The sequence below is a fragment of the Trichosurus vulpecula genome, chromosome 9 (assembly GCF_011100635.1).
Source record: "Trichosurus vulpecula isolate mTriVul1 chromosome 9, mTriVul1.pri, whole genome shotgun sequence".
In the NCBI taxonomy this organism is placed as follows: domain Eukaryota; kingdom Metazoa; phylum Chordata; class Mammalia; order Diprotodontia; family Phalangeridae; genus Trichosurus; species Trichosurus vulpecula.
The window spans coordinates 3,330,802-3,616,366 of record NC_050581.1 but is presented as its reverse complement, the minus strand read 5'-3'; the positions used below and the strand labels follow the sequence as shown (position 1 = coordinate 3,616,366).

Sequence of the window (285,565 nt, the reverse complement as noted above, 5' to 3'; positions counted from 1 at the left end):
CTCTCTGCTCTTGGCATTCTCTCTGGCTGTCCCTCATGCTTGGAATGATCTCCCTCCTTTTCCACTCTGCCTAGTGACTTCCCTGGCTTCCTTTAAGGCCTAACTAAAATCCCCATCTTTTACTGGAAGCCTTCTCTGACCTCCCTTAATTCTAGTGCCCTCCTTCTGTTAAATATCTCTTATTTACCTCATATATAACATTCTTGGTATGTATTTGCTTACATGTTGTCTCTCCCATTAGATTATAAGCTCCTTCAGGGCAAGGACTCTTGTATCCTCAGTGCTTAGTACAGTGCCTGGCACATAGTAGGCACTTAATAAAAGTTTACTGGTTGATTGATAAGTCTCCGGGTTTCAGAAGGAAACCAAAAATCCACTAATGGTCTTTGCCCTTTTTTTCTTAATCATTTTAACTTTGTTTTTCTTTAAATATTTTTTCAATTACATATACAAACATTTTTTACCATTCGTTTTTTAAAATTTTGAGTTCCAAATTCTTTCCCTCCCTCCCCTGCATTGAGAAGATAATTTGATATTGATTATACATATGCAGTCACGCAAAACATATTTCCATATTGGTCATGTTTGAAAGAAAACGTGAGTTTTTGCCTTTTAAAGGGCAATTCCAGGAGTTGGGTTGGCTTGGAATAGGAACTTCAGAGAAGGGCTGTCTGATTTTTCCCCCCCAGGTGCCCAAGGTGGTTCGGTTGCCAAGACCCTTCTGGAAGATGGGACATTCAAAGTCCGTGCGGTGACTCGAAATCCCCAGCAGAAAGCCGCAGAGCATCTGAAAAATCAAGGCGCAGAGGTGGTGCAAGGAGATCAAGATGATGAGAAGAGCCTGGAGCCAGCCCTGGCAGGGGCCTATGCAACTTTCATTGTGACCAACTACTGGGAGAATCTCAACCAGGAGCAGGAGATTAAGCAGGTGGAGATAAAATGGGCCTCAGTTTCCCTATCCATCCAGCTCTAAGTTTTATGAGTCAATTCAACACACATTTATTGAGTGTTTACTAGATGTAGGAAAACAAAGATAAGAACAAAAATGGGGTCCCTGCACTCAGTGAAGCTGTGCTTTGTTGGAGGGGAGTGGAGCAGGCATACAACTGTATAAATACGTGTGCACAAGATCATGAGAATCAGAAAAGGCTTCTCTTAAGAGGGAACGTATCCAAAAACTAAACTCATTATCTTTTCCCCAGAAGCCTCCCCTCTCCCCAGCTTCCTTATTACTGTCCAGGATTACTGTCAGTCTTTTCACGTTCTAGGTATCGTCCTTGAGACTGACTCTATAATCCCCCACATACAATTTGTTGCCGATTCCTGTTGTCCCTACCTTTGTAGCATCTCTCCCATGTGCCCTCGTCTTCCTTCTGACACTGCCACTGCCCTGCTGCAGGTCCCCATTGCCTCAAACTTAGACTGCTGCAGTAACCTGCTGGTGGGTCTGCCTGCCTCAGATCTGTCCCCACTCCAATCTGTCCTTCACTCAGCTGCCAGATTGATCTCCCTTAAGTGTAGGTCTGACTACATCACCCACTTATTCAATAAACTTCAGTGGCTCCCTGTCACTTCCAGAATCAGCTTTTAAAAGGCTTGTTTGGCATTTCAAAGTGCCCTTTCAAAGGCCTCTCCTTCCTTTCCAGTCGTCGTCGTCTTCTTCTGGAGGCAATCAGGATTAAGTGACTTACTCAGAAGGCAGATCTGAACTCAGGTCCTCCTGACTCCAGGGCCAGTACTCTAGCCATTGTACCACTTAGCTCACCCCTCCAGTATTCTTATACCTTCCCCCCCCCCATATACACTGTGATCCAGTGGCACTGGCCTCTCTGCTGTTCCTCACATGAGACACTCCATCTCCCCATTCCAGGCATTTTCATTTTCACATGCCAGGAATTCTGTCCCTTTTCATCTCCCTTCCTTGGCTTCCCTGGCTTCCTTCAAGTCCCAGCTAAACTCCCATCTTCTACAAAAAACCTCTCCCAGTCCCCCTTAATGCTGGTTGTTCCCTCTGTTGATCATCCCCAGTTTATATCTTGTTTGTGCATAGTTATTTTCATGTTCTTCCCATTAGACTGTAAGCCTTTCTTTTGTGTCCCTAGTGCTTTGCACAGTGCCTGGCACTTAATAAAATAATAATCGTAATAAGCACTTAATAAATGCTTGTTGACTGACTGGCACCTGAGCTGAGCCTTGACGGAAGCTAAGGATTTATAAAGGCAAAAGTGAGGAACGCATGCATTCCAGGCACGAGGAGACAGCCTGTGTAAAGCAGCAGCTCGAGGAGATGTCCAGATGGAGTGGCCCAGAGCTCGGCAAGGATGATAATCTGTCACAGCTGTATAGCTCTTTACAACTTACAAAGCTTCCTATTTTTTTATGTTCTTTATGAAATGTTTTTATTGACATCTTTTGTTGTTACATCGCCTGCACTTCCCAGTACATTCCTCACCCTCCACCTCTTCTTTCCCTTTGTGGCGAATAAAATTGCAACAAAGGTATCATTTTCTCTAGGGCAAGATCATTTTAATAACAGTAACGCGTCAGCTGTTAGTAAAATGGCTCATGCTGGCACCTCAGCACGATCAAATCATTGGTTAGGCTATCAGTAACCAAGAATCTGGGTGTACGGCCTCTCGCCCTGTGACTAAAGATCCCAAGTGGTGGCCTACAGGGTCTTTTGAACCTGGGTTTGCCTCTCTTCTGATCAGCCTGACAGTATTTGGACCTCCCAGTTTATAGGTGGGTTGGCCTTCAGGAATGATGATCATTACCCTCTCCGGCAATTAAGGAAAGTTAATTGCTTGGTGAGTGTCAGCTGCCTCTAGTAATCTTGGCTAAAAAACAAAATCACCCTAATCAGGATCCCCCAGGTTAGCCTTCCCCTTGGACACCAAGTCACCCCTAACTTTGACGAGAAACAAGCCAGGATAGCAGAGGGACGGGAGAGCCCTGGAACATGGTAGAAATGGCTGCACAAGAATCTCTGATTAGGAAGGAGTTAGTCCAAAAAACACAATTCTTACAGATAAGAGAGCAGCCGAGTCAAAAGAGCTGAGGCCAGAGTGGAAACTCTGGAAGCATGCTTCTCTCCAGGCCTCAAAGACCTTTTCTCCATTTACTTTAGCTTATACATTCCCCTACTTTAAAGATTTCCTAAAATTCCCTGCTCTTCAAGAAACCCTCCTAGACAGAATAGAGAAAAATGATGATTGTCATCCACTGTTGTTCACCTTTAAATACAGTGGGGTCCACCAATACTCAGTGGGTCTGTGGATAGATTTCAGGGGTTCCATGAGCTACAATGGGGGAAAATATTACATTTTTTGTTTTTGTTGCTTTGGTTCCCTTTGTTATCTTCTGTATTTTATTTTATGCATTTAAAAACATTATTCTGAGAGAGTCCCTAGGCTTCACCAGACTACCAAAGGGAGGGTCCATAACACATGCACACTCAAAAGGTTGAGAACCTGCACTTTAATAGAATAATTATATAAACTGGAAATAATGCACTGGTTTTGGGTTGCTCCAGTTTGCATTTGAAAAAATTGTTCTAAAAGACAGAACTAGGGCCAATTGGTAGGAGTTACAAGAGGCAGATTTCTGCCCAGGATGAGTAAGAATGGCCAATAAGAGTCCATTGGAAAAGGCTCCCTGTGGAAGGAGTGAGCTGTCCATCAGAGGCATTTGTGGTTCTGCAGCCATTCCATTCTCAGGGAGTTGGGGACTTTGTATCATGCTTGTGTATGTGCTGTATCTCTCCAAGTATGAATAAGCTCCTAGTGTCCTCTAGGGACTGTTTCATCAGTCATTACTTCGCCCAGAATGGGGCACTTGATAAACTGAGTAGACAAATAACAAATGTTCAGTCGTAGTGTTTGTTGAATGGTAGGAGAGATGCCTTTTCTGTGATTCCTAATTTGTGAGGACATGGTCTCTTCTACAGGGTAAACTCCTGGCTGATCTATCCAAACACCTGGGCTTGAGTTACGTGATCTACAGTGGCCTGGAGAATGTGAAAAAGCTGACAGGTGGCCAGCTGGTAGTCAGGCACTTTGATGGCAAAGGGGAAGTCGAGGAATACTTCCGGGCTTTGGGTGTACCAATGATCAGTGTCCGGCTGCCCTGCTACTTTGAAAATCTTCTCACCTACTTCCTACCCCAGAAGGCCCCTGATGGAAATGGTTACTTGTTGAGTGAGTTTATTTTCGTGTGCTATCTCTTTCAGTGACCTGTCATAGCAGGGCTTTCTTCCCACCCCCAAGTTTGGTTTTCTTCTTATTAACCATTGTGTGGTAGAAAGAGATTTAATGTCATTATACAGATCATGAGAGGCAGCATGGCACTGGATGGGGAACCAAGCTCAAAGTCCTGGGTCCCAAGATACTGGCTCTGTGACCCTTTCAGTGCCTGGGCAATTCATTCTCTTAAGACTATAACTGGCATAAGAGTTGTCTTGGGCTAAAGGGTGTTTGATAACCAGGAGGATTGAGAATCCTTTGTTCTGTGGATCTGCCAGCCACTAGAGCCTCCTGTCTGGAAGATGTCAGATAAAACCAGCTCTGCTTTGGCAAAAGACATTAGTCTTACAAGATCCTGTTAGAGTTGCTCAGAACAGTCTGGGAGGGAGAACAGAATTTGGTTCCCTCACCTTCCATCCTTGGGTCTTTTTTTCTCTTCCCCTTTTGAAGGTTTGCCCATGGGTGACGTCCCGATGGATGGAATGTCCGTGGCCGACCTGGGTCCCGTGGTGCTCAGCCTGCTGAAGTCCCCAGAAGAATACGTGGGTCGAAACATTGGGCTTAGCACGTGCAAGCGCACGGCCACAGAGTATGCCTCCCTTGTCTCTAAATACTCTGGGAAGACTGTGCATGATGCCAAGGTAGGAAGCTCCCTGGGGCCTGACAACATGGGATCATAGATTTAGAGCAGAGAGGAGCACTGAGAGCCATCAAGTCCAACCCCCTTATATTATAGATGAGGCTATTGAAGTGATTTCTGTAAGGTCATGCAGGTGAATTAATGCAAAGTCAGGATTTAAACCCAAGTCTTTTGACTACAAATTCAGCCCTCCTGCTACACCATGCTGCATTTTCTCAAAGTGGGGGGGTGGGGGGGGCCCAGTCTGATAGCAGTCTTTGGATGCTGATGTTAACAATAATAATGGCTCACATTTATGTAACGTTTTATAGTTTACCCAGCACCTTTCCCTGCACAGCCCCATAAAGCAGGTAGCACAAGTTTGATCATCCCCATTATACAAAGGGGAAAACTGAGATTCAGAGATGTGAACTCCCTCTCATAGTCATGGCTGATTACGGCAGAGCCAGGGTATGAGCACAGGCCAGTGCCAGCCCTGTGTTTCTGGTACCTTTGAGAATCTACAAGTATATCTCCAGGACAGGGGTTCTTAACCCCAGAGTCCATGAACTTGATTTTTTTTCTAAATGTTGATACTTGTATTTGAATATAATTGGTTTCCTTTGTAATCCAGTGTCTTATATTTTATACATTTAATTCTCATTATTTGTTTATTCATATTTTTTTTTACTTTGAGCCTGGGTCTCCTTATCTCATTCAGGCTTGGAAGTGCAGCACTCATAGGTCCAATCCCAGTGCTGATCAGTGCAGGTTTGATCCATTCTACTTCCGCCCTCAGCAACCTATTGGGTGGGGGGAGAGTGCCAGCCTCCCCACCCCCATCATGGGTGTTTGACTATATTGTCAGTGCCACTTCATGTGGACACCTGAGTGGCTTTAACCCTCCTGAACTCAAGCAATCTACCAGCCTAAGCCTCCCACATTAATAGGGGATTAGAATCATCACCACCATCCCAAGTCTTCTGCTGCAAAATCTTTAGGACAAACTTAATTATAATTCACTTTCGCAAGTGAAGACAGGTAGAAGCTCTAGACTATAAAGGTGGATTAATGAGATGTTCTCGATGTAGACACTGATCTCACGCATGATGGGCTCCCTGATCCTGACATCCTGAAATTGAAAATTGCACTACAGTAAATACTCTTCTTTTTTTAATTTTTTTTTTGTTTTCAACATTCACTTCCATAAGTTTTTGAGTTTTAAATTTTCTCCCCTTCCCCCCTTCCCCTCTCCACTCCCCAAGACAGCATGCAATCTGATATGGGCTCTACATATTCATATTAAACATTTTCACATTAGTCATGTTGCAAAGAATTAGAATCGATGGGAGGAACCACGAGAAAGAAGAAACCAAACAAAACAACAGAAAAAGAGGGCAAGTAGTATGCTTCCATCTGCATTCAGACTCCACATTTCTCTCTCTGGATAATGGACAGCATTTTCCATCATGAGTCTTTTAGAGTTGTCTTAGATGCTTGCATTGCTGTGAAGAGCCGAGTCTAGGAAAGTCAGTCATTGTACAATGTTCTTCTGGTTCTGCTCACTTCACTCAGCATCAGGTTTTCCCGAAGTCCGCCTGCTCGTCATTTCTTATAACACAGTAGTGTTCCATTACATTCATATACCACAACTTGTTTACCATTCCTCAATCAGTGGACATCCCCTCAATTTCTAATTCTTGGCCACCACAAAAAGAGCTGCTATAAATATTTTTGTACATGTGGGTCCCTTCCCCTCTTTTATGATCTCTTTGGGATACAGACCTAGAAATGGTATTGCTTAAATACTCTTCTTAAAGAATGGATCTGAATAAGCTTTTGTCACACTTATGGGGGGGGGGGGTGGAGGCAGGCAGGCCTCTGAATCTATCTAGTGGCTGGCTGGTGGCTCTGGCTGCATCCTGGACAAGGTGCTGACATTCATAGGTTGTTTCTTTATTGGTAGACCTCCCCTGAGGATTATGAGAAACTGGGCTTCCCTGGGGCACAGGACCTGGCCAACATGTTCCGCTTCTACGCCATGAATCCAGATCGAGACGTGGAGCTGACCTTGAAACTCAACCCCAAGGCCAGAACTCTGGAACAGTGGTTAGACCAGCACAAAGAGGCTTTTGCAGACCTATGACAACTTCTACTGCTGCCTTCCTACCACCATAACCAAGTATCTTAGCAGTTAGTTCCTGCTACCTTGTCTTGTTTTGTTAATTGTTTTAAGGCTGTTGTACTTACCCCTAGTTTCTACAATAAAATGCTTTGCTTCTATTCTGGAGCTCCAACCAAACTTGAAGCAGACATAGTTGAAATTCAAGATAGGAACAATTGGTTGGATATGTGGAGTGAGAGAGAGGAGTCAGGGATGGCTCAGGCTGCGATCCTGGGTGCCTAAAAGGATGCTGATGTTCTAAACAAAATTATACATGTTTGAAGGAGTTGGTTTGGGGGAAAATGTTATGAATTCTCTTTTTGATGTGTTGAATTTTAACAGATGCTTATGGGACATCCATGTGGAGATACCCTGCCAGCAGTTAAGAGATGAAAGATTTGTCCTCAGGAAAGAGAAGAGGGCTGAATATGTAGATTCAGGAAGCATCTGGCATAGAATTGAGTATTAAAGCCATGGGAGCCCAGACAGATTACTAAGAGGGAAAGGGAAGACAAGGCCCAAGTCAGAGCCCTAGGGTACACTTACCCAAAATGAAAAGGATACAGATAATGATTCCACTGAGGAGGCTTCAAAGGACAGGAAAGAGGAGTACCAGGAGGAAGCACTGTTAGGAAAACTCCAGGAGGAAGAATATATAGAAAGGGGAATAGTTAAGTCTCAAATACTAGAGTTCAAGAAGGATGAGGCTATGAAAAAAACAAGGATTTAGAAAGTTATTCATGAGTGTGCCGAGAGCAGTTTCAATCAAAAATAGATGTAGAAGCTCTGAGAATATGAGACATAGAATGTCACAGCTAGAAAGGGCATTAGACTGCGGAGCCTAGTTAAAGCTGAGAGACCAGAGAGCTCATCCAGTCTGTCCCTTCTCATTTTACAGATGGGGAAATTGAAGTCTCAAGAGGTGAGAGCTCCACATTCAGTCCATCAGGGAATTCCCATTTAAGAAGGGCTACCTAAACCAGTAACAATTAGCACCAGCCATCCTATTCTGGCAGCCAGATATCAGTGGCCACTTTCCAAACAAAACAGAATTGAAGACTAATATTAATAGATATTTGTATAGCCCTTTGAGGTTATCAAAATATTTCACATATCTCACTTGAGCATCACTACAAGTCCTATAGGGTAGTTGTGGCATTTTATCTTAAGACAGGTGAAGGCTCTGGACAGAGCTGTGTTAAACTCAAGATGCAAAATGAGATGCACATTTTCGGACACTACTGACATGGGAATTTGTTTTGCATATTTTTTACAAGGCCTTTGTCATTTCCCCACTCCCCCCAAGGTGGTGACGGTGACAGAAAATAGGGATGGGGTAGCAAGATAAAAAAGGCCCTTGAGAAATCTTTTTTTTTTAAATGAAGAGAAAGAAAGCCAGAAAGCACAAACATGACAACTCTTGGAAGCCAACAGGTAAACTGATATATTTTTCAAAGGAATTAATTAGTTATACATAGGGGGGATCTACAGTTTTGTGTTGGTGGTGGTGTTCATTTGTTTCAGTCATGTCCAATTCTTCATGACCCCATTTGGGATTTTCTTGGCAAAGATACTGGAGTGATTTGCCATTTCCTTCTCCAGGTCATTTTACAGATGAGGAAACCGAGGCAAACGGGGTTGAGTGACTTGCCCAGGGTCACACAGCTAGTGTCTGTGGCCAGATCTGAACCAGGAAGATGAGTCTTCCTGATTCCAAGCCCAATACTCTATCCATTACACCACTTGCTGTGTATATGGAAATGCCTATATTATTCGGTGTTTGTTAAAGTTCAGAATTTTAAAAAAAAAAAAAGATGGGAAAGGAATTCCAGGAATCTGACAGTGGAAATATAACAGAGAGCATTAGGTGATGGTCATTTGAGGGTAGAAATAAAAGTGATGTCATGAATATGCCACATATCACTTGGAGAAAATAGATAGAGTTTGGAAAACAGGTCACAAGTCTGGCATGGAGACAGGAAAAAATGATGAGGGGAAAACTGAATTATTCAGTATTTGTTAGTACTCATTCCTTGTCCCAAGCAGAGTAGCTAATGTGCTGTTGAATTGTTTTACTGATAATTTCACTCTTCAAAAGATTAGAGAAGCAATGAGAGGAACTTCTAATCTAGACCTTATTATATTCTCACCAAGAGGGAGAACTGCTTGTTGGCGTTTTAGTTAGTTTTTATTTTTGTTAGAGTGAATGAGAATAAAGGCGGGTATAGTATAATATGCAATCTTAACGTAAGGAGACAAGATTTCAGGTGGTTTAGAGAAGATCCAGATAGGATCCTATGACCTAAGTAAGAGTCGGCTGGAGAAGTCTGTCCAGGAAGGATGGGAAGTTCTCATGAGTGAAATTCTGAAGAGAAAAAAAATTCTGATAAAGAAATGTGTAAAGTAGATAGTAATAAAATTAACATAACCATTAGCTTTTTTGTACATTAGCAACAACACTTAGCAGAAAGAGATAGAAAAAGGAATTGCATTCAAAATAACTAGAAAATACATAAAATTTCTGGCAGACCACTTAAAGACATAGAGGAATTTTAACTTCAAAATACTCTATGGAAATAAAAGAAGGCAAATAATTGGAAAGGAATCAAATGCTCATCCGTTAATATTACTAACTAAATTAACTTACAGATTTAGTGCAGGTGCTATGAAAAGACCAATTTGTAGAACTAGGCAAAACTATTATAAAATTCACCTGGAGGAAGTAGAGGCTGAAAATCTCTACAAAATAATGAGGAAACAAAGTGGGGAGGGAGCCTGCGTGTACCACATGTCAAACTATACTGTTAATAATCATCAAAACTATTTAGTGCTAGTTAAGAAATAAAGAGGCCAATCTGGAACAGAGTAGGTACACAAGATCTAGGAAAACTTGAGCATAGTGGCAGAGTATTTGCTAATCCAAAGACTATCTGACAAAACCTTTGGGAAATTTAAAAAGTTAGTGTGGGAGAAATTAGGCTTAGATTAACATCTGACACCATATACCACACGAAGTTCTAAACAGATAAACTATGTATAAAAGGTCGTTTATAATAAACAAATTAGAGAAGGTAAGGAGATACCTTTCATTCCATGTGCAGGGGAAGAGTTCCTGACCAAACTAGGGATAGTGATTATCAAAGGTGGCACAATAGGTAATTTTGAATACGTAAAATTGCCAGTTTCTTACACTAATAAAACCAATGCAGCTAGAATTGGAAGGGAAACAAGTGGAAGGGAAAAAAAAGCTTTGCAGCAAATTTCCATGATCAAGATCTGATATTCAAGATATATATGGAATTGATAAATATATGAGAAAAAGAGACACTCCCCAATTGATAAATGGCCAAAGGATGTGAACAAAAAGTTCTCAGACTGTAGGAGCAGAATGAAACAGACGTTTTTCAGACATGACTTAAGCCAACACAAATTCGTTCTGCTTAAGAGCAATCATCTTAAAAACATGTAGAGGAGAAAAAAAGGAAGTCCAGAACGGGGCAGAGATAGGCAGGGCATGTTAGTATAACCACATTAAATTTAATATATATTTTAGAGATTCTACAGGCACACTTCCTCTCTTCTGTGAATTGCTGCTATCTTCCCTCCCTTCCAACTAGAAGAAGAACTTCTGATGGCTCTGCGCCCATTTGCCATGAGCCTCTTTCTTAGGACTACTGCAATAATGACGGCATGGTTACCAGTACAAGCTATTTAATGGTGTAACTTCAGAGAGAAAAGCAGAAAGAAGAAGGAAATTTAGTTCCCCATTGTGGGGAATCTACAGCCCTTAGGAGGGGCCATCCCTTACTACAGGAATCCAGCTGTGATCACAGAATGATAATGGGAATCATGCTTCACTGTCATAACAGTACATTCACATCTTGGGGAAGCTGGCTTGACACAAACCTTTAGTTCAAACTGTAACTGATTATTTTGAGACCATAAATAACAGAAGACAATTATTGCTAAGAAAAAAAGTGTAATTACATATATTTTTTAAAATAGTCAAAAGATTTACAATTTTACATACAATCCTCCCTTTTGGCCCTTGTGTATGTAAATATGTGCTGATGATTTTCAAGTTCATAATTTTTAAAACTTTTGAAAAAATAACATCATAGCAGATGATGCTCACTTCATATTTCGATAGGGTCATAAACTGATAGGTCAGGAAAATGCCACAGGCAGATTTTGTCTGGCTCCATACATGTATGTATCCACTAGCTTTAAGGGAATAAACAATACGAATTTACATATCACCTAGCTTGTTTGCCTCCTTTAACCAGAATTTTCAGGTCGACAATAGATTTAGAGTTTGTTTTATATATCAGCCCTCTGGACTGACAGCAAGTCTTGTCAGAAGGATGAAACAGCAACAAAATAAAACTCAGGTCAAACAGAATGGATGATTCTGGGACTATATTGTTAAATTTTTAGTACTTAGCTTTCCTTCCTTTCATCAAGTGCTAAACTACAAAAGTAGAAAGTAATGTGTACTATCAGAGGCCATTGCTTTTAAAGGCAGTTTTCCTTAACTTAATATACTTGGCATCTCTGGGGGAGGGGGCTCTTGTGTTTGTCAGGATGTCTCTCCTATAGCAACCAAATATTTTTAAAATAAATTTAAATTTTTTTTATTTTTTTAAAAAAATACTTGAAGTTGTCACAGATTAAGGAAAATGTATAATTTTGTTCAATATAAATTTCACGTACCCACCATAGATAATATGGTAAACATAGTATTCATAAGTAGTTAGGTGGTACAAGGGAGGGGGTAGAAAAACAAATTCTAATCCTACCAACCTCTATGATCCTGGGCAGCTCTCAACCTCTCTGTGCCTCAGTTTTCTCATCTATAAAATACAGATAATGATAGCACCTACTACAAAGAGTTGCTGTGAGGATCAAATAAGTTAACATATGTAAAGTGCTTTGCAAATATTAAAGCTCTATAAAAATTTTAGCTATTATTATTGACAAACTTTGCCTTTTGCACACACACCGAATCTCAAAATGTAGTTGATTTTGAACTTGCAAAGGACACAACAAAAACAACTGGGTTTTGCATGCCTGGGTCTCTTGATTCTGTGTAAGGTTGATAAACTCATTCAGTGCATCTTGACTCCTCATGGAAAAGAATACTGTACTGTACACAGAAACAGTTTGAGACCAAACCCCCATTTCATAGCTGTAGAAATTGAGGCCCAGAGATAGTGACGTAGATGATAAGCTGAGAAATGACAGGCTTGAAGAGGACTGGAACCACTGCAGACTGAAGGCAGAGGTAACCTGAGGGGCAAAGTGAATACAAGATAGACAGCTGCTTTGATGGCTCAACTGCCCCTAGAAGAGCCGTTGCTGCTTAGTTGAGGTCCTATTGCACATCTCGTCAATATTTCAGCAACTTCATGAACACTGAATAGACTGTTCAATTTGCCTTCCCCATCCTTTCTTTCCCCTTTTCTGTTCTATACATATATATGTATATGTATGTGTATGTATATGTATGTATATATATATGTGTGTGTGTGTGTGTATATATATATATATATATATATATGAAATATGTAATCCTCCCTGGAGAAAGGATTATATTTGGAATTGAGAGCTATTTAAAAGACAAAAGATACCAATTTTGCAAGAGAAAAAAATAAAGTGCTTTGTGTTTAACCTCTTGGTACCTAAGAGAATTCTGACTAAAAGTTAGCAAATATGGATTATTAGAGGGAGTTTCCCCACTGAGTTCCCTACACCAGAGAAATCACAGTGCTCCCCCCAAAAAACACACACACGCACACCCATGCAATCTCCCTAAGCGAAATTTCTTCCTCTATTCAATTCTGAGTTCAGCTAATTGTCTATCTAGAGCATCTGTCTAACCACAGAATTTTAACAGTGTGATTCTGGAAGACACTTAGGATCAGCTACTAGTGCAGAAAGTAAGGCTCTGAAAGATTAAAAAACAATACCCTGTGGTCACAAAGTGGAGAGGTGGAACTAAAACCCACACTGATGATATCATGTGCCCAAAGGCAACAGGAAACATTATTCCATGGGATGTTTGGTCCTTTTTTGTTGATCTGCTCAGGACAAATATTTGCCAGAAGGCCACCATAAATATAATTACAGCTTATGTACCAGTATCCATTGCAGAGGTAAAGAAATCCTATGAAAAACTGGATAGAATCTTCTGAATTAAAATTAACATGTATTCTAAAACTCGGTAACTTCATCCTAAGAGTGGGAATAGTAAGGACAGTAAGAAATATATTGTAAAATATGGAAGGAATAAGGAATGAGAGAGGCCAAAGACCTGTAGACAGCACAGAAGTTTCACACCTAAATTATTAATGATTTCTTCAAGGAAAGAATCAGTAAACATAAAATCATGAAAAAAATTATATTTTGACAGAAAATGACTAATTATTAATATGGAAGGCATTCCTGAGTCAGCAGTCTCTTTACGGTCAGACCACTGACTTGTTAGGGCAAAGATCTAAACTGCTCAAAGTTAGAACAAAAATGACAAAAAAACAACAAAAAAAAGATACAGCATCAAATTAAAACAACCCAATCCTGATCTATTCAAAGTTATTTATGAAAAATGGAATACAAATGGAAGAAAGCACATAGTCAACAGGTAGCACAGTAGATACAGGGCATGGCTTGGAGTCTCAAAGACCTGAGTTCAAATCCAGCCTCAGAAAATGAAATATGTGTGACCCCAAGAAAGGTTACATGACGTAACCTTTGTTTGCCTCGGTTTCCTCAACTGTCAAATGGGGATAAAAGTACCTACCCCCCAGGATCCTTGTGAGGATCAAATGATATACAGTAAAGTGCTTAGCACAGTGCCAGGCACAGAGCAGATGCTCTATAAATGCTCTAGTCGGTAAGCCAAGGCAAAAACAGTCCCTGGGTTGAAGGAGCTCATACTCTAGTAGGGAAGACAATAGATAAATAACAAGGTACACCCAAAACAGCATAGATGGAAGATGATTTCAGAAAAAGTATCAGCGGCTGGGGGAGGTAGTGGGTTAAGAATGAGGAAAGGCCTCCTAAAGGTGAAAGTGACTTAAGTCCTGAAGGATGCTAGGGAAGAGGTGGAAGGACGAGAAGAAGTGATAAGGGAGAAAATGTTACAGCTAGGAGGGTCAGCCAGCGCAAAGACAGGGGAGATGGCAGAGGGAGCAGCGTGTACGAGGAACGCCAAGTAGATTCCTAGAGCTGGCTATTATCATAGGGCTGTTCGCAGGTTCAATAAAGTGCGAGAAGTCCAGAAGGATAGGCAGGGGCCAGGATATGAATGAATGAAGCATTTAAGAAGAACAGTGCTATGCTAAATGCTGGGAATACAAAGAGAAAAGCTGGACACTCCCTGCTCTCAATAAGCTCACATTTTTTTTTTGTAAATACAATTTTATTTTTTCCAATTACATGAAAAGATAGTTTTCAACATTGATTTTTAATGAGATTTTGAGTTCCAAATTTTTCCCTCCCCCCTTTTCCTAAGACAGCAAGCAATCTGACAGGCTATACACGTGTAATCACGTTAAACCTATTTCCACATTAGTCATATTGTGAAAGAAGAATCGGAACAAAAGGGAAAAACCACCAAAAAAAAGTGAAAATGAAAACAGTCTGCTTCGCTCTGCATTCAGACGCCAGAGCTCTTTCTCTGGATGTGGATGGCATTTTCCATCATGAACCTTTTGGAATTGCCTGTGATCATTGTGTTGCTGAGAAGAGCTAAGTCTATCATAGTTGATCATCTCACAATGTGGCTGTTACTGTGTACAACGTTCTCCTGGTTCTGCTCACTTCATTCAATGTCAATTCATGTAAGTCTTTCCAGGTTTTTCTGAAATCTGCCTGCTCATCATTTTTTTTTTGGGGGGGGGGAGGGCAATTGGGGCTAAGTGACTTGCCCAAGGTGACACAGCTAGTACATGTGTCAAGTATCTAAGGCTGGATTTGAACTCAGGTCCTTCTGACTCCAGGGCCGGTGCTCCACTCACTGCACCACCTAGCTGCCCCAGCCACTCATCATTTCTTATATAGCACAATAGTATTCCATTACATTCATATACCACAACTTGTTTAGGCATTCCCCAAATGATGGGCATCCCCTCAATTTCCAATTTTTTGTCACCACAAAAACAGCTGCTATAAATATGTCTGTACATGTAAGTCCTTTCTCCTTTTTTGTGATCTCTTTAGGATACACACCTAGAAATGGTATTTCTGGATCAAAGGGTATGCAGAGTTTGACTGCCCTTTGGGCATAGTTCTAAACTGTTCTTCAGAATGGTTAGATCAGTTCATAACTCCACCAACAATGTACTAGTGTCCCAATTTTCCCACATTTTCTCCAACATTTATCATTTAAGGAGCTCACATTCTAATGGGGGAGATAAAACGTGGAAGGTTTAAATTTCAAGAGAAGCAGTATAGGATAAATCTAGTTTAAAGAAAGCTTGATAAGAGACCCAATCTTATTAAGTCATCTTGAGAGTACTTAAAGATGAAAATGGAAGAATAAAAAATACAAGGAAAATGGAGAATATCTGCAAATATTTTTACAAGAAACTTTTTTACCATCAAGGACAGTATATCCACCACACTTGGATTCTAACATCACAACCTCAGAAGTGCTAATATAGAACAATGCGAAAATAACTGGATTGGAATGAGATCTGCTTTGGAGGAAACCACAGCTGTGAGGGCGCCAAGGAACTGACACACCAGGTATCTGAAGGAGAGTTTGAAGAAAACAAAGATGTGGAAAAATCTCAGTCTTTAAGTGTTTATTAATGCTGAATAAAGGTTACTAAGGAAATATTAACTACTGACCTACATGCCTATTTTACCCATCTATAAAGATGTTAATGAAAATCACATGGAGGGCATTTGTGATGAGGGTATTAGGAAGAGTAAGCAGCGTTCTACAGGAAACCACATCTTGACTAACAGTTGCCTTAAAGACAGAACGAGAGCCCACGGTGTTTATTGTTTATTTCTTAAAAAGCGTTTAATTCACTAAAGTAAAACACAACCATAAGAGCTCCTGGGTAACAACATTTTCCATTCCTACGTCAAAATTGTTCAAGATTCCTTAAAAGATATGATATTATCTCATTTGATGATCCTCTGATAACAAATATCAGGCAAAGCATAAGACAAGAAAATGTATGTCACTAACAGTTGTTTTCCATGATCATGGAGGAGATTCAGTGCAAAGGGCAAATTGTAAGAGGAATTCTCTATGCCTGGCAGGGCAGAAGTTCCCAAAGTGGGAAATACTGCCCCCTAGGGGGTGCTGGAACAATCCAGGGTTGGTAGTAGCCTCGGGTGCTACTAGAGGGCATTGAATAAAAATAAAGGGGTGGTGGAAGCATATGGAAAAAGAAGACAAAAAAAATTTGAAAAAATATTAGTACATGTTTCATCTGTTGTAAACACACACAAAATACAAGTAATAACAGATCAGTTGTCAAGTCCACCGACAGGTCTTAACAAGCAAGTGTTGGCAGGCAAGCATGCAGCGCATTGTGGGGAAGTTCAGCATGCATCTGCAAGAACATATGTGTATAATGACTTTTTTATAGTATGATACTATACGATTACATGATGTAATATTGCATCATCAAAATTTCAATGCAGGAAAAATCCCCACAAATTTACAATAAATTATTAAATTTAAGATGCATAACTTTAAAAAAAATTGTTTTTGGAATGATGCACATTTTTTAAGAAACCATTAAAGAGTTAAAGAACGTAGATTTTTCTGGAAGGCACTGAATAGTTTTTTTTAAAAGGGCCAAATAAGTTTGAGAACCTCTGATGGCAGGGTCTTCCAAATGGTCCTGTTTGTATATGATACCGTGTGTGTGTTGGTTGCATCAAGCGCTGTAACATTGCAAAGCCTCCAAGAACTCCATGACCACTCAAAAAGAATTTGGCTTAGTCATTCACACATGAAAAAACTAAGTGGATGAAAAATATCAGTAGTCCAGAATATGGCAGATAACTACATAATACGACAATCTACACAGCTTGTTCATCAGTATATATTCCTTGGGTAGACAATCCAAATGGACAAATTGGAAAGAATTCAACAGCGTGAGGAGAGCAGGCGAAATTGTCTTTAGGAAATGATGAAGCTTCTTTAATGATTCCAAACTTCCCCCAGAAACGAAGACCCATTTTAAAAATACCAATATTCTAATAAGTTGTATGACTGACACAGAGTGTAGTACTAGTCGTCAAAAAATTAAATATGAGTATCATAAAGATACTGTATCACAGGTTGGGTACAAGCACACTGCAACACAAAACAAAACGAGGAACTGTGAAGAACATCATGTATGAGGTCTGGCCAGAGGCTACGTGCTCAACTATCGTCCTAGCAGTGTCAGGAGCAAGCAAAGAATGCCTCCGGAACCTGCGAAAAACTCGAAGAGAATGCAGACAACAGTCACACAAGACAGGCAGGCATAGAAGCTTCGAATCCATGTCATTGAGATCAGACTCATCTGAGTGTACAAATGACTGGGAAAGAAGACAAGCTGGCTGTTGGGCAAACAGGGGAAAGCTTCTTGTTTGAGGTGTACCTTGAGATGAGCTTCGATGGGAGCCAGGGGTTCCAAGAGGCAGAGGCAAGGAAGAAAGCTTTGGGCTAGCCTGTGCAAGGGAATGAGGATGGGAGACATAATGCCATAAGTTTGCCATGTAGATTCAGCCTAGAAAGATAGGGTGGAAGCAGACTGTAAACTGCCAAACTGCCAAACAATTCCTATCTTATCGTAGAGGTATTAGGAAGCCAGTGAATATTCTTAGTAGAGGAGTAACATGATAGGAATGTTAATCTGTTATCTTAAAGAATGGAGAGAGGAGAGACTGAACAAGGAGACAAATTAGGAAGCTATCACACATCCTGGGGGACAGGAGGGATGTGAGATATTTATGGGGAGGTAGGCTGTATCACATCAATTGCTTGCTCCTGACTAGGGATTGTGAACAAGAGCAAGGATGAGGCACGTATGGTCAGGTATATGCACAAATTATGATAAAATAAATATTGGTTATATACGGCAGTAATTTTGTACAATATTTCTTGTTCTCCTATTACTGTTCTCTGAGAAGGAAGTTCCTCAAACAGTGCTCTTAAATTCTTAGGCAGCACCTGCCAGACAAATCTGAGGTCGGTTATTTCCATTAGCAAGTTTGCAGAGACTTATCTGAGCCACATCACATTCTCAACATCCTCCTGCAAAATCTAAGCAAGAGTCCTAGCTTTGGGGACCAGAGACCTGAGTTGAAATCCTATCTGTTACTTGCTAACTATGATTAAGGAAAAATCACTTATCTCTAAAACAGGGATAAGACTGTAACAGCCACCCTCAGAAAACTATGAGATTCAAGGGAGAATGTAAAGCACTCTGCAAACATTAAAACTCAATGTAAATGCATAATTGATATCATATTGCTTGTCTTTTCAATGGGCAGGGAAAGGGCTGGAGGGAAGGTAAGAATTTGCATTTCAAAATTTTTAAAAAATTAATGCCAAAACAAACAAATGATGAATTGAAATATTTTTGAAAAAGAAAAAATAAAAAAATAAAATAAATAAAATAATAAAATAAAATAAATAAATAAAAATAAAAGAAAAAAAGAAAAAAAAAAGAAAAAAAAGAAAAGAAAAAGAAAAAATAGATTAAGCTAAATAACTATGTAAATGTGAGCTATCATTATTCTATCTCCCAGGGACCTTCTTTTTTTCTCGGGACACACAAATGAGATCATAGGTTTTCTGTAGTTGAAATAGGTGGAAAAAACAAATGGACCACACTTTTGGTTTTCAAGTTTCTTTTTGCAGCAAACAATCTTATTTACACTGATACAGAATCACTTTACATGTTTTAAATTAGACATTAATAGTGGCTTTATTTTAAGCAAATTAAAAATGAAATAAAGTAGAACCATTCAGAAACATTCTTCATTAACCTACCTGACTTTTAGCATAAGTATTTCTTTTAATACTTAGAAGCCATAATATTCAAATAAAGCTGTGGCTACTATAGAGACAGTACACTTTGCTATAGTTTACCTTGAAAATCTGGTTAGATTACTGTTTTTAAAAAACCAAACACTTGTACGTGAAGAGACAATGATTCTGAGAGTCAAATAATTTAAAGATACTTTTCTGATGATGCCAACAACGTAAGGACAGTAATCCAAGAACCATGGTTGGCAAGAGCGCCATCTGAATGGAACAGCTGAACTCTACCCAACTGGGGACATGGGATGTAGCATGACTCGGTACAAGGTTAGTATGATGGGCCTGAAGTCTGCTTTAAACGGCAAAACTGAAGCGAGAGGGACAACAGGTTACCTTTCTAAAGACGATTCTATAATGATGATTATGTCCTGTAATCAATACATTTAACCACCACCCTCAACCCCCCATTTATCTTCTTAGATCATTAGATGCCTTCACCACATCACCGAAGTGCTTGCTTTACAAGATGAATTGCACTCCTAGGATTTTGAAAACAATGACACACAGAAGTGGTTGTGATGAAGGGGGAAATTAAACAGCTCTTGACATACCCTTTTAGAAGGAAAAGGACACTGTCAAGGCATGCTGAGTATAGGCTCCTAGAGAAGAGAGCCTATAGGGACGGATTCACTTGGGCAATTCTTCAAGATATTTGCTAAGTGAAAAGTTAATTAGTTCACAGACATATGCAGCTCAAGGCTTCATTTTAAGCTGTGGGCAGAGGTTTTATGTTTTTTTTTTAAGTTTCAGAGTTACAATTCCCACCACATCCAACTCCAAATCAAAATTTTGGCTCCATAAGTAGTATGTAATTGTTCAACTATGTGCAGTCAGAAGGATTTGGGTTACCTTCCCATGGACAGGAAATCTGCAATATCTGTTAAGATATCAAGGTCTATCTTAGAGTTAAGGCATATCTTATGGATAAGTTCATCCACTGGTAACCCTATTCTAAGGGGAAATTTGTCACATGATTTTACTGTTGCTGAAGTATGTCAGAGATCCTCTGCATGCAGATGCCGTGCTATTGATCTGGAGTCCTTTCATTTTCCAGTCTGTCAACAGACGGTGTTTCTGCAACTTCCTCTGTCTAGTTTCCAGTGGATCGTTTGCCTGCATGGAAGAGGAAAATTAATAACAACATTTCACTTAGCTTAATTTCAAAATGACAACAGGAAATTCCTGTGTGGGTAAAACTTACTAAACACTCTCTAGCTGACATGCAGGATCAATAACCAAATGGGATATACAAAAGACCCAAAATGGGTGTGGGGATTGGGTGAGACACAATAGCCATGGGTAAGCCTCCAATGGATCTGCAACACCCCTGGATTCCTAAGAGTTCTCTGGATCAGTGAGCTAAAGATAGTTAAGAGGTTAGAATTCTTGAGTTCTAAGCCAAGTTCTGCCATTGATTCACTCTGTGACCCTGGGCAATCCAGCTTCCCTACCTGCAGAACGGAGAGAGTGTCTGTCGTGAAGATTTAAACAACAGGAAGAGGGCTGGTTTGAAAATCGTTTGCCAAAAACTGTTAGTGAAGGGGAATGTGATCACAAAGCTGACTGCTGATGTGGCAATCACAAAGTGGTCACTCGGCAATGTATTACTGGTTTTTGCTATGATGACAACAGCGCAAGTAATTACAAGTGCCGGACAGGCCTGAGGCAAAAAGTTAAAAGTGAGAGAAAAGAACATCTATTTAAAGGAAGAAGGGGTGGGGAAGAAATACCTCAAGAAATTTCCTACCTCGCCTGGGATATCAGGAACTAAACATTTTCTTAAGTTTGGAAAGGAATCCCTCCTTGTTCTCCCCAGCCTCAGGCCTAGCTCTGCCTCTGGCAGAGCTATCCATGGTGCTGCCACCTGGATACAAACAGCAAAAAAAGCTGTGGTAAAGGGTACATACAATCTGTTGTACCACACACCACAGACGGACCATGAGAAAGAACAGTGTTAGCCTGGGAAATCAAGTCCCATCCCAAGGAGAAAGAAACAGTTCATTCTTGGGAGAGCAAAGGACAAAAGGGCTGATATTACAAAGGATCAATCTAAGTACCCCATGGATAAAAACTTTAATGTACTGGAATCTGTTTTTTGTAGATACAGGTTCATGACAGTTTGGCAGGATGGGGAGAGGAAAAAAAGGGACAATGAAAATGCCAGGCTGTCTTTGATCACGAAGGTGAAAACCCAAGACAACAATGGCTTTGTTAAAATTTACCACAGATTCAACTATGTTGTCGCTAGAGTACAAGCCGATAGGTTCTACTAAACTGAAAAAGTCCGTGATGAACTGGACATCTATGGTCTGAAGAGTGTTCAGGTTAAGCTCAGAATTTCATCACCATAGTGGCTACAAGGGGATGAATTTTTTGGATCTAACAACTTTTAAAAGCTATCTATTAAGTCATGGAGGGGTTGAATCAATAGAGGGAGTGCCAACACTGATAAAATCACACTATCTTAAGTATTATGCAACATACAGCACTTCAAAAAACTGTTTTTTACCACAGCAGTTCCAAAGTGGAGAGTTCTAACATCATCCCCATTTTATAGACCAGAAATCTGAGGCTAAAGAGAGGTGAACTAACTCACCTATCTTCCCTCATTCCAACTTTCCTTTGGCTTTGCAATCTAAACCTCATCACAGCTTCCAATCCTTCCACCTCTCAGCTCTCCCCCAGGTCATGACCCCCGACTCTTCACCTTCCCCTATCTCAGCTCCTTAGTGAATCAGTTAACGCTCTATTATCCTTTACACTGGAGTCCCTTGTCTGTTTGTTCTACTGCCAGCCATGCCTTGCCAAACATACCCCAACCCTGGGTTACTTTCATCATCTGCCACCTTTGCTCCTATTCATGCACTAGTGAACAGAGCCAATTGGTTCCACTACAAATATGTAAACTGGGCCCCCATTGCAGCAAAGCATCTTTTTACACTCGTTAATAGATTTTCTACCCCACTCACCACAGCAGCTATTCCAAACCTATTCATCCTTACTTGATTCCCATGGTAACTCCACCCCCACCCCTTATCCTCTCAGCTGAAGCCTGCCTCATACTTCACCAAAAAAGTTGAGGCCTTCACCAAGAGATCCTTCCCTTCCCCCATATCTCGAGATTCAGAAAACTTTCCCTCACTATCTCTTCCTTCACCTATCTCATATAAAGAACTGGCCCTCCTCCTTGCCAAGAGGAACATGTACTCCTGATTCCATTCCATGCCGTCTCCTCCAGCAGACTTTTACCTGTATCATCCCCCAGTCAATTATTCATTTTCAATGTTTGTCTACCGCTACCTACAGAGATGTCTATGGCTCCACTAGCCTTAAAAAAAAAAAAAAAAAAGAAATATGTTCCAAGTATACCCTTTCCCCTCCCCACCCCAGTTAATCTTATAACTCTCCTCTCTTTTATGGACAAACTCCTTGAAAAAGCTGTCTACAATTGGTGCCTCTACTTCCTCTCTTTTCATCTTCTAAACTCTATTATCTGGCATCCATTCCTATCAACCAACTGAAACTGCTCTCTGTAAAGTCACCAATGAACTCTTAATTGCCAAATCTAATGGCTTTTTCTCAATTTTCACCCTTCTTGACTTTTCTGTAGACTTTGACATTTGTTCACCCTCTTCTCCTGGGATACTCTCTTCTCTCTTAAGTTTTTGTAATATTGTTTTTACCTGCTTCTTTTCCTACCTATCTGACCATTCCTTCTCAATCTAATTTTCTGGGTGGCAATTCCCTCTCCACCTCCTTCACCCCAGGCTCTATGCTTGTCTCTTTTTGGTGATCTCATAAACTCCCATGGGTTCAATTACTATTGGAATAAAGAAGACAACCAGATCTAGGTGTATAGCCCTAATCTTTCTCCCAGCCTCCAGTTTCACAGCACTGTCTTTTGGATATATCAAACTCAGCATGTCTAAAACAGAACTCATATTCCTCTCTTCAACACTCTGCTTTTGCCAACCTCAAGGGTACAACCATCCTCCCACACACCTAGGCTTGCAACCTGAGTGTCATCTTTGACTCCTAATTATCTGATTTGTTGCCATGTCTCTTACATGTACCCTTTACTTCTCTATCATTGCCACCGCCCTAGTGCAGGCTCTCACTGCCCCACTCCCAGACTATTGCAACAGTCTTCTGGCTGGTGTCCTTGCCAGAGTTCAGAGCACCCAGTCCAGTTCATCCTCAGCTCAGATCAGATCATCCTCCTGGTCAACCAATTTCAGTAGCTCACTATTATCTCTAAGATCAAGTATAAAATTCTCTTTTGGGCTTTATTTTCCTACATTTTCAATCTTCAGACACACGATTCCCCTCCACACACTCCTACAATCAGGCTACAACTGGCAGACTTGCATCTTCATTCAGTGCCTTTTTGCTGTCTGTCCCCCATGTCTGAGTGTTCTCCCTCTTCACCTTGGCCTCCTCACTTCCTTCAACACTCAGCTCTAATCTTTCCCACCTGCTCCCTATCCCATCCCCTTCCTCTGAGATGACCTGCCATTTGCACTACCTATTTTTTGTATGTATGATTGGTGCATATTATCTCCCCCATTAAAATATGTGCTCTGTGAGGGCAGGGACCATGTTTTTGCTTTTCTTTGTATTCTCAGTACTTAGCACAGTGTCTGGCACATAATAAGCATATAATAAATGCTTTCTAACTGGCCAGCCACCATACATAAAGTTGATCTGATACCAAGCAAAAAAATTAACATGCCAGAGATAAGCTGAAGATTAACTTCAAAACCTTCCTTGATGTTCACTTGGCAACTACCAACGTTTTGAAGGCGGACCTACTGGTTACAGTCTAACAGCAAGCTTTCTTTTTGAAAGTGGGTGAACCGTCCTCACACTCAGTACCTGACCCAGTAAACATTTTCACAAATGAAGCACAGTACAGGTGGATGGGAGAGCTTGTATTCTTTCTATTCAGCGGCTCTCAGAGTTACTGTGTGGTGAAATGCCTGGGATTCTCACACCATGGTATTAGTGAGACCGCTTAATGAAATTTAATATTGTTTGTGTCCTATTTGAATGTGTGAGTACATTGTAGAATGACTGTCTATTTGACTTTCTCCACAAAGGATATAAAAAAATTAAATGCAGGCCTTACACAATAACAGAGAGCTCACTGAAGTGAAGGCTATGATTCTTAAGTGTCATCTTGATTATGCCTCGGAACCAAATTTTGCCTGGGAACATACCTCTGAGATTTTAAGTCGATGGGAAAGGACAATTTGATATGTAAGTTTTCACTTTCTAAACAACCTTTAGAAAATACAACCAACGAATAAAGTAAGGTCAAGCTATTCCATTTATGTCAATGAAAACATGAAACCAAGATCTGGCTTACAGTGAAAACTTTTGGATAATTAATAACTGACTACTAGCTTTTTTGAGTTGTAACTCAAACTTATGGAAAAGAATTACAGAAATTGCCATTTATCCTATAATCTTAATGAAATTTTTCCTGAGTGAATCATTATTTTAATATTCCCAGGAAAAAGAAAAGAAATAAGATAAAGTGTTCTAAATTATTCCATGATGCTTCAGTGCTCTATCAAAATTCTATATATAGAAGTTTTTGTCCCTGGCTTTCTACCCTGCATTATCTATTCCTCTGCATACATTAGGTGCTCAATAAAAGTCTATTAATGTGTATGTATAAATATTTTCATAGTGGTGTTATATGTAATAGTAAAAAAAAAAACCCTGGAGCTGGGCATGGTATATTTATGACATAATGAGTAATGGTGACTATATTAGCCACTCTATTTCTAGCCTGAGGACAGGAAGACCCAGTCCAAAAACAAAAAACAATACATGCCCATTGATTAGAGCTCAACAAATTATATTACTATAATAGAGTATTACCGTACTATAAGGAATGACGAATTAGGAAAAATTCAGAAAAAGACGAAGATGGTTATGGGAAACATTGAAGAATGTGGTCAAAAAAAATAACATATAGTTCTAACAATATCACAACACTGTGGAAGGTCACCCACACTCATGGTCAACTGCCAGAGCTGGCATTAGTACCAACTTGTAAAAATTAAAGAACACATTTCTCTTCTCTTTAAACAACTGACAAACCGATTTTTTTCAAAGGATTTGGGGTGTTTATTTGGTGATATCTAACAAAATACATCAATATTTATTTTTACTGTACTGATGACGATAGAACAATCCTTTCCAATTGCTTCACTGACAAACCCTACATGTTACTGAAAAACTCTGCTGGTCTCTGAACCATTCAATCAGAGACATTACACTCTCAAAACTAACGACATGGCAACGATATATCAAGACTACACAGGCTGTCCCCCGGAGACAGACATCCTGTGCTAAAAAGACAGAGGGGCTGCAAAAAGAACCAGAAAAGCATGATGATTTTCTCACTGAGATGAGTGGTATTAATTATTAAAACAATTTCTAACGTGGAAGACCGTAGCTTTGGCTTTGATGTACTTATTATTAAAATAATTTACTTAGGGCTTCTCTGATGACAGTAGTGTTTTCCTCACAGTAACCCTATAAGGCAGGTACTGAAATCATGATTCTCTCCAAAAGCATGAATGAGGAATTCTGAAGCAGGGATTAAATGTTATGCCCAAGGTCACATAGCAAGTGGCAGAACAAGTGTGATAGAACCCAGGACCCTTCCTAACTACTGTATAGAGATTTCCATCTAGCAAGAGGTACTTGTTAACATGCTTGCCTAGTACAAATACATAGAGAGAAACTGATATTCTTTTTAAGAAAAAGACACCCTTCTAGTCATTCCATATCCAATTGCGTGTTGTCTGCTTATAATAATGATTCCAGAAAAGATGGCAAATACACAACACATAAAAATACTGGGGTAAAAAAAAAATGTTGATATACTTATCTCTCAATGCCCCCACAACTGGGAGGGACGTCTTTTACTTATTCTTCCCAAAAGAACCAGAAAGAAACATTCTGTCCCACTTAGTCACCTCTAAAGTGTTAAGAAGCATCTCACATGAAATCCTTACCAGCAGCTGTATTTGTGACACCATTTACTGTCCCTTCAACATCAGTCTCATCCTCTGCATAGCTGAGCATCAGGCTTTGCTGCCTGCTCGTTAGTCTTCTGTGGAGGGTGAACAAGATAACATACCATTATTTCTGAGTGGCTACTGAATGTCTGTTCTGGACAGAGACATGTGATAGTCTTTAGTACGTACTAAACAATGATAAACCATATCCATGTCTAACATATTCAAGAATCTTTTAGTGTATCCACTGAATGTCCAGCAAAAATAAAGGTTCATCATACCATGTAGATACAAAGATATGCATCTCCATACTCTTACACTCATAAAAAGACTACATGTGAGCTTACACTCTTCTTTTTAATTGCTAGATCCAAATAATCTCTGCATCATCTTATAAAAAAACAGGCATTCAACACAAAACTAAGTCACTAACATACTGTGGTCCTCAGGTTGACCATTTCCCTACCCATTTATTTACGTTTATTATCCAAATGATACGTCCTCCTACCTATTTTCATTCATTCACCATCAAAACATATGTTTCTGAATGAGGTCAGGAAAAAAATAACTTTTTTCTCCACTGGCTTTCACTATAATTTCAGAGAAATGTCTGCAGGAAAAACGTTGGCTCTAGGCCAAAATAAAAAACGTGACTTGTGGCTAAAACGTCAATTTCTTACCCCTAAAATGTGGAGGGGAAATTCACCGAATAAAGTAAAAACAATGAGGTACCTAAACCAGACTTCTTCCCCCAAAACTTAAATGAAAATCAAATTCTAAAATACTCCTCAACAAATTATTTCAATAACCATTAACCACTATAGATTCTTCAGAGGGAAAAAGCATTAATGAAAAAAGTAGAGTAGTTCCGAAGCAAAGTAATTAAGTTTTCATCATATAGAGAGTAATACTCTGAGTAAGTGCTACTGACTATTAACAAAGTGAAAGATTTATTAGATTCTAACATACTGCCAAATTAGTCACTTACCTGGGAATTCTAATCTTTAGATGAATGTAGTGGTCACCATAGCCGTAGCTATTAATCCGGGGGATGCCTTTCCCACTCATCCGAATCTTTTGGTCAGCCTGTATGCCTGGAGGGATCTACGAATGCAAAAGAAATCTGTTGAGACTGCCTTTGTTCCTAGGGGCCCAAATGAACAATTTTCATTATAGTAAGATAATCTTAAAGTACTGCCTTGGAAAGAATTAGTTGTCATTAAATCTACTAACCCTAACCCTAAATGTGTTCAATGAACCCCAAATTTTATAAATCTGAATATTCCCTTTAACCACGCAGATTATAAGCCAACCACACCTTCTCACAGAATGCTCCACAGAGCTGGAAGCCTTCTTCTAGGTTTTTTTTTGTTTTTACTATTCAATGCTCCCTGATCCCTCATTTCAGCTACATGACCAATCCACTTCCTTTTCCCAGCAAACACAAACATTAAAAGTGTTCTATAAACATGAGCTATTATCATTATCATATGTTTCCTCAATGCTATTTTTAAAGTCACTTCTTGCATCCAAGTTCTTATTGTTAATTAGGCGGTAGTCTACTCAGGCACACAACATGTCTCCCCATTCCCTTTTGGGTCACCTGGGATTTGGATTTTTCATAAATTATAATATTCCTGATTGAGGCCAGTTCAGATTGAAGCCAGTTCAATTGAGGCCAATCATGACTTTTAATAAGGAAAAAATAATTGCCATTCAACAACAACCTAAAAATGTGCTTTATTCTGAGTGTAAAAGCACAACCCTACAGTCCGTGTATGTTATTAATTCAGCAGTTACAGCACACTTGAATTTCATGTTCCCATACAGGGAAGCAAAATAGCAGGGCAGTAAAGAGAATCCCTTCATTTCTCGCAGACCAAGTGACTTACCGTGACATTGATTGTCTCATAGAGCCCTTGAGTTCTGGCTGTCCCACCAAGGACAGCTTGAGCTACGGAAATAAAGAGGTCTGAGTGGATATCTGCTCCATCCCTCCTAAACACAGGACTTCTCTGAACCTAAAATTATCAAGGACGAAAAAGGATTATTACCAAGAGACTAAGCCCTGTAAATGACACAATTTTAACCCTTTCTACTTTTGTTTCAAGGAGAATGATGACCAAACGACTATAATTCCCCAAAGCGGACTCTTCAATGTTTTAGACTTAGGTTTTCTCCATTCTCAAAAAGTATCTGTCCTTTTTCAACCTATAATACACTGAAATGTATGAGGAAGGGAAAAAAAATCCATTCTTTTTTCCAATATATCAGGTGCTATATTAAAAAAAAGAAATTTCCTCACGAGTCTCTATGTTGAGCTCAGGAGGATGGAAATGCAGTGAGCTAACCTTCCTGGGTGTCCAACACCACGTCCATTATCAACAAGGGGAGAGCTCCCAGGAGAGAAGGGCCACCAGGAAAGCCCTTCTTGCCAAAGGGGGAGCAAACTATCCCAGGTCTGAAACAGAACAGGTCAAATCTCCCCTGCCAATCAGTACTGAGATCAGGTCTATGAGCTGCCCCACCATTTGCATCTAAGATGAAAGAGGAAAATCAAGTCTTTAGGAAAAAAAAAAAAGGTGGGTTTTCCTCGCCAGATTGTGGAGTTGGAGAAGCCAAGAGCAACCTAATGGCTAACAAACATTTATTAAGTGTCTGTTATGTACATGGAAGGACACAGCATGTACACAAACACGTATATACGCTTACACACAGATACACACAATAATTTAGGGAAGGAGAACCAGCAGCTACAGTAATAGCCTAAGACAAGACTTCGTGGAGGAGGTGACACCTCAGACATGCTTTAAAGATGATCCATGTTAAGAGGGATTGTGGGAAAACAGGAACTCTACTGTACTACTGGAGGGACTGTGAACTGGTGTAGCCATTCTAGAAAGCATTTGGGAACTATGGCAGAAAGTTACCTTTGACTTAGCTAGAGTACTAGGCCTATAACCCAAAGAAATTAAAGAGGAAAAGGATGGGCAAAAATATTCACAGCAACTGTTTCAGTGGTGGTGAAAAACTAGAAAGCAAGGCAATAGATATCCTATTGGAGAATGATTAAACAAATTACAATTTATTTATGTTACAATGGAATATTACTGTGCCACAAGAAATGGAGAAAGTTTCAGAGGAAATTAAGAAGACAGATCAACTAATGCTGCACAGTTAGTGAAACTAGGAATACAATTTAAACAATGATAACATTATAGATTAAAAAAACTTTGAAAGACCTTGGGTCTCTAGTAACAATTAGATTTGAAGATCTTTCCTACCCATTAATAGGCCATGTGACCTGCTTAAGTCACAGGAAGCCTAAGATACACGCGGTGGGAGGAGCTTCCTGACAGGAAAAGGCAGTTATGTCATAGAAAATGCTGAGAGAGGGAGAGACAAAGATGTCATGGCTGCTGGTGGCTGCTAATGGTCGCTCTCGTGATGGTTAGAACTGAACAGGCTGACTTAGCTGTACTATGAGTTTGTTTTGGGGAAGACCCCGGCAGGGGGTCAGAGAGGCTCCATGTTGCGATATTCTGTACTCAACAGTTTGGGTTCCTAGCTGTTATGATGAAGTGGACTGACTGGCTGTGGGAGCTGAACATCTGGTTATGGGATATGGTTCTCCGGTGTCCGAATAAATGGTTTACTTCTTCTACCGTCTACGTGGAGAGTCTAACATACCTTGCGATACACAACTACACAGGCACTTTGACAATTATCATCTCCACTGTTATTACTGCCTTACTGTTTCAGACTCCTATCAACACCAAGATAAATCATGAGTCTCCACAAACGTAAAGAGAGTCATCTTCAGACACGACTAATGAGGGCATTCATTTTGCCAGGCTTCCCTGCTAACCATCACCCCCTCTCTCCTCCCTTTTAGGGCTACAATCCTTGAGACTGTTTCCCCTTCTTCTTCACCGCATTCCCTGGCTTCCAGTCTCATCACTCCACTGCCACTATACTTTCCAAAGTTACCAATCATCTCCCAAGTGCCAAATCCAATGGTTTTTTCTTCATCTTCATCCTTCTTCACCATTGGTCACCCTTTTCTTGATACTCTCTTCTCTCTAGGTTTTTGTAACACTGCTCTCTTCTAGTTCTCTTACCTGTATGATCACTCCGTCCAGATCACATCCTCTAACCATGAGTGACCCCAAGACTGTTCAGGGACCTATTCCCTTCTCCTTCTATACCAGCTCATTTGGTGATCTCATAAACTCCCATGGACTTAATTATCACCTCTATGCAGACGATCTCTTTATCTAGCACAAATCTCTCATCTCACATCTCCACATGCCTTTTGGACATCTTGAACTGGATGACCTAGAGATTCAGCCTCAAACTCATCATCTGCCTTCCCAACTTCTCCTCTCTTTGGAACTACTCTATGATTAAGGACACCCACCATCTGCCCAGTCACCCAGGACTGCAAACTGGAACCTGAACTCCTCACTCTTTCACCTTCCATATCCTATCTGTTGATTTCACCTTTCTAACATTTTTTTATATGCCCCTTTCTCTCTTCTGACACTGGCACCACCCTGATACAGGCCCTTAATACCTCATGCCACTGTAATGGCCCTCTGGTTGGTCTGTCTTCATTGCAATCCATACTCCACTCAGTTGTCAAATTGATCTTCCTAAAGCACAGGTCTAATTATGTCATCCTCCTGTTCAATTAATTCCAGTAGCTCACGATCAAACATAATACTTTATTTGGTTATTAAAGCCCTTCAAAACCTGGCCCCTTCCTATCTTTCAAGAATTCTTACTCCATGTACTCTGTGATCCAGTGACATTGACTTCCTTATTGTTCCTCCCATAAAATGCTCCATCTCCTCACTGATCATTTTCACTGGCTGCCTCTCATGTCTAGAATTCTCTCCCTTCTCATCAATTTTTCCTGGGTTCTCTGGCTTCAAGTTCCAGCTAAAATCCCATCTTCTAGAAGAAGCCTTTTTCAGTTCTCCTTAACGCTAATGCATTAGTTCTGTAACAATCTTCAATTTATCCAGTATATATCTTGTATGTACATAGCTTATGTGTGGTCCTCCCATTAGCCTGTGAGCAACGTGAGAGCAGGAACTGTTTGTTTTTTGCCTTTGTATCCTAGCACTCAGTACACAATGCCTGGCACATAAAGTGCTTAGTAGATGACTGGCAGCTTTATTTTGTTCAACTGGGAGGCTGCAGGGATATTGTGGAAGGGACAGACTAATTTTAAAATGCTCGCTAATCTTAAAAAATGATAATGCAAAGTAAGGACCTTTAGGTTTTTCTTTTTTATTATCATTATTTTTGAGAGAGGAAGGCAGGGCAATTGGGGTTAAGTGACTTGCCCAAGGTCACACAGCTAGTTAGTGTGCCAAGTGTCTGAGGCAGCATTTGAACTCAGGTCCTCCTGACGCCAGGGCAAGTGCTCTACTCACTGCTCCACCCAGCTGCCCCTGGGTTTTTCCTTTAAAAAAAAAAGGGTGGGGGGATAAATATGAAGGAGTACTATAAGAAATGATGTGTAATGAATACAGAGAAGCATGGAAAGATCTATATGAATTGATGCAAAGAGAAGTAAGCAGAGCCAAGAAAACAGCAAACAGTGACTAAAACAATGTTAATGGAAAGAACAGGACACAAAAGAAAATCAAAAGTAAATGCAACAAAAAAGGACTCAGATGAGGGGTGATGAAAAGACACGCCCCTTCATGAAGGTGAAAGGTCCATAGGTGTTCCACAGCGTCTGTTTTTCGACTTTTTCAATGTATTGATCAATCATGCTCATTTTTCCTCTCTAAAAAATACTATTTGTCATGTACGTGGATAAATATGGTGATATAAGAAACAGAAAATATCAATAAAAACTTATTGTTTGGAAAAGAGAGTAGGGAAATCTGTTTGTCCAAAACATTTGCTCCAAGTTGCCCCCCAGATTTCTCTACGTGAACCAAATGCACAACAAGCACTCATTCAGAACTATGCGCGAGGCACTCGCTAGGTGCTGGGGATACAGAAATCAAACAATCCTTACCCTCAGACAGCTGAGCTCTGTCAGGGGAGACAACAGGCAAATATAAAAGTACAAACACAAAGGACACAAAAGAAATCAGGTTAGTTTAGGAAAGGAAGGCATTAATAGTTGAAGAATCAGAAAAGTGTTCCTGTAGAAAGTGGCACTTGAGCTGAGTCAGAGGAAATAAAAATTTCCACAACGCAGATGTGAGGCTAAAGCACACTGCAAATAGAAGGGACGGCCATAAAGCCAGGAGATGGAGGGTCATGCATGAGAACAATGGGAGAGCCAGTTTGGCTAGAAGGAAGAGCATGGAAAGGGGATGAATGAGGTTGAAAAGGCAGATCGAGGAAAGGATGTAAAAGACTTTAAAAGCCACACAGGAATTCATATTTGTCCTAAAAATAATTACAGGGCCACCAGATAGCATGATGTGGTCATTATAAACCTGTGCTTTAGGAAAATCACTTTGGCAACTTGTGGACAATGGATTGGGTGAGGAGGGACTTAAGGCAGAGAGGTCATTATAACAGCCCAGGTAATGAGGGTCTGAACTAAGGCGGTAGCTGTGAGTAATGAGAATTAAAAGGATGCAAGTGGGGGAGAGTGAAGAGGAGAGGATAACACCAAAATTGGGAAGTTCATGAAAAGGGATGGCTTTGGGGGCAAACAATGAGTTGTTTTAGACATTCTAGTTAAAGATATCTATGGGAAATCCAGTTTGAAATACAAAAAAAGGTAATTGGCATTGTGGAGCTGAGAAGGAAAATCAAGCTGAAGACATATATATGCAAGTCATCTGCATAGAAATGCTAACAAAATATGTGGGAATGGATAAGGCCTCCAAATGAGAATGTAGGACAGAAGAGGGCCCAGAACAGAGCCGTCAGGTACACCCAGGTAAGAGGTGTGACAGAGATGATGAGCCAGGCAGAGACTGAGAAGTTGTCAGATATGTAGGAGAATAAGTAGGGGAAAGCAGCATCATGAAAACCCAGAGGAGAGAGGGCAGTCTATAGTATTAAAGAAGGATCAAAAGATGAGAACTGAGGAAAAAAAAAACCAAAACATTGGAGGCAGTAGTTTTAGTTCAATGATGAGGTCTAGATAGAGATTTGAGGAGATTGAGGAATGAGGTGAGTGTGTTGGAAGAAGCACCAACACATATGCTGAAATTCCCTAATATAGGGAAGGAGTTGGGGAGGAAAGATTGCGTGCCAGGTACTGAACTCTGAGAAAAAAAGAAAGAGTAACACGGTGTCTGGTAGACAAAACAGTCATCGTGATCTGAAATATATGATAAATTTGGAAGAAGTGAACCTCAAAAAAGGAGCTGCTGATAGTGGCAAGAGAAGGATCTCAGAGTTAGTGGATGATGAGTATGTGACAAAGTACAAACAAAGATGGAAAGGGTAGCCAAAGAGTCATCTGAGGGAAGCCAGCTTTCTTTGCGCACCATAACGATGGAAGGAGATTGAGAGGAAAAGTTTCAAAATGAAAGTGACGTTAGTTATGGAACAAGAACTGTGGAGGACACAGAGATGAGGTGGAATGAAACATGGGAGGGGTAAAGTTGAGTAAGTTGGGGATAAGGAGAAGGTGAAGGTTGGGAATGGGGAGGAGGGTGGTTCATTCGTAGACATCAAATCACAAGGACTGGGAAAGGAGGAAGTGGTGGGAGTTTGCTAGTCCTAGGGGGAGTAGTGGGTGGAAACAGTTCCACTGAAGACAGCAGATGATTAGAAGATTGGAATTCTCAGTCTGTGGTCTTGACTCGGGGTCTCAAGCAGAGCTTGGGTGACTCAATCTCTGCAGCAGCAATTTCTTATGTTGTCTTTTATGTCTTGATTGTCCCCAAATACCTGGCAGATACTATCTACAGCACTCACTTAGTAGTTAGCAACTTTCTGTTACCTACATAACCCCAGCACCTGTCTACTATAGGCAGCAGACGGGAACAGCAGGGCTAATAGTTATCTTGCAGATAACAAGTACGTGTGTTTGCTGATTTCAACATTTTCATTTAAAAATCCCAATTTCAAGAAATATTTCCAATAGGTTTGTCTAGTCCCTGCTTGCACTTAAAAAAGAAAATGCTACCTCTACTTTCTCTACCTTCCTTAGGATGGCAGAAGATTCTATGTTGGCTATGTAAGAACCACAGATGTACATACCTTGAATGTTATAAAAATTTCTTTTTTCCCAACAGGCATTCTAACAGTCTGGCCATCCTCCACTCCTGTAATAAGAGCAAAATTAAATATTTTTAAATCATTCAGGTTCCTATCACAAGACCCCTTATAACTTAATATAACTCTAACGCTGTATTTTACCAGCAAAACATATCTTTCTAGAAAGGCAAGAACATGATTTCTTGAAATTGTAACATTTTTTAAACAGTGAAAAAGCACCATAAACCACAAAAGAAGTTATTACACTTCTAGAGGTACATATGTGGCTCCTACTGGAAGAAGAGTGAGAACCAAAGGAAAAGAAAGTAAGGCAATGTTGCGACTATTTTTCCCCAACAAGGTACATAAAGTAAAGTACTAAAGGATGAATGATACCAAATGTATTAAAGACCTTGACTTTGAAACATCTCCAAATATTTGTTATTTTTCACCTGTCTTTCCTACAACTTTATCACTTGGAGATAAAGAGTAAAAAAGTCCTGTCGATTCTAAAGCATCAGTTTGACACTGAGTAAGTATAAAAATGAACCTGCAGGCACTGGGACCACGACCTTCTTCTTCTGTTTGGCTTGTCCCGTTCCCCTACATACTACACAAGGAGTAGTTATTATGGATCCACGGCCTCCACATCGTCTACATGTAGAACGCATCACAAAAGGGCCTGTATTTATGGTTTCCTGTTGAAAAGAGGAAGAAAAATCAATACATTTGTTTCACTTCCATATACTGCAAGACAGCTGGCTCAATATGGTTCTCATGGTGTATATCATGAAAATGACTCGCTGAAGATTTAGATGTTTTACGTGTGTGTGTGTGTGTGTGTGTGTGTGTGTGTGTGTATAAAATTAATAAAGCCTCACAGATTAGATGCCCCTCAAACATTTTAATCTAAAAAACATAGCCTTCTAGAAGTAATAAAGCTATCTCTGAATACTAAAAAAAGGTGTATACTGGTTTTATCAATAATGGAAAATGAGTCTATCTCCTCTGCAAGAGTACCTGAAAATTCTACCTTATGTGACTGTAAATCTGGAGGGGAGGGAAAGGAATTTATGAAGTATTATGAGGCTATCAGCTGATTTCACTGCATGCAAAGAATCACTGACTATAGGTTGAGACATCATAATATAGTGCTGGATGAGGCTTTGGAATCCAAACCCCTTCATTTATAGATCAGGAAACCGAGGCAAGCCAGGTAAAGTGACTTTCACTACATCTCACAGCTAATAAGGGCCTAAAGCAGAAGAAGCTAGGTCTAGCACCCTATCTACCACATCACACTGACCCCTCACTGGGTGCTATGTAGAAGTACACAGATGGCATTGTCTTTCAAATTCAGGTCATGACACCACCTCAAAGTTCTGTGGAATATGTTATAAGATGTTGGCTTCAGCTTAATTTCTGTCAGCCTGCTTTCATTTTCCCAGCAGTTCTGATCAAACAGGAAATTTTTTCAGTTATTTATGTTTTTCAATCTTTCAAACACCAGGCTGCCAAAATTCCCTTATTTCTGATTCTTCCTGTCTATTCTAATCTACTGATGTACTTTTTCTTTTTTTAAAACCATTTTTTAAAAACTCCTCACATTTGCTAATATCCTAATTAGTATAATTTTAGTATTTTATTTTTCTAAATTACATATATAACAATTTTTACCCCTCATTGTTTACAATTTTGAGTTCCAAAATCTCTTCCATCCTTCCTCTTCTCCCCCTCATTGTGAAGGAAAGCAATTTCACAAAGGTTATACATGTACAGTTGTGCAAAACATTTTGATATTAGTCATGTTGTAAAAGAAAACAGAACAAAAAAAAAAAACCTTAAGAAAAATAAAGTTAAAAAAACAGTAGGTTTCAATCTGCATTCAGACTCTTATCAGTTCTTTCTAGAGATATGAATAGCATTTTTCATCATAGGTCCTTCAGAACTGTCTTGGATCTTTTTATTGCCAAGAACAGCTAAATCTATCATAGCTGACCATCGCACAATGTTGCTGTCACTACGTACAATGTTCTCCTGCTCACTTCACTGCATCAGTTCATGTAACTCTTTCCAGGTTTTCCTGAAAGGTTTTCCAGATTTTTCTGAAAGTATCTTGCTCATTATTTCTTATAGCAAAAATAATTTTTCATCGCACAGACTACAACTTGTTCAGCCATTGATGGGCAACCCCTCAATTTCCAATTCTTTCCCACCACAAAATGAGCTGCTATAAATGTTTTTGTATATATAGGTCCTTTTCCTTTGAAAAAAAATCTCTTTGGGATAAAGTCCTAGTAGTGGTATTACTGGGTCAAAAGGTATGCGGTTTTAGAGCCTTTTGAGCATAGTCCCAAATTTCTCTCCAAGACTGACATATCATTTCACAACTCCAACAACAACAGTCTCTGAATTTTCCAACTTACTCTCCAACATCTATCATTTTCCTTTTCTGTCATGTTAGCCAATCTGCTAGGTGTGAGGTGGTACCTCAGAGTTGTTTTAATTCGCATTTCTCTAATCAGAAGTGATTTAGAGCACTTCTTCATATGCTTATAGAGAGCTTTGATTTCATTATCTTAAAACTGCCTGTACATATCCTTTGACCATTTAGCAACTGGGGAATGACTTGTATTCTTACAAATTTGACTGTTCTCTAGATATCTGAGAGATGAGACCTTTATCAAAAAAAAAAAAACTTGCAGTAAAAACATCCCAGTTTTCTGCTTTCCTTTTAATCTTGGTTGGTTTTGTTTGTGCAAAAACTTTGTAATTTACTGTAATCAAAATTATCCAGTTAATATCCCGTAATGTTCTCTCTATCTTGTTGGGTCCTAAATTCTTCACTTATCCATAGATGTGACAGGTAAACTATTCCACTCTCTCCTAACTTGTTTATATCCCCCTTTATGTATAAATGATGTACCCATCTTGACCTTATCTTTGTATGTGGTGTAAGGTGTTGGTCTATACCTATTTTCTGCCCAACTGCTCCCCAGTTTTTCAAGGAATTTATGTCAAATAATGAGTCTTGTCCCAAAAGTTTTGATCCTTGTGTTTATCAAACACAAAATTGCTATCGTTTCCTACTGTGTATGGCGTACCTGATCTATTCCACAAATCTCCAGCTCTATTTCTTTCCAGTACCAGACTATTTTGATGATTACTGCTTTGTAATACAGCTTAAGACCTGTTACAACTAGGCCACTTTCCTTCACATTTTTCCCCCAATAATTCTCTTGATGTTCATGATCTTTGATTCTTCCACATGAATTGTTATTTTTTTTCTAGCTCTATAATTTTGGTAGTTTGATAGGTGAGGTACCAAATAGTATATTAATTTAGGTAGAACTATCATTTTTATTATATTGGCTTGGCCTACTCATGAGCAACTGATATTTTTCCACTAATTTAGATCTGACTTTATTTGTATGAAGCATTTTCTAATTGTGTTCATACAGTTTCCGAGTTTGTCTTAGCAGGTAGATTCTCAAGTTATTTTAAATTGTCAACACTTATTTTAAATGGAATTTTCTATCTCTCTCTCTCTCTCTCTCTTTTTTTTTTTTTTGCTTTTTGGCAGGGCAATCGAGGTTAAGTGACTTGCCCAAGGTCACACAGCTAGTACATGTGTCAAGTGTCTGAGGCTGGATTTGAACTCAGGTCCTCCTGACTCCAGGGCCGGTGCTCTACTCACTGCGCCACCTAGCTGCCCCGGAATTTTCTATCTCTTGCTGCTGGGCTTTGTTGGTAATACATAGAAACGCTGATGATTTATGTGGGTTAATTTTACATCCTATGATGTAACAAATATTGTTTTTATTAAGTCCTGTAAAATATTGCTTTGATAGTTTGGTATAACATCAATTGGTATAACATTAAAACTAAATTAACTTTGGTAGTATTATAATTTTTATCACAGTGGCAAGGCCTAGCCATGAACACTGAATATTCTCTCAGTTACTTAAATTATTCTTTATTTCTTTAAGAAACATTTTGTAATTGAATCTTTACAAATACTAGTGTTCTTTGCTAGGTTAACTCTCAAGTATTTTATGCATTTTGTAGATTTTTTTAAGTGGAATTTCCCCATTGTTAGCTCTTGGAATTTATCATATAGAAATGAAGTTGATTTTTACGAATTTATTTTGCAGCCTACAACTGTGCTCAAGCTTTTAACTGTCTCAATGATTTTCTTTGCTGATTCTCTAGGATCTTCTAAGTAAGCCATCATGTCAATCAGCAAATAAAGATGAATCTAATGAAATATTACTGTCTATAAAAGACCTAGAATATGATGAATATAGAGAAGCATGGAAAAATTTACATGAACTGATGAAGTAAACACAGCCAAAAAAATATACATGAAAATACACAAATGGAAAGAACAGCAACCACAAAAAAATCAAAAATGAATGCTGCAAAATTATAAAGAATAAGCACAGACTCCAAAAAGAGGTCCCTTTGTAGAGGTAAGAGGAGAGGGGATCCATGGTTGTTAAACACTATATAAAGGCAGATTTTTTGATGTACTGATTGGTTTTGATGATTCTTTAAAAACTTTTTCTTTTAAAAAAAAAATCGTTATAAGGGACAGCTCTGGAGGCTGAGGGTGGTGGAACAGGGAGGAATACAGGGAAAAATTCAGGCAATGTAAACACAAAAAATAACAAGAAAATGTATTCTTTAAAGAATTAACATACCATCCCCACAATTCATTTTCTCAGGCCAGAGGAATAGCCTTTGCTGGGATGATTCTCCCAGGCAGGCACAAAACCAAACCAGTGTATTTGCACTGGGGAATAATTAATTGTCCTCAAGTTTCTCTAATGCTTCACTGGTCAGAAAGTGGAGGAAAGTCACTTGTTGGCTCTCAAACACATCTCTACACCAAAGGCTGCACCAAGGAAGTAGTGAAAAGAAAGTCACTCTCACCAACAGAAGAGGCAGGGAAATAACTCCTCAAAGTATTTTGGTGTCTTATCCTCTCCATTTTTCTCCTCCTTTCCCCCTCCCCAGCAAGCATTTGTCCTTGGGATTATAGAGCAGGATTCAAAAAGAATGATTGTTCAGAGACGGTGCCAACCCCAGACATTGTTTACTGTCAGTTTTAAGCACAAAATAATTAGGAGTCACGTAAGCCAACTTAGGAATGAACAATTATGATGGGAAACAGATACAGACAATTGGATTTAAAGCAGGTGGCTAAAAGACAAAGCTAGTTCCATATTAATTTAAAATGTTTTCCAGTCCTCTTAAAAAAGGGTATATAATCATTACTTTTTCAGGCAAGACAATTCAGGCAGAATACCAGGTGTTCCTTAGTTGACTATCATATACCAACCTTGAAATTTACTTTCTCTTGCCTTCTGACAGCTCACATCTAGATAGCACTTTAGTACGAGGATTGTTCCTATTTTATAGATAAAGAAACTGAGGCACAGACAACGGTTAAGCTGCCAGTAAGTGGCAGAATTGGTAACCAAATGTACATCTTCCATCAGGCCATCTAATCTTTTCTCTTAATTCCACAATATTTAAAAACTTTTAAGTCGTCATTTCCTAATATTGATAATGGCATTTAACCCTTATTCTTCTTTTTAAACCTGAGCCCTACTTTCAATGATATAATTGGTTTAGATAAAGTATTCAGGGTCATAATTACGATCTACTGAGGCTGCAAGGGCTACCTAAATTTATGAGAAGAAAAGCAAGAAGAAAATATGGGGAAAGTGGAAACGTTACAAGGGTAAGACAGAATGCTTAAAGAAAATTCCCCCAAACTCCAGAACCTGCCTGATCTTTTACATTAGTTCTTACCATTCCTGTGCCACCACAGTAATGACACTGCTGAACTTTGGTGCCAGGTTCATTTCCTTTACCATCACATCGTTCGCATGAGTCATTAATGTTCACAGTAAATTCTTTGTTAACACCCTTTGCAGCCTGAATGAATGTCAGTTCCATGATGTACTAGGGAGAGAAAATAAGTTATTTAATCCTTCTTCATAGACAACAATGCTTTGCTTTAAAAACCAAAGCAAGAGTTTTGAGGTACATTATGTAATTGATAATGATGAGTAAATTCGAGTGCCCAGCGTTCACCTCGCCTCAAACACTTGGGATTTTTAAGAGCATCAAGTCATTAAAATTTCAGTGAAACGGCATTTATATGCAGTATATTTTTTAAAATGATTCATAATCCTAACACATTTATGAGACTGTCTCTTCTCTAACTTTCGCCAATATTTCTGAGACCAATACAAGAAAAAGGCTGAACTGGTTTGAGATCATTAAGTACTTTCATTTGGATAGAGTTTACTCTAGGACTGCTGCTTTTCTGAATACTGAAATACATTTACACTAAAATATATTCTTCAAAATTATTCCAATCAAGCTATCCTGGTATTAAGAAGGAACTCACGGTGGATGAAAGACAAAATAACTAAAGAAACACAGATTCAAGCTTCCAGGCAAATCAATTTATTAAGCAATGCGTACAAATTGCTGAATAAACTGGGACCAGGCAGGTGCCCTCAGCTTTGGCACTGGACCCCAAAGACACACAGACCTTTTATACATTAAAAATAATTAATCCAATAAGACCAAGTAATTAAAAGAAAACCATTAACCAGGATACAAAGTTTGGTGATCCAATTTCTACTTCAATGAAACATTAGGAACTTTCCAAGCTGAGAGGGGAAGAGGGAACAGGTGCGATTCCCTGAAGTCAGAAAAAGGCGCCCTGTTTGTATACAATCAGAGGAACGTGGAAACGAGTGACTGATCGGTGTCTGAGATGTACAATTGGGAGAAAACGCATTTTATCAGTCTTTGGGTCTGAATGAGCTTCTGGTCAGCATAACCTAAGTCCTTAGTTAAGGGTCTCTAAGCAACACAAATGGAATAACAATAGAATAAAGTTTTCTCACAAGACAGAAATTGGTCAGAACTGAGTCACAAGATGGAGTCCGTGTGGTTCACTCAATTCCCACTGCCACTTGCTGCTATGAGCTCCTCATGCTTAAATGGGGTATAATTCCTATAATTTCTACATTTCTGTATATTCCTAAAGGTGAACTGTAATCCTTACCTCCTGAGGCTGATCAAATACACTCTGGAAATCTCCAAATGAAGATCCTGAAAACTCCCCAAAGATCTTCCTAAAGAGTTCCTCTGGGTCAACAGTAGGGCCACCTCGCCAGTAGCTCTGGCCAGAACTTCCTGTTCCAGGGTCAAAGCCAGCTGACCCATAAGTATCATACTGTTTTCGCTTCACTTCGTCACTTAACACCTATTAGACAAAAAGGAGTTTAATGGAGAATTTATTTCATTCTGGATTAATGACAGGAAGATAATGAAATCCCCTGAAACTACACAGTTTTAGTTAACGGTCAACTATAATAAAAATTTAGTTACACTAGAGGATGCCCTTCAATTGAGGAATGGCTGAACAAATTACGATATATAAACATAATGGAATGCTATTGTGCTGTAAAAATGATGAGAGACTGTTTCAGAGAAATCTAGGAAGATTTATATGAACTAGTCATATGTAAAAAAATACTTATAGCAGCTCTATTTGTGGTGGCAAAGAAATGGAAACTGAAGAGATGTCTATCAATTGGAGAATGGCTGAATAAGTTGCAATAAATGATTCTGATAGAATACTATTGTGCTCTAAGAAATGACTAAGGGGATGGTTTCAGAAAAACCTGGGAAGATTTATATGAGTTGATGCAAAGTGAAGCAAGCAGTAATAGCAATATTATAATGTGAAAGACTTAGCTACTTTGATAAGTACAATGATCCATGACAATTCCAAAGGACTCACAATGAAATACGCTACCTACTCTCAGAGAGAAAACTGATGAACTCTGAGTGCAGATTGAAGCATATTCTTTCACTTTATTTTTCTTGCTTTTTCTTTTGCAACCTGGCTAATGTGGATATATGTTTTACATGATTCCTATGTATAATGGGTATTTCTTGACTTCTTTTTGGGTGAGAGATGGCCTGCAGGGAGGGAGAGAATTCAAAACTAATTTTTTTTAAAAGACTTACATAAACTAATGCAAAATGAACTGATCAGAAGAACCGAGAGAATAATTTATAATACAACATTGTAAAAAAAAAACAGAACAAATTTGAAAGACGTAAGAATTATGATCAATGATTCAAGAAAACCAATGATGAAAAATGCTACTGACCTCCTGACAGAGACAGGTAACAGACTAAATGCTCAAAATGAGGCACAATTTTAGACTGTTGTCTGTGAATTGTTGTGCATAGTAACAAGCATTTTTCTTTTTTTCTTCCCCAGTGGGAGGAGATATAAGAGGGATATAATTTAAAAAAAACTTCTAGAGAAACCAGGTCAAAGGCCAGAGACAGGAAAAAGAAATACTACCGGTTTCTCGGGAAAAATCAGAAAGAATGGTGAAGACAGCTACAGATCAAGAATGGTTTAAACCAGGAATTAAACACACTAATCAAAAAAAGACCTTTATTCCTCCAAAAACCAGAAAAGGGGCAAAGGCAGACCATGAGATAATGGATGAAATAATGTGACCTAGAACCACACCCAGTATTAGAGCTTTAATATAAACTAATAATGGAGAACACTTAGAATCAATTTTTTTTAGCACTTTAAAGTCATGCAGAACTGAGAGGTATGAAGGGCACTTGTGATATACTTCACTGTATACGATTTACATCTCCCAACTCCCTCAATGTAGTATCTGGGGACACAGTGTCCAAAGGTTATATAGAAAGCTACAACTGCACAGTCAAGTAGCATCAAATGTGGAAAGTTTAGGATCCAGGGGTATGCATGGTCTTTGACGCAAGAAGCCTCTTTTTTTTCTTTCTCCTGAATGATAGAGGGGGAAGAGTCCAAAATTCACTACCGTAATAAACTCCACAAGAGAAGAAAATGACTGTACTTTAAAAAATATACAGCTGAGGAGACAGCCTGAGTACTTACAAAGTAACATTTAACTGAAATACAGCAAAAACCTCAATAATTCAGATCTTCTGATTTGAAATGCTTTATGGGGACAAACTTGAATTCTCATTATCCTAAAAAAGTTTGTTATTTTTAAAAATTTCATGTTTTTGCTACTGCTTCCAAGTAAAAATTTACCTTGAAATATTCCAAGTTTTGAATGAACTATGCAAAAGAGACCTATTTGTACCTAGGCCCTGACAGAGAGAAAAATTAGTATATTTCCATTTTCACATAATAGCATTTCTATAAAAATGTATAATACAAATCTTCTGCTACATATGGTCAAGAGAGGGAAGGAAAGGAAACAGCATGTAAATTTGGAAGAAGGATAACTTTTACCCCTAAGTTTTACCATCTTCTCAATGAGGGTGTTATATGTGGCTATATATACACACATACACATACAAAACTCCTATGTCCACAAATACGAGCCCATTCTCAAGACTAGAAAGGAAAGATGGTTTGAAACACCTAATAGTCCAATTTTTTTTAACCATTTTCCAATTGTTCCATGTATGTTATTTTCCTATGTTCTTCAAAGGCACAGACTAGATTCTACACTTTTTTCCTATTCCCCATCATGGCTAGTACAATGTTACACAGAAAGTCAATAAATGGTTGCTGAAAGAATTTAAATGTAATGAACCAAGAGACTGAGGCCCTCTAACCTTTCATTCTAGGCCCTACAACATGCAAGACTTGGTCTATTTGGCGAACAGTGACTTAAGTATAAACTAAAAATTGGAACAGCCGAGAAAACAAATTAGTATACATCAGGCATATTACCTCATAGGCTTCTGCTAACTGTGAGAACTTTTCTTTAGCCTTTGGATCATCCTTATTTGTGTCAGGGTGGTATTTCTTGGCAAGCTAAGAAAACGGTAAAACATCATCAATATGTAATACCCACTGAAAATAGAGCACATGAGGGGAGGAGGAGAAAAGGTGGATTTTTGATAGTACAATATAAAAATACAGCATGAAATGACTTCACTTTCTTCATAGAAATTAGCTCTGGTGACTTAACAGAGTGGCAAAGCTATGATACAAATGTACTAGGCTCTACTATACCTTCTTAGAAGCCAGGCTTAGAAGTTTCATTTTCATCTCTCACATAGCATATAGATGCAGAGAATAGTGACGCAGAAAACTAAGCCTATAAGAGAACCTTGTTCATGTCACTCAATTTTGTGGTTTATAGGACTGGAGAAAGAAATGCAAAAAGAAATCACCACCATCCTGCAATATTCCTCACCACCAGGTGGCATCACCAGAATCAAGTGTGCATTTAGAAGACATTATCGCTATGGGTGAGAGACAAGTCCAAGGCTCCCATAGCACCAGCAAATTCTGAACAAGTATTTCCTCTCAGAGCTTCATACAATTCAAAATGTCTTCAAATGGCATCCTACAAAATAAGTCATAAGCTGCTGAACCCTTATCGAGAGCAGTAGTTCTGGTCTACAAGTGTCAGCCACATGATCCCCAAGTTAATAAAATATCCTTTGTTAAAACCTGAGTTTTCTTGTTTGTTCTGAGGTAATGAGCACTAGCCACTGAAGAACAAAGATGCTGATTTCATCTGATGCTACAAAGTCTGCTTTATACTGTTTTATCTGCTCTGCATACATCTTATTGGTCAAAGTAAGAATAAATAAGAGTAAGACCATCTCCTCTACAAGCTCATCTTTCAAAAGTGATCGACCTCTGCCATACAGACCTGGTAATAGGCTTTCTTGATCTCCTTCTGGCTGGCAGTTCGGGGTACTCCTAAGATCTGGTAAAAATCATCTTTGGCTGAGGAAGGGGAACTCGTGTGAAATGGAGCAGTACAAATTAAAGGGTAAAATTTTATTCCTAAAAGAAAAAAAATTAGTATCAGAATATGACATGAAGGCAAGCAACCAAGTTTTGGATGAACTATGCAAAAGAGATCTATTCACACCTAGGCCATGTCAGAGAGAAAAATTGATTTATTTCCATTTTCACATAATAACATTTCAGTAAAAAGGTACAATACAAATCTTTTACCACATATGGCCAAGAGAAGGAAGGAAAGGACAAAACATATAAATATGGGAGAATGATCACCTTTTCTCCCTAAGTTCTACTTCTCAATGAGAGTATTATGTGTGGTTGTATACACACACACACACACACACACACACACACACACACGTGTGTATATCAGCAGCTAGGTGGCACAGTGGATAGAGTACCAAATCAGGCCTCAGACACTTACTAGCTGTGTGACCCTGGGCAACTCACTTAACCCTGTTTGCCTCAGTTTCTTCACCTGTAAAATGAGCTGAAGAAGGAAATGGAAAACCACTCCAGTATCTTTGCCAAGAAAACCTCAAATGGGGTCACAAAGAGTCAGATACGACCGAACAACAACAATATGTACACACACACACGTCCTATGCCCACAAATATAAGCCCCTTCTCAGGACTAAGAAGGAAAGAAGATGGTTTGAAATACCTAATAATCCAATTTTCTTAGACTCACTTGCTAGCTGTTTTGCATATATTATTACAATAATAATGCTTCTTCCATACAGCAACCCAAAATAATTTTCCCCAGACAAAACTCTACTTATATCACTTCCCTACTCTAAAATTTTGTGGTTCCCTATATCCTCTGAGATAAAATACAAACTCCTCAGCCAGCTTTGCATCTAAAATCTCCTATGGCTCTGAATATCAGACTATGACAGAATGCAAGCACCTGAGTCAAGTTGTCGCTAGAATTCATTATTGGAAAAGATCCTATCTTTAAAATCCAGTGAATTTCAGGGATGGCACAAAGGCATTATGTTCCGTCAAATTTTTGTGAGGGTGTCTTAACATTTTAAAAACTTTCTTTCATTCAAAATACACATTCCAGGCAACTGAAATATTTTATAAAACAATGATGTTAAAGTGCCAAGTCCAGAGATACTGTTTGATTACATTAGTTTACATGGTACCCTGTGTCCCAGAGCAGCTGCTGAATGGTCTAAGGATTTAGGCCCCCCAGTATCATCCCCACAAGAATGTTTTAGCCTCTGTTTTTCCCAAAAGTGAAAAAAAAATCAAAAGATATCAAAGCACACAACAGAAGTGACTAAATTTCTAGATTTTCTTTCATGACTATTGCATCAGATAGTTCTGAGGGGAAAGGCAAACAAAATCTATCAGTCTACTCAGTAAGAAAATGGAAAACACAGAATAGATTAAACAACCTATAGCAAAACCAGATTATTTTGTTGACTGGGATCTCTGACCTTGTACTATAACTTCCAACTTTGACTGGGTGGCAATTAGGATGGGAATCTTGAGATAAAGGAAAGGAAATGTAATGGGAACATTTACAAAAGAGAAAAGTAAAGCAGCAAGATGACGCTCATTAAAATAAAACAAAAATTTAAATTAAAATAAATGGTTACTGAGGAGGCTAAAGAGGAGCACAGAAGGAAATCAGATAAAGAATTGGGGAAATTTCAACTGAAAACATGAGAACGAATGTAAAAGAAATACAATGCAAAATTTGTCCTTTTGGTATCAGAATCGCATTTCTTTTCTTTTGCTTGTATTTTTTTCACATCAAAAAAAGCAGGTCTTGTGGGAGTAATGAAAATTTCCATTTGATAGGAGAACAAAATTCCAGTCCCAACTTTGAGATACACTGGTATGGACACAAAATTTCCTAGTTTCTTTGTATTGCCTTCTTTTCCAAACCCAGCTCCCCTTATTAAACCTAGAAGGCTGAGGACAGCAAGTGACTTGGCAGCAGCAGCTTTAGAAATCTGAGCAGTAGTGGGCACAAAGGAAATTGTACTTAATTTTAAATTAGATGGTTCTCATTCCCTCCCCTGATCCCCCAAATAAAAAGTTCAAGTTTTCCTAATCTAAGTGTAAATGTGTACCCTTCTAATAAATGGAAAACAGACTTCTTTGCTTGACAACAATAGAAAGTCAAACTTACTTAATAAACAAGTAATTGGTTTTTTCCCCCTAAGTATAACTGAAAATTTAGAACCAACCACAAAAAAACAGTACAAGCTAGAGGGGTCGGCTCCAAGGAAGAATATAACTAATACACTGCCAGGCAATTCTACTCTTTCCAGCACTGGGGATATGAATCCTTGTTAGTAACAAATACCTTGGGCCATAAAGTTTTATCATACACCTCCTTTGCCCTTGGTCTAGAATGGCAATGAAACATAGTCTGGTTCAATCAAATGATATTCATAAGTACCTACAACTCAAAATTATGATTCCTACATATTGGGAACTTAGGGGTTCTTTCATACAGCTGCCAAAATAATTTTCTTAAGGCGAAGTTGCGCTCATGTCATTTCCCTGCTCCAAAATCTTGTGGTTCCTTATATTCTCTAAGACTAAATATAAACTCCTCACTCAGCCTGGCATTTCGAATCTTCCATGCTTTGGCTCCAAACTACTTTTCTAGACTTACTCCATGTTTCTCCTTTTCCTTCACTTTATAGCCAAATTGTACTTCTAGCCATTTCCTGAACTCAGTATTCCCTATCCTTATCCCATACCTTCCTCACACAGATTGTATGCCATGACTGGCATGCACTAGCTCCTCACTTCCAGCTCTCAGACTCTTCATCTGCCTTCAGATTCCGCTCGGACTCTTTTGATTACACCTCCCTCCTCAACAAATCTTGTACAGGGTGAATCTCCGCAGTAAACCAGTAAAGGAAAGATTCTCAAGGGCAGGAAATAACTGGTGAATTGAACAGAGGGAAGTGTTTTATCCACATGCAAGTGGGAAGAACTGATTTTAAATTTTTACTTTTCCTATTTTTCCCTCTTTTAAAAATTATATAATTATGTCACTGGCTTTAGTTGTGATTTCTAACAGGACATCTCTGTTGATTACAAACTTCCTCTTGGACCATAAACAACCTGACTGAAAACACTGGGACCACTTAGGTCAGCAAACTATGGCCTGCTGTATGGGAGCTAAGAATGGTTATTGTACCTAAAAATGTAAAAATCATTCTTAACTCTCTCAGGCTGTATAAAAATTGATGGCAGGCTGAATTTGGCCTTCAGGACTTAATCTGCTGATCCCTGAATCAGCCAAGATTAATTCACCCAACCTCCTAAAAAATAGTCTATCATGAGACTCAGTTCATGAACTATTTTGTCTCCATAATAGAAACATGTACCAAAAAATGTGCACGACCTTGGCCTAAAGAAGCACACCACAACACTTCAGTGAAGCTGTGATTTCTCCAATGTTTAGCTTGCAACACTGCAAATCACAATCCATCGGCTTTCAACTCTTGTGCAACTTTGGTCCATTAATCCTCCACAAGGGATCCACCCAATTCATTGGAACCTCTTTTCTACATTCTAACTCAACAAAGGTATCAGGGCAGCACTTGAGCCATTCATTCACTATCTTTTTCTACATGACCAGCCCACTTTCTTTTCTCAAACATCTCCTGGATAGCACTTAGGCTACTTCTTGTTCTATCACAGTCAGACAACAGGTATTCTTCATCTGCTTGCTTTTTCCTGGGTGGAATGCGGTTTTTGAAACTTGATGAAATCAGTACAATGCCACATCCAACTAGGCTAGAGGTTAACCTGGGGTTGGTATACTCCTTAAGGAGCTGTGTAATCTAAATGGACTCTCCCTACATTTCCACTTGCCAAAAATCTTGACAGGTCCCTGAAGAGATGCAGAGAGGCCTCCTTCACAAAGCCTTCCGTAATCCCCAAAGCAAGTTTTTCCTCGTGAGAGCAATACCTCATGCCTCTTAGCTCAGAGCTGGAGTCTGGAAGAAAAGGTCAAATCCAGCCTCTGACTAGCTAGGCTACCTTGGGCAAATCATTTCACCTGTTTGCCTCGGTTTCCTTAACTGTAAAATAAGATATCTGTTAAGTGCTTGACATAGCGTCTGGCACAAAGCAGGCACTATAAAAATGCTAGCTAATTTGTTATGGCCCTTTGTGTGGTGATTTTGGGGGCTTCTATCTCAGCTCCCCCATGAGATCGTAAGCTTGCCAATAGCCAGGAGTTCTGCGCTTCCCCTCTGCATTGCTAGTCCAGAGGAGACCCGGAGTGAAGAGTGCCCCTGCCCTTCCCGGCATCAACAACGGAGAGCTAGGCAGTGCAGAACACGTTACCCAGCCCTTTTACACCCTTCATTTTCAACACCTACGAAGCGGGGAGAACGGTGCGTCACGGTGCGGCTCCACGGGAAGCACCTTACGGACCGGGAGGCACGTACAAAGATAAACGGGAGGTTCGCTCACGACAGCAGACACGGAGCATCCTCTGAACCACCCCGGCTCAACAGCGAAAAGAACACACATTAAGGGTTCCCGATGAGTGTGTGTCTGTGTGTGTCTGTATTCTCTCACACTCACACACACGCACTCTCTGAGCTGGTTTAGCAAACATTAACTGTCCACCCCACGCAGGGGAGAGGAGTAAAAACAAGCACAGGAAAAGCCAGGTGCCCATCACGGATCGCTCCCTGGGGGCAGGATCCGTTTGTCTTCTGCTTGGCACCAAGGAAGGACGTGAATGTTCAGGAACTTATCGGAGTCAAGGGATCCCGGGTTCGAACGCTGACGCCCCCGCTCGTTACATCCGTTTGTCCTCGGGCACAGCTCTTCACCTGGACAACACGGGTTACCCTGAGCGCCCCGCCAGCTCTAAACCTAGGACCCGAAGGCCGCCGCTGGGCGCAGACACGGGCTCGGGCGAACGTCACAGTAACAGTTCGCAATCACACGGTTTCAAGGCTCGCGATGGGCTGCACACACATCATCCCACCTGGGGCCTGGGGCGGCCGTTTTGGACCAACGGCTCCGGTTTGCCTCCTCCGGCCCCAGGCCGCTACTCCCCGGGGGCAGACTCCGGCGCGATCCCGGAGGGCAAGGTCACCGGCTCCAGAGGAGGGCCTAGAGGGCCTGCGGCGCCCCGGCCGCTCCGAGGGGCAACCCCCGCTCGCTCTAACTGTTCCGGGCTCCCTGTCACACGCTGACAACCGGCGCCGCCTCCCCGGCTCATTCAGGCGGGTCCGGGCCGCGCTTCCCCTCCCCCAGGCGGCTCCCCAGGGGCAGGGTCCCACCTCCCCGACCCGTCCCGACAAGTGAGGGTGACTTGGCCCTCGGCCGCTCCCTCGCCCTCCAGAGCCGGCGCCGAAGCCTCCCCTCACCTGAGAGGCTGACGCTGGGTCTCAATGTCAGGAGTCTCCCTGGGGCGCAGACTCCCAAAAGAGGCGAGATGGCTGCATGGCTTAGCCTACGGCCCAGAGAGACCACTACGGTGCCCTCCCAGAGTGCCCGAGCCCCTTTCCCCGCAGCAGCCGGCAGCCGGGGGGTCCCCACGGCCAGCGACAACCAGCGTGAGGAGCACCGAGCCGCCATCTTGGCCTGGGGGCAGAGCGCCTGCGCGAGCCGGCCTTAGAACGACTCGCCGGGAAAAGGGGGAGGGGGTGCGCGTGCGCACGCGCAACTCCAGGAATGCGACGTTGCCTTTCCCGCGAGAAACACCGGCGCGCGCATTTAGGAACCGTTTCAGTTGCGCTCGCACGGTTCATTCCCTGACTGAGTGGCCAAGACTGGGATTTGGAGTTGCGTGGAAAGCTACTGGGTAAGCCGTAAGATGGCCTCGATCAGGGACTTTGTAGTAGAAAGGCGAGGGCTGCACGTAACCTGTGTTAAAATGAATGTGACTGCGCCGTTACTAGCGGTGGAACTACACCTCCCAGCGTGCCTTACGGCGAACTCGCAGCACGGATCCCAGGGTGCAATGCGCCCCGTCCCTCGGTGTGACCCTGACGGGCGGGCATGGTCCTCGCTCGTAGACGCGGGTCTCGTGTTCCTGAGTTTTCTGGAACTGCCCTCCAGGCCTGCCAGCCCACGTAGCCCGCTCGCTGCGCTCAGTGCCGCAAGCAGACCTCCTGGGCTCCAGCATTAGTGTCCCGTCGGTAGGCTTCTGGGTGTAGGGCTCCCGAATTTGAAAACAGGAGAGCCGGGCTCGAGGCCCACCATGCCCTGTGTTCTTGGGCAAGTCGCCACCGCCGACGTCACACAGATCTGGAGATAGAACCGATGTGTAAATAGCAAAATTGTATAGATGTGAGCGGTTATTCGGGGGCAGCGGTGGGGAGCCTGCGGCCTAGAGGCCACGTGTGGCCTTCTAGGTCCTTGGGTGCGGCCTTTTGACGGAGTCCAAGTTTTACGGAAGAAATCCAACAGCTCAGAATCCACCTCCCTCCAAGACAGCTTAGGTGCTCGCTACATCCACCCTCCCACCCTGGTTCTCTGACTCCCCCTCCAGTGCTCTTTTGTGTTGTACCGCACTGCCCGCCAGCATCCTTCCTCCCACGGTCAGAGTATATTAGGTACCATTTTGCGATTGGCTTTGGGTCTGAGTGGATAGTGTACCATGTGGAAAATGCCCGTGGGATGGACACAACTAACTGATCCTCAAGCCCTGTATGCCTACCCTGACCCCAAAAGACCTGCATCTGATGGGGGAAAGCTGACAGGTCAAAAGCTCATCTCTGTGTGTGTCTGTACTGTGCAAACTGAATCTCTGAGAACCCTCAGAAGCTGCTGTTCCAAGCCTGACAAATTTATAGACTCATGAGCGTGTGAATTATGAATGTGTATGCCGATATGTGTAAGTGGGAGGTGGGGAGCACCATCTGACCTTGCAGAAAGACAGAAGGTGAACCAGACTCTGTTCTTCTTTTGAATCTATTTTGGTTTCTTCTCTTGGCTCTCTGACCTGCTTTCTGCTTTGTGAGGAATCCCAGCGCAGCCTCCTATCTCCAAGATTCTGCCTGCCTAAACTCCCTCCTGCCTAACTTCCGTCCCAAACCCAATGGAGTCCAGAGACATTGCCCCAATGCCAGCCTCTCATTCTCTGCCATTGGCACAACAAGCCCCAGTCTAAAGCTACTAAAGGGATGGGTTTTAATGGGAGACTTCCATGTGCTTATAGGGTAATACAACTGGACTGGAGACTGGGACCTTAGCTCCTTTGTCCTCTCTGGATCTTTAAGTGGGCATGGTACACTATATTAAATTCTACAAAATTCTGGTTCAGTTAGCAAAGGTGACAAATGATGGAAATAGCCACTATTAGACAGGATATGATAAGTCGCATATAAAATGCAGTTTGGTCCCTATTAGTATGAATAATGAATGAATATTGTGAAGTAGTTGAAATATTCAAATTCTAAGTTCATATTTCAATTGGGCTGGAACCAGTGAACATGTTTTTACATAATTTTAACTTTGAATAGCCCAAATTCAGATATAGTCAACCATTTTATAGGATTTATCATTTGCATTCATCAGGACTTAGCTGTACATTTTAGTGGAGTTAGTCCAACCATTTTGGAAAGTAATTTGGAATTGTTAAAAAAAAAAAAAAAGCAAAAAAGAAAAGCAACTAAGATGTCCCCACCCTTCAATCCAGAAATATCGTTGTTAAACATATACCTCAAAGAGGTCAAAGATAGGTTCAATAGATGACAAAATAGTCATGGCCAAACTTTTTGTGGTAGTAAAGAATTAGAAACTAAGTGGGAATTGGCTGAAAAGCTTTGGACACAGGAGTATTTTTTCAGCATGAGGAAAAATAAGCATGAAAAATTCATGAAAACATGAAAGTTCTACATGGAAAAATATCCACAAAAATGTAAATAGAAAGAACAAAAAAGAAAACTCAATGTTGTGTAATTAATGACCATGTTTGGCTCCAGAGAAGAGCTGAGAAAATGTATTTCCCTCCCTTTATTGACTATGTATGTGAAATAGTGTATGTACCATCAGGGTTGATGTATTGGTTAGTTTTGCTGAACTACTTTTTTTTTCATTTTCTTATTCTTTGTTACAAGAAATGGCTACTTGGGCGGGGCCAGAAGAAGGTATAATTGGAAATTAATGTCATTAATAAACGATCAATAAAAATAATTTTTAAACCTCAGACTGGCTTGTGGAAGAAAAGTAGCTTTACTCCCAAATAAACAATGTCCAGCAAACTAAATCACATTATCTCAGAGTTGCAAGGGACTGACCAAATCTAAATAAGAATCTTCTCTATAACCTTCCTGACAAATGGTCATCCAGCATTTACTTCAAAGGGGAAGTCCCTGTCGTCCAATGCAGCCTATCCACTTTTGGACAGCTAGTCATAATAGCTAACAAAGGACTTCACATTATATCACCACAATTTTAAAAAATAAATTTGTATTGCTATATTTTGTTTTTTTATCATACCCCTCTGAGGTAGGTGCTGTTGTGATTCCTGTTTTACAGATGAGGCTAAGATGTGCCCAGGGTCAGAATTGGTGTTTGAGGCAGGATTCAACATCAGGCGTCACTGATTCTAAATCCAGCACTGTACCACCTAGCTACCCCAGATCTATCCAGTTCCCACCTTGAGCTCCAGCAGGCGGGTGACTGTTAGTTTGAAATGCCTCTTAGGCTTTTCAATTGACTAGCTGCTTCTTGAATTGAAAAAAGATTTGAATTGAAGTTGAAAGTAGCAGTAACAACTTGGGAAATTTTCACATCCCTCAGCATGCATTCCCTACAACAGGATCAAAGTCCTATTTCCAGCCTGGCCTCTTCTTAGTTTCACTGCAGCACATGTCCAACATTCCCAAGCAGAAAACAAGTGCCATAGAATCAAGAAGACTGTTTTGTTTGGGTACATGAAGCCATGAATCTCTGTTATGTACAGCTTGGTTTTCCATTTAAGTATGTAATAAATTTTAAGTGTCCAAGCTGTCCTGCTTGTCTGTGTTTCCTTCTGGCACTAAGACAGTTTCCAAGGGCCCTGCAACATGAGAAAGCCCTTTTTGGAAGGCTAGTTTAGGGTAGGACACAATTCATAGGATCCAGACTCCAGGTCTCTAGAATGAGTATGAGATCACAGGTCACTGACTTTTTCCGTGCCTGTGATTTGTCACTTATTTCCCAATAAGGCCCCATGTCAATATATCCAATTTCAATGGTGACCCAGTTCAAATGCTAGCTCTTTCATCTGCTCAATTGGATGGAGTTTCACTCTCATCTAATCCCGTAGTCCTTTATGTTCATCTTATGAACTTATAATATTTTCTTATACTTACTATATAACATGGAACTGGGGGTCAGAAGCATCTGGGTTCGAGGCCAAGATCCACCACGATCAATCAACAAAGCATTTATTAAGCTGGGAAAACAAAGACAAAAATGAAATGAACCTTGTTTTTTGGGGTCTTCCATTTTAGCAGGGGGAGACAACACATACCTATATAAAAATACACTAAATAAATACAAGGTAATATTGGCAATTTGGGTGAATTTGGCAAGGACAGCACTAAAAGCTGGTGGGAGGGGGGTGAATCAGGAAAGGATTCACGCATAAGGTGGCACTTGAGCTGAATTTTGAAGGAAATTCGAAAAGGCACAGGTGAAGAGAGAGTGAATTCTAGGCATGGGGGACAAGTACCCAGGTATAGAGAGGAAATTGAGTACTGTGCGTAAGCAATTGCAAGGACAGTCTGACTTTACCACAAGAGTACAGGAAGGGAGGTAATTTATAAAAAGATTGGAAAGGTAGACTGGGACCAGATTATGAAGGGTGTTAAAAGCCAGACAGTCTATATTGGATCTTAAAGGCAATAAGGAGCCATTAGAGCCAGGGTTCTTAACTTTTTTTTTTTGTATCATGGCTACCTTTGACAGTCAGATGAAGCCTACAGAATCCTCAAAATATTTTTCAATGACAAAGGAAATGATAAATTTCCATTAGAGATAGTGAAAATAAAGATGTAATCTATCTATCCATAGATCATCGGGTCATGGACCCCAGGTTAAGAATTCCTGAGTCTATCTGGTAGTTTCAGTCAGACCTACACTTCAGGCAAATCACTTTAGCAGCTGTATCAGAGATGGTTTGGACTGGAAAGAGACTTAAGGCAGAGTTCAGATGAAAGGTAATGAGGGTCTGACCTAGGAGTAGCAGGTATCCAGAGAGAAGGGGACAGATGCAAGAGATACTGTGGAAGTAGAAACAAGAATTGGCAACTGGTTGAATAAGTGAGGTAAGGGAAAGTGAAGAGTTGAAGTTACAAACCTAGGTGACCAAAGAAATGGTGCTATTCTCAACATAAGAAGGAAAGTTCAGAAGAGGAATAGATTTGAGGGGAAAGATAATGAGCTGTGTTTTGGACATACTGAATTTGAGATGACTGAACAACAACGTACATCCGATTTGAGACTTCCAGCTGAAAATTTAGGCAGCTACAACCCCACAGCTTCTTAAGCTCATGGCAGAGTTTAAAAACACTGGTTTAGAGGCAGTGACTGAACGTATAGGATTTGATAAGGTTACTGAGAAAAGAGGCGAAGGAGAGTCTTGGGGTACACTAAAGTTAGGGGGCATCATATGGAGGATGAACTAGAAAAAGAGCCTGAGGAACAGAGAAAGAAATATATTACAGAAGGAAAGGATGGTCCATAGGGTCAAGTTACAGGGAAGCCCTGTATGAAGATTTCTTAATGGCAATGATGGCATTCTTAAATGCCATCAGATCTTACAATTAAAGATACTGGTATCTTTAGAGAGAGTAGCATCAGCTGAGTGATGAGGTTGGAAACCTGATTTCAAAGGGTTAAGAAGCAGGTCAGCAGAGAAGTGGAGGTAATGAACATAGAAAGGTCTTTCTAGAAGTTTGGCTGAGAAAGGGAGGAAAGCTATTAACTCGAGGGGATTATAGGGTTTGGTGAAGTAGGGGTGGTTTTTTTGTTTGTTTTTTTTTAAGATTGGGCAAGTATGCTGGTAGCAAGAAGGAACCTAGTGGGGGAGAAAATGAAGATGGCCCGGATGGTTGTTGGGTATGTAAGAGAAAAAAGGAGTTCACAGACAATGGTCTCTATTTTTCAGTAGAGTATAAAGGCCCTCAGGTGGAAGGGTTGGAAGCAGTCTAAGCAGGAGAGAGAGGGTGATCAGCCTGGGTGGAACAGACTCACCTGGGATCCAGATAGAGAATCACTTCAGAAGGATTAAAAAAGGAGCGCCTTGCCCATATAACTTCATCTCTTTGCCTCAGTTTTCTTATCTGTAAAAACAAGGATGTTGGTACATCCTAACTTTGAGAACTGTCATATTTATTGATTTGTAAATTGCCAGGGAAATGTGCTATCATGACTAAGCTCCAGGAGATCGTGGAACCCCAACTTTATTGCCGGATCTCCCCCATCACTTACAATATATAACACAGTGATTATTGCGGAGAACCTGAGCCGTAACCTTGATCGCCAAAATGTTAAGGGGTGGAAGGTCGTTTGGGCTCCTCTCTCTTCATCCTCTTGCCTCTTAGAATCCCTCACTCCCCCCAAGGCCCTGCTCATTCGAGCCCTTTACTGATGGTAAGGTGATCGATTTAAAGGAGTTAAGATGGCTTAGGGACCACGGAGCCCGGGCCAGTCATTCGACATAGAGGTTAAGGGACCTCCCAGGCTCCCACAGCTTACACCAGGGCTGGCAGACGCCTTCCCACGACACACTGCTTGCTGCCTTATTCCCCACTGTGGTGCTCCGCGGATTAAGTTAAGTAGTATAGACCTATCTGCCCACAGTTGTGTTCCCCGACAGAGTGTAAGCCCATTGAGGGCGGGGAATGGATTTAAAAGAATGTTTCGTTTTGTTTCTGAGCTCAATTAGTGCTCGGCTAACTGAATGGAGGTTGTAAACCACTACACTCAACGAGGGATCCACTAGGGAAGTGGCCCCGGCCGCGTCTTCCGGGAGAGGAGCCCCACCCCCCGCCCCAACTGCAGCCAAGCGGCCCCCCTCCTCAGCCCCAGACGCGAGGGCGGAGGACCAGAGCAGCATCTGCACATGACCCTCTTCCCTTCTCCAACTGCCGCCCTACTCCTTGCCGCCGCCGGGGGCGGGGGGGGGGGGGCGCCGCCACTCCGTGTGGACTAGGGGCGGGGCCTAATGGGGCGGATGGATAACGATTGGTAGGCAGACAGGCCCCCTCCTCCCCCCTCCCCCGGGCCAGTACGGAAGAAGAGGCTCCGGAGGCGTGGTCAGGCGAAGCGAAGGAGGCGGGGATTGGCTGACAGAATGATGAGGGCGTGGCCGCGGGCGGCGTGCGGCGTGCGGCGGGGTCTGAGTCGGGGTGGAGGTAGCTTCCTTGGCTCTCGAGTTACGGTTGCCGCTGCCGCCGCCGCCGCCGCCGCCGCCGCTCGAGGTGCACCTGAGAGCCGGCTCCGCTGCAGCCTCCGCCCGCGCAATGAACCGCTTCAAGGTGTCCAAATTCCGGCACACCGAGGCCCGGCCGCCTCGGAAGGAGGTAAGTCCCATCGCTCCGGAAGAAGCAGCGCCGGAGGGCGGGCGGCCGGGGGGCCGCGGAGCCCAGCCCGGAGCGTCTAGGGCGGAGGGGAGCCGAGATGCGGAGTCGTCTCGTTTTACGGAGACGCCTCGTTTTACGGAGAGGATCCCGTCAGCGCCCAGGTGTCTCCCCCGCCCCGACCGTGTTATGGCAGTTACCCTGCATCCCCTCGCGGGCCGGGGGCTGGGGCTCCCCGCCTCGAAGGGGAAATTCGCGGGGCTCCGTGGAGTAGGAGCAGGCAAGCTCCCGTATTTCTCTGAGTCTCTGTTTTCCTGTTTCTAGAGAGAGGCTAATACTGTACTTTTACCATCTCCATCACAGGGGTAGGGGTTGGGGGCGGGGGAAGGAGTGGTTTGTAAGTGATCTGTGAGTGTGGGCAATTTTTATCCACCCCGAAGGCTGGCTTCAGGCTGCTGGACTAGCCTCAGTTTATTAGCCGCCGACGGTGTAAGAAACAAGTGTTGCTTTGACTTTTGCCCTGCCGACCTGTCATTTTGTCTTAGAAAACTTTGGTAACCAAGAGTGATTAAAACCCAAAATAGATCACGCTGCGTTATGTTCAAGAGGTGACAGAAGGATTTGGGATCCCCATCTGCCGCCTTTCTCTCCCCCTTCCCCCCACCTTGTTGGGTAAAGGAAGATCTCAAGCTTCCCTTGCAGCCAGCACTGTCTTCCGGTGTTGCTTCCTCAGTTTAGACCTTGATGTATTTTTTTATTTAGCTTCGTAGTCTCCTGTCCACTTATTCAGCTTTGCTCCAGTGCAGTGAGAATCAGAGTTGGAGGGATTTTGTGGCGTTTGCTATCTTGAAATGTGGTCCTCTACTGGCGAATCACTTATGCCCCTATATCTGGGTCATTTGAATTAAAAAGTGAAGTCCTGTGCCAGAGGTTGTGCTCCCCAAGTTTCCTCTGCCTCTTTCTCTTAGTGTTTGCATAACCTCTTACCTGCTTTAGAGGTTTCCCTTGACAATAGTTTGCTGCTTAACCTGCCCTGGAAAGGTTCCAATATGTCTCTTTCTTCTTCCATAGCTAAAGCTTTTCTTCCTGACACTGGGAAGAAATTTTTAATACAGTCTGTAGAGTCTTGATGAGTTTGAACAGAAAGTGCTGATCTCAGGTGTTCTAAGCTGCCATCTCAGCAACATTAAATAGATTTTGTACTGGATGCCTGGTTACTCTTGTGGGAAGTACTTTTTTCTTTTCTGCTATGACCTATACACAAAGAAATGGTGGTTTCATTGTCCCTACTAAAGACCTAGTAGGTACAGTGCTTGTGCCATGGATGAAAACGTATAGCCAGGTCCCAATTAGTACAAATAAGGAATTCCTCTGGAGTTGTCAGATTATTGTAATTTGCACTGTATGTTTCCACTGAGCTGAAATCATACTTAATTATTACTTTGAAGAGTGTGAATTCAAATAATGCAACCGCTTGAAGGGATTCATTATTTGCCCTAATCAGGACGGAGCTGTATATGATCATAGAGGAAGGTGTGCCAGTCACTTCTTGAGAATGAGCAATAACCAATCCCTTTCCAGGTGGACAGCCAAGCTATGTGCACCGTTTATAAAAATATGTAAGTTGTATAGGGTGAAGAGGTGTGGGTGTGATGCCTTAGGAGGCATCATGGGACCACAGATTTAGAGCTGAAAGGTACATGAAAAGTCATCCAATCCAGCATCCTGATTTTACAGATGAGGAAACTGAGGCCCAGAGAGATTAAGTGATTTGTTCAAGGTCACACATTATGGTGGTTAGATTTTAATTACTGTCCTCTGAGTACAGATCCCGGGCTTCTTTCCACTGTCCCTTGCTGCTTCTGAGAGAATACTCACATCAACATGATAGATACATCAACTTATTTGCAAAACACTGTATTAATGGAGTAGGAGGTGCCAATTTGGGGGAGGGGGAATGATAGTCTCTGACCTTAAGGAGCTTACAATCTAATAAAAGGATGACACATATACACATAGATGTAATAGAAATTACGAGGTCATCTCCATTCCCCGCCAACAACAGCATAGGTCAGAAATCATGAGAACGTTAATTAGGTTGATGAGAGTGAAAGTGAATGGATGTGAAATTTGCATTGACCTCGGGTGACTGGGTGGTTTGTGGTGTTGTCAGAAGAAATAAGGAAGTCTTTAGGAGTGGCAGATTGAGGGAGGAAATTTGAATTCAGTTTAGGATAATGGCATGGCAGGAAGTGGAGAGACCTGTCCAGCAGGCAGTTGGGGATGTTTGAACTGATGCTACGTGGTAGAAATCTACTTTACCGAGAAGACTGAAGCCATCTGTCCTGAGCCCCTTCTTCTTCCCTTATCTCTGTCCTTAAACTCTCCTCTTTCCCTCTAGTCTCAGGGGATGTCTTCCTGTCAAGAGTAAGCCTGTCCTTGTGTCCTTGATTCGACCCTCTCCGAATCCGCTCTGAGACCTTGTCCCAGCAGTTATTCCCTTCTCATCTCTCATTTTCAAGCTTTCTCTTTCTGTTGGTTTCTTACCCTCTGCCTGTAAACACGCTCAAGTCTCCCATATCCTAAAACAAAACAAAACAATATCTAATCTTCATTTGGTCTTGCTACCCTGCCCCCCTCGCCCCATTCTCACCTTTCTCTTCCCTGTCACTGTTAAGTCTAGAGAAAAGTAGGCTACACTGGCTACCTCTGCTTCCTTGCCTCACACGCATACTCCTTGACAGAAAACTGCTTTATCTAAGATCTTGAAAGCTTCTTAAGTGTTAAATCCGGTGGCCTTTTCTCAGCCTTCTCATTAAAGCTGTGGCATTTGTTATTGCTGACCAGCCCCTCCTTCTTGGTACTTTCTCCTCTGCCATTTTGATGACACTGCTCTTTCCTGGGTTTCCTCATTCCTCCTCTGCCTCCATGGCCACCTAAGTGTGGGCCCTGCCCTCAGTCTTCTTCTCTTCTCCCTTTCTATTCTTTTCTCTGGTCAAGTCCATCCTCACCCATTGCTTTGCGATCATTGTCTGTCTATGCGCAGATGACTGATACATCCGCACATCCTACCACAAATCCCCACTTGGATTTCCTGACACCACCTCATTTGATGAACAAGTATTTAGTAAGCGCTCTCCACGTATCTCAAATATGTCTAGAAGCTAGCTCCTCATCTTCCTCCTCAAACCTTCCTTTCCTCTCAGATTCCATTTCTTTTTCACCATCTTCGCCCCATATCTTAGTCATCTTTGACTCTTCCTGTTCCCTTCCCTCCTGCATTGCATTAGCCTCCACGTTCTGTCTCTTCTGTCTTAGCATTATCTCTGTATCTCTTCCCTCCTCTCCAGTCCCACCATCATTTCCTTCATTCAGGCCCTCACTTGATCTCTCACCTGTTCTATTGTAGATTCCCAGCTGACTCTCTGCCTCACTGCAGAATTATCTTCCTAATGCAGAGATTGGATCTCGTGGCTTTCTGCTCAGAACATCACAATAAGGATAAAATGCAAAGTCTAACCTGATATCAAAGGCTCTCTGCAGTCTGGCTACAATCTATCTTTCCAGTCTTAATTCACATTCATCCTTTTCATATACTTTATACCGTCAAACAAAGTTGTACGTTTTGAACAAAGCTGGCCTCCTAGCTAATTCCTGAACTTGTCCTGTTCTCTCCTGCCTCTGTACATCTGTTCATTCTTGGATTATGCGGCATCTCTACCTATTCACATTCTCTCTCTCTCTCCAAATGCCTAGCACAGGTGCCACCTGCTTCCTCAAGTCTTCTCAGATTCCTTGACTGCCAGGGATGAAAATGATCTCTTATAGAATCTGAGTTGGAAGTGACCTCAGTGGCCTTCCAGTTCAACCTGTTCTCTGAACAAGAATCCCTGTACAACATACCAGACATATTTTCCAGGCCTTTTCTTGGAAGAGTTCTAATGAAGAGAAACCAACTACCTCCCCAGGCAACCTGTTCCACTTTGAGATTCTTGACTAAGAGCTCTGGTTCTTAGGAAGTTTTTCATTCTGTAAAGACTTCTCCCTTTATTCCTAGTTTTGCATCCCGGGATCAATCCTGGGGAGGTATGGGTTAGGGGTTGGTTAGTAGCAGTTAGAGAGCTTCCCTTTGAAACTCTTGATAGTCCTTCATGTACTGGAAAACAGCTAATGTCCCACCTGGGTCTTCTCTTCCTAGGTTTAACATTTCCAGGTGTTTCTTCCTTCAAACAGTCCGTCAAATGATCCCTAGATAGCTTGCTCTCAAGGCCTTTTACTATCCTGATTGCCTGCTTGACCTCTCCAGGACATCTCTTCTCTTCCTTCTCATATACTTCCCAGTGCCTCATCTAGATGTTGCCTGTAGCAAAATGACCTTCTTTGTGTGCTTATCTTGTTGTCATTTGGTTGTTTTTGTTTTCTTCAGTCATTTCAGTCACATCCAACTCTTTGCGACCCCATATGGGGTTTTCTTGGCAAAGATATTAGAGTGGTTTGCCATTTCCTTCTCCAGCTCATTTTATTGGTGAAGAAACTGAAGCAAACAGCTTTAAATGACTTGCTCAGAGTCACACAGCTGGTCAGTGTCTGAGGCCAGATTGAACTAGAGTCTTCCTAACTCCAGGACTGGCACTCTCTCCACTTCGCCACCTAGCTGCCCATAGTTATCTTACCCCCTCTTATTCAATGTAAGTTTCTTGAGGAGAAAGGACTAGGTTATTTTTTTTTTTAATTTGTAACCCTGGCCCCTAATAGAAAATAGGCATTTATAAGTGGTTGAATTGAGTTGGAGATAAAAATAAAGCACAGAGGTGATGATTAATTCCATGCATGAGACTACTAAGGTACAGGGGACAAAGAATAGAGTCTTGTGGGATGATCATGGCTGATGCTATTTCAGAAATTCTGAGAATGCAGCAAAAATTATATTTGTAGGGAAACTTTTAGGTGGCCTGAGGAGTATAAGCTGTCATCTTTCGCCCCAAATTCATCTCTCTTCTCAATTTCCTTTTCTCTGTCAAGAGTACACACCCTCAGTGTTATCTTTGGCTCCGCATTTTGTCTCCCCTCATACATCCAATCCTTTTCTTTCTTTTCCTTTTTTTTTTAAAGAGGCAATTGGAGTTGAGTGTCTTGTCCAGGGTTACACAGCTAGTGTTTTGAACTTGAGTCCTCCCGACTCCAGGGCCAGTGCTCTATCCACTGTGCCACCTACCTGCCCTGTATCCAGTCATTTTCTAAGTCTTGCCCATTCTGCTTCCATAGTATATCTCCTATCTGTGTCTTTGTCTTTGGTCATGTGACCACTGCCTTAGTTGAGGCTCTCATTACCTCTTCCATGGTTTATTACAATAACCTTCTAATTGGTTTCTCTGCCTCAAGTCTCTCTCCTTTCCTATCCACCTTCCACCTGCTGATAAAATGATTTTTCTACATGTCTGACCCTGTCCCTTCTCTGGCTCCCTTGTGCATCTAGAATCAGGTATAAACTCCTCCATCTGACTTCTCATACTCTTCCCAGACTAGCTCTAACCTATCTTCGCAGCCTTATTATTCCCCTTCCTGAATTCTGTGGTCCAGCCCAACTGTCCATCTTCCATTTTTATACCTTGGCACTCCTCCATCTCCCTCCTTTTGCTCTCTCCGGAGCCCTTCCTTCTCATCTCTGCTTCTTAGAATCTCTTCTTGCCTTCCAAATACAATTCAAGGGCCACCTTGTACATGAAGCCCTCCCAGATCCTGTCCTGTCAGCTGCTGCTGTCCTTCTCCCACCCCCAACAGCAATTGCCCTTCTGTTTTTTACTAATGTATTTATATATGCTTCTGCTGTCTCCCATGGATAGAATATAAATTCCACGAGGGTGTCCCCAGCATGATGCCTGGCACATTGCCGGTGCCTGCTGATTGACTGTATAGCTAGAGGTTCTGTAGCCTAGCACAAGATACAGAACCGCAAGGTGGGCAGCTCAAGCAAAATCCTCGAAGGACTAAAGGGTAAGGACAGGGGATTGGATTCTGCTTCTAGTCTGTACTGGTGAAAGAAGGGAAATTGTAAGTGGTGTGCATGGTCTACAGAGATGTCAAACACTCCCAGTATAACCCAAACCAGATTCAAATGTAATTGGGAAAATGAAACAGTAAAACTAATGTCATATTAATATGTCAACTTGTACCTTTGGAGTTCTTCCTTATGGTTTGGTGGCCTCCATTTCTGTTTGGGTTTGACATCAGTCATATACCCATTTCAGAATTTTGTCAGTGAAATCAAGATGTGGAATAGCAGCATGGTAGCTTGTGGGGACTTCTGGGGCAATGTGCCAGGCGCTAGGCCAGAATCTTTGCAAATAGTATCTCCTTTGAGCCTCACAATGACCCTATGAGACAGGAATTATTATCTGCATTTTACAGTTGAGGAAACCGAGGAAGGCAGATTAAGGGACTTGCTTGGAATCACACAGCTAATAAGTGTCTGAGGCGAGGTTCTTCACTCCAGGCCCAGTGATGCCTCTTATGACTTGCCAGGTCAAGTGAAGGTTGTTATAGAAATCAAGAGAAAGTCCTGTAACCCAGGCTAGTAGGATGGGCTGGGAAATGTGGAGTGCTTGTTTTTTAGTTGGCAGAAGGTAGTTGTACTTCGAAATTACTGGAAGAAAGATTCGGATAATGCTTGTATTTATTTAATCAGGACCTCTTTCTGCTCACCAGGATAAGGGCAGATCCATTAAATGTTATTGGTTGTTTCCATGTTGTGAACCAAAGCCATCGTTTCCACTTGGGTCCAAACCGTCACTTTGTTGATTGATTCCTCTGAGTTTTTAGCATCTTGAATTTCAGTGAAGACGCCGGTTTCTGAGAGCGAGTGGTTGTCACATCTCATGGCTGTATTCTCTGTGTGAGGGACTTCAGGAATATTACCTTTGAGAGTTACATCAACCCAGTGCAGTAAGATCAGGAAAGCTAAAATTCTCTGTCTTCCTCAACTTTTCCATCCGAAAGGTGAGAGCTGAATTCTTCAGGTTAACATTAATAGTCAGACCCATGACCAAGAACTTAATCTGTAAAAAAAATGTCCTTGAGCATCTCCTCCCTTCCCCTGCCCCCACCTGTCACTCTTTTATGATCCCTCCTTGCTCTGACGTGGTGGAATAATGAATGTAAATTGCTTTGTGAGTCTTAAAGAACTATGAAAGCCAGCTATTACCACTATCATTCTTCTCTGCTGCTTATTTCTTCCTAGGCTCTGGAACATCTAGATTTTTTCCCACGGTTCTTGGCCTAGTCAAAGAAAGAAAATATTTTTCCTTCAATCTTACTGAGATGCTGTTTTCTTAAGGCACAACTTTACTAGCAAATTAAGGGGAAAACAGTGTGAAATAAAAGAAGGTACAGATAGTCAAATTACAAAGGGGTAGGGCTGCACCTAGAGTCCTTAGAAACCCATGCTCATATCAAACAACAGGCATATATTGAAGCCTATGCTACAGGCCAGGTCCTGAAGCTACAGTTGCCTTGGGGAGATGGGCCTTGCTCTTAAAGGCTTGCATTTTGCTGGGATGATGCCGTGTGTTCACAGATAACCAAATACACAGTAAAATCCCCTCCAGATTCAGTCATTTTAATGAAGGGGAGTGGATACTAACAAACTACAGACTAGGAAAAACCTATTGAGGGAAGCTGCACTTGACTGGTGCCTTGAGGGGAAATCAGGGTCGCAAGGGTCAGTGGAGGTCAGAAGGGAGAGAGTTCCCAGCATGAGGAATAACATGAACAAAGGCACTGAGGTAAGACAAGGAATGTCTTATTTGGCTGGAACGTACAGTAGATTATATGGGGGGCGGGGCTAGGTATGCTAGGCTGGGCAGCACTAGTACTTATTAGGGGTGTGACCCTGTACAAGTCACTTAACCTTGGTGAGCTCAGGTTTCCTCACCTGCAAGATGCGTATTTTAATATTCAGAATACCTACTTCCCAGAGTTTTTGTATAAGTACTTTATAAACATAGAAATGTCATCTAAAAGTCAATCGGCATTATTATTTATTATTATTAGAGAGCTTTCCTTTTATTCTTTCTGTCCTTGTTTTGCTCCCACAGAGGGGAGTTGGGGGAACAGTATTTTCCTTGGTCCCCCATAACAGCAATGATTCAACACAAATGAATCACAGCTCACCACCACTTCTGACTTCCTTCCCCCGACCAAAACAAACAAACAACTTTTTGTAGGTCTACAATACCACACATAAAATTCTAAGAACACTAATATTAGGCAAGAGTCATGACTTCAAAGAACTGTCTGAGGCCCCCAGGTTTCAGCTGATCTCTGCTTTCCTCTCTCACTGCCGCCTGCATGTGCTGATTTCTCCTCCCTTCTCCAAGTGCCCTCACCAGGGCTGCCCTAGGCCATGTGGTGAAAAAGGTCCTTGTCTCTCCTTCTCTATCTCCTCAGGGCCTCAGTATTTTAAAAATTACCCTTTTTTGCCTAGGAAGAGGTATTATATCTAAATTTGTATCAAGATTAATGTGTGATCCTTCAGAACCGTGGCAGGGAGAGGTATAATATTTAATAGGAGGAAGACATCTCTAATGGTAAAATGTTTGATTCTTTGCTACCTGGGTAGGGTAATATTTGGGAGCAGGGAGCTTATCGTGGATCAGAGATAAAGAACTAAGAAGGCACTTTATTAGTCATTTAGTGCAGCCTGGAGAGACTGAATGTTTGGAATCCAGCTCCTCTGAAGGCACACCCACTACTCTTTTCTTTTGTGTTCCAGTCCTACTCCCTCTAAGGATATCACTGGGCCTTTCCATCACTACCATTCTTCTCTCCTTCCTTACTTCCAGGCCTGGATCAATGACATTCGAACAGGAACAGCTTCGTCCTATGGGAACCACATCAAGTCAAGCTGTAGCTTGATCGTGTTTAACACTGATCGACCAGGTATGAGGGCTACGTTGGAATTAGAGGTGTGGACTGGCTAGAGTGGAGAGGCAGAGGAGAGGATGGGGAAGAAGAGGAAAGGGCAGTGTTTTCTAGACTCCTAGTTAGGGAGGGAGGAGAGCTTAGCTTTACTTCCATCCCACAGCAGTGTTGTGGAAAGATCCTTTGGGGTGTTGGGGTTCATCAAGGGTGGGGTAAACATGAGAGCAGAGGGCTGGGAGAGCTGACAGGTCTCAGAAACTGCAAATTGATGGCTTCTTTTCCCAGTGAGAGCTGGAAGGGTGTCCAGACCCGATACATCTTCAGGGTCCTGTAGTCCAGCCCTCTCATTTTATATTTGAGACATCTTGGTCTCACAAGGCAAAGGAGCTTGTCTGGAGTCGAACAGAGAGTCGGTAGCAAGTATTGTGTTCTTCGCATTGAGGTGGAGTCATTCAATCCGGCCCTCTAATGTGACTTTTAATAACTTGCATTTTGACCTCATACAATAACAAGAACCAAACTAAGAGGTCCAGGTCGAGCCTGGGGTACAATCCAAAGGACTTCTTTAAGATTGAGGCTGTTGTCCTCTGGTCTGGGCCTCTCCTGTCAGGTGCTTCCCTCACTGAGGCTTGTATCTGGGTCTCAGTGGGATTGTGGGGACCTAGGTAGGGTACGTGGTTAGTTCTTAACTAAGTTGGAAATCCATGTCAATTCATTCTCTCAACAGGCACCCTGGGTGTTTTGCCCCTGGAAAGTCAGGGCAAAAACAAGAAGAATGTAGCATACCTGGGTTGCCATTCAGGTAGGTGACTCCTTTTTCCCAGGACACACCTGCTGTTTTCTTTTTACACTGGTTCTCATTCGGTTGAAAAACTACCTACTTTGTGCAAGGACTTGTGCTAAGTGGTAGAGCTGCAAAGACAAAATGAAGCGGCATTCAGACTCTCCTTGTCCTGCTGTTCAGCACTGATTGGGCTTGTCAGCATCCATGCTTCCTACCACCTGTCCAATCCAGCAATCATCAATTAAGTTTGCAAGGTATTAGGGTTATAAAGACTATACAGAAAACCATCCCTGACCCAAGGGGGCTTCTGGTTAGGGAAATTGGCCTCCCAGGTAAAGTTTATGCCTCAGTTTGGAATTCTGTTGAGAACAGAGGTGGAAGAGGTGGGGTAGAAGGTACAGAGGATCACGAGTGGCTTTAGGGCCAAGGGATAGAGGTACACATACCTACCCCACCTTGTGAGGAATTCCATTGACCCGGTCTTTGCCCCTTGTCTCCACACTGACTGTGGCTTCCTCTTCTGACGCCTTGACTCCACAGTAGAGGAAGAGTTACAGGTCACTCGTAGCCTGTCATGGGGCGAGTGGAACAAACGCTAGGCTACCTGTTTTGTTGCCCAAGCAATGTAATGCTGAGATGGGGCTGGATCAGAAGGCTCCGGCTAAGATGGGCTTTTGGCAGCGACAGCAATGACTTCTGTACGGCTGGAGCGCTTTGTCCTGGCATGACTCCAGCTCAAGCCAAATGACTTGTGCTGTGCATGCTCAAATTGGCCTGGCCGTGTTTTCTTTCAGTTACAGCAGCTGTGCTAACAACCCTGAACTTCCAGTAGCCCTGTTTATGCATCACGACAGGGACTAACGATTGATCTCTGCTGAAGCTTTGGGGGTATGTGGGTGTGTGGGTGTGCTTGTTACAGTCTTTGATTCCTACATTCAAGAAATGTTTATTGAATGCCTGTGTTATACAGGGTTATATCTGGGGATGTGGAGATGACTAGATCCCTGCTCTCGTGAAGAAATGTAATCCATTGTAGGTATGGGGTGGGTAGGGTAAAGTGGGGTGAGATACATAGGCCGATAACCTACAACACAGAGTAGAATGTGGTCAGTTCATAAGAAATGTATAAACCCAACGATCTTTGGCAGCCTGATGAAGCCTATGGATTCCTTCTCAGAAAGGGAAATCAATTGTATTGAAAATGCAATTTAGCAATATTTAAAAAAACCAACCAATTCAGGAACCTCAGATTAAGAGTATAAGCAAAGTACCCTGGGAGCTCAGAGGGAGAGATTATTTGTCCCGTTAGTCCAGAGAATGTTCATTTTGGGAAATTGCTGTGATTAGGAGTACTGCCCTATAAAGGATACGTGCCATCTCTTTGGGTTTTTCTGAGGTCATCAGAACCTCACTAAATGCCATTGGCATTTTACCCATGAGTATGATTTGTTCATTTAGGGGAAGTTCCTAAAGCATTAGCCCTGTGAGGGACCTTAGAATGTAGACTGAGAAATGTTAGAGCTGGTTGTGGTCCTTAAAGGTCTTCACATCTCCTCCTCTCACTGATGAGGAAATTATGCAGGCCAGCATAGATGGGAAAATGGATTTTTGTGGTTGGAGGAGCTAGGGCAGGGTCCTTGGGGGTGGGTGAAAGAGACAGTGACACCAGCTGGCCCGTGTTCCATGACAGAAAACTAAGGGCTTTTCAGTCTATGATTGTAGCATCACAAATGGAAACTAAATCTAGGGTTTCCTACAGTCTCCTCCGTTATGCTCAGCGGCTGTTTGAAATGAGTTCCCTGACTGATCGAGGATGTTTACTGCATCCAGGCTCCCCTCCCCCATGACCAGAAGCCACAGTACTAAACAACCAACTAAAGGGATAGGGCTGAAATCCTGGGCTTCCTAAGTACCTTGGCATAGCCTTTGTCCCAGACATAGATGGCAGTGTGCACAGCAGAAACTAAGACATGAGATAACAAAGAGATGCTTCAGGGATGTTATCCAGAAGACACCTGGAGAAATAGAATACTTTTATCCCCATTCTGCATGAACCCAAATCTCTTGACAGCCCTCATCACTCTGAAACTTCCTCCAGATGTATCTATTGCCGTGTCTTCAGGTGCCACAAGGGCAGCAGAAACAGCTGTTCTGTACCACTAATCCCATGGGCACTGAAGGTCCTGCGTCTTCCCAAAACGCAGCCCAAGGTAACTCCTGAAGCTCACTCTGAGAGGCCCAAGGGAAACGGCTCTTAGCAGCCTTTTAAACATAGTTCTTTGGGGCTCTCCTTTACCACAAAGTATCTACATACTCACTGGCCACTGCCCCAAGGTAGGAAGAAGCACCCCAGAACCAAGAGCCCAGCCTTAGTGTTCCCCTGAATTACCTCCTAAGTGAAAGGTATCCAATTTTTACCTCCCCCCACCCCCATTGCAACAAGACTGAACAAGCATCCACAAACAGCTTGTCAAGGCTGCCATTCCAGAGGGCAGCTGTTGTGACACGTTATGCAGGAGTCATCATAGTTCAGTGGAATGAAGGCTCTGGGCTGGAGGTGCTCATTCAGTTGCTGGGGGCCACTTTCCAAGATGCTGGTGATGGCCGTTATGCCTCAGAGGAGGGCTCGTCGAGTTGGAAGGAACCACACAGGTCATCTAGTCCAGTAGTGTCAAACTTAAATAGAGCCACATATTGACTTAGAGAACCACACATTAACATTATCTATGTTCCGTTGTATTTTTGTTTCTTTGGTTAAACATTTCCCATTACATTTTAATCTGGTTCAGGAGGCAGTTGGGACTTTTGCAGCCACCTGCTGGAGGTAATACCCCTGGTCTAGTCTAACCCCTCAGTGAAGTTTCCTCTAACTCTTAGCATTTTGTAAAGTAGATTGTAAGTGCTACATGGGGAACAGACCACTTGTCGCTGCTTGGTGTTCTGCCCTACCATTAAAAAGTTTTGATCTTTTTTGTTTTTATGTCACCTTCATTTCCAAATGTACCCCTCTCCCTTACCATACCCAGAAAGCTGTCCCTTTCATTAAAGAATAATAGAATAAAATAAAGAACAAATATATAATATTTATTCTATAATAAAAAAAAAATACAAAAGAAAGAGGGATTGGAGGGGAAGCAGTTGAGCAAAACTAACCAACACAATCATTGAATTTGATAGTGTGTGCAACATTCCAGGCCCAGGGTCCCAAAGCAGGAGCAGTATTCCGAGTCCATAGCCTATACAGTAATTCAAGACTAGAGTCCCTGGAGAGATACGGTTTTCTTTTCCTTAGGGCCAAGCATGTTGGTCATTGTAACGACAAAGCAGTCAGTTTCTTTCTTGTTCTTTCCATTCCCTTGTTATTCTTGTGTATCATTTTCCTGGTTCTGCTTTCTTCACTCCACATCAGTTTATATATATCTTCCCTTGCTTCTCTGCCGTTTTCCTATTCTTTGCTTCTTACAGTAGTATTCTGTTAACATTCATGTATAGTTTGTATAGTCATTCTATGACTGACGCTTGCCTTCTATATATGTTCTCTCTAGATATGGTTCTGTAAATGGTTCTAGGCACATAAGAGATTTTCATAAATAGTTGGTTGCTCCAATGAATGTGTCTGGATTCCTCCAGGAATCCAGGCAAATGTTCAGGTGACCTTTCCTTCTGATCCCTTTGCTAGCCTGCTTGACTCTGAATTTGATCCTAGAGCAGAAGCTTTAGTTGGGGATGTGAATCTTAGGAAAGGCCCTCTGGTATTTGCCCCAAGGTGCCAGGATATTCCTTTATACTTCCCGGCTTGAGATGAGGGAACTGTGTATAAGCAGTAGAAGGCAATTTAAGGGGCCCTTCCTCAGGGGATGGTGTCCCAGGGGTCCAGGAATTGAAGCCATTTTGAGAATCAAATCAGGCATTCTAAGGATTGTATCTCCTTCAACTCATTGACCGTACTTCTTTTACAGATCTGGTGACTGACTTTGATTTCTCTCCATTTGATGACCACCTCCTTGCCACAGGCTCAGCAGACAGAATGGTGAGTGAGGGGATGGGGGAGCTTGGGAGCTGGCAGGGTCTTTTCCCCAACATATCCTCCTGAGGATTCCTGAACCTCTCCTCCACCAGTCTCCATTCTGGAGACTTAGCTATCCACCCAGGGTCTGAGAGCCTTTCAGATTTCTCTGAATGGGGAGAGAACTTGAACCCAAGTTTGTAGCTTTAAAGTTCTGGACTTTGTGTCTCTTCTTTTTCTCAAGGATTCTGCTTCTAAGGCACTGGTGCCATGTGGGACCCCCTGTGAATGCTGTCCTCTTCTTTTCCTCCCCTTCTTTTCCCCTGCTCGAATACTTCTTAGTCTTGGGTTGTTCCTATGTGCTCAACCTTCTCCAGCTACAATGTTCAGCTCTCTGTGCTTCTTGGGTGCCACCCTTTCTTGGGCCTGAGTTCTCTTCTGGGAGCTGCAGAAAGCGATACAGGTTTCTAACTTCTCTTTTCCCCTGCTCTCTAAAAGGCACACGTGTTTTTAAAGGTTTTACTGAGTGTGACAGGATTTGGGTAGGCCCATTGGTCTTGCTCATGATTTATGTGGGGTTTTCTGGGCTTAGTGCTCATCAGCTTTTCTTCTCCCTTTAAATTGGGAAATTGCAGGACGTCCCATCCTCGCTATTCCTAAGCTCCCCTGAACACAAACACATACTTTTAGTTTATGGGGAGGAGGCTTGAGGCAGTAGGTATTAAATGGTGGCCAGTCTGGCCCAAAAGGTTCAAATGAAATTATTTTCTCTCTCAGTAAGAACTCCAGGAAATTGTAGTATTCCCTGCCACCTGCAGACTTGTAGATTAATCTTACACAGAGATCCGATGAAAGGAGTGAGGGTCCAGGGATTGCAGGGATCGTCAGTGCCTGTGGATGTCTTCACCTGCTGGTAGAATCTGCCCCGACCCCTGGTCCCAGAGCAAGGGCAATCGAGTGCCCTGAATAAGATTCAGAAATTGTCCCTGCTCTGGGTTGCCCTCTAAAGGAGATTTTGAGTCATGCTCACGTAAGACATGAAACTGTAACTTAACGTGCATGACATAAGCACTACATGTCATGGATATTTGATGTTCCGGCAATAAAATTACGCGCCTTTGTAAAGATTAATTTTTAAACTACCTCTTGTTGAAACTTAAGTGGCTGTTTTGTCCTGCTCCCACATTGGCATCAGGCCTGCAGATATCCTTGTCTTTCATAGAATGCTAGCTCTGGAGAAAGGTTCCTTAAAATTCCAGCCCCTTCATTTTACAGATGGAGAAACTTTGGTTCAGAAGTTCGGTGGCTTGCCCAGAGTTACACAACAAGTTACTAGGAGAGCTTGAACTAAAACCCAGGGCTTCTGATCCTAGCTCAATGTTCTTTTCACTATAATGTAGTTATTAAGGACTTGGGATCTTGTGGTGGGAGAACTAGCTGGGTTGAAAGAGTCCTGGAGTAGAAACTGTTTTCCTCCATTCAGCTTTATATGGACACCAGGATTGGGAGGAGCAGAGACCCACATGACAAGAGTGGAAGAGAAATCATCTTTTACCGTTTCCATTCTCCCTCACAAAATCTAACACCTGGTGCTTGTGAATGTCTTTGGTGTTCTAGGTAAAGCTGTGGCGACTACCTGCTGCCCCTGCTGGCCAGGACCTGCCCTCCGCCCCTGGGGTGGTGCTGGGCCCTGAGAACTTCCAGGTGGATGTCCTGAAGTTCCACCCGACTTCAGACACTGTGCTGGTGAGCGCCTCCAGCAAGGCTGTGAAAGTCTGGGATTTAGCCCTGCAACACACGCTGACTGGTAGGTATCCAAAGTGGGTCAGTCTGCCCATCATGCCTCAAGCTGAATGGTGGGTACCTTGGAAGTAGTATGCCCGATGACCCCTAAGTTATCTGTGTTATTTCTTTCTTCCTCCTTCCCCAAAACTGCTTCATCCACTTTCCTGTACAGACCTGGAACACTGTACAGTTTTAAACTTGGAGTCAGAAGAGACCTTGGTTTGAATTCCTTTTTTTTTTTTTTCCAAATTCTGACACAGAGACTTTCAAGTTGTGACTCAGGGCAAGCCATTTAACCTCGAGCCTCAGTTTCCCTGTTTGTAAAGTGTGGATAATCATGTGGTCACAACCTGTCTCAAAGGGCTGTTGAGGAACAAAGAGAATAAGGTGTGTAAAACCCTCTGAAAACCCTAAATCTCCATGGAGATGTGATTACGAAAAGTTATTCTAAAATGGCACACACCCCAGAGCAACAACAGCATTGGTGGCAGGAATCCTGAGCCTTATTCTCAGTGGTACCACTAAGTAATGGCAAGAACCTATCACTTCATTTCTCTGGAAATTAAATGGGACAGGTGACCTCTAAAGCTCCTGCCAATCCTCATGTCTCCAGGCCCCTTCAAGCTCTGAGATTCCCTGATTCTCATCCTAATCCCTGAGTTACACCAGGTTGCCTTGAGGGTGCCGTGGCCACCTTGGGAGCCACACACAATACTCTGTATGACCCTAGTAGGAGACATATATGTGGGAAGGAAATCTCCATGTTAACCAACAGCAAGTATTTATTGATCCCCCTGCAAGATTGGACCACACGGAGGACCCTTAGGAGCCTTCCAGTACAGTGTAGACAAAACTAGTCATAGCAAACAGTTAAAACAGTACACAGGAGTTGTGCCGAAGTGTTGGGGCTGTCGTGGGGAGGTGAGAGTCTATTTGTTCTCTTTGTCCCAGAGCATAGAATGGAAGAGCCAAGAGGCAAATTGAGGCTTGATGTCTGCCTACAAGTGAAAGGGGCTGCCTGGAGAGGCAGAGTGGGCTAGAGGGACCCCTTGTCGGGTGTGTTAGAGTCAAGGGCCTTTTGGGGCATAGATTGCCTTGGGTGACCACTGATTTCCCTTCTAGTTCTCAAATTCTGTGAATTTAGAAAGGGGAGAAATAGTGTTGTGGCCTGGATCAGTTGGGGAAGGCTTCAGGAAGGAGGTGGGATAGATAACATTTAGATAGGTAGAGAGGTGGGCATTGAGCTTCCAGAAGAGGAAAGGGGTAAAAGACTGGGAGTCAGAAATTAGTGGGACCTGTTCGGAGATAATGGGATAGAGCCCTGGTGAGGGTAGGGAGTGAATCTATGGAATAGTATGTTTGGCACATTGATGCTTAACAGATATTTAATTGACTTGAATAAGGTTGGTAAGGATGGGACCAGATTATAGAGTCTTGAATGACAAGTTAAGTTACTTAGATTTGAGGAGATTTAAGGGTTTTCACCTAAGGTTTTCTGAGCAGGAGAGTGATGACTTCGTAGCACAGGTACAGGTGCAGCCAACATCTGTTTTTTCTCTCCTAAAGGGTGGGGATATAATAATAGTTGATATTTCAATAGCACTTTATAGTTTAATCTTCCCATTATACAGATGAGAAAACTGAGGCTTAGTGGGATAAAGTGACTTCCCCAAAAGTTACACAGCTGATAAATGATGGTTGCTGGCCCCTTATCCAAGTTTGCTGACGTTCAGTTCATTACTCTTTCCATGGTATCATGACTGCTTCTCTAGAAGGCCCCAGCTGCTGTCCATTGGCATCCGTAAGAGCCCCAGGTTGCCTCGAATCTCTTGAGGAAATCCCATCTGCTCCACATTTTCTTGTAGTGGCTGGATGTCTCCCTAACGTAGACTCCTTTTTAAATTTTTTTTCTGCTTCGTAGAACTGGACAGCCACAGTGACCAAGTTCAGAGCGTGGCCTGGAGTTCTGATGGTGTTCTCCTGGGCACATCTTGCAAGGTGAGTGGGCTGCAAGGTTGAAGGGATCTCTGGGAACTGGCCTGTGGACTGACATTCAGGTTGGCAGAGGGATGGGATGGGCATCAAGTGACCTAGGCTGAGCTCGATGCATCCTTTGACATTTCACAGCCTGGCTGTAGCAGGAGAGAGGAGAGTCCTCAGAGCCAAGAGCCCAGGGATCCAGTCCCTTACCTTTAAGGCCCTGGGGCTAACTCTGATGGGAGCCTTCCTGCTGGTCTTTCCAGCTATCAGGCTGGTCCAATAGGGGCGAATGTCCCAGTGAGTTTTCCCCTAGTGCCCTCCTTTTTTATTTTTATTTTATTTTTTTCTACTTAATGGTATATTATTTTTTCTAATCACATGCAAAGATAGTTTTCAACATTCAGTTTTGTAAGATATTGAGTTCCAAATTTTCCTTCCCAAGACAGCAAGCAATCTGATATAGGTTATACACGTACAATCATATTAGTCATGTTGTGAAAGAAGAATCAGAAAAAAAGGAAAAAACCATGAGGAAGAAAAAAACCAAAAGAAGTGAAAATAGCAGGCTTCAATCTGCATCCACACTGCACGGTCCTCTCTTTGGACGTGGGTAGCATTTTCCATCATGAGTCTTAGAATTATCTTGGATCATTGTGTTGCTAAGAAGAGCTAAGTGTATCATAGTTGATCATTGCACAGTGTTGCTGTTAAATGTTCTCCTGGTCCTGCTCGCTTCACTCAGCATCGGTGGTTCATTTAAGTCTTTCCAGTTCATCCAAGTCTTTTCTGAAGTTCACCTGCTCATCATATCTGATAGCACAGTAGTATTCCATTGCATTCATGTATCACAACTTGTTCAACCATTCCCCAGCTTATGGACATCTGCTAATTTACAGTTCTTTGCCACCACAGAAAGAGCTGCTATAAATAATTTTGTACATGTGGGTCCTTTTCCCATTTTTATGACCTCTTTGGGATACAGACCTAGAAGTCAAAGGGTGTGCACAGTTTTATAGCCCTTTGGTCATAGTTCCAAATTGCTCTCCAGAATAGTTGGATCAGTTCACAGCTCCACCAACAATACATTAGTGTTACAATTTTCCCACATCTTCTCCAACATTTATCATTTTCCTGTTTTGTCGTGTTGACCAGTCTAATAGTTTTGAGATGGTACATCAGAGTTGTTTTGATTTGTATTTCTCTGATCAATAGTGATTTAGAGCATTTTTTTCATATGACTTTAGATAGCTTTAATTTCTTCCTCTGAAAACTGCCTGTTTGTATCCTTTGACCATTTATCAATTGGGGAATGACTTGTATTCTTATAAATTCAACTCAATTCTCTATATTTTAGAAATGAGGTCTTTATCAGAGATGCTGGTTGTAAAAATTGTTTCCCAGCTTTCTGCTTCCCTTCTAATCTTGATTGCATTAGCTTTGTTTGTGCAAAAACTTTTCAATTTAATGTAATCAAAATCATCCACTTTGTGCTTCATAATGTTCTTTATCTCTTGTTTGGTCATAAATTCTTCCCTTCTCCATAGATCTGACAGGTAAACTATTCCTTGCTCTCCTAGTTAGCTTATAGTATCAGCGTTTATATCTAAATCATGTACCCATTTTGATTTTATCTTGGTATAAGATGTTAGTCTATGCATAGTTTCTGCCATATTATTTTCCAGTTTTCCCAGCAGTTTTTTAAGTAGTGAGTTCTTATTCCAGAAGCTAGAGTCTTTGGATTTATCAAATAGTAGATTGCTAGAGTCATTGACTATTGTGTCTTGTGTTCCTAATCTATTCCACTAATCCACCAGTCTATTTCTTAGCCAGTAGCCTGGTTGATGATTGCTGCTTTATAATACAATTTAGGATCTGGTACAGCTAAGCTGCCTTCCCTAGCATTTCTTTTCATTAATTCCCTTGATATTCTGGACCTTTGGTTCTTCCAGACTTATTTTGTTACTGGTTTTTCTAGCTCTATAAAATAATTTTTGGTAGTTTGGTATGGCACTGAATAAGTAAATTAATTTAGGTAGAATTGTCATTTTTATTATGTTAGCTCAGCCTACCCATGAGCAGTTGATATTTTTGCAGTTGTTTACGTCTGACTTTATTTGTGTGACAAGTGTTTTGTAGTTGTGTTCATATAGTTCCTGGGTTTGTCTTGGCAGGCAGACTCCCAAGTATTCTATATTGTCTACAGTTATTTTAAATGGAATTTTTCTTTCTATCTCTTGCTTCTGGGCTTTGTTGGTAATATATAGAAATGCTGATGATTTATGTGGGTTTATTTTATATCCTGCAACTTTGTTAAAGTTGTTAATTATTTCAAGTAGTTTTTTAGTTGATTCTCTAGGATTCTTTATATATACCATCATGGTACCCTCTCCCTTCTCCACAACCTCCCCTGAAGGCTGATATGATTCTGGCGTAGCTGAGGAGAAGAAAAGGTAGAAGGAGGTAACAAATGTGCCCTGATCTCATGTCCACCCCAGTCCAAAGGATCAGATGTCCTCGGATTTGGGATTCATTCCAGAGCAGCTTATCAAAGGCTCCTGAGCCACCTGAGTCTAGCAAGAACCCCTCTTCCCTTCTTCACTCCTGCCCCTACCTGCAAGGCCCTCCTAGATTTCTCTTGGTTAGATCTGTACCCCCAAAGCTGGACTAGAGTTAGGGATTGTAGGGGTGGGGATGAGAAGGCTTTTCAGAAAGGTACATTGACCCCAGGGCATGGGAGTATTTGGTAGATTTTCAGGAAAGCCCTGTGCTTCCCTCTGTTGGTCACTAATTGGAAGTTCCTTATCCAGCCTTTGTCCATCCAGATCTTTCTGGATTAATAATTCATTCACCAAACATTTGCTGACTAGCTACCATGTGCAAAGCCCTATGTTAGGTATTGAGGCAGCTGCAAAGATGTTAGAAATATTTATTGGTCATTAACCACATGTCAGAGCTATTGGTAATAAGGAGTGGTTGGGCCAGGGGGCTGCCCCAGCCCTTCTCAGCTCTGCTTACTAAAAGGATAACATGCATCCATGTGCTGAACAGTATCTCTCTACTCTGGGAGTTCTTAAGCCTGCTGGTGTTGTTGACATCCCCCCTTGGCAGTCTGAAGCCTGTGGACTCTTTCTCAGAATTATGTTTTTAAATATATGAAATATATAGGATTACAAAGGAATCCAACTACATTTCTGCACAGCTATCAACATAATAAAAAAGTAAGCTCCCCGATGGCAGGTTAAGACGCTGTGCAGAGCAGGAATAGAATGCTTACCCAGCAAGAAGCTGCAGTCTGTGTGTACAGTGTGGTGCAGGGAGAGGCTACACGACTTAGAGTCAGAGAAACTGGATTCAAATCCCAGCTCCGCCACTTGGTACCCATGTGACCCCAGCTCCATCATCTGCGCACTGAAGAGGTCACACTAGGTGGCCTGTGAGTCCCTTCCGGCTATCTCTCTATGAGCCTGTGAACCTCTAGTGGTTGGTTGTAATCAGTCAGAGGTTTAGTGAGCACCTCCTATGTGCTCCTTAGCAGTGTGGCACCGTGGAGATCACCCTGGATTTGGAGGTGAGGAGGCAGATTGTGCTCTCATCTTCTGGTGTGGCAACCACAGACAATCTTCCGGCCCACAGTAGTTGAGGTAAGACTGAAGGAGGCACCAGAGTGTGGAGGCCCTCGAATGTCCTTTTAGACTGTTAGAGCTAGGGCGGACCTTAAGAATCACCTGGTCCAACTCCCTCACTTTACAGATGAGGAAAGTGCGACTCAGAGATATTTTTGCCCAAAGACACAGTGGCAGAGCCGGTCAGGGGATCCAGGGTTTCAAGCTCCTAGCCCAGGGTTCTTTTCAAACATACAGACTCTGAAAAGAGAATAAGGCAAAGCAATAAAAGAAATGGCTGAGCTGCAGAGGAGGAGGCATAGAGGATCTGGTTCTGCATTTCTGGCCTCACCCCACGTGTGTATGAAGCCCTGAGAGGGCTCAGGAAGATCTGGAGGCCACTAGGTGTTGCCATAGTGCACAGAACTTTGGGCTTGGAGTCAGGAAATCCTGAGTTCAAATGCAGCTTTTTCAATAGTTGTGTGCCCTCAGGCGCGTCCTTGCACGTGTTTGCCAGTTTCCTCTCCAACTCTGGATAACTCACAGGGCTGTTGTGAGGATCCCACGAGGGCATAGTTGTCAAGTGCCTAGCACGGTGCCGGGCACATAGTAGGTGCTATGTAAGTGCTTATTCTCTTTCCTTCTTCTCTTCTCCCTTGTGACATCTTGTTTATTCGAAGAAAACTCTTCTCTCTAACCTTCCTTCTCTTCCCTCCACACCTCCCCCAGCTTCTCCAGAGCCGAATGAGAGGCCATCCTTTCACTGCCTGGCTGAGGCTTTGGGGGGAAGGGGGGTGGGGAATGGAAGCTGTTTAGAAGCCAAACCCTCCCCTCCCCCCCAGGTGATTGAGAGGGGAGGGTGCAGGGCTAGCGGGTGTGACAAGGGCAGCCCTCAGAAGCGTTTACAGGCTCCTTGAAGGAATTTCTCTGCCCAGGACTTTTGAAACAGTGGCGAAGGCTCAATGTTCTCAGCTCTCTAGAAGCCCAGTCTTCCGTAGCCTAGCTGTGAGGGCAGCCTGATGGAATGAGAAGAAGTTCATCTTGTTGGAAGAAGTCATCTTCCCTTTCATTTTTTATACGCAAAGATGAAAACTTTCACTTTTGAAATGTTCTGCTTTTGGTGGCATTCTTGTTTTCTTTTAAAATGTATCATTTGGGGCGGCTAGATGGCTCAGTGGATAGAGCACCACACGTGGAATTGGGGACCTGAGTTCAAATGCGGCATTGGACACTTGTTAGTTGTGTGACCCTGAAAAAAGAGATACATCTTTCTCACTTCTAAGACGTTACCTGCTGTTTAAATTTATTTCCTCCTATAATGTCACTCTGATTCAGTTGAGGAGAGAGAGAGTGAGCACTTTCTCTGTGTAAGGCCCTGTGGTAGATGCCTTCTAGGAGTTTAGATTCAACTTTTCCCTCCCTTAGTTGGAATATAAACATGCCTGGTTAGTGATGATTTGGTGGCATTTAGTTAGGACCAAGCTCTGGTTCTAAAGCTTGTGAGGGTTCTAGAACTGAGAGAATCTTTAAGGAGAAAGTTATCTTTAGTTGGGACTAACCTTCAAGAGCTGTGTATGTTGCATCTAAGTCCATGGGAGTAGCCAAGTTAATCAGAATATAGTCTATTTAGCTGGAGGATGAGTATTAGCACCCTCTTTTATAGATGGGGAAACTGAGGCTCCAAGAAGGGGCCTTTGCCCAGGGTTATACAGATAGGTCTCCTGGCTCCTAGCTCAGTGCCCTGTGCCCACTTCCTGCTCTGCCCTGAGGAGGCAGAAGTGATGTTCAAGGTGCTCCTGAGCTAGAAAGTGTCCCACAGGGGACATTTGCTTGGGAAAAGGGACGTAGGTTCCAGGGACTGGGTGTCCATATCCAGAGAGATACGGAGTGGAAAATGCCCTGCACTCCTGACTCCTCTAATGAGCAGTATGACCTTGAGAAGGTTACTTTTCTCTGGTCTGGTAAAGTGGAGGGAGAGATTGGACTCCGTAGTTTCTGATATAGGATTACAAAGGATTACAGGTTTCTGAGGTCCCTTTCAGCTTCGCCATTTTGTACCTTGGTTATCCTTCCATGTCTATGTTTCTCTGGAAGGATCCTGATTCGGGATCTCAGGGTGGTGGTGGGGGAGTGTAGGGAAGACTTCTCTCCAGGCCCCCTTTCTACCCTTCTTATTTTCTTCCCCCTCTTCTCTTCTGCCCTTTTTCCGTGCCTTGTCAGCAATCACTTACTAATTCCTTCTGACCTTTTCCCATTTGATGCCCTTAATATGCCCTGCATCCTGTCAAGGCAGCCAGAGGGACATGCTAGGAGTGGGCATGGGAGATGGTACCTGAATCTCACCCCAGCCAAAGGGAGCTGGTCACTGAAATGCCGTTCTGACAGTTAAACTTGCCAACTGCCTGAGCAGGTTTCAGAAAACTTGGCTATGGTCTCCACAGTAACAGTCCAGGTTCTCAGGGTCTGGGCTCACTGAGGCAGCAAAGCAGCAGCCTGTTGGTTGCCTCATAATTCTGTATCACTCTGGGAGACGAGGTGGGGGAGGTGTTTGAGCGTGTGTGCGCACTTCATAGGAAATAATTTGTACTTTATATATGTTACATTTAGACTAGGCGGCAGCAGCCTCTTTAGTCCTGAGGGCCCCATCAGGGATAAACAATGTTAGAAGATGCCGGCAGAACAAAACAGAAAGCTAAGAGGTCAGAGACCTCAAGAGACAGAGAAAAAAAGAAAGGCCCATGGTCAGCAGGGCTAGAGAGCACCAACATGTTGTTAGGCAGTATCAGAGGTAGCTAGGTGGCGCTGTACATAGAGTGCTGGGCCTGGAGTCAGGTAAGACCTGACTTCAAATGCGGCCTCAGACTCATATTAGTTGTGTGACCCTGGGCAAGTCACTTAACCCTCTTTCCCTCAGTTTCCTCATCTGGGGAAGGAAATGGCAAACCACTTCAGTGTCTTTACCAAGAAAACCCCCAATGGGGTCCCAAAGAGTCAGACACAATTGAAATGACTGAATAGCAACAATCGAGTAGAAGGAACACTGAGCCGTACTCAGAAGACCTGGTTCAAGTCCCTGGTCTGTTGTTTACTGACTGTGAAACTGGGCTGGGAAGGGGGCATGATAATATCTGCACTTCAGCTGAATGCTGTGCACGGAGGATTGTCCTGAAAAGCGTAGAAGAGGTGCGCTTCTTTCCCTCGTGGAGCTTATGCTCTAGTCTGGGGATGACATGTGTTCATGGTTATGACTGTATCCTAGTTGTGTTGCTTACATAATACAGGTATAAACAAAGGGCTAAAGACTGTTGTTAGCTGTGTCAGGTGAGGCTTCTGAAGGAGGGGGCATTCTGGATGGGCTTTGAAAGATAGGAGGAATTTGATTGCCTAGGGGCAAAGTGGGGGAGGGGAAGGATAAAGAAAATACTGAGAGCAAAGTCATGGAGGTGGGAAGGTATAATGTTTGTATGGAATGTAATGAGTAGTCCAGTTTAACTGGAGTGGGGCACGTGGACAGGAACAGTACAGGTGACATCAAAGTGTAGAGGGTCCTGAATACCGGGGAAGAAAGTACTGTGGCTTGAATGAGAGGCCTCTACATCTGGATGTTAGGGCAGCTGGATGGTGCAATGGAACCAGAAAGACTCATCTTCATGAGCTCAAATCTGGCCTTGACGCTTACTAGCTGTGTGACCCTGGGCAAGTCACTTAACCTTCTTTCCCACAGTTTTCTCATCAGTAAAATGAGCTGGAGAAAGAAATCGCAAACCACTTCATTATATCTGATGAGGAAACCCCAAATGGGGTCACAAAGAGTCAGAAGTGACTAAAAAAATGGCTTAACAAGATAGCTGTCTGCTGCCGTACTGATGCCAGACAGGCAGTATGGAGGCACTGTGGTGCAGTAGGAAGAACAGCAGCCTAAGAATCAGAAAACATGAATCCAAACCTTCGGTCCAACGTTTATTTACTAGCTGTGTGCGACTGAGCGAGTCCCTGACCTCTTTGCCCCAGCTTCCTCATCTGGGATGAGTAACCAGGGACAGTCACTCTCATGGGAGCTGCCTTTCAGAATTGTTGTGAATAAACCACTGGAGGAATGTGAGGATCTGATCAGCCCCAGATCCTCGTCGGACATTCCCTCTGCAGACATGTATTAACAGCTGCGCAGTGCTCTGTCTAGTGCAGCGTGTCATTTCCCTGAAATCCTTATTTGTTCGTTGTGATGACAGCCTCTCACCTGGGGGGGACTCTGGCCACCTTTTTGTGTTTTGGGGCTCGGGGTAGTTAGGTAAATAACCCTGTGGTGACTAAACTCATTGTTGTGGTTTGCCTCAAGCTCTGAACTTGACCAAGGTGGTAGATCCTAGGGATTTCACCCAGGGATGTCAGAGTGGCGACGGTGTTGCCTGTGACAGGCGTGTACCCTTAGGCAGGGCTCCTGATTCCAGGCAAAGCATTCTCACCGCTGGATTCTACCGTGTCCTTGGAAGAGATACAAATGTACAGATAGATTCATTCTTTGAGGAGTTTAGATGAAAAGATAAACTCTCACTGGACTCACAAATAGAGTCATTGAACCCCCGAGCTGGAAGGGACCTCAGTGGTCCTCTAACTCAAACCATGCCTGGAGCCCGAATCTCTTCTGCACCATCACGTATGGGCACCTGCAAGACTTTTTAGAGGAGACCTTGATTCTTCCCAAATTCAGCCCTTGCTGTCGTTGGACAGGTCTAAAGATAAGAGTTGTCTAATCAGCTCCGTCTCATCCATTCTTCGTGGTGAAAAGGATTTTAACGAAGTCTTATCCTGGTGTTATTTTTTCCTGTTTGTATTATTGGCCCTCGTAGAGCTTAAGGGCGGCAGTGGAGGAGAGCTTGGCCAAGAGCATTGGAACAGAGATCTCATGGGGTTCTGGTTCAAATTCCAGCTATTCCACTAACTCAGTAGCATGACCGTGGGGAGCTTAGCCTCGGTGAAATCGGACCGTTGCTCCCACATCCTTCTCAAGATCTTAGTCTCTGCAGAATAAGCAACAGGTGCTTCGGAAGGCTTCCCTATTTCTATCCTTTTCTCCCACCAGGAGGCCAGGCCAATGAGTTTCCTCCCCGTAGAGCGTTTGGTGTGAAGATGGCCACTAGAGGTCACTCTCCCCTCATCGATCCTCACATGGGACACTGCATCATGTTGTCAGTTGGTCAGGTTTGGAGTCCAGAGTGCCAGGGAATGGGTGATCAGAGCATTTGATTCTGTGGCTTAGAAGTTACACTCCACCCTTCTTGTGTGTTGGCTTAGTACTTTGTAGCTTTTAGACCAGGCCTCTAGAATGGCTGTAGGGCTGTGGTCCCCTGGTTTCATTTTTATTTTTTGTCCTCATTCTTTTGGTACTTCAGTTAGAAAATAAATAATAATACTTGTTGGATAGACACGATCGTAGTGCCCTTGGGACTAGTAAGCTTTCTTGCAGGCTTTACCGCGTGTGATGTCAAACTATGTATTTTCCTCTCACCTCATGAATATTTCTTCAGTATTTCAGTAAGGTGTGACTGCTCCCTTCAGCAATGCAGATCACAGTGCATATCTGCTGTCTTGGCCTGTTCCCTCTGTCCATACCCTCCCATAAATCTTCCCTGACAGGCCTCTTATTTCACAAGTGAGGAATTGGTATCATAGTAAGGGAACATGATGTGTAAACTATCATTGAAGTACTCGGTCTCCTGAGTTAAAGTGCGAAGCTCATCATTTTACATCAGAACTCCTCTGTAAGTCACCCAAAGGTGTGAATGGCTGATAAACTGACAATCCTTTAATGTGGACGCTCGAGCTCATGAGTACACACACACACACACACACACACACACACACACACACACACACACACAGCCTAGGGTTTATAATATTTTAAAAGGAGAGCGTAGGTGATAGGCAAAACCTTACTAACCCAACAGAACCAGTCTCTATTGGTGACATTTCATGAAACTCACAACCAAGCTGGGCTGAGAGGGAGCAGTTTTGGAGTAGAGTGTTGTTTGTAGGTACTGCCTCCCAGATTATAAAATATAGGTGACTATCAAAAGCCCCACCCTCTGAAGAAAAGAGAGTTGGCATTTTTCTGACCCAAGCAGGATGCAGGTGATCGCCAAGGATCAAAGATTTAGATCTGGAAGCTCATGCTCAAGTTTATGGTGAAAAAAGGACCTTGGAGGTCATTTCAGTTAACCCCTTCAATATATAAATAAACCAAGGCCTAGAGAGGTAGTTAACTCGCCCCAGGTTACACGTGGTACCCGACAGTGCCGGGGTTCAGAAGCAGACCCTGGAGTTGCTATCCCTCTAACCTTGGGGTAGCACCCCAACAGAAGCTCTAGATATAATAAGTTGTTTCCAGAAGCCCCCAGCCCTGTGAATGGTCAGTTTTAGGGGGGATTTCTCTCCGTATACCCGCTGCCTTGCTCTAGCCCTCAGCCCGGGCTGGGATCAGCCAGTGAAGTAGAAGAGAGATAGATGCCTGTATTTGGGTCAGGGCAACAGCCTTACTACACCCTATGGGAGAAGAGGTGGACAAACTTGGTGGAATGGAAGAAAGAAAGGCCTGGGTTAAATGAAAAAATACATTTTTTTAAAACAACACATAAATGTACAAATCTTACCAAACAAAATGGATAATTTATGTTCCTATAGAGTAAGCAGTATTATAACAGAATAAACTCCATACTGATGGTTAAGAAGAAAAGAAAAAGATGCCTGGCCTGTGTTCTTGTCTTTGCCATTCCATCACCGTGACCTCCTTGGGCCTCGGTTTCCTCTTCTGTAAAATGAGGCTTAGGATACCTACCAGCTTTGAAGAATGAAGATAAGATGAGATAACTGGGAAAACCTTCCAGAGCTGTAAAGTGCTGCACAGCAGGTGGTGTTATTCGAAACGAGTCTGGGGGCTTGCCAGCCACCGTGCTCTGTGAATTATGGGACCACTGTTGACTGTCAAGTTAATGAGAGTGCATTAGGACAGAGAATACTGCTCCGGGGGAGGACGAGTGTTCCTCATAGTGCCGCAATGCTCGCTCCTCTCCTCCGACAGCCTTGGCTTAGTTGGCCACAGCAGGAGCTAGGCTGTTACCATGTAGCCTTCCATTAATAACACGCTATTCCTGTGCAGATTAGGAGCCTTTGTTTGGGAGCTGGGAGCTTAGCTCCTTTTTTATAGGATCGTAGCAGTAGGCTGGATGTCCTGGCCCCCAGTGAAGTCTGAAAGTGTGATTTTTGTGCATGGATACAAATCGTAAAGCAAAGGTGCTACATTTATCATGTTATTCTGCTCTCAAGGATTCGTGTTAAATCATAGTGTCTGGGAGGCTTTGTGCATAGTGAAGAGAGCTCTAGATTTAAACATTGACCAGAGTTAGAAGATCGGAGTTTGAATTCCACCTCTGCTTCTTACTAACTGGGTGACTTGGGGCTAGTTACTCGACTTCTCTGGGCTTCAAATTCCTCTTCTGTAAAATGAGGAAGTTGGACTAGATGGCTTTGAGGACCCCTGCCTGCCCTGAATCTAGGATCCTATTAATACTGGAGCTAAAGAGAACCTTAAAATATAAAATAGACCTGGAAGAGCCTATCAGGGTCCAGCCCATCCACCATTTTGCAGATGCTGAAGACACGGAGGCCTGCCACCTCCCCACAAAGGGCACGCGTCTTGCTCAGGGACACATCTAAACAGCTAGCTTGAAGCAGAGCTTAGAACCTAGACCCTAGGGAGCACTCTTTTATATGTAGATGGTGAACCTGCTTCTTACCTGGCATTCAGAGCGCTCCACATTTTACCTTGCTCTGCTCATTCAGACTCCTCTCGGTGCTCTGCACCACGGACAGTGCTTCTGCCCGGCCCATTCTTTCCCTTCTCTGCCCCCCTTTCCAAGCTGTTCTCATTCCTGTCTCTGTATCTTTGTTAATGCTCATGTTGAAAAAGACCCTAGAGGATTAGATAACTTCTCAAGACTCTAAACCTTGGGTCATTCTCTGTCTCTACCTTCTCCTTCCCTCTCCCCTCCCAGAAGCATTTATTAAGCACCTACTATGTGCCAGGCACTGTGTTAGAGGAAGTCCCCATTCAGCACTTCAGCCATCACTGATCTCTTCTTTCTCCAAAGGCCTTCCTGTTGTTGTTTGTAAAGCATTATCTTATCCTGAGTCTTGGGCCTTTTGGGGGCGCTCCACCTCCTCCTCAGACCCCGAATAGCCTTCAGGGCTTATGGCTTCCCTGCTTTCTATACTGTGCTCTCTAAATCTCAACCTGAGGGTCCTCATTTTAACATAAGATTGCTTGTGGTTGTGCTAATTACCAATTCAGTGGTTCCCAGGGTTCAGGGATCAGCATTACCTAATTCCTAATGACCTTTCCCCTTCCTTTGTACTACCACTGCAGTTGGTTACCTGGTTAAGGCACCCTTCTTCTTTTCTTTCCCTTCTCCCCTCTATTCTTAGCATATTTATTACAAAGAGATTATACAATCGTACCTCAAGGTAAAGTGATTTAAAGTGGAAAAAAGAGTATTTGCTGCACCTAACCTTTCTCAGCCTTAGTTTCTTATCTGTAAAATAAGGTTAGTCTAGATGACCTAGTCAAAGGTGTCACTAAAACTCCCTAAACTATTCTATTTAGCTATAATTTCTCAGACCTTGCTTGGCCTGTGACCCCCTTTGTGTTGGTAAGCAAAATGGGCTCCTTAGCACTTAGTTCAACCAAGTGCCCTTGAATAGCTTGGTTTTTGTTCCTTTGAGTAATTCAGTGTATTTCATTGATCCTTACTGGGTGCTAAGCCCCAGGCCCAAACCCCTATTAGGTGTAAAACCTTAGTGGGTGTGGATTGGCAACTAAGGTAGGGCCCAAGGTGGGCCTAACTCCAGGGAGTGCTTAGTTTACATGTCTGGGACAGCAGAGGCTTTTAGACTACTTGGGTTTAAGTCGCCTCTTTGTGACAATTCTAGGTCACATGGGTGAGTCACATGTGTGACTCGCCCCTGACCCTGAAAAAGATATAAAACCAGGGGTTGGCTGTCTCTTCTTTGGAGCTCTTACCCACAGCAGTGGGGGCGGGCGTGACTCTGGGCCAGCCCTTGCTCTGAGCTCCTGGGCTGAACCTAGATGTTGGTAACTATGAATTGTTTTGGGTCTGTCTGTTGATGTTTGTAATTTGTTTGCATTTCGCTCTGAAGTTCAGGGTGCTGGTCTTTTCCCTTGAACTAAGTGAACGATATTTGTATGCTGAGTTAAAGTAAGCTTGTCAAACCCCTTCACCTTGCTTTCCTTAGTTAAGCAGATCAAAAGAACCTGTGCTGTTGGCAGCTTTCCGGGTGCTGGCTGTGGGTGGATCTTACACCCCCACAGAAGCTGCTAGCTTGATTGTTGAAACACCCTTCTAGCCCAGGAGACCCATGTGACTGTTTAAAGTTCCTCAGTGGTCCAGAAGAGAATGTCATCTTCCATATCAGAATACCTCTGTCAGTTTTGGGATTGCTTACCTGCTTACTTTTGATTGAGTTCATTTTTCCATTTTGTATTCCCAGGCTTACTCTTAGCCAGTCAAGAAGCCTTCTCCAGTACTTGGCACTCCTAGATTTTAGTTGCTCCATTCAGTGTTCCCAATTAATCCTGTTAGCTAACTCTCCAATGTATATCTCCATGGCCCTCAAGGAAAAAACAAGGATATCCTTCCGTCCACTACCCATTCCCCCTAAAGGCTGTGTCCCCCAAGGACATTCAAAACAAGTATGACAATGTTCCCCTTGTTTCAAAAAGTCTGAACAACCCAACCCAATACCCAGGTGATTGCCACAGTTCACAAAAGCTGGTGTCGTCCTTTACACAACAGTACTACCACACAAAGCCCACTTAACTGCTTTTAAAATTGTTTCATGTTTGCTGACTTTGTTTCCTCAATCAGAGTGTGACCTCCTTGAGAGCAGAGGCCTTGTCTTCTTAGAGATCCTCTGTCAGCTATGTAGAGCAGCTACACTCTTAGCCATTACTCATAAATGATGCGATTAAAGACAGAAGGGTGGGTTGTTCACTTGCCCTTTTCCTTTATGTTGTTAATTTCTAACTTTTTAGGTTCTCTAGGTAACTAAGGTACCTGAGGCAGGAACAGACTGGCTTCTGGGCTCTGGGAATTAGGAAGGGAGGTATGAGTACAGTAGAAAACTGGAATCGGGACTCAAGGGGCATCAGTGCTTGACCCCTATGGCAGATAATTTATAAAAACTGAGGAAACAATCTGAATTATGCAATTTATAAGCTAAATGGGTCAATGGATTCTTAGGTCAGTCCAATGACCCTGAATACAGGGGAAGACAGATTTTTATGTATTACAATCAAGTAAGACCAATTAATTGAAAGAAAACAATTAACAGGAAACAAGCCAGGATACAAAATCAGGTAATCTGATTTCTAACTGGAGGAAAGATTAGAGGCTTTCCAAGTTGGGAGGGAGGAAGAGTGAGTTTTAGTCAAGTTAGGAGTCATTGAATGGGTTCTGAGGACTTTCCTTTCCCAGAATTGGGAGATGCTTTATAGTATCCACTTGCATTTATAAAACAGTAGATGGCTTATAGCATCTAGTTTCCCATGGATTATTTGCATAAAAACTTCAAGATGAAGGATGATGCATGGGGCAACACAAGCTCCATTTTGTGACTGACCTTCCCTCTATCTCATTATCCCAGACCTTCATATGGCTCCTCAATGAGGGACTCTCTGCCATATCCTAGTGGGTACTAACTCTAAGTAAGGATTAAGGATTACTACACTGGGCTCTTAGGCCATCAGTCAGGAGAGCTTGATCACTCTTTTTTTCCCAAGGTGTGACCGTACTGATTTCTTCTCCTTTGTCTTTTCCAGGATAAGCAGCTGCGGATCTTTGATCCCAGAACAAAGCCCACTGTCTCTCAGGTATGTGTATAAGGATGATGCTGGAGATAGAGAGCTGGAAAGCACATAAGGGGTCCTAGTACATCCTCATTGTATAGGTGAAGAAACTTAGGCCCAGAGAGGTGGTGAGCAGAGCAGGCATTCAAGACCCAGGTCCTGATGTCAGAGTTGCAGAGCCTTGTAATCTCAGTCAAAAGGACTTAAGTGGCAGTCTAGTTTAGACCATACCTAAACAAGAACCCGTTCAAAAACATCCCCAACAAGTGGTCCTCTAGGTTCTGCTCAAAGAAGGAGAAACCAGCAGCCAATTCCTCTTTTAGGTAGCTCAAACAAGGAAATGTTTTTTGTCATATTGCACTTAAATCTGTCTTTTGGCAACTTTTGCTCACTGGTCTGGGTACAGAATTAGGAGCAGTGGATAGACACTCTTTGCGCTACCATGGCACTGGCCCAGGGGCCTCTATAGCTGAGTGGAGCTGCCGGGAAGGGCTGGGATGTCCCTTCCCAGACACTCTGGGCTGCCACAGGGGCAATGGCTCAGGTGGAGGAGGTAAGATGGTGTCACCCAGACCGTTAGGTGACAGTGGTTAGAAGCCATTTCAGGGAGACAAGTAATAACAAGCTTGATCCCATGTACAAACCTTAACCACGGGGTGGGGCACCACCTCTAGCTTGGCTGTCCAAATGGTATCATTAGCTGTTTCCTGTGGCTTGAGAAGTTAATTTAAATGCTGACTCTCTCTTCTCCTTTGTCCGCCTTAGCACAGTCTTGGAGATGGGGAGAGCTTGGAGAGGAACAAACAAACAAAAACAAGTCCATGACATTTGTCCGCAGACCTTTCTAAATTCTTAACCTTCACCTTTGCCTCTTATATGATCACAGCTGTAAAGCTCGATGGGCTGTCGGAGGCCATCTCATCCTGCTGCCGTATTTTAGATGAGGAAACCAAGGCCCGCAGAGGTCAAGTCATTTGCCCAAAGTCACGCAGGGAGAGTCTGGATATGAACCCAAGTCAGTCAGTCAATCAAGAAACATTTACTAAGCCCTTTCTATGTGCTAGGCACTGTGCTAATCGCTGGAGCCAGGGTGTCAGAGCTGTGGTTTGTGGGGTTTTTTTGGAGGTAGGGGGAAGGCAGGGCAGTTGGGGTTAAGCGACTTGCCCAAGGTCACACAGCTAGTAGGTGTGTCAAGTGTCTGAGGTCAGATTTGAACTCAGGTCCTCCTGACTCCAAGGTCGGTGAGCTACTCACTGTGCCACCCAGCTGTCACAGAGTGCTGTTTTGTTTTTTTTTTTTTTTGCCTCCCTTCTATGCCTATAGTGTGATAGCCCCTCCCCCAAGTGGTCTCAGTTCTGGAGGTGTTCGTCTGCCAATCTCCCTGTATCTACCAATGTGGTCGTAGCCCTCCTGGGCACTTATACCTAAGCCTGATGACAGTGGCTGTTGAAATCCTGTAGCATATATTATAGGAGCTCAGGCAGTAGTGAGTAGAGGGCATGTCAGCAGAGGGAGGACTGGCCGCCTGGAGAGGCACTGAGGGCTGCACTGACATGGAGGACGACCGCACTGTGGGTTCCAGCCAGGGCAGGCCGGCCAGAGAATGGGAGTTTGCTGGGAGAACAGCACAGCTCTTGGGCTCTGTCCGGAGAACGGGGGCTCAGCATTCAGCACAGTGAGGACTGAGACAGCCCTTGTTGGTCGTGCATTTGAGGACTCACTGCAAGGGTCAGATGGAAACACTTACTACTCTAGGAATCAAAGGACCCTGGATTTGTGCCTGGACCCATCACCTCTCTGAGATTGAATTTCTTCATCTGTGTAATGGAGATAGTGAGGTTCGCACTTTCCATCTCATAGGATTAGCATAAAGAAAGTGACCAAAGTCCTGAGGAGGAGGAGGAAGAGGGACAAAGTAAAAGTCTGAAACTTTATTTTGCCTAGTTTCCCTATAGGGTCAGTGCCAGCTAGAGCTGCCTTTCTTTTCTTGACCAGCCTCAATTTACCTCCCTCCCTCTCCCATTTCAGTCTTTTGTTTTTCTTCTGAAGTCTTCCTGACTCCCTGGAGCCAGGCTGTCGAGCCCAGGAGCCCTGGGGGTAGGAGCAGGGTGACTGCCCCCAGAGAGCAGGCTGCGAACCAGTCTGTTGGCAGGCCTGTTTGAGTGGGAGAACAGATGTGTCTGCAGCCACTTACCCTGGGCCAGCTGAGCCTTCAGAGACATGAGCTGACTTTTCCAGCAGTGATTCCGACACCATCACCTCCCTGCCAAGAGCATTTGGCACCTTAATAATCCTGCCCCAGGCTTACTCAGTCCCAGCACCGACCTAATATCCAGCTCCCTGACAAATGATGAGCCTGTAAAGATGCAGATAAAAGCCCGGTTTGACTAGGAGGGCTTTCCAGTAAATTTGGCACAAGTTGGGTACCCTAGAATCATCCAAGACAACTATGCCTGACGGAAGCTTCTGCTAGAGTCAGTGAGGTCACCTGGTCCAGAGATGGCGAGCATGTGCCCCCCTTCTGAGGGCAGCCTAGACCAAACTCAAAGGTAATTGAGAAACACTTAACAAAATACCTCAAAATACAAGAAAACATAGATAACGTTGCATTTTAAAACTAAGTCAGTGTGTGCAGACCGCAGGGATGGTTTGGCAGCTCCTGTTTCTATTTGAGTTTGATATTACTGATCTAGTCCAATCCTCCCATCTTACAGGTGAAGAAACAGAGACCAGAGGGCAAAATCACGCACGAAGTGACAGGCAGGGTTCCAGCTCAGTTTCTCTAGCTACAAATCTCGTACAGATTTATAAGTGGCTATCCAGACTCCTATTTAAGGCCTTCACCGAAGGCAGCCCATTGCCTCCCAAGACATCCTGTCCCCCTTTTGGCTGGCACTAACTGTTGGGAAATTTTTCCTGACATCAAACCTAAATCTGTCCTTTTGCAACCCCCATCCGTTGCTACGAGTAATTTTGCTTCCTGGCCCAGCAGAACAGTTTGGATGCCTCTTGTGTATGACAGTCTTTCCAATACTTCCATAATGTGCTTCTCAGTCTTTTCTCTTCTTCAGGCTAATCACCACCAGTTCTTTCTATATATCCTCAGAAGAGATGATTTCCAGCCCCTTTCCCATCCTGCCTGAGCTCCAGCTTATCCTTGTTCTTCCTAAAATGTTGTGTCCCGTTCTGGATATGGTTGGATCAGGGCCAGGCAGAGTGGGACTCTCACTGTGACCTTCTTTGTCAGAACAAGGCCCAGTAGTCCGTGTGAGATCACAATAGCCTTTTGGCCTGCCCTGTCACAGTTTACTTATAACTCCAACCTTCCCACCTTTTTCATCTAAATTGTCAAGCCTTATCATATCCCATCTTTGAGTCTGATGTTAAATGCAGATACTGTGGGAATAGTAGCGCCTTCACTCCGCATTTATCAAACTCATTTGACCAAGGAAACTTTTGGACTTGAAATATATTGACATAAGTCATAATAACTCATATTTATTTAGTGTCCTTAAGTTTTACAAGAGTGCTTTCCATAAGTGGTAATTCCAGGTCTGGGATTGTGACATATCCTTGGAACAGAGTCCAGGGGGGAGAGAGAGGGAAATTTCTTTTTGGGGGGAGAGGGAAGCTAAGGAAAATTGAGCCTGTTTTCATGCTGGAATATTTTAACATGTACTGAGCTCTTTGTACGTGTATCTTTTAATATTTTCAGTGGGAAAATATTGCTAACATTAACAACTGTTCGTAGAAGCTCTAGTCACATTGTACAGAACACTAGGGTTCTGCAAACACTACTGGGGCCACATTGCCTTAAGCCATCCATTATCAGCAGATACTGTTAAAGGGACTTAACTGCTGGACAGCTGAATGTGCTCCCTTGGGGGGAGTACAGGGGATGTATGTGCAGGAGCAGGGACCTCTCAAAGACAGATTTTGCTGACTTTACCATTCTGTTTTTCTGACTCTTGAGAGCTAGGGGCAGATAGAGAATTTAGGAAGTGGTGGGACCTGTCAGACACAGGATCTGAGAAGCCTGTTTGTGGCAGTGTGGTGGGTAATGGGGAGAGAAGGGATTCTGACCTTAGGAACTACAAGAGGGTGGGGTTGAGGGGAGCACAAGACTAGTCGATGGGGGAAAGCTTTTCAGGAATGAGACAGGCTGGGTACCTAGAAAAGAGAGAAAACCAGGCCCTTGAAGGCTGGCAGGGGGAGAGGAGGGAGTTTCCTACTGATAGTTCTTGTGGCCTACAAATCTGTCATTAAGAACCAGTTCCTCTGGCTCACCAGAGATGGGGAGCTACAGCTCAAATGTCCTCAGATCACATACAGGGAAGTTGATAGAAAAATTCCCACCCTCTACTACTCCCTACCCTACCTCTCCCCAGCACCACCCCACCTCTCTCTAGTACCACCCCCTCCATAAAAAATTAACCTGTAAAAAGCTGATCTGAACAAGAACTCCAGCCCCACTTGAGCACAGGATGCCTCCAGGGGTCTTTGCCCCCAGAAAGAGTTACATCTTGTCTCTCCAGTGTAGCCTTGCCTGCCCTTCTTTCAGCGGGCTCCATCTCCTGAAGGAGTCCCTTCAAAGGCCAGCCCCAGCTGTCTTACAGTAATGGAACATATTAGAGATCAGTAGGGAACTATACCTGAAGGGGACCTCAGAAACCACCTAGTCCACCCCTTCTGTTTATAGGCTGGGATAAAAGGCCCAGGAAGGTTACCATCTTGCCTGAGGTCATACAGAGGGTATAAGCATGGGAGGCAGGATTTACTGGGGCCAATCAGAGCCTCAGTTCTAGGGTTCTAGAACCATCCAGCCCAGCTGACTGAGTCGTGCCCCCCCCCCCCCCCCAGCTAGATGCTTCACCCTCTCTGCACCTGAATTTGTTTCTCTTCCTCTTCCAGCCTATAGAGAAAATGGTAGGGGCCTCCAGGCCTGTTAAGAAAGAATGGTGGGGAAGAAATTACTGTTGACACAGCGATTTGAGCTTCTCTCTGAAGTGGGGGGAAAGGGCCTCAGGAATGTGGATTTGGAGGGATTCATTCCTCCTACCTGACCCCTGCCTCACACCTTCTTGGGGAATGGGTAAGGACTATGCCCAGTGCTTTCTTAACGGGGTTCCTGGTGTGTGTGTGTGTGTGTGTGTATGTGTGTGTATTGGGGAGGGGGAGAGGAATCAAAGGAGAGGGATTCTGAACTGTAGTAGAGGACTGGAATGCTACCCCTCCCGACCAGCCCTGCCCCCACTTCCGGTCGTGGCATCTGGCCCACACCTGGCTTCCATTAGGGAGCATTGGCCAGCTTCAGTGTGTGAGTGATGCAGGGGCCTGGTGTGGGGGAGAGGGGCCTCATAGGGAGGGTGTTCTCACGAGAACCTACCGATGCACACTTACTAACATAGTGGGGGCTTGGAATGCCTTTGGGGGGAAATTCAGGGAGTCACAGGAGAAAGTTGTCTTGGCCTGAAGGTTGACAAATTCCACTCTCCTCTCCCACTAATAAGCCTTTTGCGGGGAAGATAAGAGACATCAGTCTCCACCCCCAGCCATTTCTGGGGTGTCTGCCACTGATTGTGTTTTGTGTTATACATCTGCTTCTCCCCCTCCTTAGGTTAGAATAATAGAATGTCAGAATAATGGATTGGACCATAGGTCATAGAACATGAATAGAGCTTGGAGGGACCTCAAAACCTAGGAAAGAACCCTTAAGGTTATTTATTTAGTCCCATTTTCTTTCTTTTTTTTTAAAGATAAACCAAGGTTCAGAGAGTTTAAATGACTTGCCCTGCCCAATTATACATCCTAGAAAAGGATGGGAGTGAACTTCAGACTAAAGCCTAGGTCCCTTGCCCCTCATTTCCACATTCTGATTACTGCATTAGGATGCCTTCCAGGCCCCTACTGTGTAGCCTAGCTTTAGAGCTTAGCTGAGACCTCTCTAGGGGAAAACTTGGTTTAAAAGAGCCCTCCTAAGGAGGTAATCTGGTATAATGGATCCAGACCTGGCCAGAGCCAGGAAGAACTGGAGTCCATATCCTCTTCTGCACCTAATGGTTTTGTGTCCCTGGACAAGTCATCTGACCTCTGGGTGCCCCCAGCCACTCTCTAAGATGATTAAGTTAGGGCCTGGTTGCCCATCTCATTGATATGAGAGTTCCTTATACCGATGAAATCACAAATCTGATTAAACACAAAAGACTGGTTGCTTTCTCCATTTCTGAGATGGGCCCACAAGATTGGGATTGGGCATCAAAATGAGGGCTGCACCTTGGGGCCATTGAACTTCAATTGCAGGCAGAGTGTTCCTGAAGGTGCTCATGCGGTGGTCCTTCCCTGGGAAATCAGAGCTGAGAACTCAGCCCTCATTGGTCCTGGTATAGTATCTGGTACTGGGAGGGTCTAGGGTCTCAATGCTGCCGCTGGTTGGGGTCACTGTCCCCTTTCTACCTCTGACACACTGGAAACATGAAAAACCTTTTTGTAGAGGGCTAGTCCCTCTTTGCTGGGATGGAGGGCACCAAGGCCCTCCCAGTGATAAGGTCAGGTGATTTAGTAGGTGAATTTCAGGGCAATGTAGGAAAAGCCTCAGGCTAGTGGTTTAGAACTGAGCACATAGAACCACAAATCGGGAGTCCTCTCAGTCCAACCCCCTCGATTTAGAGATGCGGGAACAGATCCAGAAAAGTGAAGTGACATGACACAGATAGTCTAAGTGGTATAACAGCAAGCACCTCTGCAACACCCCGGATGGCCTGCTAGCACAGGTGCTTTGATCTGCTTTACTAAAGGGGTTAACAGTCCTACTGACTTAAACATAATATATCATTCACTAGTTCAGGGGAAAGGTCAGCACCCTGAACATGGAGAAAATAGAAGCAGGGAAATTAGCACAGAGATCAACAGCCGGGGCTGCAACTGTCTGAACAAAAATAATACATCCATCTACATACCACCAGATCGGGGGAGCAGTATCATCTGGGGGGGGGGGGGGTCATAACAAACTGCTACTCAGCATCTCGTCCAGGAAATCAAAAGGTCCTTGTGAGCAAGCCCTCAAAACAAATCTCACCTCTGAATATATACACTTTTCACTAATAGGCTCAGAGCCAGAAGGCATCACAACCCTCATGACTCAGTGCCTAATTAGCTTAGTACCAAAAGGTGAAAGCCTTCCTACAAGCAAGCCTCCCCCTAAGCAAGCTCCTCCTTGGGCAAGTTCCTCCTCCAGTAGGCTCTGTGTGATTCAGGGTGTTTCACAGCTGTGAGCTGGGCCAGAGCTGAAAGCAGCAAGACATCTGTGATTGAACACACGTGATCACGTAAGCCTGTTACCGGATGGGGAAGATCTTCCTATTCCATCAACATTACAAGTCGCAGAGCTAGGATTTGAGCCCAGGTCCACTGACCTCAAAGCCAGTACAGTAGCCACTCCACTACATTCTTTCCTCACCACTAGTAAGCGTTATGACCTTGGCAAAGTCATTTAAACTCTTTGGGCCTCAGTTTCTACCTCTTTCAAATGGGAATGAAAATGATGGCTTCTGCTTAAGGTTAATAGCTTTAAAGTTTGCCAAGCACTTGACCATGTAACTTATTGGAGCCCCCCTAGCTCCTGCCTTCCTGCTTGTCAAGCGCAATAGAGAAAACGGATGAAAGCCTTTGAGAAGGTCAGAAGGCCTCTGGTCGCAGATCTCCAAGGATTGTTAAGGTGGTGTTACTGCCCAAGAACTCCTGGTGGTGAGGACCTGGAGACAGAGAAAACCCTTGGGTCTGATGGAGTATTCTCCCCTGGCTCAGCCACTATTTTATAGAAGAATGATAGGGATGATAGCTCATGTTTGCATCATGCTTTTATTAGTAAAGATGCAGTAGGCACGTTTGTACAAGCCTTCTAGCGGCCCTGTGACGGAGCTGCTGTGACCGTCGTCATTTTACAAATGGCGGCAGAGGCAGGGGTCCACGACTCCCTCAAGGTCATGAGTCGGCCTTTTAACCCTGAACATAGGCCCTGCTCCTTTCCTCACGTCCACCTCCTGGTGGATAGTGCAGGTGTGTTGGTCCATTGTACAAAGAAGGAAGCAGGTTCAGTGACTCACCCAGGCCCCTAGCCCTGTAAGTGGCCAAGTCACTGGCTTTAGATCCGAGGCGTCAGGCTCCCAAGTCCACTGCTGCGTCTGCTATTACACAAAGATGGGGAGAAAGGGACCCGGAGCCATGTTGTGGCTCCATGTTCCATAATGCTGATTGCCTGCTACCCTTAGGGAGTCCTGGGCCCCAGAGCCTTCTCCAAGGTGTTTCCCCCCTCTCACCCCTCTGGCCCCTGCTGGAAATCGGCCTACGGTGTTGTTTAGAGTCGTGGGCTATCAGAACCACAAGGCGCCCTTCAGAGCTAGGTGGGACCTCAGATGCTATCTAGTTCAGCCCACTCCTCTCGTTTTTCAGATGGTGAAACTGAGGCACAGAGAAAGCGATTTACCCAAAGTCACAAGTGTAGCGAGTGATCAAGTCAGCACTTGAACCCAGATCTCCTGACTCCCTGTCCAGGGGTATTATTTTTATTATGTCATACCACCTTCCTGGTCTGTGGCCTGATGCTACGAGTGGTGGGTTTGTGTGGCACTTGTTTTCTGCACCAATACCCAGGTCTCCCCCAGACCTCCTCCTAATGCCTTTTCATTACTGTTTAAGTTCTTCCCTGGGGCTTGGGAGCACTGGGCATATGTACTTCCCTATCTCCCTGTTCCCTAAGCCTCAGATCCCAAGGATGGAGCCCCACAGACCTTACCCACTGAGCAGCTTTTCCTTTGAGCCCTGGTTTGCCACACACAGGAAATGTTACTATGGAGACCTAGCAGGGGATTTGACTGATCTATAGATGGAATGCCTGCTATGTGCCCAAGAAAGCTCCAGCTGGGCTCTGGGGGCTGGGAGCCCTGGCCTTTGTGCTGACTCCCAAGGGGGCTGGTCTGAGAGCCCCAGGTGGGGCCAGGCTGTCCTTTGCATGATGGCCTAGGTGTGTGTGTGTGAAAGAGGGATAAAAGAAGGAGGATCCTGAAGGTATCAGGGTTGACTTCCTGTTGGTACTCACTAGAAGTGGGGAAACAGCCGCTGCCTGGGTGAAACCAGTCCAGATACTGCTTTTCTGGCCTCCTGGGACACCCCGGGCCTGGCCTCAGGGCAATCCTTGGACTTGTGTGACCAGGGGAGGTGGTGAGGGAGGAGCTTTGATCTATGCTGCCTTGCTAAATGAGGGGAAAGGGCAGCTTTTGATGGAGACTTTGCACTGGGGTTGAGAGATTCCCTGGGGGAGTCTGGTGAGCAGGCCATCTTCTCCTGTGGCTTTTGGCCAGGGTGCCAACCACAGTCTCAGAGCCATGGCCCCTGTACCCTGAGTTCCATCCTTATTTGCTCCTTTTCCCTCGGGGAGCGAAGCAGGGAGTTAAGGGGGGGGGTAAAGAATTATAAGGGTCTAAATAGATGGGCTCTTCCTCTCTTGGGTTTTTTATAAGTCAAGGAGGAATAATTTCCTTTTTAAAAAACTTGGGTTTGGTTTTTGCCCTTTGGTGGGGAGGCAGTTAATGTGGGCCTCTCACCACTCCGGTGATTTAGGAAGGAGGAGAGGCCGAACATATATGAAAGTTCGGGAGTGTGTGCAAGAGTGAGCAAAAGAGGAGTGGTGTGAGTGTGGTCCTGGGTGGCTCTTGGTGCAGGGGAGGACAACCCCTTCCTCGCTTTCTGGTGCCCCGGCCTGGCTTCCTGGAGGGGGAGCACGAACGAGCTCTGCCACTCACTAGGTTTGTGACTCTGGCCAGATCACTTCACTACTCTGAGCTTCAGGGTCCTCTGTGAGATGGGGATAGTGATACCTGCCTTACCTGCCTCACAGGGTCGCTAGGCAGTGCTTGGAAGAAAACAGCAGGTCCAGGGCTTAAACACAGAAGTTCGGATCTGATGCCCTGCTCTCCTAAAAGAGCATAGAACAGCAGAGGGGCCTTCAAATCCGTTTGGTCCAAACACCTCATTTTATAGGTGAGAAAACAGACCCAGAGAGATTATGTAGCTCGTCCAGGGTCACCCAAGTAGCCTAGTTAAGATTTGAACTCAGGTTCTCTGACTGTACCACATAGGGACCTACAACAAAAGGAAGTAATCTCTAATGGTGGGCCATTAGGCCCCTGATAATGCCCCGTCCTAGGTGGCCACCTGTTCTGCTTATGAATGAAGCTGACATTTTGCTGGCTTTGCTCTAGTCCCCTTGGTGACCTCCAGGCATGACTTCTCTGGGGAGAGCTGCTCTGGGGGCTTGGTTCTCAGGCTTCAGCACTAACTTCCTGTGTTGGGTTAAGTCAAGGAGGGAAGGGAATGGTGAGAAAAGACCCTTTTAATGACATCGAGCTGTTTCAGATTGTCCCTCTTGGGGGGGATGAGAGGGGCAGTGTCTCCCACGCTGAGGTCAGGCGTAGTGGGGGTCGGGGGAAGGGGAGAGGACTTGCAGATCATCAACTTCCATGCTTGAAGCAGGGCTGCCTGCCTTCCTTGTTCCCAAGGAGATCGTGGGAAGCACAGAGGAAGCTGGCCACAGTTTGGGGTGAGCTATTTTTGGTAACAGAGTCCATGCTCTCAGGCTCCAGGGGCCCGGGTGACTGGGAGGGATCTGTTCATATTTCCTTCTCCTCTTGTCACCCCCCCCCCCCCCGCCTCCAGGTCTCCCCTGCCTCAGCACAGCTCCTTTCTGGGGTTGTGTGGGGGAGACAGGGCTGTGGTGTGAAATCCTCTCCTCTGTCAGCCTGGTTTTCCTGAATTCTCCCAACTGGCAGCTCCCTGACCCTAAATGGAGGACTGAAGGAGGCACTTCTTCTCTGCCTTCTCCAGGGACACCACACAGCCTGGCACCACACCCTGTCTCCATGGTTGGCCCTGGACAAAGTTGTAAAATAGAATTTGCCCCAGCATCCTTTCTGTTCTCTCTTCAGACCCTCTGCCTTCTCTCTTTGACCTCCCTCCTTTTTCTGCTCTAGGTACCCCCAGTCCTAATGTTATCCCATCACCAGTGGACCCTGATGCCCTGGACTTCCTCCAGGCCATATCACCTCCTTCTTCTACACCCCCCCACCTAGCCATCCCCTCCACCTCCCAAACTGATCTGTGTCACATTCATAGCATCTCAGAATCTAGGCCTGAAAGGACATTGATGAGTGGAAATCATAAGGAGGAAGGAAGAATTTCCTAATAATTAGTTGCTCCAAAGTAGAATGGCCCACCTCAGAAGACGATCGCTCCTCGTCACTGGAGAGTCTGATGCAGAGCTGTCATCAGTATTGTAGAGGGGACCCATGAGTGGGGTAGGGCCTTCCAGTTCTGAAGCCATCTGACCTGGAAGGAGCGCCACATCCAACCTCAACCATGACATCTGCCACAGATTTCTTCTGTGACTTTGAGCACATCAGCTCTGCTTGGTGAGCCTCCTGAGGTCCTTTCCAGCCTGAAATATTGTGACTACCTGTGACTCAGTCTATCACATTATCATAACCGAGTTACCGGTTGCTCGCATTTCATAGAGGAACAAGGTTTGGAGAAGTTAGTTCATATAGCTAGTATGTGGCAAAATTCGAACTAGAACCAGGGCCTTCTTGGGGGCATAGGAAAGGGGAGAAGGAACCTTGAAATTTGAGCTTTGAGGCAGAGGAGTGTTGGAAAGCTGTCTCTCAGTGGAGGGGCGGGGTTGGAACAGGTACCTGGTCCCAGATGCCAGTGCAATTTTAGTGAGTGGGTTCTTCATACTCAGCAGGGAGGATCCCCGTTGGCCTTTTGGAGGGGATATTGAACCCCGTGAGAGCATCTGTGTTTCCAGGCTCCCTGGTGACATCATCCTGCAGAGTTTTGGCATCAAACATACCACCATCAATATGCTGACCCCTGCCTCTAGAAAGCAGATGCCTTCCTGCCCTCGATTCTTTCCTTAGTATGAAGCCAGTTTCCTCACTCCTGCAGATCCTGCCCAATGGCTGGTACCTTGAGACAATCTCTCCATTCACTAAAAAGGATCTTTCTCATTCGCTTCTTTTATCTCTGTCTCCATCTCTTTCCAGGGTACTCAGAGCCTTCTACCATGGCGGGGGACAGGAAGGGTGAAGGAGCTAAGAGCATTGGGATGGGCATGTAGCGTGGCCCATAGCTTGATTACATGCTCTCACGTTGGTGCCAGCCCAGTTCTTCCCATCTTGTGGCCCACAACTGGCAGCACATCTGTCACTTAGGGAGAGCAGAGCTCAAAGCTGCTCTTCCCAGAAGGGGCAATCAGTTCCCCAGAAAGCAGGGTTTAGGGTACGCTGTTCCATTGAAGAGCATGAAGGGAATAACAGACGGTGTTTTTTTCCCCCACCCTCTCTCAACAACAGTGTCATTTTCCCCCACCTCCTACTTGCCTTACTCATCGCCTGGCAGATCATCCTTGTCCTGGCCATAGCGCCCCATTGGCCTCTGCCCTGTTTTCTGTCTTTTTTCAAGGAACTTTGCCTGTCTCTTTGCATATCTAGATGAGACTTTGCTGGATAGGAAGAGGAGGATAGCATTTTTATGCCCTAGCACCTGAGTTCCCAATCTCCCTTTTACAGGGGAAAGGAAAGGTCTGGGGAGCCGCACTCCTGCCTCTGGGTCATGGCCAGATTGGTCTGTGAGTCATTCACCCCATGCCTAGTCAGGAGGCAAGGCACAGGGAAAGAGGGTGGTCTGGAGTTGCTCCTGAAGAATTGGTAGTTACCTTTACATTATAACTAGAAACTCTGGTGTCTTGGTTTTCTCCCTGCCCACCCCAGGATTTATCTCTGAGGCCCCTCATTTTTTTAGGCAGGTGCTAGGTTAAGTAGCTCTGAACTTGAAGTTAGGAAAAATCTCTGGGTTCAGATCCTTGCTATAACCCTAAGGACTCAACAAGTGTGGATTGGATTAGATTGACCTTGGACAAGTCAAGTCACCTCACTGAGTCTGTTTCTTCATCTGCAGAATGGGGCTGCAATATTTGCATGACATACCCAAAGGGAGGTTTTTTTTAATTTTGGTTTGGTTTTTTTTTTTCGGGGGAGGCTGGGAGGCAGGGCAATTAGGGTTAAGTGACTTGCCCAAGGTCACACAGCTAGTAAGTGTTTCAAGTGTCTGAGGCCAGATTTGAACTCAGGTCCTCCTGACTCCAGGGCCGGTGCTCTGCTCACTGCACCACCTAGCTGCCCCCCAAAGGGATGTTTTAAGGAATGCACTATAAATCTTAAAGCACCATAGAAATGTATGGTGTTGTTAGCTTGATGGCTGCCCTTCATTGGGAGGGGTTCTCTGCTCTGCTCTCCCCATCCCCTAGTCTCCAGGAAGGGTTGCCCAATCCTGTGTTTTGGGAAAACAGGCAGGTTTCTCATTTCTCCCCAACTGAACCTTCTCTTTCAGAGCACCCAGGGCCATGAGAACCACAAGGACAGCCGACTGGTCTGGACCAACTCCCGGGAGCATCTGCTGTCCACTGGATTAAACCAGGTATGGGCTCCTTGAGGGAAGGAACTGGTGAGCAGAGCTCAAGTGTGAGCAGCCCAGAGCCCCTTGTGTGGGGAGGGGTCTGCAGCCCAAGTCTGGGTGATACGTATGCACACTCATCTAAGCCTAAACAGTTACCCTTCTTGGTATGTGTGATAACCTTATTTGAGGAAGTACCCTAATTACCACAAGTGTGTGTGTGTGTTTGGGCGGGGGAGAGGGAGGAAGAAATCCCTCTTGCAGTGGCCTGAGGGGGAGTAAGAGATGGGCAAGGCAAGCATAAGCTCAGAGGGGTCACCCGTCTTCCCAGGGAATGGGTGGAGCCAGGCCTGCCTTGCCCTAAACGTGCCCATATACGGCCACAGTCACATAGCCAGGTCTCAGAGCCCCCAGGGGACCCAGCTGCCGAAATCAACAAATTCCATTTGGAATAGCTAACCCTGACCCTAGGAACCGTGGCCAGCCCCTGCTGAGGACAAGGAGTCCGGGGTGATAGTTCAAGTCAAAGAGGAGGATTAGTAGGGAAGGAAACACTCCCTGTCCATTCCATGCTTCCCCCCCACCCCACCTCACACCCGACTTTCTTGAAGGACCTTCCTCCCCTCTTGGTGAGGAAGTGAGCAGGGTAACTCAGCACAAACTTCTCTTCCTGGGTGACAGACTTGCTGACCTGAGGGTAAGGGATTTGGAAGGAGCCCCTCAGGGCCCTAGGTCAAAAGAGCCGACTCTCTGAACCCCTTGATCTCTTGTTGTAGATGCGAGAGCACCAAGTAAAGCTGTGGGACACTCGATGCTTCTCCAGCGCCCTCACCTCCTTCACCCTCAACACGTCCCCCGGGTAGGAGCTTCCATGTTCCCTGAAATATGTGTATAAGTGTGTTCAGGATGTGTGGTGGGAGCAGGGGGGACAGGGAGACATCTTTGTGGTAATGCTTGGGGGTGGGGAGTGAGAAGGAAAACTGGGGGCTCCACCCCAAATATTTAACAGCAATACCAGTGGCTTCAAGACTCCAAGGAGCAACTTGGCCGAGGAGGGGGTCTCATGAAGGGGTACGGCTTTTGAAGGTTTTCACTGCGGCGTCAGTAAAGGGTGGCTGGTTTAGCTGGTGGTGGTGGTGAGTTTGATCTGCATCCACTCTAGGCCGTGGTGTAGGGTAGCATGGTGTAGACCCAGGCCCAGGTGCTGGCTTTGTTCCTTGCCCTACTTGTGAGACTGTGAAGTCCTTGATCGAGTCTTTCCATTTTTTTGGTCCATGTTTTCCAGTGAAGGGGTTGGACCAGATGAACTTTACAGCCCCTTCCAGCTCAAAATCAGACGTCCTGGGATGGTTAGACGCTGACTGTCCACCATCTCCCAGTCCTTAGTTTCTCCATTTGGGTCAGCATCGATCAATGAGGTCTCTATTGGCCCTGTGGCCCTGTGCCTGCTGGCAGCCTTGTGAGGGTTATGCGTGGCCCTTGCCTTCCAGGAGTGCATACAAGTGTAATCTCCTAGGAGGAACTGGAGAGCAATTAAGAACTAAATCATGAGGCCCTCACTTTTTAAAATTAGCAAGGATCATTACCAGCTGGCAGGATCAGGGGAGGCTCCATAGAAAAGGGAGATCTGAAGTGGACTTGAAGAAGGGTAGGAATTCATTGGGCAGAATGTTGAATACAGGCTGGAAGAGCTAAAAAAGATGGCCTGGAGGAGCTGGAGCTTGAGGCAAGCTTTGATGCAGTGAGGAGCATTTGGAGGGAGGGAGGGGGTGTGGATAAGGGAAACAGTGCCGGCAAAGACAAAGGGGGTAGAAATGAGCACCCCATTCGTGGTGAGAGGTTGGGATTAATGAGGAGATATGCCTCCAGGAGTGAAGTGCGCATCTAGGGAAGTAGCAGGAAAAATTAAAGAGGTAGGCTGGAGGGGTGTGGATGTTTTTAATATTTTGATAACTGTATTTTAATATAGTTGGTTTCCTTTGTAGTCCTATATATTTTATTTTATGTATTTAAAAACATTGCTCAGAAAAGGGCTCAGAAAAGCTTTAGCAGACCGCCAAGGGTGGGCGAGGGGCCATGACACAAAAAGGTTAAGAACCCCTGGCCTAGAAGATCAATGCCCAGGGGAGCTAGAAGTGGCTTCAAGTACAGCTGGTTGGGGGTGGGGTGGCACCATATATAAGAACCTAGCAGTTCTGGGTATGGAGGCCAGAGCTAAACCAGCCCTGGGGACAGAACCCCACTCATCTGCAGCCTTCCCTATGTTAGCGTTTATAGAGGCCAGTTACTTGTGTGTATGGTTGGGGAGACCGCTCTGGGGTCATCTCAGCCCCACAGGAGAAAGTTAGGACTGGGGTTACCAGCAAAGCTTTCATTGGGACCCAGGAATCCTGGCCTATTGGCCTGTTTCCTCCTGAACTCTGGGAACAGACATCTTCCTTTTCCACATCAACCACTTCTGACCAAAGCTTGGGGAGGCCATGGATTTTCTCATCAGGTTTTCTGATACTGTGAGGACACTCCTGCTGGGCAGGACCTGAGGACTAAAAATCACAGCCTGTTGCTGTTGAGAAGGAGCCCTCAGGAGTTAGCATGGTAGAGTAGAAATAGTTAAATAGTTAGAAATAGAGTTAAATAGTTAAATAGAAATGGTTAAAACCCAGCTCGTATGACATGGCCCTTCCACATCTAGATCTGTGAACATGGCATGGGAGCCCTAGCAAGGACCTTTGAACATAGAGCAGAGGTTGTCAGAGCTGGAAACTGAGGCCCAGAGGGAAGTCCTTGGGCTCACCCAGCCATTCAGAGGCACCATTACCCCCTGTTTCTGGGTTCATCATCATGAGGCTGGTCAGAAGGAAGGGTGAAGGCAGGCCGGTCATGCATGCTGGAATGGCCGAGGGGTGAAACTTGGGCACAGGGCAGAAAACCATACCCTTTAAGAGTTGCTCTGCTAAGGAAACCAAGCTGCTTGTACCACAGACACAAGTCATCCAGAACACATTTGCTAAGTACCTACTGTGCGTAGAGCCCTTGGCCAGGACCCAGATGAGCCACAAAGTTTAAAGACAACCCAATCCCTGTTCTCATGAAGCTTGTGGTGTAGTAGAGAGAAAACTAAGATACATGGTACAAACAAAACAGTGTAATCCGTGAATTGAACCAAGCTTCCATTCCTGAGTGACACACTTTGGATATGAGGGGGTCACTGACAGGCTTTGTGCAGTGAGATCTCTGCACACGACAGCGGCTAACAACTTGTTGGATTGGATCCAGTTTGGTCAGAGTCCTGAGGTGGCCAGCTCTGTCCATTCCCTCCCCACCGCCTGGGACTGCTGCTTCTCAGGCACCCCTCCAGCTTCCCTCAGGGTCCTGAAGCAGATTGGTTCAATTCAGTCAACATTTATTGATCACCTACTGTGTACAGAGGTCTAAGAGTCATAAAAAGCAAAGTCTAGCCTACTAGTTCACATTTCTTTATCTTTTACAAAATCTTTTCCTCCCAGTGACTGTGAGGTGAATGGAACAAGAGTAAAGATCATATGATTAAGACTATTATGAACATTTTACGGATGAGGAAACTGAGGCTATGAGAGAGTGCAGTCACTTCTTCAGGTCACAGAATAGTAGGGGGCAAGCCTGGGATGATATTCCAGTCTTAAGACTAGTTCTCGCCACTCCAGCCTGCTGGCTATCCCTTTTCCTCCCCCAACAGCTCTCACTTTGTCAGGTTGGGCTGACTGGGCCTAGAAACATAACCCGTTAGGCTCCACCTCGGCATTGAAACATCAGTATTTAAGTCTGTGGTGCCCTGCCCTCCACCCACCGTTTCCGGCCTTCTGGGCTCTGCTCCCAGCACATGTGATACTGAACGTTGTGGTTCTTCTCCCCTCCTACCTCGGTTCTGTTTCCCTTCCCCCACTGAGTCACCCCTGCCCCAGCAACAACATGGCCCAATCCCCTGGGCCTCTTGAGGGGTTAATAGTTCTAGGACCCACAGTACCACTGGACGGTGCTGATACCATAATTATAGGGTTTAAGAATAGCCCAGCAGGCTGCCCGGGGCCAGTGAGCTCTGGAATCTCTCAAATCACTCCCAGATGGGCCGCCAGTCATCACACACCACCCCCACCCCTCCCTCCTTACCACTAGACTCTTCACCCTTAACAAAGGCAGTCCTTTGGAAATCCAGAGACTTATTGCAGATAGCGAGCCACCCCCAACAGGGCTCCAGCTCCATATCTGAGAGACAACATGCCTTTTGCTTCAGGTACCTAAGGCTGTCTTTGAGGTCTAAAATGCCTTTCCTCTCTCCTAGCCCAGCTTAGTCTTGGAAGTGGCCAAGCATTTCCGGCCTCTAATGGATGGTTTGTATGGCACCAACAGTGGGGCGCCGGTGGTCGGGCAGCTTGGCATCACCTCCCTCCTTTTCTCTCCCCGGTTTCCTTCCCTTCCCTGTTTTTCAGAATATCCTACTTTGTTTGGCTGAGACAGTGTATGCTCTTATAAGAGCTCATGGGGAGAGGACCAGGGCCTGAGCTTTCCCTCAGCTCCTCTCTCTCTCCTGGGGAATAGACAGTCCTTCCATTGCACCTAGCCAGCTCCCCATTCTCTACCCCTTTAGCTTCATGCCTAGGGAACACAGCTGGGCCTGGCTTTCTGCCCCCACAACTCTATGCATTAGTACGGTGCTTTTCACTTTCCAAAGCGTTTTCCATCCACAGTCTACCATGTTCTCCTCATAGGAGCCCTGCAACATAGGCAAAAGATTGTGAAGCCTCTTGTACAGAGGCCTGCAGCTTTTCTATGGAAGAAGCTAACTTTTCTAAAGCTATATAGTGAATTAAGTAGTGGGGCCATGACTAAAACCCAAGTCTTCTCCCTTCTAATGCAAACTCTTTCTTCTAGATCAGACCTAGCTGCTCCTGTAGAAGGCTTAGAGATGGGATGATCTGATTGTCAGGAATGAGAGTTAGCCCCTGGATTCTGGGCTTGGGGAACTTCATAGAATGTTAGATCTAGAAAGAAGAGATGTTGGGGATTAAACACTCATCACATGGAAGAATTGTTCATGATGGTTAAATGACTTGCCCTGTTCATGATGGTTAAATGACTTGCCCAAAGTCACTGGGTGATTAGAGTGATACGGGCTCCTTCAGCTCCAAGCCTGCTCTATTATGGGGACTGGGAGATCCCCCCATTGACCCTTCTTTTCAACCCAGCCAGCATTTCCTCTGGGGAACCCCGCCATCTTGCAGAAAAGTAATGGCTGAGTCATTGATAAAACCAAAATCAGAATGCCAGACTCCACTCTTGGGCTGGCACTTGTAGGAGGAGAACCTCAGGCTGAAATCTGGGACTTTGGCTACTGTTGGAGATATAGAGGTGAAGCGGGCCTGCTTAAAGATGAAGAAGACCCTCCCGACCTGTCACTGTGTCGCAGTTCTCTAAGCCTGTTACTCCACAGTTCAAGGTCCTGCTGAGAATGATGATGGCCAGGGAGAAGCAGCCTCGTCTGATGGAGGAAGCCAGAGCGCTGCTTGGAGCTCCGCCAGCTCTGCCACTTGCTGGTTCTTCAGCCTTGAGGAAGTCATTTTCCCTCTTTTGTAAAATGGGACTGTGATCCATGCACAGCCTGCTTCTCAGGAGTGTTGCTACGGAAACAGTTTCCTCATATTTCAGTGGGGGGATGCAGCTGCATTGAGCCCCCAAAGGGCCACTAGGTTCTGGTATTAACCAGCCCTAGCCCCCAGGTCTTTCCTTAACTCCCAAGCCTCAGAAATGAGAATACCCTTCTTCCCCAACTCCATTTCCTGGAATGGGAAATTGGGGCCCTGAGCAGGGCTGGAAGAGGCTGAGAGGTGGCTGAGAAGAGAATGCCTTCACTTCCCCCCCTCCGCCCCACAGTAGCCTGGTCCCCTGCTAGAAGGCTAGCTTAGGACACAGTCGTGGTTTCCTAGTGCCCCAGTTTACTGCTTCTCCACCCTTGTCCCCTCCTATAGCCCCCTTCAGAGTGAAGCTCTCCCCACTGGGGCTGTGGAACAGACTTGGGCTGGCAGTGAAAATATTTACTCAGCAGCAATTTTCAGAGGAATCTGGGCTGGTGATTTAACAAAGCTGCCGGCAGGACCACAATGGCCCCTTTGACAGCTAGTCCCAGCAGGCTCCCTCCCCTTTCCTAATGGAACCCAGCCCTTCAGGAAATCTCCCCCCTCATCCCCGCAGGCTAGGACTGGGGAGGGGCTTGGCCTCACCCACCCAGCACTGCACCCTCTGTTACACAGCTGATGTATGGGCCACCTGGATGGCTCGTGCCACAAACCCTTTGACTCAGACATCAATCTTGCGAGCCCCGAGGCCAGAAGGGCCTGTGGCCTTCTTCCCCTCTTGGGCTTGACGAAGAGCCTGCCCGATGTAGTAAAAGAGCTCAGGGTTTGGAGTTAGAAGGGCCGGGGTCAGGTCCAGATCTTGCCAGTTACTGTTTCTGTGACCCGGCACAGACCCTCTCCCTTCTTAGAACATCAGTTTTCTTCTCTGTCAAAGGGGAGCAGTAGCGCTGGGACTGCCCCCTCAGGGAGAAAGAAAAAGAAAAAACAAAAACAAAAACAAACCGTATGCACATGCACGATGAAGTTTTCTCCATCATTTCTTAAGTCTTCCACAAAGCAATGAATCAAGCCCTGATTTCACAGCCTTTCCCATTTCCAAGATGTAAATGCCCACACCGAGAATGTCCCAAGCAGCAGCCGGTGGGAGCTGGCTCCAGCGCAGCCCGGTGAGTCTGCCTCTGAGGGCCCCTAGAAGACGCATGGGATCAGAATCCACATCATCGATGACTTACCTCAGTGAGTCAGATCCCTCTGAGAAAGTAACTTAATGTCTCTCAACCGTTTCCCCATTTTGAAAATGCCGGTAATAATGCTGCCTCCCTCACAGAGTTGTTGGGAGGACCATGTGAAATTAAGTGTAGAAAAAGAATGACATTTTTCAGGTGTGTTGCAGTTTTATAAAACCTTTGCCTCCCAACAACCGTGTGCAGTGGGTAGTATCAGGTATGTTTATTCTTAATGTGCAGGTGAGGAAACAGGCTCAGGCACATGACTGTTCGCAGTCCCATGGTCTTTAAGTATCAGAGCTAAGATCTGAATCTAGGACTTCTGATTCTAAGTCCAGTAAAGTTCTTTGTAGTAAACTATATACTCCCTCTGACTTCAAACCCTCCCTTTAGCTCACTGTCACTTCAGACGCTTCTGAATGACTTCTCTGCTGTCTTTGGTGAGGAAGACCGTGTTGGTGAGGCAGAGAAATTTTTTGGAGTTTGAGATTCATTCCATTTCTCACGTCAAAAACAAACAGACGAAAAGATACCATGCTAGTCTGCTCAGAACTCCTGGAGTGATCCGGACTGCCCAGGATTCTCGACGATCTTTCCGCCCTTCCTATTCCAAACTGAACTCATTCTTTCTGGCTCAGCCCCTCTCCAAGTAGACAGCTTTCCTGGAAGACACTCCCATTTCCTGGGCTCTTACAAAATCCCGGGCATAGTCGGACCACTACAGCACCAAGCCCTGGAGCTATTGAGGGTGATAGAGATAAGGGCCTAAGAACCCACTTATAGAAAGGACTTGGTTGTCCTGTGCCTGTGTCCAAACTGCTGCCCTGCTCTACCTTCCTTCATTTTCCTGGGCCTAGGACCCAAGGGTCCCCTTTAGACCAGTTTCTGCTATCAAGCCTCTTCCTCTTTAAAAAATGATCTTTCTTTGCCCCCAGTTGAATCCTCCCTTGCCACCAAAAGACTCCTAAGCAAAACCCACACCACAAAGTGGTCTGGATTAATAGCATATGTGCTATTCCATACTTATCGGGTCTCACCTCGCTGCTATCATCTGTTTTCCGTGCAACCAGGACTGGTCATCGCAATCAATTGAGATTCCTCTGTGTTTTAACGGTGTTTTTATTGACCTCGTTGTTTTGTGTATTTTTCTCTGTCGTTTTAACGCAAGTCTTCCTGTGTTTCTCTGAATTCCTCACGTGTGTTGTTTCTTACAGCACAATAGTATCGCATTCCATTCAAACACCAAGATTTGGTCAGTCAGCCCCAGTCTGTGGATACCCGCTTTGTTTCCATTTCTTTTCTCGATGCCTCTTTTTCTTGAGTGGTTTCCCATTTTCTGTCTCTAATTGAGTCTAAAAAATCTGTCCACTGGGAGAGATCCACAGAGTGTCACTGCTCCTATAAGAGGGACCAGGGGGCTGGGAATTCAAGGAGACGAAATTAAGTAAGTCAGAATTCTCAGATGAAGCCCAGGGACTGGGGAGTGGGCAAAGGGCAACCTGATTGAGGTTGATTTATGGGATCCAGAGTTGGGAGTAGTTTGAGGGGGAAAGGTAGAAAGAGGAGAGAAAGGGAGAGGAGTTAGGGAAGAAGCTGGTTTAAGGGCATGCAACTCCAAGTTGGAAGGACCTCAGGGCTCAGGTAGTCCAGCCAGAGTCTCCTCTCTAGAATCCCTGATGCAGGGTCACCTAGCTTCACCTAAAGACCTCCAGGGCTGGGGTACCCATTACTACCTTTAAACGGTCAGTGAACTGTGCCAAGGAGCACATTTTCAGGAAGTCTAAAACTAGGATGTGTGTCATATTCTTAGAGGGGTGTGTGTGTGTGTGTGTGTGTACGCGCGCGCGTGTGCGTGCACGTGTTCACGCTCAATAAAAGACAGATGCTAAGGTAGTTCTTACCCTTGATGCTAGGCTCGAGTCTCACTATAGGATTTAGCAACATCTCTACTAAATCACTGACTTAATAGTCCTTTATTAAGTGCCTACTATGTGACCACTTACTAGGTACAAAAAGACAGAAATTAAACGGCCCTGCCACCAAGGGGCTTACGTTCTTCTGGGGGAGACCACATATATACGTTTAAGGTCACTGGGGGGGCAGGCTTCGTGTGATGAAGACTGGAAAGGTAGGCTGGGGCCAGGCTTTTGGAGGGCCTTAAAAGCCATGCTCCTAGAAGCAGTTGAGAACCATTGGCTCTTATGTAGCCGAGGAGTAGCAAAGTCAGATCTGAGCTGTGAAAGAGGTGGGTTATAGTAGGTTAGACCTGAGGCAGTTAAATCAATTGAGAAGCTCCTGCGGTGGTCCAGGTGAGAGGTGATGAAGGTCTGAACTGGAATGGTGGGGGCTGTAAGTGGCAGAGGGAAGGGGGTATATGGGAGAGATGATGTGGAGATAGAAACAACAGGATTTAGCCCAAGATTCGATCAGCAGGATGAAGGAGAGTAAGGCATCTGTAACATCAGGGTTTCAATCCTAGATGACTGGAAGGATGGTGGTCTCTTCAACAGAAATAGCACAGTTCAGAAGACAGTGGGCTTTAGGGGAAGGGTGTTGAGTTCTGTTTTGGAAAAGTTAAGTTGGAGTGGCAGAAGGGTGATGGCAGGGAGATACTGTTAATGAAAGGGGCCAAGATGGCCCTAGCTTGGAAAAAAAAGAGGGGGAATAGAGGTTTGGTTGGAGTGCCCATAGACTGGGCTTACTCTGAGACAAGATACTGGGTAAGTGGCAAATGCTAGGTTAACAGAAGTGGGACTTTTTAGCCTGGAATGGTATGGCCATTAGTGACCAGATGAAGAGGTTCCAAGAAAGTTTCTGGGCCCCTTTATAAATTCCTAGGATTTGGAACCTAAAGTGACCTTACAGAACATCGAGTCACCCTATTCCCCACTCCCACCTCCTGTCCCAATGCTGCTAGAGGGAGATTGATTCATCCAAGGTCCCACTAATAGGGATTCAAATCCAGGTCCAGACCATCCAGAACTCGCTCCCCAGCTCACTGCCTCTTGAAATGATAATTCTGTATTCTCTGTAAGTGCTTTTATTTCCTTATTTCTCTGCAAGTGTTAGCGATGAACGAATGAAAAAGCTTTTATTAGGTGCTTATGATGTGCCCGTCACCGTGCTAAAGACCTTTTTAAAATCCGGCCTCTAGTGGAGAAGATGGGGGTGGGGCGGGTGTTTAACCTTGGGCCAATAAATTTGAGAATACTAGAGTATACCACCTGCTGGCAATGGTAGGATAATAGACCCAGAAGGCACAGTATTCCAACAGGTTTGGGGCAGGGGGGCCTTTCAATCAAGGTTGGATGTGTAGTACCTGTAAATAGAAAAGAAGTTTCCCAGAGTGCTGCTAGTGGGATGCAAGTCTCCTCTCTTGTCTGGGGAGAAATGAGGCTTGGGGCCAGGAGCACCCTCAGGACCCTAGAGAAAGAGTCCTACTGCTGTTGTCCAAAGTGAAAAAAGTCGACAGAACTGTGACCTATCCCTCCAAAGACTGAATAGAAAATTAAGCACTAATCAAGTCCCAGTCTCTGAGAGAAAGACAGGAGCTGCTTATTTTACGTCCAGATAGACAGGCATTGTGCTCTAGCCCCACAGAGCTCAAAGTGATGTTAGAGAAAAGAGATTTATGATACATGGATCCATTGGCACTGAAGCCTGAGCTAGGACTTCCTTTGCTGTGCCTGGTCAGAACCTAGGACAGGATTCCCCCGGCTCCCAGGATGTCTTCTCCCTCCATTGAGGAGAAGAGGGCAAATTAGATCCTCACAGAGCACCTTTGGCCACAGGCAGTCAGAGGAAGCACTTGTCCATTCCTGGCTTGAAAGAAAGGTTGTGCCAGACAGATCAGGAAACCCTGATTAGCTTTAGATTAGCTTTGTGGTCTGATGAGATGGGCCTCAGCTCAAAACCTCACTTCAAATATGGCTTCACCTATTAGCTTTGTCATCTCAAGAGCAAGACAGTTCACCCCTCAGTTTCCTCAACTGTAAAAGTGGGGATCATAAGAGCACCTACCTCCCGGGGTTGTTGTGAGGGTCAGATGAGATAATATTTGGGGAGTTCACAGCGAGGTGCCCGGCATACAGCAGGGATGAAAGCAGAGCTGTTCTCTTTAGATTAAGGGGCCTGGAAAGAGAAGCCACCAGTGGCTGCTGGTCCTATTCAGCATTATCATCCATCCCCTCCGGATCCTGCTTGAGCTTTAGAACCTGCCCTAGCCTGCTTTCCCATCAGTCTCTCAGCTCCTGACCCAGAGAACAGCTTCCTAGGTTTACCCTGATCCTAGACCCCTCTCCTCAGTCTCCCTGAAAGAAGCCAAAGACAGGATACAAAGCCCAGGAGTCCTGTGTGCCTTGACTTTTTGAACCATGGGACGTGAAGCTAAAAGGGGCCTTAGACGTCATATAGTCCAATCTCCCTATTTTACTAATGAGTAAACTGAGGCCCAGAGAGGGAAAGTGATTTTCCTAAAGTTATTTATTTCCTAAAATACTCAATTATCAGAACTGGAATTTGGACCCATGACTCCTGACTCCACAGTCCCACCCACCATCCTGAGAAGCCAGAAATTAGCACTGGTCACCCAGGAAGCAAAAAGCCACCCCCACCCCCCACAATTTACCCCCATACAACATGGAGCCGACTCCATGGACTGATGTCTGATTTTATTTCATTTATTTATTTTTATTACAAAAGGCTTTCGTGTCATCTCTGTCTTACAAAAACCAAAGTCCTTGCCTCTGGGTTCGAAAAGTGCTTTCCCAGAAGAAATGGGAAAGAATATGATATAAATATTTTTCCAAAAAAAAAGTCTTAGTCTTCTTTCCAGTTTCTTTTGTTCTTTTGCTTCCTTGAGGCTGAGGCTGGAGAATCAGCACCCTTGAGGGGCGTCTTCCCCGCCTGGACCCTGCTCACCTCCCGAAAGGTTTCCTTCATTTTTTGTACCCTCCCCTCCCCTTAAGACCTCTCAAGGGGAAGGGAGTTGGCAGGAGCTGCCCCAGAGAAGCTCACGCCTGTGTTACCAGCACACAGGGGCCACCCACGGGCCCTCCCCACCCCAGGAGGCTTCCAGATGTGAGAGGGAGGGAGTACAGAGGAGGGCAAGGCAGTATGTGTGGCTCCAGGAGATTGCACCTTGCAGGGGATGGATGGGGCAGGGGGTGCGGAGCTGGGATCAGACAATCCGAAGAGTTGGAGGTGATCTTAAAGACGATCAAGTCCAACCCCCTCATTTTACAGGTGAGGGAACTGAGGCCCAGAGAGAGTCACATGATTAGTGGCAGAGCCAGGACTAACATCCAGGAGCTCCTAACTCCCAGCCCTGGGCCCTTCTCACTACCTACAGCTGCCTGCCACACTGACCTTAAAACCTTCATGGTTGGGGATAATGAAACAAAACTCTGGGTGGTTCAGCAAGGCTGCCAGAGAAGGCTGTTGGAACCTGGTGGCTCCCTTGACCCAGTCAGGATTCAAAAGTAGGAGGGCTTGGGAACAGGGCCTCTGTTGTTACTGCCAGCAGCATAGTGCATGAGTGGTACTTCGCACTCAGAGCCAGCTGACGGCACCCCAACGCACTCTGGCAGCTTGGGGCTTGCATCCTCCAATGGGGCCTTCACCCCCCCCAGTTCCATAGGCCCCGTCTCAGCACCCAGCTGGCCTCGCCCTTTGTCCTGGGCATTCCTTCGACGTAAGCAGTACATTGCTCCTGCCACAGCCAGCACCCCGAGGAGCAGGGCCGCCAGTGCAGGCACAATCATGAGTGGCAGGTTGCCTTCCTTGGTCTGTGTGACAGGGGCATGGTTATAGCGAACAGACGGGGAAGTTCGGGCCTCTCCGCAGGCTTCCTCACTATCAGGTCCCCGAGCCCCACCCAGGGGCCCGATACAGATGGAATAGGTAGCATTGGGCCGAAGCTGTGTGACCGTATAATCGGATAGTGTGGCAGGAAGGCTCAGGGTCACTGGCCTTTTGTCAGGGCCGGAGAGGTTTCGGTAGGTCAAGCGAATACCCTTGAGCTGGGCCTTGCTCTGGGTGTAATTCTTGAGCTTTACCCTCAAGGAGGTTGCGCTCACCTGCTCGATACTAAGCTGGGACACCCGAGTTGACAATCTAGTGGGTGGTGGCGGTGGCAGGGTGGGCTGCTTGGTCTTCACCTCACAATACAGACCTGAGAAGCCCTCAGGGCATAAGCACTCAAGGTGATGCCAGGCATTGAGCCGGCAGGTGCCACCATTGAGACAGGTGTGTGCAGGGCAGTCCTTCAGCTGGGGACCAGTGCTGCCGGTCGGGGCTGTGACAGAGAGCAGGCTGGGGCCGTCTCCACTGGACGGAGCCACGGTGGGAGCCTGGGTGCTGGGCTCTGCTGGGGCTTGGCTGGTGAGGGGGAGGGTTGGCCAGGGGGTGGAGGGCCGGGCAGTAGTGGCAGTGGTTGTGGTAGCAGGGCAGCCAAAGTCCGCATAGTCAAGATGCTGGAGAAGCTTCCCCGCATTCTTGGGGGGGAAGTGGCACCTTGTCTCATCAGAGCTCCATATCATCACCCGGCTTTCTCTGGCCCACTGCCCAAACCAGCTCAGCTGGCATACACAGTTGAAGGGATTCCGGGCAGCCGTGACCTCTCGGAGACGGGGGAACCGGCTGAAGAAGTCCCGAGGGAGGCCCTGCAGGCTCAGGTTGCTGAGGTCCAACACCTGCAGGTTTGCCAAACCTTCTAGGTCATCAGGTAGCAGTTGGGTGATGCGAGTATTCCCTGCAAGATTGAGGCGGGTGAGACCTCGGAGCCCCCGAAGCACAGCAGGAGCCCCCTCCAGCTGGTTCTCAGAGATGTCAAGCTCATGTAAGTTCCGCAGACCCAGGAACAGCTCTTCGTCCAGCCGGCTCAGCCCCAGCCCGGCCAACTTTAACGATTCTATGTTGCTCATTGCAAAGGTGCCCGCTTCCAGGGCTGGGATACGGTTGTGGCTGAGGTCCAGCAAGAGCAGGCGAGGCAGGTGCAATGGGGGCAGCACCTGGAGCCGATTGTCTTCCAGCTTCAATTCTAGGAGGCTCTCCAGAGTGTCGAAGGCATCTGCCTGGATATGATGGATGCGGTTGTGGGACAGGTAGAGGCGCTCAAGCAGGCGAAGGCCCCGGAAGGTCTCGTTAGTGATCTCCTGCAGCTGATTGGAAGACAGGTCCAAGTTGCTGAGGTTGGCCAGTGGCTGAAAGACTCCCCCCTGGAGGGTAGCGATCTGGTTCTGTGACAAGTCAAGGAGCTGCAGGGCTGGGAGGCCCACAAAGCTTCCCGAGTCTAGTGTGGTGATACCATTCTCAAAGACATACAGGTCAGCTGTGTCTGGGGGCACATCACTAGGGACCGTGGTGCCCTTCCGGGCAATGCAGAAGACAGTCTGTGGCTGGTTGCATTGGCAGCCTAAGGGGCATCCTTGCACCTGTGGCCCTTGGCAAAGAAGCAGTAGCAGCAGTAGCAGCAGGATCTTCCTTAACCTGGCAGTCATGGTTTGGCCCTGGGGTGAGAGACAGAACAAGAACTGGTGAGATGATGCCCCTCCTTTAGAGCAAGCTTCACCCACCCTACTCCATCCTAGGCAAGCGAGGATCAATCCTGCCCTCAGAAATTGCCAATAACAGACACCCTGCAGCCACCATCAGCCAATGGATGGTTCTGGCCGGTCCTCACTTTTTCCTGTTCTCTGACCTAAATCTTCCCTTAACTTAGAAGGCTGGTTCCCTGGGGCTTAGGTCCTGTGGAAGTAGCTAAGAAGGCAAATGGCTCCCAGCATACCTTTCAGGAACACCTAGTTGGACCTCTCTTTGCTTCCAAATCACAGACATATACACTCATACTCACGCTCTGTAAGTTTAAATTCTCAGCCCAAAAAGAGACATTCCACAGACAGACTTCCTTGTCCTCTTTTATGGTGAAACTCCAGCAGAGAGAGAAGACCTCTTTCTCTGAGGAGAGCCCCTCATGATGTTGGGGTTACCTCATCTGAATCAATGCACACAGTTGCCACTGTGAATAGCCGACTGAACTCGGGAGACAAGGGGAAGCCCGAGGTGCTGGTCAGGAAAGAATCTGAAGAGCAGCAGCTGCCTATCCCATTTACTTTTCTCCTTTGCTCTCCTCCTTCCCCAAGAGCACGAGGAAAGACCGCAGCTGGAAAGACTTCACATGGAAACTATTGGGATCAGTGTTTTTCCACTTGTTAAGTCAGCAACCTGCCACCAGGATGTGACTGCCAGGCCTTTCACCTAGACCCCAAGCTAGTTTATAGGGGGTGGGGTTGGGAGATGGAGAGCTGATTTCTTTTCCCCCTTCCTACACTTTATATCCAAGTTTTTCCATACTTGGGGGTGACCACATTGCTATTCAAGGAATGATGACAGGAAGAGAGCCCTAGCCAAAGGAGACTAGCTTTCCGAATGTCCCTTCTGTTCCCGCCCTTCCTCCACCCCTCCATGTCTCCCGCTTCATCTCAGAGGTTCTGAGTGTAGAATTGGAAGCAGACCTGGTATAGAATCTCCTGGGAAAGACCCCATCCTTCTTGTCAGCTCTGGGGCTCTGGCTCTCGAAGGCACTGATATCGTGGGACCACCTGAACACCTTGTGGCCTCTCCTGTGTATCCCCCACAAACTCCTGGCTGTCTCACTCTGTTTTCTCAAATTCAGAATATAGTACCTTATCTAAGAGTTCCCCTGCATTTAGACTCAGATTACATTGCATTTATTTATCTGTATATCTGGAGCATCCCCACAGTAGACCATAAGGTTCTCAAAGGCAGAGACTGTTCCATTTTTGCCCTTGTACACAGTAAACATTAAGTAGCATCTGTTCAGCCAAGGGCCAGCACTTTAGGATCCTTCTTCCCTGACCCAGTACAGGTCACATCTCCTCCGAAGCCCAACACGATATCTCATTGAGAAACACCAGAAGTAGGTGGTCCGAGTTATGTGCCCTTCTCCTGCAGCTCCAGTGCTATGGGATCCACAGAGCCAAGCCAGGGGCCAAACACTCCCTTTTCTCTGGGCCTATAAGAACACCTGAGTTGTGGCCCCCTAGGCAGCCTGAACAGAGGATGTAGCTTTATGAGAGGCCCAGGGTCAGCAGCCACGCTTTTTCTCCTCCTTCCAAAATCGTTACATAAATGCGAGGGCTGAGGCTGGTGTTGTCTTTGGGTGTGCCAGGGACAGTAGATTGAGCACTTGGCAAAAGGGAAATCCTTGCCTCCGCTGGCTGGGTGGTTCACTCCCACTCTGAGCTCTGAACACCCCCCTTCTCCCAAAGCCTTAGACCTTCCCCCATCAGAGGGTCTGGTGAAATAGCCCCAGATTCTGACTTTGTGTTCTGGGTCCAGAATAACATAGGAGACTGCACAGATGGATGGTAAACAGGGAGCTGGAGCACATTGGTGGTTTAGGAACCAGGCAGCATCTTTATTTTGGCCTCTCTGAAATGTGGTCAATTTATCTATACCTGTGCTTGGACGGGTCCGATTGCCCGAGTCTATGAAAAGAAAAAACTCATCAGATCTACTTCCTTGTCCCAGGTCACCCCACGCCCAAGCAGTGACCTTAGAGATGCCTACTTAAACTGCATGGATGCTTTTGTCAGCCATTAGCCCCTCTCCACCACTGCCCGTCTCTGTGCTATCTCGACTCTTCTGTGGGTCTTGCTCCACATGCTTCTCTGCTCCTAAAAGCAGAGACTTTATGAGAAGACTAACTAGGCAGCTAGGACTCCATGGCCCAGCCTCCAGCTCTGATTCTCTGACCCAGGACGTGGCATAGCCTCTATGGTCTTTAAGTCTGTAAAGTGTTGCCCACAGAGCTTCACCCTGTGAGTTCCATCACGAGGCTAGAGTCAAGAGTGACTTCAAGCCTTCACTGCCAAGGTGCCATCCAACCTCCCCTTACCATCATGGCTTCTTTCCAGGTTGATGGGGGCTTTGAGGAGAGAGTAGAATGGACTGGAAAGAATTAACAGGTTTGACCTGCTATGGGGAGAAAGAGACAACACAGCCAGGACCACACCATCTCTTCCCTCACTTTTATCCTTTGTCAACAGAGATGTCAGGGAGACTGGCCCCTGCTTGGTAGCCTCTGGTCCCATCAGCTGTTCTGCCCTTTGAGTGACCAGTAAAGTAAATCAGCCTTCTTGTCCTTACCAGCAAGAGCTTAGTCCCTGGAGCTAATGCCTCTGCCTCGAGCACTTAGGGCCAGGCTTGGGGCAAAGGCATTAGAGCTGAGTAGTGGCCTTCCTGTCAAGCCTGGAGGGACTTCCGCCTAGGACACTGGCACAGCTTTCCCTCCTGGCCCTCCTCCCACTTCAGGCCTAGGGATATGATGGGTCACTTCACCTGCTGGGGGGCTTTTACTGCTTCACCCTCACCCCCCAGCCTTGCCTGCCAGTCTTTACTCGCCTAAAGCAAATGCCCTGGGCACCAGCAGCATGACATGGCAGTGTCCCCTAGCCTGAAAATCAAAAGACCTGAGTTGTAGTCTAGGTTCAGCTCTGATGTGTCTTGGAAAAGTCACTTCCCTGTGGATCACAGATTCCTCATCCATAAACAGGATTACATAATTTTTTAAAGTCATTTCCAAATCAAATATTCTGTGACTGGATGCCATGTGCCTCAGGGCTGGGCTATACTTGATTTTGGCTTCTTGCCCCCTTCCAGTCTCTTGGCAGTTAATTGGGTCTGATGATCTACCCTGCGGCGCCCCCCCCCCATCTCTTCTTTCTCTCCTCCTTCCTGGACTTGTCTCTAGTCCCTTACTCCTCCCCTTGCCCCCAATTCCCTCCACTGAGTCAGAAGATGCCTGGGTGTGGCTTGGGCTCCAGATGTCAGCCATCCAGGCCCCCCACCCTCAACCGCCTATCTCCTGCCGTTCTTGGATCCCTGGGTTGGAGTTCCATGTGTCCTAACAGCATCACAACCAGCGTTTAGGAAGGAAACACCCATTCTTTGGGTCTTGTCAAATGTTCCCTTCTTTACTGCTCAGGTCTCAACTCTCGATCTGATCTTAGTGGCCTACACCTGGTCTGCAGAGGTAGAGGGTGGGGTAGGAAGTGCCTTTGTCTGGACTGAGTTAGGGCCTCTCAACAGGAAAACTCAGGAGTCGATGATTTAGTTCAGTTCATCTGTCTTTTAGCTCCTTTAATAAGCAAAATAATTAAAGGGGGAGCCGGGGATTTGTCCAGAGTGGGCATCTGGCTGACAGGTAATAAGCTTTGGAATGTGTGGCTGGAGGTGGTGGGGGCAAGGGACGGAGCCAAGGAATATCCTGAGCAGAAAGGAAAAATGGCAGTCGGTTCTTTCCCAAGAGGCTGTTTTCTTTTCTTTGGTTGGAGCTCTCCCATCAGCCCCAAGGGTAATAGTAGTATACAATGCACTTTTCATACTTTGTCTTTAGTCTCTAAAGTAGATAAGGCAAATATCACCCGCCCCACTTTCTCAGACAGTTTTGGTAACGTAGAGGCCTCGTCTTCTGACTCCAAAGCCACTCCACCAGAGTTCTAGAGCGGGACAAAAAGAGGAAGATGGCTAGCCCCGATGACGAGGTCAGAGTGTGCGAGACTGTAGTTGAAAGCCATGTGAAACCATGCCTGGCCCCAGCTGCAAAGGAGGGGCAGAACAGTCGCAATGGGCTGGAGTCCCTGCTGGGTCCCCCGGGGGCCCACCTTGGGAGGAGCAGCTGGGGTTAATTCCCTGCCTCTGCAGGCCCCACCTGGAGACTCCAGTCATGCTGACCTGCTGCTGACAGTTATATAGGTCTTCACAGAATAAAGGGTTCTTTACATACAAAATTCATTTGGTGCTTGAAACGGGGAGATTCTTTTCCCCATTTTGTGGGCAAAGGAACTGAGATTCAGGCTGCATTGGTTAAAACTGACACAGCCAGGAATTTGGGAGCATTAGGGCTTGAACTCAAGTCTCTGGCATCTTTGCAGCATACCAGAATACCTCGCTAAGACATTAACTCTTCTACCTCACACTGCCAAGCCTGCTGCCAGAGCTCAGGGATCCCTCCTTGGTCCTCCTGACATTTGTGAGAGCAAACAGGTAGTAGAGAGGCAGACGACTCATCTGTATGGCTAGGTCACGGGGAGCAGAGAGAAGTGTGAAGGCCCTAGGAGGCCTGGGTTCGAATCCTGCCTCTGACACCATGTTTACTTGGTCAGGGTAATTCAGGACTCCCCGGCCCAGTTTCCTTCTCCATCAGATGCCAGTATTAATCCCTGCCTTGAGTATCCTGCAGGCCAAATGAGAAGGGCTCTTTGCAGTTTTGCAGTGGACATTTAAAAGTGTTGTATAGATCTGTGGTGTTACTGTTCTTTGTGTGGGTCCAGCGTATAGTATTCTGTGTGTGCACACTTGGCGCGCGTGCGCGCGAGCACACACACACTTAGGCTATAAGCAATCCGTTTGCCCCTGGCTGCGTTCATAGCTGCTCAGACAGAACCTAGGAGTCTGGTGCTTTGATATTAGATACTCTAACCTGGGGCCAGTTTAGGGGGAGTTGGGGGGAATGACAGACTCTGGCTCTCTCCTAGAAAGAGGGGGAGGGGATGGGGAAGGCCGAGGCTTTGGAGATGGTTGCTGTGGGGACCCAACCAAGTCCTGATTTAGCCTGATTTTTACCTCTGCTCTTCTCCCCATCCCCCCAGTCTCGCCTTAAAGAGCCAGGTTTGTCTTCTCATGAAAACCCAGCTCCCAGAAGCCCAGCCTGGATTCGGGAATCCAGAAGGAGCCAGGGCACTGAGTTCTGAGGGTACAGAGAGTGGTAGAGTAGGTTGAGTGTTCACAGCACCATGCTAGGACCATGGTCAGAATTGGGGGAGGTGCTGCACCCTCTCCCCCCACCCCCGAATCTCCACGAGTACCCAGGCCTTCAAACCCTGGACAGATAGCCCTGGGGTGTCAAGAGCTTCATTCTGCTCACTTCCACAGGGCTGTCTGGAGCCAACCGGCTCAGGGGATATGGCCCAAGGCATCAGTTGCTCTGGGTGACCCCCATGCTGGGTGGATCCCGTCTCTGACATGAGGTGGAGTGCGAGTGAGAGGGGAGGCCCTCCAAGAGATGATTCAAGATGGGGGGCTGATGAGGGGGTGGAGCGGGGGTTGAGCTGTCCTTTGGACAGGCCATTCCAACCCATGACCTCAGGGCCCATGGGAGGGGATGAATAACACCAAGGAAATGCCTCATCTCTTTTCTTGGGAACCTTCAGTACACCCCAGCCCCAGCTTATACACACTCACCCCTGTGCCAGACACAGGCCCAAGGACTCTGGCGCTCACATCCCTGTCCTCTAGCTCACCCCACACACACACACCTCCTCCCTTAACCACACACCCCTGTGAGCAACATCAGTCCCTGTAATTCACACTCTTCCTGTTTTGCATACACCCTGTCCTTCCTCAATTTCCCCTGTCACACACACACACCCTTTGTACTCCATACACAAAGACCCCCTGTGCTGCAGCCCCTTCTTCCCTTGCCTCTTCTCCTTGGCAGGGGTTAAGGAAGATAGAGAACATGGCTTAAAAGAAGAGAAAGATGGGACCAAGGATGTAGGAATTAGGGGGCCAATTGTGTTAACCCCCAGAATTCTGTCCAAGAAAACACCATTCCTTCTGGAGAAATAAGCCTATTTGAGAGGCTGCCTGATAAAAGGTATCTCACAGGCTCTCCTCTCCCAGGACCTTCAACTGAACAATTTCCACCCCATCTCCTGTTTCTGTGGACTGGCTCACAGTGGTGACTACTTGCCCTGTTCAGCTTGGCTGGTACAAACACCCTAGGCCAAGGTCACCAGGGGGCTTTGTCCCCATTGAATTTCTAGACCCCTCCCTCTCTACCTCAGGGCACAGGCAGGGAGCCAGGACACCCAGGCTTGGGTTTTGCTGATGTGTCTCCATCCTGGGCTGAGACAGCACCACACCTCTTTCCAGCCCAGTGATGGGTCACCTCTATCCAGTGTGGGTAGGAACGAGAAGACAGAGAGAACTAGAGTCCTAGCTGCTATTCCTGAAGAGCTACAGTGTCCCAGGGTCTCCAAGACTGGCTTAGCAATTAAAATCGTGAGTTGCTGGGCTCTCTTTGACCCCAAGGCCAAGGGAAAATGTAGGTGGCTTTGACTCTCTCCAGAGCAGCTGCTTGTACCCCACCTAGACTGATGTCCAGATTTGTGAGTACCATCCCTTGGGATCTCGAAAACTGCCTGAAGGCTGGAACGATAGCTTCTGTGGAGGTCCACAGGCAGACTGAACTAAAGAGAAGCGGTCATCCTGCTACCAGACACCATCCCCCTCAATCTCAGAGGGCACTCTGACCTCTCCTAAGGAGCAGGTTAAGTGGTTGGGGGAGAAATACCGGTGGCCTGTGTTGTCATTGCCACCCCACCTCCAGTTTGTCCTGCCACATAGGGCAGAGACACCAGCCTTGCCCAGAAGTGCATACCAAGGTGTTTAGTGACTTGACAGCCACCAAACCTGTTGGCCCGGGGTAGGGGAGTTGAGTGACTAGGGCTAATCATTATCCTCAGGAGGGCACCTGAGGGCAGGATGCCCTAGGCTGGCTGATGGCCTGAGTCCTCACATCTTGATCCCTCTGTTTGGGGAGGCGACTGCAGGTATCCCTTAGAGATTTTACAGGGTCTGGGCGAGCTCTGTTATCCACACAGATGGGCGAGGGCTGAGGTGAAGAGGCCACAAAGCAACAGATATTTCCAGTAGCCTTTTTATTGGGTTTTGGAATGCACCGTCTGAGGCTGGCCTCGTTCCTGGCGGAAGAACGACATTCTTTATCGTCCCCAGCTTTTCCTGTGTGCCCTCCCCCTTAATCAACTCCAGTGAGAGGTGACGGGGAGTCACTAACATTCCCCAGCCCCAACCCAGTAGTTAAGCACCTTTGGGAGGGTGAGGCTGGGGGTGCGTCTGCTCCCCCTCTAGCCTAGCCAGTCCAAGACCTGCAATTAACCCTGAGTTGGCACCACAGCAGACCTGACTCATGAAGGGCGGACATGCACTTGAGCCAGAAGGTGGTTAAAAAAGACACCTCTCTCTGAATCTTAGGCCCCAAGTAGCCCTGGGATTGGTGGGTGGAGGGGCATAAATGGTGGGTATGCCAGGGACCCAGACGGCTACAACTCCCCCATGGGCAGGCCTCTAGTCTCACAATTATCATCAAAGTCTCTGTCTGGGGTTTGGGATTCTTTGGGGCCTTCGGGTGGTTAAGTCGTATTGTTCCCCTTCCTCCTGACCACCACATACACACACTGTGGTCTCCCTGGCCCTACAGCTCATTTCATGTCTTAGGAGCCGGGAGACATAAAGGAAGCCACCAAGTCCACAGAGGGAAACAGCACCAGATCCCTGCCTTAGAACCAGCCCTTCCTCTGAACTGAGTCTCTCCTTTCTGACCCCCAGCTTGAGCCCCTCCTTTTTTCAAGCAGCAAACATGTCCCATTCTGCTCCTATATCAGAACAGAATTTATTTACAGAGGAGGAGGTCAGTAGCTGCCCCCCTGTCTATCCCCTCTCTCCTCAGGAACTAGCCCCTTCTATTTAATTAAATCTCTAAGGCAGCCTCAAAGGAATGCTTCTGGCTTATTGCATTCCCTTGGGAACGGTCTGCCAGGACGTCCCCACCACCACCTGGGCCAGCACCCAGTGTTGATTCTCTCCAGCCCCCTCTCCAGAGTTCTCCGTCTCAGACTGAGCTTCCTGCAGCCAGAGGAGCTGCCACAGGACCTCTCACCCACCCCAGGTGCCTGGAATGAGGAAAACTCGCTGGCCAGGCCTGCTTAGAGGAAAAGCAATCCGGCTGTCTCAGGAATGTGGAAGCTGATAAAAAGGAGGGCTGAGCTTTGGAGCTCCTCCCTCTGCCTTTTCCTTAAGCCTCCCCCCACGGATGCACTCTTGAACAGTCACGTGCACCCCAGACACAGGCCCACGCGCCGAAGCACACCCACTACTAGGCCACGCTCCCTCCTCCAGACACACGCACACAAACACAGCCGCCCCCTTTCTCCAGAAACTCATTCGAATTCCTATGTGATGAGGGGAGCGGGTTTTCTTGGCAGCACCACCCCTCTGGCTCCCCAGCTGTAAGAGGCAGGAGCTATGCTCCTGGGTGCAGGGTGAGGGGTTCCTGAGAGCAGCCCAGCAGAGCTTAAGCTCGGGTGGGCATGGATGGCACACTTACACTGGGGGCCCCAGGTAGAGGCTAGTCCAAGAACTGACTGGTCAGAGAAAGACTAAGGGAATAAAACTACCTTTCCTTCCCATTCTCCAGGCAAGTCTCAGTGCCCAGGAAAGACATGATAGAGAGCCTCTCTCCCAGGCATCCTCATTGCTCTCTTGTCTTCGCAACATGGGGGTACTATTTCCCTCCTGGTTCCTGGAAGCTCATCTTCCCTTGGCTGTTGGGCTCAAGGAAAGAGGCATGACCTCCCCAGGGCCTCACCCATCCCCTCCTAGAGTAAAATAATTCCAAGGCCTCCTAGATCCCTGCTCCTCGGCCATTCCTGGGGGCTGGTAAACTTCTTCGAGGAGCCTAATTGTAGACACAGCCAAGAACCCGGAGATGAGAGAGTGAATAAGGACTGTAACCATATGGTGGCCATAATTAAGCTGCTGCGTGTTACCAGTAATAGCAAGACTGGTTGTGATTTATCACAGGCTATCAAAAATACAGAATGGACTCCTTTGTAAAGTAGTGAGTTCCCCATCACTAGAGGTCTTCGAGCAAAGGCTGGATGACCAGTTATCCAGGATATTTCTCAGATGTGGATTAGACTACATGGCCTCTGAAAGGCCCTCCAACTCTGAGATTCTCAGCATTGGATCCTGAGATCTGAGATTTAGAGTCCAAAGACATCTTAGAGATCTTTTACCCTAGCCCTGCCCCTGCATTTTACAGACGAGAAAACTGAGGCCCAGGGAAGTGAAGGGACTTGTCCGTTGTCATACAGTGGCAGAGCTGGGATTCAAACCCATGTCATTTGATTCTAGATCCAGAGCTCCTTCCACTGCCCCACACCACCTCCCTCTGATGGAGGTCAAGAGCCAGGCTCTTGGTGAGGAGGGACCCTGAACAGTGCTCCCGGGTGCCTTGCTGCATCTGTCTGGTACTCTGACAGGGACTGATACAAGACTTGTCCTTCCCAGCCCAGGAGCTCAGCATGGCCTTAGCCCAAAGACCCCTGAGCCCTCCCGGTACTACTCCCTAGGTCAGGAATTTTGCTTCAGGCATCAGCTGGGGTTTCTACCTCCTACCACCTTCACGGTTCACTGAAATGGCTCTTTGAGCCTCAGTTTCTCCATCTGTGAAATGACGGAGGTAGCCCAGATGACCTCTGAGGTTTCTTTCAGGACTGAATCATCTCATCCATTCTATACCTCCTCCTTCAGGGGCCACATGGCAAACATTCTAGGACTTTTCTTCCCTCTCACCCTCCAGGTCAGGGTTTCCTCTCTGCCACTGCTGCTCCCGCTCCAAGTTCCACGAGCTTTTATACTAGGGTGTATTCAGGTAATGGACCAAGGGCATCAGACACCTCCAAATTACCCTGTCTGGCCAGTGCTTGGGCTCCCTAGCCCCACACATTCCAGGCCCCCACGCTCACAGCCTGGCACGCACATGCACCCACATCCCTCTTTCCCTCCCTCCCAGGCCCTCCAAGCCAGATAATACTCTGGAGGGAGTCCAGCCGGGCTGCTTATTAACAGAACCCTCTTCCTGCCTCTGACACTCTGTTTACAGAATCTCCAGGGTCTAACTCGACAAAGGGAGAAGAAAATAAACAAGGCAGGAGGATGGGGGCTGCTTCCCTGTCCCTGGCCAACCAGCACCTCTGCTACTATCCCTTATCCTCCCCTCCCCCAGCCAGCCCTACTGGGCCCTCCAAACATCTCCTCTCTTAGCATAGCATTCAGCCCTCAGCACTCCTGAGCTGTAGGGGCCAATACAGGCCACTTCTTATTGCTTCTTGCCTTTTGTAATGGTGCTCCTCCAATGGGCACTGAGTGCTCCAGGAAGAGCACTTCTTGTGTCTGTATTCTCCCGAGGACTTCCTCCTCACCCACATCCCCAAGCACACTTGGACAGGCTGTTGTGTTTGGCCACCCACTCCTGAAGAAGGAGCCAGTACGTCATAGAACAGGGAATGTTAAAGCCAGAGAAATATCTAAAAGATCACAAAGTTTTAACTCCCCCCTCATTTTTACGGAAGAGAAAATTGACTTTCCTAAGGGTGGAGTGACTCACCTAAGGTCACCAAGCTGAACTGAAAACTAGAACTTTGGAAGACCCCAAGAAAGGCAACAGGAATATTAATGCCTCCCTCTGTTGGAACTGCTTGACAGAGAGAAACCACAGAACCAAGAAACCCTGGTGCTGCAGAGAGCTGAGTGACTCCCAGAATTGCAACCATTAATAATTAGAGAGAAAGGCACATAGTTCCTGTTTCGGGAATGGAGCTGTTGGGGCCATTCAGCAACAGCCAAGACAGTTGGATCTTATCAGGGTTTCGGTGGTGGCTCTGATGGGGACAAGTGATAAGGAGACTGGACCGGGTCATTAAGTCTGAAACCTGGAATTCATACACTTCTCAGAGACCCCTGAGGCTCTTCCTTCGCAGAAGTGGAAAGGTTGGGGTGGAGCACTCCCCAGTACCGATCCAGATTTACAAGCTCTAAGGCCATTCGGTGGGCCCCGCGGGAGGAGGCGGAGCTGCCAAAAGGCCAAGGCCATCGCCAGACCGAGCCCCACACTGCTGAGATGGGGACCAGCATTGGGGGCCGAGGATGTGTGTGACTACTCTCGGGAGATAGACCTGGAGAGCTGAATTATAAAAGGCACTGCCCTCAGATCGTCGGTCTGACCCAAACTCCCAAGGAGTACCCGCCACCCCCACTACACCTAGAGGGAACCTGGACAGGGGGAGTAAAGGGAGACACACTTCCTGGCCATCTCAGTAGGCTTTAATTCATAAAACTGGCGGAAGCCTACAGGAACAGTTGGTGGCAGGGTGCGGGGCAGTGGTGTTTATTTTGTCTGCCTACGTGTGCGCAGTATATACACAGTACACACATGCACATCCTTGGGACAGAGCGGAGCTCAGGAGCGGCGCGTCGGTCAGTGCCCTGTGAGGAGCCTAGAAGTGTGTAAAGCAGTGAGGAAGTCTAGAAGGAAAGAAAGGCTTTTACGATGATTGAGCCTGGAGAGGGAGAGGGAGAGAGAGAGAGAGAGAGAGTGAGTGAGTGTGTGTGTGTGTGTGTGTGTCTTCTCTAAGGGTAAGGCCAGTGTGTAAAAATACAGTTCTGCATAAGCCCTCCAAGTTTGTTGCGAGAGGTCTCGGAGTGTCCAGGTAGAGGGGGTGTCTCTGTGTCTGTGTCTGTGTCTGTGTCCGTGTCCGTGTCCGCGCGCGCGCGTGCGTAATTTACCCCGTTTCTGGCTAAATCTCCAGTTTCTTGGAGCCTGCCCAGTCCGCGGGCTGTGTCAGCAGGATTTGGCGCTGCGCTGCGCTGCGCTCCGCTCCCCGACCCGACCCTCCCCTCCCCTCCCCGGCCGCCCCGGGCAGCCCCCGGCCCCTCTGCAGGGCTCGCACTCACCGGCGCAGGATCGGGGGGCTCGGCGGAGGGGCGGAGGATCGCGGCCGGCCGGGCGGCGCTTCAGTCCATCCCCGCCGCGGGCCGGGGAGCGGGGCTCCGGAGCGGAGAAGCCGGGGCTCCGGAGCCGGGTCTTCCGTCTCCCCGCCCCCTGACTCGGGCTCTGTGGGCGCTGGCAGGGGCCGATTGAGGCCTTAAGAAGGGAGAGGGCGGAGCCGCGGCTGTGGGCCGGCTCCCCATTGGCGGAGGGGAAGGAGGGCGGTGGGGAGGAGAGACCGAGCGCGGATCGCGGTACCTGGGGGGAGAGGGGGGCGCGGGCAGCCCCGGCTGCCTCCTCTGCTTCCTCGCCCGTCTCTGCAGCCCGCCCGGGGCCCTTTGGGCCAGAGGGAAACAGGCGGGGACAGGAGGCAGGGTGCTGCTGGTGGTGGTCCCTGCGTGCAGGAAGGCGGCCGACTTTTCCCCTAAAACGCTTCCACATGTTTTGTGGTTGCCGGTGAGGTAAAGGAGAGCTGAGCATTCCGTCCCTTGCCCTGCCGCCGATTCCCCAGGATTCTTGTTTAGCGGGGCAGGCCCTCTCTCTGGGCCTCGGTTTACTCGTCTTTCAAATGAAAGACTTGGACTGGACTGTCCCCCCGGGCCAGTGGCGCTCAGTGGTTCGACGGGCTTGGGATTGTCTCCGCCGTTTTACAGATGCGGTGGCGTGCACAGTATTTAGGGGTAAATTTGGAATTAGAAGCTGATGAGATGCAGGGAAAGGGTTCGGTCTGCCATATTCAAGGGGATGTTGGGGATCCTGCTGGAAGCCTCATTATAGGACGGAGCCAGGCCCTCCATCTAGTAGCCCCCGAGGGGCCCGGATCAGTCCAGAAATTCCCAGCCCCAAGGATTCCTGGAAAATGTATCATTTCTGCTCTCTTCCTTTCTGTCTCCTCCCCGGGGCTTTGAATCACCAACTCCTATCCTGGGAAGTGGAGTTAGTTTGGAAACCACCAAGGAAACCTGGAGGTGAAACAAAACTGGGGTCTTAAGAACCACAATTTCTCCATAGACATCACTGGTAAAGGCCTCCTTCCTAGGAATCTGACCCTTCACCTTTTTCTGCAGACGTGTCTAAGGGTTGTGCTTGGACCAGTGCTTTTCCCCTACCTTACCCCTCACTTCCCCCAGAGGGACTGGAATGCAGGTCAGCACGCACTTGGGAGATTTCAAATGCCTTTTTTTAAATTGGTCCCAGATAGGCAGTCTGGACATGATAGAGACAGCACAGTGTGGTTGAAGGAGCCCTGGATTACAATCAGACAGGGTTGCAGTCCCAATTCCAACCCAGCTCTGTGTCCTTAGGCAAACTGCTTCAGTTCCTTCATCTGAAGAGGAGGGCAGCGATACCACCTACCTCCCGACCTTATTGTGAGAAAGCTGCTTTGTGAATGGTAAAGCATTACATAAGTTAGTAGGAACAGTAATAATCTTGGGGCCAGGTTATTTAGCATAACCTGTCAGACCTACTTAGCACAGGCTCTTCTCACCTTAACTCGCCCCCACGACTCTTCTGAGATCCTACTTATTCCTCCATTTTCCGCCTCAGGGCCCTTAGTGCTCTGTTCCAGAGGTCAGTTACCTGATCCAGGGCCCCTGTCTCCATGATCCCTCCAATCTCACCTCCACTAGCCCAACTTCACTCTTCTTCCAGCCTCTTGCTTTCACAAATATGACTTGGTGGGATTTTCATCCTGCCACCTCTGTCAGATGTATGTACCTCTGGAATGGAATAAATCCCTTGACCCATCATGGAGCAAGAGTCAGCCTGGTGTGTGGTATTGAGAGCCTTGGACTTGGATTTGGAAGATGTGGCTTTGATTTCTGGCTCCCACACTCATTAACTGCATGACCTTGGGTAAATCACTTTACTCTTCTGACTGGAGTCGCCCAGCCCTTTCACCAAAGCTGTTAGGAAGAGAGAACTTTGTAAACCACAGAGCACTTCCTAAGTGTGAGTTGTAATTATCTGGCAGTCTTCTGACAGGGCAGCCCTGCACTGGACATAGCCTGAGCCCTCGAATGGCATCTCAAAGTGTTGGCCTTAACTATGGGGGCCGGATCAATGGGCAGGGGAAGCTTGTGAAACAGGGGAGAGGAGAAAGAGAATATACTTAGAACTAAAAAGAACCTTAAGGTTCATCTAACTCAGTGACAGATTAGGGAGCTGTCCCTTTCTGTTCTTTCTCCCTTTCAAATGAAGGGGTTGGATTAGGGTCCTTCCAGCTCTGATGTTCTAAGGGACCACTTGTGGAAACAGAGGGCCAGGTGGCACTGGAAGCAAGGCCACAACCAACAGAGTTGGGATTTGAACCCCGAGCAGATGGGTTTGAAGTGCCACTACGCACTGTCACTAGGGCTTTAGGGAGGGTGAAGCTGAACTGCCTGGCTTTACTCCCACCAAACCTCGCCTTGATTTAGGCAGAGCAGGTATACAGTATACAGAGAAAGAACTGTGGCTCCACAGACCCTCCTTGGACAAGTGAGGCCTGAAAATTCACAGTTGTTCTGCCCTGCAGGTGGGGCTCTGAGCTCTAGATACTGGGCTCTAAAATGCAGAGTCTGGAATTCCTAAAGGTTGGTACTTGCCTCCCTCTGCCAGGCCTGGAGGGCCAAGGCCTGATGCTACAACCTGTTGACTCAACCCTTGAGGCCAGATTCCATGGCCCCATTTCCAGGCCCGTGCTAGGACCTGGGTGGAGATATTGCCTTTTGGTATAGCTGCCTGGGCACTCATGTCTATGTTTGGGGGGAGGGGGGAGTAGGACTGGCCTGACGAGTTTGAGGAGAAGGCCTTGCCCTTCACAACTTCCTGCCCTTTTGCCCCCCAGTGCCTTAGTCACCGTGCTGGAACAGGTGCCAGACTGGTTGGGCAGCTGACCCAATGAGAGCTGTAGCCCTCCTCTTGTTGGTTGCTGGCATGTGTGCCCAGGACTCTAAGTCCCACAGGCTTAGGAGATGAAAGGACTCAGCATTGGCAATGCCCACCTGATTCAGAAGAGCTCTGGGTGGCAGGAGGCATTCACATAGGCCAGAGGAATGAGATTCATCAGTAGTCCAGAGACTCTACACTGCCCCCTCTCATCTTCCCCCTAGCAGTCAAATGTCCCACAGGAACACATTTCCAAGCTTTAGCTAGGCAGGTAGAGAGGTATTGGCTCTCTCCAACTGCTTGCTTCCCACCCCTCCACTCCCTCCAACCCCCATCCAGCTCAGTCAAAAGAGATTTACTGAGCCCTGCTCTCTGCCTCCTTGGAACCTGGTAGAGATAGCCTCCACCCCCATTTCATTCCCTGCTGAAATGAGGCATGAGATTTCTCCTGCTCTCCATCCTGACCCAGTTTTAGATGCAGCTAGTTCTGGTGTGGAGAGTACTCCTCAAGGGACATTTATTAAGCACCTACTCAGCTTCTCGTGGAGATGACACAGCAGAGATGAGGAAGGAGTGCATTCCAGGCATGGAGGACAGCCTGTCAGCAGTAGAGAAGATGAGTGAGTGATGAACCAGAAGGAAGCCAGCTTGGCTAGAGATTCTGCTCACAGTTTAAGAAGCCCTGGGCTGGACCATACGGTACAAGTACAAGAATAATATACAGGGTATGCAGAAACTCTCAATGCCATTTTAAGCTATTTGAGCTTCAAATGGCACCTGTGTAATAAGCCAGGAAAGGTTGGGCTGGGATCAGATTTCCAGAAGAATTTTACAGGCCAAACAGAAGCTTGCATTTAATTCTAGAGGCAATAGGGAGCCATTGAAGATTAGACCTGTGTTTCACTTTAGCGGCTGTGAGGAGATTGGCTGGAGAAGGGAGAAGAAGTTGGATATCACCTAACACTTCCAAGTGTGGACTCCCTGTTAGGAAAAAAAAGGAAAGGTAAGCCAGTATTCCAGGATAATCCATACAAAACTCCTGAAGTCCTACCATGTCCCCTGCTGCCAGCTCAAAAGGCTGGTCAGTGTCCAGCAACTGGAATGAGTCAGGGAAGGTAGGAACCAAGCCTGTCCAAAGACTTCTCTGGGAAAATTGGGAACAGGAGACCAGAACCCTCTCCCTCAGGTCTTCCAGGGTCCTTGGCTAGAGCTCTGCTCCCAGATCAATTGTTTCTCCTTCAACAGGAAAATAGGAAGAGGTAGCTACAGCTCCTTCTAGCCCACTGGCTGTGGGGGAGGTATAGTGAGTATATATGTCCTACATGTAAGTGTGACACTGTGTATTTAATTCTTGGATGGTGTTGGGTATAGCATGAGTGTGAGGGATTGATGGACAGAGTCCTAGCCTAATGTGGGCTGCAGTCATATTACCACCAGCATCATCACTTTTAGATTTTTGCACTTGGGACTATAAGGCTTTAAGGCTACCGAAGAAAGAGGAAGTACACACCAGGATGGGTACTATCTGTGCCCTCTGAATTTGCTGCCTTTGGGCAAAGTCCTCGTGACTTTAACCTACTTACTGCTCTGATCACCATACTACCAGTAATCCATGTTCCAACTCCCACTTGGCTACTGCCAGCCAAGACCTGGCCCAAACCTCCCTGTGGGGAAGGTACATGAAGCTCAAGCTGTTTGGGGTGGGGGTGGGGGGTAGGGTGTGCAGGAGGAGCCTAGGGGACTTCACCTTGTATAAGAGGAATCAGTAACAGCAGCAGCTTCTAGAGTCAGTATACATCTTTGTAACTGTATTTATGTTTAACTGAATGTACGTTATGATTTTCTTCCTGTGGCCATGTCAGTGCCTCTGTGTATAAGTCACACGTGGTCGTGTGTGTGACTTTGTGTGATTCTGTAGCTGTGGTAATGACTATATCCTGTACATGTATAACTGTGTAGGTGCGTGAATGACTGTGTATGACTGTGTGAGACTGTGTTATAACTTGGCCCTTGTGTGTGTCTGTGATGTTACTGCATGGGGTGATTGGCTACACATTCATAATGGCCACCTCACTGTGTGTGACTGTGTGCCCGTGTATCTTTGATCTTTGATCACTCCCTATTCACAGACTCCCCTCGACACCAGCACCACCCCCACCGGCCCCATAGCTGCTATTTAACTCCTTCCTAGCCTCCATGGTCAGTCATTTAGGACAGGAAATGAAGAGGAGCCAGCTTCAGCACAAACACTGACAGGGTAGGTTGTAATTATGGGGCCGGGTTACTCACAGCGAACATGCCAGATGAACTCAGGGAGGCTTCCAGAGAGATTGAGGCCAGGCCACACCCAGATCCTTGGCCCACTCTCCAGCTTTGCTTCACCCCACCCTCCCACGGGCTGGCTGAGCTTGGTTTGCCAGGGAGCGTGGGTGTTCCTGGTAGGGGGGACGAGTTGGACCAGAGGCTGCAGCCAGCTGGGGAATAGGATAGGGAAGACTGATCAGCAGCAGCAGCCTGCAGGCAAGAGACAGATGGAGCCTCCTGTGGCGTGGGGCAAAGCAGGGGACAACAGAGGAGCCCCCCCAGCCAGGTACCCAGATGCCCAGGCTTAGTATTTTGTAGCCTCCAGCCACTGGGTGACTTCTAATGTAGCTGGGAGCAAAAATTTCAACTGCTCACACTTCTATAGCATCTTAAGGTTTCCCGAGTACTTTCTTCACAACAATCCCATGAGATGGCTTTTACTGGTATCACTCTCCCTACTTTTCGATGAGGCTCCGAGGTACACAGCTGGTAAGGAGAGGCCAGCTGGAGCCAGGTCAGTGCTAAAGTCCAGTGCTCCTGCACCATTCTGCTTTCCTAGGAATTTTCCCATTAACTCCCCTATCAAATGAGATAATATTTGCCAAGTACTTATGCCTGGCGCACAGTAGGTGCTGTACAAATGCTAGCTACCATCATCATCGTCATCATCATGACTTGTGCATCTTTGAGGTTGAGGTGATGATCTCCTGTGTTCGTATTGTGAACCAGTGTGTGAATGTGGTACGTAAACACATGTCCTCTGTGCGTGTGTATATTTCATATTCAGTTGGAAAAATGTTTGTCCTGCACCTGATAGATGGAGGCAAAGATACATACAGGGGGTCCTGAAGGCACCTACTCTCAAGGAGCCTAGTCCAGTGCGGGTGGGGTGAGAAGTACAGTAGCACCAAGCTGAAGGCAGAGAGGACTCTGGGAGTTGTAGTAAGGATAATAGTTCACATTTATAGAGCGCTTAAGGTTTACATCCTGCTTCTGATACATCCCATTTGACCTTCACAAAAATCCCTTGTAAGGTAAGCAGTAAAGATCTTTTATACTTTGAAGAATCTGTGATCTCATCGGTGTGGATTCTCCCAAAGCCTTAACTCAGGGGCCAGCAGTCCAAACTATGCCCTCAAATCCATTTTGTCATTTGCCATGTGAAAATAATACAGAAAGTAGTTAGAATTAAATATATCCTTATAAGTTACATGTTTAATTTTCCTTTATGCATGTACAATATTAGATTCGTTACATAAGAAAAAGATAATTTATGTGCCAACAAAGTAGTCACAACTATTGATACCAGATTATACTCTAGTATTGCTAAATAGAAACTGGTATATTATTTAAGAAAAAAAAGTAATACAAGAGATTTCTAAAATTTCTTGTCCCAGGTCTCTATCTCCAAGTGGTATTCGAGCTTTCGAGTTTTGTTGTTCATTTATTGTCTATATTTCTTCAGCTTACCCCCCAGATTACATAGACACACATAGAAAACGTTGTTGTTCAGTCATGTCCAGCTCTTCATGACCCCATGGACCATACTGTCCATGGGATTCTCTTGGCAAAGATATGGAGTGATTTGCCATTTCTTTCTCCAGTGGATTTTTTTTAATTTAAATTTATTTATTTAACATATTTAGTTTTCAGCATTGATTTTCACAACAGTTTGAATTACAAATTTTCTCCCCATTTTTACCCTCCCCCCCACTCCAAGACAGCATATATTCTGGTTGCCCTGTTCCCCAGTCAGCCCTCCCCTCTATCACCCCCCTCCCCTCTCATCCCCTTTTCCCTTCCTTTCTTGTAGGGCAAGATAAATTTCTAAGCCCCATTGCCTGTGTATCTTATTTTTTAGTTGCATGCAAAAACTTTTTTTTTTGTTTTTGAACATCTGTTTTTAAAACTTTGAGTTCCAAATTCTCTCCCCTCTTCCCTTCTCACCCACCCTCCCTAAGAAGTCGAGCAATTCAACCTAGGCCACACGTGTATCATTATGTATAACCCTTCCACAATACTCATGTTGTGAAAGGCTAACTACATTTTGCTCCTTCCCAACCCATCCCGCTTTATTGAATTTTCTCCCTTGACCCTGTCCCCTTTCCAAAGTGTTTGTTTTGATTACCTCCACCCCCATCTGCCCTCCCCTCCATCATCCCCCCCCTTTTGTTTTTTTTTATCTTCCTCCCTCTTCTTTCCTGTGGGGTAAGATACCCAACTGAGTATGTATGGTATTCCCCCTCAGGCCAAATCTGATGAGAGCAAGGTTCACTCATTCCCCCCTCACTTGCCCACTCCCCTCCTCCCACAGAACTGCTTCCTCTTGCCACCTTTATGCGAGATAATCCACCCCATTCTATCTCTCCCTATCTCCCTCTCTCAGTATGTTGCTCTCTCATCCCTTAATTTCATTTTATTTCTTTTAGATATCTTCCCTTCATCTTCAACTCACCCTGTGTCTGCTCTCTCTCTTTTACATATATATATATATACATATATATATATAAAAACACACATATATATATACACATACATACACATACATACATATACACATAGATATATACATACATACACATTCACTTATATATACATAAACATATATATATATATATATATGCATATTCCCTTCAACTACCCTAATACTGAGGTCTCATGAATCATACATGTCACCTTTCCATGTAGGAATGTAAACAAAACAGTTCAACTTTAGTAAGTCCCTTGCAATTTCCGTTTCTTGATTACCTTTTCATGCTTCTCTTGATTCTTGTGTTTGAAAGTCAAATTTTCTATTCAGTTCTGGTCTTTTCATTGAGAAAGCTTGAAAGTCCTCTATTTTATTGAAAGTCCATATTTTGTCTTGGAACATGATACTCAGTTTTGCTGGGTAGGTGATTCTTGGTTTTAATCCTAGCTCCATTGACCTCCAGAATATCGCATTCCAAGCCCTTCGATCTCTTAATGTAGAGGCTGCCAGATCTTGGGTTATTCTGATTGGGTTTCCACAATACTCAAATTGTTTCTTTCTGGCAGCTTGCAATATTTTCTCCTTGATCTGGGAGTTCTGGAATTTGGTGACAGTATTCCTAGGAGATTTCTTTTTGGGATCTATTTGAGGAGGCGATCGATGGATTCTTTCAATTTCTATTTTGCCCTGTGGCTCTAGAATATCAGGGCAGTTCTCCTTGATAATTTCCTGAAAGATGGTATCTAGGCTCTTTTTTTGATCATGGCTTTCAGGTAGTCCAATAATTTTTAAATTATCTCTCCTGGATCTATTTTCCAGGTCAGTGGTTTTTCCAAGGAGATATTTCACATTGTCTTCCATTTTTTCATTCCTTTGGTTCTGTTTTATAGTATCCTGATTCCTCATAAAGTCACTAGCTTCCACTTGCTCCAATCTAATTTTTAAAGTAGTATTTTCTTCAGTGGTCTTTTGGAGCTCCTTTTCCATTTGGCTAATTCTGCCTTTCAAGGCATTCTTCTCCTCATTGGCTTTTTGGAGCTCTTTTACCATTTGAGTTAATCTATTTTTTAAGGTGTTGTTTTCTTCAGTGTATTTTTCAGTATTTTGGGGGGTCTCCTTTAGCAAGTCATTGACTTGTTTTTCATGGTTTTCTCGCATCCTTCTCATTTCTCTTCCCAATTTTTCCTCTACTTCTCTAACTTGCTTTTCCAAATCCTTTTTGAGTTCTTCTATGGCCTGGGGCCAGTTCATGTTTTTCTTGGAGGCTTTTGGTGTAGGCTCTATGACTTTGTTGACTTCTTCTGGCTGTATGTTTTGGTCTTCTTTGTCACCAAAGAAAGAATCCAAAGTCTGAGACTGAATCTGGGTGTGCTTTCACTGCCTGGCCACATTCCCAACCAACTAACTTGACCTTTGAGTTTTTCAATGGGGTATGACTGCTTGTAGACTAACGAGTTCTATGTTCCACGTTTGGGGGGGAGGTGCCAGCTCTGTCACACCAGCACTACTCCTTCTCCAAGAAGCCCCAGCCCGGGCTGGGCTTAGATCTTTAGCAGGCTGTGCACTCCTGCTCTGATCCGCCACTTAATTCCTCCCACCAGGTGGGCCTGGGGCCAGAAGCAGCAGCAACTGTAGCTGCCCCACCTCCGCTGCCCCCAGGGCTGGAAGCCGAATCCCGAACTCCTTCCACTCCTGCAGCTTTTCCCACTAACCTTCTCCGCAGTTTTTGGTGTTTGTGGGCCGAGGGTTCTGGTAACTGCTGCAGCTCACATATTCAGGGCGCTAGGGCCCCCTCCGCCCGACTCCAGGTTTGGTTGTTCCACGCAGCTCAGGCTGGGCTCTGCTCCACTCCGTTCCCAGCTCCCAGCTCCCAGCTCCCAGCTCCGTGTGGAATAGACCTCACCCAGAGACCATCCAGGCTGTCCTGGGCTGGAGCTCTGCTTCCCTCTGCTGTTCTGTGGGTTCTGCCGTTCTAGAACTGGTTCAGAGCCATTTTTTATAGGCTTTTGGAGGGACTCTGTAGGGAGCTCACTCTAGTCCCTGCTTACCAGCCGCCATCTTGGCTCCGCCCCTTCTCCAGTGGATTTAAGGTGGAAAAGGTTAAGTGACTTGCCCAGGGTCACACAGCTAGTAAATGTCTGAGGCTGATTTGATCTTAGGTCTTCCTGACTCCAAGCTCAGAACTCTATCCATTGAGCCATTTAGCTGCTTGTATAAAACATTACACACAGTTAAAAAATTGTAAAAACTCAAAAGAAAATAATGCTAGCTAGTTCCACTACAAACATATGTTCTCCAGTCTCAGCTGTTCATCCCTGCTGCATGCCGTTCCTTTTATACTTCCCTGATGAACTCTGTATTGCCCCCCACACAGCGGCTGTTACAGACCCTCTCTTCTCTTCTCTCAAACCACCTATACCACCACCACCACTACCCCCTCCCTCTCAGCCTCATACTTCACTGAAAAAAATGAGGCCTTCTGTCCAGAGCTTCCTCTGTGCTCTGATTCCACACTCACAAATCATCTCAGCATCATTTGTTCAAGTCTCAGAGGATAAGGTGACCCTTCTACTTGTGCCATTGATCCTGTGCCCACCATCTCCAGGAAACTGCCCTTCCAATAAATAAATATATAGATTTTTTTTTAAGATTGAGAGGAAAAAAAGAAGAAATTGCCCTTCTAATCATCCCTTTCCCTTTCTAATTTTCATGTTCTCTTTATCCACTGGTTCCTTTTCTGCTGCACAAAATCATGCCCAGGTTTCTGTCACCATTAAAAAAAACCCTTCATTTGACCCTACCATCCCTTCAAGCTGTAGTCCTATGCCTGCTTTCCCTTTCACAGCCATAGTTCCTTTTTTGTATTTTATTTATTTTATTAAACATTTCTTAATTACATTTTTCTTTAATTTCTTTTTTTTAGTTTTCAACATTCACTTTCATAAGATTTTGAGTTCTACATTTTTTTCTCCCTTTCTCCTTCCCAAGACAGCATGCAATCTGATACAGGCTATACATGTGCAATCATATTAAACATATTTCCACATTAATCGTGTTCACAGCCATGGTTCTGGGGGGAGAGGAAGCTATCTATAGTCCTTGCCTCCACTTCCTCACTTCCTACTCATTTTTCAGTCCTTTGAAATCTGATGTCCTCCCTCATTCCCCAGTTCCACTGAAACAGCTCTCTCCAAGATCACCAGTGATCACTTTATGGCTAGATCCAGTGGTCTTCTCTGAGTCCTCATACTTCTCTCTGCAGTATTTGACACTGCCAAGCACCCCCTTCTTCTGAATGCTGTCTCTTCTCTTATGTTGTGACACTTCTCTTTCTTCCTGTCAGACCATTTCTCCTTGGTTTCCTTTGCAGGAACATTCTCTCATGTGCCCAATGGATGGGTATACCCTAGGTAGGGCTCTAGCCTGGGCTTTCTCTCTTTTTTTTCCTCTATACTTTCTCTTTTGGCGATTTCATTATTCCCTGTAGGTTCAACTATGTAGACGACTCTCACATCTGCAGTCCTCCCCTCAACTCTCCCCAGAGCTCCAGTCCCATATCCAAGGCGTCTCAAACTCAACAGGCCCAAGACAGAACTCAGTACTTTGTCCCCCTAAACCTGCCCATCCTAACACGTGCATTTCTGTACAAGATAGAGTCATTTCCCTCTCACCCAGGTTCACAACCCAGGCGTGACTTTTCTTTGACTCTTCAGTCCTCCTTGTCCGTAGCCAATCATTTACTCAGTCTTATAGATTCTACCTCCTCAACATTTCTTGCAGCTGTCCCTTTCTCTCTAGTCATACCCAAACTGCCCAAGTCCTGGCCTCTATCACCTCTCAGTTGGACTTTGGAGGCAGCCTCCTAACAGGTCTCCCTGAATCTAGTCTTTCCCCTCCCTAATCCATTTCTCTAGACAGCTAACAAATTCGTATTTATAAAGTACGAGTCTAACCATACACTTCCCTGCTCAAGGAACCTCAGTGGCTTCCCATTGCCCTTAATAAATACAATCAGCCTTTCCCAGCCTGGCTCCAGCCTGTGTCTTCCAAGCTCATTACATATTACTCCTCCTCACACACACTGGATTCCAGCCAGACTGACCCATTCACTGCTGCCTGTAGCACGTCCTGTCTGTTACCTCTGTGCCACTGCTTTACCCACATACTCTTTCTTCTCTTTTTGACCTCTGGGAGCCTCCAGCTCCCTTCCAGCCTCCGCTCAAAGCACCACCACCCTCAAGAGGCTTTTTCACTCCCCAGCCCCCACAGTCACTAACTTAATTTCACACATCTCCTGCGCGCATATATCTGAAAACATCCTCTTGGTAGGGTGTGAGACTGGCTTGTTGTTTCTGTGTCTTCAGCACCTAGTGCAGTGTCTAGCACATAGGAAGAAGTGCTTAATAAATGCTTGTTGATCTCGACTGAAAATGCGTCCTGCTTTCCTCCCAAGTGAGCTCTTGGAGCTGTACTTGTAACACAACTAGCTATGAGTTGGTCAGAATGAATTTTGTTCATCATTGGTTTGGGGATGGAGAGCATGGCTGTATTAGATTCATTTTTCTTGAGTAAGAGATCTCAAGTATGTTTTTTATTAATTTCAGGTTACTGAAAGATCTTTCACATGATGCTGCTGTTATGGGTGAGGTTAAAAATAGCCTCGTTGTTTTTAGGTCTGGATCAGATTCCTAGGAATCATTTTAAGTAGATCTGTTGTTGCTGCTGACTCTGTGTGCTGGGAGGGTTGGTAGAGCATGACTCTTGAAACTTTTTGTTTCTGTGGCATTTAAGTCACTGCTATACTTTTTTTTTGGCCACTTGCATTGCTCTGGGCTATAAATTTGTCAAATTTATTGAAAAAAATGAATTTTTGCTTCCAAAAAGAAACTTGAAATCAGTAGAATCTTTATTTAATTTGTTGTACCTCCAGTCTAGTTGACACTAAATTGTATTTTCATGTTAGCCTTCCACAACTGTTCAGCTGAAAGATCACATCTTTGATCTTGTGACTCACAGAAATTTGGATTTTCTGTTTCTGATTATCAGGGAATTCTAAACAGCCTTCTGCAAACAATGATGACCGTGACGATAGCATTTGTATAGCGCCTACTATGTGCCAAGCCCTTTACAAATACTCTCTTATTTGATCCTCACAACAACACTGCAAGGTGGGTGCTCGTATTGTCCCCAATTTGTAGTTGAGGAAACTGAGGCAAGCAGAGGTTAATTGACTTGCCTAAGGCCACGCTGTCAGTCAGTGTCTGAGGACAGAATTGAACTCTTCCCAATTCCAGGCCCAGCTCTCTATCCTAGTCATTCTTTTAGCCTTTTTGAGTATAATGGGTTTTCTCATATATTTTGTAAAGACAATTTTAGTCCGTGCATCAGCCTACTCCCTGGATCCATTTTTACCCTGCAGACCTTTGGATGGTTTGGGCTTGGGTTTTCCCAAGTTTGGCAAAAGATACCATTCTATAGAGATAATAAGCCTTGTCTTTAATTTGCACAAGAATATTTGGCACAGTAGACACCGAGTTTGATATTGAGGCATCTGATACACCGTTCAAGGTTCCCTGGGCTTCTTTACTGTGTCAGTGTAAGGCATGAACAGCACTAGCAGTCATCACAGTGTATCATTGTGTCAAGACAAGTGTCGTCCACCTACTAGCTCAGCCAGGCCAAGTAAAAAAAATGTGTGGACCTTTTAAACTAGCCCCCCCCCCAAATCAGGATAGACATATATTCTGTGTGCATAGTTTATGGAAGGGGGGACGTCGGCTGGCTACTTTCTTTTACTCTGTCTGAATGACGTTATAAATGCCAGACGTAACTGAAGCGTTATCATTACCGTCATCTCGGGGATTTGTTAATGTCAATTCCAGCAACTCCGAGTTTGACCATTATCTTGTTTGTTACACTCGTGCCTAACAGCACCTGCCTCCCAGGCTTGTTGGGAGGTCCAGCTGAGATGATAGTTGTAAAGCATTAGCACGGTGCCTGGCACATAGGAAGAGATTAATAAATATTTATTTCCTTCCTTCCTTCCTATCTCCACATCTGTTTCTAGGAAGTCAATAGAACTTTCTTTAATCATCATGCTTCCAGTATCAGTATGGACAAATCTAATAATTTGGCTCATTTGTGGATGGTGTAAAATGTTTAGAGTGCAATTAAGCAATCAAGACAAATACTGGAGCATCTTACTTTTATGGATTATTATAACATTTCTCCCCAATAAATGGAGAAATTTACTTCATGTTTTTGGTAACAATTTGGTAACAATTCCTTTTCAGTGGTTTAGCACTTTTTGTTCTTTTAAAAATTTGTTCTCAATATGTTGTTTTTACATCCTCTTCATTTTCCAAATATATTCCTCCCCATCCCACCCCTTCCCAGTGAGCCATCCTTTGTGACAAAGGAAAAAAAAAGGTTTGTCAGTATAAACTAACCATTTAGCTACCTGGCTATCCCCTCACTGTACTACCAACACTGGCTATCATCCTCATCTCCCTGGCACCATAACCTTAGGCTCTGCTTTTGTCTGATCTTGCCCAGAACCAAGCTTCCACACCCACTTCTTGGACATCCTCACATTCTGCTGCCCCTTCCAGCTTTCCTTTATGTTGTCTTCTTCCATTAGAATATAAACTCCTTGAAGGCAGGGACTGTCTTCCTCACTTGTTTTGTTTTTATTTTTATTTATTTTTATTTTTTGCAGGGGGGAAGGCAGGGCAATTGGGGTTAAGTGACTTGCCCAAGGTCACACAGCTAGTAAGTGTGTCAAGTGTCTGCAGGTGGATTTGAACTCAGGTCCTCCTGACTCTAGGGCCCGTGCTCTACTCACTGTGCCACCTAGCTATCCCTGTCTTCCTTACTTGTAATGCTTCACATAGTGCCCGACACATAGTGAGCCCATCAACGAGGTCTAACAACACACCGTTCCAAACATAGTTCCCCATCTTCAGCATGTGTTTGTCCCCCCTCTCTCTTTCTGTATATATGTGCATATATAATAAATACATGTATAAATATACACATAACACAAACATACATATGTAATATCATCATAATGATTAGGCAGATTATTGACCTTTTGTATTTCAGAGCTCCTTATGCTTTCTTTAGCTCCCTTAAAAGAGAAGTGTTTGGGTTTTGTTTTGTTTTTTACAAAAGACAATAACATCTAAAATAACTTTGAAAATGTCGCCATTTTTCTCATACAGAAAACTTCTCTATTACACCATCACCAATTAACACCCTGCCTTCCTTTCTAAACATTTCAATTTCAGAAGTTTATTTCAATTATTCATTTTATTTTATGGTCAGACTTTTTTTTTAAAGCTATACCAGAGGAAAAAAAGAACCAAAGGAATGGGCCCTTTATTTGGCGTAGAGGGCACAGCAATGACTGACAAAAGGCAGAGACCGGGCAGGGCTGCTCGATTATTATTTTGTTTCTGTTTTATTTGCAAAGGAGAGAGAGAGTTCCAGAGCCCCTCACTGCCCTGGGTGGATGCCTGGTCCCCAAGTAACCCCCCAGTGTGATGGCTGAGCCACTGTCAGTGACAGCAGAGAGGTCATGGAGATGGGGGAGCTGCCTTAAGATGGGAGGGCAGTGGCCCCAAATGCCTCACTTCTCAGAAAAGAGAAGTGCACAGAACTTGTGGGCTTAATGTCGATCCCTGGGACAGTTTTAGACTGGATAACTAAAGAGATGGCTGGCAAATGTCCAAAACGAAATTTGGTGCTTACAAAGCAGCCAGCACAGCCTCATCAAGGATAGGTTGCACTGCACAAACCTCATTTCCTTTTTGGGATAGTGTTCCTTAAAGTAATATGGATGAGGGGAATGCTCTAAATGCCAGTTGACATCAATTTTAGCAAGGCTTTGGACACTCTTCTTCTGGAGCCGGTAGAGAGAGATGGATTAGATAGTAATATAGTCAGATGGATTCCAGAACTGGTCATGTGGTTAGGCTTCAAAGAAGAATTAATGGTTCAGGGTCACCTCGGCTGGACCATCTCCAGTGGAGCACCTGGGGACTTGAAGTGGCCCTTTGCTATTTAGCATTTTTATCAGTGATTTAGATAAAGGCTTCATCAAACTCACCGAATCTACAAAGCTGGGGGGGGGGGGAGGCGGCGGTGAGGAGAGGGGGCGGTAGCTAAAATAGTGAAGGACAGAGTCAAAATCCAAAACAAATGTTAAGATACTAGAGCACTGGGCTGAAGTTTAATAAGATAAAACTCAATAGGAATAAATGTCAGGTTTTGAGTTGGATACCAAAAAAAACCAACCTACTTCACGAGGAGAAGATGGGGGAGATGTGGGCAGGTGATGGTTGTTCTGAAGAGATCAGAGAGGCTTAGTGGATCATAAGTGTGATGGGGCAGCCAAGGAAGCTGCATCAGGAGGGGGGTGGTTTCTAGGAATAGGGCCATGGTGGTCCTGCTGTCTCTGTCCTCTGCACGCCTCACCTGGAATAGTTTAGTTCCAGTTGAGTTGCAGGTACTAAGGTTTAAGAAGGATATTGCTTGCTCAGAATATATTTGTATGCATTAGATGTAAGTTCCTTAAAGGCAGTTTTGTCTTGTTTTTGCCTCTTTTTGTATCCCCAGCACTTAGCACAGTGCCTGGCACATAGCAGGCACTTAATAAATGTTGACCAATTGACTGATTAATATGCTAGAAAGTGTCTGTAGCAGGGCAGGTGAAGCCAGGAGGGCGAAGGTCCTTGAGGCCATATCAGATAAAGATCAGGTGAAGGTATATTTAACTTGAAGGATCCAGTTTCACCATTAGGTTATTTTTTTTAAACCAAGAAACACAAAGTTTGTACCCATTTCTCCTTGTTCAGGTTTATGAGTGATCTACCTAATATTTTGTCTGTGATTTTAGGCAGTGAGGAAGGATCATGATAGTTATCAGCATTGAATTGTTTGTACTTCGTCTTTGAGGTTAAGGTCATAATTTCTGTGATCTGCACCTGGGTCAGATTCTTCTCATATACATATACATACGTGTGTGTGAATATATATATATATATATATATATATATATATATATACACACATATACACACACACACACACATATATATATACCATCTCTTTGACTTCTCCAGTAACATTTGGTCACAAGTTTGAGCAGTACAAGATTTGTATTTTGTAATTCAGTTTGAAGCAACACACAGGATTCACTGAAACTTAAAGATTATACTGGGTTTTCATTTTCTGTTGAAAAACTTTTAAGACGATCTGTTTATGAAGTTATCTCTGAAAATTAGCCAGACATCTGTCTTATCGGCACTTATGACATTCTCCATCAATTTTTCATTTTTTCTTGTAAGTGATTCCCATTTTTTTTTAATCAGTTGAGTAGGAAATCCATTACTGTAATAGTTTGTAGAAGTAAGAGCTTTAGCAGCAATGGGCCACCTGCTAGCTCCCTAGTTTAACTAATGTATTCTTTCTAACTAGCTCATCTGTTTCTATCTTTTGAAACAGTACATGTGTTAAGATACTACTCTTCCTCTCCCTTGAGGGGTGTTGGAATAATCACAGTTTCGCCTAGCTTTAAAAAAAATTACAAAGGTGGGTATTATGGAGGTTATGAGGGTTATGTAAAATACCTCAAATACGCTAATAAAGCATTTGACCAAAAAAAGAGTACATGTGTTAGATGTTGGCTTGCACTGGCAAAGCCCTGCTTGCCCAGCCCTGCTTATGGCTCTGGATGACACTGGTGTAGACAGTGATCCCTCCGCACCTCCTTACCCTAGGTGATCCTGGTTTGTGTCTTTATGTAAAAAGAGATTCTCCAAAAGGGATGTACTCGGTGTAGAGCCAGGCCTTCTTGTGGATGATGATACAGCCCTCTGGCTGACTCGCATGCCTAGGTCGCTTGCCAGGTTGCTTGATCTCCCCGCATGAGTACGCCCCCTCCTTTCCCGGCCTTACGTGGTCCTGACACTGGCAGGAAGGAAATGCGGGAAGAGTACAGGAAACCCAAAGAATTTCTGCTCTGCTACTCTGGGAAAATCAGCCAGCCTCTCTGGGCCCTGGGTTCCTCGTCACTACCATGCAGGAGCTAGGTTAAATGCCCCCTGACAGCCTGTCCCACTCCACACATCACGATCTTCTTGTCTTTTGTGATTTGCCAACATGATAGACGTAGTATCCTTCCCATTTTACAAATTAGGAAACTGAGATTCAGAGAAGTTAAATAACTTGCCCATGGCCCCGTGACTAATGAGTAGCAGGACTCAAACCCAGATCCCTTGATTCTGGTTGTGCCAAGTGAATCTGTGTGCACACATTCATTTATGTATAGAATATCTATCTGTACAAAATATAAGTGTATCATATATGTATGTTTGTATTGTATATCTATATGTAATATACTTATGTGTGTTGGGAATGAGGGGGCAATTCCAAGATAGGGGTGGAGAGAGAAAACAGGCACACAAACAGCATAAAGTATATATTGGCCTTTTTTCTAAGACCAAGGTCAGGAGGTTTCCCATAAGTCTCTCTGAGGAGATGGTGTCCCACAGCCCCTAGTTCTTAATGCCAAGCTGTACCTGGTGGGAAGCAGCCTCAGAAGGCTATGGGCAAGAGTATTGTTCCCAGAGCCGAAGGGCTATAAAGAGCCATCACAGAGCCCAGAAAGGGAAGTTGTAAATTTTAGGGGCTGTCAAGATGGCCCTGAGCCAAACTCAGAGGTAGGGAGGAGGCCCCAAGCAGAGCTCCCACAAGGTATCCCCTGAGCCTTTCCTGGGGAAGCAGAGAGGAGAAGGTTCCCAGGAGTTTGCAAACATTCTTCCTCTTCAACACCCCTATGACCTAACTGGCACCTTGCCACAGGGCACCAAGGCCCAGGGAAAGGCCATTGGAGCATTGATATATGAATGTTATGTTGCGCAGAGATACTGGAAAATACCTGAAGCAGGGGCTGTGCTGAGGCTTCAGGGAGACACAGAGTGAGCCTAAAATCTAGTCTTTGATTTTTCCCTTGTGCCTAGCCCTGTGCTAAAGAGGCCATAGGAGAAGAAGCAAGAAGAAAAGAGGGTCCTGCCCTCATGGAGCATACCCTTGATTGGGAGGAACAAGACTCAAACAAATGAAATAATGAATAATAATACACCTCTATAGTACTTTTCAGTTTGCAAATCATTTCCCTCACAACAGCCCTGTGAGCTAGGTCATACAAGCATTGTCCCTCTTTTTAGAAGAGAAAAATGAAACTCGGAGGTGGAGTAACCTGCCCTATGGACACACAGCTGCCACCCCCATAGGCACATGGCAGAAGACAGACTCAAAGCCAGGTCTTTCTAGTCCACATCCTGGGTTCTTTCCATGGTTAATACAAGACAGTGTGGAATCAAGTGCTGAGGAGAGTTGCAAACCAAGTTGTGCAAAAAGTCAGAGGAGAATGAATGGGATTTGTCAGTCAAGAAAATTAATTCTCAGGCTGTGTTGAAAAATAGAAAGTTTACAACTGGAGAGGTGGAGACCTTCCACCAGTTTCTTCAAGTGATCCTCGTATGGCATGAACTCAACAGCCCTTCCTCAACCCACCTGCCCTTTTGTGCAGGTTGCCCAGTTTATCTGTGTCCTTCCTTATATATGGTGTCAAAAACTAAACACAATACTTCAGATGTGGTCTGACCAAGGTAGAAGGCCTCCACCTCTCCTGTCTTAAACTCTCTGTTTTTCAACACAGCCTGAGAATGGTAGAATGACAAGATCTGGCTGATGTAGAATGGATATTTGGTGGTAATACTGTACATAGAAAAGGTGATGATTAATATGGGTTTATTTTATATCCTGCAACTTTGCTTATTGTTTCCATTAATTTTTAATTTGCTTTTTAGTGTTCTCGAATAGATTGTCATATAATCTGGTTTAGGTGCCTGAGTCATATTTGTATCTTAGAAGGAGTTTGTTATAGGTAGCATTTCTAGCACTGTAGCAAATAATAGTGGTGATAATAGATAGTCTAGCTTTACCCGTGATCTTACTGGAAAGGATTCTAGCCTTTCTCCATTATATATAATGTTATTTTGTGGTTTTAGATAGAAATTATATACCATATTAAATAAAGAAAGGTCCATTTATTCCTCTGCTTTATAGGATTTTTAACATAAACCTGTGTTGGAATTTTCCCAAAAGTTTTTTTTTTCTGCATTTATTGGTATAACCATGTAGTTTTTATTATTTTTGTTGTTTATGTCATTATGTTTATAGTTTTGTTTATACTACCTTCCTTGTATAAATGCAATCTGGTCCTGGTATTTTAGTCTCTTCACAAATATTCTGTCTAATATTTTAGTGTCAATATTTATTAAGGATATTGATCTATAGTTTTTTTTTCTCTGCTTTGTTTCTCCAGTTTAGTTATCTGGACTCTCTTATAGCATATAAAGAGTTTGATAGGATCCCCTTTTTTCAAATAGTTTATGTAATATTGGAATTAATTGTTTGAATGTTTGACAGAATTCATCTGTTGGCGTATCTGTTCTGGATTTAGGGGTTTTTTTGGTAGGAGGGAATGTATTTTTAGCTTTTTCAATTTCTCTTTCTCTAATTAGGTTATTTAAATTCTTTGCCTTTTTTTTAATCTGAGTATTTCACATTTTTTCTAAGTATTGTCTGTTTCATCCAAGTTTCTAGTTTTGTTGGCATATAATTAGGCATAGTTGTTTCTGATAGTTTCCTTTATTTGCAGTAAATACTCCTTTTTCATTTCTTGATATTGACAGTTTCCCTCTTTTAAAAATCAGACTGGCTATTTATCTATTTATTCCCTTTTTTTGAACTCCTAGTTTTATTTTTCAATTCAGTGGAGTTTTTTGCTTTCAGTTTTGTTAATCTCTTAATTGATTTTCAGAATTTCTAGTTTGGTGTCTAGTTGAGTTTCTAAAATTTGTTGCTTTTCCAGTCTCTTAGTTGCCTTCCCAACTTATTGATTTGTTTTTTTCTCTTTTGTTGATGAAAGTGTTTAGAAATATACATTCTTCCCTAAGGACTGCTCTGGCTGCATCCCGAAGTTTTGTATGTTGTTTCATCATTATCATTTTTTTGATGAAATCTATTACTTTTGTGCCTTGTTCTTTGGACCATTCTAACTACTACAGGATTCAGTTATTATGGGTAGGTCAAAAAACAAGCATAGAAATCATAGATATAGATTTAGGATTAAATTATTTAGCCTCCAATTGATTTTAATCCTTTCTGCAAAAGGATTTTATTTATTATTTTATTGTTTATAATTTTTGTTAAATAGTGGTCAGTAAAGGATGTGTTTAATATTTCTACTTTCCTGAATTTGTTTGTGTTTTTATGCTCTAATATGCTCATTTTTTTTTGTAAATAAAATATGCACCGCTCAGAAATGTGTAATAACTCCTTTATGTTCCCATTCAGTAATTGTCAGAGATCTATGAAATCTAAGTTTCCTAAAATTCTGTTCAAGTCTTTGACATGTCCTCACTTGTCTGGGCAATTTTGTTATTTCTTGAAATATGCTATTCAGGCTTATTTTTTGGTCATCATTTTTAGGTAGTCTGATTCTTTCATTATTTCTTCTCAACCTCTTTTTCTAGGTCAGTTGTTTTTGATGGTATATAGCTTACATTTTCTTCAGTCTTTTGATCTTGTTTTAATATTTATTTTGTCTCATAGAATCATTGCTTTCTGTTTGACCCATCCTAATTTTTAGGGAACCTGTTTCTTGGATAAAGTTTACCACTTTCTGTTCTAAGCTATTAATTCTCCTTCCCATCTTTTTCATCACACCTATCATTTCATTTAAAATTACATTTTCTATCTCTTGCTTCATTTAATCTAGGCCCCCCGCTAGTCTTTGTAGCCAAGCCAATCTTTTCTCTGACTCACTACCTGAACTTACTGTAGTGTTTCTCTCTTCTTCTGGATTTACCTCTGGGTATCTCCAAGTCCATGATATTTCTTCATCGTGTTTGGCATTTTATTCTGTTTAATCCTATCTCCAGCCTTAGTTTCTAAGTTGGGACTTTGTGCTTAAGTCAGACTCTGATCTCTCCCATGCTCTTACATAGAAGTAGGAGGGCACTACTTGATTTTGGATGTGGTGGCTAAGATCAGGTCTTACCCTCTGCAGGAATCCCTGGGTTTGAGTTTAGTCTCCTGGTGGCCTAACTTAGATTTTGACCTGAGCCCCTTTTCTGTCACCTTCTCCAGTTGCAGAGCTGGCTCCATCTTTCAGTGTAACCCGGACAGGTTCTTAACCAGATTCTGCAAGACTCCTAGTGATTTGCTTTCCTGGCCCAATCCTGCTGTAGCTTATCCTGTGGTTCTGGTGTAGGCAGTGGGCTGGCCTTGTCCCCTGCTGTGGCTCAGGGAGAGGCTGCCTGTGTCCCTGCTGTGGCTCCAGACTGCTTGTCTTCCCCCTACCCTGGGCTGTTTTTGCTCAGAACCTCGGCAGGTTTCTGACCGTTTTCTTGTGCAATCCTGGCCTGGATGAAGGAGCTTTATAACTGTTCCTTTTTTGGTTTTATTTCTCATTGTTCTGCCACATTTTAGAGCTTTATTGGAGGCTTGTTCTGTTTTGTTTTGCAGGAGTGGGGGTAGGGAGATATGCACTCCCAAGTATTTTCATGATGCCAATTTAGCTGGAATTCTAGAGGATGTGTCTGGGAGAAAAATGGGAGATCAAATTTGATAGAGCAATAATTCCAGCTAACTCAACACTCCAAATCTCGGCAGCCCCAGAGGTCTTTCTCCTGGGGTTGGAGAACGTACGTCCTGTTTGACTGTCGTCCCCCTGACAAGACCAAATCGCTTGTGCCTGTTATTCTAAGGAGCCTTAACTCCAGCAGGGCTCAGCTAGAGGCAGAGAAGAATTAGTAGCTTGGGGACAGATTTTGCCCACTACCAAGCCCGTTCATTTATTCACTAAACATTTTTGTAAATCCCTACTCCTTGCAAATTAGTCGAGTGGAGGATATAGACCCTCTGACACTTATTAACCTAGTTGCCCAGGAAAAGTCATGACTTCTTTGTGCCTCAGGGCACTCTCTAGGGATTACAGTTTGCATTTGTGGAAGGAATTGCCACATCTGAAGTCCCCCATATTGATAAAATAGCAGGTCCTTCCTATTTATGTGTGCACAATGTATTATGCTTTGTGCTAGGGAAGATAAAAGATGAATAAGGTATGATCTCTGCCCTAAGATGACCTTATACTGTAGTAGAGGAATACATACGCGCGCGCACACACACACACACACACACACACACACACACACACACACACGCATGCACATGCACACGCACACACCGAATGCATATGGTATGTTGACCCATGGAAAATAGTACTCTGGCTGACTCCAGGGAGTTCCTTCCTCCCTTGAGGGGACCTTGAGAGAGTCCTGCTTCTCGGTGATTATGCCTTTTTGTTTTTACAGGTCTCTCATCCCACTGCTAGATGCTGACTCTGGGCTCCTAATCCTAGGTGGAAAGGTGAGTGAGAATCATAGATTCTCAAGGTCAAAAGGCACCTTAGAATTCATTTGCTGAAAATCCTATGATGATAAGGACAAACAGCATGTCAAAGAGGCTTGACTTGAGTGAAAGGTTACATGTCAAAGAAGATAATACCGACCGCTGGTTTTCCAATCAACCAACATTTATTAAGCACCTACTATGTGCCTGGCATTGTGCCAAGCACTAGGGATACAAAAAGAGGCAAAAGACAACCCATGCCCTCAAGGAACTTACAATCTAATGGAGACAACATATAAACAAATATATACAAAGCAAGAGCAAAGAGGATAAAAGGAATTAACAGAAAGAAGGCACATGCATTGAAGAAGTCTTTCAGTAAAAGATTTTAAATTGGGATTTGAAGCTAGGGAGGTTAGTAGGGAGAATGGAGGAGGGGAGCATTCCAGGCATAGAGGACAGCCAGAGAAAATTCCTGGAGCCAAGAGATGGAGTTTCTTGTTCATGAGGCCAGTGTCCCTGGGTGGAAGGGCACGTGTTGAGGAGTAAAGTGTAAGAAGACTGGAACGGTAAGAGGTGGCTAGGTCATAAGGGACTTCAAATGACAAACAGAGCGTTTTGTATTTGCTCCTGGACTTTGTTGAGTAGCAGCGTGACACAGACCTGAGCTTTAGAAAGATCGTTTTAGTAGTTTAACGGAAGACGGATTGGAGTGGAGAGAGGCCTGAGGCAGGCAGACATCCAGGTGGGAGGTGATGGCAGGGTCAGAGGAGGGGGCTTATTCCAGTGATGTTGCCGAGATAAACTGGTAGGCTTTGACAAATGCTTGGATATGGGGAGTGAGATATAGTGAGGAATCCAGGTTGATTCCTAGGTCGTGAGCCTGAGGGCCTTAGAGAACGGCAGCGGCCTCTACAGTAAAAGAAAAGGAGAGGGTTTGGAGGGAAAGGTGATCAGTGTTATTTTGGATACATTGAGTTTGAAATGACTACTGGACATCGAGTCCTGATGTCTGAAAGGCAGTTGGAGATGCAAGATTAGAATTAGCAGCAGGATCAGAGGGCTTGAGAATCATTAGCATAGAGATAGTAATTAAATCCATCCCAGACCAAATGCGTTGGCCCTCAACGTGTCTTCTGACCCTGACTAGGAATGATCACTTCCCTTTCATGCCTACACACGGCCTAGACGGCCCAAAGGGCTCTCCCTATCACTTAGGATTCTGGGGGCCTCCACTGAGGTTTCTGGCCCATAAAACCCTTTGGGAGGTATTATGGGCCAGAACGAGTGGTTAGCTGGGAAGGTGAAGGACTAAGAGGCAAAGGAGTCAGGAGCCACGGGGCTATGTTGCAGGGTGAGAATCTGATATACTGCTATGAAGTGTCACTGCAACAGGCCACATTGACCCAAGGTAAGTGCCCTTCCCCTTGAGTCTTTCTCCCTTTCCCACTCTGCCCCACGTTTGCTTCCCTTCCCTGCTCCTGACTTTTAGTCTCTTCCTACCTTGATCTCCCTTCCCATACCCCTGGTTGAGACCATGACCCATGCCTGGGCACCTTCCAGTGAACCAGTGTGTCCTGGAGCCCAAGTGCCGGGGAATGGCCCTGGTACCTCGTCGGGCACTGGCTGTGCTGGACTGTGAGGTGCTTCGGGTGCTGCAGCTCAGCGAGAGTGCCATCATACCCATCAGCTATGTTGTGCCCCGAAAGGTAAGAAGGTCTAAGGCTGGATTATGCCCCTCACACTTCTCCATTGGGAATAGATGGGAATAGGGGAGACCTCTTATTGGGAACTGGGAGAAAGAATTCCCTGGGGTCAGTAGGCAGAAACAGGTTGGAACATTAGTCTGAAATTTCAATGGCCGAATGCTCATTTGTCCTGCCAGTCCGTAGAATTCCATGAAGACTTGTTTTCTGATGCTGTGGGCAGTGTGCCTGCCACCAGTGCCCAGGGCTGGTGGGCTGGAGACAATCAGCAGGTGAGCTCTTAGCTCAGGTTGAGACGCTTTGGCTCTTTCAGACACAATCTTGCCCCCTCCTACCTTTTACCCCTTTCCATTCTTCCCTTTCTAGGAAATGGGGAAGCACCTGAGTGGGCATTCCTGGGCATGAATGCATGCCTGTTTAAAGGGACTGGGGAGGAGAGCTTTTATTTTGATCCCACAGCCAGTGCTTTTTTCTGTGAGCCAGCCACATGGTAGAGCCTCATGCTCTGCATCATTCTGGAACTCTGGTCTTGATACCCACCCTCCCCACCCCCTGCTGCTGCCTTCCCTTCCCGGGCCCAGCCCCTGATTTTACTCTCTGGGACCCTTTACACAGGTCCAGAGGGTCAGTCTGAATCCTGCCCACCGGCCTCATGCTAGCTTCACTTCCTGCCTGGTGCCCACAGAACTCTCTTCTACTGCCACCCAGCTTCAGGAGGTGCCAATGAGTGACACAGACCCAAGTGTAAGTGCTACTAACTTTCCATCACTGGGCCCCAGAACATGGAATGGACAATTGAAAAAGACAGGACCTGGCCCTTAACCAAATAGTCAGGGGCCAAGGGACAAGTTGTGTCTGAAATCCTGAGAGGAGGGTCTGGGTAGAGCCCAAGGCCTAGGCCAGGAGTGCAAGACTCCAGAGCTCTTTCTGGTTTGCCTCCATGTTCACTAACACTGCGCCTGGGCAGGATTTGAGCAGACTGAGGGCTGATCCATTCTGAACAGGTAATGAGATACCCCTGTTTTTCACCTGCAGGGGTGAAGGAAGGAATGTCTGAGAAGCTAGCAGCCCTCTGACCCTAGCTTGTTTTCCTCTTCCCTCTAGGAGGGCAGCTTCTCCTCCCCACCCAGCTCTCTCACCTCACCCTCCACCCCCTCTAGTGTGGGCCGATCTCTCTCTAGCACCAGTGGCATTGGCACCAGCCCCTCCCAGAGGTCACTGCAGAGCCTCCTGGGTAAGTTGGAACTGGGAAACACTGACAGCTCCCTGGGCCTCACACAGAGCAATAAAGGAGTGTTAGAAGATTATCTTCAAGCCCTTTAGAACTGAGCCATACATCTGTGATGGGGCTATGTCACCCCAGGAGGGCACCATGGACATTGACTCCCCACTGCCCAGCCACCTATCCTGCAGGCATCCCTTCCTTGGCCATGCTGTTCTTGTGGGATGTGGAAAGTCAGCTTGCCTGGCCAATGAGCTCTGGGCAAGCAGCCCATTGTAATATCTTCCAAGGTGTTTTTAGATCTGTTTTCTCATTTATTCCTCACGACATCTCTTTGAAGGGAGAGAGATACAACAGGTAGTATTCCCTCACTTGACAGAAGAAGAAACCGAAACTCAGAAAGTGAACCATTTCGGTCCAAGGTGACACAAGGTAGTGACTCAGACTTCTGGGGCTTTATTCCATTGTTCATTCCAGACCAAGCTCAGAGGTACCGAAGAAAAAGATCCCCACCTGGGAGGCCTAGGGTAGAAGGGCTGTTCCAAGAGGATGCATTGTATTTGTTGAAATACCTCTTAATATGTTTCTTTATACCCCCTTGCTGTCCTCCCAATTCTTCTTCCCCTTTCCCTTAGGCCCTAGCTCCAAGTTCCGCCATGCCCAGGGTACTGTGCTCCATCGTGATACCCACATCACCAACCTCAAGGGACTCAACCTTACCACACCTGGGGAGAGTGATGGGTTCTGTGCCAATCGCCTCCATGTTGCTGTGCCTCTGCTGAGCACAGGTGGGCAGGTGGCTATTCTGGAGGTGAGGAACCAACTGACTTCAGTTTCCTTATTCCTTGATGCTTAGCTTCCCTTCATCTCTCTCCAGCTGACCACGTAGGGTCCTAGAGCCAGTTGCAGGGCAAATCCCTGGGGTAAGAACCAGTCCCAGGCAGGAGTAGAAAGTGGGAAGGCTTAATCTTCAATGTCCAACCCTCTACTCCATTCCCTGCCCATCTTCCCACCACCTCATACACACACATACAGCTCCCTCTGCTCCCTGTCCCCCACATGCCTAGGGCCTCTCAAACTCGATCTCACCAAACCTCACAGTGACTCCCGGCTCGGTAGCAGCAGGAGATGAGGCGTTACTCACCAATGGTGATTCTTGCAAATGCCTTGACCAGCCAAGGTGTCATCCTTCCCAGAGAACAATGATGCTTTACTGCAGTCACAGTAATTGGGGGGATCTTTCAGTGTCCCTTAGATATGCCCCTTGACTGCTAGATCGCTGTCCTGCCTATTGTGCCTTTGGGAAGTAACAAGCAATCGTACCTTGTGCCAACCTCCCTGGATATCATAGTTGGGGAAATTGGAGAACCATAAGTGGGGCATGGACAGTGGGTAGAGAACTTGAGCCACCTGTGTGATTGAGAGGATCCCATCCCAGCTCAGCTCTAGGCAGGGGCCTAAACATGCTTGCTTGGCTGTTGACACTGTGGGTTCAGGGTTGGAAGGTGCCTTTCTTCTGCCTGGCACTTATGGGCCCTGGGACATGGAGCACCTCATATTCCAGCTGCGAAAACCTGGCCGTCTGCCCGATACTGCACTGCCCACGCTACAGAACGGGGTGCCTGTCACTGACCTCACCTGGGATCCATTTGACCTGTACCGCCTCGCTGTGGGTAAGGGAGGGTGGGGGCTCCATCTCGAGCTCATCAGGCAGACATTGCCCCTTGGGGCTGATTCTCTCTTTTCCCCTGTCTGTAATGACCTCCCTAGCCACCCTCTGAGCTAGCTTCTTTCTCTGCACTGGGCTTGATATGCCACAGCTGAATCCCTGGACCCCTCTCTTCCTCCGCTATGGCCAGTTTAGATCAAGAAGCTTTTCTGTGGGTAATAGGACAGAGTATGGAAGCTCAGGAGCATCTGGGAAGGGGAATGGGGTTTCCGACTGGATGACCCACTCCTGTCCACAGCTGGGGAAGATGCCCGGATACGGCTATGGAGGGTACCCCCTGAAGGACTGCAGGAGGTTCTGACAACACCTGAGGCCATACTAACAGGTGAGACAAGGAAGATGGAGGGAGGTGTGAGATGAGGAGGATGGAGGGCAGAAGGCAGGGTGCCTTAATCACATGATCCTGCTTCCCTAACCTCCCCCAGGCCATACAGAGAAGATCTACTCCCTGCGCTTCCACCCATTGGCATCTGATGTGTTGGCCTCCTCTTCCTATGACTTGAGTGTGCGGATCTGGGACCTGCAGGCAGGGATGGAGAAGATAAGGCTGCAGGGTCATAGGGACCAGGTGGGAAGAGGTCAAAGCATCAGACTGTTAAGTGGGGGGGTGGGGATGATAAAGCTTGGGAAAATGAGACACTGGGGTAACTTGTTTAATCCTCACATGATCCTAGTTGGGTAAAAGCAAGGGACAGCACAGAAGTTCTAGGTGGGGCAGAGTCAGACCGCCAGGGTCTGGAATGTTGGTTTGGGATGCCCAAAGGAGCAAGACCAAGGCTGTACTTCATCCCTGTGCCTCTTCCAGATCTTCAGCATGGCTTGGAGCCCTGATGGGCAACTCTTGGCAACAGTGTGCAAAGATGGGAAGGTTCGGATCTTTGATCCCCGGCGTAGCCCAGAACCTATCCAGGTGAGGGGACATTAGGGCTTGGGCAGGACAGAGAGGTCATTGGTCCCACCCATGTCCTGTCATGAACAACTCAAGCCAACTGGATCACACTAGTTATACTCTACCTTACAGGAGGGTCCTGGCCCTGAAGGAGGTCGAGGAGCTCGTGTGGTCTGGGTGTGTGATGGCCGGTGTCTGCTGGTGTCTGGTTTTGACAGGTGAAGCATCCCATTATTTTCTAGAACTTGCAACTTCCCCCAAACCATTCTTTTGAAAAACCATCTCCTAGGTACTAAATCAATCCCTACTGAGGCTTTCAGCCCCCAAGTCCTCCTAGTTCTGATCATATTCATTCAAGAAAAATTGATTAAGTACCTATTAGGTGTTAGCCACAATGGTTGGCATTGGGGAAGCCATACAGATAAGTAAATAAGACAAAGCCCATGGAGTTACAACGCAGCACAAGAGATAAAGCATGTACACACTGCAGTATAAAACAGTTATTTGATAAGCGCTGTGGAATTGGCCAGATGAAGTGCTAAGAGAGGACAGGAGAATGTCTGCAAGGAGCTAACGTGAGCTGGGCATTGAAGAACAGGCAGGGATGGGGGACTGGCCCTCCAAGTACAGAGAAAAGCTTGAGCTTGGAGTCGTGTATACTCAGAAAATGGTGAGCAGTCTAGATTGATCGGCAAATATGGGACATAAAGAGGATTCATGGGAGATGAGGCTGGCAAAGTAAACATTGGGAGCACATTGTAGAAGGAAATGCCAAATGAAGGAATTTGAATTTTATTTTTTAGGCAACAGGGAGTCACTGAACGTTTTTGAGCAAAAGGGTAAGGTTAGATTAGATGGTCCGTAAGGTGCCTTCCAGGACTCACATTCTATAATTTTAAAATCTTTAAGAGTTGTTTTTTAAGGATAATGAATATGCTAGCATCATACTGAATGGATTAGAAAGTTTAAGGAAAACTAGTTTAAAAATTACTGTAAGAATTGAGGGCCTGAGACTAATTTGGGGGCAGTGGGAATTTTGGAATGGATGCATTCTAAAGGCACTGGAAAGGAAGAATAGTTCTCAAACCAAAGCGTCCTATACCCATGCTGCCCCTCTGAACTCCATTTCTGTTCTTCAAGTTCTGAGGCCCTTTTCACGGTTACCCTTGCAGTCGGAGTGAGCGCCAGCTTCTCTTGTATGGGGCAGGATCGTTGGCTGGGGGCCCACTGGCTGTGCTGGGCCTTGATGTGGCACCTTCCACCCTCCTACCCAACTATGATCCAGACACTGGCCTTGTCCTTCTCACCGGCAAGGTCAGTCTGGGGTCTGGCATGTGCACATGGGCTGGAGTGGTACTGGGTGTGCTCTTTGGACTGAGAAAGATGGTTCACAGGAGGGTAGCAGGACTGGAATGGGGAGATCTGGGCTGGATGCCCCGGTGGGCCCTTGGGGTGGTTTAACCTGGGTCAGGCTGGGAAGAGATGGCTGCAGCATTTTCTCAGTTCCCTCCTACTACCAGGGTGACACACGAGTATTTGTGTATGAACTACTCCCAGAGGTTCCCTTCTTCCTGGAGTGCAACAGCTTCACCTCATCTGATCCCCATAAGGTAAAGGTCCTCCATTTCCATTCTGCTCTGGGCATCCCCAGTCCCTTTTCCCATCCCTAGGTGATGCAGCCACTTCTGGGCTGTGCTTCGAGGCCCCTGTTTCCTGGAATGAAGTGGATCCACTCTACTTCATGACCCAATGCTGCCCTCACAGGGGGACATTAACCTTGTCAGCCACTAGAAGGCACGTGGCCCTGGATCAAAGAGCTGATAGCAGGGAGACCCTGCCCTCTAGTGGTCACTCAAGAAGTGGGTTCTGCCCTGGAAGAGCCAGGGAGCAGGTGTTGATCTCTGCAGAAGAGGAAACTGGTTGGTTAAGTCAAGTTGATGCCCGGCTAGTGGCTGACTTGTTCCCAGAGCCTACTGGAAGGAGGCCTGCTACTTCTGATGGGTAGGGAAGCACTAGACAGCCTGGCTTGCTCTGTCCTGAGCTCTAACCCTGCCTCTCCTTCCCACCCCACCCAGGGCTTTGCTTTCTTACCCAAGACGGAATGTGAGGTACAACAGGTGGAGTTTGCCCGGGGCCTTCGACTCCGTCAGACTTCCCTAGAACCAGTTGCTTTCCGACTTCCCAGGGTCCGGGTGAGTTGGGAAGCAAACCCAATCACGGAAAACTACCACCTCGTCAGGAAAGACCTACTTACTGCCCCACCCCAGCCAAAAATGCTTATCTCACCAGATGCCTTGGGATCATGGGGATTCCCTCAGCTGCCACCCTCACCAGACTAGAGGGGAAGGAGCCTGGACCCCTCAAGTTGCCCACAGCAAACATAGCCTCCTGTAGCTATCTATGCCTTTGGCAAAACAGACAGTATCTCAGTGTCACTACTCCCTACAGAAAGAGTTCTTCCAGGATGACGTATACCCAGAGACTGCTGTATGCTGGGAGCCTGCACTCAGTGCTGCTGCCTGGCTGGGGGGTGCCAACGGACAGCACCGCCGCCTCAACCTCCAGCCCCCAGGAATGACCCCAGGTAGGATGAAGGGCCAGAAGAGCTAGAAGGTTTGGGGCCAAGAAGGGGGGAAAGAGCCTCAAGAACGGTGGAGGAGGAGGGCGGAGGATGCATTTGACTTGGGGAGCCCCGGGGCAGAAGAAATGACCAAAAAGGCTCAGGATGAAATGAGTGGGCAGGGGGTTAATGAGATGGGCTGTTCCAAGAGCCTGTAGAAGGTGGGGCTCATTCCTGTTGAGCATAGGAAAGGAGCCAGTCTCCTGGACATACAGGACATATACCGACACTGTTGTTCTGCACACCTTTTTGTGTTTCCACGCATGTGTTCTGACTCTCTGACTAGTCTGTAAGATCTTGGAGGTGTCATATTTATTTTCATGCCCCCACAGTGTTTCCTACACATCAGAGCTTAAATGATTACTATTGCTTCTGTCCATACACAGCTGTTCTTGCCATAGGGCAAGCTAGTGCAGCATGAGGAGAGCCGGCTCACCCACCAGAGAATGAAACGGTCAAAGAGAGACCACCTGGTCCCACAATGGCTATTTCCTCCAATTCCATAGTCCAATGCAATAAAGGTTTATTAAATACTCTACTATAAGTTAGTAAGGGGATAAAAAAACCAAACCAGCAGGCTATAACACAGTTTTTACATCCACAGTGAGTGAGGCCCCCAGAGAAGCTCCAACACGGCGGACCTTGCCCTCATCTGTCTATCTTGAAGAGAAGTCGGATGAGCAGAAGAAAGAAGAGGTGGGACTGGTGGCCCAGATAGGGGTCAACACAATTGGGCATCACCAAGAAACAGAAGACCCCATCAGCGACCCCCATAGAGGCAAAGTGTGAATCAAAGCCAGTTGTTGGCAATTGTCCCTTCAAAACACCTCCCACCTGACTCTCCAGACTAGGCTGAATGTTGATTCACATTGAAATCTGGAGGAAAGGCAACAGAGTCTATGCCCTTCTCAGCCACCAACTCCTGACTGCTTCTGGTCCTGCCCCAAGCTATTTCTGACTTTTTAACCTTTGGTTTACAGAAATGGTCTGTTACCCACTGTCTAGTCTTCCTTCTCTGAACTGGAGGAGGTGTTGGGGAGTCCCTGTTGGGGCTGAATTTTTCCTCATACTTCCCTCCCTCCTTTTATTTTTTCCTCAGCTGCTAAGTGCCATGGTAGCAAAGTTGGGTAACCGGGAGGACCCCCTCCCCCAAGATTCTTTTGAGGGAGTGGACGAGGATGAATGGGTAAGAAGTTGGGCAAGGGATGGGGGTGGAGGGGCCTCCATGACACAGGCATAGCGCACCTGGCTCTCAGCCCTAATGAGTCCTGGTTTACCTTCTGCTCTCTTGCTCCTCCTCCTCCCTCCTCCAAATTATTTTCTTTCTTCCCCCATTCCCTTACATCATCTTTTATCTCTCACACCTGGGTTCTTCTTTTTCCAGGACTAGTCCACTCTTTCAGCCACACCCACAGCTGCCTCTCCTCTGGAGCTGCCTGGCCACTGAGCCCTTCCTTGCCTGCTCTGAGCCCCGTTCTTGAGCTGGAAGATGTCTCTCCAAGCTTTGGTGCTGCTGCTGACCTATGCGGCGGCTCCACAGCTGACAGGACCCCATCTCTTTATCCCAGGAACCTCCAGACTAACATCTTTGGGATCTTAGTGTTATCGACTAGCAGCCCCTCCCAAGCCACAGCATCTCTGGAGTGTCCTGGCTCCAGCTTTCTCTGAGGTCTCAAAGCCCTGTGGGGTAGGCTGCAGTAGGAACACTCCAAGTGGGGTCTTAATTGGCCCAATCCTGTTTCTCTCTCCTGGGACCAGTTGTTCTTTTCTGCTGCATATTGTGGTCAGAAGCTGAGGAAGGGACATTGGTTAGCACTGCCCCGGGCTTGCTACCTGGCTGTCCCTACTATACGTGGTACCACTTGCCCTGTAACTATATAGGTTACTGCCTTGTTCTTGAGAGCTTTGCCTGCTCCTTCCAGAAACAACGGTTCCTCCTCCAGCTACTCTCCTGTTCTTTATACCTTAGGGGTTAAGCCTTGCCTCCTACTTTTCTTTTTCCATATTACCTTTCTCCCTGTTGTCTTCCTCTGTTACAGTAGGATCCTCAAAGGGGCTGGATCCCCCTGTAGTCAGCAATCCTACTAGACTTCCTATTTGCTTTCTCCCTCCAAACCTGAGACAGTGAGAAAAGGGTGAAAACAGGGCCCAGAGAACTAAAAAAGTGAGCCTCACCAATGAGGGGTTTATGAATTTATCAATGCCTCAGCCATTAAACTTTTCTAAACAAGACCCCTCACTCGCCTCCTGTGCTGATTATACCTGCTGCTGCTCTGGGGAAACTTTGCTTCCACTACTACAGGCTTCACCTTATCAAGACTAACCTTACTTATGGATAAGTAACTGCCTAGTTGATGATTTAAGGGTCCTAAAATAGGGTGTGGGCCTTCCTAACCCATATCTGAATTCCCTGCCATGGCTCTCAGAATCTCCAGGAAAGGGAAAGGGGCATACAAAGAACAAGAGGAGAGCCAGCAGAACCCAGGAAGATGGAGGGATACATTTTTTAAGTTTATAAATTTTAAGAAAGAACCTTTGGAAGTAAGTTTTCTATATTGATAAAAGATCTGTTGCAGACTGGCAGTTGGGAAACACTGATAAAGTGACAAGTGACACAAGACATAGAGAAACCTTTGCTCACATACGACCACTTTCAACCACACGCTTATGAAACACCTATTACTTAAGAAGCCATGAGAAACACTCCTTGGGAGATGCTACTTTTCCTCTGAAAAGAACAGTGGGGCCAGTCAGGAGCTCCTTTGCACATGGAAAATAAGAGTTATGCTGGGAACCTATTATTCTCAGAGTCAAAACATTGCAGATATGAAACCACAGAGGTTACTTAGTACAGCCAGCAGCTAAACAAAACCCTACTCTATAAAACACGTGTCCAACTAGCCTTTGCTTGAAGACCACTGATGAGAGATGGAAGTGCACATTACTTTCCGAGATAGCCCAGGCAACTTCTGGACAGCTCTAATTCTTAGGGAACTTTCCTTACCTCAAGCTGCAGTCTACATGTCTGCCTTTTTTGGCCATGCAGAACAAATCTAATCAGTCTTCCACATGACAGTCCTCTAAATTCTCAAAGACAGCTGTCATGTTCCTCCTTCACACCCTCTCCATCTCCTCCAAGTCTGCTCTTTTCCATACTAACCATCTTTGGTATTTTCAGTCAATTTCAGGTGCCGTCCCTCTGATCAATACTCAAATGAATATGTAGCTCATCAATTTGGAAGTTCCCTCTAACAATGTAGTTTAAACCCAACCATGCTTGCCCATCCTGTGCGATTTGTCTGCGTTCTCTCATAAGTTTTCCAAGGGAAGTTCACCCAACCTGCTGGATGGTTTCTCCTGACACCACAAACGTCCCAGCAGAGCTCTCTGGATGCCCTTCGGTCATCCCTTGTTCACACCGGGTGACTAGCCTAGCTTCCCATCACAGTTTATTTTACTTCTGTTCTCTGGAGTTCCTCATAACAGTTTTCTGTTGTAGCCTGTTAACATCAGCCACATGCTCCTCCCTCTCTGGGATACTCACTTTTAATTCTTCAGAATTCTTCTGTGCCTTGTGTGCCCTAGAGATACGCTGGCAGGATGGCACTAAAAAGTAAGGGCCTTTGTTAATGTCTTGCCTAAAATCTGGTATGTAGAAATGAACAAAATATGCTAGAGGTGGCCAGACCAGGGCCGAGTACAGGATGATAATCGCTTTCCTAGTCCTAGATGCCACACCTCTCAGTGATGCCTAAAAGCAAATTAATTTTTTTGGGTGCCCTATCAGGAGACTCTGAGCTTACAACCCTCCAAAACCCCAAAAGACTTTTCTGATGAACTATTTTCTATCCATACCTTCCCCGTTTTTGTACTTATGAAGACTTCTTTTAAAATTCACAAGTAGATTTTTCCTATTAAGACAATATCCCTATTAAATTTCATCTTAACAGATTCAACCAAATGTTCTAGCCTATCAAGTTTTGATAGGCTTTGGGGGAAAGAATCTGTAAGCTACCCTTCTCATCTTTATGTTATCCTCAAATTTAATAAGCATTGTCATGTATGTCTTTATTCAAATTACTATTAAAAAGTTAAACACACATGGTCAAGTATAGATTCCTAAGGCACTCCACTAGAGACCAAGATGACATCAACCCTATAATGACTACTTTGGGGTTCAGCCATTTAAACAGATATGAAAACAATTAACTGTATTCTTGTCTAGTCCACAGCTCTCCATATTGTTCATAAGACCAACAGGGAGAGAATTTTTCAAATGCTTTACTAAATGTAAATAAATGATCTGCAGCATTCTCCAGATATGCCCATCTAAACAATCCTGCCAAAAACAGGAAATTGGATTATGCTGGAAATACCTTTTTTATTTAATTTTTAAAATCTCATTTTCTTTTCCTCTCCATTTGAAAAAGAAGAGAAAATCAAAACCTTTTTAATACATGCAGAGTGAAGTGAGACACGTTCCTGCATTGGCCACGTCCAAAAACTGTATGTCTCGATCTGCACCTGCGCCCATTACATGTGTCAGAAAGTCAGGGGCCTGCTTCATCCTCAGTCCTCTAGACCTGTGGCTGGTCATTGCATTGACCAAATTTCTTGCATCTTTCAGTGAAACACTTGTTCTTGATGAAACCTTAGGCAAATAACCCCATCCCTCTGGGTCTTAGTTTCTTGATCTATAAAATGACACGGTTGGGTTAGCAGGCCTTGAAGGTGACCAGCTTAAATCTGTAATCCCATCATCCTAAGCCTTGCTGGTTCTTTGTGATCATTGCTCCCTTTTTTAGCTGCTTATCATTACAATCATTCTAGAATTTTGCCAGTAAAATCAAGCTCACTGGGCTACGGTTTATAGATTCCATAATCTTCCTTTCTTAAAAATGAGGATATTTGCTCTTCTCCAATCCTGTGGCACATCTCCACGGTTTTTCAGAACATCGACAGTCAGCAGTTGTGTGTGCTAGTCCCTTCAGTCCCCTGGGATGCAGTTCATCTGGACCTGGTGACAGAAACTTAACAAGGGCAGCTAGATGCTGTCTCAGGCAGTGCTCATACAGTGGACATAGCCCTGGACCTGTAGTCAGGATGACCTGAGTTCAAATCAGCTTCAGGCACTGGCTGTGTGACTGAACAAGTCACAACCTCTCCCCATGGTGAGGATGAAATAGTATTTGTAAAGGGCTTTGCAAATCTTACACCAGCTAGTTCCCTATGTATGTTGTGTCTCAGTTTCAGTCCAAGATTATTCTCCTTTGTAGAAAAGACAGAAGCAGCCTGAGAGTTGAGTGGCCCTGACTTTTTCCCATTGTCTTGAATCATTAAGTGGGCCCTTAAGCAATCCTCATCATTCTTTCACAGTCCTCCTTTCTCCAGTACAGCTTTAACAAGCCCCTTCTGTTGTTCTAAGGCTTCCTGGCCTCAATTACACCACTCCAACTTCGGTAGTCAGTTCCTGAACGCCTCAGAGAAAAAACTCATCGTTGTTTTATCATGTGAAGCTTGTGATCTTTCCTGAACTTCTTTCCACTCAGGTAGCTTTTAGTCTAGTCCAATGAAAATATGATTTCTTAGGGTCATAGATTTAGAGGTGGGAGGGGCCGCAGAGATGAGTCCAATCCCTTAATCTTAGAGATGCAGAAAGTAAGGCTCTGAGAAATGAAACGCATCAACGTGGCGCCAGTAGTTAAAAAGCAGATACAGACTGGATTTAGGTCCTATAGCCAGATCCTCTGATTCCAAAGCCAGCATCCTTTCCATTGTATCACAATGACTCTCTTGGTCTTCTCCCAAAGTTTATTCACAAGTTCCTCTGGTTCTCTCATTTCCTCACAAATCCATAGTGCTCCACTACTGCCCACCCCCCCCCCCCAGCTCCTCTTTATCTACCTTGTTACTTTTGAATAAGGAATCACTTTCCAAAGCCATGCTCCCATCACATATCCCAAACCACTGAGTCTCTGTGAGCCCTAAAGTCAAATTTGCTTGGCATTGGGAAATCCTAATTTGCCATATCTCTTACACATACTTTCTAAGTCTGTGCATAAACATCTGAGGTCATGGGCTTCTTTCTTGGATTTTTGCCTCATGTGAATTCTTGGGGGGGACTGATACTATTCGTTTTAATACGCTGTACTTAGACTCCTTAGTAAATAGAAGACAAGTTTCTTGCTCCTCCATTTTTTTTTTCCCAGTTTAAGGTCCTTTAGGTTGGCTCTGTAAGACTTTTTTTTTTTACCAGCCCGTGGGAGGGGCATTCTATTCCCTGCCAAGAGCCCATTATTCCTAAATTTTAAACACTATTTCACAAATCTAAATCCTCTTTTTAGATAGCATCTTCTTAATTCAAATCTACCCTTATCTTTGGTTGCTTGATCAGAACACCTGTGCCCCTAAAGTTTTCAGTTTCTTGCCTAAGATCCCGGCAGTACTTTTTATATGAAACACTTCAGCCCACGTGAATCAAGTGGGAGGTAGTCACCAGGATGGTGAAAGGCTTTGAGTCCTTATCATATGAGAATCAGATACAGAACTATATAGGCATATTCACAATTATCGTTGAGGTTGTGTTTATTGCCTTGTTGATACAAGGAACTAAGGAGATTTATCCTGGAGAGTCTCAAGTGGCACAGGACAGCTGTCTTCAAAGTATCTGAAGGGCTCTCACATGGAGGAAGCGTTAGATTTGTTCTGCTCAGCCCTAAAGGGCAGAACCAAGAGCAATGGGTAGGAGTTACAAAGAGGCAATTTTAGGTTTGAGGTCAGGAAAAAAAATGAACTGACAATTGGTCATTCCAAAGTGGGATGAGATGCCTGGGAGGGTGGTGGGTCCCCCTTGAAGAGGGCAAATGATCATTTCAAGCATCATGTCTGACTACCTGTAGGTTGTGTTATGGTTGGGATCCCTAGATAGCTAATGAGATCTCTTCCAACTCAAATTCTGAGTCTCTGACACAAGGCAGATACGTCCCAGTACGATGGCCAACTTCTCTGGGAGCAATAAAAGGGCTGCAAACACCACTATGCACCGGTACTTCCTCTGACCTTCACTTCCACATGTCTGTCAGGTCTGCATGCTAGGCTTGTGATCCATTTCATATAATCATAGAAAGGGATCTCAACAAACACCTAGTCCTGTCTCATTTTACAAAGGAGTTAACTGGAGGTCCAGGAAGGTAAAGCCTTGCCCAAGGTCACTCTAGTAGGCATTTAAGGGAAGATTTTGATCCTGTGATTACGGAATCAGTACTATTTTCTCTATACCAAGCTGCCTCCCTAACTCCTCAGTCTGTCTGTTTCCTCTTTCCCTCCGGCTGATCTGTCGTCCACAATCGTTTTTATGTTGGATAGGATGCTGAAATTTACTTGGAAAAACCAGGATTCAAATCCTGTATCTGACACTAACTGTCTGACCACCTAACTTGTTTCCTTCAAAGAGGGACACTCCAGCGCCTCACTGGACAGGGCTGTGCCGCTCAAGTGGGACAATGCACGGAGAGCAAACCTTAAAGCGCTACATGCTGGCAGCCAGGTGGCGCAGTGGGTAAAGTCCTGGGCCCGGCTTCAATGTGCCTCAGTCTCTTCGTCTGTAAAATGGAGAGGATATTGGGGCTGTTGTGAGGGTCAAGTGGGATGATGATTGTAAAGCGCCTGGCCCACAGTAAGTGTTAACTTCTTATTCCGTGGGACCCCCGGTCTATCTTACCAGCATATCATCTATTTTAATGTTGACCTTACAGTAATACATTCACCGCATTCTCTCCCCGTTTCACCTATCCTACTCCTCGAGCCGCCTTCCCCGATCCCGCCCCACCAAGGCTCAGCGATACCCTTGCTGGTCCAATACTCATAGGAGAGCCTGGGACAGGAAAGAGAAGTCCTTGGGCGCCCCGGCGGGCGGAGGAGGGCTGCGGAAGAGCCTGGGCCTCCTTGGGAAGGGAAGGGCGGCCCCTGAGAGCTGACTGCTCTAAATCACTCCTTCATCCCCGAATTACGCCTTAAAATAGGGGAGCTCTTAAGCTCGCGCGTGTCAGGGACCCCTCCGCACAAAATAAAACGCGTAGGATTACAGAGGAAACCTGCTAGGGGCTGCGGGGGGTCGGGCCCTGCCCTTGAAGGCACCGGTCACCCTGGACAGCCTCTCTGCCTCAGCTTCCTCACCTGCAAAGTGCGGCTAACGCGCCTTCTTCCTCCAGGGCTACCGGGAGGCCCGCTAGGAAAGCGTCTGGCAAGCCCTGAGTGATGGCCACGTAAACGGCGGCTATCGCTGTCACCAAGTCGCGATAGTTACCACGATGCGCACAGACCCCTCCGGGCTCCTGAGGGGGGCTTCGCCTCCCCGCCCACCCCCGGCCCGGCTCTCCCGAGGGCAGCGCGAGCGTCTCGCCGGCCCCGGCCGCTCTCCCCCAGACCCCCGCCCGGCCCAGGGCAGGAGCTCCCGCTCGCCGGAAGCCCCGCCCCTCCCTGCCCACGCGTCACTTCCGGTGGCCCCGCGACCCCTGCGCTCCGCAGGCATGCGCGTCAGCTCGCGAGGGAAGGCGTCCGGGCGCCGGAGCGTCTCCTCCTCCCCGACCCCTGACCCGCCACCCTTCAGCCGGGGCCCCGAGGGCCGCGTCCCGCCACCATGGTGAGCTCGAGGCCCGGCGGGGAGTGGGGGGCGAGGGGCCCCGGAGGACCGTTTCCGGCCTTCCCGTGGGTCGTGGGGGGTGGGGAGGGGAGGCCCCAGATTGGGAGTTGGGAGACGGGTTCGAGTGCAGGCTGTGCTGCCGCGTTAGCCGTGAGAGCCTGGCCGCGTCTCCCCCACCCCGACACACACATACACATCTCGGGGCCTCAGTTTCCTCATCTGTCAACTGCGGGGGCTGGACCAGATGACCGACACCTCCCCCTCGGTCCCCTCCTGCCCGGCTCGTTCCCGTCCACGGGAGCCTCCCGCAGCCCAGCCCCAAGCTCGGGGGGCTCCGCAGAGCCGCCGCCGCCGCTCTCCACCCTCTGAGCCCAGGCAGGTCCCGAGGCCTTCGGGGAATAGCGGGGGTGGGGGCGGGGCATCACCTCGCAGAGAAAATAACCTGGAAAAGCTTTCCTCCCAGCCTTGGAAGCCGGGGCTATGGCTCACCTCCGGCCGCCCTGCTTGGAGATGAGAGAGACCGGGAAGGAATGGAGGGAACCCGCCTGCGGTGCCAGTAAAGTCCTGGTTGTGCCCCCGACCTTCCCAGTGACTTGGGCGAGTCCTTTCTCCTCCCTGGGCCTGCTTCGTCATCTAAGGACGTCGGTTTGCAGCCGGAAGGCACCGCGGAGGCCATCGGGTCTGAGCCCTGCTTCTTTACAGATGAGGAAATGAAGCCGATAAGGCGCCCGCGTTAGGGTTTGAAGAGGTCATCTTTCCTGCCTCTGGGCTGAGGGGCGCGATGAAACACTCTTAATCCCCCTCCAACATCGGGTCGTGGTGGTCCAGCGGAGCGGAGGCTGGAGCTAATCGGGGCAGGGAGCTTCTGAATGCCGGGAGAGCTGGGACTCGATGTTGTAGAAGTTGCCTAGAAGTGGAAGCCGAGCTTAAATAGGACAGGGCATCTCAGGCCCCTTTCTAGGATAGCGATGCTGAGCGAGACGTGCTGTGTCTGTTCCTTGCAGCCTCTTCCTTTTGTCACTGTCAGGCTCGCTCCTGTCCTGCCAGTGTTGGAGGCTGCCGCTTCGCTGCTCTGAAGACCCTCTCCTCCCCCAGGCTGTTCTAGTTTATTGGTTTCCTGGTCTGTGGTACCAGGGTTGAATTCTGTAGTGGGTTTGGAAAAATGAGTGGAAGGCTGTGTTTCTTACTCATCGGAAGCTTATGGTCCAGGTTCCAAGTCTTGCTTCTTATATTATCCCTGGCTATATGCACTCAGTCTTGTCTGAAGTTTGAGGCTTCATGGGTGCCACATTTTATTTGCCCATGTCCCAGATAGCGCTCTGGCCTACCTGGCTTGATTTTTCTCTTTCCCTGTCAATTAGTGCTTCCTTATACATGATTAGAATTCAGTGGCCATTGTCAGCCAATGAAAGTCTTTGCATGTAGGGTTTCTCTGAAGCAGGTTTATTGTCAGTTTATATCATGCTGTAACAGTTCTGCAGGATGGTATGTCTATGGTGCACTTGCATAGTTGCTGTGCTTCGGGAATGGAACAAGTCTTACTTTGTGAGCTATTAAACACTGGGACAAGATTACCACCGATAAGGTCCTGGAGTACAAAACAAGCTACTCACACCAGAATGATGCTCCTCAAAGAATCAAATGAGGTAAAGAATGGGAACATACTTAGGAAAGTATTGTTTTACAAATAATCATTCAGATGTCTGTGGTACCCACTTTGTGATTAATAGTCGTAGTGGTAATATGTGTGTCCTGCACTGAAAGTCTGCTCTAGTTGGTGACCCTGACTGGTTCTCAAAGGCTAGGCAAGGGGGTGGCAGATCCTACCAAGCTGGAAGGGCTTTGAGTATGGCCCAGGGACAGACCGTGTCTTATCCAAGGACCAGCTAGCTAAGTGCAGAGATTTTATCACCAGAAGATTGACTGCCAAATGATGAATTGGGAGAGAGACAGCAACTTCTGAAGACCATCTGATGGAGCATGGAAGGTTCACTGTCTGCATGAGTGGAAGGAATACCTACTTTGATGAAATGGTAGACTGATCTTTTTGCAATACTGAAATAGTATGTGTAGAGATCAGATAACTTATTTCATGTGGCAGGCTGAAGTGGCATAACAAAAAGTCCTGGATAGGAGGAAGGCTGGGAATCACTGGGGCTGAAAGGATAATTTAAAGATTGAGTAAAATCCAGCCTTTAATATACTGTAGTTGCAGACAGTACCTGATAGACCTGCTTGGCTTGCAGATGTGAGGAATGGGCCTTGTGAAGCAGAAGCTCAAAAGAGGAGACTTAGGATCATAGAATCACAGAACCATAGCTGGAAGTGTCCCCAAGTCGTCTAGTCCAGCTCCCTCAGTTCAGTTCAATCTCTCAAGTATTCATCAAGTACTTAATATGTGCTAGGCACTGTGCTATGACCAAAGACAGGAAGAGTTCTTCTCCTCAGGGAGCATACATTCCACTAGAGGAAAACAACCGGTAGACAGAAAAGCAGTTACAAAATAGATACAAAGTGATTTCTGGAGGAAAGCACTGGTAAAGTAACCTTAGGGATCAGAATAGGCTTCTGTAGGAGCTGAGGGTTGAACTGAACTTTGAAGGAAGCCGTGGGTTCTCTGAAGTAGGGCTCAGGGTAGAGTAGGGGACGGCAGGCATAGGGAACATAGGGTAGGTAAAGAAGAGTCATATACAGCGTGCCTGGCAGAATAGCCAGATTACCAACCTGAGAGTTTATATTTTATCCTAGAGACAAGAGGGCGCCTGTGAGCAGAGGAGTGACGCGGTGAGGTTTTTGCTCTAGGATTATCCATTTGGCAGCTATGTGGAAGATGGAGAGGGGTCATACTGGAAGCAGAGACACTAATTAGATGGAGCCCAGACTGTAGGCGGGGAGAAGGGAGCAAAGACAAGCAGTATTCCAGAGGTAGGATCAGCAAGGCTAGGTAGCCGATTGGCTGTGAGGGAGAGCGAGAATAACAAGTAGTGAATGATGACAGGCTACAAACCCGCCTGACTGGAAGGGTGCTGGACTCTGGGGCACTTAGAAATAGGGAAGGGTTTGGGGGAAGGTAATCACTGATGTTTTGACATGATGAGGTTGAGATAGCCATGGGATGCTGAGTTGGAAATGTCCAGTGGTCAATTGGTAGTGCCTTATTGGAATTCAAGAGAATGACTAGAACTCTATATAAAAATCTGGAATTTGTCTCCATAGAGATAAGCCCATCGGAGCTCCAAGAAGAGATCACAGAGAGCGAGAGAAAGAGAAGAGAGTAGAGAAAAGGGCCCAGGACAGAGTCCTGGGGTACACCCAAGCAAAGGGAGTGGGTTGTAGATAAAGATGTAGCAGAGGAGGCTGAAAAAGAGCAGTCAGATAAGAGAAAAAAGGAGAGAGCAGTGTCATGAAAACCCAAGGAGAAAGTGGTCAGCAGTGTCACGTACTACCAAGAGGACACGAAGGTTGAGAGCAAAGAAAAAAACCATAGAATCTGGCAGTTGAGATCCCTTTACAGATGAAGAAGCTGAGCCTTAGCTCATGTGACTTGCCTACATCTATCATAAAGATAGACATAGCAGAGCCAGTATTTGAATCCAAATCTGACTTCAGGTCCTCTCCAATAGGCACTGTCCGCACCACCCCACCTCAGTTGGGCTCCACAAAGCTTAAACTCTGTTCTTAGAGCTGAAAGAATCTTAGAATTCATCTAGTCCAGACCCTTACTTTACAGGTGCCAGAGAGGGCACAGAGTTTGACAGTAAAACCCAGGTTAACAGGATGCAATGCAAAGAATGTTAGATTTGGAAGTAGGACCTGGGCTCAGGAGCCTTGGGTCCTCCAAAACTGGAAGGCACCTTAAAAGACATCTGATTCCAGGTTCAGCATTCTTTCTCTTCTGTCACTATGAACCTCTAGATTCATGGCTCTGCTGTATGCTACCTTTTGACTTTGTGTACATCACTTAACTTGCCTTGCCTCAGTTTCCTCAATTTGTAAAATTAGGGAGTTGGGCTGGTAGACCTGTCTAGTTCCGAATCTATACTCCTTTGATTCAGATCTCTTCATTCCCAGTTCAGTGCTCTCTTCCCTACGAGGAAGGATTGGATCTTACCAATATAGCATAGGAAGGATTTTTAGTCAAACATTCAATTTTTCATCCATCCTCTACTCATGTAATCATTATCAGTAGCATCATAGTCATCACATTTTAGAGCTAGAAAAAACTTCAGAGAGAGTGTAATGTAGCCTCGTTTGCTGGATGAGGATCTCCTGATTAGGAGATACATAATCTATTTGGATGTCTCATTTTGTTGAGAGAGAGAGCATGGGTTCTTCTTAGAAAATGTCAGTGGAATCCAGTCTTTCTCGCAGGTCTACCTGGGAAGATAAGCCCCATTGGTGCTATTATCTGTCATCCAAGGACCAGCCTAGCTCACTTAGACGAGGTTCAGCTCTAGGTCAGCCACAGGATAACGAGTTCATTGGCCAAACCTATCAAGTTTTAGAAGCTGAAATCACAAATCCTTGAAGTATGTGACACACTTAATGTCTGTAGGTTCGTGCTGGGGAGGACAATTAAATTCATAAACTAGCCTATTAAGTCTTTAAACAAATTAGCTAATTGTTCAAGTTACGTAGTGCTTTGATCATAGGTGTAAGTATAAAAAAAGTGTTAAAAGAGTGATACTTCCTGGTGTGAGGTAGAAGACTTGTGAAGGTCAGACCTACTTGTGAAATCCAAACACTCTCATTTATTAAGGGAAAGCCTGTTAAGATGTACAAACAGCTAAGTGTGTTTGGGGTGTTGTTCAGTCTGTGGCTTATCTGGGACATACTGTTTGTTATAACCATTAAATGATCGTTCTTCCATCATCCTCTGCCTTGTAGCGGAGCCTCGCATCTTCATTCTCTCTTTATTTCTGGTCGTTGGTTAAGTTTTGCTGTTCAACAGAGTGGAATTCCTTTCTTCCCCTCCTATCACCCTCACAGTACTATGCTAGACCTGCCATTGGTTTACCTGGAACGGCAAGTTAGCTGAAGCAGGAAGCTTAGGAAGTTAGGAGTGGTGGTCTTGCCAGGACCTAGAGAAGAGATCAGTCAAAGGCCTGTCCTCTTGCCCTTACCTGAATTCATTGGCTGTACCTCTTTGATGAATGCCTAGTGGAGGGCACCCCCAGACTTGGGCTCCAGAGCGAGAGTGCCCAGCGAACCTTGCTGACTGACTGCTGGTTTGCCCGCAGGCCAAATACCTAGCTCAGATCATCGTGATGGGGGTGCAGGTGGTTGGAAGGGCCTTTGCCCGGGCACTCCGGCAGGAATTTGCAGGTAAGCAGCATGTCCCTGAACCATGTTTCCAATCTCGAGAGGCTGCAGGGTGTGGACTAAAGTCAGAGCCTGGGTTAAATCCAGCTTTGGCATTTCATGATATGACCTTGAACTGTCACGCAGCCTCTCAGCCTCGGTGTTCCCTTCTGTGAAATGGAAGTAATAATGCTTGCGCTCTTGCCTCGGAGCTGTGTGAGGAAAGCTCTGTAAGCTCAGTATTATTCCGTGTTCTCTCGAGCGTAAGGCCACACCACTTAACATCCACAGCCGAGACCCAGTAACACCTGCACCGGTTAGGATTATCTGAGCCGCTGCCACAGGGCAGGAAAGACAAGAAGTCCTTTCGTATAGTGACAGTCTTGGTGCTTCGTCTCATGATGGCAGTGGGTTATAAGCTACAGGTGTACTTGCCTTCAGATGAGAGAGACTCTATTACCACACTATAAAAGAGAGAGAGTCAAGGCTGACCCGGCGGTGGGGGGCAGGATACATCATCACATCTAGGGGTTCCTCATTTCCCCTAATGTTATTATGCGAAGGATGACTCTAGGGGGAAGTAGGAAAGGGAGTGGGATAGAATTGGAAAGGGGCCAACTTTTGCAGCCCTAAGTGTTGCCCAGATTAGCTGGCGGCATCTAGGAATCTTGTCCCTGTTGTGGAACACTAGCCCTGCCATCTCCTGGTGAATGGCCTTTTCTTGGCTACCTTGGTTCTTGGGTTTCCCTTTATTTCCTGGCCACATAGTGTGAGGTTTCCAGTTGGAGTGACTGATTAGAAGTCTGAGGCTGGCCTCTGGGATTGCCAGGGGAGTGGTTATATGAGGCCAAGAGCTCATTTTGTGTCTGAACAGCCAGCCGGGCAGCAGCAGATGCTCGTGGGCGAGCCGGTCATCAATCCGCAGCCGCATCTAACCTTTCTGGACTTAGCCTTCAGGAGGCCCAGCGGATCCTCAATGTCTCCAAGCTGAGCCAAGAGGAAATCCAGAAGGTAAATCTAGAGCGCTGGTGCCCAGCCCTTGTCCAGAGTAAAGGGGGGGAATGCTGGCAAAGGAAGCCTCGGAACTGTTCGGGAGGGGGTACCACTTATGGTTCTGCCCTCTCCCCGGTGGAAATCTTGACAAAACACATCTGAAGAGGGAATCGTGGTAGTAGCAGTAAGTTGAGTTTCCACCAGGGAAGGCTTCAGGCTGTCCTTCAGGAGCTCCTGTCTCGATGGCTTCTCTTGGGTTGTCACTGTATAACTATAACCATCTTTGGGCAGGTGGAAGCACTTGGGATTCTCCTATCCAGTGCAGCACATCTGTTAAGGTGCCTCAAAGCCATTTGATCCAGCCGCAACCAGGAAGAGGCCCCAGCCCCCATTGTTTCCAGAAAATATTAAACTTATTATAAATTCTCTTTTTTTCTTCAACAGAACTTTGATCATTTATTTAAGGTAAATGATAAATCTGTGGGTGGCTCCTTCTACCTGCAGTCAAAGGTGAGTGGCCTCAAGTCAGACTGCCAGACCAGCTTTGCAACTGGTTGGGGTTGGTGCAGACGGGGCTAAAAAGGTCATTTGCTTCCAGTCAGTGGAAATACAGCCAGTCCCAAACAATCAACAGAGCAGCTTTTTAGGCTTCTCTCTTGACATTCCTGTCTCTAACCCATGCCTGGACAGAATGCATTTATTCTGCTTCTGTTCCAGTGGAATGTTATCACAATTCACACTAAACTCCTGCCATGAAGAGTCTGTAGTTGGCCTCACAGTCTTGCCATTTTGGACCACCAGTGCATTGGCTTGTGTATTGCTGATGGACCAGCTAGACGTATTCTTCTGTTCTCACAGTGTACTAGAATTTAAGACTAAATTCTAAACCAGCCTCCGTTTGTGTATTAGAGCACAGACTGTAGCCTTTGCCCTGTACTCTGCCCCTTTGGGAACAGCCAGAACAAAGACAGACCACAGCAGAAGGCCCCTGGATAATCTTGGAACTTACCCATGGGATGAAAGCAGCATACTAGACTTTCCCTGATACTTCAGGAAACTGGCCATGGGAGACCACAATTCTGTGAGGGTTGGTAAAGGGGATACAAGGTCTCCTTATGGCTCTGGGAAATCATAGTTCAGAACTAACCAGGAAAAGGACAAGGTGTGTCCTGTTTGGGGCCAGCCTTGGGTGGGGATAAATGGTAAAAGAAAGCATCTGAAATGTTGGTTCCTCATCCTCCCCCAGGTGGTGCGAGCTAAGGAACGATTAGATGAAGAGCTCAGAATCCAGGCCCAGGACGAGAGTGAGAAAGGGCAGCAGCCCAAAACGTGACCTCTTATCCTCACCTATCTTTGCCTCAGTGTGAATTATTTATAGCTCGGTAATAAATATCTTTTCTGCAATTTTTTTTTGTATATGTGCCCAGATTCTAAAAGTAAAGTCATTCTTTTTGGCCAGCCTTGGTTAGGGCAGGGAGTCTCTGGATTAGAAAAGGAATTGGGAGCATTTATCTCCACATAATGTTGTATTGACAAGCTCAACAGGGGCCAGCAGTTGGTGCTAAGAAGAAACCAGAGAGCTTCATCCTCTGCCAGGGCATTGGAAAAGACTTGTTGCTGTATTTTGTCAAACCAGTAGCCTCGAGTTAGAGCAGCAGAAGCTACTCCAGCTCTGATAGCAGGCATGCTAGATACTGACTAGCCTCCTGAGCCTCTGCAGTTTTTATGGTATACCTCTGCTTTTGCCTGGGCTTCTTTCTCTCATCATTCTACTGTTTTCCCACAGCTGCTATCCCAAAAGATGTGTTATGAGAGTATTCTTGGGCCTTAGATATGAACTAGGAGCTCTTAGTCTGGGGCCCAGGAACTTGGTTTTTCTTGTAGTTTTATAATTGGTTTCCGTAGCAATCCTATGCATTTTATTTTAGGCATTTCAAGACATTATTCTGAGAAGGGGTCCGTAAGCTTCACCAGATTACCAGAGGGATCTGTGACACCTAGAAACGATTAAGGGGCCTTATGAAGATCACTTATTAAATAATTCAGTTCAGACCTGGGGAGGATCTTTAATAGAGTCCAGTCTCTTCTGTCTGTATAAGGAGCCAACTTCTGCCTCATCCCAAGCTTTAAATTTCCCCTGGACAAACGCAACAGTATTGTCCGTGATGTGAAATGCTTTGTGGTGTTCTTTCTTTTACAGCTCTCATTTACAATTGTGATAGCCACAAGAGCACTGAAAAGTAATTGGGGCAGTTGCTCTTAGCCCCATGTGACATGAGCAGTCAGAGGTAGGGAGGTAAAGCAGGCCAGTCATTCAAGGTAGGAAACCGGAGGGAGAAGGGTCACTAATCCAAGCCTAGTGGCAGATTTAGAGCCCTCTCTGCTGGGCTCATTTCCAGTTGTAGCATAATGGTTAACCGCAGAGCCTCCCTCTTACCCTGCTTTGAGCTCCTGCAGTCCCAGGTGAATGATTAACTAGGCTGCTTGTGCCATGGTTTTACCTAAAAGGTGAGAGAACCTGGAGGGGAGGGGGTCATATCTCAACTTGGTCCATTTCTGGGTTCTGATTCCCAGAGCTGCCTTGGGCTCCTATGGGAGAACAGAGAGGAACCCAGCATCTTTTTCTAGGCCCGGCGTGTCTGGCTGGGGGGAGAATGCAAACTTAGGCATCGTGGAAATATCTCATCCCTGGATGGTCCTACCTGTTGTCTGCTTCGGACTCTGTACCTCAGTACACCCCCCATCTGAGAAATGCTAAACCCACGACTTGAAAGTGCTGTGTGATTATGTGAGGCGGGGATGGGAGTTGGGAGACACAGCCCGACTGAATCCTGTGGATGAGGTGGATCTTGGTCGCTAATGTCTCTGAGACCGCCGGTTCTGGGGCTCAGTGGGGAAGAACGTGTTTTATTTGGTCTGGTCTCGGACCCCATTTCCCAGCACACTCCAGTACATGCAGGCCATCTTTGCAACTCTCTTTTATTGTTTCTTTATAAACTTCCTCTCACATGGAGGAATATATTGTTATAGTCATTAGCTTATCTCTCTTTTTTTTTAAACTCTATGCTAACAGCAATGGAGCCAAGAGAAGGGAAAAACGTAAGCTACAATAGAAAGGCACTTAGAAACTGTTAAAATACTGATATCTTGGAATGTGCAACAACAAACCAGCAATGACAACAAAAAAAAGTACACCGGCCCTTCAAAGCCTAGTCTATCACCGAATCACATGCTGAGCTAACGTTAACTCTTTGAGTGCCATGTTGCTATTCTCCATGGGCTTGAATGTTAAACCACCACCCCCAACCCTGGATGGTCACTCCTGGTAGTCAGGAAGGGCAGATACCCCAATCTAGGGTAACTGTGGGCCCTAGCACTGAGCCAGTCAGTTGTTTAAGGCCTGGGGCCCTTAGGTGGGGGGAATAAGGATGGGGGACAGGAGGGAGACCAGCTCCCTCCTTCCATACTTGGGTCCCCTGTTCAGTGGCAAACCCCAGCTGCTGGAACCTAATCACAGTCTGGGGTCTGGAAGCCCAGCAGAGGTGAGGGCCAGGACAGAGTGACCCCTCTGTAACAGAAGGGCAGTCGGGGGGAGGCGGCAGCACTGAGCCACCCAGAAGAGGCAAATAGAATAATGTCAGAACTGGAAGGGACTTGAGTAATCATTCAGTCCAACCCCCTCATCTCATAGATGAGGAAACCGAGGCCCAGACAAAAGAAGTGACTTAAGTCACAGCAAGTTTATGTGACCAAACATAGTAAGTCAGTGGCAGAGCAGGGACTTGTATACGGATCTCCTGACTCCCAGTCTGGTGCTCTTTCTGTGACACCAGGCTACCTCACGAGAGGCCAGAGGTAATGGGCTCCCCTTGGGGAGGGGGCAAGCCAATACTATGCTCTCTTGGGAGAGCCATCCTACTGTTTCATAGCTGGGGGCGGGGAGGGTAGCTATAGGAGTGGACCTTCACCAGGACCTCAACCATCCTGCTGAGGTGCCCCCTCATCTAAAGGATTTCTTTAGCTTACTCATGCCTGCAGTACAGGCCAGGCCTTCTCTGGCTCTGTAGAGTCTAGACGAGCTTACAGTACTTATGGTGCAGGTCAGGCAGTTCCAGCCATCATCAAACAAATAGGAGGGAAGCACACCCAGGGAGCCAACCACAAGGCTCCCCAGCCTTTGTGGGGGAAAAAATTACAATACATGCAATTTCCCTTTTTCTCTGGCTGCAGATCTCCCAAGTTTTACAAGGCAAAGGGGTTTGAAGCAGCATGAGGCTAGGGAGAAGGAGAGAAGGAATTGCTTGGGCCGATCTATTAGGGGCAACAGTGGGGCTACGATGAGGGTTTCCTAAGGCACAGCCCAAAACTCTTCATACACTAAATTCCTCAGGTTCACAGGTGGTTAACCTCCCTCCATGCAAGCTGGTTCGAGATCACAACCCCCAGAATTCAAAGTTTCAACCAGGTGGCTCCAACCAGTTACCTACTGAAACCTGTTCTGGCCAGCTGGCCCCATTCTACCGAAATAGCCCAGTGATTGAAGGCCCGGGCCCTTCAGGTGGTGTCTCCACTATCCCTCTGGTCCTGCAGTGTAGCGCATACGCACCCTGCTTCTGGCTGAACATCCTACCAGCTACTGCCCTAGCTCCTTGCTGGTTCCTGGCTCCAAAAGCCTTTCTGCTATCTTCCGTTCTAATTCTCTAATGTCAGAATGCAGCCACACTTCCTGGCTAGTATTCGGACAATGCCTTTGCAATCCTCTGCTAGCTCTGGTAAAGGCTGAACTAGCTTAGAACTGAATTCTCCCCTCCTTGACATCCCCCGCACTAAGCCTAGGGGCTCAGTGGTGGCTCTCCTAGGAAATGGATGCCCAAGGGAAAGCCATACAATTCTAAGGCAGCACATTAACCTTGATATTCTCTGCCCAGAGGTACTGCATGAAAGGCTAACAGCAAGGAACTTGGCAACTGAGCACCATGGCTGATCTGAGAACCACCTCAGTATGGAGCAGATGCCTATATTCCTCTCTTGTCTTCTGTGAGAGCATCAGTGGGGTGACCCTGAGGAACCATAGTTGAACTCTTAATTTAACCTCAAGAGAAAAAGGGGTTCAGAAGAGGTAAATTCAGGAACTTCCAGGGCCTGCTTTCCCTACATTTGCCATCTACCTGCCTCGGGAATGCTCTAGCCCTGTAAGCCTCTCCCCTTAACCCCAGAGTTGGGTCTATAGTTTTCTGTCCAGCCAGGAATAAAAGGATCTGCCCTGGTTGCTTGAGTTGGGTGCACTGCTTTATGAGAGGGGCAGGAGGGAGACAGGCCTACCTTGGTCCTCTCCCTTAGCACAAAGTTAGCAGGGCTAGGGGGAGCAGCCCTCCCACCCTACCCCTAGGGTGGGAGATACCTTGTCAATCAGTGGGGAGGGGAAGGAAGACAAGGGAAAGGACCTATTCTCTCCATGGCACTGCCAAGGTCTTCGTCTGTCTTGCTCTCCCTCTGAAAAGTCAGTCAGAAGGAGAGGGGTCTGTAGAGTTTCCCAAAGCTGGGCTGGGGCCAGCTCTGAAGAAGGGAAGGATAGGTGTGGGGGGCACCATGTAGTTCATGGCAGCCACTGCTCAGAGTGGGCTACTTTCCTATGACCCCATTCCCTCACATTCAGGATATGAAGGCAACATATCTGGCTGGAAGGAGAAAGTGATGGTGGAGCCTTGTGATAGTGGTCAGTTGGCACCAGATAAACATGGGAGGGAAGACCTGAATGCCAAGAGCCAAACTGGAGCAGCATTCCAAAAGGGAATCTTGAGGAGGGAGAGTAGAGTCGATTTGGTGCAGCATGGAGAAAGGGACTGGACGTTGGTGTTCCCTCCCTAAAGAGAGGCAGGACCAGACCCTTTGCTGAAGGTAGAGGAGCTGAATTGGGAGACAGGTCAATAGGATCCAAGGCGCTCACTCTAGGGGCCAAAAATTCGGTTTTTTATCTGATGGGATTTACCTTTCTCTTTCCATGCCGTCATTCCAGAGGCCGTGGAGGTGAGGAGACCCTAGAGTGACCTGTTTTCTGGCCACATGGGTTTTATCTCTACACACAAACACGAAGCCAGCCCCAGGCCAAGGCCTACCTCCTCCCCACCTCACTGGGACTAGACCAGAGGATGGCCAAGCCCCGAGGCAGGATGTTATTGCTGTTTCTCAGAAGAATTTCCGTTCGTCGTGACTGGATGAGGGGAGGAGTCTCTGTCCAGTCCTTTTCCCTCTCCCTGGCCATGGCTGGCCTCAGGACATCAGTTCACCACAGCTGGCTTGAGTAGCACAGAGCCTGGTGGGATGACCACCCAGCCAGGAGGTAGTGCCTCCGGACTAGCTGCTGAGTTCACGCCTGTAGATAGGTCCAGCACAGTGCCTGGCAACAGGGAAAGTCCATCTGGACCAGACCGAGCACGACCACCCTCAGTCCTCTCCCCAGGTATCTTTCGGCCTTCGGTGCCCAGAGCCTTGGCACCTACCACCCCTCTCCCCTTTTCACCTTCAGCCTTGCCCCCTGCAGAGCCTGCAAGGAGAGAGACCACAGGCAGGCTCAACCCACTAGCCCCAAAGGGCGAGGGCAGCAGTGGGTTCTTAGCCAAGTTGAGGGGAAGTACAGGGCCTGGAAGACCAGGCCCTACACCACTGCCCCCACCACAGGCCAGGGTGCTGAGATCGAGGGGGGCGGGCGCCAAGGGCAGGGGCAAGGAGGCAGGCAGAGCGGGTAGGCTTGGGCCCCCAAAGAGTGCAGCAGGGTTGGGGATGATGATCTGCGCCCCACTGACATAGGGGCTGTCTGGGGTGGGCAGCTGTGGCTTCGGAGGGGGTCGGAGCTTGAGCAGCTCTTGCTGCTCGTGGGAGACAAAGTGGCCATGAGCCTTAATGTGTTTGCGCAGGGAGCTGGGGTCTGTGTAGCGTTTGTGGCAGCCAGGCATCTTGCAGTAGTACGGCTTGTCCACGTAGTGGGTGCGCGTGTGCTTGAAGCGGTCACTTGAATTGGAGTAACGCTTGTTGCAGCCCTCATAAGGGCAGATATACGGCTTCTCCCCTGGGGGAGAAAGGACAGTAGGCAGAGGTTGAGAGGCCGGTGAGTCCTCAGAAACAGCTCCATTATCTAATTCCTTAGCTCGGCTTTCCAAGCACTCTACAACTGGCCGCCATTCTAAAGACAGTCTGGTGTTGTGGACAGGATACCGCACTTAGAGATGTCGAGTTTGAATCCTGCTCTGTCCTTAATTACATGCTGGGGTCTGGTCAAGGTGGCCTTCCTCCCGTAAATGACACTCCATTTTCCATATCTGGGCCTTCCATCGCTGTCTGTCTCCTGTTCCTGAAGCACTGCCTCTCCCAACCTCCACCTCTTAGAATCTTGTTCCTTTAGGACCCTCCTCGGCAGCACCTTCCCCATGAAGCCCACAACTGCCAGGGTCTCACCCCCATCGTGCTCTCCTATCTGATCTGTGTCTGTGAGTGCTGTCTCCTCTACTAAAGTGGATGCTCCTTGGGGATGAGGGACAATTCCATTTTTGACTTTGTGCCTCCAGAGCCCCACGCAGTGCCTGATACACAGTTGGTGCTTAATAAATGCTGATTTGGTGAATTTCATCTTCAGAGCTGTTTTCTCATCTATGGAATGTGGGCTTGGGACTGGATAACCTCTAAGTTACCTCCTAGCTCTAAATCCTATGATCCTGCTTTTCCCATTCTATCTTGACCACTCTTCTCATGTGTGTGCTACTGGACTGTAATTTCCTCAGACAAGTCCTGATTTCCCACCATGCTTCTGCTCACTCAGTTACACAGACATAGACACACAGGTGTGAAATCCTGCCCTGTCCTTCAAGGTCCAGCTCAGGCCCTACATCTTCTCTCAAGGTTTCCCTCAAGCTTGAATGGATCCCCCCTTCCTGTGAATACCCAGGACACCTTGTGCCATCTCGTATTTATCACCCTTTGTCTTGTGTTGGTCCTGATTTATAATGGTCAGCACAGTGAGGGCAGCACCTCATTTATCATCATATTCTCCCTAGTGTTCAGCATCTTACCCTGCACACAACAGTATCTCAAACTGTGTTGCCGCTGTCTTCCTGGTCCTCTCCCTGCCCCTTCTCATGCCTAAGTGAGACAAGTGAATCTTCCCGGTCTGATTACTCCCTCCTCCAGCCCCACCTTTCCCCTTTCTCTCATTTGAACCCTTCCCAAGCCCACCTGTGTGTGATCGGTTGTGAATCTTAAGGTTCTCTAGGCGAGAAAAGCTCTTGTTACATGTGGGACATCGATGCGGCTTCTCATTAGTGTGAGTGCGGATGTGGATCAGCATCTTGTACCTTCCAGACAGAGAAAGGAAGAGCACCCAGTGAGCCAAGGCTACAGGAGCTGAGTCTAGAGAGGCTGGTCCCAAATAAGCCCTACCTAGGGCTTCCCTCACCAAGGAAGAAAGGCCTATGGGACTGCCCTGGTCAGGCCCTCCCTTCAACCCCTTCTCCACTCCCAGAGACATCCTGCTCCCTTAATGATGGGCGGGCCCCATAGACCAAGTCAGGTCAGGTCCCGTGAGAACAACAGGGAAGATGCTTGGCTCTAGAACCCCCTCGCTTCTCCCTCCTCCCCACCATGCACACACCTAGCATTGAAACCCCGGCCATGGCGGGCACAGCCCTCCCAGTGGCAGCAGTAGCCAGCCTCCTTCTCGGGTTTGACGTGGAAATCATTGACGTGGTCCACCAGGTCTTGCAGGAGGTCAAAGAGCTGGTTACACTGCAGGGAGAGAAGGGGAGGAGCCATAAGATCCACTGGGACATCAGTGGGTTCCCTTCTCCTCCACCTCTACCTGCTCATCCTCACCTTGGCCCAGCGACAGACAAGTTGCTTTTGCAGGGGCACATCTGGAGAGAGGCACTTCTCCTTGGGTGGGGTAAGGAAGGAAGAGGAGGGTAGATGCAATGCACCCCCTGAGCTCAGAGGCAAGAAGAACTGGAAGGAACTGGGGACTCCATCAATGTACCGAAGAGACTGTAAGTCCTGGGGAGGAGGGCACAGAGAAGGTTGGGAGAGAACGGGCAGTGAATCTTGATGGTTGATGACACCAGAACATCCTCTCCACCATGGCCTCTTTCTGACTTCCCCCTCCCTCAGAATGCCTCTGCCTTCGCTTTTCCCAGGATCGCCCCAACCCAAGATCAACTGGCCCCTGTCATCTCTGGACCAGCCCATTCCCCCTTCTACCTCACTTCCCAGGAGTTTTCATAGAAGAGGAAGATCCACCCTAATGCCCACATCCCAGACTCACATGGGCAGCAGGAGTTGGTGGTAGGTCCCCATTACCCTGGCGCTCAGGAGACAGGGAGGTGCTGCCACTGGGAGAATCCAGTCCTGATGGGGGCGACAGGCTTAGATCCACTAGAGGTGCTGCTGAGAAGCGGCTGTCCCCCTTTTCAGGGAACTTGGGGTTCAGCAAGATTCCTGAGTGGGAGGGGAGGAAATCAGGGTGGCCCAAGACTAGAAAGAAGGGCGAAGAGAGCCAAGAGTCAGTGCCCTTCTCTCTCAGAACCCCCACCCACACACCTTGAAAGACTCAGACCTACCTACCCCTCCTACCCCATAGTGACCCCAGAAATGAGACTCCCAGGGATCATTTCAGCAATTACAGTGCTCGGTTTCAAGGAATGAGTGTGTGGGGAAGAGGCAGAAAATGACAGGACAGGCTGTTCCTGTTTGCCTTTCTAACAACTAGAAATACTCAGAAGTGGACATGGGCTTTCTTGGGAGGTGGTGAGTTCACCATCACTAAAAGTCTCCAAGCAAAGGCCAGATTACTACTTGTCTGGAATACTGCTGAAAGGCCCCCAGTTTGGGTAAAGGTCCTTACAGCTCAGAGCACAATTCTGGGCTTCTATTCCTGATCTTGGTGCTGCTATCATTCTCTGCCTCCTCAAGGTCAAGCAATTGGAGAAAAGCCTGGTAAACAAAGCTTTGCTGGGGCCAGTGTGGTACAGCACAGGACTGGACCAGTAGGGCTGGGTTTGGGTCACAGATCTGCCAGTGACTTGTTGTGTGACCTTGGGCAAATCACTTCTCCCACCTTTAAAACACCAGGCTGGACTAGGTGAGCTCTGAGGTTTCTTCTAGGTCCGACTGTCTACGTTTCTTTTCAACTTTAGAGTTCTGTACATTCTGAGTTTCTCCCTAGGGTCGATTGCTGCCTTCAGGTTTTCTGTTGCAGTCAATTTTCTTTTCATGATACTCATCATCAACTCAAAACCAGCTTCATTCCTAAGTATGATCCCTCAGTAGGCCATTCCCCTTTGGTGATCCCTGCTCCGCTGGGTGACTGTATCCTTGTCTATATCTGGGCTCAGATCATGACCCTAAGCTATCAAGGAGGCCCAACAGCTTCTCGGGAGACTATCCCTTCCCTCTACTCCCTGGCGTACAATACCTGAAGGAGGGGATCCAGGGGACGCAGGGGCGGGGCCATCATCTACCAAGCCTAGCTCCCGGTGCAGGGTCCGGTGTCGGACACCTGCCAAAGCCCACTCCTGCTTCTCTCGCGCTGCTCGAAGCTTGGTGATGCTCAGCTTCAGGTCCAGCGGCTCGTCCAAAGAGTGCATGGTGCCAACCAGGGGCCGGTGTGGCTGCAGCAGAAAGGCTCCCTGGCAGGAGGTATGGGAAGGTGGGGATGGGCAGGAACCTGTGGGAAGAAACAGGCAAATCAGGAATTCCCACTGGCAATGGTCCAACCTTATTTGCGCAGCAAAATGCTCCCCAGCCCCATTTTTGCTAGCCATTGGGTTAAGGAGGGTCTTAGGAGTTTGGGGTCTCAAGGCTGTTTCCCGGAAAGCCAATTACCATCAATCTGGTCTTTAAATAGTTACTAGACATGCATTAAGCACCCAGTGTGTGCAAAGACCTTTGCCAGTGCTGAGGAAGATGTGAAAATGAGACGCAGATTTGCCTCAAAGTGACGGGGGGAGATAAGACGCGTATACACAGATTAAACGGGTCACAAAGCAGCAAATGCTAAGGCATCAGATGACAAGACAGGTTGATTTGAACCGAAGGGGAGAGCTTCATGAAGGAGATGGCATTTCAGCCAGCCTGGCAGACTGGGAGAATGTTGAGGAAAGGGGGAAGGGATGGGAGGGTACTCCACGTTGGAGAAGCAAGGGACCCCGTGGGAAGCAGAGACGGCTCAGGGCACACACATCCCTACTACGAGAGAGAAAAAAACATTCAGTCTTTCCCCACTGGAGAGGGCTAGGTCCTACAGGGCCAGCTCCCACCAGTGGCTGTCCAACAGTACGGAACTGAACCAAAAACTAAATACTGGCACTGGCCAAATCCAAATGTTTCTTATTGAGCCACGAACCCAAGCCTCTTTAGAAAAAGAGGAACAGCAATCTGACCCAGACCTGAATCTTTTCAGACGGAGCTAATCAGAGCATCAAGACGTTTTCTGGAAGCCAACTTTATGCAATTCCAATCCCCTGTGTGATATAAACAGCCATTCACATGCTGGTCCATTTGGTCATCTTAGAACAAGCACTGGATTTGAGTCCCAGCTCTAAGGCTTAGATTGTGTGACCATGGGCAAATTGCTGCACCTTTCTAATCCTCAGTTTTCCTATCTGTACAATGGGGGTGTTGGATAAAATGTCTTTTCGCTCCGAAAACCTACGTGGGAAACCTTGGTGGGCAGGGTTAGGCAGGGGAAAGGGTAAGAGCCATATCGGGCCAGGAGGCTAAGAACCAGGAGCACACCACTGATTCACACCTGCTGCAGGGGTGGAGCCTGTGATCTGTGTCTGTCCATCCATTCCCCCAAAGCAGCACCTGGGCTAGGTAGAAGAGAGGGGGGCTGCCCAGCAGAACAAGGAAAGCTCATGCCAGAGTCCCCACAATCCCTCTACAACCCTACCCTCGAATGGGTAAACTGTATGTCAAAGCACACATGACCAAGACTCAAGACATAAGTGAACAGACAAAGGTATACCAGCCCCCACCCCCAGCGGCTCCAGAGAGCTGAGGGGGTCTCCCAGTCCTGGCAGCCTTGCTGCTCAGTGATGTTCAAAGGTGGGATATCACCAGCCCCTACTTCCCCCCACAACTACCACCAACCACCACCCTGAAGGAAGCAGGGCAGGGATTATTATCACTACTTCAGAGGAGTAGGTGACATGCTCAAGGTCACACAGCTAGTTAGAAACAGAGCCAAGCCCAAAATCCAGGTCTCCCAAGGCCAGCAAGAGTCACTCTTCAAACAGCAAAATGAGCCGAACCTAAGCAAAGCCCCAGCAGGATGGGAGTCGGGAGTTCCCGGTGAGGGGACCAAAGGCAGCCAAGAACAGGATGTGGGTGCAGGGAGGGGTCACCCCTGTGACTGAGCAGGGAAATACTGAAAGGGGTGGGGGAGTCAACATCCCAAATCCTGCCACCAGGGGGCAGCTGGTGACCGTGGCACTCCTCTGGCTGGCAAGCTCTGGGGAGAACCTGAGGAGAGACCTTTGCCAAGAGGCTACGTACGGGAGGAAGGACGGGTGTGTGGGTGACTTCTCTTGAGGCAACTCCCCAGACTACAGCTGCTCCTGTCTCTGGAAGCCGGGTCCCCCTCCCCTTCCCGAAGCAGCTCCCAACTCATCCAGGCGCCTCCTGGATCAGCATCATCACTCAAGGGGTTCTGGGGTGCACACACCTCATAAATTTTGGGGTCCCTCCTGAATGAGGGTTGATCTTGTCCCTTTGGGGATCTGAAAGCACTAGGTATTTCTATGGGGGTCAACAAAAGAGATGAAGCCATAATGACCTGACTGGATTTCAGGCACTGGGACCCATGAGCAAGGAAGAAGCCACAGCCGTAATACTCTAGGGTTTGGGACTGGAAGAGATACAGCAGGCTCACTCTACACCGGCAGAAAGAAACTCAGCTTTCAAAAGTGACTGGCTCAGGGTCACACAGCTAGGTGGCGCCACAGTGCAGAGAGCTGGGTCTGGAGTAAGATACCAGCTGGGTGACCCTGGGCAAGTCATGGAATGAGGTTTGCCTCAGTTTCCTCATCTGTAAAATAGGCTGGAGAAGGAAATGGCAAACCACTCTAATAGCTTTGTCAAGAAAACCCCAAATGGGGTCACAGAGAGCTGGACACGACTGAATAACACACAGCTGGTACTTTCCACTAATTCCCTGCTATTTCCTCTTCATTTTGGAGAAGCCTGACCAGGAATCCTCAAGTAACACCCCCTTCTCCATATCAACTCCAATTATGGGTGAGACAGGCTGACCTTGCTATTCTGGTACCACTAAGCTCCTCCCCTTATGACTACAAATGGGGATACTGAGGCAGACAGGAAGGTGATTTGCAAGGACAGACACCCCCACAGGTACCACCAGCTGGGGCCCAGATCTCTTCCAGACCCTGGGCAGGGCTCCCAGGTCAAGCACGGGATGTCTCAAGGGCCCTGGGAGAGGCAGGGTGGGGTCCTGCCCCTTCCCTGCTCTGGCCAGCTGTCCCTCCACCTGTTTATTTTTAGCCCTGGGCTCTGGACCTCCCAGCAGCTCCCCCTGAGTGCTGGGGGCCCAGGCTGGGCAGGCAGGGAGCCTGGAAGGAGGAGGAAGGAAGTAAATATTTATGCTTATTAAGAATTCAGGAGCCAGGAAGGCCTGGGAAGGTTGGTGCCCCCACCTCCCACCCCCTACCGCTCTCTCCGTTGGCCTCCAGCCACAACCTCAAACTAACCACCCCAGTGGGCCCCAGGTCAGAGGGCCCCCACCATGAGGCCTAGTGAGGGCCAGGACATTTCTTGGTCCTTTGAGGAGGCTTTGCCAAAGTTTTCTTGGGGGGGAGGGGGAATGTGGAATTAAACTCAAATTCCCTAGCAATAACATCTCCCCCAATTAACAACACCTCCAGTATCCTTCCCTCCAGATTACTATCACTAGGATTAACCCCCACACAGTAACACCCTAGTAATCCCCTCCAGAAATCTTGGAAAGGAAAGATTCCTAGGAACCAATCCCCAGGAAGCACCCTTCACCGCCCCTCCCAGGGTAACATCTCCCAATAACCCGGAGAACAAATAACATTCCCCTAGTAACCTGGTCCTCTCCCTCTCAGCCCCCAAGCCATACACTCCAGTAATCCCCAGAGGAACATCCTTCAAGAACTCTGACTCTGTAAAGTCCCTCCTAGCAACACTCTCAGGATAAAGCTACTGGCCCCTGCCACCCCCACCATCCCCAGATGTCCCCAACTCTCTGGTTTACAAGGACACGGTCCCTCCTCCCAACCCCCAGCTTCCTGTAACTCCACCAGGCCAGAGAAGCAGAGGCCAGAGGGGTTCATTAAGCTGGGAGCAGGAGGCTAGCCCTACCTAGCCCTCGGGGCCCTCCTCCCTCCTTCAGTCCTGGGAGCCGGAAGAAGGTCCCTGGTTGGCAGCTCTGCCCCCTGCTAGCTCCCCCAGGTGGCCAGGAAGTGACCCCACCTCTCCCCCCTTGGCAGCAGCTCCCCCCACCCCACCCCACCCAGTGGCAGCCAGTTCTGTGTTCCCTGGCGCTGGCTGGGAGGGAAGGCTGAGTGTGTGTGTGTACAGAGGAGGCAGGGCCCCGAGCCAACAAGACCTCCCCAGGATTGATTCTTTGCAAAGTTTTCACATTCACATCCTCCAGAGACACACAGAGAGCAGGGATTGTTCTCCCGTCAGGCAGATGTGGAGAAAGGGGGCCGGGGAGGCCGAAAGCTTTGCCCGAGGTCACTTGACAGTCATCTGCAGAGCAAGCCAGAGTGACAAACAGCCCAGGATTTGGAGTTCACAACAGCTGAACTGCCCCTTCCTGATGGTGTGACCCTGGAGCAGTCACCTATCCTCTCCGCCCTTTCGGGTTTCCCCATCTGTAAAAGGAGAGCCGGCCATCTCTCAGGCTTTTTTCCAGCAGGATTAGCCCCCAAGCTGCTCCTAAGGGAAGGCTGCCAACCTGAGTAGATATTCCTGGCCCCGCCCTTGGCTTGGGGGACCCCTGGGGGAGGAGCAGCAGGGCAGAAGGATGGAGGCGCAGCTCTGCTGGGGAGGGCCCAGGGCAGCAGCTCCCAGACAGAGGGGGCTTTCATCCCCCTCCAGTGTGGGCCCCGCCGGGGGCTGCGAGCTCTCAGGCACTGGAGGTGGTCGGAATCTGCCACACCCACCCCCCTCCTCCCCCTCACCAGCTGCAAAAGGAACTAATTAGAGAGATGGGGAGCGGGAGGAAGCGGGGGCTTCACAAAGGAGGGCTGAAGGGGCGGCCGCCGGAGACACACAGCACCGGGGGCCCGGCTTTGGGTGCGTGGCCGGGAGGAGGAGGGCAACCAGAGACCAGGACCTCCCATTGTTCAAGGCTCCTGAGCCTCCGGCCGGGAACCTGCGGACTTGGAGGGCTGAAGAGGGAGGGAGGAGGGATCGCGCAGAGCGAGGCGAACGATCCCACGCGGGGCACACTCGCGGCAGCCGGCGATCGCAACGGAATGACCCCTCCCTTCGCCCCCACCCCCACCTAACCCGGGACCACGGGCATCATCGCCCGCCCTGGGCAGGCTTCCCGGGGCCTCTTCCTATCTGCGGCCAGGACCTGCTAACTCCCATAGAACAGCTGGCAATCTGGCGTTCATTTGCATGTCATTTACATGTGGCCAATTTCACATTAGCATGCACGTCCCCCCACCACACCTGCCACCCCCCATTCTTAAACACTCTCCAGCTCCAGACCCGGGCACGCTAACGTCCCTCCACCTCTGCCATCTGAGGCTCCTTCCAGCTCCAGTAATAACTGCTGACACTTAATAATGATAAATGTTTGGTATTTATAAAGCACTCTAAGGCCTGCAAGGGCTTGACATAGGTCATCTCAGCCTCACAACCACCCTGTGAAACAGGTGCTATCATCCCCACTTTAGAGATGAGAAAGTTGAGGCTGCTGCCCAGGGTCGGTGTCGGAGCTGGGACTCAAACTCAGGTCTTCCCGACCCTGCCCAGCGCTAAGATTTCAAAGTGCTCTTTACCCGCATCACCTCACTTGGAGAAACTAAGGGAAAATCTAAAAGGAAGTGGGGAGAGTGAATGGGGAGCTGGCTGGGGAGGGAATGCTGGTGACAGGAAAGCCACACAGCTGGGAGGGATCTTAAGGGACTGTCTGGTCAGTCTGATCTCTTTTCAAATAAGGAAATTCAGGCTCAGAGAAGTAGTGACCAGAATCACACAGCTCCTTAGCTGTCCAGACAGGGCCTCATACACACACAGGGCCTTCTGACTTCACCGGCAGGGCCTTCTTTTTGCCTGTCATCTGTGTATGTGAATGTTTGTGTGTTTGCGGGGAGACGTGCGCTAATGTGTGTCTGTATGTATATAAATATATGGGGATGGGTGTAGCACCATTCCCCAGCCCTGCTTCAGGAAGGGGGGGGGCAGGCCAATGGGCAAGGCTAGTCTCTCCCCTTCTGCCACCCACCCCCTTCCCTAGCTCCAGAGCCAAGCCTGGGAGGTAATAGGGAGGCCATGTGGGTAGGGCCAGAAGGGACAGGAGGGGAGAGGAGCTTCTGCCAAACCAGAAGGCCCCACAGCCCAGCATTCCTGGGAACAGACTCCAATCCCCACTCTGGGCTCAGAGGCCCAGGCAGAGCCAAGGACTCCACCCCACTAGGCTGGACCAGCCCAAGACAGAGCCCGCAGGGCAGGAAGAGGAGGGAAAGGAAAGGCGAACTGGACTCCCTCTTCTCTCCCCAGATCCAGGGGAAGAGAAGTCTTCCATGGGTCAGGCCAGCCCTGCTCCTGCCTCACTGTGTGGCCCTGGGTAGGCCCTAATCAGCAATAGGACGGGAATGTTGTTCATGCACTCCTCTCCCCTAAAGCTTGTTCCCCAACAGGATTCATTGAAAACGCATGACATCAGGTCTCCCCATGGTACCCAGCAGAGTCTTAGAACATCCCCTGTCCCTCCTGAGACAGTGGCCATGTTGGTCACTGGACCTTAGAATCTGTACCTCCTGACTCAAGTACCACCTCCTAGGAGAGTTCTTATCCCACTCCTCAAATGAATTCATAGTTGCTTCTCTGTGTATTTGTTTTGTCCCCTACCCACCCGAGTAGAAAAGTAAACATCTTGAGGTAAGGGGCTATTGTATTTTTTACCTTTATTTGCCCAGGTACCAGGGTATCTTGTATGCCTTATGCTCTCGGTAAAAGCTTGTAGAAAAGATCCTTGAATAGAAAGCTGGCCTTAGTTTCAGAAAGACAGAGGTTCAAATTCCCCCTCCTGACACACACTGGTTGTGTGACCCTTGGGCAAATCACTACTTAGCCTCTTGTCTGCTCCCCCCACCCCCCACCTGAGACAGGTGCTGATCTGCATTGGTAGAGGGAGTTTCCTCACTGGGACTTCCCTATCCCAAATGAATTATAGTTCTGGTCCCCCAAGAGTCCTGGTTCATCGTGGGGTGGTGACTCCAGGTTCTCCAAGACTCTGCTAGAGCTGAAAAGGCTTCAGTTACATACCAGGGGATGTCTGTCATCCAAGGACCAGCTAAGTTCCCACAGGCCCCTCATAAGGCTGCCCTCAGGGTGATGAATGTTTTTGGTGTAATCCTAAGGACCATCTACAGGAAATCACAGTCACTGTGTACTCTGGTGAAGAGCGTGCACACACAAAGACAGAGCCTTGAAGTGGTGTTAACACTGTGTTGGTAATAGTAGTATTCCAAACCTGGCCCATATTTCTTTATCTGTAGAGGTAACATTTCATCTGGAAGGACGGATGCACACCAGGTTATTGTGGTCACTGAGCAATGGCAGACTTCCTCCTCTGACAACCGAGGAAGCTATTGGGATAGGAGATGAAGGTCCAGGACAGTGTCCTCCAGCCCCGGCCCCCAGATTCATTAACTTTTCGACCTAGGCTAGTGACCTCCTCCCTCCGTGTCTGGGTTTCCTCAACCTGTGAAATAAAAGGCTAGAGGCTGAAGGAAAAGTCACATTTATGTGCTGCTGGTGGAGCTCTGATGTGGTCCTGCCATTCTAAAAAGTCCCTAAAATGACCTTTAACCTTTAACATAGCACTATCACCATTAGTCCAGTACCCTAAAGAGACCAAAGAAAGATGAAAAGGACCCATGTTTACAAAAATACTTAAAATGGCTTTTTATAATGGCAGAGAACAAGAAACTAAGGGGATGTGTCCATTGACTGGGGAATGGCTGCACAAGTTGTGACATATGAGTGTAATGGAATTATTATTCTTGGGTTCAGAGAAACCTGGGAAGAACTGTACAACAGGGAGCGAGGGAAGTGGAACCAGGAGAACAACTTACACCACAACAGTAACATTGTATCGACAGTCAGGTTTGAAAGCCTTGACTCTGATCGAGGAAATGACTAAACGTGATTCTGGAGGATTCACGAATATCTGTTAGCCGCCTCCTCATAGAGAGGCAACAGAGTCAAGATTCAGAAGGAGACACAGACTTCTGGACACGGACAATGTGGAAATTTATTTTGCTTGACTGTGTCTACGCTAAGTTTTTTCCTTTTAAATTGGGGGTAGTAGTGGGAGGGAGAAAAAATAAATGCCTGTTAATTGAAAAATCAAAATCAAAAAGGGGGGAGGAGATAGGACTCCCTAAGATTCTAGATTAAAATTTTAGTTTATGTTCTAAGGTCATGCCTTCTGTCTCTGACATTGTGCGGTCAATACACCCTGACGATATTTTAAGGTCTCCAGGGATTTTCCCACTCTAGGATTAAGTATAATCCAGGTGCCCATTTTTCCATGTTCAGTTAAGTATGTGCTGAAGGGGAGAGATGCCAAGCTCCTAAGCTACCCTCCTGAATTTCTGATGCCAGCCACTTAATGAGGAACATAGTACCCAAAGGAAACCAGGCCAACACCCAGGGGGACCCCTAACATCCAGAAACCCCTCAAGATGTAAATCCTCTGGTTATCATTGTAACCCTATCTACTCCCCTCCTCTACCCCCAGCATCCAGCCCCAGGCTCCCTCCTAACTCAGACCTCCCATCTCTGTTTGGCTCCTAATTTACAGCATAGCTTTGGACAAGCTGATTACTCCAAGGATCCCAGTTTCCTCACCTGTAAAATGGGACAGGACTACGATGTGGTAGAACAGGAAAAGCACTGAATTTGGAATCAGGACCTGAATTCCAGTTATGTTACTTACTATTTGTATGACCCTGGACCAGTCATTCATTAGTCAAGAAGCATGTATTAAGCACCTACTATGTGCTAAGAGCTGCCTCAGGCAAATCATTTAATTTTTCCAGGACAAAGTTTCCTCACCTGCAAAAAGATGGGGCTGGACTAGATGGCCTGGGAGGTCCCTTTCTGCTCTAGAGCTAATGACCCTGCACCAAGCTAGCTAAGTCCCTTGCAACTCTACATCCTAATGAGTTCGGCATGCTCTCAGCAGGAGGCCCCAGCCAGAGCTTCCCTCATTGGTGTCCCAGGCCTCAGCTGTTTTGCTGTGAGACCCGGGGGCAGCTTTCTCTCTGCTCCTCCTTTCTCTACACCTCCCCCAATAAGCTGGCCCCAGTCCCGACCTCACATCTTCCTCTCTCTGAGACCAGACCCAGATTCACAGGCCCTAGCCTGGGGACGCTTTTATTTCCTACTTCCCACCTGTAGAGGGCTTTGGTTGAGCCCCTCCTCACAATAGGGCTGGGGGGATGTAGAACATTTGTAAGTACCTCAAACTGAAGCCATTGGCCAACAGCCCCTTTGGTTCCGAGGTTGACATCTGCAGCTCTGTTCACATCTCCTATCCCAGGGACTAACCCAGGGCTGGCTGATCCAAGAAGGGCTTGGCCCAGCCCCCAACCTCCTTCTGCTCCCTAGTTCCTAGGACACTGACTAGACCAACTTGTTCTGGTGAGGGAACCCTTCACTAAATGCTACGGAGAGCCAGGGGAGGCTCAGCCCCAGAGTGTCAGAGTAGGCAGAAAAGCTCATATGTGGTAGCGGCAAGCACTGTGTGCGTCATGCACAGGAATCGGGGTGATTCCCAAAATGTCCCTAAAATGACCTTTAGCCTTTAACATGGCACTATCACCATTAATCCAGTACCCTAAAGAGACCAAAGAAAGATGAAAAGGACCCATGTTTACAAGAATACTTAAAATGGCTTTTTATAATGGCAGAGAACAAGAAACTAGGGGCATGTGTCCATTGACTGCACAAGTTGTGACATGTGAGTGTAACGGAATTATTATTCTTGGGTTCAGAGAAACCTGGGAAGAACTGTACAACAGGGAGTGACTGATGTGTTGCATTTCCCGTGTGTGTGTTCAAATCAATTGTAAAACTATGTACATGCATCATACGTACACGCAGCAATGCGTGGTTTTTGTATTTGTGCCCTGTGGGGTGGGGTCCTTGGAATAGAGCCCCCTTCGGTGTGGCCAGAGTTTGGGCTGTGGGTTCCCTTTAAATCACAGTTTCTTAACTTTTTTTGCTTCACGGACCCCCCACCCCCACCTTGGCAGTCTAGTGACACCTACGAATCCTTTCTCAGAATTGTTTTTAGATACATAAAATAAAACACATAGGATTACAAAGGAAATCAATGGTACTGAAATACAAGTATCAAAATCAATCCCAATCTCTCTCTTTCTCTCTCACACACACAGAGACACAGACAGACAGACACATAGATACACAGACACGCTCGTGTGCCGTGCGAGCGCACACACGCACACACACACACACACAGCAAAGGACTGGATCAGATGGGTGGGGAAAATTGTAAAGAGGTCCCCACCTCCCACCCAACCTGGGTCTGGCGAAACCATCAACAGTTGGGGCTCTACAATTCACTTCTCACCCAAAGGGCATCATAAAGCCAGCGCATGATTCCTGCCTTCCTCTCCCCAGAGAGCCACACGCCTCTGAGAAAGTCAGAGCTGGAAGGAGCCTCACAGCCCATCCTGATGGAGAAACTGGGGCCCAAAAGAGAAAGTGTCTTGCCCAAGTTATCATGACCAGTGAGCCAAAGAGTTAGGGCAGGAACCCAGGTCTCCACATGCCCAGTCCAGGCCTCCTTCCACTGCACTACGATTTCCTTTGGCTATTTTCTAGATTTAATGATGCTACTGAAAAGGGACTGGCCAGCCTGGGTCTGACTCCAAAAATGAAAGTTCCTAACAATGAGTTAGGGGTAGAGAATCTCCTAGGCATTCCACAGTTCCCCTGAGCGTTCAGGGACCCTTCCTCCCATCTCCCAGATCCCAGACCCTCCCTCTTTCCTCCATCCCTTCCTTCAAGGAGGGGCTGCTCAAAGGGGAACTTGAAAGGTGGCCTACTCCCCTCCCCCAACCCACCCCCAGGCAGCCCCTGGGACCATCCTGGGACAGAATAAGAGGATTCCTCACCACCCCCCCCAACCCATTTTAGGGCTTAAATAACCCTTACTCACAACAAGCTCTTCCCAATACCTAACCTGACCCTCTCCTGCTACAGCAAAAAGCCTGCCCCTTCTGGCTCAATGCTGGGGGAGATGGGGAATTGATGGTAGTACCCCCTACTGGTGTCCAGGCATCAGTTCTTTGTCTGACAGAAGACCAGGCCCACAGGCCTAGTTCTTTAGGCTAAGGTGGGGGGAGGGAAGGTGGGGGAAGGGAAGGGGGGGGGGTTCAAAGGACCCTGGAGTTAGTGAGTCCCATTGTTCTCAATTTGCAGGGCACCAAAGCTCTCTCAGACTTCTCCCCCAGTTTCCTTCTCAGGTGGAGGCTGGTGGAGGCTGTACAGGATTCACCAGGCCATGTCCTCGGGGGAGGCTGCCCACAGCCCCCCCTGGGAGGCCAGGCCCCTGTGGCTGAGCAAGGATTTCTTGGCAAGAAGGCAGGCCTAGCTAGCATGGGCCCTTCTTGGGCCCTGCTCCTGGCTGGGCCTCCTCTCCCCAACCCACCCTCATTCTGCCCCCCCCACCCCACCCCACCCCCAGCCACCTTTGCACAACTATGTCTGGTATTTTCCTCTCTGCCTGGGGAGGGAAAGGGGCGGAGGAAGAGGAGGGGAGGGAGGCCAGGCTGCCTGGCCGCAGGCAGGGGCTCTGCTTGCTTCTCCGAGTGTTTCACCTGGGCCCCTGCCAGAGGGGAGCCCGCCAGGCCCCTAGCTGTCTGTGCCGAGCAGCTGCAGCTGGGAGGAGAGCCCGGAGCCCAGCCAGGAATAGCAGGAACCTGGGGTAAGGGGACAGGAGGGGGAGCCAACCCCCACTGAGAGGCCCCTTGGCCCTCCTGGCCCCACAGGAACCAGACAGATGGGCACACTCCTGGCCCCAGGGACAAACACCACAGCAAGCCAGCCAGAGAGGCAGATGGGGAAGCTGGGGGTGACGGGGAGACAGACACACAAGAACGGAGGAAGGCCCTGGACCAAGCTCTGTCATTCCTGGCCACCGTTCCAAGGGGGTACGGCCAAGAGGAAGGCCCCAGACTGGGGACCGTAGTGGGTAATGCTTTCTTCTAGGACACATACCAAGTGAATACACCTTTATGTTCACTCATGAACACACCTGCACATGTATACACGTACAAAAGAATGCGTACATGCGTAGATAAACACACGCACGCAGGTACCTCTCCCCAGGAAACACCTGCTTCAAGACATATGAACTGTGGAATGGGTGTCACTACACATTTCTCTGTCCTTCAGACCTCCGTCCCTGTTCCCCACTAAAAAGTAAAACTCTTATGGAATCATTAAATATTACAACTGTGAGCCACCTTGGAACTCAGAATATACACTATGAGCCATAGAAGGGACCCTAGAACTTTACAGTCTAAGAGCTGAAAGAGGCCTTAACAGGCGTTCTTAACCTAGGGCCCAGGAACTTGGTTTGTTTGTTTGAACATTTTGATAACCCTACTTCAATATAATTCTCTTCCTTTGTAATCCTATTATTTTATTTTGCCAGTTCAAAGGGAGGTGTTCCTAAGACATAGTTAATGACCCCATGCCTTTAAAAAAAAAGAAAGAATGTCAAAGCTGAATTGGATTTGAAGCCAGGGAACAGAATACTAGAGCCGGAAGCAAATTTAGAGAATGTCTAGTCCAACTGTCTATTTTACAGGAGGGAAAACTGTAGTCTGGAAAAATTAACTGACTTGCCCAAGGTCACATAAGTTTGTGGTACGGTTAGGACTTGAACCCAGGTCTTGTGGTTCCTATTAGGGTTCTTTTTATAGCCTACAGTCTTTGGAAAACCTAGAGCCTGTGCCAGAAGTGCCAGAGACCAATGGGAGCTCATGGTAGGCACAGGGCCACACGGAGTTGGTGGTCCCATTAAATGGTTCTGGGCTTGAAGGCCACCTCCAAGCCCTCTTGGCGCAAGTCATTTAACCTCTGTATGTATGCCTCAGTTTCCTCAGCTGTAAAATGGGGCTAATTTGGTATGTGCTAGCCTACTTTACTAATAAGGAGGTAACCCCTCACCTGCCTCCCAGGGTTGTGTGGATCAAATGAGATAATGATTGTAAGGCGCTTAGCAAGGTGTCTGGCACACAGAAGGTCCTTAATAAATATTTATTTCCTTCCTTCCTTTCCCTTCTCCCTCCCTCCCCATAGTAGTTTGTCCCCTCCTCTACTGCCTTGCTTGGGAGCTTGGCACCCCTAACTCCTCCACCCTTGCCCACTAGTCAAGATGGGGAAGCCCATGAGGACCAAAACCAGTCAGTCTCCTCAAGGGAGAAGAGCAAGCTTCCTCATCACATCCTCCAGTCAAGGGAAAACCAAAGCACTTTAGAGAAATCGTGAAAAAATAGCACCGGCCCTGGAGTCAGGAGGACCTGAGTTCAAATCCAGCCTCAGATACTTGACACACTTACTAGCCAAGTGACCTTGGGCAAGTCACTTAACCCCAATTGCCCTGCCTCCCCCCTCCAAAAAAAAGAAAGAAATTGTCAAAAATTTACTGACTCAATAGACTGATGAGGACAAGGCTGGTATGAAGCAATACAGAAAAAAGTCAGGAGAACTGAGAGAAGGAGATACACAGTGACCACCATTATGCAAATGGAAACACCGCTGCTAGGAAATGCAGATCAGATTGTGCGCCACCGACGGCCAATCTTGGTCCTGAAAATCGGATAAAGAAATAGACCCCCCTCTTCTCAGTACAGGCGGCGGGCTATGGGAGAAGAACGCTGCTTATGCTGTCAAACGCAAAAACCATTTACGTTCATGAGGTACGCTGCCATCTTCGAGTCACTCTCCCTCCGAAGAGAAGCCTTCCCTGAGCGCTCTAGCCCAGGTCTGCCCAGAATGCCGCCTCCCTAAGAGCGCAGAAACGCACATCGAGGCTTTAGCGAAGGAAGCTGAGCCGCGCATTTGGCCGCAGAGCTCTCGCCGAAACGGCAAAGCGAAATACGGCGTCTATCGTTTCAATAAAAACCCAAGGGTGGGCAGCCCTGCCCTAGCCTACAATAAAACGGCTTCTCACCCAGGCTGGCCTCACTGACATTTCAGGAGAAATTTTCAAGAGATTTCCTTTAAGGTATTTCATCTCAACACACATTTAAACACTCACAGCCGGGAGAGCCTTCAGTGGTTACCTGGGACGACCTAAGCCGGATGAAGAGGGCTATCTCCAACACCTCACCAAAGCCACTCTCTCTTTGAATACTTCAAGGGACAGAGAACTCACTACTTCACAAGGCAGTCCACGTGCTACTGGGGTAGTGGGAAGCTTTTCTTAACATTTCAATGACTCTGCGGCCCCACGATCGACTTCGTGTCCTCTTGCCCAAATCTTCCAGTACGTACTTCTCAGGAAGGCTGCCTGATATGCTTCCTTTAGCTTTTTTTAACACTGAGTGAATACCCACGGAGCTCAAGCGTTGTCGATCGCCTATCGGCCTCACTACAAAATCAGCCCAAGTTTATCATGTTGTGTTGAAATCTTCCTTGTCCTCAGTTTTACCCATTGCTCCAAGTTCCATCCTCTGGGGCAAAACGAGATATGTCGAATGGCGCCTGCACATGACAAGAGGCTAAGTCCACATAATGCCTCTAATACTTACTGGCTGTGACCCTGGGCAAGTCACTGACCCCCGTTAGCCTCAGTTTCCTCACCTGTAAAATGAGCGGGACGAGGAAATGGCAGACCATTCCAGGATCTCTGCCAAGAAAGCCCCAAATGGGCTCGTGAAGAGTCAGACAGGACTGAAATGGCTGAACAACAACAAAAACAGCCTCCATCTCAACTATTTTGAGGACCAAAAGAGAGAAGAAGGAAAAAAGCAAAAGTGCTCGGTGAGGCTCAAAATGCTTTAGAAATTTCAGCAAGGATGATAATGATGGTGGTGGTGGTGATGGTAGCGGCGGTGGTGGTGGTGATGATGGCGGCGGTGGTGGTGGTGGTGGCGGCGGCGGTGGTGGCGGCGGCGGCGGCGGTGGTGATGGTGGCGGTGGTGGTGGTGGTGATGGCGGTGGTGGTGGTGGCGATGGTGGTGGTGGTGGTGGCGGTGGTGGTGATGATGGCGGTGGTGGTGGTGATGATGGCAATAGCCCCCCTCCAAATACTTGAAGGCAGCTACCATGTCCTTCCTAAGTCTTCTCCAAGCTAAACACGTCACCCTCCTGATGTCATTTGTCCTCTTTGAGAAGAAAGGATGAACAACAATCCTGGTTCCTTTAAGCAGCCTATTATGGCATAATGTCCAGTCCCCTCACCAGCCTGGTTGCCCTCCCATGGGTGTTCTGAGGCTCGTCACTGCCCCTCTTGAAACATGGTGCCCAGAACTAGATACCAATCTTGAAAGGGTAAAGTAGAACAGAACACTTTGCTCCTATTAATGCCGCCTAAGATCACATGAACTACTATTCTATGCTGTTAACTCCTTGGGTTTACGATCGATTGACCCCCAGATCTTTTCCACATGAACAATTAATTGTCTAGCCACACATTCCCCAGCTTGTACAGTTAATTTTGTTTTAAATTAAGTATCTGTCCCTAGTAAATTTCATCTTATGACACCCGCTCATCCCATCGTTCCAGGCTGTTGAGATATTTGGATTCCAATTGTCCTATCTAAAGTATACACTATCGCACCCAGCTGTGATCTATGCATGATCTAAGCCATTGAAAAATGGTGGACGGAGTAGGACCCAAGACAGAGGCCTGTGCCATTCTAGCAAAAACATCTCAATGCAATACTCACCATTCTTTGGGTCCGGCGCTTTAACCAGTAACAAATCCATCTATATGTACTTACTATCTCCTACTCTAGAGCTTTCTGTTTTGTCCAAAGAAATATCAGGAGAGGCTTTGTCAAATACCTTACTGGAATCTAGGTATGCCGGGCCACGTCAGCACCAGCATCTCTATCTACCAGTCTAGTAGTAATTCTGTCAAAAATGAAACATGATCAGACACCCCCTATGCTGTATCAGTAAATCAACAGGCATTTATTAAGTGCCTGCTATAGGCCAGGCACTGTTAGGTACTAAGGATACAAAGAGGAGAATGAAACAGTCCCTGTCTTCAAGGTGCTTACCTCCTACCCATGCTGGTTTTTAGTGATCATCGCTTCCTTTTCCGAGTATTCATAAATCCTCCCTTTCATAATATGCTCTAGAGTTTTTCCCAATTTGACCACAAACTTCTTGAGGGCAGTCTTAAAACCCAGAAAGAATACTGGTTTTGAATTCAAAAGACCTGGGATCAAGGCCCAGGTCTGACATTTAGAACCTTTATGGCCCAGTGTCCTCATCTGTAAAATGGACATAATCTTCATTGTCCTACCTGCCTCAAAGGATTGTCATAAGAAGTGTTTCAAAACCGTTCAAGTGGTATAGGAGTCCAGTAAGGAGCAGCTAGCCAGCAATATAAACCTACTATGCATGTACCCCAAGGAGGCCAAAGACCTTGGAGGGAAAAGTCTCCTACACACAGAAATCTCTAGAGCAGCATTTTTTTGTGGTAGTAAAGATCTAGAAAGAAGTGGATCCTCACCAAACAGGAAGAGGGCACTCAGGCCAACCACCTGGCCAACCTCATTCCACCGTCTCCTCCCCCACACCCACGGCCTTTTCAGTGTGTAGTCTTCCCCCGTTAGATGGTAAGCTCCTTGAGGGCAGGGATTATCTTTCTTTTTCATATTCGTTTCCTCAGCACTAAGCAGAGAGACAGGCCCATAACAGCCATTTAATAAATATTTATTGACTATTATGGACCATCTAAATATAATGAAATGTCATCGCATCATCAGAGCAATAAGAAGAAACATGAACATCTGATGCAGGGTGAAATAAGCAGAACCAGGGGAACAATTCATGTGATACCCACAACAGCATAAGGGAAAACACCAGAGAAAGACTTTGGAATTCTGATCAAAGCGGTGACCAATTATGACTTCTAAGCACTGAAGGTGACGTATACCCCTGGACAGAGAAGTGGTGGGCTACAGGTGCAGAGACTTACATTTTCAAAAGTAGGATGATAGCATCATAGATTTTTAGAGCTAGACGGTCTAGAAGCTAACTAGTCTAAAGGATCTCAGAGTATGATCTGGGAACCCTCGGGGATTCCTTGAGACCCTTTTTTGTAACTATTTTTGTAATGACACTAAGAAGTGTTCATTTCCAGTAAACAAAAGCTGCTGGCGTGGGAGGAGCTCCTCAAAAATTTTGAAATATCCAGGGGTCCTGAGATTCTAAAATGTTTGCTCCCCTCATTGTATAAATAAGGAACATGGACACTGTTAATTTATTTTGCTTGACTATTTGTTGCAAGGAAGGAGGGGGGAGGGTCACTTGTCATTGGGAAGAAACGGTGGCATTTTAAAAATGGCATCCTTAAAACATGTCAAAAGAAAAAACTTAGCTGGCTAGACTTGAATGTCCAGCTCGCTGTCTCTGTATCCTATATCACTTTCTGTCCTACCAATTCCCAGGGTTCTGAAGCTCTGGGGAGAGCGCCCCTGCCAAGCCCGTCATGACCTGGCCGCCTTCGTGCCTCATCGAGGCCCATCTCAAACCCCAAACCGATATATCCCGACTTCCATCCCAGTTCCTAATTAGAATAGTTCTCGTGTCTACGTCGTGATACGGTTTACGAAGGGTTCTCTGCACAACGTGGCAAACGAGGTCGGGGCAAGCACTGCTACAATCAGATGAGGGAACTAAGGGACAGTTAAGTGACTTGTTACTTCAGTGGCAGAGCTAAGATTTCAATAAAGATTTTCCCTAAAGGAGAGGAGAAGGAACCCCTCCCCCTCTCCCTCGAACTTCAAAGCATTTTGTGATTTTATTATTAATGGAAGAAATTCTCCCTGCCCTTACCCCTTACCCAAACTTGTCTATGCTGCCCCAAGCTGGTGATGTTCCAGTTCCAACTCTGGCTCCTTAACAACCTCTTCCCACCATCACTTCCCTCTACAGAAAATGACCCAGGACCCCAGAGGAAGTGTGGATCAGCAGAAGGAGGCTAGAGTTCAGTCCCCATCTGACCACTTTAATCAATCAATCAGGAACCATTTATCAGGTACCTACTATGTGCCAGGCACCATGCTTCACGCTCTGGATAGAGATGCAAAGATATGGTTCTATCTGCCCTCATTCCACTAGAAAGATATACCCTCACTGGAGTTCAGTCATTCTCAGTCCTGTCAGACTCTTCACGAACCCATCTGGGGTTTTCTTGGCAAGAATACTGGAGTGGTTTGCCATTCCTTCTCCAGCTCATTTTACAGATGAGGAAACTGAGGCAAACAGGGAGGGTTAAGTGACTTGCCCAGGGTCACACAGCTAGTAAGTGTCTGAGGCCAGGTTTGACCTCAGGTAGACGAATCTTCTTGACTCCAGGCCTGACCCTCTATCCACCGAGCCACCTGGCTGCCTACATCACACAGAATATATGTTAATATAACATATACGTGTGCGTAAGGAGAGAGCTTTGCAGGCACACGGGGCAGCCTGTGCAACAGCACAGCAATGTTTTGGACCACTGCACATAGAGAACAGCACAGGCTAGTTCTGGAGGACTACAGCCTGTATCAGGTGGGGTAACACCGTGGAGGGCTTTCAATGCTGAGGAGCTACTGGGGCAAAAGAACGACACGGTTAGACCTTGGTGACTCTGGGCACGTTTGTAACTTCCCTTTCATAGTTTGCCTATCTGGAAAACGGGAGTTGCCCTTAATGACCTTTGAAGTCTTTTTCTGGCTCCAAATTGATGATTCTATGAGCCTTCATTGGACCATGGACCAGCAAAGTCCAGCTGAACAGCCAGTGACTTGTACCTTGTATTATCACCAAGATGGCAGACTTTGGGCTTTGGATCTCTCTTGACCTACCAAGAATGGAAGGGGCTAGATGGAAAGCTGGAAGAAACCTAATTGCCTCCACTTTACACACACAAAGAAATCTGAGGCCTAGAGAGCTGAAGAGATTTGCTGCTTCTACAGATGAGGGGAAGATCCCCAGATTTAAGAGTGTGAGCCTCGGCGAGGTAAAGGGAATCAATTCTGAGTGGTCGATGCCCAGATGGGAAGCCAAGTCTTCTATTTCCTCGTCTATATGATAGGAAGGATGCTTGTATGGTCCACCTCAAAGTGTTATCAGAGAAGCTCTATACAAATCCTAAAGCATTACAGAAATGAGAGCTCCTGCTCTTGACAGTAGGGCAGCTAGGTGGCACAGTGGAAAAAGCTCTGGGTCTGGAGTCAGAAGACTCATCTTCCTGAGTTCGAATCTGGCCTCCGATACTAATTAGCTGTGTGACCCTGGGCAAGTCACTTAACCCTCCGTTTGCCTCAGTTTCCTCCTCTGAAATGAGCTGGATGAGGAAACTGCAAACCGCTCCAGCATCTCTGCCAAGAAAACCCCAAGTGGGATCATGGAGAGTCAGACACAACTAACACTGAACAAAAACAATTCTTAACAGTAGTGTTATTTATTACAACCAGGCATCAACCATAGCTTGGTTCAGTGGAAAGAGCACAGTCTGGAGTCAAAGGACATGAGTTCAGATCTCACCTCTGATATTTACTACCTGACCTCTCTGGGCCCCAGTTTCTTCCTGCACAGAATAAGGGAGGTTGGATTAACTGGCTTCTCAAGTCCTTTCCAGTTTTACTTTTCTGATCCTGTGATCCTATGTGCCACCTGCCTCCTCTTCACTCCCATGTCCAGGCCACCATTACCCACGTTTGTCTTATTCTGTCAGCTCTAGCTAGTCTTCCCTCGGCCTCTCTCCTCATTCCAACCCACTCTGGCTGCTCGGATTCTGGGTCAAGTTCATTTGCCCACCCCGAAACTCCCTTCTCAGTATTCCTTGGCACTGATACATCATTCCAGCCAAACACGTTCAACTATCCCCAGTCCAACCCTCCCCCCCGAGCAACTTTCATGCTCCCTACATCACGGTCTGGCTTCCATCCAGGGACCCTACCTAGAAATAGAAAGCTCTAGCTTATGGCGAAGACCAACTCCTAATACCTCCTCTGGGAAATCTTCCCAGATTAACTCCACCCTAAACGGATCAGGCCCCGCTTCTCTCATGGCTAACGTCAAACGTAGGCTGCTTTGTAGGAGTTCCTGAAACTTCCTGGTGGTAGCTCCGTAGAGGTGTAAAGAGGAACGGATTGAGACTCAGGAGAGGGTTCGAATCCTAGCTCTGCCGATAACTAAATTAGTCCCACTGGCAGAACCTCCTACCCTCTCTCCCTTTGCAACTCAACAATGGGGATGATAATACTTGCAATACTTGCCTCACAGAGATGCTAAAAGAATCACACGAAACAATGCAAACAAAGCACTTTATAAACCACAAAACACCCTCCACACGGCAGTTATTTTTATCCCCACCATCACCATCTTTATGGAGAGATGCTATACATCCGTGACTCCACATGCAAAGACAATCAAGTCAGTTCTTCAGTTAACACAAATTTATGAAACCCTGTTCCAGAGCTTAAGGACGACAAGTTAGAAAATATCCGAGCTGACAGAGTTTGGTAAAACGCTTCCTAAGCACTACTTCATTGGATCTTTACAACCACCCTAGGCGGCAGGTACTTAGGGTCACCATTATCTCTACTTCACAGACAAGGAAACTAAGGTGCAGAGAAGTTAAATGACTTGTCCAAGGTCACACAGCTAGTTAGGGACTGAGGCTGGATTGGAATCTAGCTCCAAGTCCCATGTTCTTGCCACTTCTCCAAAGCCGATTCCTTCAAAAAGCAAGACATTCAAAGAAGACAGAACATAAAGCAAAGCAGTATGGCCTAGTGCAGGGACGGACACAGGTTTGGATTTAGTCAAAGGGCCGCACTTGAGGACCTAGAGGGCCACATGTGGCCTCACCCCCGGCCTAGGGGGTAAAAAGCTGGCCTCAGTCAGGCAGATTCACACTGGCTACAGGAAATGAGCAAACCACTTACCCTCCCTACGTCTTAGGCAGCACTCTAGACAATAAATTGGAGAGCAGGTACCAACTTACATTGGTAGAACTTTCCTCATCGGAAGTTAGTCCCCCTTGCAAAGAAATCCTACGGCCTATCCAAGTAAGAGAGATTAAGAAAATCATAGGAGCACGGTCGAAATCGCTGAAGTTAATTGCTGGCCTTCTCAGTGAGGGGGGAGGAGAGAGAGAAGGGAGAGAATCTGGAACTCAAAAATTTAAAAAAACAAATGTTAAAAATGATTTTACATATAATTGGGAGAAAATAAAATATTAAATAAATATACATTTTTAAAGAAACTGTTGGATTTTAGGGAGACCGAAGAGAAAAAGTATGGAAGCGAGGAGCGAGGTATTACTTCCAATAGGGAGATCAGGAAAGCTTTCATGGAGAGAGGAGCAGATGAGCTGGGGCTTGAAGGGAGGGAAGAACCATAACAGACAAGCCACCTGGGGAGGCAGAGAGTATGACCATTACAAACTCATTGATGTAAAAGAGGGCAAAATGAGATGGGGGAATGGCAAGGACTCTGGTTTGGCTGGAATGTAGAATGTGTGATGGGCATGATGGGAGAGAAGCCTGGAAAGGTAGGTAGGTCAGTCAGAGCCAGAGTGGAAGGTGCCTTGAGGGCCAGCTTATAATCTATATATGTTATCCTATATACAATAGAAAGGAAGGAGGATGGGAAAGAAGGAAGGAAGGGAGGGAGGGAAGGAGGAAAGAAAAGCAGAAGGAGGAAAGAAGGAAGAAAGGAAGGAAGGAAAGGAGGGAGGGAGGAAAGAAGAAAGGAAGGAAGGAAAGGAGGGAAAGAAGGAAGATAGGAAGGAAGGAAAAAGGAAAGATAGGGAGGAAAGAAAGGGAGGAAGGAAAAGAGGAAGGAAGAAAGGGAAGGAGAGAAGGATTTATAGAGTGCTTTAAGGTTTGCAAAGCACTTTATATACGTTAAGGTGAAACAAGAAAGTGAGATCATCAGATCTGTTCATTAGGAACATTAGGCCATTGCCACGGCCTCTATGAGGAAAGGATTAGAGAAAGGAGAGGCTGAAAATGGGGTTCAGTTAAAGGCTATCACAATGGCTTAGGGAGAGGCAGTGAGGGATTAGACGAGGTAGTAGCCACGAGTAGGGTAAGGTGCCTACCTAGCCCAGGGTTCCGTACACAGTGAATGTTCTCTAAGTTCCGCCTAAGTGTTCCTCTGTGCCCCATCCTGTCCAGGGCTGAACTTGCCACCCGAACCATGCCCATCGCCTGTCTCCTGCATTCCATGCCTCACTCCCCTGTGGCAGTGACTTGGGAGATGCTATCACCCAAGTTGGGGAAAGGCAGCGGCTGAAGCTGGTGTGGAACCAAAGGGTCACCACGGCCCTGTTTCTGAAAGCTCAACCTCCCAGGAACGGTCATGAGATCCTGGAAAGGCCTCTGGCTGCCTCCCACAAGCTTTGGGTTCCATTCTCTTGGTCACATTAGTTCTTTAAACTCTAATGCCTTCCCCCAGGGAGAGAGAATAGCAAATGGGGAAACGTCTAGCTGAGTAGGAACCAGACTCATCCAAGGTATTAAAAGAGGAAGGAACAAGGAAACAAGCCTTTGTTAAGCACCTACTATGAGCCAGGTGCCGTGCTAAGGCCTTTGCACATCTTAGCTCATTTCTGTTCTCCTAATCTTCCCGGGCTTCCGGCAGCAGCTGTGATTCTCCCGATTCCCAGCTCCGCCACTAACTAACCGTGTGACCTTGAGCTAAAAATCACATCGCTCTTCTAGGTCTCGGTTCCCTCATCTGTACCATTGAAGGATAAGAATAAAGAATAAGAATAAAACATCTCTAAGATCTCTTCTGGCATTAACATTCGATGTTTTATGTTCTAACATCCCACGGTCTACATTTTCAAGTCCCTTCCAATTTGGAAGCTCTTTTTTCTAAGATCCTTTCCATCACTCTGGCATAGACAAACAACCACTAGATTTAGAGTCGAACAATCTGAATTGGAATCCTGTTTCTGCCACTCACTACCCTATGACCTTGGGGAAGTAATTTAACCTCTGTTGGCCTCAGGCTGGACTACGAGGACCTTCAAGGTCCTTTCCAGCCCCAACATTACGTGGTAACCTCCTCCCTTCAAGCTATAACAGTCCAAGTTCTTCTGATTGCCCTACTCTGTGGCCGTAAAATTCTTGACATTCACACAATACTCATTTCCAAAAGTGTTGTCCTCCCCACCCCATTACCTAGTCTAGTATTCAACCCAAACCACATGTGACAGTTTTAGAGAAACCCGGGAAGACTTGTACACACTGATGCAGGGTGAAAGCGACCACAGCCAGAAGAATTCATTCCATTACAGTATGGTAAAAGCCAATCAATCGGGAAGGCCTTAGGAAGTCTGAGCATAACAACCCCCCTCCATGATTCCAGAGACCCGTGACGAAAAAGGCTGCCTCGCTTCCTGACAGAGAAGCGATGGAGTCAGGGTGCGAATTGAGACATCCTTTCGGTAAGCATGGTCAATGTGGGAATTCGGCTTGACCGTACATATCTGTAATGGGAGTTTTATTTTTCTTGCTTTCTCAACGTGGGGAGAGAGGAAAGAAAGAAGGTGAAAAATTTCATTTTAAAAAACTATGATTTAGGTAGTACCATTTTTACTACTTTATCAGCTTTGGTTTTGGTCTGGACCTGGGTGGAACTCCAGCATGTGGAACCCCCTGTTGTGGAGGCTCTCCACCATGGAGACAAGTCAACTTGGTCATTTAGAATCTTTGAGAGTAGCCTGAGACGTCGAAAGGATAAGTGATTTGCCCAAGGTCACAAAGCCAGTCAGTACATTTCAGAAGAAGGACTCGATCTCAGGTCTTCCTCGTTCCAAGGTTTACTGCTCTATCCGTTACTTCCTGTTGGCAGGAGGCACAGTATACTGATTATAAAATAGTCAGATTATAAAATCTGATTATAAAATAGTCAGAAGACATGGGTTCAGATCCCATCTGGGCCTCAGTTTTGTCACCTGTAAAATGAAGGGGTTGACTAATGTGGAAATATGTTTAATACATGTATAGCCTACATCAGATTGCCTGCCATCTGGGAGAAGGAGGAGGGGAGAGAGGGGGACAAAATTCAGAACTCAAAATCTTATGAAAGTAAATGTTGAAAACTAAAAATAAATAATAAAATGAAGGGGTTCTACTCAAAAGCCTCTGACGGCCTTTCCAACTTTCTAGATCTTTCTAATAAACAGAAGACCAGCAGATTCAGGGAGTCCAGAGGACCTGGAGCTGAATCCTGCCTCTGCCAATGCACCTGGGATTCCGTACAGCCTCTCATGCCCATTTTATAGATGGAACTAAGGTATGCCCCCTTTTAGAAGGACTTGGCCCAGATCACACCGCTTGTAGGTGGCAGGGCTGGAACTAATCACCAGGTCTTCTGACTCGAAGCCCTTTGGTTCTTTCCACTTCACCACAACAGCCCCCTCCTCCTAGCCAGGAGCCCAAGCAGAGCCGCTCAGCAGGGGTGGCTGGGCACGGAGCCCAGCTCCGCTCCCATTCGCCCTCTCCAGTGCCCGAGGCACCCAGCCACAGAGCAGCAAAGGAGGAGGGAGGGAGGAGAGAGAGAGAGAAGCAGCAGTACCAGGCGTGAACTCTGGACTCTCTGCCTTGCCTCTGGCCCTGAAACTAGCCCCTTCTGTGGGCCCCCTCCCATCACTTTTTCAGACCTTTCCTCATTCCCTTTCCTCCCCTGACACTCCCCCCCCCCCCCACCCCCTTGCCTCCTGCTCCCTGCAGATTCAAGGCAGGAACACTGTCTGGATATAAAAGCAGTCTCCAAACCGGTCTGTATTTGTTAACATCCTGCCCCCGTACCTCTTCCTCAGGAAAAACCACCTTGTGGAGGCCTGCTCACACAGACCAAGGTTATCTCCTAGGCCAGCAGCAAAGTGGGGAGCCCAGGGTGGCCTGGCACCAAGAACTACCTGTCTGTCTGCAATGCTCTCTCCCATTCAAAGGGACATCAATGGTGACTCATTCCCATCCAGGGTGCGTCTGCATTCGGTGTGGCCCAGAGCCCGTGGATTTGGTAGGCTCCAGGCCCAGACCAGGACCTCCTCAAAGGCAGAGAAGGTACCACCACCACACTTTTAATCACCCAGCCTCACAACCTGGGCGCTATCCTCCCCTCATTCCACTCTCCTCCAACGTCCGATTGGATAGGCTGCCGAGGCTTCCATGGCATCCACAGGATAGAAAAGGAGAAACAACACAGATATCCGGCTCCGTACCACCATGGAAGAGAGTCCCGAATTATCTATTCTCCACAGGCGGCTGGTGGCACGGTGGGTAACATGCTAGACTTGGAGTCAGGAAGGCCGGCGCTCGGTCTGACCTCAGACGTTTACTAGCTGAGTGACCGGGGGCTCATCACTTCCATCACTGCCTGCCTCAGTTTCCCCATGAGTAAAATAAAGATAATAATAGGGCACACTTCCCAAGGTTATTGTGTGAGGATAAAATGAAATATTCCTAAAGCGCTCCAGAAATGCCAGCCATTCTACCTCATAGTCAGGTTCCTGAGTGGCTCATGCCAGAGTCCCAAGACCTGAGGTGCCGCACTCGAACACCTGGCCATCGAAGCTCACACTCCTAAAGGAAGGTATTGTCACGAAGCACAATCGTTTGGCCTCTATCAACGCCGACAGCTTTAAACAGAAAAAATAAGATCTCATTTGAACCTCACAACGGTGAGAAGTTGACAGCACAAAATAGGTTTATTCCCCTTTTACCGAAGAGAAAACCTAAGAGCGAAGTGACTTTCCCCAAGGACAGATTTAGGATTCAAAGTCAGCAAGGCCTATCGAATCTAAGTACGGTTATCCCTGAGCATCTTGTGTCCTAACCCCTGAGCAGCCTGCACACCCAGCACTGGGTCCCCCCCACCAGGGAAGGTGGGGGTCTTAGCAGACAGAGTTAACCCATAGGACTGCTTCTTCTAACACGTTCTCTAGCTTCTGGGAGCTGGGAAAAATCAGTGCTCCTACTTTGGATGGAAGGGGGAAGGGAGTCATGCCTGACCCAGGCAGGCATCTGTAGCCCTCAGACAAAGAGAGATGCTGGCTGGAGTCCTGAGGGGGAATTGGCTGGCTGCTGCTTCCCTAACCACTTGGCCACATGGAAAACCAACCAGGTGTCTGGTTATAGGGAAGCGGGGGGCAGGGGAAGGAGAAGAGGAGAAGAAAGATTTCTCAGGATATACTCCTTCCGGCCAGCAGTCCCTGGGGACCAGCTATCTCCATGTCAAGCCCGGCCTGAGAAGCCTTAAGGGAGGGGCTGGCCTGGCAGGAGGGGTCACAGGGAGTGGGGGACCTAGGCTGAGCAGACATTTCCTGAGGGGGCCCCAGCGGGTCCACTTATGTACTCAGCTCTCCCCTCATCTCTCTTTCCCTTCTGCTCCTCCCCCTTCCCTGCTTCCCACTCCCCTACCCCCCAGGGTGTCTGGGGCAGAAATGTCAAGGGTTGAGGGGATGGTGGGGGGAGGGGTATATCAGGGTCCTTTGTCAGTCCTGGCACATGGGAAAGGAGGATGGAAGGAGGGGGATGGGGTGGGGTCTGTATGTCTGTCTCCGCCCCTCCACCCAGCTGTCCAGCCATCTGTCCAACTGCATCTCACACACACACACACACACACACACACACACACACACGCAGAGTCTCCCTCCTCTCTGTAGTGGTCACTGCCGTCCATCAAAATTAACAAAGGGAAGTGGAACTGTTTGCCAATCTGTGCCCCCCGGGCGTTCTCAGCTCTCTTCTGCTAGTGACTATAGCTTTGCATACACCCCAACAAAGCCCCCTCCCCTGCTGCCCCCCAGCAAGAAGCTGGGAGCATAGGATCATATAATCTGAATCACAGGATTTAGAACTGGAATCAGGAACTATAGGCCAAACCGCTCATTTTACAGATAGGAAAACTGAGGCTCGGAGGAAGGCAGTGATTGGCCAATGGCTATACAGGTAGTAAGTGGTAAGGGATAATAGTGACCCACTGGCCTCCACATCTTATCTGAGGAACCCCGAAAAGAGACTCAAGCATCGTCCCCCCAACCCTATCCATACCTCAGCGGCTTGTTGCCAGCGTGGGCTCTGAACAAACTATCCCAAGGGCTCCCACCCTCGGGTCTGAACTGGGTGCTCGCATTCCCAACCCAGCTTGGCCTCAGACACTCCAATCCCAGCTGCTTCTGAATTTCTCAGTTCCCTAGCACAAGGGATGAACAGAGCTCCCCAAGATACCCTGCGGGGCAGAAGAAAACAGGTTCTGAGCAGTCACCGGGTCTGAAAACCCGAACGGTCCAGGACTGCACCATGCTTACACTCTCCCCACCCTCGGAGTCCTGTTATCCCCTCTCCCAGGCTCCAACGTGGCCCATAGCTGGAGCTCCTCCCAGCCTTCTCCCCTCAGTAAGGACTCGGGGACGCCCTGAGAGAAGAACCCCAGGCCAAGAACCAATGGTCAGTCAGCAAGAAATGGAGTGCGGCTAAGGGAGTGGGGAAGAAAAAGGGCTGTCAGAGACACCCAATGTCCTGACCGGACCTTTGGAACCCAACAGGGGATTGAGCGGCCAGGCTGCTAGGCATAGCAGAGATCCAACCAGCTCCTCCTCAGCCTCTCCCATCCCCCTTCCCCCCAGCTCTGAGAGACAGGAATACAGCAAGAAGCTATTAGGGCCAGGCAAAGAAAAGACAGTGAGAGGTGCACAGTCTGTCTCCTCTGGGAAGCAAGTCCTAAATCTGAATGCCTCTCACAGGTCCCATGAAGGAACGAGGGATGGTCTAGAATGCCCATTAGTCCTCAAGCCCCCTGAGATTCCTAGCTCTCTCGTTTGGGCAGAAGAGTTAGTAGCCAGACCTGGCCTTGGGGGGAGTGGCCAGAAAGTACTAGGGGAAGGGGCCAGGCCTGGGTCCCAGATGCCAAAGGCTTGGGGCAGTAACCGTTTCCCAGGGCTAAGGGCCTCAGAGAATGCCAGCAGAGAGCCCCTCAAGAAGGCCTCTTTCTTACCAACACCCCCAGATCTCCTAGATTATTGAGAAAGAAGTTAGTTATATGACTAAGGGACTCGAGTCTTGGATCTTTAACATCTCATTCCAGTAGGATGTGGGCACCTGGATAAATCACTTCCCTCTCTCTGGGTCTCTACTTCCATCCTAAGATAAAGTAGTTAGACTGCAAAGGGTTCTGCAGAGTACAAACCTGGGAAGCAGCTCTCATCGGACATGAGATCTGGAGTCAGAGAACTGGGATCTGAGTTCCAGTTCTACTCTATTTGCCTTGTGATTTGTCACAACTATACTTTCCTTTGGTTAAAAAAAAAAAACCACCCCAAACTGTAACGTCAGCTTAACAATTGCTACTCTGCTTCCCTCAGGCGCCTGTTGTGGGGACCACGTGCAGAGAGAGAAAGCATTTTGTTTTACTGTTTTGAGAATTTATTATTCACCATTCTGCCTTTCTGGCCTGTCCCTGGCTCAGCCTCTTTCCTGTCACTGGGTATCTTGGGAAGATCTGACCAGTAAAAGAGCCTGGTTACTCTGGGACTCCACCATCTCCCTCTTCCCTTTTTCTTTTACTCCCTAGCCCTCAGAAAACTCAATCAGGGTGGGACAGGCAAAAGCCTCTGGGAAGGAAGGTGAAGAACGAAACCCCTCAGCGACCTATTAAGGGATTTGGGTCTCTCCTTCTGAGACAATGACACGATCCAGACACCACCACTCCCTTCAACCCCCTTCGCTGCCTGATGGGAAAGGCTGTGGAAAGAATCCTGGGCTGGTAGTTGGCAGACTCGGGTTCCTTTTCTACCACTAACTGTTTGGGCTTGCACGCCTCTGTGGGCCTCAGTTTCCCCATCTGTCAAACAGACAGGAAAATAATCTTTGCCCTGCTTCCTCAGAAGGCTATGGCAACATGGACCTGTGGACTTCGGGCTAGAAACACCTTTCATGACAAGTGCACCCAGAAAGATTTTTTTAATTGTCCTTTTCCCACTCAAAAGCAGGGAATATATAATTGGAAACAACCAAAGAACATGCATTTATTAAGCGCCTATTATGCGATGAGGATACAGAAAAAAAGCAACCACCATCCCTGTTCTCAGGCAGCTGACATCTAACTGGGGAGACAATATGTGCAAACATATACGTCCCACTGGGGAAAGAGCAGGTGGCCTCTGAGGAGCCTTAAAGCTTGAAGATTTTATTGAAATCAAGAAGTATTTCTTAAGGACCGACTTGAAACTGTGTTAGCTGCTGGGGGACATACAAATTTTAGATAAGACGCGCTCCCTACCCTCATAAAGCTTAGAAACCCGTAGGAGGACATGACACGTACACCGATTAACTATTATATGAAGGAATATATTTTAAGTGGATAATCAAAGTGATTTGAGATCCCGAAAGGAAAGGTCAGCCCCAACCGGAGGGGACAAAAAGAAGCTTCTTGGAAGAAATGAAGTTTGTGCTGGGTTTTAAACCCATTTCTATGGACAGGGAGAGTCTGGAAAATGCAAGGAAGACACAAGTCGTATATACAGTTGTCCAGGTGAGCTGGAATACACGGAAGGGAGTTGCAAGAGACAAAGCTAGAAAAGCAGAATGGCCACAGATTGCAGAAGGCCTTGAACGGCAGGTAAAGGAATTACAACTTTCCTCTATATGCAATGCAGGACCAGGGGAGGGTTTGAGTGGAGAAGCATCATCAGATCTACACACGAGAAACACCTTCGCCTTCCCCACACCACTCTTAGACTGTCCTTCCTTATGCGTAGACCTGACCATGCCATGCCTCTTCTCAAAAATCTTCAAAAGCTCCCCAGTAGACTACTAAGTAAAATTCAAACTTTATCCCAGCATTCAAGGTCTCTCTTACAAGACCACCCCTGCCGAATGTGACAGCCTTAACGCACTCTGTGCCACTCCATGCACTCCATGCTCCCAATGAACTCGATGACATTGTCACCCACAGGCACAGCCCACATTTTCAGGTCTCCCTTGCTAACTAGATGTTTCCTAGCCCCAAGTGTCCTCCTTCTTCATCTACACATCCTTTAAAGCCCAACTACAATGCCACCTCCTTCACAAAGCCTTCAGATTCCCCTGTAAGGACTTCCCCCTCAGCTCTCATGGAACATTTCGCTTTGTACTTTGGTGGACTTACGTATCATGTGTATCAATTATGTTTGTATCCCATGCCCTCGCTAGACTATGAGGTCCACAAATAATAGCCAACTTTAAGGTTTGCAAAGCATTTATAAATAGTATCTCATTTTGTCTTCATGACCATCCTCACTTTACACATGAGGAAACTGAGGTAGGCAGTCCCCCGTCCAGGGTCATTCAGTTACTAAGGGTACAAGTTTAAATTTGAACTCGGGTCTTTCTGGCCTTAAGTCCAGCCCTCTATCCACTGCCCCACCTAACTTCCAGGGATCATGTCAGATCTAAATCTTGTATGTCTTCCAGAGCTTACTGTTTGTTAAACTGAATTGTTTATTGTAGTTATCAACCATTAAGCATTTATTAAGCACCTACTTCATACCAAGCCCTACTAAAGCTTCATACCAAGCCCATACCAAAGACAAAAATGAAATATTCCACATACTAAAAGAGCTTACATCCTACTGGGGATATACAAAATGATTCAAGTCACTGGGGGCAGGAAAGGGGAGACATAAGCAATCAGAAAAGGACTCTTGGAGGTCAATAGTCAATAATCAAGAAACATTTATTAAGCACCTGCTATGTGCAAAGCACTAGAGGCCATGCTTGAACTGAGTTTTGAAGGACACTAGGGGTTCCAAGAGACAGGGATGAGGAGGGACTATATTCTAGGCATTGCAAAGAGTCTATGAAGAAGCCCGGAAACAGGAGAGGGAAGCCATGGAAGGAAAAATAAATTATCTGTGTATGTGTTAGCCACCCCCACCCCCAACTAGACCAACCGCCACATGAGCATAGGGGCTGGCCTCATCTACCCTAGCACAAGGGCTTTGACCGCAGTAGGTGCTTCATAGATGTTGGCTGAATTGAACCGAATTCATCCGGCAGCTGGATAGGGGATAGATTAGAAAGGGATAAGAGAGTGGAGGCTGGAGACCCATCAGGAGGCTATTGCTATTGTCCGGTCAGGCCCTAATGAGGGCCTAGCCATGGGTGGTGGCGATTAGAATAGAGAGGATGGGCCAAATGAAAGATATTGCAGAGGAATCGAGCAACTGTAGAATTAACAAGGAGACTCTTGGCCGTGGGAGAGAGGCAACAAGCAAAAGACAGAACTCTGTTTACCAGGTAGCAAGGGTCAGGAGGCCCAGGACTGGCTGATGGAGGAAGAATCAGCGAGTGGGACATCACAAAGGACCCAGTGACCCAGCAGCCTGCCTCAGGTATTCCTTCCCCAGAGGCCAAGCCTTCTGCCCAGTGACAGGTCCTCCGTCTACCCCTGCGTCTACCCCCAAACTGGGGCGTTGTAGGGAAAGCAGTTCACACTTCTACAGTGTTTTACATTCATGAAGGACTTACCCCCTCCCCCACAACCACACCGAGGCAAAGAATGAAAGTATTCTGTCCAACTCTAGTCTTATCTCAAGCTGGGACTTGAACCCAGGTCTCCTGCCTCCAAGGCTGGCACCCTGTCCAGAGCACCACTGAACCACACCGCCTCGTTGCTGGACAGAAAGAAGGGGAATTCCTTCCAGTGTGCGTACACAGAGAGAGTAATGCAGGGGAGGGCAGAGTTCTCACCCTAGTCTCTTTCTTCCCCCTCCCCCCTCGCTCCCCTGCTGCCTGGATCTCTGCACCATGAGGGGAGGAGGCCCCAGACACCTGCTTAGCCTGCTGGGAAAGATGCCAAATTAGAGGCCAGGGACCTTGGGGGAGAGCTCCTCTGATGGCAGGGCACACCCTTAGGGAATCTCATCCCTAGAAGCAGCCCCCTACTAACTCTGAAACTGAGCCAGCTGCCAACATCAGGGCCAGGGGCCCTGCTACAGCTCCAGAGACCCTTCCTAGGCTCATATGCCTTGGGATTGCCTGGACCAAGTTCTGCCCCCATTTCCCTGGGGAAATTCAGGGCTTTGGAAAAACAGGTCAGGAAAACAGTCTTCCCTGACACGGTTCAAATTTTCTCTGAGTTTGGGGGTGGGGTGGGGAATAAAGACACTCCCCCTTGCAACCCAAAGAGGTATGGCAAAGAGAGGAAAAGGGAACCAAATCTATTTATTTACAGCTCTATCTTTTTAAATAAACTGAGGAGTGGGGTACTGAGAGGAAAAGGAGGTTGGAATTTAAATGAGGATTTTGGATTCTCGGTGAATTTTAGACCCAGCCCACAGATAATTGGGAACTGGGGATATACTGACAATGCCTTCCCTTTTCTTTCATGGCCACATCTTCCCCATAAGCCCTCTCCCCTAAATAGCTTAGTCCCTAAAGCCACTGCTCCTGAAGCTGGGGGGGAATGATGCCTGGAAGTGGGGTGACTCACTGTCTGGCTTCCCTGGCAGCCTCCTCTCCTTCCCTCCCCTTCCCCCTCAATCAGAGTAGGAGGGGCTGGCAGGTGTCCCTCTCTCTGAGGAGAAGAAGCAGCCAGGGAGGGAGCTGGGAGAGGCCCCACCAAGGGGATTTGGCCAGGTTCACTCAGGGGCTAAGGAGCCCCAGCTGGAGGGATTTAAAGCTGAAGGTCAAAGATCAGAGACAGCAAGGAAGAGAGAGGAGGGATGGAGGGGGTTGGTGTCAGAGGGTCACCACTAACAGCAGCTTTGGGAGCTACAGTAGGGGAGAATAGCCTGCTTTCACTGATCTGGACCCGAGGGCCACCAGGATTCTGGAATGTCCCATGGTAGAGTCAAAGCCCAGTTCCAGGAGGCCCTCCTGCCCAGATGGCATCCTGAAGCTCCCCAACCTGGCCCCTAGATAGGGGGACCGAGGCCACACCTCATTACTCATCATATGTAGGCTAGGCTTTAAAGGGTAGAAAAGCAGTCCAGGATAGAGCCCACAGGGGTGAAGCTGGGCTCTGATTCAGCCCCGGAAAAGGAGGAGCTCGAGGACCCAGAGGAGCCCCCACACACTGGACTGTAGAGCAGGGAAACCACTGCCCACCCACCCCCCACCAGGTGCAGCCCCTCCCCTAACTCTATCCTCCAGCAAGAGGTTGCTGAGGGCAGTAGGCAGGTCAGGTCACTCAGCAGAGGGGCTGGGGCCCAGACTGGGGAGGAGAGGCAGGGGGAAGGGAGAGTGCACGGAGGTCACTAGAGGGAGGGTGTTGCTTGGTTTCTGGGGCCTGTGGTTCCTGCTGTAATCTGGGTTTGAACAGCTGTGGTCAATCCTGGATGGGAAGCCCAGAAGAATCCTCAAAAGGGGCTGGGGAAGAGGGGAGTAAAAGGCTGGGTAGACCCTGGCTAAGTCCTTTCACCTCTCTTGGTCAAAGTTTTCCCTATCAGGAAAATGGAGTTGGCCTAGAGGATTTCTAAGGTCTCTTCCAGCTCTATTCAGTGATTGCTATCATCAACCTAAGCTTTAGCCACTCCTCTGAATGTCAGTTTAAAAAAAATTGGAATATGGATTGTTTAGAAAATCTAATTAGGAGGTACTACCACTACTGGGTTTTATGTGACCTTGGGCAAGTCACTTACCCCCTTTGATCTTCTGTAAAATGGAGATGACTTGTTCTCTAAGGCTTCTAGCTCTAAATCCTATGACAGTCCTTCTTTTCCTCCCCACTTAGCCAAACATACACAGAGGACCTTACGCCAGCCACCCAGTTTGCAAAAGAGTTGGGGGGGAACCATCCCTTCCAGCCCTTGGGGGCCTTGCCAGGACCCAGCCATTTGCCTGGCTGAATTAGATTTATTGTCAAACTCTTATTCAGTCCTGCCTGGCCCCTTGATCTTCTGCTTTGGGGCCTGAGCCAGGTTAATCTGGGACAGGATCAGCTAGGGGGTCTGAATGGCAGAGGGCCCAGGTGTCTTCCCAGCATCACCTCACTACTCCAAATGTCACCGGAGAGTGGCCCAGCACAGGCACAAGGGCACACACTCTCTCACACACAGACACAAAGAGGTACAGCATAGCCAGTCTCTCTTTAGAAAGAACTGCCCTGCTAATTAATGTTCTGGAGCTCCAAATCAGCCACGGGGAGTCCCTGGTTCCGGAAGGGCAACCAGCCAGGGCCTCCAGGTGCCAGCCACATTTCATCCCCATGCCCACCTCGGTTCCACCTAGGCTAAGTAAGGAACAGGGAAGGTATCTCCCTTCACTCAGTGTGCACCTGCCACACTTCTTCATCCCTCTCCCCCAGACCTGGCGGAGACAGCCTCTTTTTGGCTTGCAACCCCACTGATTCCCAGTTAAAGGCAATCCAGGGACCAACCAATCTCTTTTCTCCTCTTCTTCCTGGTCCCCTCACTGGCTCCCAGGGTGTGCTGGTGAAGAAAAGGGTGTCCAGGCCCCAGCCCTGGCAGACCTGAGGAGAGCTCCCATCCCTACCTGGCCTAGTCAGAGAGAGCCGAAATCTGGATGATTAAACAAGTGCCTGGCAAAGCTTCCCCCACCCCACCTCCCTGTCCCTTTCTGGCTTTCTTCACTGAAGGGGGCTGCAGGATTCCACTCCATCTCTAATTCCCTTCAGAAAACGCTTCCCCATTTCCCCCCTCCCCTGGGCCCCTCTCAGCTGGGCACCCGGAGGGTCCTGATGGTCCCCCGGGGCCTGCTCGTCTGAGTCTAGGGAAGGAAAGGCAAGGTACAGAGCCTGGGCATCTGGCTGGCACTGAAAGGGGGAAAGAAGAGAAGAATGGAAGGGGAGGAAGATTGGGGGATTAAGATTTTTTTTTTCCAAGGAAAAAGAGAAACCCTTAAAAACCCTTCCTGGAAAAGGCAGTTCATTCACTGCTCTAGGAAGGGGCTGGTTTAGGGTACAGCCAACTTCTTGACCCGACTCCAAGTCCCCTCCTGCGATCCCTGCCACCACCCCCTTCTTCCCCAAAACGTGTCCCCTCCCTCCGTCCCCCGAACACTGCGTGGGGCAAGGGGGGGAGGCGCTGAACTTCCCCGCTGAAGTTTGCAGCGGCTCGGGCAAGTGAAGGGGCCTCGGTGAGGGTTCACAATAGCCCGAGGTGAGGAGCGGCCAGAGGGGGAGGGGGGAGGAGAGGCGACCCTCCAGGACTGCAGCCTCTCTTCCCCGGCCAGCTCCGTGGGCCACCAGCCCGACGGTCCGAAAAAGCCTTGAGCGCCCAGGCTCTGACTCCATGGGTACATGGGGTGTCGATATGGAGGGAGGTTTGGGGGAGGTGGCAGCACGAAAGAGGACCGATTCCCGCCCGCCACCCCCCCCACCCACCCAGCCTCTCCCGGCCGGATAAAGTGCCTTACCTCTAGCTGGAGGGACCCCGGGCGGCGGCGGCGAGCCGGGTTTGGGTCCTCTCTCTCTGGGCTGCGGGCTCCTGCGGTCGGGGAGGAGAACTGGGGAAGGGGGAGGGGGGAGAGGATGGCGGATCGGGGGGCAAGGCGGCCGCGGGGCTCAGAAGGCGCTGCTGGCTCCCCTGGCACGGCCGCCCGGCTCCCCGCCGCTCCGCCACATCTGCAGCTCGGGCTGGGGAAAGGTGGCAGCCGCCCGGTCGCGAGGGGATGTCTTGGGGAGGGGAGGGAGGGAGGGAGGGACGGAGGGAAGAAGGGAAGGAGAGAGACAGAGAGAGAGGAGGAGGGACGGAGGGGAGGAGAAGGAGGAGGAAAGAAGGGAGGGAGAGACAGAGGAGGAGGGAGGAGGAAAGGAGAGAGACACAGGGAGGGAGGCGGGCAGGCGGGGGGCGTCCTCTTTGCAAACCCGTCTTCCCCGGGCCAGTGGCCCGGGCAGCCGAGGCTGGGGTGGCCTGGGAAGACGTCCGCGGCCGAGCTTGGAGGTTGGGAATGAGGGAAGCGGGGGCGACTGTGCGCCGGTGCTGGGGCTGGTGGTGGTGATGGTGCTGGGGTCTTTACTCCCCCTTCCCGGCTTGGAGGAGCGCGTCGTTAAGGGGAAAGGGTTTGTGTGAATTGGAGGCGCCTGCCTGTTTGAGGTAGGGGGGAGGCGGTAGAGAGGAAGGGGAGTGGGCTTTTCTCCCCCCACCCCCCTTATTTATCACAGCCCTGCAGAGCTGTCTGAAATGGACCAGCTCTGATCAGTTTCAGCCCCATCCTCCCAGGCCCGGCAGAGCCCGCCCCGGGCAGCTCAGCGCATGCCCCCCCCCCCGCTTCTTCCCAGGTCCCTCCCCTTACCCCCCCTCCCTGGAGCCCCGCCCCCGGCCGGAGGGCAGCGCTAGGACACAGGCAAGAGGCGGGTACTGCCCGGAGCAGGAGAGAGGGGGTGGGGACCGGAGCACCGCCCCCGCCCTCAGGGAAACCCGGGTGCCTGAGGGCGAGGGGGTGGGGGTCCGCAGGCCAGATGGGGCGTAGGGGAAGGTCGGAGGAGCTAAGAGCCAGGGGGAAGCTGGGGAGGGTGGGAAAGAGAGAATGGGGGGGTGGGAGCTGAAGGGGTATAGGGTGATCTGGGAGGGAAGGAGCTCCTAAGGGGCCTGGTGGGGGCCAGGGTGGGGAGGGAACATCTGAAAAGACTGGGAAGAAAAGCCCCAGAGCGGACCAGAGAGAGGAGGAAAAGACAGTGGGAGGGAGGGAGGAGGCAGGCAGGCAGGCAGCAGGCGGGGGAGACTGGAGGTTTGCAGCAGCCGCTTAGATAGAATTGAGTGTGCTGGTGGCGGCGGCGGCTGTGCTGTTTAGGATGGGAGATCAGATGGGACCGGGTCGGGGGAACGGCACTGTGGAGGCGGTTCCCCTAACTGGGTGATAGGGGGAAGGGAAAAGGTCTAGTTGGGATACTGCAGCTTCCATCATACTGTTTTCCTTGGGGTTTAGCTGTGTCTGGGTAAAAAAAAGGAGGTGAAAGCTATTTACTCCTTCCAACGAGGAGCCAGGTCCAGCAGTCTTAAATTGAGGCTTCTTCGGTGCCTCGGGTTCTGACCTTGGCCAGTCACCTCCCTGCTTCCTCCAGGCCTCAGTTTCCTTGTCTCAAGTCTGGTCTGGAAGGAATTCCTGTGAGCTTTAATTTTCCATAATCTTATCAGGACAGGAAACTTTCTGTGTGCCTCTGGGGTATCGAAGAGCAAAAGGCCAGATGTTCCCAAAGTTGGAGCCTTGACAGTCTTGGCCCCAGGAGAAAACAGTCCCACAGAGTGCACAGGAGGAGGAGGTGCCCAGAGGAGGAGGGAATGGGGAGGAGGGGATGGTAATCAGAGGCCCAGAGAGACCTGGGCCAATTCCAGCTTTTAAGGATTCTAGCCATAACACTTAGAGTAAAAGAAAATACATTAAGACAATGTAAGGCACCAGAAAAAGAAACGGGGATATAATCTCTATATGTATATACTTGTCTGTGTGCATACAAATATGTATATGAGATATACAGCTTTTATGTGCCTCATATTTTAATATCATATACGTATGTGTATACATGTATGGCAGCCTGGTGTGTTGACTAAAAGGGCTGACCCTGCAGGCAGAAAGACCTCTGACTCCTTTTAGCTGTGTGACCGTGGGCAGCTCACCTGACCTCTCAGTGGCCCAGGAAGCTAGTATAAATCATACAGACCTGTTGCTGATCTGCAGAGGTGGATGGCAGTTTTCACAGAACTCCTACACCGTGGAATCACAGTATGTGTGTGTCATGTGTATTTTAGCAAATGCTTTTCTGGCCTTTTTTTCTGTGTAAATGCACTAATTATTGGAGGAAAATCTTTTGTGCAATGTTGTTATTAATGTTAAATATGACAGAACCATTCAAATGTTCCTGGCTCGTAGTTGAACCATGCTGATAGTTCTTTATGAAATTTAAGGGTCCCTTTGGGCTGTAGTCCCATGCCAAATGAGCCCCTTCTCTCCCCATCAGCTTGGAGGCTGTGACCTGCTACTCATCTTCAGGATTCTCCCTTGTGGTGCTGGCCTTTGCGCACTTCTCCATTGTTTACCCTTCTGGTCTGGTGTCTGCCAGCAGCCTCCTATGACCTCTGGCCACAGTACAGTATGCACGTACTGAGGACCACGCTTCCTCACCCTATACTCAGAGCACACGAAGTGACTGACTTCAAGAGAAATTAGCCAAATTTCCATTATCTGGACCAATAGAGGGAGCCTTGGTCCTGATTGTCTCCAATTTAAGACAGTTCCCCCAAATAATTTCTATTTATCTTTGTTATACATTACTATTTTAGGTGGCACATTTATCTTCCTAAATAGATTTTGCCTGGACTGATACAGTCAACTCCCAGCCACCCCCATGTTCATCATCTACTTTGTTTATCTGTGGTTTTAGCTCCCCCCCCCCAATATTCCCCAGCCCTGGGCTCAGGAAAATACAGTGTGTGTTAATATTAGCATAACCAAGTCATATTGCTTTTTAGGTAAGTATATCCTACCTTAGGAGAATTACTTAACATAAGATTTATAGCACTTTGTCAACCATGGCCATGCTATGTTTTAGAAGCTGAGCAAGGTTGGACCAGATGAGAACCTGGATGGGAGATTGCCTAGAAATAGCAAGTGACATAAACTTTAAAGGAGAAGTAGCGAATGGTATATGACAATGTTCTGGACTCTAAGTCAGGGAAGACCTAGGTTGGAATTCTGTCTCTGAAACTCAAGTTGCTCTGACAATGGGTCGGCTACCTCATTGGGACTCTGACAGTTCCCCTCACCAACTTGATGTACTTTGATCAAGGCAATGAAGTGAAGGTAGTACAAGTATTGTTTCCATTTTCCAGCTGAACAAATTGAGACTTAAAGTGATGAATTGAGTCACCCCAGGTCACAGGGCTAGGAGGGAATGGATCCCAAATCCAGTGAATCTATCAGGATCATAATGTATTGGAAAGACAAAGGTGAATGAGTTTATCTGCATTTGTACACACATTCTCACACCTTTTACTATTGTGGATAAGTAGGAGATGGTTATGTTAAAATAATTATTTTTTTTCCTAGCCAACCCACATTTACACTAGGGGTAGGCCAGGCTCACAATAGAGAAATGGCCAGAAATAGGTCCAAGGATCATAGATTTAGAACTTAAAGGACTAGTCCAAATCCTTCATTTCAAAGGGAAGTCGAGGCCCAGAAGGGTGAAGAGATTTACCTAAGGTAACCCGGGTAGTAAATGCCAGAGCCAGGATTTGAACCCAATTGAACCCTCACTGGAAATCAACCAGGTAGGCCAGTGGTCACATTTTGGAACCCTGAGGGGTGAGAACAAAAAAGTAGTCCTGATAGGAATCACTTTTTTTCTTTTCCAATGGGAAGTGAGCATTTAATAACTGTCAGGGAATCAAAATGAAGGTGAATCTCTTCCCTTCCCGCCTCGCCCCCCCCTCCCAGCAATCCCAATAGGTGAAAATCTAGAGTTAACAAAGAGAATCATGGGGGGGGAGAGACACCTGTTTAAGAAAAGGTACTTCAGAGACCTCCTTTGAAAAGGCATCACGTACCCACCCTCATGCATTTAAAATGGGCTTTGTCACACAATAGTTACATTTGTAACCCTTTTCAGGGACTTAGCAGTTGTGAACGTGAACAATGCGGTATATTTATAACCAAATAAGAAACTGAATAGAAACGGATTGTTAAAGAGAACAGAAATTTATTAGGAAAGGTTCTGAGGTGGAAAGAACATTGGACTTGGAGCTGGGAGATAAGTGGGTGTTGACTCTTACCTCTGACACTCTCTGTGTAAGGGTAATTCCCCTCACCTCTCTGGGCTCATTTCCTCCTTTGTCCAGTGATCTCAGAATTGCCATGTGTAATGGTCTTTTCTTAATCCTCATACTTCTTGACCTCCCTACATCCCTCTTGATCTACTGTTGATCACCCACTCCTCCTGGATACTTCCCTCTCTCTGGGTTTTCATGACACTGACACTTTACAGCTTCTTCTACCTGGTCCACTTCACACATTCTAGCCATGGGTACCCATCCCGTAAGGCTGTGTCCTGGGGCTTCTCTTTTCTCTCTGTGCTCTATCACTCAGTGATGTCATCAGCTCCCTAGGATTCAGTTATCATCTCTGTGCAAGTGATTCCCAGAGCTATACATTCAGCTCTAGTTTCTCTACTGGGTCACCTGAAACAGGATGACAAAGGCATCTCAAACTCATTGTGTCCAAAACAGAGTTCTCTCTGTCTGTCCCCCAGAGCCTCCTCACTTCTAAATGTCCCTAGAACTATTAAGGGGATTACTATCCTCCCTGTCACTTGGGCTTGACTCCTTGCTTTCACTCTACTTAAACAGTCTGTGGCCCAGATCTCTCTTCACAATAGGTGTATTCCCTTCCCTCCACTCACACTGCCACCGCCCAGGGTCAGACCCTCATCACCTCTCATCTTGACTGCTGTAAGTTTTTCAACTAGTCTTCCCACCTCCAATCTCTCCCCACTTCAATCCATCCTCCACTCAGCTGCCAAAGACACTTTCCTAAATCCTAGATCTGACTATATCATCTCCTATACACCTTATCCATTGAGCTCCATTACCTCTTAGCACCTCCAAAGACAAATGTAAAGTGCTCTGTTTTACTTTGAAGAAAGGTAGAATAAGATTGTGTCAAGTGCTATAGACTTTTTCTAAATGTCAACTTTTCTTATTACTTAAGTCATCAAAAAAAGCTGGGATTTTTTTGTAGCTCCTGTCCTCACCAACGCATTTCACAGCCTTTCGTAAATAGTCTTAGGCCTGATGGCTCTGATTTAACCTAGGCGGGAGGCCCTTTCAGATCCTATGTTCTGCTGAGCGCCATTAAGAGCCTAGAAGTGCTTCCACAATACAATGCGGCATTGCAATGAGACTTAATAATTATCAGCTCACCTTTATGTAGTGTTTTCAGGCTTATAATGTTCTGTCCTCCCAGTGTATTAGGCAGCTAGTACAAATACTGTTCCTATTTTTGCAGATGAGAAAATGTAAGCATAAGATAGAGAAATGGATTGCTTATAGAAGGAGTCACTGTAGGCTCACTAATACATCGTTGATGGAGCAGTGGAATGATACAACCATTTTGGAATTACGCAAATCAAGCAACCAAAATATCCATCCCCTTTGAACCAGAGCCTCCACTACTAGCCTTATAACCCCAAGGAAACCATCAATGAGAAAAAAAAAGTTCCCATATACTCCAAATTATCTATAACAGCACTTTTTGTGATAGCTAAGTATTGGAAACAAAGTCGATGCCCACCAATTGGAGAATGGCTGAACCAAATCTCTAGCCAAACTGTGAACCTGCCTCTGACCAGCAGATGCCAATCATTTTCCCTACCTCCACCTTCCCCTTTGCAAGTGTCTTCCCCCATTTTGACTGATGCAATATCATGAATTTAATGGAATATTACTGTGCTGTAAGAAATGATGTGTGACGAATACAGAGAAGCATGGAACGATCTATATGAGCTGATACAAAATAAAGTAAGCCGAACCAAGAAAACAAGATGCACAGTGACCATAACAATGTAAATAGAACTACACACCCAAAAAATCAAAAGTAAATGTAATGAAATCATAAAGCGCAAACAAGACTCAAATGAACGGCAACCTGCCTTTTTGTGGAGAGGGGAGACTCACAAGTTTATATACTGCATATGTTTTTGGACTTTTTCAGTATCAATCAGTTTGCTGATTTTTTTCTTCTCTAAAAATACTATTTGTCAAGATGGCTCTTTGGAAGAGGGAGGAGGAGGGATACTTGGGATAACTATTGTGATGTAAATAAAACAAATAGCAATAAAACTTTTTTAAAAATTAAAAATAAAAACTTTTTCAAAATAAACAGAATTATTGTGAATGATGACTATGCTCAATTTATGTGACTCCACGAGAAAAAAAATGGCCAGAGTCTGCAGAGAACTTAGTCTCAGCTCTGCCATGAAAATGCTCTGTGATTTTAGGCCCTACTCTTGGGCCTTAGTTTCTTTGTTAATTAAAAGAAGGTGGGACTACCCAATTTCTAAATCCCTTTCCAGACCCAAAATTTATTTGGTGATCTAGGATCTATTTCACTGCCTACCTAACACATCTCCACGTCCATGGCTGGGCTGCTTGCTCTCTCTATAACTGGGAGCTACCGTGTGTGTCCCCAGCAGGATTTCTCTTTAGCATGTGGGGAAGCTCAGAGCAGAGGACTTGTTAGAACCTTGCTAGGGCCGGGCTCCATTACCTTTGCCAGCAACAGGAGGTTCCAAATCCTTAGCTGAACCTGCACTTCCTGTGCCCCAAACACTGCCTGCTGTTGGAGGCTACTTTGACTTTTCTTCATCAGGCCAGGGCTGGGGAAAAACTATGTTCCTTCATGATAACATTAATAATAAGCACTGACAGTTACATGACACTTAGGTTTCCAAAGCAGCCTGCATCCCTCATCTCATTGGATCTTCCTAGCAGCCCTGCAATGGAAGTTCTTCAGGTATTATCATCTCCATTTTAGAGATAAAGAATCAATCGAGCATTTATTAAGTACCCATAATGCATCAGGCACTGTGCTAAATGCTGGAAAAACAAGGACAAAAACCACAGTCCCTGTCCTCAAGGGGCTTATGCTCTATTTCAGACACACCACGTATACCTTCGAAGGCGGGCAGCCAGGTGGCATTGTGGATAAGGCACTGGGCTTGGAATCAGAGAGACTCATCTTTATGAGCTCAAATCTGGCCTCAGACTCTAGGTACATGAGCCTGGGCAAGTCACTTAACCCTGTTTGCCAGAGCTGGAGAAGGAAATGGCCAGCCACTACAGCATCTTTGGCAAGGAAACCCCAAATGGGGTTACAAAGAGCCAGACGTGACTGAACAGCAGCAGCAAATATACTTACAAATATTGATAAAATAGATCCAAGGTAATTTCTAGGGGGAGACCCTGGTACCTGGAGGTCTCAGGAAAGGCCTTGTAGCAGGTAGCATTTGAACTTTGCTTTGAAAAAAGGTAGAGATAGAAGGGAGGAAGAAGCATATTACAGGAATGGAGAACAGACTATATGAAAGTGAAAAGATGGCGTTTATGTCTCCAGCACCTAAGACATGGTGGGAATTTTAAAAATTGTTTGGTAAATTGATTTCTCATCTATAAAACAGGGATAATCATACCTGAAATACTTAGATTGTAGGATTGCTAAGAGGATATAATATGTGAGAAACAGAGACAAGGCCAGTTTGGCTGAACCATAGGGTACGTAAAGGGGAGGGATATGGAAGGTGACCAGAACTGTAGATTGCAACCGGGTTGTGAAGAGCTTTAAATACCTAACAGAGTGCTTTGTATTTGATTCTAGAAGTAGTGGAGAGCTGCTGGCTTATTGAGCTAGAGACTGAATGGTCAGACTTGTACCTTTGGCAGCTTGTAGGGAGTATGGATTGGAGAAGGGAATGATCTGAGGCAGGGAGACCAGTAGTCTAAGTGAGAAGTGATGAAGGCCTGAGTCAGAGTGGTGGCAGTGTGAATATAGAGAAGGGACCAGACTCAGCTGTTATCGACAAGATTTGACATCTGAAGTGGAAAAACAGAAAAAATGAAGGATGACTAACCTGAGATCATACACCAATTTCCTAAAAGCCAGAGTCAAACACAGGCCTCTCTAACTTCTACACCACATTGCTAAACGCTAAAACTGGACCTGGCAATTAGAGTGTGCCTTCATCCCCTCCCAGAGAGCTCTAGGCTTTAGTTTGGAAGAATTAACCATCTGCACTAGAAATCTGGAGGCAATGCCCTCTTTTCCAGCTGGCCCAAGGCAGCATTAAGTAGGAAGGTGCTCAACCTTCATTGCCCAGCTAAAGAATCACCTGTCCTTTCAGTCTTGTTTCCTCCTGTCCCTTGAATGCCTAGTGCCCAAACTGCTAGATGGGAACATCCTTGTTTTGTTACTTACCTGTCTCATTCATATGGGAAGGGACCTAACTAATCTTTTTGTCTCCCGAAGGACAGTACCTTACATGTAGTAACCACTTACCATTTGCTTCAAGGGACATTCAGGGAGAAGCTTGTTGCTCTCCCTCTCACTTCTACATAGATGCCACCAGATCAGACTGGAATTGGCTCCTCATTCTTTCTGGTTAAATGGTTCCTGCTTTTCTCTAGCCAAACTGTGAAACTGCCTCTGACCAGCAGATGCCAATCATTTTCCCTACCTCCACCGTCCCCTTTGCTGTCTTCCCCCATTTTGACTGAGGCAATATCATCCTTCCAGTTACCCAGGTTCATAACCTCAAAGTCGTCCTTCATTGTACCCTACCACACCCAATTCAGATGCCAAGTCCTGGCAATCCTGCCTCCATAGCCTTTCCATCCATCCCCTTTTCTCCATTTACCCTAGTTCTGGCCCTCATTGCCTCTGACTTTGACTAGTACTGGACTTCCTTCCAGTCTCTTTCCCTCTCCCTATCCATCCTCCACACAGATGCCAAAATAATATGGAAAGCTCTGCCTCTGTCCTCTCCTGTTCAAGAAGCCTCAATGTCTCTCTATCACCTCTAGGATAAAATGCAAGCTCTTAGCCTAGCATTCAAGGCCATCAATAAGCTGGCTCCAAACTGACTTTACAACCTCCCCTTCACATACTCCATATTCTGGTCAAAATGGATAGCTCCCTAGTCCATCTTCCCACCTTTGTGTAGGCAGCTGGGTGGTGTGGTAGATAGAGTGCTGGGCCCAGATCTGAAAGTTAAGTTCAACTTAACCTGTTTGCCTCAGTTTCCTCACCTGGAAAAAATAGCCTACCTTCTAGGGTTGTTGTGAAGATAATATTAGTAAGGCACTTAGCACAGTACCTGGCACATAGTAGGCATTTATAGAAATGTTACTTATTATATTATTGTTATTCTTAAAGCTGTGCTTTATGCCTCTTTTTTTAATTGACTGCTGTGTGACCTTGGTCAAGTCAATTCACCTCTGTCTATCTCAGTTTCTATAAATGGGGAATGATAATCTGTAAAATGGAGATGATGATAGGACCTCAAGGTTATTGTGAGGATAAAATTAAGCCATATTTCTAAAGTACAAACCTTCGAGTGATGTCTGTGTCACTACCGTCATCATTACTGTCGCTCTTCTTTGAGATTCAGATCAAAGGCTATCACCTCCATCAACATTTGCCTTTCTCCTCTTAGTATTCTCTCCCTCTTCAGCTGACATTTCCCCTTATCTGTGTACATGCTCTCTCTTCCACCACCACTCTTCCCTATATGGCTGGTGGCAAAATAAATGCCCAATAAAAAAAGTGAAGAGAATTGTGCCTGTGGGGAATACCGCCTAGAGACCATTCATCACCCGGCCCTTGTATACTTGTGGCCAAATCGTATCACGTCAACATCGTGTGCCTACTATGGAACCAGCTCCGTGCCCCTCATGGTTGGGGATATGGGATTAGAAAACATAGTCCCTAATTTCAAGGAGTTTCCAATAAAAATAAGAGCTAGGAAGGGCTTTGGAGATCTTGGAATGTGATTCCCCCTTCCACACACACCCATATTTTGCTAAGAGCTGGTGGCAGAGCCAAGACTAGGATCCTAGTTTCCAGACTCCCAGCTGAGGTCTATTTCCTCTGTAATGGTTGGGGAAATGCGACTCACACACATAGAACAACAGAGGAGACAATATAATTAACTGATAAATTGTAAGTCGGAAAGTCATCCCCGACACAGAGTAGCTTATAGAGAGCACACAGTAAATGAATATGAGACAAATACAGACCAAAACCTGTAATAAATAGTTACTCCCCCTGGTCTGAGCTCATGCCCAAAGAAGTAAGTAATTGGCTAAAATGAGATCAGGGAGACTTATTAACCTTGTGCTGGCTGGCCACTTGTGTTTGCGTGTGTGTTTGTGCCTGTGGCCAGCCAGTCCTTGAAGCATTTTGTGAGTGTGTGTGTCCCTGAGTGCTTGCCATATTCAGTGCTGGGAGCTGTAGAATGGGTGTGGTGTTTATTCTGGGAAGCAGTCCTCAGTCCTGGCTGCTCCTTACACATTATACCAGCAAGGACTCCAGGTCAGAGCTAAGAACTGCTCTAGGGCGAGCATTTATGACCCAACTCCACCTGCCAATAGACTGGGTCCCAAGGCTTGGGTGTGCCCGGAAAGCACCAGCTCTGCTTGGCAATGCCAGCCTGCTTCACTTACTGGGTCTCCACCCTCTTTCCAAGCTCACCTGATCGGAGGAAACTTATCCTCAGGGGATTTCAAAGACCTCGGGTTGGGTGGTTTAGAAGCCGCTCTCCGGACTGCACCACGAGGATAGAGTATGGTTGTCTATGGTTCACTGGGGCCACTGGACTTAGGAGTCTGAAGGCTGGGTTCGAGCTTGGCTTTCTTCCCACACTTTGTAACAGCTGTGTGACTATGGGCAAATCATTTAACCTCTCAGAGACTGTGGCCCGTGGTTCAAATAAAGACAAATTAGGTGACCTTTCTCATAGGGGTTTTTCTAAGGAAAGCAACGCGTAAATCTAAGATCGCTCGGTTAATGTAAGCGCTTACGATGGGGAGGGGGAAGGCTCCTGTCTCCTGTCCTCGTTGGGAAAGTTAGCTGCCCGCTTCCTTCCTTCAGTCCCGAACAGCGGGGATCGCCCAAAGCCTAGTACGCGTCCCCAGCCAGAGAAGCAGCTGGGGGGCGGGGTATGCCCAGAATTTAAACCCCATCTCACAGAAACGCATCACCCCTTCCCAAGAGATCTTCCCGGGTCACACCAGGCAGAACTGCATCCGCCCCCATCACTGAGGGCGCGGCTGGAGGGTCCCATTCCCGCCCCAAAGAGCCGGGGCTGACCCAACCTGGACCACACCCCAGGAGGACGGAACGCGCAGCCTGGCACCTCTCCTGCCCCGCCCCCGCGCCCCCCCTCCTTGGGCTGCCCCGCCCTCCCTCTGGACAGCCCCTCCCATCCGCCCGGGCCTCGAGGGAGGAGACCACCTTGGGGAGTGGAGGATGGGGGGGCGGACATTTTTGAGACGTGACCAAGTGGAAACTCCCTCCCGGAGGCGGAAACAGGGAGCTCCCCCTCTGAGACCCGGAGCTCTGGCCTCCCCTCCTCCGCCCTGGAGGGATCTCCGGGGAAGAGAGGACCGCAGCTGTTCCCAGACTCCTCCTCGCCCCCCCACCCCGCTCCCCCTCCCCCGGCTACCGGTAATGAGACGTCCCACCCCTTCCCCCACGCTTGGCCGCGGTTCAGCGCCTCATGAATATTAATGAGCCAGCCTCCCCGTTGGGCCGCTAGGAGGAGGAGGAGGAGGAGGAGGAGGGGGGCGGTGAGGGCGGAAGGGCGGGGCGTCCCCTGGGTCATTGCTGGCCGCGCGCCCCGCTCCTCCCTACGTAGGAGGCCCGGCTGGCCGGCGCGGGGGGGGGGGGGGGGGGAAGGGAGGGAGGCCTCCTCTGTGCCCGTCCGCCCCCCAAATCATCCCCGGGGCCTCCAGCCGCGCAGGCCCCGGACTCGGCCGGAGGCACCGCCAGAGACTCGACCTTGCAGAAGGCCAGTCCCCCCTTTCCCCAGAGTTCCCGCTCCCCCTCCCCCCCCCCGCCCCATTCCTCTGTCCCCACCCTGGCCAAGACACGTGTGAGGCCGGGAAGCGGGACCCCGAAGAGGGCGGCGGACCAAGCCGAAGGGACTCCGCCCCGCCTCCACCCCGCCCCCCGCGGTGGGTGAGCTCTCGAGGACCGGGCCTGGCCGGGCGCCCGCAGTAGGCTCTCAGCCATTGCTCGGTAACTGCTCGCTGATTCACCTTTGCTCGTCTCGGCTGGAAGGGACCGTGGGCACGCACCGACGGTCAGGCATCAGGAAGGCCCGTAGAGTGCAGGACGTTAGAGGGCGAGAAGCCTCTTAGAACGTGACATCGGAGCCGGGAGACACCGCGGAAGTCATCAGAGCCTGCCCTCGGGTTTTACAGATGGGGAAACTGAGGCCCAGAAAAGAGTCACCGGATTTACTCGGGGCCGAACGGTGACTGTCAAGACTGGGACTCCCAAACCCCGTGTCCTGCTTCCACTGTGTCACGCTGGCTGTTCACTTCAAGTCTTTCCCAGTTCCCATGTAGAAGTTTCCTCTTCTCTCACCTGGAGAATATTTTTCAGGAGACTGGCCCTTCCAGCTCTTACATTCCATAAATCATAGGCCTGCTTTGCATGAGCAAATCCCACGCGGGACAAAGAGGCTCCAGGCCGGCTCTGAAGAAAAGCAAACCGCCGGCACCCTTTGCTTAGAGATTCCAAAGCTCTGCTGGCCCTGAAGCTTATGCCTTGAAATCCCCAATCTGATCCAAACTCTGTGCATTTGAGAGTGTGACCCTCCTGCAAACTCCACGGAGGGAAATGCTTTTATCAACTGGGAAGCACTTGTCACCCCTCCAGGGCCTGGAAGCCTGTTTGAGTGACATTGGGGAGGGAGGGAGGAAGAATGAGGCCCATTCCTGCTGAGTGTAGTGGGGGAAGCTGTGTATGGCTGAGCGCTCAGGAGAGCTAACAAAGGAAATGTCAGCCAACAAGCCCAGCCAGGCGGGCCTTGCATTTCCAAAAGCTTGCAGCCCACACCCCAAGAATGAGCAGAGCTTATTCTCAGGTAGACGGATCCAAGTCACCCAGACATCTAACTGTGGGTAGGCACAAGGGGATTCAGAAACACGACAAACTTTGTGTGTCCAAGCAGTCAAGAGTCATCCAAGGTGATAGAAGGAGAATCGGAGAGCTTGGAATCAAGTCCTACCTCTGCTACTTGTGACCTTAGCCAATTATCTTTATCCTCAGTAAAAGCAGGGGGTTGAACTAGATGATCTGTAAGGGTCCTTCTGGCTCTTATTACCGTGATTTTAGTTTTTTCTGATTGCTTGATAGCAACCCAGGGACCCCTCCCTGGGTCCTGGTTGTTAAAACGGTAATGCCCTTGGGAGGACTCGAGTTTGGATCCTGTGAGACTCGAGACTTGGTATTTTCCTCTTTCTCCAATTTGGCAGAGCCTTCATCTTTTTGGTCTTCAGGGCATGGCGTTAAATATCCCCAAGGATATTAAGTGTAGGAGCAGTCCTCTTTCTCTGAGGGACTATGGCAGTAAATGACTCTCCCATACTTTTGAGTCACCCCTGCTGTAAAAATATAGTATACGACTCACATTTTATTGCTATTTCTTAAGCACTTTCAATACCCAACACATAAATTCCATCCCCTGCCCTTAAGCACTATCATTCCAAATAGTTGGCGTTTTATCAAGTGTGCCAAAGTATGTCATCCCATCTTCCCTCCCTCCTTCCATGTTCTCATCGTCTCATCCTCTTTTAGGCATAAGAAGGAGGGTAGATCATGACCAGAGGGTCAAGACAAAAGGCTAGGTCCTGTGTTGCTTCATATCCCCAACAGAACGGGGCCTTACACATAATAGGGACTTAATAAATGTTTATCAAATTACTTGAATTTAAGTCAGTAGGGGTACCACTTCTGCTACTGGAAAGATCAGGACAGGTAGATGGATAAGAAGAATATACATATACTGCCCATACCCTCAAGGAACTTAGTCTGAGGGAAAAAGAACATACCTAGAAAAAAAGTGCATTACCTTCAGCGTATGCCACATTTTCAGTGGTGCCACAAAACTTGACTAGTAAGAATGATGAAATCCCCCATCTTTGCACCATTTCCAGCACCTTCTAGGACACAGGTACCAAAAAGACCTCACTGGTACTTACTTCATGGTTGAGTTGGTTAATTTAATTCCCAACCATACATTCTTCCTACCATCTGGCATTAGCTGTATGGGGAGGCAGTTCCTGCCTCTTCTGGAGAATCCCTTAATCTGCCAGAAAGGTGTCCCATTATATTTGAAGTGAGGGTGAGGAGTCAGAACTATGGCCTCTTGCCAGGTAATGTGGCAGATATTTCTAGGGTTATGGGTCATCTGGCAGAGGGTGCAGGGTTCAATAGGTTGTTACAATATTACCATTTTTTTTCTGCAGGGTTGCTCTAAAGCACTGGGACAAAAGTCATGACAGAACATGATAAAAATGAATTGTGAAATATCTATTCACTGCCCCAACAGCCACTCTCTTCACCTAATTAAATTCAAGAAGTGTGGGTATGGGGCAAATAATTTTTTACCTTCTGTTCTATTCCCAAAATACCATACTGTCCATTTCTCTGTCCCAACCTATCTCTCTTCCCCAGTCCAGCTCAGGGCAATCCCTGAGGTGCTAGACTGGTTTCTCATTCAGTTAGATATAATAACTCTCCCAGAGTTCTATCCAGCCTCTCCTGTTGTTTGTAGTGGGAGACAACATTAACACTGATCACCTATCCCTTTCCTCTGAGTTTAAACCACTTTTATCGCCCTTTGAAAGACCCCTAAGCTAAACTTTTCTGGCTTTTGGTTGGGTTACTGCAAGGAGTATGACAGAGTAAAAGAAGCATCAATCTGAGAGTGAGGACCAATGAAGAAAAAAGGGTGTGGTTCAGCAGCCATGGAACAGATGTCCCAGGATCAGCTGATGGTAGAGAGGTAGGATTTCAGTTTAAGAGAAACGAGTTAAATAATTATAGTTTTCATCTCCCTCCCTATAGAGGGCACAAAGTCTTAGTCCTGAGGCCATTCCAATAATCTGTACTGAGTGTCCTGGGAGAACCAAGGGGTTTCAGGCTAGATTGTCTCCTCTCCCATGCAAAGTGCCACCTTCCTTGATGTCCTTCCAGGTTCATCTCACCTGGTTCCGGTAACAACCCACCCTAAGTTATCATTCTGCTAGCTAGTTCTCCATTGTCTGTGATTACCAGAATCACTGATCAAAGGGGGATATCGAGCAGACTTGAAATAAAAGGGTCTGGTGGTATTTTCAGTCACACCCAGAGAGAAATAATCCACCAGGTTTAAGCCTTTTTCAATCCGCTCTTCCCAAAAGGACTGCAGAGTTGTGCTAAGAGGGCAGACAATAAAAACATCGTTATCATCACCATCCTCCTCCTCCTTGTCATCATCTTTATCACATTTATATGCTTCTTTGCAGTTTCCAAAATGCTTTACAGATATGTTTTATCCTTACAACAACTCTGGGAGGTACGTGCTATTACTCTCCCCAATCTACAGATGAAAAAACTGAGGCAAACAGAGGTTAAGGGCCTTGTCCTGAATCACAGAGCTCGTAAGTGGCTGATGTAGGATTTGAACGCTGGTCTTCCTGATTCCAGGTACTGTGCTATATAGTGCTATATTCACTATGCCTTACATCCATTTAAACAAAAAGAATATTGGCTTCCCCCATGTTTTGATTAGGCTATTATTAAAATTATTGTCTCAAAGTAAATACTGGCTGGCATTTTGAAGAGAAAGGGTCCCAATAGTTTGATGACAGACAAGGGAAAGTCCTCTGATTTGTTAGTTCTGTGGCATCTAATGCACTGAAGTTACATTGAGATTTAACAATGTAGCACCATCTAGCTGTTCTTGTGCATTTCCCCCCTTGGGTATGCTCTTTCTCCTTGGTACTAGAGACCGTATATGGTGTATTCTTTTTTTTTTTTTTTTTTTGGTCCTTCTACCTATGGCAACTAGTACTGTGCAGAGCTGTTTTGGAAAGGGCCTCCCTTGTGTTTGGAGTCAGAAGTCCTTGAGCAAGTCTGTTCCAAGTGGTTTCCTGTGAGATGGAGATAACAGTTATACTACCTGCCTCTTAAAGGCGTTGTGAGGATCTAGTGAGGCAATGTATTCAAAGCACCAAAGGGTGTCTGATTGTAAACTGTCATTTACAACAATGTTCATGCTCAGATGTTGGACTTTTTGGAAGGAGCTGAATTGAATGGAACTTCCTACCAGGCTCTTAGGAGGCAAAGCCAGTTGTCATCTGCTGCTGTCTGAGCAGGGCTGGCTGACTTCTAGGCACAGGTGTGAAGCAGGAAAACTTTGCCTCATAGGCTGCCTTCTTTTTCTGGGATGCCTCCTTTCCCCCTTCTGGATGCCTTAAGGAATTAACCAAACTAATTCATAATGAGGGAATGGTGCCTCTATGCTCGTGTTTGTTGGTTTATACTACTCATCTTGACCTTTGAGAATTTTTTTTCCCACCTGGATCTGTGATTTCATTTGTTTAGGGAATTCCCAGGTTGCAGATCAGCATCTTGCAGGTAACTTTACCTGTCGAGAGCTGCCTCCAGCATTGAGAGGTTAAGTGACTCGTGTGGTCACACAGCTAGTGTGGGCCACAGGGAGAGACTATAACCGGGTCTTCCACAGTGCTCTGCCTCTCTATGAAGAATTGTCCCCTGGTTCATCTTGTTTCCTGGACTAAATCGGAAGATCCTCAAGGGCAATAAGTGTTATATGTATTTATTGTCCCCCCATTTCAGTGGCTACACCTGGGGTGAGTTCTCAATATATATTTGGAAAGAAGGCTGGAGAAATTTTAAAAGAGGACTTGAGAAGAAGGCAATGTTTAACCCAAAGGAATGAAATAAGTGATGGGAATTTCCTGCACTGTGGAACCTGGACAGGGAATCATTTGAGGGTGGGCTTTTCCCAGTCCCCACCATATAGGTAACATTTTACTCCACCTTAGGTTTTGAGTCCCAGGGAATGAAGTATGGCTCTGGCTCTACCTGACATTCCGTATCAGTTACACTGACTTGTCAAAAGGCAGGGGTTCTTAACCTTTTTTTTTGTCATGGCCCCTTTGGCAGTCTGATAAAGCCAATGAACTCCTCAGAAAAATGTTTTTAAATGCATAAAATAAAATACATATAGGCTTACCAAGGAAACCAGCTATATCAAAACAAACACAAGTATCTAAATATTTTTTAAAAACAATTTCACAGGCCACGAGTCAAGAACTCTGGATTAAACTTTCTTGAGTGTATAACTATTCCTACTATCTTCTTTTGGGTTATTTCCATCTGAGAGCCTAGAGCCTCTTTTGAGGAGATCTTTGTGAAGATAGAAAATGGAGATAGACATGGAGAATAGACATGGAGAAGGGAGATATAGACTTAGGCAAGGTCCCAGGTTGCATCCCTTTCTGATTCCCAGTCCCAGACTTAGTCCAGTGATCTAAACTCCCTTGTGGAGTCCAAATCCCTCAGGATGCCTCTAGCCCTAAAGGTGCAGGGTACTAGAACAAAGGGTTTGAAGGGCCAAGGCTTGATCCTGGAACCCAGTAGCTTCTCGGTGGAAATTCCAACTCATCTTCCAATAAAATTTAAACTCTTTGAGAGCAGGAGCTATTTTTATTTGTGTCTTTGTTTATATGGTACGGGCTGCCAGGTGGCAAAGTGGATAGCGTACTGGGCCTGGAGTCTGGAAGACTGTTCAACTGTGACCGAAAACATTTATGAGCTGTATGACGCTGGGCAAGTCACTTATCCCAGTTTGCCTCAGTTTCCTCCTCTGTAAAATGAGCTGGAGAAGGAAGTGGCAAACCACACTAGCATGTCTGCCAAGAAAATCCCAAACGGGGTCACAAAGAGTCAGACACGACTGAAACAACTGAACGACAAATACATAGTACAGTGCCTCAAGTGTAGTAAGCGCTTCGATAAACGCTAGTCAGATTGACTTGAATAAAAGCATTGCCTTGTATTTGGAAAAGAGAAGAGATAGTGTTTATCCTGAGAGGACCAACTAGTATGGTCAGTCAACAAGTATTTATTGGGGCAATCAAGAAAGAAAATTAGGATCTAAAGATGTCTCCCAATTCCAGTGGCTTTCTGTCGACCGTGTTCTAGTTCCAAGGGAATGTCTGTTGAATGGAAGCCCAAACCCTGGTCTGGCTTGGGGGGTGGGGATGGGCTGCCTTGGTAGGCTGATGAGGGCGGGGCCCTGTCTGCATTTCCACCTTTGGAATGTGGCTGATTCACTCCAGTGGAGCCATGTGCTGCTGCCTTCCCCTTAACATCTGGAAGGCTGAATTCCTAGAGAAAGAAGCAGATTCCTGCAGTCAGATGCCAATGCTGAAGGTCAAAAAGAGAAAACGAATCTGGGGGATGGGGAAGGGCAGCCCACCTTCTGTACCTTGGCTGAGTGGCTGGGTATAATGGGGGGGGGCAGGGAAGAGGGGAGAGTTGCAAAGGATATGTGGATGTTGGCCAGCTGTTTGTGCCTGACCATGAAGTACAAAGTCCCCCATCTTCCATGCTGTGATAGGAACGGAAGCAGTGTCTTGCCACAGCCTGAAGTCCTGTTGCTTGGTCCAGAGATCCATGGCTCTGTGTGATCTGTTCTCTGCCGTACGTGGTGTGAGAAGAGCCAGAAGTTAGCTAACATGACCCAGTAGGACTTCAGGACTCCCCCAAGGTTTGAAAAATTGCTTGCCTATACTGCAAAGGGACTTTCAGGTAAAGAAGAGGTGGGGATTGAAGGTTAGGTTGTTCATAGGAAGCACCTCATTTAAGCGGTGCATTTGACAACGCTTTGCCCAATACATGTTCAAGGCCTCCAGAGCAGCAGGTACAGACATGCCTCCATGCTCACCTGAGCTGCAATGCAGAGGTGGCTAGAAGAACAACAATGGTTTCTCCTTACTCACCGGATGCCCCTGCCCCTCCTAGCAAATCCTTTTGGCTAGGGATAGTTTAATTCCTTGTATACTAGAGAATTGGGGGGGGGGAGGGCATAAACAGCTCTACTCCTCAGCTTTCCAGGTTAAAAAATGCCCACGGAAGCAGTTTCTTGGGTACTTCCAGCAGAATCTCTTAATCTGACTGCAAGCTAAATCCAGGGAACTATCAGACCCTCAAGTACTGAATGTTCAATTCATTGTACAACTCCTTATAATAGTTTGTTTGTGGTTTGTTTATTTTTTTGAGGGGGGAAGGCAGGGCAATTGGGGTTAAGTGACTTGCCCAAGGTCACACAGCTAGTATGTTAAGTGTCTGAGGCCAGATTTGAACTGAGGTCCTCCTGACTCCAGGGCTGAGGCTCTGCTAGCTGAGGCACCTAGCTGCCCAACTTCTTGTAATAGTTGTAGCAGCTAGGTGCACCTTGCCATCCATACACAGCTTGCTCACCTCTCATCTGAGCACTTCGAGCAGCCTGGTTTAGTGGGAAGAGCCATGAGCCTGGAGCCAGAAGACTTGAGTTCGTGTTCTGGCTTTGATTCGTGCTAGAGGTGTGACCCTGGGCAAGCTATCATGCTTTTATGAGCTTTAGCCTTCTGTTCTGTAAAATGGTGTGGTTAATACTTCACATTACCTACCTTCCATGATTGTTATGAGGAAATAACACAGTTTACATAATGCTCTTCTCAAAAAGGTTCTGTGAGGGAGACGGCCTAAGGATTGTTATTCCCCATCTTATGGATAAAGAAACTGAGGCTAAGAGAGATTGAGTGCCTTGCCCACACTCACACAACTACCGAGTGTTAAAAACCAGGATTTAGAGGCGGGTTTTCTGATTCCAAGTTCCCATGTTCTTTTCACTGTGTGACTCTGTGAAGTGTTACAGAAATGTGGGTGACTCTTTCTACCTTCACCTAGAATACCTTCTTTCCTCTCCACCCTCCTACAAAAGTCACCTCTGGGGAGCTTTACCAGGTTAACCCCAACCAGCTATGGTTATTCCAGCCTCATCAGCCACCTATCACATTTATGTATATATGGAGTTTTACAAACCTGCCACTAGTCAGGTCTTGGATTAATTTGGTGAGCTCTTACTTTGTCTCAAAAAAGGCGGTGGGATGGTGGTGGGTATTTACTCTTTTTTTTTGTATTATATATCTTTCAAGTGTTTGTCCAGTCTGCTGTATTAAATTGTAAACTTCTTGGAGGAAAGACCCATTTCTACCACCATTTTCCCTCTACTTACAATGCTTGCAAAGCATACTTCACAAAGTAAACTATTCTGAGATCATGCTTAGAGCCTAACAGAGTAAATGCCATGCTAAATCAGACCTCTTCCTATATCTGACCTGGGATTTTGTGATATTAAGGAATGTCAGCCTCAAAAGATGAACAATACATTCCCTGAACGCTTCTTGGTTTCTTTAAAATAATTTCCTTTAAGTAACCTGGATTTCTCTGAGTCCTCGAAGGCATTTACATTTTCAGTCTTATCTTTTCACCATCCCCACCTCCACCCCCATCCTTTGGGGTAACAAATCCTATCTATTTATCACTCACTATACGAATACTTTTATTTGTCAATTCAGTTCAGTTCAACAAAACCCTGATTAAGTGCCCATGCTGTACCAAGCAGCGTTGGGAATAGAAGGATGAAACAATGCGTCTGTGAAGTGACCCCGCACAATCTTGGGCCTCGAGGGTCTCACAATATAGTTGAAGGCAATAAGACAACTACACAAATAAACACAACACGAGCTTTAAGTGCTCAGGAGCAGTCTGTACAGGATAGGATAAGGTATTAGAGTAGGGAGAGATCATCACACAAAGCAGTAGAAAGAACGTTGGACTTGGAGCCAGAAAACCAACATTTAAGTCTTGGCTTTTGCTGATATTGTCTGTGTGGCATTGGGCAAGTCTCTTCAACCCTATGGGCTTTCTCATTTGTGAAATGAAAGGGTTGGACCAGATGATCTCTAAGAGATTGGGAGTGTGCTGGGGCCAGCTCGGAACTGTCAGAGCTGATTGTAAAATTTTCACTATGAGCATTTACACCTAGGAAATCAGCAAATGCTAAAAATCGAGGTTTGATTTATTGTTTTGTTAATTGTCTAGACTTGAGAAAGTGATGGAAAATATGCTAAGAATATAGACTACACTTAAAAGTGTATGGTTTGGGGACATCCCCCCCCCACTTTCACCTCCCCCACTAAGAGACAGTCAGTTGTTAAACATTTACCAGCAGACTTATAACTCTAAGTGGTATGAAATTTGCAGTTGCTGGGGAAGTCTTCATGGAGGATGTGGTACCTGACTTGGACCTTGAAGGAAAGGAAAGGACTTAACCAGCAGGGATGTGGGAGAGGCCATTCTAGGCATAAGGAACAGTTTGTGCTAAGATAGCATGACAGTGACCAGGAATGCTCCGTGGTTCTTTTATTTCCAGATTTGGTGAACAAGTCTGGTTGAATTTTTGCTTACCCCTCGTGAATTTATAGACTTGGCCATTTCCCCTCTGTGCTTTCATCTTTTGAGATGGAAGAGCCCTATCCTCATCTCATTTTCTTGATAATGTAGCTTTAAGCTATTAAAACATGTGACTGTAAGTTGTTTCAGTGCCTTCAATCACAGAGGGATAATAATACCTTGTAATCTCAACCCTTAAAGTGCCACAGAAATGGGTTATTAATGATACAGTGTGTCCCAAAAGTCTTAGGGCAGTCACTGTTCTAATAACAATGATCGCTAACAATCTATGTAGCACCAACTATGTGCCAGGCACTGCTAAGCACTTTAGAAACGTCATCTCATGTGATCCACACAACAGCCCTAGGAGGTAGGTGTGATTATTATGCATTTTACAAATCAGGAAACTGAGGCAAATAGAGGTTAAGTGACTTGCCGGAGGTCACATAGATAGTAAATGTCAGAAATCATATCTGAACTCGGGTCTCACCATGTTACCCCTCTATTCAGTGGCTTCCAATCAAATAGAAAAGCTGCTATCATTCAAAGCCTTTCATAGCCTGTTCCCCCTTCTTACACCCTAACTGCTGGGTCACCCTTTCCTCCCCAACCCACATATGCTCTACAACCCAGGGACATTGGCCTCCTAGCTGCTATTCAAAGGAGATCTGAAACCAGGCATTTTCACTGGCTGACCCTCGTGCCTCGACACTCTTTATCTTCCTTCAAGTCACAGTTAAAATCTCACCTTTTATGGGAAGCTTTTCCTGATCCCCCTTATTCTAATCCCTTCCGTCATTCAATTATATTCAGTTTTTCCTCTGCATAGCTTCTTTGTAAGGTAGTTGTTTGCATGGTGTCTCCCCCATTAGACTCTGAGCTCCTTGGGGACAGGGACTATTTTTTACCTTTCTTTGTGTTCTTAGCCCTTAGCACCGTGCCTGGCCCATAGTAGGTGCCTAATAAATATTAATTGGCTGACTGACTTTAGCTCCAGTGTTCTTACCACTGAAGCATCAGAGCTGTGCAGGGTACAGGAAGGGAACTCCGGAGGAGGAAAACGGCATGTTGAAGAGAGAAGAGAGACATAGGAATTGCTTTCTCTCATCTTAGGGTCCCCAGTGAATTGTCCACAGACTTCCCTGGCAGCCTGAGTTGTACTGCCTCCAGCATGTTGGGGGTTAATTTCTCCAGCTGGTGCAGTGACCACAACAGCAGCATGAGGTGGTGCCAGTAACTCAGAAGCTGAAATGTGAGAAGCTGGGGAGAGCTGCAAGCCTGGAGAAGGCTAAGCTAAAGAGAGGATTTCCCTGGCAGATGCCAGACTCTCTGTCTGCCAGAGAAAAGGATGTGTCCCTCTTCCCAACCACTCCCCTCACCTCCCCCAAGGTAGCCTCACGGGAGAAAGCAGCAGACCTTAGTCAGACCTTGTGTAGGAAGGACTGTCCTGGGGCACTCACTGACCACTGGAACATCCAGAGCCTTTGGACAACTGGGCAGTCTGCCATTTGGGGAGACAGAGGCGATACCTGGCAAACCGCCAGGGAATTTGGCAGCCCCAGCCAATGCTGTCAAAAATCATAGCATATTTAGAGCTGGAAAGGACCTAAGAGGTCATCAGGCTCAAGAAAGTTTCAGGTGGGGAGATATGAAATGGGGCCTCCAATTGAAGAACCAGGAAACATGGTAAGACTATTAGATGGGCCTAATTTCCAAAGACAATCATGGATTTCACCCTTCTTTCTGACTACATAATTACTTCTAGTCATAGGGAATAATCCAGGAAAGACAGAGTAGGGTTACAGTAAGAGATGAACCTTGGGAGCCAGGAAAAGAATAACATTACTATTAATAATGATAATTAATAACAGCCAGCTTCAAAGGCTGCAGAAAGGTTAGGAAGAATGAGGATTGAGAAAATGCTATTAGATTCAACAATTAAAAAAAGACCATTAGTAACCTTGGAGAGAGGTTTTAGTTGAATGAGGAGGTTGGAAGCCAGACTGAAGAGAATTCGAAAGAAAGTGAGAGGAAAGGAAGTGGAGTCACCTGTTGTAGATGGCCTTCTCAGGAGGTTTAGCCAAAAAGAGAGGAGGGACATGGGATGAAAGCTGGCTGAGAGAGAAAGATCCAGTGAGGGTTTTTTTTAGGAGGGGGCAGACCTAGGCATGTTTGTAGGCAGTAGGGAAACAGCCAGAGACTGAAGATAAGGGAGATAGCAGGGATGGTAGAGAAGGAAATCTGCAGGAGAAGATGAGTTGGAACGGGATCCCTTGTGCATGGAGAGGGGTTTGCCTTGGCAAGAAGAAGGGCTGCTTCCTCATGTGAGCCTGGAGTGAAGGGATAGATGGTCGCAGAAGGCATCTGAGTGATGTGAGAGGAGGGAGAGGGGAGAAGAAGGAGCTCTTGGCAAATGTCACCAATTTTTTCAGTAAAATATGAGGCCAGGTTGTCAGCTGGGGCGGGGGGGGGGGGGCAGGGAAGGGGGAGCCATGGAGGGTTTGAGTAGGGATGGAAAGATCTGGAAAAGCTACTGTAGTGAGTGGGATACTGCGTTAATTAGGTGTAAATGAATTCCTTTGCAGCAGTGAGGACCCTCTTGAGATTACGTAGCATGAATTTGTAGTGGACTCAGTCATCATGGTTTCATGATTTTCTCAGGGGATATAGGTTCAAATTCTGGCCCTTTCTACCTGCATAACCTCAGACAAGTCATTTAACTACGCTGGACTTCAGTTTCCTCATCTTTAAAGTCAAGAGGCTGGACTAGATGACCTTCAAGATTCCTTTTAGCTCTAAGTCTATGATTTTTTTTTTTGAGGCAATCAGGACTAAGTGACTTGTCCAGGGTCACACAGCTAGTAAATGTCAAGTGTCTGAAGTCAGATTTGAACTCAGGTCCTCTTGACTCCAGGGCTGGTTCTTTATCCACTGAGCCACCTAGCTGCCCCTAAGTCTATGACTGTAAGATCCAACTCATACCCAGTCCCCAAGTCCCTCCTCTTCCATCAAGCCTTCCTTGACCACTTCAGACCATAGTGATCTTTCCCTAAAACACTCAGTCAGACCTATTCTAGTACACTTTGGTTTTATGCTAATATGTGTATTACCTAACCGTTCCATGTTAAAGAAGCGTAGATTGTTAGAAGCAAGAAAGATAGATAAATAAACACTTATAAGTGCCAGGAACTATGCTAAGTGGTAGGGATACAAATACCAACAAGAAAGACTGTCCCTGCCCTTCAAAGAGTTTTCATGCTAATGAGGGAAGATATGAAAGGGGGAAGAGGATGTGAATGGTGCCACTAATGGTAGCAGGGCCTCCAAGTGTTTGGGAAGTAAGGTGAAGGCTTAGATAAAGGCAAGATGAGGCAAAAGTTTGCCATTCAGAGTCCTGGGTGGCTGCAAGGGTAGCAGAGGAGGTAGATAATGGTCTCAGTGGAGAAGGCATGGTATAGAGATGGAGAGGTAGGAAGAGCCACTCAGTCTTCATTTTACTTCCTCCATGTGGGACCTTAGAACATAGAACTCAATCATAGACTTTGAAGGAATCTTAGAACAAAGAATATTAGAGAGGGAAAGGACTTTACAAATCATCTAATCCAATCCCCTTATTTTGAAACCGAGGCCCTGTTGGAGGAAATTCCTTGGCCAAGGTTACCAAACTAGTAGGTACACTTGAACCCAGGTCTCCAGACTACGCATGCAGTAGTCTTTCCTTAACACCACACTGCCAAGTCATGTTAAAAGTCTTCCTCTCTGATACATGATAGCAAACCACTTGAGGACAAGGACTATCTCTGTTTCCTGTTCTACATCTCCCACACCATCTACAATGCTATTCAGATTACTTGGAATAGGCAGTAATTTTGGTGTGGTTTCATTTTGTGGTAGCAATGGCCACAAATGTCTGTGTGCTTCTCTTTACAATAAGCTGACTCAGAATGTCTAATCTTGATCAGATAAAACCAAATTTGAGTCTGCTTCCCCACTTCGAGTCACCGATTTATCAACTGAGTGTTGGATTTCAGGCTATACACATTTGCTTCATTGCTTTCTTTTGTTGCATTTATCATTTTGTGTTTTTTAGGAAAAAAAATACTACCCCAAGGAATGTGCAAAAGCTAACTCTTCAAGAGCACACTTCAGTGACTGTTAGAGATATTGAAATGGCTCTTGAAGTGTGAATTATTCAAGCTCAAAATGAAACCGTCACAAAGTTCAGCATAAAGTGCAAAAAGAACACCCAAGAACTGACAAATTATTGCTTTAAGAAAGCCTAATTAATCCTCAGAAAACAATCAAAGGGCTTCCTTTAAAGGGACCTAGTAGCTGAAGAGATTGTTTTTGATTCCTCTATAGTACTGTGGAGGCTTCTTGAATCTACAAGATCGACAAAACAAAACAAAAAACACAAGGAAAAACAAAAAAACCCATCATCAACAACAAACCCTACCTGAAAAATCCAGCTGCTACTCATTGCAGTGATCAAAAAGTGTTTGCCATGGGCCAGACAATAAAAATACAGGAATAATAAAGATTGGGAAAAGGTCATTTTTACTTGAAAAGTTAACTTTTTTGTTCAAGGCTATACCAAAACTGTTTTCAGAAGGCCAAGTGACTCTGTAAGATCTAGATATCCTCATCAGACTCTAAGATATTTACCCTGAAAAGGTGCTTTGTTTTTTTACTTCTAATGGACCTGAAACCAACCCATTGAGGGAATGAAGTCTTATAACTACAGTGACACACTGAGAAGCACCATCCTTCCAGAATTACGGAAATTCCCAAATGAAAATGGAATCCTACGATACGTCATTCGCTATGAAAAGTCATGAAATTTATCCAAGGTATCCAAATCAGTGACCTGATTCAAATCTCATTGAAAAGCTAAGGGTTATAATCAAGGCTATACTTAGAAAAATGGACTTTTCTTCAAAGGTATGCTTAATATCTGACGTGATAAATGTGTGGTTTCATGATAAAGAACTTAAAAACATGCATCAAAATATTGTGAAATTGGTGCCAAACTGTGTAAAACAAGAGGCTATATGAGGACATGTGTATCAAAATGAAATATTACATAATTTTAAAGATGTAAAAAGTTAGATTTATTATATGACAATAAATTTAATTATTTTACTCTGTTCCAGTTAATTTGCACAGCACTGTATCAAGCACAGTGCTGGGCACACAGTGGGTACTCAGTGGCCATACCTTGACTTGGCAATAGTTACACCATTTTCCAATTTCAACCAATGTTTATTAAGCACCTACTGTGTCTGTATAGAGCACCAGGCTCAGTTCTCAGGGAAACACAAGGATGAAATAAGATACAGTCCCTGTCCTCATGGAGCTTATAGTCCAGTAAGGGGATTACGACACAAACAAACAGGAACTAATATAATCCATTCTTACAACTCATTGCAGCCTATTCTAGGTTTGAAATATTAATTCAAAGGCCAGGTTAGAAGGGCCGGACCCCTATCTATCCATCTTCTGCTTTCTAGCAGTCTCAGAGGAGGGGAAGACCTAACCCTACTGCTCTGGGCTCCTTCCACTTTTACCTGGTGAGAGACTGCACTTCTTTGTCTATCCCCTTTTCCCCATTGGGTAGTCTCAATTTCACCCATTCTACAGGTGTCTTCTTGTCTATCTTTAAGAATATTCAGGTCTCTATTATCCTGATGACGTCATTGACTAACTCCCATTGCCCTTTCCAGTTCCAATCTCATCTTTTTTTTTTTAAACCTTTGATAATTTTAAGTTTCTCTGAGAAGCAGTTCATAGGTGTTTTCTCACCACCATTTGTGGGCTTGCAGTTGGGCTTCCTTCTTTGGCGCATGAATGTAACTGCTCTCCCAGAGGTTCTTGGTGACTTTCTGACCCAACTTGAGTTACTTTTCAGTTGCCCTGTTCCTATGGCTCTCACTACATCTGTCATGGTTGTCCACTCCACTCCAACATTCGTCCCTCCTTCATCTTGGGTAACCTTCCTCCCCTAGTTTTCCTGGATCTTTGACTGGACCTCTCTCTCCCCCTCCATCCCTCCACCCCCTCTCCCTCCTCCTTCCTCTTTTCCTCGGCTCCTTCTCTCCTTCTCCCTCTAGTCCTTTACCTGGAGGCATTACATCAGCTTTGTAGTTCCTCCTTCATGAAAAGAAGCCTGAGCTAGTAGTCAGGAAATATATTTGCTCCTTCAGTACAAGTTGTAAGACCTTAGGCGCATCACCTCACGTCGACGATTCTCAGTTTCCTTTTCTGTAAAAAGACATCACTGATAACTACTGCCTTCTACCTGGGGACCATCGACAACAATCAAAATACTCAATAATGTGGAAGGAGATAATGGATGTCAACGTTATTTGTAAACAGAAAAGTCCTACATAGATACAGGCTCCTGTTGTTTATTTTTCATTAATTCACCCAAAGGTTGCCGTTCCATCACTTTTAAGCTTGGCATTCCCATTTTCAGGACAGAGAAACCGAGGTCAGAAGATTTGCTCCTGATCAGTCAATTAAGAACTGAACTAGAAACAGGGGCTTCCTGAACCCTCCATTGCTAAATACTTCACCTTGCACATGGAGGGTTGTCTGAGTGGACCCTAAACAATCCTTGTGCTACCTTAAACTTCCTGGTCCAGTGTGGGGCATTCAAGGAAGTTGCAGTTGAGGTCATGGGCATTTATTCATTCATTTAACAAAAATTTGCACCCTAGTTTACCCCCCAAATCATCATACATGCAGCAGGGGCCCCCTAGTGGCTGGGGGAAGTTCCAACTGTGTAGGACCTGAACCCCATTTAAAAAAAGTTGGATGTAGGAGGAGAGGGAGAAAGAAAGGTCATATCCTAGACCTCTGTGAAGCCACAGAAGTGGCCAGATACCACAGCCCATGAGGAATCCTGGCTCTTGTTCCTGGGCAGACTCTGGTAGGAAACAGAGTAGAGATTTTCCATTGTATTGATCTGCATTCCAAGATTCATAGACTGTTAAAGATGAATGGGTCTCAAAGATCATCTGGTCCAATTGCCTCACTTTACAGATGGAGAAACTGAAGCCTAGTGAGGTGAGGGTTACAAAGGTTATGTTGTACCGTCGTTTTTTCAGGCATGTCCGAATCTTTGTGACTCCATTTGGGGTTTTCTTGGCAGAGATACAGGAGTGGTTTGCCATTTCCTTTTCCAGCCCATTTTACAGATGAAGAAACTGAGGCAAACAGGGTTAGATGACTTGCCCACAGTCACACGGCTAAGGGTCTGAGGCCAGATTTGAACTCAGGAAGATGAGTCTTCCTGACTACAGACCCTATGCAGGTTACACGACAATCAAATAAACACTAACATTATTAATGAAAAGGTTATGATAATGCACTACAGCTTTACTCCCAATCCTGAACTTCCCAGACCGAAATTCCTTTATTATTGCTACTTTTGCTCCATTCCTCTACTAGATTGCAGCTCCTCGAGGGCAGGGACCATCTGACTTTTTTGTGTGAACCCTAGTGCCTAGCACAGTAGTTGGCACACAATTAAGTGCTTAGTACATGCTTGTCGATGGCTTGGGGTAGCAGAGCCAGACTGGAACCCTTGGTCCCTTGACTCTTTTAAGTCTATCCCAGGCCTGTGTTATATATTATAATCGTTTCCTCAATAATTCTGGGTTTGGTTTCTGACCATCCCATACCCTTATGGGATCATTTGCCCATTTCCTGCCTCCAGGTGGATTTATATTTATTTAGTGGGAAAGCAGGAACTAGGAAGCAGAAGACCTGGTTTAAAGAACTGGCTCGAGTCCTGTATGGTCTTAGGGCCCTCTGGCATCTCTGGGCCTCATCTTCACCATTTGGGGATAATAATAGGTGGCCTGCCTCCCCCACAGGATTGTCAAGGGAATCAAATGAGACAATGTGTGTAAAAGCATTTTGTAAGAATGCAAAGCACTATACAGCCATAAAGATGGAATAAAACCCTAAAATCTCAGTCTAGATAGGCAGTTATGTGATGTATAGTCAGACACTTTTGGAAAAGGACATTCTACATCCCTCCTGGTAGTTCATTTTGCTACTTAGCCAATCTTCTGTGCTACAATTAAAATATTTTAAAAATTAATTTTAAAAATTCTGAGCTCAACACACATTAAATAAAATGTAATGTCCATGTACATAGTAGAACAGAGAAAGAAGATTATTCATTGAACTATGAATCTCTGTTATGCACAGCTTGCTTTTCCTTTTAAATACTTTTAAATTTTAATACATTCAGCCTATAATTTTCAAATTTGTACTACTTGTCTATGATTCTTTTAGGCCTTCCTTATTTTCTCTTCTGTACATTTAAAAAATGCTTCAATGCCTCTCTTTTCTCTATTTTCTTTTTCTTTATTTTTTAAACTATTCCTAGTCCCCTTCTCCCTCTCACTAACTACCTCAATTAAAAAAAAAAGAAAAACAAAGCCCTTGTAACAAATACATATAGTCAAGTAAAACAAATTCCCACACTGGCTATGTCTGAAAATGTATGCTTTATTTGCTAGAATTCAAATCTATTTTTTTATCAATTAACATTTACTAGATACCTACTGCTAAACTCTAGGGTTAGTAGGGGCACATGATCTAGATAGAGCTTGGCCAAGGGCAAGGTAAGATGTATTACCACTAGACTAATGATTTCAAGAGGATGCTAGGGATCTACAAGGCCTGCTAGGAGTCATCAGCAACCGGAACCTGTTGGGCACATCGAAGACTAGAGTTGTGGAAGCTGGCAGTCCTCATTGCACCAGGATTATGAGGCAAGGGGGTTAACAGCTGCAAATGGGTGCACAAGAGAGGAGAAGAAGAGGTCAGCCCCCATGATGCTTTTTTAAAAGAAATCAATTTATTTATTTTTAGTTTTCAACATTCACTTCCATAAGTTTTAACTTTTTTCCACTTCCCTCTCCTCCCCCCTTCCCAAGGTGGCATGCAATCCAATATAGATTCTACATAGACATTCTTATTAAACATATTTTCACATTAGTCATGTTGTATAGAAGAATTAGAATGAATGGGAGGAACCATGAGAAAGAAAAAAACAAAACAAAACAAAAAAAGAGAGCAAATAGTACCCTTCGGTCGGTATTTAGACTCCAGATTTCTTTCTCTGGATGTGGACGGTATTTTTCAACACCTCATAATGCAGTGTAGTAAGTAGTGTACCGGCCCTGGAGTCGGGAGGACCTGAGTTCAAATCTGGCCTCAGACACTTGACACATATACTAGCTGTGTGACTTTGGGCAAGTCACTTAACCCCAATTGCCCTGCCTTCCCCCCTCCTATATATATTTATAAAAAGATGGGGGAGGACAATTTTATCATCACAGTTGTTATCATCCTGGCCGTCACCACCACCATCATCACCACCAATATCATTATGATGACCATCATCATCACATTCACCATCACTAGTTTCATTACCATCATGGCCACCATCATCAGGATGCCTACTACTAGCCCTGTCATCACCACCGTGATCACCGTCATGATCACCATGATCACCGTAATCAATCATGCCCCTGTAACCACCACAGGGTTGTGATCATGGTCACTATTACCATCAGCGTCATGACTACCATTATCACTACCATCGGGATCACCACCATGAGCAAAACTATGATCGACGCCAAGATTCTAAGACTGATGAGAAACAAATCCCTTACTCCTTTAATTTTAGCTCTTCTTCCTACTCACTCCATAATGGTATCAGGGCAGTGATACTTCCAGAACTGCCAATGTTAGAATACAGCTACATACGGGCCTTACTTTAAATAAACTTAGGAAAATTCAGATTTATAAAGTAGATCCACTGGGGTGGGGTGATTATTTGATTTACAAAGGGGTTTTTCACTTAACAGAGGGATTAATTGTATGATTCCTTTGAATAACAAGTTCCCCTGGGCTTTTAAAGTAGGAGGATTATTCATATAACTTTCCAAGAGCGTGCCCATTGCCTAAAGCAAATGTGCAGAGTTCTACAATAAAACCCCCTTGAAATACTCACTTTCCCTTTCAAGGTACAACTTGTTTTGGCAGGAAAGATAAATGGATCCCTCTACCTGTTCTTCATGTTCCAGTTCCCTAAATTTAACCTTCTCCATAAAGCTGTCCCTGACCCCCTCAAACTGCAGGCATCATTCTCTCTCCTTCGAGAGAGGCACTGAATGCCTATGCCACAGGCTGGATTGTTCTTACATGCTGCTTCCTGATACCGTTTGCCCAAAGTATTCGGTGCACTTTTTTAATGGACATTTTTCGTGCAATTGCTTTTGGATTATTTTCCTAAGGCACAGGTCTGACTATGTTGATTATCAAAAGTTTACAGTACGACCTAGTTATCTCTAGGATAAAACACAAACTCCTCACGCTGATGTTTAAGACCCTCCATAAGCTGGGACAAGGCTTATCTCACAGTACTCGCCTCATTGTTCTCTACGAGGCAGCCAAATTGGACAGCTAGCTTGCTACTCCCCATCCCCTGGTTTCATGCATTTGCACAAGCCCCATTGCCCATGACTGTAGCCAGAATGCCCTCCCACCCTCCTTCTTCTTCCAATCAAGACCTCTACCTCCCCCAATCCCTATCTTCCCTCAAGGACACCTCCTCCAAAAAGTCTTCCCTGATTCCCAAAGATGTTAACGTTCTTTTCTTCTTCTAATTCCCTTACATTTACTCCTCTGTATGCATGTTACATCTCTCAGCCAAATTTAAGTCCCTTAAGGGTGAGGATTATTTTTGTATCCCCAGGAGCAACCCTGGGATTATTTATACACACAGACATGTACATCCATACGTATACCACATACACATATAGCCACATATAATACATACATGTATAATATATACATCACACACATAGATCCATGTTTATTTAGAATCAGTGCTTAATAAATATGAAGTCTGTTGTGCTCATGTGTACATGTTCTATTTTCTGGATCAGAGTACAAGCTCTAGGAGGTCAGGGCCCATGTCTGATGCTTCTTTTGTATCCTGCTCCTCTTTCTTCTTCCCAGCTGTACCTCCTAGTCCCAAAGTAGTACCCTGTGCACAATAAGCATTCAGTAAATTGTTTCTGACGGATCTATTTCCTGCTGTTCTTTTTGCTGGTGTTGAAGGTGGCTGGGAAGACAAGATGGCAGATGGCAGGGGATGGATCCTTAATGGTAACGCTGGCTGGGCTAGATTCTGTCTCCACCTCCTGGATCATCTCAGGCCCTGCTTCTGCCAGAAGGACTCGAACATGGAAAAGGAGGCAGCTCACTGCCCAAGCCAAGGAGGCAATAGACTCCTAAATGGCCTCCTGATTTGGGCAGGATCCCTCTCCATTATACCCTGATATTGTCATCACCATCATTATAACCGAGGATTTATGAAGAAAAAATCGCTCTCGATCTCGTGCTCGGTGCTGTCCAAAGAAAATATATCTTCTAGGAAAATAAAATTTGAGTCAGACACAGACTTCCTAGCTAATTAGTGATAACCAAAGACCGAACATACCTCACAGGTTTAAATGGAAGCTTATTTAACTACCTTTGACAGCATAAGGGCCAGTATTATTAAATAATTGCGGTGGGGCTTGGATGTGATTCTCAGTAGTTGGTCCTCTGATAGATTCAGGAAGGCTTCTTGAAGCACTAAATTCTAGAAATATTTAAGTGAATGGAGAAAGAAACAGTTTAAGAAATAGGTGATTGTGATGGTATCCCTGCCCTTGAGAAATTAATAGGATGGAAGAACCAGCAGATGTGCCTGGGGCAAAGGTCTAGGAAATGGTTTGGGAAAGAGCATAAAGAGCTTAGATACCATAACATCATAAGGTGCAGAATTGAAAGGAACCTTAGCAGTTGCAAGGCCTAGCCCCCACCTCATCATCACTCACCCGGAGTTTCACTATAGCCTTTTCACTGGTCTCTCTGCCTCCAGTCTGGCCTCCCTCCCCATCCATCCTCCACACAGCTGACCAGATGAGCTTCCTAAAGTGAAGTCTGACCACATTATTCCTCTTCTCTAGAGGAGTTCTAGGAGGAATTCTTCCTATTCACTCTAGAATAAATGCAAATGCTGCAGCTTGACATTTAAAGTCCTTCACAATCTGACTTCAGCCTACCTTTTTAATAATAATAATGAACATTTATAAAGCACCTACTATGTGCCAGGCACTGAACTAAGCATGTTAGCACTTGGGAAAAACTGAGGCAAACCTAAGTTAGACTTGCCTAGGGCCACTCAGCTAAGTAACAAAGTAAACACTGATGCAGTATTTAAGGTCAGATTTGAAATCCAGTCTTCTTGACCCTAGGCTGGGTCTGTTTCTGAACATTACTCTGCTTAAGTGCACTCGTGCTATGTTTCAGACAAACTAATTTAATGCTGTTTCTCCTGTTTTGCAATCTATCTTCCTCTTCCCCGTCTTTGCATACCCTGTACCTTTGCATTCTTGGAATGTGCTCCTTAGTCACTTCCACTTCTTAGAATACTTCGCTTCTTTCAAGACTCACCTAGTACTTAGTGAGTTCTCTGTCCTCAAATTCTATTTACATGTTGTATTCCATCCCTATCTTTCTAATGCAAGTTTCTTCGAGGCAGAACCCTCTTATATTCCTGACCATATACTTAGAGCTGGAAAGATAAATGGCCAAATGCCCCCTAATTTTACAGATGAAGGAACTGAGACACAGTGTAGGAAGGTGAGTTGGCTCATCTCACAGGTCAGCTGACCCTAAAATCAGTCAGTACTCCTTCCTCTACATACTTCCTCTCCATAGTTAGAATGAGGTTCTTAACTTTTTTTAGTCCCTGTATTCCCCGGCTTTCAGTTACCAATACCCCCATTCAGTATGAAGAGAACTCATTCTCGTTTACTTACATGCATGTAAGAAATAAAGTAGGTTACTATTTTAGGATTTTTTAAAAACAAGTTTTTGGTTGATATCTTTTGTCTTTACCCACCTAAATCCACCCCCTCTCCATCCCTCCTCCTTTTCCCTCCAAAAAGCCATTTTTAAAAAGAGAACAGTTTTTAAAAACAAAAAGAAAAAAGGGGGGAAAATCCCAGCAAAACCTATTAATGCATCAGAAAGAAAATCTGAAACTATTTGCAGCATTTCACAGCTGTGGACCCCTCACCTCTTTAAAGTAGTGCATGGCGGTGGGGTGTGTGGTGGGGTGAAAACATCTTCTATCTCTTCTTTGGAGCAATGTTTGTTCTTTTGTCATTTTGCAACATTTACCTTCAATTTTTTGGTGCTGGTTGTTCTTTCTGTTTACATTGTTGTAGTTGGTTGGAAATCATTTGAAGAAAATCAAATCAATATATTTCTCTACATCTTTGACAAGCTTCTCATATCCCAGCTCGGGGACTCTGGTTTCAAGCCAAATTAGAACTTGCAAGGTGGAGTTGGTTTGGCCAAAGCAATGGGAGCCAGCCACTTCGGCAGTAGCGGTGAGAACAGCCTAGAGGAGGCTTCATCCAGTGAGGATGAGGTTGCTATAGTTTAGGTAGCAAATGAGAAATCGTTTAGATTAGGGCAGTGGCCGTAAAGACACTGGGGAGGGGAATAAGCTGGGGTAACGTGAAGACACAATTCTCACAGCCTGAAATAGCTCCTCTCTTTCCACCTGTTAAATTTTACCCATCGGTCAAGGCCCAATTCAAGATTCCCACTGACTTCACTGACTATTCCAGCCCCAGAGCGATCTCTCTTGGAAGATCTCTTAGCACAGTGCCTAGCACACGGTGGGTGCTGACTAAATATTTACTGATTGATTGACGAACCCCCACAGCACCTATCTGGCATTTAATCATGTACCGTCCCAGAATTACCATTAAACTGTTTACTGAGTACACTGTTGGCTCAAGGAGACCATGAACTCCATGAGGTCTTATATTTTTCTTTCATATCCCCCAGTGTTGTATTGATTGACTGAAATGCTGTCTTAAACTTTAGGACAGTATGGGAACCAGCATCCTTGTCAGGGATGTCACAGAGAGAAAGAGATGGGAAGGGTCACTGGCTGAGACAGGAAGGAAGGGGAGAGGAAGATATCAGCATCAAGTCTAGTTATTAACAAAATTCTTTATCTTATATTGAACATGCCAGGAGTACTACCGGAGGTGGGGAGGTCAAGATTATTTTGGGTCTGGAAAAAGCTTCAGGGGAGTTAGAACAGATCACTCTTTCTCTCTTCTCCTATTTCTCCCCCCCCCCATTATTTAAATAACTTTCTAAGTTCTGCCTCCTCTGTGAAGCCTCTTTGGGTTGATCAGAGGTCAAAGGATTGCTGCCCGTTTTCACCCTGGCCAAAGTGGGGATGATATTCCCATGGAGACTCTCCTTGCACCCCACCAATGATCATGAAGATTATGACTTATATTATTTACATTACACTCTACTTCGAAACTGGGCACCATGTGAACTTGAGCACCATGGTCCACAGTCCATTCCTTCACTCCCATTAGTACCTGGAGAGCTTGCTGCTCCCCAACGAAGGCAATGGACTAAGCTGTCCAGATGCTCGGCCCATCATCACATGGTTCCAAGACTTCAAGGCCTTAGAGGGACCAGGTTAGTTCACTCCAGTGACTTCAGCTCAATGAGCATTTTTGATGTGCTCAGCATGTCCTACATAGTGGGTACTTACTGAGTGGGGCACAAGAGAAAGGCACAGCCCCTGCCCTCCTGGGACTTGCAGTCTTACTACGGAGGTCAAACTGGGAAGGGGGTCTGGAAAGCAATTTTACAGCAACATCCATAGAAGCGTGAAATAGCTTGGTGCAGCCTGTATATCAAATTTCAAGGAGGTAGATTTGGGGTTAAACCATGAAAGATACAAAAGGTGAAGTTGGTAGCATCTCAGTGGTAGAAGTGAGTACAATCTGGACCCCGACCCCAACCCATCGCTGGACATTACTCCTCCTCCCCAATGCTATAATCCAAACCGGTGCCTCTTTCTCACTCTGGACACTCCGTCTTCCATCTCAGTGCCTATAAACTGGCCGTCCTTCATGCCTGGAATTGACTTCCTCCTTGTAGCTGTCGCCCGAGTCGCTCAATACCTTAAAAATTCAGCTCAGAAACCATCTGCATGAACCCTTTCATGGTGCCCTCCAACATCCAGTGCCCTCCCCCAATTACGCCTTGTTTAAAAAACAAACTCTTCTGAATAAGTATTTAGGCTGCAGAAACTTTGTGTGTACTTGTCTTTCCCATCCACAGGTAAGGTCTTTGAAAGTGGGGAGCACCACAATTCTTTGTGCCTGGCACATAGGAGGCACAAATATAAATACCCGTTGGTGGATTATTCCTGAATAGATTACGTGGCTAATGTGGCTAGTGGGGGGGGGATTTCGATCGCTCAGGATTGAACAAACAGGATTCCTCCCTCCTCTTCCCCTCTCCAGGTCCGCACAGAGATAAGAGTCAAGTCTCTAACTTGACTTCACATTGGGGCACTTTGCTCTTCTAAGAACTTCCTAATGGAACGCCAGGTTTCTTCCACTTGTATGAATGGCCACCCACGCAGGAGGAAGCCCGACACAGCACCCAGGATACGTGAGAGATGAAGCTGCGTGTGAGGGGTGTATTGGGCGGCTTTCTCCCCTTCAGAGATATTGCTGGTCTGTAGCCTCCAACCAGTCCCTCATTCCCTGATCACTCCGGTCTTGTCAGTCCAGCTCAGGGCCCAGCTTCCCCGTGGATGGGCTCGGAATCCAAAGACACGCTGCATCGTTCCGAGCTCAGAAGCTCCCTCCTCCTAGCTGCCAGGCTGGGATACCCGGGGCAGCCGGCGGCGCAGGTAGAGCCCAGAGCCGCGGGAAGGGAGGAGTTCTGGTGGCAGAGCCAGCCAGCAGGCTGGGACAACCAGCCGGCCTCTGAAGTAAGCCCCGAAGTTAACATGTGGGAAGTGGTGGTTGTGTGACGCAAGTTTCCAGGGGGCCCTCCACTCCGAGGGAGCTCTCCGGAGAGGGCTGCACTCGTGCAAAGTGAAAAGAAGTGGAAAACAGCCCAACACACTACGCACCCGGAGGTTCCTTCCTCGCTACCGCTGCTGCTGCTTGCTGCAAAGCAAGAATAAAGCTTTCCAACCTTTAATCCCCTTCCTCCGCCTTCCTCCCTTACTACGCCGTGGGGTGGGGGGTTGCAAGGATGCATGCACACCCCTCCAGCGCCGAGTGCAGGTTCGGGGCCGGACTCCCGGGGGCGAGCTGCGTTTCTCTCAGTTGCTGGGGTGGGTTTTTTTTTTTTTGCAATGCTTGCCAACCTGTCAGCTGATGGACCTCATCACCCATAGTGGCGCATGAAGCTCAGACAGTTTGCTTCATTCACACAGTCCCTTCCCAGCCCGCCCACCGCACCCCCCCAACCCCCTTGGCGGAAAAGAAGTAGTGCGGGCCCCTAGCCAAAGGCTATCCCCAGGGTTCCGTTCCCCTCTCGCCCCAGTCTCCCGCCAGCCCGGGGGGGCGCTGCAAATAGTCCTTTGTTTACATGCAATTCCTTACTCCGCGGAAGGAGGCCGGGGGAGTGCTGAGTTTTCACCAGCTGTTTCCCGCCTTGAAACAGACATCTGATCAGCTGCAAACACACATACACACACACTCACACACACGCACGGGGAGGCAGGCCGGAGAGACCTCCCCCTCCCTCCCTCTCCCTCACCCCCCCCTTGCCGCCAGCATCTGGGACCGGGAGAGCCAGCACCTCCGACGCTGCCCTTTGATTCGGATTTCCATTTTGCATTCTCCTGCGGATCGGGACCACGGACTTGGCTTTTGCAGAGGAGGGGGGGGCCGATCGCTATGGAGTATTTCATGGTGCCCGCTCAGAAGGTGCCCTCTTTGCAACATTTCAGGAAAACAGAGAAAGAAGTGATAGGAGGGCTCTGTAGGTGTGTACCGCTCCCCCACCCTCCCTCTTTTTTTCCCTAATGCAACCCCTGGCCAGCCTGCCCTCGGCGCATGTGTGTGCATGGCATGGCACCGGCCCGACTCCTTTCTTAGGCGCCGCCGGGAGCTGAGGGGCTGCTGCACCGCGTGCGGACGCTCGCCGGGGCTTCTCCTTTAGAGCGCCGGGACCCCGGGCAGCCCCTGAGCGCGCCCCAGCTACTTTTGTCTGGTGCAGGCGAGCGAGTCGCGACGTTTGTAAATTGCAAACAGACCCACGTGGTTCTGCAGCAGTCCCGGCCATGCTGGTCGCTTTCTCCCCCTCTTCCTCCTCCTCCCCCTCTCCCGCGGCGGCTTCCTTTCCCTCCTCCCCTTCACTCTGGTTCTTGCTTGGCGCTGAGAAGGGCTTTTTTTTTTTTTTTTTGCGGGGGGGGGGAGGGGGAGAGGGACAGGACTCGGCGGGGTGCTGGCTTGCGGGGCTGGGGCGTGCACGGGGCCAGGTTGCAGGCGGCTGTGGTTACAATGCAGCCATGCTGCTCCTCCGGGCTGCTCCGGTCGGATGGGGGTGGGGAAAGGGGGGAGGCGATGTGCGTGTTTGCAAACAGCCGGGTAGGAATGGGGGTGTCCCTCGGTGTCCGCGTGTGGTGTGCGCGGTGTGTGTGTGCATATGTGTTGTGTGTGAGTGTGGGTTGGGGGCGAGCTGGGCGCTTTTGGGGCGAGTCGCCCGGGATGGGGCCGCCGGTGACCCCTGGGCACGTTGGGGGCGGCTCGCCAGCGCTGGGGCGCTGTTTACCAGCGAGGCCTGGACGTGACTCTGCAGCCCTCTTGGAGTAGGCGGATCTCCGCCCGGCGTCTCCTGGGAGATGTAGTTCTCGCGGGCCCCTCTTGTGCGGGATTGTGGGAGCTGTAGGCGCTGCCCGGGCCACGCTTTCCATGCACAAAGCATGGTCCACGCGGGAGGGGGAGGGGCAGGGAGCTCCGGACGGGACAGGTTTACCGCGAGTTGCGGGGTAGGCCTACTTTCCCCTCCCGGCTCCCGGCTGGGGGCCACTTTCCTCGCTCTCGCCGCGGGTTTCGTTCAGTCCCTTTCCACGTGGGTCCCTGCCACAAACTCCCAGACAGCACGTCCGCCAACCCCGAGGCAGAAACTGAAAGAATTTCGTTTCCAAGCACCCTGTGTTTGTGTAGGGTTGGCCCTACGTGCCCAGCGAGATTTAGGGGTGGGGGAAGTTCGCGAGCCCGGACTCCCTGGGACCTTAACTTTGTGCCAGTGGTTTGGGGTGTTAGGCAGCCCCCTCGCCCCGACGGACTCCATGACTGGCAAACCGTGTGTCTGGGCAGGTGGCTGCTACTTCGGAGCGGCCGGTCCGCCGCCGAACCCTCGGGACATAATTGGCATGAACCGACCCACCAGGATTTGGAGGCAACGTGGCATGGAGACCCCGTCTGCTTCCTCACTATTTTATGCCCAGTAGGGAGAATTCTCTGGAGTACCCTGCCCTTGCACACCTGGACCCCACTAACTTACCTTTGCAGAGTCCCAGATTTCTCTCCTGGGAGTAGGGTAGTGGAAAGGTACACTGATAGGGACAGGAACTCTTGGCTTAGGGAACTAAGATTGGCTTGGTTAATTGGGGTGGGGGGGGTCTTCTGGTGAGGGAACTTAAGGCAGTTCTTGTCAGGATTGCTGGCTTCCCCCAGTCATACTGTCCGTCCAGCTCTGCCGATCACATGATCGATAAGTAAAGTAAAGGGCTTGAAACCAGATGGTCTTTGAGGTCTCAGGGCTAATGTCATAGCTTGTCCTAGGACTGACATTGGGGATGTATAGAAGACCCCCATAGTGTAATGGAAATAGCTGTGGACTTAGAAGACCTCTTAATAAGTCGTTTGGCCTTGGCAATGGTACTTTGTTTCTCTCTGAGCCTCAGATTCATTTTCTGTGGTGGTGTTCAGTCTCATCCTGTTCTTTGGGGTTTGCTTGGCAGAATTACTGGAGGGGTTTGCCGTTTCCTTCTCCAGCTCACTTTACAGATGAGAAAACTGAGGTGTCCAGGGTCACACAGCTAGTACTGTAGGGGTCAGGTCAGATTTGTTCTCAGCGAGAAGACTCTCCCTGACTCCAGGCCCTGTACTCTTACATTTTGCCACCTGGCTGCCCCCTTATCTGTGAAGTGAGGATAGAAACTTTTACCTACTTCACAAGTTTGAAGAAATGTGTGAAAGTGTAAAAGTGTAAGTTTGTTGCCAGTATGAATAAACTTGATACCCTCCCTCAAAAAAACTTAACTACAAAATAGGATTAACGCTTAGACCTGAAAAGATAACAGAAAGCTACCAGGTGACTGACTTTAAGCAGGGCACTCTCCATGTCTCTGGTCTCGGTTTCCTCAGCTGTAAAATGAAAGAGATGTATTAGAATGCCTAGCCACTCTTTGGTTCTAAGTCAGGTTATAGTGGAAAGATCTGGACTCAATTACAGGCTTAGTGACCTTGGGCAAATCGCTTAACCTCTCTGTCAGCCTCAACTTCCTTAGATGAAAAATGGGGACTTGCACCACTGTGTGCCCCTTGGTCAAGTGCTATTGCAGTTCTAGCTGTCAGTTTTATTTGATCATCAGGAGCACACAACCAGCGTGTCTGGGGGAAATCAGCGTAGGCTTCTCGGAGGAAGAGAAAAGGGGCATTTTAAGTTGGCGCACGGAAGGGTAATTAGGTATGGATTGATGAGGCAAGAGGAGAGGGCGTTCCAAGTGCCGAGGCCAGTCTAGTAGGGGAGAAGTATGGAGGGAGATTTAGGAAAGGAAGCAGAGTCAGCCAGGAGGCAGCTGCTGTCCAGTCAGCCAGGGCTGGGCATGTGGAGAATGGGATTCCCAGGAATTCAGTTTTGACCACTTGGCAACCCTTTCCCTACCAGGCTCCTGGGCATCTTCCCACATTGAAACCCAGGGTCTGAAGCTTCTGTGGGCCTGTCGGAACCCTTCTTTGTGCTGGCGGGTACTCTTAATGTGTTTCTTTTCCCTTAATTTGGGTCTGCTCTAATCTAAAATAAGGGATGCGTTCCTTACGCTGGTTTCTGAAAGTATGAGATATAGCAGAAACACCAGCCCAGAACGGCTGTTTGCCCACCTGGTATGAGCTTGTGGCCTGACTCTTAGATTTCAGTGTCCCTGTGGGTCAGATCACACCCCTGAACTTACATACACAGTCCCTGTCCAACCCTGCTGCCCTGTGAAGCAGGTGCAAAGTCTGTCCTTGACATCGGCCTTTCTTCCCATTGAAGAATGGCCATGAATGGTGGTACAGGGGCTTTAGGCCAGGTGCAAGGAAAAACTTTTGATTTTGGGCTTAGGATACAGAGGAAATTGTGGTGGTATGCCGAGGGCTTACTAGAGGGGGAAATCAGTGGATTGCAACAGTCAGAAATGAAGAATGAATGTCAGCTGGAATCAGTTTTGTCCAACCCTTTTTTGTGTTGTGGACTCCTTTGGCAGTCTGGTGAAGTTTTTGTACCCCTTCTTAGTATCATGCTTTTAAGTGTGTAAAATAAAATACCAAGGTTTCCAAAGGAAAATTATATTGAAATGCAGTTATTACAACAAGTAATGGATCCCAGGTGAAGATGGAGCCCAGATCCGTCATTTTGCAGGAGATTTGAGACCCAGAGTGGGAAAATATCTTGCCTCATGTTATATAGCGAGTTTGTGGCAGAATGGATCTTTAGAAGCCAGATTTTCTTTTAGTCTGGGCTGTGGCCACTGCACCAAGTTTCAAGGGGGATGAGGGGGACTTGAAGAAAGGGTAAGATCTGGAAATGTAGAGAGGACATGATGGGGAGCCTTTTCTGGGAAGGAATTGGGTGACTGGTGTGTTCCTGGAATAATACAAGGAATTTACGTCCTTTATTTCTTATTTGGTCCTCACGACAGCCCTTGAGGTAGATGGTTTAGGCATTCTTTTAGTCTCACAGATTGGGAAATTGAGACTCAGAGACACCAACTTGGTCTGTCTACATAGCTTGTAAGTGTGGAAACCTAGTGGGAAACACTGACTCCAAGATCAGTGCTCTTTCTACTGTATGCCACGCTGTCTCTGATGACAATGGCCCGACCGGATCAGAATCCTTCTAGTAAGGGGAAGTAAGAGTGAGGTGGAGGAAGAGCACCAACCTTGGAATAGAAACTGTTTCAGATCCCCAGCTCCAACTCACTCGTTTGAGGTTTGTCTGAATGGGGTCATCCATCACCTCTGAGACTCAGTTTCCTCGTCTGTGAAACAAAGGTAATAACCCTTACACCATCTATTTCGTGGGGTATTTATAAGGAGAAAACTCTTTGTAAACCTTAAAAGCACTGCACAAACAAATTTTTTATTGTTGTCATTACTGGTTAGGTGGGGAAAGGTTAGGAAAGAGAAGGGAAGGGAATAAGCATTATTAAGTACCTACCATGTGCCAGGCACTGTGCTAAATGCTTTACAAATATTATCTTCTTTGATCCTTATAAGAACACAGTGAGGTAGGTGCTACTATTATCCACATTTTGCAGTTGAGGAAACTGAGGCAAGCAGAGGTTAAGTTACTTTAAAGCCAGGTTGAGGAATTTGGAAATGAGTCTTTAAAGTCTCTTCTAGCTGGGACGTTTCTTGGCTTTTGCTTATAGTAAACAGTATCTCCTTCAGCTGGGGAGTGTTGGGTTGCTACTTAGAATCAACTCTGGATGAGCATTGCTCAGATGAACCTTTGAAAAAATAAATAGCATTAAGTCCCCCTCATCTTAAGTTGCCCCATTCCAATACATTCCCAGCTTAAGCTGGGCTCACTTTATGTAAGGGAATTAGGTTAGAAATGTACCTAATTTTTTCCCACGTAGACAAGTGACTTTCTGATGCAGGACAATGTGAGTCGTGTTGTAAACCTCCTTGGAAATGGATGCCACTTACTTAACTGTATGTGATTTGGAGCAGGTAACTTAGAACCTCCCCAGCCCTTCTGTTCCTCTTCTGTAAAATAATAAATGCAGCTTTTATATAGCACTGGTGTGTTTTGCTAAATGCTTTACATATAGTAATCTCACTTGATCCTGCTAGAGGCTTCGACTAATTCTGTGATCCCAGATACAAATGTAGAGCTGAGAAACTCAGGACAGAGACCTTGGATATAGGATCCTGCGTAAGGCAAAGTGCTAGCTCGGCACTGGAATCCAGAAGCTTCCAGGTTGCCCCTGGTCTTCTAGCCTCTGACACCAGCACCTGGGGGTTAGGAAAGGAAGTGCCCTGGAAAGAGGATAGAATATAGAGACCAGAGATTGAGTCTTGTGTAATAAGCTGAAAAAGTAACTAATTAGCCTTGCGTCTCAAGTTTACCTTGGTCACTAGCCACTCCTCTCTAAAGAGCTGTTAAATCATAATAACAGTCCGTTGTACCGTATTGTGCTTTGTAGTTGGCAAAGTGCGTTTATAACTTTTTTCTTCATTTGAGCCACAGCACAGTCCTGTGGTATAGGTAGGACAAGACTTGTTCTTGTTTTATAATTCAGTAAGCTAATACTTTCCTCAGTAGGATACTTAACGCCCACCATCAGTTTCTTAAAGACTTCTCTTTCTAGCATGTAGTGCCCACCTAGTAAGCCCTTAATAAATGCTTCACCCAATAGTGAAGAGCCCTGGATCTGGGTCAGAAGGAGCCAGGTTAGAATCTTGGCATTGCCTCTTCATCCCTCTTTGGCCTCAGGCAGGCCATTTCACACTTCTGGGCATCCGTTTCCTTGTCTCTTTGTGAAATGAGAGGGTTAGATGACACTAGAGTTCCAGCTCAAAATCTGCGATTCTTTGACTTTTTTCAAGTGGTGTTTGATGATACTCATTGTCGGAAGTCAGAAGATCTGGGTTTGAATCTATATGCTGACATCTCTTTGCTTGTGTGCGCGTGGCCTCTCCCAAGCCTTGATTTCCTCATTTGTAAAATGGAGGATAATAAGCCACCTGCCTCATGGGGTTCTTGTGATTGATAAGAGGGAAAGATGCTGTAACTGACATTTATATCCAGGGATGTGCTGGTAATGGTTAACCGTTGGCTCTCTCCAACACACTTGGAGTTTAATCTTCATTATTAACATTCTCCATCACTTTCTTAAGTCTAGACAATCAATAAAACAATAAATCAAGCCCTGATTTGGAGTTGGCCAATTTGCAAAGTGTAAAGATTTTAATTGGCTCTCTGGAGCTCTGGTATACCATGCCCTCCCTGTTTATATCACACTTTAAAGTCTACAGAGGACTTTTGTACTTTGAGGCATTTGAGCCTCCGAAGTAACCTTGTAAAATGGGTACTAAACGTGTTATTATCCCCATTTTACTGACATGGAGGCTAAGGCTCAGAAAGCTTGACTGACATATTCACCCCCACATCAGGGGCAGGATTTGAACCAAGATCTTTCCTAGTTCAAGTCTAGCACTACCCTCTAGTTCTGTCAAGAACCAAGGTCCGGGGAAACGGGCTACTGTCCCTATTCTTCCACCTCATTAGAGGAACGTAGGATTGGGTGGGAAAAGGTCCTCTTTACAACTCACCGGGCAGGCACCAGGACTAGCCCTGCCCCAGGGATGGCTGGTGTTTCCATAGCACCCTCCTCCACCTCCTCCCCACCCTTAAAACAAAGAGACCTTTAAGGAATGTGTTTCCACACAGATTCGAGGTTGGCTCTAAAGGCCAGCTTGTTTTTGGCAGTTTGCTTGGAGCTAGCTAGTATATCTGGCATTCTCTGTGTCGGGCAGTCGTTCAGCTGGGATCTTTCCTGTACTCTGGTCCATTTTAAAGGAGGATGATAATTGTTGCTCACGATGACCTCCCCAGGCAAAGTAAGGTCTTCAAGTGCCATGTGAATCATCAAAGAAGGATTAAAATAGTCTTAATGTGTAGCCTTGGTGTTAAGTGTCATATTGGTTGAAGAGAGGGGTATTTTCCCCCCTGTATCTGGCTTATTTAAGACCTGAGTGTGATCTGTAATTGGTAGATATCTCTCTATTTTTTTTCTTTCAAAAAGATTTCATTTTAGAGGTGTAGCCTATACTTGAAGACAGCCCATATTTCAGCCTAATATGGCACATTTCATTGTGCTCTAATTCTTTTGAAAGGGACACTCTGAGGGAGACACAGATAGAAACTTGTTAGATGATTCAAGGATCATCAATGTATTTCCTCCACCTTTCTGGCTCAGTTCTGCTCTGGCCTTAGCAAATGGTTTGAACATATTTGTATCCTTAGCACCTGGCACAGTGCCTGGAACATAGTAGGCATTAAAATATGCTTGCTGATTGGTTGATAAAGCTTATCAATGTTTTTGCTTTTTTGTCACGGCCTTTGAGAACCAGGAGTTACCTCTAGGCTCTAATGAGATTTTTGAGAAACCCCCAAATTTAATTAGCTAGACGGAGCTTTACCTCTCCACCCCTACCTCCCATGCAGGATAATGGAGTTTGGGGAGGACCATAGAAATCATAGAATGATTGATGAGCCAGAGCTGGAAGGGGCCTTACGACCTAGAGTTAGCAAGGACTTCAGAAAACATCTAGTTCTAGTTCAATCCTCTCATTTTAATAATAACTCGCATTGATGTGGCTTTAATATTTATAATGCCTTTACACCAACTATTCCACACTACCCTCACAAGAGCGATGTAAGAGAAGTGTTGTGATTATCCCCTTTTTACAGGTGAGGGGCAGAGAAGCTCAGGGAATTGCGCCGTGGTTCCATTGTTTGTGAGCACCTTAGGCAGGATTGGGTCTTCCTGGCTGGAGTCACATGCTCTGCCCACTGCCCCACACACTTCCTATGAGAAAGGAGGTGCCATGGCCAGAGTCGCCCAAGGCCTAAGGAGCCTGGCTCTGAGCCCCGCTCTCCGCCTCCAAATCAGGGTTTCTACTAATCCACGCTGAGGAATGATGAGGAGCGTGGTGTGAGAGGAGAATTGGTGGGAAAGTCTATGGGAAGGAAGGAATTTGAGCTGAACAAAGATGAGCAGTCTTAATATTCAGGCCATCCTTGCTGGACTCTGTCTTGTTTCCTGAACTCTGAAGTCTCTGATGTGATTCCGGGGAACAGTTACCAGGAACCTCCCCGCCCCTTCCCCACCTCCACCCTGAAAGACTGGGGTTATTTTTGTGGTCACAAAGCTGGTCCTGAGGTCCTTTTCCCTATAAAAGGGTGAAAGTTGTTGTGATTGGTCCTGGTCTCATCCTGAGGGAAAGACATTTGGGAATAGCCACAGACCAACACTAGTTACCCATTTTTACCTGTGGGCTTTGAAGGATCCTTTTGGGTCCTGAAACTGAGGGGTGGGGTGGGAGTTTCCCATCTAGCTTCAGAAGAATCATTTGGGACCCAAGGGCAGGAAGGAGTACAGAGACTTAGTCAAGAGCATTTTCTAAGCTCTTCCTAAGTATGTGCCAGACGCTGTGCCAAGTGCTAGGGCTGCAAAAGGATTCTTCTTTTACAAATTCATTTGTTGGTCTTTGATGAATTGCTGGACTCGCCCTAGCCCCAGCTCTCTCATTCATAAAATGGAGGGAATAATCCCAATCACGGCCTTGCAGGGAGTGATCAGATGAGGGAGAATGGCACGAAAATAATCACACCATCCCTTTACGCAGGGCTTTAAGGTTCCCAGAATGCTTTCCCCTTTGGGATTGAAGCCCAGGGAAGAAAACTCACATGTTCAGTGGCATGTAGGTGGGAAGCAACAGGGGTGGAATTTGAACTCAGGTCCTCTTGACTTAGATATAGGATTAAAGAAAAGACTCTCAAATACAGATCAGTCCCCTCAGGTCTAGAGAGGAGGTAAGACGCTTAAACTCCTGTAGCTAGTAAGTGGCAGAGATTCAAATCCGGGTCTTCTGATTCCAAGTCCAGGGCCGAGGGCTCCTTCCAATATGCCCTGTCAGCGTGCCCCGGCTTTATGGTTTCCAGAGCACTTTGACGTCATTTTAATTTCTCAGTTGGGGAACAGTCCCTGGGATGTAATGGAACTGGGACTAGAACGCAGGCAGAGGAAGTATCCGGACTCCGTGGGGGAAGGGAGCCCACTAACGGGAATTAGTAGCAAAGCCCAAAGTTTTCGAAAGCAAGAAGATGTTTTGTGCCCCTGACCTCCACAGCCCTGCTCTGGGCCCCGTTCTGGTGTACAGGCTGCCTGGTCTTTGACTTTTCCTGAAATCATACTCTTGAGGTGCTGTCGTCTTAATATCGGACGATCTCAGAAGCCCCGGAGAAGTTTGGGTCTCTTCTATAGCGGTTTAGGAACGGACAGTTCTACCCTAACCTCCGCTTTGGGTAGTTGAAGGACCAAGCTTTGTTTTGAGGTGATAGCTGTTCCCTGAAAGGGGTGGGGGCGGGCTGACTCCCTAGAGAGTCTTTTGAACAAAGAATTTGGAGCTGGAAGGAAAGGCCTCCCTGCTAATCCAACCAAACTGAGGGGTTTCCTGAGGCTTGGAGAGGGAGGGTCGCCTAAAGTTGTACACCTAGTAAGAGGCAGGTTGGATTCCAGGCTTTTTCATCCAGTTGGTTCAGCTGCTTCTGGGGAGCTCTGGTCCTCCCGGGTGCAGAGTCAGTATCCCAAGGCTGACTTTGGGCATGTCTATGTAATTTCCCGTTCCACGGCCTACCCTTGACGTTGCCCCTCCACCTCCACCGTGTACACACACCATTCACACCAATGAAGACATTACTGACGTTACGTGTGTTGGAGTGGACTGGAAGACAGGAAGGACGCAGTTCAAACCCAGTGGTGTTGATAATACCGATGACTTGTTACGTGCCCTTGGGGGATTCAGTCCGGCAAGTCTAAACCATTCGTTCGTTCATTTCGCAAGCGTGTATTTATGGCCTACTATGTGCCAGACCCTGGGACTACAGAGACAGAAACGGAGATCAAATTACTCATCATGGGCCTCATTTTCCCTGTTTGCAAAATGAATGAGTTAGGGAACTCTGTGTCCGGAGAATTTGGGCCTGATCCTGTCCTCCTTAGGGGAGGGCTGCCTTGTTCTAGAGGTGCCCCTGAGGTCAAGATTTGGCTTCTGACGCTTTGGGGTGACCCCCTCTAGACAGGCTGTAGCCAGGCCCTAGAACGAGGCTCCTCCGGTCACTTTCCATGATACCTATGGTACGGTGTCTTCTCCAATGAGGAGAGAGAGCTCGAGTGTGTTTGCTATGTGTGAGTGTCAGGTGAGAAATAGGATGAAGCTCGTTAATACTGACTCCCTCCGTGGGCTTGTAAGCAGTATATAGACTTGTGGAGTCTGGAAGAGTCGGATTAGAATGCTGCTTCCTATGTTTAGTAGCTGTGTGACCAATTTGAACTTCAGTTTCTTCATCTACAAGAGGGAGCTATCTGTAGTGCTTATGTCACAGGATTTGTTTGGAGGCTCACATCACATGGTGTATGTAAAGTGCCTTGCAAACTTTAAAACTCTGTAAGCTTAAAGTTATTATCAGTATTAATCGTCAGATAGTTATTAAGTGCCTCCCAAGTGCTAGGTGCCGAGGGTCAGGGTACAGAGAACAAAAAATCCCCATTCACGAGGAGACACAAAAATAGCATGTCCATCTGTAAAGTTAGTAAATATATATACATAAGATCATTTGGGAGGGAATCGTTTCATGAAGGGCCGGGATGATTATTCTTATTTGACAGGAGAGGAAACCAAAACTGCACTGGCCAGGGTCACCAGATGAGATAGTGGTGGGTCTGGTACTCTCCACTGTCATCCCCAGTTTTCCCTCCTTTGCCACAGGAGCTGACTATTCTAGATCTCATATTTGTTTCCTGGGTTTTGGTGATGAGCCCTCTTCCCTCTTTTTTTCCCCCCTGAAATTAGAATGGGGAAGGGAGCCGGGGATGACCCTTTTTAACCTGTGCTGAGTCAAAGAGGTATGCTGGGTTTCCTATTAGTCTGTGCATGAGAGGAGGTAAGTGATGATTTCTGAAGGCTCCTTGATGGAGAAAGTGACCTTGCCGGATTCGTGTCTTCCTTTGAGGGCCTCCCTCCTCCCGGCCTCTTTATACTCAGTAGGATTTCCCAGCGATGGGATTGTAGGCACCAAAATTGCTGTTGAGTCTCCTCTTGGTTCAAGGTTATGAGGGAGGATACTGTGAGGAAAGAGGGGGACTGGGGCCCACTCCCCTGTCCCTGGGGCAGGTCGCCTAGAGAGGGGGCTTGGCAGGAAGCAGGCAGGAGCTGTGGTTTTGGGTGGGGCCAGCTGGCCTCTGCTGGGATCCCAGCATCTGGAAGCCATTAGTTTAAGGGAGAAGTGGGGAAAGGACCCAGAATGGTAACGGGGGGAGGGAGGGATACTTCTCATCCTAGGCCACACACACAGTCCCCTTGGGAGTGGTGGCATTTGTTACACAGACTCTCTGTCCACGTGTCCCTGTTGCCCGCTGAATTTTCTCTTCTTTTTCCCCCGTCCCCCCAGCTTCCCTTCCCTCCCCTCGCCCAGAGTCGCACTGTCCTTTTCTCCCCGTTGGGTTCTCTTGCCTATTTAACGGTGGAATGATCCCAAAGGGTGCCTGGAGTCCTGCCCTTCTGAAATAAGATGCTACAGCCCCTTCCGGGGTGCGGCAGTGGGTTCCTGGGAGTTAGAGCCGAGAGGAAATCCCCTTTGAGGAGAAGGAGGGTGACTGCTGTTCTGGGACCACTGTATGATGTGGGGTAGTTGGGAGGGAACAAATAGGCTAACTAGGTGAACGGCAAGGCAGTTTTAATCTGGAAAGAAAGGATCTAAGGAAAATACACAAAACCATGGAAGGTTTAGGGGAACGTTGGCTAGATTGCTAAATCCCCAGATTCTTGATCGAGGGCCCTCTTTCCCTTTGAAGCTAGAAGGAAGGTGTTTTAGGACAAAGAAATCAGGGATATATCCTGGGTGTTGCAAAAGTTTCGGCGTAGTTTAAAACCTTACTAGCTTAAAAACTACACTAAGAGTTTTGGAATGCCCTCTATGCGTGTGTGTATATATATGTATACACATGTAAAACACTTAAATAACCAGGACACCAGGGTTCTAGTCCATACCTCCCACTGACTCACTTTGTGATTTCAGATCATAGATTTAGAGCTAGAAGAGACCCCGGGAGGTTAAGTCACTTGCCCAAGGTCATATGGTTAGTTTTTGTCAGAAGTAGGATTTGAACTGTGGTCCTTTGACTCTAGAGACGGCATTCTTTCTGGTGCCTCCCAGTGCAGTACAGCTCACTTCCCTTCCCAGTTTCCTCATCTAAAAGTAAAAAGATAGGGGTTGGATTAAATAATCTTTAAGAATTTCTTAAATTCTACGATTGAAGTACAAGCTAGACATAAAAACAGGTTCAAGGGGGCCTGAGAGAAAGCCTTGGACAACCCATCCCTGATAACTCACAGAGGGTTTTTGAAGCCAGTTTCCCACCTGTGACTGCGGCCTTACCTAAGTTGCCTCTGTGCCCTTTCAGAGGCCTGATCCTGAGAAGTGTCTTTGATGCTGTGGACGACCTATGGACCCCTGTTTATCAGAGGTGTGTCCAGACCTCTTGGGTTTGAGTCTTTATCAGATCAAGCGACACACCAGAGTAGCAGAGTGGGAGTGGTCAGTGGGTCAGCTTGGCTCTCTGCTGTGCCTTGCTGTCCGATGGAGATGGATGATGGGGTTATGTTCATGTTCGTGGAATGTGTTAGTGACAGAAAGTGGGATTTTGTGTTCTCTTAACCCTCTCCTCCTTTTCTCTCTGGAGATGTGTAAGGAAAAGGCGGGAGGAGAGCTATTAGAGGAAGGCTGGTAGAGCTGGGGATGCGGGAGGGGATGCGCCCACTTATGTCCCTCTCTCCTTCCCTCTGGGAAGTCTCGGGCTGACGGGCTCCTTTCCCCTTACAGCCTGGCCAACATTCCATTGACCCCAGAGACCCAGAGGGACCAGGAGCGTCGGATACGTCGGGAGATTGCCAACAGCAATGAGAGAAGGCGGATGCAGAGCATTAATGCCGGGTTCCAGTCCCTGAAAACCCTCATCCCCCACACAGATGGAGAGAAACTCAGTAAGGTGAGTAGGGCCCAGCCCGGGAGAGGAGCAGGAAGGAAAGGCTGCTGGTGTGACACAGGCCGGGCCCCTTCTTACTGGACTCTGGCTAGAAGTACAGGGGAATAAGCGCAGTTTTGTCCAGTGTTTCCCAAAGTGTGATTCTGCTTTTTAAGCCTGGTCTCATCCTCTAAGGGACAGGGACAAGGGAGGTGGTGACACTTGTTGTTACCTGATCTTTGTGGATCTCCACTCTGTTAACTCCAAGCTTCTTGATAGCAGGGTAGGTCTCGTGTCTTTGCTGTATAGCGCTCAGCACAGTGTGTTACAGTCCATAGTAGGCAGTTAACTTCTTAGCTTTTTAAATTGTACACTTTGAATGACCGGCAAAGGGGTTTTCTTGTAAGAAATCACTCCTTCATCTCTATCTCGTGAACCCTCCCCTGTAACAGATTTTAAAAAGCAGTTTGGCAAAACCAAAACTAACCAATACAATGGCAGCATCTGACAGCACGTGCAATATCTGCCCCTGTCGTCGCCCACCTCTATAAGGAGTGGAAGGCGAGCGAGTGGGTTTGCAGCATACACAGTGCCCCATTCACCTACCGTCTGCCCAGCCCTGTGCCTGGTGACCTGGGGAAGGATGTAAAGTAAGACTCTGTCTCTCCCCTAAAGTAGAGACTTTGTAAAGGCAGGAAGGCCTTTGGAGTCTGGTGCTAGGACGGTATGCCCAGGGGAGGCAGTGATGGTGGCATGGAGGAGGAGGTAGGTCTTTAGAGTTTTTTAGGATTCTGAGGGAAAGGGAGGGAGGGAGAAGCCTTTTAGGTGGTGGGAATAGCATGAACAGAGGCAGAGGATGAGGAGAGAGATCACGGGTGTGCGTGTCTGTGTCTGTCTGTCTGTCTGTCTGTCTTCAGGAGACAATAGGGGCAGATCAACTTCTATTTTCCCAAATTTCCCTCATCTGTAAATGATGGGTTTGGACTAGAGATTGTCTCTAAGGGTCCCCTTCTGTTTTGTTTTTTTTTTAAAGCATTAAGTCTTATGTTCCTGTGAAATGGCACATTATAAAACTCCAAAGTAAGAAATACAGCTTGGTGCAGTGGGTCTTAGTTCCTGGGAGCTAGTGGGGCTGGAACGGGAGCAGACAGCTGAGGAGCTCCCCAAGGCCACCTTCCGTGACTCAGTGTGGATCTTGTTTGTACCGATTTATTTGTGTGTCCTGTTTGTTATTAGAATACAGCCTCCTTGAGAGTGCTTCCACTTTGGCTCCCCGGTGCTTAGTGCAGTGCCTGGCCCTCAGGAAAGGCATGATCAGTGCTTGTGGATTGATTTTGACCAGGGTAGTGTGGAAGGTCTGACCTTTTGCACTCTTCCTCTTCCCCCTTCCCTGGCAGGCAGCCATTCTCCAACAGACAGCAGAATACATCTTTTCTCTGGAGCAGGAAAAAACGAGGCTCTTACAACAAAACACACAACTGAAACGCTTCATCCAGGTAAGGATGTGCCTTGGCCACCCGGCTTCCACCCCAAGTCCTTGCTGGTTCATCCATTGTCTCCCTGTCTAGTGGGAACGTTTCCTTTGGATGTGCCGTCGTCCTTTGCAGGCTGAGGGCATCCTGGCTGATATTGCTTCACCAGGGCACAATTGGCCCTGGTCTGGGAGCACCTCAGAGGGAGGTATAAGTCATGCTTGGCTGGCATTGGTCAGTCTTGCCATAACTGGGCAGCGAAAGGGGTCCTTTCCTATATGGTGGAGTGTGTGCCCTGGTTAGTCAGGACCAAGTCAGGGGAAAGGACATACTGACCTGAAAGTCAGGAGACCCGGGTTCTCTTTTTGACCCTGACCCTAACTCATTATGTCTCTTCTTTTTGCCCTGGGTCTCCTTGTGCTCCCTCATGGAGCTTCTGTTGTAGTTAGGGAAACAAGCAGCCCCAGGGAAGTGGTTTGCATAACAGCTGATCAGAGAAGGGGAAGATGAGGGTAAAGTAGAGGAGTCAGAAGACCTGAAGGAGGTGAGGCTTGAGCTTGACCCATTCTCCTGTCCCCCACAAAGAGCATTGACCCCTGCGTGTGAGCTAACACCACGCTGAGCCCTCTGAAGCAGGGCCGTGAGTGAGAAGCACAGCCCAGAAGGCTAAATGAATCAGAGACCTGGAGAGGGGACTGTGGGTGCAGGGGGAGGAGGGCGTGGGACGGGGTTCGCTGTCTTGGCTTTTCGTCCGGAGCTATGTTCCCATGTCAGATTGTTGTAAATACTGCATTAGGTGAAGGTCTCTTTCCAAGCATCATTGAAGATAGTGTTTGCTTTCATGTTGGAAAAATACGGTGAGGGTTCGGGGCGGGGACAGGACGGACAGGTCTTTATTTGCCATTTTACAAAAAAAGAAACACTTTGGTCTCAGTGATTCCTAAGGCCAAGATTCTAGGGTCTAGTTATTGTTAAATTGTTTGTTCGTGTCCAGCTCTTTGTGAACTCACGTACCACACTGTCCATGTGGTTTTCTTAGCAAAGGCCACTCCCCCCCCCCCCAAAAAAAAAACACTAGAGTAGTTTGCCATTTCTCTCTCCAGCGGATTAAAGCAAACAGTTTAAGTGACTCACCTAAGGTCACACATCAAGTAAGTGTCTGAGGCTAGCTTTGAACTCGGCTCTTTAGACTCCAGGCCCAGTGCTCTATCCACTGAGCTGCCCAGCTGCCTCTGGGGTCCAGGTTGTAGTGATCTACTGATGGGTTCTCCTCGATCCCAGATCAGGCTTCTTTTTGTGGGACCGTGCTGTTCTCCTAGGGGAGCTAGCTGTTTAAGGAGCCCTATGGGGAGACGCGTGTAGGTGAAATGAATTTTCAAGTAGTGAATCTGCTTAGTGTCAGGGTCACCTGCATTTGACAGCCGATACATCGATTGTCCCCAGCTTGGATGGGTGCTGGTGCGTCCTTCTCCAGCCCTTCCCACAGGGCTCCGGACCGGCCCTCCATCCTTCCCTGGGTGGGATGCATTGGCCACTGACTCCCTCCCCCTCCCCCTCGGGGTGCCCAGGAACTGAGCGGCTCATCTCCCAAGCGGCGGAGGGCGGAGGACAAGGACGAGGGCATCGGCTCTCCGGACATCTGGGAGGACGAGAAGGCCGAAGACCTGAGGCGAGAGATGATCGAGCTGAGGCAGCAGCTGGACAAGGAGCGTTCAGTCCGGATGATGCTGGAGGAGCAGGTGAGTGTGGGGGGTGGGCAGCCTGGGCTCCGGCCTTGGTTTATTAGCATCTCAGCGTAGGCCTTTTACGCCCCCTGGTGGAGGCGAAGGGACGAACTCCCACCCTTTTCATCCTGATGGCCAGAGCTCTGAGCGAGGAAGGCCGAGCCTTGGGTTTTCCCAGTAGGGGCGGGCGAGGCCCAGTGCCTCGGTTAGCTCGCTGTCCTCCATTGAGAGGCGGTTAACTTGGTTGTGTTTATAAAGCGCTTGTGTCTGTCTCCTTTGTGCTTGGGACGAGATAGCTGTGGATTAGTGGGGAGCACCAGACTGAAGTCAGACCCATGGCCTGGGTGTCCTGGGGCCTCCTAAAACAAAGGGGCTGGACTGAGTGATTTCTGAGGTCTCTCCCAGCCTAGACCATCTGTATTCTGGCCTCTGCCCTTAAAAACTCCTAGAGCCTCCGTTCTGTGGCCCCTCTCACCTTGAACATTCTTTGTCTTAGGTTCCAAGGGCTCGTCTAGCCTTCACTGTTCTGCGTCCAGAGGTCTTTCCTCCCTCTGACGTTCTAAGTTGCCTGCCCCAGGGTCTTTTCTAGCTCTGCGATGCCGTGTTCTAAGGTCCTTTCCAGCTGTGATGTTCCGTGTTCTGTCGTTCTAAAGCTTCCAAAGAGTTTGAGGGTAGATGGGCCTTGGCCTTTTAATAGGACTTGGGGGGGGGGGTCCCTTAGTGCCTCCATCTCAGGCTGGCGGTGGGTAGGAAAGGCCGCAGGCCCAGCCTCCTGAGCCGGCCCTCCCCGCAGGTGCGTTCTCTGGAGGCTCACATGTACCCAGAGAAGCTGAAGGTCATCGCCCAGCAAGTTCAGCTACAGCAACAACAGGAACAGGTGAGACTGCTGCACCAGGAGAAGCTGGAGCGCGAGCAACAGCAGCAACTCCGCACGCAGGTGAGCGTGGCAGGGGTGTGTGGGCAAGGCTGACTCTGGGAGCTCGGTCCGCTGTGCAGGGAGGCTCTGGCAGGATGGAGGGATCCCCGGCCAGGAGCTGAGCGACCATTCTGGGCCTTAGGTGTCTCCCCCACACACTGACCAGATCCTCTAGTCCTTCCCTGCATGGACGGTCTGGCAGTCAGGGAGCCTTCACTGATGCCTGCCGCAAACCCTGTCCTGTGCCGGTGGTTTTGTTAGTCAGATGAAAGCTTCCCCTTAAAGGGCTTACGGGGCATGTGGGACGTACAAGGCATTCATACATGAAAGAATTACAGAGCGAGTTAAGGCAGTTGGTAATGGCCTAATTTGGGGGTGGTGTAGACCGGTGGGTCCCAACCCATGGGGGTTGTGGAATTGTTGAAGGAGATTTGTGAACTGGTATTTTGTCATCGGACATACTGAGAGGCAGTGAAGAGAGTGCTGATGTGGGGACAGGAAAATTGGCTTCCAGTCCCACTGGGGACATTTACTAGCTATAGGTGAGCCATTAACCTCTTAGGTCCTCGTTTTCCTCATGCGCAGAATTGGGATAATCTCACAGGATGGTGAAGAAAGTGCTTTTTGCAACTTGAAACACTTTATATAAACGTATATAATATATATGATATATATAAATATAAAGCACTTTATATAAATATAAGATATTCTCCTTTCTCAATGAGTAGGACAGTGACTTTCGGGGGTGGCATCCCTGACTTTTTTGTCCTTAAAAAGGGGGTTTTATGCTTAAAGGATAGGAGCCACTTAGGCCATAAGAATTCAGAGAAGAAAATGAGATCATCGTCCATCCAGAGAAGGCTTTGCGAAGGCTTGGGGTTGTTTTAAGATGATCAGGATTTGGAGAGGCCCGGAGAAGGGATTTCTGCCTGGTGGGGGGGGACGCCATGGACCAGAAACATAGAGACGGGAGTCTCCGTGTTAATGTTGTGGAAACAGCGAGGAGAACATCTTTCTTAGAATGTCGGGTAGGTGCAGGGGACTAGTGCTATCCAAGGCTGGCTGGGGAGATTGGACAGATTGTGGAAGGCCTTGAATTCCGGGCTGAGGAAGCAATTGGAATTTTGCCTTCCAGCTCTCAGGCGCCTTCATTGTCTTGTCATTTGAGGAAGATTATGGCAACATGTGCAGGATGAGTTGAAGGGAGACTGGTGACCAAGACCAATAGGAGGCAGCTATAATAATTTAGAAGTGATAGAAGAACTTAGACTAGGGGAATGAGCAGTCATAATGGAAAGTATTCTAGGTGGTGAGAGACATTACTGTAGGAGGAGTTGGCAGGATTCGGTGTAAGATTGGATGTCACGGACAAAGGAAGCGGGGTGGAACAATCAGTCTGATGGGGAATAGAACCTGTATCTTGAGGCCAGTTCTCATACCCTCTCTGTTTTACAGCTCCTGCCACCCCACGGGCCTCCACCGGCTCCCACCCACCACCCCACAGTGATTGTGCCTGCTCCTCAACCCCCACCCTCCCACCATGTCAACGTAGTCACCATGGGCCCTTCATCAGTCATCAACTCAGTCTCCACATCCCGGCAAAACCTAGACACCATCGTGCAGGTAAAGAAGGGAGGGATGGCGTGTGCTCTGAGAGACTGGTGAGGGTGGTAGAGGGAGAGACCCAACCAGGAGTCCACAAGGTCTGTGAATGTGGATGGGGGAGAAATCTGGAAAGTGACAATACCATTTATGGGTCCTAGAGATCATTGGCAAGATCAGAGATAGTAGACGTGCACAAACCCCTCTAGTGAGGAGGGATTGTCAAACCGAGGGTTTAGAAGAGCTGAGGGGGTGAGGGGGTCCGGGGTAGGGGTAGGGGAAGAGTCGTGAGGGGGCAGGCCCTAGCCCTCTCCTGGCCTTGAGGAGTTGAAAACAGAGTGTCTACATGCTGATTTAACACTGCCAGGGGCTTTTAGGGTCCCTTTAATTTCTGAGCCTGGTCCTCTGGGGCCTCTGCTTTCTCGCTCCTGGGTCGTCTGCTGGTCCACACGAGGGAGGTAGGCTGGTATCGGGTGTACTCCAGTATGTAAGGGAAGGCTTGATCTGTCTCTGACCCAGACTGGTAGATCAGAAGGTTTTCATCATGTAGTCGCTCCAGCTCTGGGAGTGATGAGAGAATTTTAAAGACTTAGTTTTGATAGAGAAATAAAGATAAAGAAAGCTAGTTACAAATACCTTTATTGAGTTAATAGGTAGCGAGGTTAAAAAAAAGCAACTCCTAAACTTTCCTTCAGGACAGTGGCTAGCCTGATGGGTTGACGAAATTGGTTCTCAGCTCAGTAAAAGCACTTTTCAAAACAACTTCATTTTTGCCAAATCCCCAGTCCCACTTCTCTGTAGTGAGTTAGGTCTTACTCGTCACTTAGCTGTAGGCATATTTAACTTTTGTAGGGCGTGGGAGGTGGTGGTATAGCTGGCCAGGAGGGGATACCTTGGCAACTCTTCGCCCCGATCTGTGTCCCACCTAGACTGACTGAAGTTGAGAGGCCTTGACCTCCTAGTGAGAGACTTTAGTGGAGAAGGGAGGGTTTGGGAAGAGCTCTTAAGGCTGGTTTTTTGGGGGAATGAGGTCCTGGGCCTGCTTTGCGGGTCCAGAGAACTCATGAGCCGAAGGCCCGATCGATGTCCTTGCCCCTGCCCCAACCCCTTCTTCTTAGGCAATCCAGCACATCGAGGGCACACAAGAGCAGGAGGAACAGGAACAAGAAGAACAGCGACGGGCGGTGATCGTGAAACCGCCAGTCCGGGCCTGTCCTGGAGCCCCTGCCTCTGACACAGCTTCAGATTCAGAGGCCTCAGACAGTGATGCTATGGACCAGAGCAAGGAGGACCCAGCGGGGGATGGGGATCTCCCCTGACCCCCCCTACAGCCCTCCTCTCCTCCCCACCCTCAGGGGGGCGAGGGGGCAGGGGCCAATAGTGGGGAGAAACGCTCGAGTTGTCAGAGCGGAGAGATTTTTACAAAATTACAATGTCATTTGGGTCTCTTTTATGACCTCTTTTCAATACTGTAATTCTTAACAAAGCCAACACACCCAACTTTGGAAAAGGCTGGGGAAGGATGGAGGGCAGAGCTGGGATACAGGTGGTACCAGGGGGCCAGGGCAGGGCTAGAAGAGGCTGGGGAGGAAGTCAGGGACCTCCCTGGCCCCTCTCCACTAAACCATTTTGCATTTCATTTAAAAAGGGGAAGAAAGATACCAAGATATATCTCCTCTTAGAAGCCAGCCCTGGAACAGCGACCACCCCATCCCGGTCTTCCCCTTGTTCCCCTCCCTTCTCTCCCCCCTCCTCCTCCTCTTGTTTTTTCCTCTTCCCCCTTTAAGCACTTACATGGATTTGGGGGCTGTGGGTCTGGCTGGGCTGGGGCTGTTTGGGGGCCTGGGTGGGGGTGGGTTGTGTATGTTGCTTCTTGGTTTGGGGTTCTCTCATGCCCCCTCCTCCCTTTCCACCTGGCTCAGCACTAGAATTAGCTGTTATCCTAACCCCCCTCAACCTTCCCCCTAGGTTTACCCCCTCCTCCAGCCACAGCTGTCTGTCCTTTTCTTCCTTCCTTTCTCTCTCTCTCTGCCTCTTCTTTCCTTCCTTCCTTTCTTGGTTTTGTCTGTTGTTTTTTACCATTTTGAGGTCTTTGTGTTCTGGGAGAAGCTATTATATTTTGTTAAGAAATGGGGAAAAAAGCAAGGCCGCCGTGCCTTCATAAAGAAACAAAATAAAGTTTGTACTTTGTTTTTTAGAGCTTTGCCTCCTGCTGACTTTCTGTCCCGGGGAGCTGGGCCGGCGGTGGCGAGGGGCCTCCTCCTACACCCGGGCCCAGGCGACCCGTGGCCGGTCCGTACCGTGGAGGAGCCGAGCGTCCGCCGAAGGGCTCGGGGTGAGGAGACGGGGGCGGGCTGGGTGCCAGAGAGAAGAGCTTTGACTCCTAGGAGCGTCCTAGGCGTTGGAGCGCCGGGGGTAGGAGGAGGGAGAGGAGAATAGCGGAGACGTTAACTGGACCGCTTTCTAAGAAGTTGTCCGGGTTTGGGGAGAATTCAGGAGGATTAGGGACAGTCTCAAAAGTTCTTGGCTTTTTTTTGTTGGAAATCTCCCTCGGTAAGGAGGGGCGCCGGGGCTCTCTTCCCCTTTTCCCCCAGGAAGCCGGGCAGGGAAAGGAGCGTCGCTCCCTTTCTCTCTAGAGGAGAAAATCCCTCGTGACTCACCGTCCGTGCCCACTCCCGAGGCGTCTCTGGGGGTGCGTGGGGCTGCCCTTGCTCCGTCCCGGGCCGGTGATTTAGGCAAGGAGCGCGTGTTCTGCCTGAGCCTCAGAGAAAGGGGCTTGTGTTGTAGGGCCGAAGCGCCGGACCCGCGTCCGGTGACAGAGGTTCGAGTGCCGATCCCGCCTTTGGAGAGTCACCGCGGCAGCTGGGTGGCATGGTGGACGGAGCGCGGGTTGGGAGTCGGGAAGGCTCATCTTCCTCAGTTCAAATCCGGCCTCGGACCCTCGTCGTATGACCCTGGGCAAGTCACTTCACCGTGTTTGCCTCAGTTTCCTCTTCTGTAGAATGAGCTGGAGAAGGAAACGGCGAGCCCCTCCAGCGTCTGCCAAGAAAACCCCGGATGGGGTCACGGGCGTTGGATAGGATCCAACAGGGACCGAAAGACGCCAAAACACTGAGAAATCGGCGCTCGGGCTCGTGACCCGTCTGGGCGAGGAAGGCATTCCTCGGAGCCGCGAGGCGAGCGTGACGGTGAACTGTTCCTCTGCGGAAGTCTGGCCTGGGACGTTTCAGTCCGTTCGCCGGTATTTACTAGGCCCTTGCCGTGTTCTGGGGAGAGCGAGGGATGCGAGTGAAGTCCCCGAGGGAGCCGTAAACTGGCAGGCTTGAGTCAAGCCGCGGAAACCCAGGGCCGGAGAAGAGGTGCAGACACGGTTGGAGGAGGGCTGGAGCAATCACGGAAGGCTTCGAGGAGGAGGTGGGATCTGAGCTAGGCCTTGGAGTTAGGTTCAGGAGGCCCCACCGGGCAAAGGTGGATTGTCTAGGGAGTTAGGGAAGTAAGGGGGAAAATAAAATGGTGAAAAAAGGTCTGAGCGCTCTCGCGGAGGCCTTGAAGGCCGGGCTAACAGGACCAGTGGCATTCATCGTGCCAGGGCCCGGCCGCCTGCAGGTAAAGCCGCTTGGGAGCGGGGTTGCTCCCATTGACTCCTGGGTAAGTTCCTCAGACTGGCGCCAGGGGGCCCTGAGCGCTTGGGACACAACCCCGGGGCTGGGGAGAAGGGCCGAGGCCCCGCCCCACGGCCCCCTCCCCCCTCCTCCCCTCCCGCTCCGAGCCCCGCCCCGCGGCGGCGCTACTCCGTTCTAATTGGCGGGATCGAAGCAGAGTTCCGTTTCCATTGGTCAGACTGGTGGGGGGTGGGGGTGCCTCGGGCACGCGCTCCCTGAGGCCTGCAGAGCACGTGTCAAACGCCATCCCCAGCTTCCGCTCCGGCGGGCGGGCTCCCCCTCCCCCTCCCCCTCCCCTCAGCGCGGCGGCGCGAGAGAGAGACACAGACCCAGACACACAGAGAGACAGACGCACAGAGACACACACAGACGCACACAGACACGCACACGCACAGACACACACACAGACACGCACACGCGCACACGCGCACAGACACCCACCCACCCTCCTTTCTCTGCACCAACACGGGGCACGCCGCCTCTCACACTCTGTCCCACAGTCCTGTGCCGTCTCTCCTACCCCGCCCCGTGGTGTCTCTCCACTCCCGTCTCTCACTCGTGTGTCCACAGTCTCTCACATTGTCTTTCACACTGTTGCACAATCTGTCACGGACTATCCTTGTCACACGCTCCTTATTGTCACAAGTCTGCCACGCACTGTCCCACAGTGTCACGCATCATCACACACGTCGCTGCCACCCTGTCACACAGTTGCCTCTGTCACGAACGTCTTCAGTTGTATACATTGTATTCATAGCGTATGTATATGTTGTATATATACTGTAGCGAGCTCCGTGATGCCCATTCTTTCTGTCACACGCCGTGCCTGATGCTCCGGCGCCCGTCGCATCGCATTTTCTCCCTGTCGTAGCCGTATCTGTCATTTACATCGTCTCTAACGCAGTCTTTCTGTTAAATTTTTCTGTCACACACCTGTCACACATCGTCTCATACCCTGTCTTTCACGTATTGTCGAGCTGCACACTGTCTCTGTCACTCACTGTTTCACAAACATCGACTCAGTCGTATTCTCTGTCCCAACACAGTGTCTGTTACATACGTTGGTCGTCTGATACATAGTCTCACGATCGTCCTGTAACAGACTTGCTTTGTCATAAACCGTCATATATACCGCCTCCGTCACGCAGGATCCTTCTGTCATACATTGTCTTTAGGTTACAGAGGGTCTCTCTTGCTCCGTCTTTCTGGAGGAAAAACTGTTTCCCTCTCACACTGTTCTGTCATACGCAATGTCTGTCACATGTGGTGTCTCCCTGTCATACTGTCTCTCTATATCACAGCGTTTTCCTTTTGTGTATTCTGAATCTCAGTCATGCGGTCTCCCAGTCATCTAGTCTATCACACCTTCAGCCTTTCAGTCACGTGCTCCAGCTTTTTTATGAACACTCCATCTCTTGCAGTCCCTCTGACGTACAAGCTGTCGTATGTCGTCTCTCTGTCTTCCTGTCACACGCTCAATTTGCCTGTCATATATTCATATATACACACATATATATATTTTCACTGTCATACACTATCTCTCTATTGTATCTTCTGCCTCTCTGTCTCTCATACGTTCTTCCTTCCATTATATGCTCAATCTCTCTGTTGCACACATTGTCTGTTGTCAACCACTTCATCTCTCTTATAGTCTCCCTCACATACTCTGTAACTCTCTCTCTCTCCTTCCCTCTTTCTCTCTCCCCCACTCCCCCTCTCTCTGTCTCTCTGTCTGTCTGTCTCTCTCTCTGTCTCTGTCTCTCATCCTTTCTTCCTGTCCCGAATTCCATTCCTCTCACACTTCATCTCCGTCATAGTCTCTCTTCACACTCACTCCCTCACACCCCCTCTCCCTTGCACTTTCTCAAACACCTCTGGGTGGGGACAGATACAAACCACCAAAAATCAGGAATATTGAGATACTGCCAAGATTCAGATTAGGTCCGCTTGAGTCCAGGGTTGCCTTTCTGTGGTGACGCAGCTTACAGGTTACACTAGATTTTTCAGTGTGAAGAAAGGGAAAATTATTCAATACCGTCTTGTCATTTTAAAGATGAAGGCTGCTGCCCTCCACTAGGAAATACCACTTCCAATTTCTGAGGTACTTGGCCTATCTTGGGGCTCCTAGGACTTCTTGTGGGCCTTGGTGGTAGGACTGTTCAATATCGCCTCCCCTCAAACAATACTTTGTGGGATACCATTCTGTAAAGTGGGTTAGAATTATCGAGCCCAAACTGCCTCTTTGCCCCTTGTTTTCTTGGCCTAAATTCCATCCTTCCCTTACCCTCCAGCCTATTGAATCTATCCTCTTTTTTCTGCCTCTTCCTTTCTTTGTCCTGGCTACTTTTCACCCCTTTGCCCTACAACAGCTGGAGTATATCTCCATCTACCCCTCTCCGCTCCGTGGTTTCTCTCTCATCTGTCCTGTTCCCCTCTCTGCCTCTGACCTGCTGAGTTGCAGTTTTCTCCTGTTGATTGACAAGGGCCGGTGCTGATTCAGGGGAGAGGGCTGGGCTGGGGGCCGGGGTGCAGACATAACCCTATATCTGGCAGCTGTGGGAAGGAATGAGCTTCCCAAAGCCCTTCTCTCTCCCCCTTTCCTATTTTATGACAAGAGCTGAAGGGCACCAGCTGAGAATTTTCCTGAATTAGGGTGAGGCCTCAGATAGTTCCTGAAGTCATCTTCTTGCATACTTTTAGAGAAGTGGATCGCTGAATTAGGCCTGAGTTCTAATCTTGCCCTTGCTATTAATTTGTTGTGTGACCTTGGAAAATACATTCTACCTCTTTCAGCAGCAGTTTCTTCCTCTGTAAAAAAAAAAAAAATAAATAAA

General features: G+C 46.7%; 7 protein-coding genes across 10 annotated transcripts in view; 4 read left to right on the top strand and 3 right to left on the bottom strand.

The window, feature by feature from the left end:
* NMRAL1 (NmrA like redox sensor 1) overlaps window positions 1-7,162 on the top strand; it is a 13,905-nt gene extending 6,743 nt beyond the window's left edge. Inside the window, exons 3-6 of the mRNA XM_036737492.1 lie at window positions 690-928; window positions 3,947-4,196; window positions 4,692-4,882; window positions 6,827-7,162. Of these exons, the coding sequence (XP_036593387.1) occupies window positions 690-928; window positions 3,947-4,196; window positions 4,692-4,882; window positions 6,827-7,006 (860 nt within the window). The 3' untranslated portion in view covers window positions 7,007-7,162. The remainder of the gene's footprint in view (window positions 1-689; window positions 929-3,946; window positions 4,197-4,691; window positions 4,883-6,826) is intronic.
* Window positions 7,163-18,875: 11,713 nt separating this feature from the next.
* DNAJA3 (DnaJ heat shock protein family (Hsp40) member A3) lies at window positions 18,876-50,758 on the bottom strand. 2 transcript variants are annotated; one of them, XM_036738202.1, is made up of 12 exons: window positions 50,516-50,736; window positions 45,046-45,182; window positions 44,112-44,195; window positions 41,409-41,609; window positions 40,136-40,288; window positions 34,866-35,013; window positions 34,319-34,383; window positions 28,015-28,143; window positions 27,111-27,226; window positions 26,120-26,217; window positions 20,833-20,949; window positions 18,876-20,198 (listed from the first exon to the last, which is right to left on the bottom strand). In XM_036738202.1, exons 1-11 carry the CDS (start codon window positions 50,724-50,726, stop codon window positions 20,846-20,848), a joined length of 1,446 nt encoding a protein of 481 aa, XP_036594097.1. In that variant the 5' UTR covers window positions 50,727-50,736; the 3' UTR covers window positions 18,876-20,198; window positions 20,833-20,845. The 2 variants fall into 2 exon arrangements, with proteins under 2 accessions (XP_036594097.1, XP_036594098.1); XM_036738203.1 differs by lacking the exon at window positions 20,833-20,949 and having other exon boundaries at window positions 50,516-50,758.
* Window positions 50,759-57,432: 6,674 nt separating this feature from the next.
* On the top strand, window positions 57,433-163,182 carry LOC118831522 (coronin-7-like). The gene is made up of 28 exons (XM_036738891.1): window positions 57,433-57,667; window positions 66,505-66,601; window positions 67,311-67,385; window positions 71,327-71,397; window positions 72,991-73,180; window positions 75,080-75,156; window positions 89,632-89,682; window positions 103,099-103,185; window positions 103,938-104,020; window positions 152,748-152,802; window positions 154,138-154,195; window positions 154,348-154,493; window positions 154,670-154,762; window positions 155,106-155,234; window positions 155,595-155,724; window positions 156,348-156,523; window positions 157,277-157,385; window positions 157,680-157,766; window positions 157,867-158,009; window positions 158,247-158,351; window positions 158,463-158,548; window positions 159,503-159,644; window positions 159,851-159,940; window positions 160,406-160,522; window positions 160,779-160,914; window positions 161,555-161,646; window positions 162,050-162,136; window positions 162,335-163,182. Exons 1-28 carry the CDS (start codon window positions 57,608-57,610, stop codon window positions 162,338-162,340), a joined length of 2,778 nt encoding a protein of 925 aa, XP_036594786.1. The 5' UTR covers window positions 57,433-57,607; the 3' UTR covers window positions 162,341-163,182.
* VASN (vasorin) lies at window positions 114,652-129,787 on the bottom strand. Its single transcript, XM_036738892.1, has 2 exons — window positions 129,620-129,787; window positions 114,652-117,504 (listed from the first exon to the last, which is right to left on the bottom strand). The coding sequence occupies exon 2, from the start codon at window positions 117,493-117,495 to the stop codon at window positions 115,471-115,473; it is 2,025 nt and encodes a 674-aa protein (XP_036594787.1). The 5' UTR covers window positions 117,496-117,504; window positions 129,620-129,787; the 3' UTR covers window positions 114,652-115,470.
* A 6,256-nt stretch (window positions 163,183-169,438) lies between the features above and the next one.
* Window positions 169,439-177,292, top strand: PAM16 (presequence translocase associated motor 16). Its single transcript, XM_036738893.1, has 5 exons — window positions 169,439-169,591; window positions 174,832-174,916; window positions 175,767-175,903; window positions 176,330-176,395; window positions 177,132-177,292. Exons 1-5 carry the CDS (start codon window positions 169,589-169,591, stop codon window positions 177,216-177,218), a joined length of 378 nt encoding a protein of 125 aa, XP_036594788.1. The 5' UTR covers window positions 169,439-169,588; the 3' UTR covers window positions 177,219-177,292.
* Window positions 177,293-178,854: 1,562 nt separating this feature from the next.
* GLIS2 (GLIS family zinc finger 2) lies at window positions 178,855-222,483 on the bottom strand. 3 transcript variants are annotated; one of them, XM_036737433.1, is made up of 7 exons: window positions 221,743-222,483; window positions 186,342-186,593; window positions 185,193-185,401; window positions 184,748-184,924; window positions 184,527-184,660; window positions 184,112-184,230; window positions 178,855-182,951 (listed from the first exon to the last, which is right to left on the bottom strand). In XM_036737433.1, the coding sequence occupies exons 2-7, from the start codon at window positions 186,511-186,513 to the stop codon at window positions 182,164-182,166; spliced, it is 1,599 nt and encodes a 532-aa protein (XP_036593328.1). In that variant the 5' UTR covers window positions 186,514-186,593; window positions 221,743-222,483; the 3' UTR covers window positions 178,855-182,163. The 3 variants fall into 3 exon arrangements, with proteins under 3 accessions (XP_036593328.1, XP_036593330.1, XP_036593329.1); XM_036737435.1 differs by having other exon boundaries at window positions 178,906-182,951; window positions 185,193-185,365; window positions 221,743-221,779; XM_036737434.1 differs by lacking the exon at window positions 221,743-222,483 and adding an exon at window positions 190,271-190,285 and having other exon boundaries at window positions 178,906-182,951.
* Window positions 222,484-259,955: 37,472 nt separating this feature from the next.
* Window positions 259,956-281,268, top strand: TFAP4 (transcription factor AP-4). Its single transcript, XM_036738787.1, has 7 exons — window positions 259,956-260,314; window positions 273,214-273,379; window positions 274,753-274,851; window positions 276,396-276,566; window positions 277,345-277,488; window positions 278,923-279,090; window positions 280,188-281,268. The coding sequence occupies exons 1-7, from the start codon at window positions 260,226-260,228 to the stop codon at window positions 280,386-280,388; spliced, it is 1,038 nt and encodes a 345-aa protein (XP_036594682.1). The 5' UTR covers window positions 259,956-260,225; the 3' UTR covers window positions 280,389-281,268.
* Window positions 281,269-285,565: the final 4,297 nt, after the last annotated feature.

What these genes read in the sequence shown, in the direction of transcription:
- DNAJA3 (XM_036738202.1), bottom strand. Translation starts at nt 50,726, where the DNA reads ATGGCGGCTCGGTGCTCCTCACGCTGGTTGTCGCTGGCCGTGGGGACC. An exon ending in AGTTAGCAGAAGCCTATGAG is followed by an intron (nt 41,610 to 44,111) that starts GTAATATGCCTG and finishes TTTGTCTAATAG; the next exon opens with GTGTTAAGTGACGAAGTGAA. An exon ending in CGTGGTCCCAGTGCCTGCAG is followed by an intron (nt 34,384 to 34,865) that starts GTTCATTTTTAT and finishes CTCTTATTACAG; the next exon opens with GAGTGGAGGATGGCCAGACT.
- LOC118831522 (XM_036738891.1), top strand. Translation starts at nt 57,608, where the DNA reads ATGAACCGCTTCAAGGTGTCCAAATTCCGGCACACCGAGGCCCGGCCG. An exon ending in TGTCCACTGGATTAAACCAG is followed by an intron (nt 103,186 to 103,937) that starts GTATGGGCTCCT and finishes CTCTTGTTGTAG; the next exon opens with ATGCGAGAGCACCAAGTAAA. An exon ending in GGCAGGTGGCTATTCTGGAG is followed by an intron (nt 156,524 to 157,276) that starts GTGAGGAACCAA and finishes CTCATATTCCAG; the next exon opens with CTGCGAAAACCTGGCCGTCT.
- VASN (XM_036738892.1), bottom strand. Translation starts at nt 117,495, where the DNA reads ATGACTGCCAGGTTAAGGAAGATCCTGCTGCTACTGCTGCTACTGCTT.
- PAM16 (XM_036738893.1), top strand. An exon ending in GCCAAGAGGAAATCCAGAAG is followed by an intron (nt 175,904 to 176,329) that starts GTAAATCTAGAG and finishes TTTCTTCAACAG; the next exon opens with AACTTTGATCATTTATTTAA. An exon ending in CCTTCTACCTGCAGTCAAAG is followed by an intron (nt 176,396 to 177,131) that starts GTGAGTGGCCTC and finishes ATCCTCCCCCAG; the next exon opens with GTGGTGCGAGCTAAGGAACG.
- GLIS2 (XM_036737433.1), bottom strand. Translation starts at nt 186,513, where the DNA reads ATGCACTCTTTGGACGAGCCGCTGGACCTGAAGCTGAGCATCACCAAG. An exon ending in GGCCGGGGTTTCAATGCTAG is followed by an intron (nt 184,231 to 184,526) that starts GTGTGTGCATGG and finishes TCTGTCTGGAAG; the next exon opens with GTACAAGATGCTGATCCACA. An exon ending in TCACAACCGATCACACACAG is followed by an intron (nt 182,952 to 184,111) that starts GTGGGCTTGGGA and finishes TTTCTCCCCCAG; the next exon opens with GGGAGAAGCCGTATATCTGC.
- TFAP4 (XM_036738787.1), top strand. Translation starts at nt 260,226, where the DNA reads ATGGAGTATTTCATGGTGCCCGCTCAGAAGGTGCCCTCTTTGCAACAT. An exon ending in AACTGAAACGCTTCATCCAG is followed by an intron (nt 274,852 to 276,395) that starts GTAAGGATGTGC and finishes CGGGGTGCCCAG; the next exon opens with GAACTGAGCGGCTCATCTCC. An exon ending in GGATGATGCTGGAGGAGCAG is followed by an intron (nt 276,567 to 277,344) that starts GTGAGTGTGGGG and finishes CCCTCCCCGCAG; the next exon opens with GTGCGTTCTCTGGAGGCTCA.